General features: G+C 40.4%; 3 protein-coding genes and 1 pseudogene across 3 annotated transcripts; 3 read left to right on the top strand and 1 right to left on the bottom strand.

Annotated features, from left to right (window-relative positions):
* Nucleotides 1-64,746: 64,746 nt before the first annotated feature.
* Nucleotides 64,747-232,057, top strand: KIF6 (kinesin family member 6). The gene is made up of 24 exons (XM_086482232.1): nucleotides 64,747-64,812; nucleotides 65,666-65,775; nucleotides 68,999-69,073; nucleotides 82,972-83,119; nucleotides 87,933-88,042; nucleotides 98,098-98,227; nucleotides 106,892-107,098; nucleotides 111,917-112,060; nucleotides 115,401-115,487; nucleotides 119,458-119,561; nucleotides 134,225-134,330; nucleotides 135,215-135,356; nucleotides 137,453-137,665; nucleotides 170,613-170,715; nucleotides 176,811-176,866; nucleotides 197,006-197,056; nucleotides 210,618-210,702; nucleotides 211,706-211,841; nucleotides 213,447-213,535; nucleotides 221,067-221,156; nucleotides 223,128-223,234; nucleotides 230,981-231,098; nucleotides 231,612-231,723; nucleotides 231,929-232,057. Exons 1-24 carry the CDS (start codon nucleotides 64,747-64,749, stop codon nucleotides 232,055-232,057), a joined length of 2,718 nt encoding a protein of 905 aa, XP_086338358.1.
* LOC147415914 (adenylosuccinate lyase-like) lies at nucleotides 177,552-180,096 on the bottom strand (annotated as a pseudogene).
* An 840-nt stretch (nucleotides 232,058-232,897) lies between the features above and the next one.
* On the top strand, nucleotides 232,898-242,121 carry LOC104341676 (potassium channel, subfamily K, member 16). The gene is made up of 5 exons (XM_009951432.1): nucleotides 232,898-233,110; nucleotides 237,162-237,276; nucleotides 237,809-237,975; nucleotides 240,409-240,574; nucleotides 241,898-242,121. Exons 1-5 carry the CDS (start codon nucleotides 232,898-232,900, stop codon nucleotides 242,119-242,121), a joined length of 885 nt encoding a protein of 294 aa, XP_009949734.1.
* Nucleotides 242,122-246,902: 4,781 nt separating this feature from the next.
* Nucleotides 246,903-272,232, top strand: KCNK17 (potassium two pore domain channel subfamily K member 17). The gene is made up of 5 exons (XM_086460549.1): nucleotides 246,903-247,127; nucleotides 258,788-258,902; nucleotides 268,038-268,204; nucleotides 268,764-268,932; nucleotides 271,937-272,232. Exons 1-5 carry the CDS (start codon nucleotides 246,903-246,905, stop codon nucleotides 272,230-272,232), a joined length of 972 nt encoding a protein of 323 aa, XP_086316675.1.
* The last annotated feature ends 16,126 nt before the right edge of the window (nucleotides 272,233-288,358 follow it).

Here is a 288,358-nt window from a genome sequence, read left to right as displayed (position 1 = left end):
GCGCCACCAGAATTCCAGGCAGAGAATTAAAAGCTGGTTTTGCTTTGTAGTGACAAGAAATTATTCCAGCTAACAAATGTTCTGCAGCGGGAAGAGACGATGACTTTGTCATCTTTATCAACTCTGAACAGGCAAGAAACTCCCAGCAGAAATCAAGTGTTATGGAACCCTACCACTAACAAACATTGATAGGTCTTGAAGCCCTGGGCTGGCAGCCCTAACATTAGGCTGGCGTGCCCCGAGGAAGCTGGGGAGAATGGGTTGTTTGAAGCTTCAAGTCCTCATTGTCAAACCAGCTAAAGGGTGATAGTTATTCGTCAGTCAACACTGTTTCCAGCCACACATTTTTGGCGGGTTGTTTTTTTTTGGTGGGTTTTTGGGGCTTTGACTGAAAACAAAAAGAAACACGATGCCTGGCATCAAACACTGAGAAACAGAATGCACCAAATACCACCTATGCCAACCTTGCAGGTCTGCTATTGGAAACTCCTGCTTCATTATTAAGGTTAAAGTGCCACCAGAAAGTTCAGATAAAAGTGCAAATTGATGACAGATATTCTTTCCTGAATATATTTAGCCACATGTACAGAGAGGAAAAGAACACATTATCATGGGATTGAGAGCAACTCCAAATACAAGAACAGTTTTATCAGATTTTCCAACTTGCTGCATCGGTCTCAGACACACAAGCGGCACTTTCATTTGCCGTGTCCTCCAAGAAAAGCTCAGTTCAAGAGTACAACTCCCTTTTATTCTGAAGCCTGTGGAAGGCAAGTAATCCAGACAATTTTTCAAGCTCAGATGCCACAGGAGAAAGGGAATGATCCCCGGGTCATGCCATTTTTTAATGTCTGTCTCCCTCCCATGTCACCACTTCCATGCCACTTCCACAGGGGATGGCAACTTTGGAACAGCTTCAGTGGAGAAGATATGAAAGTCATGGTAAAAAAACCATAATTGGAGTATACTTATTGTGAAAAGTGTAAAGTTGCAGCCTTTTTTTTAAGACCTTTGCATTCAGAGGCACAATGTAAAGGTGATGATCAAAATTTTCACTGTTGCTCGCGAGCACTGCAAGAATCATGGACAAACAACAAAACAAAACATCCAAGAATTTAAAGTGCTGTATGAAGGCACCAGGTTTCAGGATCAAGGGAGTGTTTGCAGACCAGCCAGTTCCAAAAGTACTCTTTGCTGTTTAGGGAGATGTACACCACCGAAACTGTTCACTTTCACTCAGATCAGTTATATGCTGTTCATGTTCTTTGTGATCATGGAGGAGAGGGAAGGAGGAGGAAGAGAGAAAAGGGGGAAAAAAATGCAGATTCTTACCATTCAGGAGTTTGGTATGGGTTTAAGCAATTTTTTGTCTTTTGAAGGATTTCTTAGCACTGGGGGAAGAAAAGAAAAGAGGGGGGAAAAAAATAAAAGAGAAGAAAGAAATCTGCACAGGAGTAAAGATATTCAGGAGTAAAGGATATTTCTAGAGACCCACTTGTAATCCTTAAAGTTTACCAGAATCAGACATTAAATACAAACAAAAGAGCTGTTTTCTATAAGAAAGAAATTTTTTACAGCGAGAACAATCAATCAGTGGAACAACCTCCCCAGAGATGTGGCAGAGTCCCCATCACTGGAGGTTTTCAAGATGCAATTAGACAGGGTGCTAGATAACCTCACCTAGGCTCCCTTTCCAAGAAAAGGTTGGATCAGATGATTTTTCAAGGTCCCTTCCAACTTGGGCTGTTTCATGAGTCTATGACCACTCAACTGACGATTTGGTTAAACCAACTGAGGTTCAACATCCAGCTGAGCGCATCCTACATTCTGCTTCCTGAAGAACCACCTACACGCACCAAGATTGCCAAAGAGATATGCAGTTGATTTTTTACCATTGTTAGGATTTCAATGTGACATTTGTCCAGTAGTAACACCAAAGTTATTTCACAGTGACCATAGGACTGGTTGGCCATTTATGTCTGTGCTCATGTCTGTGCTCTTTCAGCTTTAGCACTATTGGTTTTGGATTGTCTACTTCCAGGACAATAATATCTGTATTACTATGATTTTTAATCGTACAGCTGGAGCCAAACAAGCAGACTGGTTATTTCACCTTCTGCTTTCCAATTGCCAGACTAAGTCTAGACCACTGAAGTTTAGGCAGAACACCCCTTTGTTCTGCCGACCTCTAGTGACTTACTTCTGACCCTCCTCCATGCTTTTCCTGCTACGTCAACAGAGAGGCTGAGGCAGCTGGAGTCATTAGATGAAGGGGCCAGTGTTGGTGAAGGCTAATTAGCCAAATACAAAGGAGTTATGCCACAGCTGACCATAGCCCTTCACGTCTCTGAAACTTCAAGGTACAAAGAGGTGCACAGACCTGGGTACACAGAGGACCGAGGTACTGGAAGAACAAGAGACACTTCATGCAGAGTAAAAGCAAGGAAATATGAAGACAGAAATATGAAATATGTCCCCCAGAAAGGGCAGTGAGGCATTTTTAAACCCCCTTGCTACATAAGAAATATATGGTTATTTCTAGCTTTAATGAAAGGTCTGATTGTGGCACATGAAGCCATGGCCTTCTAACTTTAATTTAGGTTTCTTGGGTAAAACAGCACTGAGGGATCACAGCAGAGCCTTTTGTAGAAGCTATCTAAGGTTACTTACACAGGTGGCTGACATGTCCTCAAATTCAAGACACTGCAGCTTTACTGCCACTGATTTCTAAACTCCCCAAACTAAAGTTACCTCGGGTCTGTCTCTGTGCATCATGCATTTCCTACACTGGTACGTCGCTGTCGCTTTCCATAACTTCATTCCACCATCAGCTAACACGCATACTAATAGAGGTGGAAGAAAAGGAGACTGTAAGGTATTCAGTCATGGCACAAAATCAACTTGTGTCGCCTCTGTACAGGGGCAGTAACATCATTTCACAGAGAACTGCCATGTCATCAAATTAATTGGTTGTTTGTAAAGCACTTCAGGATGAAAAGTTAATGGCCAAGAGTAAGATTACTGTTTATGTTATAGCGATGTTCACTAGAGCAAGTGCCTGCTTAAATCCTCCAGCTTTGTAAATTCATCCACTCAAGTGATGCTTTCAGAAGCTCTTCGTTATTCAAACTCATTCTCGGTGGGACGTCAAAGCAGTGACGTTTCTCAGCTATTGTACCACAAACTGCCTTAGACTGTCTTGAAAGGTGACATGTGAAGAGGTATTTTCTTGCCGTGGAAGAATGAACTTTTGGAAAATCTATACTATTCCTCTACATGGAAGGTTGAGATAGGAGACCTGAACGCACAAACAGAGAAGCATAAGCTGGGAAAAATGTCAAATGGGGAAGAAAAGGAAGAAAAATGATAACGGAAGACCAACCGGAGCCAAAAATTCTGGGAGGATAAGTATTTCAAGAGGGCCCAATCAGAAGGTTAAATGTGGAAAAGTAAAAATCAGTAGCTATTCAAAGTTCAGATGAAAGACAGCCCCTGGAAAAGAACAGACAGCTGAAAGTAGAGAATGAGACCAAAGACAAAAGACAAACCATAAGGTAATGACAGAGAGAGTCAGTCAGGACTGGATAAATATGGAACTCGAGAGATAACAGACCAGGGGGAAAAAAAAATGCACAAGATTAATATGAATGTTAAGGCTGTAAAGTGCAGCTATCTGAGAAGGCTGTGGTACTGCTCAGAGGCAGAGGTCTTGAAGACCCTTCTCCCACTACTTGGCAGGGAATCTGACGCCTGTGAAACTTCAGCAGAGGGCAGCTCAAGACAAAAATGCCACAGAGGCAAGACGATATCTGTGACATGACAAAGGAAAAAAAGTAGTTGAAGATTTTTGGAAGCAACAGAAAACGTGAGGACACTTTAAATGAAACTTGAAGTCCATGGAAGTGGGAAAATAATGAAGCCAATGGAGAAGTGAAAGGTCTGCCTGGGTCACTTCTACATACTCTGCCCACCAATTCCATCAACTTAACAGATGAAAAATAATAAAGTGAAGAAGGAAAAAGTAACACTGAGGTTTATGGAAGCTTTTCTGAATGTTTCTGTAAAAGATATCAAAACCCAAGGAGTATATTTTAAGTACCCTAAAAGTTTCATTTTGGACAACTCAGTCACTTAAGTTCTAGCCAAGGTGGGCAGGGAAAGGTAGGAGAAACACACTCCTGTACAGCATGATTTGAAGAGGTTAGGTAATTGTACACGAACCGTAAGGAGGGAGGGCTTGTGTTTCACTGGCTCTGTGTGTGTGTGCATGTGCACATGTCTATCAATCCAAGATAAAAGTGAGGATGAGTGAAAGTTTTCCATGGAACAATTTGAATCTCCTAACCTAAACACACAATCTTACCATCACATAAAAGAGAGAGAGATGGATTTAATCCCTTTTAATTGGGAAGGGAGCTTTCAAACTCATTTACCATTTCTATTGCTGTATCAGATCTCTTTCATCCTAGGGACTCTGCCTAATTCAATGGATTGAGTCCACCAGTTTAAGCCTACCCACTCTTGCAGGGAGAGAAAGAGGAGACAGAGAAAAAAAAACTGTTAACAGACTGTCAAATTTTGGAAGATACCATGTGCATCTGTGACATATAGGGCCAAGATGACCAATGGATAAAAATCTAGTCCCCCAAAAGATGATTACCTAGAAATCAGTCTCACTGACTGAGAAAGAATAGACTTTCAGAGAAGCCAAAATAAGGGTGCTGGCACCAACTCTGATGAGGTCTGGATCCTAACCAGAATAGTTAGGTGATTCACCAAAGTTAGGCAGCGTGTTAGTCCTCAGAATCACACACTGCTCTTCCATACCACACAGACAAGCACAGAGGATATACTTAATGAACCAGAAACCCAAGTCACCCGTCAGCCGCTCTAACTGGTAAACTAAATTCCCTCCTACCTTATCCCAAAGCCAAGAATACAGTCAGCAAGGCAGGATTCCCAAGTCCCTCTGCTATTCTTTTGAAGAATGACTAGAGAGTGCAGTAGTGCATAAGTTTCTTCTGCAAGTTGCATTGGAAAGGTGAGCCTGGAGTACCATCTGTTACTCATCATTATCTCTGTCTGCATAAGAGAACGTGTTCATAATTAAGTTTGAAGTTAAAACAAGAGGGAAGGAAGAAGAGCTGCTTTTGGGCTGTTCAAAGCAACTGGGATAAGGTTGGGCCCAGAGATGCCACTAAGAGATATTTACTCATTTGTAAGAAAGGGTAAAGTACCATCCATTTTTACTTCTCTAGTTACAGAACACACCCAGAACCGGACTATGTTCAGACAGGTTGGGCAGGGTATAGTTCATGTTGATAAAGAAAAGACCCAGTAAACATTGCCCAGAAAGTGGCACTGCAGCCTGCCTCGGGAAAGCTGAGCTCCATTTCAAACCACTTAAAAAGGAAACTCTACAAATTAAGACTTGGTAATGAGTAAAACAAGATCAGACGTAGAACTACATGCTGATTACAAGAGAACTTAATTAAGGAAATTGTACCCATCTGCACAATGTTGAAATGGCAACATGTTCATTTCCAGAATTACCAATATTCCTACTTCACAAGAAAAATCAGAATAGCGCCCAGGCTAAAGACAGTTCCATGAAGTAACAGTGCTGTCTATGGATAGTCCAGATCTTTGTCTTATGTACTAAGCACATACAGCAAGCTCAAGGTTCCTTGTAGAAATATTTTCAAGCAAAAGCAAGGTCTGAATGTCAGACTCGCATAACTGATCAGAAGATAAGCATCTTGAAACAGCTAAACTTCAATCTTGCATAACAAATAGTCAGAGCAAAGGCAGTGGCAAAGCTCTCACGTGTATCAGAACCAGATTTGGGCCAGCTTTGTTTGATAGCAAGCTCTTTTTTTTAGCCACCATGAACAGATCCAGTCCCTTTCCCATCGAACCATGGAATTCAATTGTGTTTCAGAGGAACCATCTTTATACAGCACACATTAAAAAAAAGTCCTGCACAAGATCCACCAAGAGATTTTCCCTACCTCCACACCTGATAACAGCTGTAGCCATTCGGACTCCAGACTTGGCAGTGACTGCTGTCAATAAATCAAGGGCAATCCTGCCTCTTGCACTGCAAACATTAAATACCTTTGGTGGTGTTACCCGGTAGCACGTCAGAAGTGACAAGCAGTCAGCTGTGCACAAAGCTCCCATGAATATATCTCAGACACACAATGGGCAAAGATAACACGGGCACGGACAAAAACACTTTTGCATAAAGTAGTTACTCAGAATGGAAAGATAGCTCATTGAACGGAAGGACAAGTCACCTGGAAACTAAATCTCAGGTTGCTAGGATCAGAGAGCCAAAAAAAAACCCAAAACAAACAACCCCAGACCAACCCAGTCTAAAAACACCATTGTAACTGAAAGACTCTAACAATGAAATGTTCATAATTCTCTCTTTTGACTACTTAAATAGCCTTTCATTTTAAAATACTAGGTCTTGATTTGGTGAATGGAGATACTGTTCTTTTAAAACAAACCATCAGGTTCTTGTTCAGGCTACGTCAAGGCTGTGAATCAAGATCTAGGTGGTAAAAACAAACAAACAAACACCAAAAAAAACCAACACACACCAAAAAACTTCCATTATATGGGGACCTCTTTAATTAAAAAGTGTTTGTTTTCTGCTCCGACCATATGCCTAGGAGCTTTCAGGTACGTCTTTTCTCCCTGGAAGTGTTGCCCCATTGGAAAAACGATATTTTTGGTCATTTGCCTTGGCCTTCCAAATGAAGGGCAACTGTGAGCTGTGGACAAACAACCGAGCTGCATTTGCAAGCAAGCCTAACCGTCCCATGCATACTGTGCTCAGTGTACCACAAATGTATATTTACTAAGAAATTAAAGAAAGCGCAGGAGGAATGCTCAGCATAAGGCCCTCAAAGTTTAAACCTGTTAAAGGTATTCAATATCACATTTACCGTGGGGGTGTGGCGGGCAGAAGGTAAGAGCAAAGAATTTTGTCGTTCCTGTAAGCTGAATCCAGCCATTTGTTTCCATCTATGGACATTATACTGCCTTTTTAAAGCACATTTATTTCTGGCTCTGCCTGTCCTGTATGAACCCTCTCCCCAGGATTCTGGAGGGAGAATGTGCAACTAATCCTGACCAAGGAACTCTAACAAGAATCATCAGCAGGGCTCAGAGAGCAACCTTTGCTTGTCATGACCCTCTTCTTCAGTTTCTGTGCAATCAGTAAGGAGCCAAAAAGAGAGAACAGCGAGGGACTGTTTACAGATGTTTGATTAGAGCCCTCGGGAAGCCACATTTGGGTGCACAGCAGAACTTCAGCCTCCCAAGTCCTTGTAAATACTGACCAAGCACCGACAGCACAGGGACTCTCCTCTCTTTTGGTCTCCTGAGAACCTCTTCAGCACCTTCACCACCTATTGCCTGCACACAGGGCTCAGAGTCCTCACTGTGCCTTCTGGACTGAACCATGGGAGCTGCATGAAACTTCTTCCATGGGAGAAGGAATGCCTGGGTAACACAGGGAGCCCGGTCAGGCATCCTCTACCGATTCTGTCCCACATTTCCAGTGAGAGAACAGAAGTATAGGTATAGTACAACTAATGCCACTTTTCCTCCATCTTGGGAGACCATCACACAATGCAATCAGACCACAAGGACATACTTCGAGTCAAAAAACGGAAAGCTTTTCAACAAGCATGTTTTCTTACTTAAGTAAGGCCAATCATAACCATTCGTATTTTACAAACAAAGAACCAATGAGTGACTACAATGGCTTGTTGCAAAACAAAAGAGTGTGCTGGGTTCTGAAAAATTCACTAGACGCAGGGCACACCCAGCTAGCTCTACTCAGTCTACGCTGGCACTGACTAGAGTCACACTTCACCCATAAGCTTAGGCTCTTCCTGCTGGAGATCATTAGGATGGAAGAGGAAAGAAAGCGACTGGTTCTGCTTCTTTCCATAGTCAAAAAAAGGCAATTTAAAATGTATTCACTTAGGGTCATCAGAGCATCAGCACCTCATGCAATGAATAAGGCTGTTTACATAGATCTGCTGGAGGAGAGAAACAACAATTACTTTGAGTTACTGATCAGCAAACATTCCCAAATATTCTTTTGCACCAGTCCTGGGCACCTCCATTCTAGGGGATTCCAGAGCTACCTTACTTGGTAAACTCCTGGCGGAGAGGGAATGCAGGCAGTGCACGACGCAGCAAGCTCCCCTATCTGTGTGTGCATACCTCTCAACCACAGGAGCAGTGGAGACAATAAAACAGGCTATAGAGGAAAAACTGCTTGGGCAGAGCTATCCTAGCTAAAGTCCTGCTGAATTTTAAAAACATATTGCAACACCTTTTTCCTGGAATGTAGCTGCTCTACTTAGAGCTGGGCGATATTTTTTTCCCTGCCTTCGCATCATGGGGAGAAACAACAAAAAAAAAAATTAAAAGCATTTTCATTTCTGTGTTAATAAAAAAATAACTCAACATACACAGAAAAATACGGCCACCAACTTCAGAAGAGCTCAGAACCACCTCAAGGCGATGGATCAGAACAGAAGTTCCACTATTCTCACACCATCCACTCTACCTACCTAATACCCACCATCTGCTGTAATCCAGGAGCCAGATTTTTTGTTTTGGCTCTCCCTACTCTCCACTCATTGTCCTCCTGCCCCAAAATTCCACACTAAACCACAGATAGTTTGACCAAGACTGGTACTTCCCTGCAAAAAGTCCTGGGTTTGATACACTCAAATAAAAAGCTGTATTATAAAGGACACCCAACCATAGTCACATCATTTTAAGATCAGGAGCATCCTGTAAGTACGGTGTAAAGTACAGCAGCATGCTGAATGGGCTATACATTTTTTCCTACTGAGTTTAAGGGTGACTAAGGAATCTTGCAAACGATGCCATTGAGCACTGCCCAGAGAGGGAAGCAGCATGGGAACATATCAAGGTCACAGAAAACCTTGCTCAGTTCTCTCTCCCCTCCATGCCCGCCCTCAACTGTGGCTTAGCGTGGGATCCTGACAGCAGGAGGTTCCCACTACAGGCCTTTGGCTTCATCTCTCCATCAGCCCCCGGACTCTCAGCTCCTCTCAGGGACTCTCCAAGCACTCCAAAGAAGAAAGATCCCAGGCATTTGTCTGGGGCTCTGGGAGTCGGTTGCCTCATTCCTTCCGAGGAAACAGCTGGAAAGTTGCCCTCAAAAACTCATTTGCGAGCTGCATTCCCTCCAAAAGTTTTATCAGCTGGCTCATTCCAAGCAGGTTTTTACAGAAGGACGGGAGAGCTGGACTGGATGAAAGAACTGGATCGACGCCTTTGCCCTACCCCAGGCACCAGATCCTCAGACCCAGATCATTCTTCACAAAGTCCCCAATGAAAGCTTTTTACAGATGCAAAAGCACGCAGGCCACTTGCTCCTTCTCCCCATCTCACCCTCCTGGCCCCAGAGCTACGAGAAAGTTACACATATTCTCTGCCAATCTAGGAAGATGCGAACAGCCACCTTTTCCTGCTTCCGTCTACCTGAGAACTGACTGGAAAGACTGAAAACCTCTCAAGACTAAAGAATTTACCAAACCAAGACATTGATAATGAGGAACATTGCGAAGAGAAGCACAATTTTAATTATCTTCCCTTCTTGGGGAAAAACAGAAGGAGAGAAAGTCAAGAATCCTAACAGATCACAGGAGGACTGTACAAAAGAGGAAGAACTACTGAAGTTAGAGACCAGTGTTGGCACAAAACCAAATGGGCATGAACTGGCTACGAACAAATTTAGTCTGGAAATTAGAAGCAGATTTCTAAACATCAGAGGAGCGAGATTCTTGAATGGCTTCCCAATAGGAAGCAACAGGAGCAAGCGCCATTTAATTTGGAGACGGAGATTGATAAATTTATGAAGGGAATCCTGCAACATAATTTCCTGCAATTACAGAAATGCCGTGCTCTGTGACTCAGGAGGTCTCTTTCAGTCTTGCACACCTCAGCCTCTGCTGAGCCAAGACAGGATAAATGAATAAGTAAAGTTTACATAGAACCAGAATGTTAGCAGGGCAGCTAGTATAAGAGCGAGCCTCCTTTCTTTATGAAGCAAATTTAGGCAAGGAGGTGTGGGGGGGTGTGAGCAGAATTTATCCACCTGTAAGGACTTCGGTATTTTCAGCTAAAAATTTGGATCACAAGGGAAGACCAAATCAGGAATAAAGTTCTACATATCTATGACCACCTGCAAAGAACACTATGGAGGTGAACCCTCCCACTTATCATGCAATCCTTAGACTAGACCGTGAGAGGTTATCTTCACAGACCTGCATCCAGGGCTAAAGCTGTCCAAGGAAGTGTAAAAAGGGGTAGATAAGTGAGAAAATTAAAACAGCAAATCATTCAGGAAGACTCCAAGTTAAACAAAAGTTTTATAGCTGCGAAATGTTTGGATGGGTATAGAAACAATCACCTGTCTTTTTCAGACTTGACTGAAATTTTACTGGAAAGAAGTGTCTGAAACCATTAAAAAGAGTCAGCAGGGAGAAATCTTTCCACATTCTATTCCTATATTGAAAAGCCCAGGATAATACCACCCTATTCTACATACAGAAGAAAAAGCCAAACACATGAAGCTGAAAAAGCATGAAAAATAGAGTACTGTAACATAAGAAGTCATCTGTGAACTCTCCCGTAGCACATCAAACATGAGGTATTCATTCATTCCCACAGATGGAGTCAGTGTTGATCTATAAACTGCAGCTCTGTATTACACATTTCAGTTTCATGCATTTAAGCCAGACAAACATTCCCAGGGGATTGAAAGAACCCGCTACAGTGAGTTGTGGTTCTATTTCGGATCATATCACAGCATAACAAATCACAGTTTCAGACACTGGGATAAGGGGCTCAATAAACCAAGTAGCATGATAACTTCATGTATATCCCTTCCACACATGCAGCCATGTGTAGAATCAAATCCACCTAAGGCCCTTCAAACTGTGCAACCGCAAAGCAACGATCACTCACATACCTACACCTATCCATGCACCGCTATTCATCCAAACATATATTCTTAAATACACACCGTTTACTACGTACTGTTGTATAGCAGTAGCTATCTAACCCTGTCCACGCACACCAAGGCTGTTTACCAGATCCGATCTCTCACATTTGAGGAAGCAGAAAAGAACACAAACTTTTAATGCAGAAAGTTCTTTTGGTGCTGCTGGTTTGTTCCGGTGTTTTTTCAGCTGGGCTCCACACAAAGTAGTGCTCAGGAGCAGAGTCACCAGACCTATTTGGTAACTCACCAGTTCCCTGTGACTGCTGTCCCACAAGAAATTCTGAGTGCTGAGAACGATGCACTGGTCCCCTGTTGGTCTAGCACATTTTTAGAGTCAAAATAGTTTGTAAAAGAAGTAAATTTTCAGAAGGCAAAAAAAAACCCCAACCCATACCTTAAAGGTTGTATTGGAAAACCAGCTGTATTGCAAGCAACCTGCACTGGAACTCCAGTCCTGCTGATCGATCTTTGCTCTGATTCCCAAAGAAATAACGTTAAAACATGCAAGGGCATTAAAAAACCAGTTTCTCTTAATAAAGCATCTTACAGCACCCTGTGCAGATTAGCCTTTCTGAAATATGGGAAAACCCCTGTCAACAGCCGAGTAAAGATGAGAAACAAGACTTTCAAGAGAGTTCAGATATCACCGCGGTACGAGATGCTATGTTTTCCTAAAGAATCTTGCATATTAGATGCCTGACTATTAATGTCATTCGGTTCTCAGGCTGAGAAACAGAAAACATAACTCTGAACTATTTCGACTGTCTGAGCCTTGGGAGGTGAAGGAAGTCAAAGCAGCAAGCACAAGCCTAAGTCTCACAGCCCTGACAGTCACACTTTCTTGTTCTCTCTCTATTGTGCTCAAAAGGCAAAGCTCTGCAGCAGTTACCTTCCTGCCAGCTAATTAAGGTGTCTTGAAAAGATAAATGAGAGAAAACGAGGGAAAAAAATAACTTGGCTGGAGTACATGTTCATTTTTCCATTTTAGTTTCACCTACAAGTCAGCCACCTTAAGCACGACGCTGGATGGCTGGCAAAAGCACAACGTTATTGACTAAAACTTAACATCACTAGAATTCATTATTTGTTCTTGGGTATTTTCTTAAGTGAGGAAAAAAAAAGGTTGTTCAATATAAATAAATCCCTGAAGGGCTTCCAACCCAAATGCTGTACAGTATTAGACGATGAAAGAACTGTTAGCGAAGTGAACAAGAAACATGAAGTTGGAACTACCTGGCCAAGTTTCACTCTATAACCAGAGTAATGTGTAATTAAAAAATGACCAGCACAAAGAGGGAAGAACAGCTTGCAGCACAAATATATATTTTTATGACTAAGTGCTCTACAAACAGAAGAAAAAAAGAGGGTTTTTTATTCTAGAGAGTATGATTAAAAGACAGTTATTGTTTAAATCTCAGGAAAAAGGGAAGAAGACATACATACAAACGCGAAAATACACAGTTTGCGTAACGTTTAAAAACAGCATGTCTTTTTTTTGAATACAATATCCTGCCAAAAAACTTAGTCTGTGCTAAAGTGATCACGCATCCTTGCAGGTACTACCACAGCCTCTGTGCCACTATCGTACATAGTCCCTCTGTCCCACCTTCCAGTCTGAAAGGAAGCGTCTGCAGTTCCCAGCCTTTGACTCCTAGGTGAGCTTAACGCAAAAGCCCACAGGCAGCTTTCCAAAGGGCCTCCCAATCGGGCAAAGAATGCCGAGCCTAAAAACACGGGACTTGTGTAATGCAAGTGAAGTACTGCAGAAACGCATCAGGCCGTTGAACGACTCACAGGGCTCGTAATGGAATACAGTATGTCCTTCCAGCAGGTCACTAAGCTGAATCCGTTCCGGATAACAAACAAAAAGCACTCCCATTTGATGGCTGCTCATGTGAGATGAATTGTCCAAGGCTGTCCTGGTAAGTGAGAGTTTGTTGCAGTATTATCTGTCACTCGAAACAAAAAGATCCCAAGGACTTCTGTTGGCAGAAAAGAAACAGTTTGCAGAAGAAGCAGCCCCCCCCCCAAATCTAACTGGTCAGCGCCTTGTTGGCAATCTGACCATGCTGGCCAAAAAAAAAAAAAAGGGTATGAATAGAAAGATGCTGCACTTCAGTTTTGATCCTCCGACTGGACCAAAACACACAGCTAGAGAGCAGCACTGGGGCAGCTGACTCAGCCACGGTCCAAGGCATCACTTTGTTCTGTGGCTGAACAAAGGGGCTGTGATCTTCCAGGGCTGTCAGTTTAACAGCTCTCACCCAAACTAAATTAATTTTGCCTTCTTAAAATGAAAAAAAAAAAAATTCAACTCACCAGTGAAGCTGTCCAGGACTTTTGAAAGATAATAATCTTTCAGCTTACTGGGATCTGCGCTTAATAGATGGATGTGGGTGCCAAGAGGTAGTTCAGCCCCAGCTGCCAGTGCACCTTTCTATTCAAGCAAACCCAGCTCCCTGCCTTTTAGCACACACAAATTTGGCATATTTAATCAAGTTACTGCTCATTCTACTAAAGCATCAAATTGCGAGAAAAATATTTTGTTTGCCTACCATTGAGCCTGTAGCATGTTTTCTTAACAAATAAAATAAAACAAAACAAAATTACCATTTTGATGCAAACACTGAAGCCTTTATTTTGGGCCTGTTTCAGCTGCAGTAAGATACACTTAAAAAAACCAAAAAAACCAAAAAAACCAAAAAAAACCCCAAACAAAACAACAAACCACCAATTCATCCACTGTATCCCTGCATCGAGTCTTGCACCTGAAAGTGTACAATAATGCCCAGCCTGCTGCCAAAAGCACAGGCTGTCAACACGAGAGTGAAGCACTAGTGTAGGCACGCACACACACGCGCATGCACACTCATAGTATTTATAAAACTGCCGCTGTAAGGGATTTGGGGTTTATTTTTTTAATTAACTGAAAATGATAACACAAGAGTTTTTCATCTGGTGTGAGGTTGGGTTTCATCAGCTGCTGGAAAAGATTCTCTTGGAGAAATGAAATGACAGCGTTTCTCCGTGTACTTTCTGTGGATTTCCAAATAAACACGGCTCTATGATCATGCCAGCGAACAGACAGATGTAGGTAACATTACAGGCCTTGGTACGTCCAGAAAGAGGCTGCCGAGCTAGACACACAACCCGGCTAACCCATCACACAGAAGGCCCAGTTAAAAAAAAATGTGAAGCACAAGTGAAAAGAATTGGGAAGGGCCAATGCAAAGGGTGCCCTTGGCCCACCCGCTGCACCCGGGGTATTGTGTTATACACCTCACGGCATAAAAGACAGTTCATGATTCGATCCTCCTGCTCATCCACATCTCTGACCGTGCCAGGTTTCTCAGCTAGAACAATGCACAAGGGCAGGAAACCAAAAAATGATGCAGATGAAGACTTCAGAACCCCTTTTGCTCCATGCTCCGCTTTAAAAGTCAGCAGTTGCACTGTGAATCAGCTACTCTCCCCCCCTCCCCAAAAGGACAATTTGACAAGATGGTAGGCAACAGCTCTGAGTATAAAACTTATCCCTTCCAACGAAGCACAGCCCACACAAAATAACAGCACTGCCCAGCTGCCACTTCGGCTTTTCTTCTCATATGGAACCTTTAACAATCCTTGGTCTCTTGAACTTACCCGATGATAAAAGAGGAAGGGGGAATCACAGCAGGGCCTTTTTTCATCCCTAGGAATCTACAGATTCCTACCTCTTTTCTCCATTTCATGCTCCAAAACCCCATCAACTTGATACATACTTTTGCTAAGTACTCAGAAGATTATCTCACAGGTTTCAGGGTGTAGCAAAGAGAACAAAAGGGATTTCACCATTGCTTTGATTTACCGGCTGGCAAGGTCAGTGCAGTATTTAAATGTGATTATCTAATGATACATTAGGTGACTACCATGTTTTTGTAAGTATAATTAAACTGGTAGAGTCCCTAAAAGTTTTTTAAAGACTTATTGTTCATTATTTTTTACATTTAAGAAAATACTCTCAATAATGGATTGAGATTAAAGACAAATTGAAGTTTTCCAAGGATTCTGATTAACCTGGCTAAGAAGAAAAGAACTTTGGAACTACAGATAAGAAAAAAAGAACAGCTCAGTCATCAACTGTCTTAGGAACAAGATGACAGCTGTACATATATATGAAGATGGAAATAAATTAATTCCTTGGAGGATGCTCATGCACATGAGCATTGGCAGATCTGAGATAGTCTGGACTAGATGCATATGGGTACCTGCTCCACTGAAATTATTCATTGGGGACCACATTCCTGCAATAATTCCTTTCCAACTCCACCTTCAGAGCTATTAAATCTTATTTACTTCCCTCCACCTTCTCCGCAAGTCAACGTTTTCTGATGGTGCACAGGACAACAACTTGAGAGGTCTCCACTTACACTGATAAACCTATCCCTTGTGTAATGGAAAATGTGACATTCCAAATGACTGCAAAAACGAAGACAGGAAAATAAATCGGACACAAAACCACATCTAGCGCTGTTCAGTGTAAAAAATTGTCTATGAAATCTGCTATCAAAGAACAAGGCAGGTTTCTACACTACCAGCACAGCGAGTCTTCGGTATGAAACGGAGGTTTTAAGTTTTTTAGGGATCCTGCTTCTGTTACATAAAGCAAAAAGAGGCTTTACCTACAACAGAGAACAAGGCCAGACTCACCTCAGCTACGTGAGCATCACAAGCCTTCGTAACCTGGGGTAACATCCTGCACTACATGAAGCCAGAAAAACATTCTCAAGAGAAAGGATTTTGCAACAGTCTTCATTAAGCAGACGATGATAAGATGTTCAAAGATGAATTAACAAGAACCTAAAGCTCTGCAAAACAACGACCAAAACTAACACTATTAGAAACCAAACTGTCAGTAATTTGTTGAGTAACCACAAGTCCTGCTCTGGCTAGACTCCCTCCGCCGAGCTACTGTCAGCGGAAGCAAGTAGTGGACAAGCACTCCAATAGCAGGCACAGAATTTATAGCACTGCCAACATCGTAAGCATCTACTGGCAGGTAAAAACCGCAGTCTCCAATGAAAAAAGCTAGTCAAGGAAGCTCCATTTCTTTAATTTGGCATAAATATAGGCGAGGGATTTCTTCACATTTTAAATATTACACACTTATGTCACATTAAGTTCACGTTTTGGAGATTCTGCAGGAGTTAATTGTATGACCTCAGCATCAGCCACAGACAGACTTACAGTGTGGACTCTCATGTACAAGTAACTCACAGAAAAACACTCAGGAGCAAAACAAAGCACATACTGAAGTGAATTTCCAAACAACACAGAAAAAATAGGATCAGGCACATCAAACTGTCTCTTCCTATGAAGATTTTAATTTGAAATATAGGCAAGTAGAAGAATGGAACTGAACTAACTTCAACTACCATATTAAACATGTTATGAAGACAAATGAAATAGAGGGGAGATGCAACTGATAAGAGCTCAGCTGAACGTCAGCGGTGGTGGCGGGGACACACTTTCAGTGAATAAATTAGCCTCCTACCAAGACAAGCATCTGCTAGGGTCAAATGTGTCCCAGAATGTCTGATAGCTCCATCATTCTCAATGAACTTGCTCCACTGCCCAGGAGTCCAGCATGTGCTGCACAACACGCAGGGGACAGCTGAGTAATCCCATCAAGAAGTCTGCTTGAAGGAAAGTGAAAGAGATTCCTCAATAAGTCAGTGAAGCAGCAGCCGGACATCTGACTTGTGCCTGCTGGTTCAGAGATGAACTAAAGAGGGAAATCTTTCCTCTGATCCACTGAATTATTTCAAAGGGCCATTCACACCTGGATGGCTACTGAACCATAAGGAGTATAAAGAAATGGTTATTTTTCCCCTAATATCGAATATCTACTACTAATATCCCAAGGATGCACCGCCTCCCAAGAACAGTTTAACTGTCTCTTGCAGCTAAGAAAGCTGACTTCTGCTTACATACTCCACTGATTCAGCAGAGGTAGTAGCAGTCTAAACTCTTCAATGAGGTATAATAAGTGGGAGTCTGAATGACTGTGTTCCATATGGTCATTCAGTTCTTTTAATCTGCTTTGCCCAGCAGGTCTCACCTTAGGGACTCAAAACCTGCAAATCTTTCCACTCAACTGCAAGTGATTTGTAAGTAACAGGAATAAAGCCAGACAGAAACCTCTTGTTGTTCGAGGCACGACCAAAGCCCCAGGTCACAACAGAAACATCAAGTTCTGGTAGAGGTTTGTATCAGATGGGAACTTGACAGCTCTCACCCTTCTCTACTCGAAACAGAACTGCGGTAGTTAAAGCAGTTAAACCTTCATTCCTTTTAAAGCCTTTGATTCAAGGCAACCCCAATTCCCACTCCACAAAGCAGCAGAATATTATTATACATGCCAGGGTGCACTAAGCAAGTATACACACACGGAGGTAAGGACAGTCTATGACTGTATTCTCTAAGTCTTTGTTATGTATGGGTGAAATATGGCACAATTAGCAGCCTCTTGTACCACCAGTAGTGGATTTCTGCGAAGAAAGCTGTTTGCCTGCCTAAACACCTCCCTCCCCTCTTTCCCCAATCTACTTGACAATATGTGTTCAGTCATTAGGGTTTACTGGTCTTATTATTCAGCTCACAGATCTCCAACCTCAGCTACACATCTGTGGTGGGTACAAAGGACCCGTTCCCATATCAGATGTCTACCTCCAGCCTGCAGCTTGATCAACACTGAGAGTTCTTCCCCGTCTCCCACACCATTACTGAAATAACATTTCTGTCAAGAGATTCCACACGTTCCCTCCCCTTCTTTATCCAGGCCGACCTCACAATACATTCCAGAAAAGATAACAGCCTCATAACCAGGCTCTAATTTCTAGATCTTACCAACAGAATTTATATTTTCTTTATAATTTATATTTTCTTTATAATTCAGATCATCAGTTAAAAACCAAACAAACAAACAACTACCTCCACAACTTAAGGGAACAAAAGTTAAAAACCTGACTGCTCTAACTGGGTGCTATATACTGTAGCTTTCTGCACGTGTGAACAACTTCTGTTTTAATTGTTTAAAACATCTTACCTCTACTGGGCTTTTTCACTTGAATTTTTACCAGCTCCCCCTTCGAGGGAGGATTATGCCAGACGCAGCAACACCGCCCTCTGTCCGACGCAGAGAAAATGGCATTTAATGCCTCTGCTCTTCCAGAGCTGCCAATGTATTTAGTTAAATTTAAACAAACATAGACAACGTTTGCTCGGCAACACTTTGGCACCCAGATTTCCACTAATAACACAGTTTCAAAAAGATTCTTATTCCCGCTGCACACATCCCAGTGCGTTTTAAAACTGTTTAAGACGAGATTTGTCTTTACTCTGCAAAAGTAAATGACAAGTCACTTCAAGCTTCTTGAAAGGTTTGGGGTTTGGTTGGATTTGTTTGTTTGTTGGTTTGGTTTTTTCAAATCTCCCTCTTTAATCATCTCCGCGAGAACAGCGAGTTGCAACTCCTACCAGCTTTTCCCCCCTCCCTACATACAAAAGCACTTGCTGGTTCCCCCTTCCCCGCTGCTGCAGCACAGCGTCAATGTGGAAAGAGGATTTCAAACGAGGAGCACAACCACTGACAAATCCTCGAGGTTTTTTTACACTTTTATTTTGCCTCCATGTTTTCCCAGCTGCTCTGGTTAGAAGACAATAAAAAACCCCAAAAAAAACCGGCCTGCAAAAACCCCTTAGAAATTAAGCGACTGGAAAACTGCAGCCCGAGGAGGAGGATGTGACTTTAGTTTGACTTACCAATTTCATCCAGCTGGATCTTTTCCTACTTGCTTTTCACAGCAGCTGAGCTCAGGGCTCAGGAACGTGTGTGTGTGTGTGTCCCCCCGTGTCCGGGAGCCAGGCGGAGCGCGGACCCCCGCGCTGGGTGATGCTGAGCGGGGGGCGCTGGGGGAGCCTGGGGGGGGCTGCTGGTGGCGGTGGCGGCTCCTGCTGCTGCTGTGCCCGCTCGGACCCAGCTCAGGAACTGCTTCCCATGCCCCAGCCCCGCTCCGGGAGGCAGGGCCGGCCCCTGCGCCGGGGCTGCGCTTCTTAAAGGGAAAGCTCCGGCCCGGCGGCGCCACGCGCGAACCGGGAGCTGCGGGAGCTGCCGCCCCGCAGCCGGGGCGGCGGAAGGGCTGGGCTGGGCTGGGCTGGTGCTCGGCTCGGCTCGGCTCGGCTCGGCTCGGCTCGGCGCCTCCCGCCCGGGGCGGCAGCCATCGCGATGCGGGATGGTCCCTGCGCGCCTTGGGGGCAACGCTCTTCTACGGCCGCGGCAGGATTCCCCCCCCCCCCCCCCCGGCGGCAGGACCCCCCGGCCGCGGGAGGACACCCCCCCCCCCCCCCCGGCGGCAGGACACCCCCCCCCGCGGCGGGAGGACCTCCCCTCCGGCCGCGGCAGGACACCCCCCCCTCCGGCCGCGACAGGACCCCCCGGCTGCTGGAGGATCCCCCCCCCCCCGGCGGCAGGACCCCCCTCCGGCGGCAGGACCCCCCGGCCGCGGCAGGACCCCCCCCCGGAGGCAGGACACCCCCCCCCCCCCGGCCGCGGCAGGACCCCCCGGCGGGGCGCAGGGCGGCCGCTCCCGGCCGGGCGCTGCGGCACCCGGTGCGCAGCCCGCGCTCTGCGGCGGCGTTAGGGTCAGGGATCTCCCCTGGCAACCTCCATCCTTCTGACTTTAAGAGATTTTTTAGTCGCTGTGATGGAGAGGACGGTGACTTCGCTAAATAAAAAGCCCTCATTTCCCAGTTTGGCCTCCTCGGTCACTCTCCAGATAGTTTTAATCCCGTGTAAACCACCGTTTCTAGCATGTTTCCTGACTCCCTTTCAACGATATCCGATATTAATAGCTAGATTAATATGGGGGAGTCATCTACTTTGCGTGTGTTGCTGTCTGCAGTGGAAGAAACCACACTCTCTGTTAAACAGTGATGCTGAAATTGAGAGACACTAACACATCTGCAAAACCTCTTTTTTTTTTTAATAGAAACTTATGGTTTGCTCTGTACGTGTAAAAGTCATTTGTTTACATTACAATATCTAAACTCTCATGATGACAACACCAATCAACACGTACCACAAGGCAAAGTCATATATATACAAATATGTATATATTTAATGGCACAACCAAAGAAAGCAAGTTACAGGGGAAAAATATCACCTTCAAACTGGCAGGCCGAACCAAACAAGGTGAGACCAAGTCACCACTGTCCTGTCCTCTCCACCTTCACATGCACCAGTGCATGGTGAGCCCCAAACGGGTACAGACTGCTAGTGAGCCACGCTGTCTTTGTTTCTTTGGTTCTAGGGGGAAAGGACATGGGTACAACCCAAAAGGTGAATCCAGCCCTTTTAATGCTGATGGCCCTTCACAAACAGGCTCCGTAGGTGTCCGCTACCTACTGGCATGTATACCTTCTGCCCTGTAAGCAAAGCAGTGATGTAGCCACACTACTAAATCAAGATCTTCAGCATTATTAGCCTCGTGTTAAACCACGGGGACCCATCAGCATTCCTCTAGCATGAACTGTACTACGCTCCTGCCTTTCTCAGCGTAAAGCCTGGGAAAGTTTTATATGATTTACACATGCAAACTACGTGTGAAGCGTGGTAGAAGAGATCGTGTAATTCCGTCGATCCTCGCCTCCATTCACAAATTTCCATTGTTCTATTAATCCTTCCTTTCCACTCCTATCTCTGCCCACTCCTTTTTTCATCCCATCCTCCGAGTCCCTGCCCCTTTACTCCGTTTCACCCTTCTGCATGCCAGCTACTTCTGCAGCTGTTCGATGCCTTTCGAGCTCCACCTGTCTTGGTCCTCCCCTCTTTTGTCTCACTTTCTCACTGGAAGAGGAAAGAAGAGCTGAAAGGAGAGGTGGGAATGATTAACTGACACCTTCTCTTGCTTCCCTCCTCTTCCTCCAGCTAAGGTTCTGGAGCCAGAGATCTGTGTCCAGCCCTAGACACTAACCTGCAGCAGCGTGCCGAGGGACAAGGGTGAGGCAGGCTTGCGTTACCGACGCTATCTCCCCTCTCGGCACGCTATGCCGCTTATTAGGACACAGTGTAATCAAGGTAAATGGCCCTTGTCTTGTTCATTAGTTAAAAGTTAACAAAACTCTCATCTTTGAGACAAAGCTGGTCACCCTTTTGATGCCGCAGCTAAGGTTATTCTGATATGCCTAAACCAGGCAAGAGCCTGTTCACCAGACAACAGGGTAAGGTGCTGCAGTGGATGGGAGTTGAATGGCAAAGACACCCACGACGGAGAGAACCCGGGGCTCGTGGGGAGCCGAAGCGAGATGCTCTGCTGCTTTGCCCACACAAAACAAGGACATGCAAAACACCTGAAAGTGCCCAGCAGGAAATAAGCTTGTGTCACTGGGTCAGAATGATCCAGCTGCCATAAATAAGATACAAAAAGAGAATATCTGCTGTTCCTTACATATGTTGCTTCTTACTCCTCCTCACAATCCCATGTGAAAGCTGCCCCTTCTCTCGCCACCGCATCTGGATGTTCCCTTGACAGAGCATTGTCTAATGGTTACAGCACAACTCCTGGTTTCTATTACTGGCTGTAGGAGAAATGTGTGGTATATTAAATAAAATAAAGGACATAGAATTCAAATTCTGCTGCACGCTTCAATATTTAGTCAGCAGTAAGCGAAACTAGATAAATGATTCTGATTCTTTCTGTGACTATGTTTCCCCAATAACAAAAAAGTACATTAAACTCCAGCGTTATGTAATTCAATACTTGTATTGCTAACAGCTTGGGATGAAAGATACTGGAGAAGCAGCTTTTTATGGTTAAATACTGAACTGCGGATACCTCAATGAAAGCTTTTGCAGTTTGCAAAAATGTCTCATCCTGCAGAGCAATCCCCTTGCACAAGAGGTGACATTTAATAGGAGCTATTTTGGTGTCTTATAGGGGACAGCGAAACCAAAAGTCATCCCAAAGTTACCAAGAAAGAAAAAAAGTGTGTTTCTCTTCCTGAACAGTGTATCACATCAGGTCTACATCCCAAGACAGCACAAACATACCTACAAAGGCATCTCCTTCTGAATTTGGGAATAAGACCATTAAAGAAATCACCTGCCTATTTCCAGAAGTATTTTTTGGCTTTGATGGCCAAGGTCAAAACCAAAAAGTTATAGTATTATCTGTGTATAAGAGCCCTTAATAGTAAGGAGTGAAAAGACAGACATACAAGAACAACTAGATTATTTGCTGCTCAAAAACAGATTCCTTATAGAACGCAGAAGCAAAAGCTTCTGTGAAATGTTGCTCCACCTCTGGAGATACAAACCGTTTGTTAGACCCCTTGTCAAAACAAAAGGGCACGGCTATACGAATCTAACGACAAAAGTGCCCATTGTGAGAGGAGACCCAGTGCCAGGCTGCCTGCCCCATCTGACAATGAGATGAAACACCACGGCTCTGTGAGCTCGGCTGCCTGCCTTGCCTGACACCACCACCCAGGGCAGCGACAGGGGCTGCAGCTCAGTCACCACAGGCTACAGAGCCAGCAGGACTTGCCCACCCTCCCTACGGAGATGGTTTCTGCGTGTCTCCCGTCTCCGAAATACCGCACGATGTTTTGAGCATCTCTTGAGCGCGACACGCAGAGCAGTATTACTGCTGTACGCTGGATGTAACATGGTGAGGGAACCGTCACTATTCCTCCGTAGCAAAGAGCCACAAGAAATGCTGTCCCCTGCTGCTGAGGGGCTGAAACGAGGCACACAGAGCCAATACAACACAGACATGCATACACGTTCTTTTAGCTAATATAATTGTTGTAAAAATACTTTTATCTTTGGGCTCAAACCACATCGTCGGATCTAAGGGCTGCAATCCACTCCCACTGACTTCCTGATGAATAAGGATGGAAGTGTGCTCCAATTCGGGATATATATAAGGTTCAGATTCAAGCTTTTCAATCCTAACCCACATCTTTAATGTGTTAATACAGCAGGTTGATACCTGGCTTTGAACTTTAAAAAAGTAGGGATCTGGACAACGCTTATCTGCAATAATGTTCATTGTTAATTAAAAATTAAAACGATTAATGCCGCAAGATTGCTTTCCATTTGATGAATCATAACGTGTGTATGTATCTGTGTGTGCATATATGCACTTAACATGCTGTTAAGGTTACCGTGCCTCTGGTGTACTGTTGGTGTACACCTTTTTCTGCAGCATTCCTGACATCATGGAAAAATATGTTTTCTTTAGCTGCCACTACAAACCTAGCACAAACATTCATTTTTAATGAGTTTATTAAACATCTTTGTCAGCGACATGGACAGCGGGATCGAGTGCACCCTCAGCCATTTTGCCGACGACACCAAGCCGAGTGGTGTGGCTGACGCGCTGGAAGGACAGGAGGCCATCCGGAGGGACAGGAGGCCATCCAGAGGGACCTGGACAGGCTGGAGAGGTGGGCCCGTGCAAACCTCATGGAGTTCAACAAGGCCATGTGCAAGGTCCTGCACCCGGGTCAAGGCAATCCCCAGCACAGGTACAGGCTGGGGGATGAGTGGATGGAGAGCAGCCCTGGGGAGAAGGACCTGGCGGTGCTGGGGATGAAAAGCTGGACATGACCCAGCAACGTGCGCTCACAGCCCAGAAAGCCAATGGCCTCCTGGGCTGCATCAGAAGCAGCGTGGGCAGCAGGTCGAGGGAGGGGATTCTGCCCCTCTGCTCTGCTCTGGTGAGACCCCCCCTGCAGGGCTGGGTTCAGCTCTGGGGGCACCAGCATAGCAAAGACATGGACCTGTTGGAGCAGGTCCAGAGGAGGGCATGAAGATGCTCAGGAGGCTGGAGCAGCTCCCCTGTGAGGACAGGCTGAGAGAGTTGGGGGTGTTCAGCCTAGAGAAGAGAAGGGTCCGGGGAGACCTTACAGCGGCCTTCAGTGCTGAAAGGGGCTGCAGGAGAGGTGGGGAGGGACTCTGGATCAGGGAGTGTGGTGATGGGATGAGGGGTAACGGTTTCAAACTGAAAGAGGGGAGATTTAGGTTAGATACTAGGAAGAAATTCTTCCCTGTGAGGGTGGTGAGACACTGGAAGGGGTTGCCCAGAGAAGCTGTGGCTGCCCCCTCCCTGGCAGTGCTCAAGGCCAGGCTGGATGGGGCTGGGAGCAACAACTTGGTGTAGTGCGAGGTGTCCCTGCCCATGGCAGCGAGGTTGGAACTAGGTGGTCTTTAAGGTCCCTTCCAACCCAAATTGTTCTATGATTCTATGAGTTTATTTTCTGTTAAAAAAAAAAAAAAAAATGGTTAAAAGTAAATAAATTGGTTCCTTATCAGATCTGTAAGAGTTGTGCAGTTAACAAAAGTTATGGCCTTCAACGTAAAGATGATGTTCCTTGACAATGCCTTTAAATCAACGTACTGGTTATCAAACTACTTCTACCAATTGTTCTTAAATAAAAAGATTTGGTTTACGTGTTATAAAATGGCCCGCACCATGGAACTTAGGTCAACTACAACTACATTCAAATCTGCATGCATCATAATAAGATGTAAGATGTGGGTTTGGACCTTCCTGGAGATGGCACATTTCAATTTCACCCTTTTCCCTGTTCACAGCTCCTTCTGTTTCATTGGCTTCTCAAGCCCATTATAACCCTCTCCTGTATTGGTTAAGATTTAGTGAGTGGTCTGCACAAATTATTTGCTGACACGGGAACATGCAAGCCCCAAAGAAAAACCATCAGTATTTGCTGGAACTCAAATAACAGATAACGAAAGTGGAAAAAGACATTTGCTCTTCAGAAAGGAGAAAACATTTATAAGCTCTTAGGAAGCGAAAGTCAGAGATTACTCCAACTGAAGGAAAAAGGGGAAAAAATGTGGGTATTTTACAGGAATTGTCTCATTTCTCCCTTTAGTTTTACTTGGTATTTCTCAAATATTTTGAAAGCCCAACTCTGTGTTCAGATAACAGCCCAACTCAAACCCAGATCCCTGAAGGCAAGAGAGACAGAATCAGCCAGAATTTGATTAAATTTCCTGCCGCCAAAACATTGATCATCTGCCAGCAATCAAAGGTAGTTAGCAGTCCCTGACTACCGTAAACATTTGTAGCCAGCAACTTCACCGTGGCTTCATTTGTCTGCCTTGAAGAAACTTGTGTTCACACCTAACATCTTACAACCATTTTGAACCTATTCGTGATATTTTCTCAGGGATATCAGACCAGAGTTTTAGAAAAAACAACAATTCAGCTGAACCCCATATCCTTTCAGTGTCTTTCTGGTTTTCAGATAGCAAAATAGAGGGCACATTTGTCAAACGGAGTCTTCCTCTGCTTTCCCCATTGTTTTTGAATGTTTCCTTCTATTCTGTATATACCTGCTAGAGAAATAATTTTTAAAAAATAAAATCTGTGTTCTAGCAAATGGTCACCTTACAGAAAGGTGCAGTATGCAGGCAGGTGATCTGTACCACAAACACCAGTAACCACACGTTGTTGGCTAGATCTACTAAATAGCTGAACGAAGGAGGGCTCAAGTGAGCTTGTCCCTAGGCAGCTGTTTCAATGGAAGTCTGTATAATGACATTTCTCAACATTTTCCATTTGAAGGATTTTTTTTTGCCTTTTTGGAAAAAAAAAAAATATCCAAAGACCACCTGGGGCTGCACGGCAACATGGGCTTTCACTAATACTAATTTTAAAATTAGTTTGGGCTCTGAATGGTGTGGGTTTTATTCCCCTGATATATGTGCATGGATTTGTTTAGCCTCATGGCAGGGAGGGATGCATGGCATTTTTTTAAGTTTTAGAAGTGTTTGGGGAATGCCTGATGTTGTATCGACCATCATTTAATTAGCAATGCTCTAGATCAACATGTCTCGTTCCAACCAAGAATAGGGCATTAATGCAGTCAGGAATAAAGTCAGTCTCTAGCTATGAACACACAGACCACGGTGACTTCCAGGAAAATCAAAGCAATGTCTATACAAAGGAACACAGATGGGCAAAGGCTGTTTCCACTTCTTATTCTAATACAGGGTCCAGGCCAGCTCTTTTACTCTAGTTGAAATTTGGTTAGCACAAAATGGGAGTGAAGAAGTGATGGCAAGTGCCCTTGCCACTCTGTGGTTGACAAAGCTGATCAAGGTATATCAGGACTGATGCCAACTCAGAAGAGCCTTGGGATTTTGTAAATGATACTTGGCTACTCATGGATCCCGAAGCAGCTGCATAGCAGGCAGGGAGCTCCAGCTAAATATCTTCTTTACGGTACTGGTGACAGAGCTATCCCACTGCTCCTATTCCACCTAGAAAACTGACTTCCTTCAAAAGTGGCTTTGAGGTTGCCAGTTCTGCGCGCTTCTGAGTGCTTTGTTGCATCCCAGTGGAAAAAAGTAGCTGGAGCAACAAGTCTTGGCTGCATCTGTGGTGCTGGGCAGGGGACAGCATTTGCTTACTGTGTATTCTTTGCAGAAGAGCTAAAATGATTAGTTACAGTTGGTGTGGCTTGCTAAACTCTGATTATTCATGTCCTCTGAAGTTTACATGCAAACTAATTAGCAGCACTTATCCCTTAGGAAGAAGCTGAAGTCAATTAGGAAGGCAGCTGACCTTATTACAGCAATTAATTGCAAATGACATTTAGTTTCAGTACTTGATGGCCAAGCTCTTTATTCTGGCTTTTGGAGCTTTGGTGTTTTGTTGTTGGGTTTGGGTTTTTTTCCCCTCCATTACACCACTGTTAAACCACCCTGATTTTTCTTAGACATAACTTCCATCACATAGAATCTGCCCTATTTTGTGACACGCACATATGAGAATACTCAGCTTTATTTACAGGAATTCCTGTATGCTTAGGAGTCCTGGAAATGGGACAAACTTCCTATAAAACGGTGGCTCCTTACTTCTAGGCAAAGGATGCTGAATTGCTTTCTTGGAAACGTGCTTGACTGTGAGGGTGAGGACAGGGGAGAAGAAAGATGTAAGCCACCTTTGTTGTACTTGGCAAGATGATTCAGTTCACTGGGAATGCAGAGCACCTATGCTCCAGTGGGGTGCCAAGTAGTATATATATGCGATTACCAGAAAGATTAAGTTGCTCTGGAGACAAAAAAAATACATTGCTCTCTCTGTGAAGCAGTTGACTGGGATACGAAGAGGGGCACACCCAGATTCTGCAAGGTTTAATTCCATCGTGGTAGCCTGAGCCAGAAGGAGACTTGGCATATGCCAAGAGAGCAGCACATATTTAACTAGGTAGTGGCCCTGATTCTGTGCAAGATGTTCATGCACAGAAACTGGTCTCCTAAAAAATCATTGTTTGCTCCTGAACCACTGCACGTGCCAGAGAAGAATCCGGTCACCTTGAGCAATGTAGCTCATCACAAATGAACTAGTCGGTTTTCCAGAAGGCTTCAAAGACGGAAAATAGTAATGTTTTAAAATTATGGGGACTAAATATGTTCCTCTTGGATACATATTCATGATCAGCTAGAGAACTGGAGCTGTGAACAAAGCATCATACTTTGTTTCACATAATCTGAAGTTTAGCATTTGTATCTTTTGTACTGGCTTCTGTACCGGAGTCTGTGAGGTTCTAACAGCTGTGGGAACTCTTTGGGATAGTGACAGAGGGGCAGGATCGTGCCTGTGGAGACAACTACAGGAAACTTAGTGCTCGGTGCAGCAGAAGCATGACTGAGACTGAGCTCTGCTTCACCACTGCCCCGCTGCTTGCTGCACTCGTTTGCCTGAGGCATGCACCACGTTAGCTCAGCCACCTTTGACGCTCACATTGCACTCACGTAAATTCTGCTGCAGAGTGTGCGGCAGTAGGGAACTGGGTCGCCTGACTTCATAGCCTTTCAGATCCCACAAAGTCGAAATACCATGGGAAGAAAACGTTTGGCATTATTTTATCTCTGGAAGTGATTGCCACAAATATGACGAGAGAAATAGAAAGGACGCTGAAAATGATGAGACGTTAGGTGTGATTAGGATTCACGCACAACTTGAATGCACAAGCTCTTCTTAATAGACTAAAACCCCGAAGGTCTCTAAATTGCACCAAGGAGGAAGATGCTGACACTGTTTTCTTCTAATTGGTGGCCACTCTGGGAGAATGAAGGACAGAATAAAGAAAGAAAAATGAAAAATAGAGCATAAAATTAAGAACGTTACTAAACTATCATTTCCAATAAGCGTATTTACTAACTTACAAGAAATGCCTCCAGTTTAGACTGTAATTATAACTAAAACCAAGTTAATATGCTTGGCCCTCAGACTGAGCAACAGCATGACTAACACTTGTAGCACAGCCTGGATACAAGTTCTGTTCTGTTGAAACGGCGATGGCGTAAAGAGAACAGATGGGGTAGGAGGTTACAATTTTCTTGCCATTAGGATTTATGTTGCTTCTGAACACACCTGGGTTCTCTGTAACTGGGGGTAGTGAGGCTCTGTTTGCTGTAAGCTTGCTCTAAAGTTGAAGACCAGCCGGCAATAGATGGAAGATTCCTCTCGCCTGGTGAATGTAGGTAACATTACACAAGTTTAAGGGAACAAAAGTGACAGCAAAAAATCCTGTTCCCTGGTATTCTGTTCCTCTCCCATTCCCCACAGGCAAATCAGAACTAACCTGGATGATCCGTGTAGTTTCTGATTTGCTCTTCTGTCTGTGTAGGCCTCCGTGTTCAGTTCAAGTCCTCGCCACGTAGGAAGAGCCCACCTTCAGATGAGTTTGTACAGCTATTTTGACTGTAGAGAGGGTCTTCTGGAGAAACAATTGCAAATAAACAGTTCCTTTTAGCTTTCTGTCAATAGAAAAGGCATCTCCAATGTTGTTTGGTTGATTTTTTTTTTCCACTTTCAAAAGAAATTTCAGAAGAAATATGTTCAGAGGTTCTTGTATGGTCTGTGTTAACTTCAGTACAGGGCTGGTCTTCCTATGTTCTAACGAAATTACTTTTCCTTAAACCAGAATGATTTGAAGCACATGCTTGACGCCTAGTCAGAGAAGATGCAGGTAGCAGGTACCATTTCGGGATGTAAAGCAAGAAACACTTAAAGGCTTCTTTGCTGAAGCATTCAACAGCGCTCTTAATACGCTCTAGAATCAAACCAAATATGATTATCTCACATGTACCATCGTATCTTCAACACTGGTTGCATCTTCATTGCAGACAAACCATTGATTGGTTACTGTACACATTAAATTTGAGTATAGGGATCATAAGTGATCACTGATAGAGACAAAGAAACAAATTTGGCTACAGAGTGTGATTAACACATACAAAGATGGTTTTCAGCTGATACAGAACTATTGGCTTTGGCTTCTTCTATCAGCTGCTCTAGACAGACGACTTCCAGGATTTAGGAGGAAATCTGTTATGTATTATTTACTTTTATCATTCAGCTAATTTTCTTGTTGTTGGGTTTTTTTCATTATTTTTATTAAAGCCAAATGATTGTGCTCCAGGACATTCCACAAATGCTGCTGTACTGTCATTTTAGGAAATACCATTAAAGTAACCTTTTCCTTGTTTGCTTCCCATGGCATTTAACTAAGCTGTCTTAAGAGAAACATCATTAAAATTGTAAATTCCTCCATGGGTGCCTCAAGATTATTCATAGAAACTGTAGTCTTTGGGGAATAACAGAAACACAGGGCCTTGTTTCACCTTCATTAACCCTATTTTCTACTGAAATAACAATATCAACTTTAGCATAGGTCTATCAACACTGGGTAATTTTATTTTTTTTCTTCATTGTAAGAATTTGATACTAGCGAAAGATACCACATTAGAAACAAGAGTGAAGTCCTTTACCCAGCCTCAAATTATATATAGCACAGGAAGCAATTCTACTGCTCCCCCCAAACCTTTCCCCACAATTCTTGACTTTTGTCCTGGCATAACTTATTTTAAGAGTATGTGGGACAGCACATAGTACTTGGCCCAAAATAGTATGTTCCAGCTGTGATCACAGTTTTTGAGCTGTTTTGACTCAGCCATGAAAAAAAAAAAAATATAGATTAAGGTATCACAGAGCACAGAACAGTTGAGGTTGGGAGAGACCTCTGGCATTCACCTGCTCCAAAGTCACTGCTCAAAAGGCAGACAGCTATAGAAGGTTGCCTGAGGCCCCATCCAGTCAGGTTTTAAGTATCTCTACACATGGAGCCTCCACAACCTCTCTGAGCAACCCGTTCCAGTATTTTATCATGCCAATATTAAAAAAGCTTTTTCTTGTGTTCCAATGAAAGTCCCTGTATTTCAGCTTGTGCCCATAAACTCTCGTCCTGACACTGGGCACCACTGAGAAGTAGTGCTCCAGATGCTCTTTCTTGCCCCTCTTGAAGATAAAAGTGACAGTTGCTTTCTTCCAGTCCTCAGCAACCTTCCCCAGTGGCCATCACCTTTCAAAGCTAATCAAGGGTGGCTTCACAATGACATTAGACAGCTCCCTCGGCATTTGTGGGTGCCCCATCACGTTCCAAGGACTTACTTGTTTATTTAAATATTCCCTAACCCAATCCTCATCCATCAAGGGTAACTATTCCTTGCTCCATACTTCGGAGGTCTCAGAGGCCTGGGATTTCTGAAGGTGAGTACTTCCAGTAAAGGCTGCAGTGAGGAGGACTTGAGAATCTCATCCTTTTCTGTGTCCTTTGTCACCAGGTCCCCTAGACCATTCAGACGGGGGTCTACTTTTTCCCCTCATCTTTATTTTGCAGCTGATCTCCTTTTTTGTTGCCCTTTACGTACCTTAACAAGTTCAACTCCAGGAAGGCCTTGCTTTTCCTTAATCCATCCCCACACATTCAGATAGTTTTATATTCTTCCCAGGTCACCTGACCCTACACCCACCTCTTGTAGACTTCCTTTTTATGCTTGAATTTAGTCAACACAGGCCTCCTGACACCATTTCCTGCTCATCAGGATGAGCTGTTCCTGAGATTGGAGGAGGTGAGCCCTGAAAATATATTGGGTCTCCTGGACCTCTCTTCTCTCCAGGGCTGTGTATTGTGGGATTCTTTCAAGCAGGTCCCTGAACAGGCCACAGTCTGCTCTCTTGAAGCCCAGGGTTGGGATCCTGTTTTTGTGTCTTGCTCCCTCCTCTCAGGATCCTAAACTCAACCATCCCATGGTCACTGCAGCCAAAGCTACCCTTGACTTTCACATCCCCAACCCATTCTTCCTTGTTTGTAAATACCAGGTCTAGTAGAATGCCTCCTCTCTTCAGCTCATCCATTACCTGTGTTAAGAAGTCGTCATCACTCCAGAAACCTCCTGGACTTCTTGTGCCCTGTTTGTCGCCCTTCCAGCAGATATTGAAGCAATCACGAGACTCTTCCAGTTGCCTCGTTCTTCTGATCAGGTGATCTATAACAGTCGTCTACCAAAGCATTGCTCTGGTTTTGTTGCCCACTAGTCTTGAACCATGAGTTCTCAACTGGCTCATCATCCATCCCCATGATGAGGTGGTGTCAAGCAGATGCTATCATACACTGGAGAACCACTTCACAGCAACATCAGGCTCCTCTTCTGCTGCAGTTTGTCCTTCCTATGCTTTCCAGGGAACACTCACAAATTCAAAGATATCCCACTTTGGAAGGCCTCATGCCCATTCAAAGCAACACCACAGTTCAGCCTTAACTGAAATCAATCCGTTTCCCTGCAAACTGCAGCTTCTTCCCAGTTTGCTGGTGTTGACATTTCTTTCCCAGGCTCCAGTCTTGCCACCTGGGACTTCACCGCACTGACACGTTAGGCCACCTTTTGAGGCTTGGACCTTTACTTTCCTAGAAAGAATTTTCAACTAAACTTTTCCATCTCATTAATGTAGAGAAACGCTCACATGGTCCTGGTTACTCTAGGGCTCTCTGCCAAAGGCTATCTCCATTCGTTCCCTATGTTACCACTTCATGATTCAGTCTGTCCTTATATTCCCTAAAAAGCTATCCTTAGTCATGCAATTCACATGGCATTACAGCTTCTCATCCCCGAGTCTAAACGTAAGGTAGCTTCCCTACAACACTTGCAATTGTAATAATTTTTCACTCTGATCAGCTGAAAGTGGATTTGAACAGGTGACCAAATCTTTGTTTAGACACGTGTAGTGACAATGAGCTTACTAATCAGGAAGGCCTGCTTATTTCTGTAGCACTGCTTTTGGTGCGGGGCACTGCCTCTTTGTTTCTGCATTCACGTCTGCGTCCGTCAGTGCCACAGCATCTCGCTACGCAACGACGTGATCCTTGTCCCCGTCTTCCTAACACAACATGTGACAGAACGAGGAGGTAACATCTGACATAGAAGCAACAGGCAGGCTTCCGTGTAGTCCTCGTTCATCTTAAAGTTCCTGCCTCAGCTGACACTAGGGCAGTGAACCCCTGGGGCTTTAAGAAGCATTGCCTTGCACATTATCCATATGCAGTCCTAAGTGGTTTTCTCAACAGAGCTGGCAGAGGTGGAGCCGGGAAAGAGAGGTTTAATGCCAAATTTCTTCACTTGATGCAAATATCAACCCCCTTGAGTAATAACTCGACGTTCCTCAGCAAAGACACACTCCGCTTTTGAAATATTTACCTTTCCTTTATTTTTTATAACCTCAAGAAAATTTGTGAGGAATGTGAACTGTTTTGGTTTTTGTCTTCCTATGACGGCAGAGACTTATTTATAGCCAGGAATTGGAGGACAGTTCTCACGTGGCTTCTGAAAATTAAAACAGCATGTAGGATTTTGTTTTGTTTTGCTTTTATGCCTTTGCTGCTACAATCTCTCCCTGCGTTCCCTAAACCCTTGTTATTGTAACCAGAGCCACATTTTGCATTGCTACAATTGCAGGGTTATGTAAATTCCAAAGGCTTTAAAGGAAAGGGCCTGCAGATTCTGCTCCGGGCCGTAGGGAAGTTGACAGAAAGAGTTACGCACAACATCTAGGGAGAGGCAAAGGCATTCATAAATTGTCAACAGACAGGAAACCTATGTCTCAACCTCATCATCAACCTGAAGTTTTCTAAAAGTTTTAGAGCTTACTGGTTTCATTTAAATTCATTGTCCTCTCATTTTCACTGTTATGCTTTGCTGCGGCCAGGAAAATTTCCTTCAGCCACTTCTGGAAATCTTCACATGTCCTTTCTCACTTTCCACTGGTGTGTACTGGTTTACCCAGGAGAGCTGACAACAGAAAGCTCTACAGGTACAAACTTTGTCAGACTCAAGGAACTGTACTTCTACAGCGATCATGAAACTGTACACGTTGCAAAGCATTACTTTACTGATAAAGACTTTTATATTAAAAAGAAAATTAGACCAACAGAGAACCACCATACCCTCATAAGACAGCAAGAGAACAAAGAGTATGTGCCTGATTCCCCTGCAAGAAGTCTTTACAGCAAGTAGGGTTGGGAAGAAGTGTGATACACGTTGCACATCTGTGTGCTTCTGAGTAACCAAGTTGTAATGCTGACACTAGCTGCGCATTTCTGTGTGGGCATGGGCAAGCCAATTCATGCCTCTGACTCTGTACTCTCTAAAAGAGGGATAATAATGCCTGACTCAGAGTCAATGTTAGAAGGCTCTGCATAAGCTCATCTTAGTCCCCAGCGTTTAGACAACTCAGCTAAATGAGAAAAATGCTTAGCCCACTTCTCCAGCCTTGCTTCTGTTTCAGCTTTAAATCACCATTAGTCAAATCATGCTTAGGCCTCAGACAAAAACCTCGATTACATTGCACAGCGTGGTGCACCCTGATCACTGGGGTGTGCTAATGAGAGCTCGGGGAAATCACTGTTTTTGTGAAGAGGTGTAGCCAGAACTCCCTAGCCAATTCCGCTGACACTAATAAGGAAGGATGAGGCCGTGGTGTCACTCCACCATGCTGCTTTCTATAGCTGTCTAGTTTTCCGGGCAACATTAAACCTACTGCAGTGGATATGCAAAAGCAGGGCTTGCTGCATTGTTCACACACCTCTTTGGTGCAAAGCCAATTGCGGTAAGTCCTCAGGAAAGGAAATCAAGAAGCACTGCCTTACACTCTGCAAACAGGTAAGTCAGTGCCAAGCCAACCTCGAAGGGACATTCCAAGCTATTCCCAAGCCATGATACTTTAAAAACAATCACTACAATGGGAGAGATTACTTCAGTAGCAGACACCAGTTCTTACTCAGCTGGTAGTCGCCGCACAGGTGGCAATAGCTGTTATTATTATGAAAGGGTAGCTGTTTAAATGTTATTTAGAAAGACAAGACCCATTTCTGGAGGTGTAGCTACACAGGATCCCTGCACAGCTCAGAAGTTTCTACCAGTTTGTCATGTGTGTTTATTTACTTGGGGCCAGGAACTGCTCTGTGGAGCTCTGATCTTGACCGTCACTGTGACCTTGGGCAAGTGACCGGACACCTTTGCACCCACGACTCCTTTTGAAGTCAACTGGTGATTTGGATGCAGTTGAGCCCTACAGGTTAAAGCCAAAGTCTGCTAGAGCTGAGGTGTTTTGGGTCACATCAGAGATTATATAAATTTTGAACACAAAACCTGAAGCATTCAAAACCAACAAATATTTTTGGAAATGTGGTCCTGTAATTGGACCAGTGTAACACAACTGTCGGACACACAGGGTCGAAGTCCAAGTGACCATCTATATTAATATTTTTTGGCAGAGGACAGTTTATTAAGGGTCTGCGTGGTGTCAGAAACAAGCAGCCAGAATACAAAGAGAAGCCAGAAATCCAAGACAGCTCTATTAGACTGTGCTCCATTCCTAAAGCACCTAATGATAAGTATCCGAGAAGTATACATTCTACCGAACCAGGTAAAGTACTGACCAAAATCATTCCTTTATTCTGTAACTTATGTTTCCTAATAGTCTAAACTCTTGAATCCTTTTCTCAAACACAACTAGTTTAGTGCTCAAAAGCACTGTGGAACACAGGCAAGAAATTTTGATATCCTGTCATATGACATTCTTCAGATTTCGCTCTTGAACCCAAATTAAAATTGATACATGCCTCTAAATGATCAACACTGCTTCATATAGACTTCGGTATCTTACCCAAGTATTAAGCAAGGTGGAGGTTGCTTAGCTTTTGGAACCTGTGGAGGCTGCAGCCTGTAATTATTGGCCAAACCAGCAGCATAGCTCCCATTTACAACTCATTTGTTTTCCTGAGTTAACAAAACCCTTCCTTACCTTCCGTACTTGCGTATCCAATAGATACTACTTGGCTCAGCACATTTAGCAAAGCAGGCAGGACAAGGGTCCACTTAGTCAGCTCTGACACGTTTTACAACAGAGGATCTCAAAGAGCTGACACATTTCAAGCAAGGCAAAAAAAAAATCATTAAATACTAACAAACATAACTGCACAGACCTTTTGAGACATCAGACAGGCTCAATGAAATACAAATATAATAAAATCCTCCTACTGATACTAAAGGGCGGTAAAATAAATGAAAGGCCTGTGTTGGCCCAGTGGTTCAATGTGGTGAGGTCTAGTTAGGCCCATATTAGATTCTCAGGACTATCATATTCCTCTGCTGAGTAAAGAAAGGAGGTTGAAAAGAAAGAACAACTGTAACCATATGGATAGAAGGTCCATAGTAAAAAAAAAAAGCAAGCCAAACCAAACAAAAAAAAACACCCATAAAGATGAATAGACTAGAATAGCATAGAGTAGTTCGGTTAGAAGGGACCTAGAATGATCATCCAATCCAACTGCCTGAAAGTTTTAGCTCTCTCTAATGATGCAACTCAGGTGAGCTGCAAAAGGCAAACTTCTGTCGTCCTCTCTCCCTGCTGCCACCAGCTACACCCAAAAATACCTGGAGGGAAAATGACACCTGACACAGCCATGTTAGAAATGACCCAAACTAAGAAGTGGCAATTCTGAGGGTGTGGGAAAGTCTGCAAACAAATCACTGGGTGTGTCAGATATACAGACGCTAATATAATGCCGTGATTACTATGTCTCTGCTCAGTGAATACATAAAAGTGAGCTCGGTGTTTTAAGAACCACGTACAATGACCGCAGAACAAACTCCAGTCTGGGTGCATTTTCCTAGGAGCAGTCCAAAATTCACTGTGACCCTAAAGCTTCGTGGGACACTCAGGACATAACTGAAGTCCTGAGATACCAAACAAATCCAGCACGGCATCTTATTCTACAGGAAGACTTTTTAGACCGCTTCTAAGTATCACAGAACTGGGAAAAATGCTTTTGTGACGCACATGAATGAATTTCTCAGGGAGCTTCACTGTGGCTACAGGGCTCATTACTCCCCACCCTATTAGCCTCACAAGATGCAGTGCATATGATCTACATCATTTGGCAAAATCCAGCCCTAGAAACAAGCCTCCAAAATGCTGGTGAGAACTTCAGCTTTAAAAGTCCAAACGCAACAAATATAGGAACCTGGAGAGCTCATGGATTTAGGGTCACAGAGTCTAAACAGGAAACCTAGAAAATAAAGCTTATACATCCATGCAGCCTGGGCTATTCCATTACAAGCAAACAAACGAACCAACAGGTAGGTGGGTAGGTAAGTAGGTAGGTTGGTAGATAGACAGACAGATAGCACACTGGAAAGCACGTACCCCAGGTCACCCAGTTAATGGCAGTTAATGGCAGCGGCCAGCCAGCAGAAGCAAGCCCAAGATTAACAATGGCAGAATTTCCAATGGAAGTCAGAGAGTATTTCCATATCTCTGCAGGCGTTGCCCCCCAGTCTGGCACCAAACTGCCCAGCTCCCTCTAGCTTCTTTGTGAATTAAATTGACTCCCGAAAGAGCTAAAGAATCTCAAGAGACCATGACTAATGAGTGCTCAAAGGACAAATGAAGGTTGCCTATCTCTCCCCATCACTGTGTAACCACCTAGTACTGAGTACCCAGAACCGAACACAGTGTTCCTAGTGTTGTTTCATCATAGCTCAGAGACATATTTCCTCAGCAGGCTATTTGGTTCAAAGACTTAAGGCAACATCCCCGAAAGAAAAGACAAGGCAAAACAAAGAGAGGACTTTTCCGCCATCTGCTTCCATTTTAGTTCGCTGCACTCCCACATGTCACCAGAGCCTGTCGGGTGGTCAATTGGATTCTGTGTCATGTGCATTCATGGGAGTATTGGACTACAAGGTCATCACGTCCTGTTTCCTACAATCACAGACAACTGCATAGTCCAGCAGACTACACAGCACATTTATTCCAATACTGTCACACATTAACATAAGGCTTTTCGAGTGACCAGTGGGAAGCAGAATTAGATTCGTTTTCCAGTCTGAAATAAGGCAGCCCTTCTCACTCTTAATTTAATGCAGCTGACAATGACAAATTAGGTATTTCTTTGTACAGAGGTACAATATCATCTCCCTGACCTCGGATATCTGATTCTAGAGATCGTAATTTAGTCCACTGTTATTTGAATATTCATGCTCTGTGGATAAAAATACATACCGCTACAGATAATATTTTTAATGTCAAAGTGAGAAAAAAGAAAATACTGGTATGTATGTAATCTGACTTGTATGTTGATGTATCTTGCAAAAAATGAGGCCAGCAATTGAAAAATTGACTCTCAAGACTGATGACGTGGCATTCTTAAACTGCTTTTTATTGAAAGTACCGTGATACTGTATGAAAATGTTACTGTATTACGTTAGGTCAACTCCAGCTTGTATTTATAGTATTTTCTTAGATAAAGCTCCCATTTCACAGTAGCTTAGCTGCACTAGCAGATGTGTAAATCAGAAAGAGTATGGGCCTCTGGAGATGTCCTGATAGATGTGAACGTAGTAAACATCACCACTGTAAGTAAGCAGAGGATGAGGCAGTGAGGAGTTGCTTGCTAAATTTTGCCTCTGTTTAAACATAAAATGTGTCATGAAGGGCACAGTAGGACATTCATAGCTTAACACATGTCCCCCAGCAGGTACATGAAGCTATTCTAGATAAGCCCAGACGCAGCTGGAAAACAATTCATGGGTCCCCCAAGGAAAATTTCACCTAGTCAGAAACTGCATCTGTTTTTCTCCCTATAACTTCGTAATGGTGAGTGCCAAAGACTTTGTAACATTCACACAGACTGCCTGAATCCTGCTGACAGTGAAAGGCTAAGGTCAAGCTTTGTACTTCTGTCATTGGCAACACATTTCAGGGCCTCTACAACAGAGCCAGCGAGATTCACTCGTTGGGATGCCTGACCCACAGGGCAGTAAAAGTATGAAACAAGCAACGAGGGCAAGTTCATCTCTCAGTAGGGCACAGTTGGAAGACAGTTCATGTTGGCAGGGCCCTAGCATGGTTATTACTCTATCCCTGCATAACAGTGCAGGAGGATGCTGACAGATCAGAGCGGAGGCAAGAACAAAACCAACTGTCTCTCTGTGCATTCAGCTGTTAGAAACTCGGTTTAATTGGTTCCCGCTGTATACACGGCTGCAAAAGTAGCAAAGGACTGAAGTCCCCTCGTGTTTGGTCAAGATCTCGCTTTCTTTCATCTGTTGTGCAGATGCTGAAGGGGTCACCTGCCTGGAGGGGGTCAGGATTCTGCCAAAGGGATTTAAGCAGGGTACTCACAGTCCAGGCATCCCGTCTTAATGGTCAGTGATTCAGTGAGAAAACCAAGACTGTCTGCACTAGTGGATGGCCCCATTCCTGACAACGTTTGTAAGGAAGAATGATATCCCGGCAAACCTTCTCTACAGATGTACGTAGTTTAATCTAACAAATAAAGCCATCGCACCTAGTTAGGGCAGATCTCTTACCACGAGTATCAGCAGTACCTAAGTTTCATACTCTCAGTGTAGGCAAAAACCTAAACGAAGGTTGGAGAGCAGGAAGAACCGGGGATTATAACTAGAGGCTCTGGGAAGCCAGAACACAGATATGGGGAAGGAAGAAAGGGGAGGAGTGCCCACTCCGCAGTAGGGTGATATGCTGGCGTTCCAGGAGAAGTATGATTTTGGTGAATACATGGCTTGTCTACCAGGCAGGAGGCTAAATGCATCACAATGATACGGATGTTATAATATTTTAGTTTAATTTCTATGGCTTTGTTAAACTAACACCTCAGAGGACAAAGACAGCTGAAAACATGGGTTTCGAACTTCCCTGCAGTGAGAGTATTTATAAATAATATAGGCTCCCATCAGGCTGCAGGCATCTGAGAAAGCTGTGTCTCAGTTTTCCAAAATGCTAAATTCATTAATATTTGTAAAGTGTTAGGAAATTTTCCAAAGGAAAGCGATGAATACAAAGAATAAACCACTAACTTTATCTAACTGTATATATGCAACTTACCCTCACATATTTATATCGTGTCTGATTGTAGACAAGAAAATATTCCCATCGTTTAACTCCTACTGGTTAAACAGGAACAGTACACTGAGATTGCACCAGCTCCATCAGAAACAGTCTGGCTGATGAGCACACAACACCCACAGCATTCAGGGTTTGATCTTAAACCAATGGAAAGCCCAGAACTTACTGTATTGTAGGCTGGTGATTTGTTGACTACACGTTTCCGGAGGGACTGGCCTGTCGTAACATTCTTGGGGGGTGGAAAAAAATAGCTTCATGTTAGAGGAAAATCATGTTACACCTCTACAAGAGTCCAGGGAACTTCTACACACAGATCAGCAGAGGCAAGGATGCTTATGCAGCTCCACGGTAGTCTCATTCCTCCTTGATAAGGTTGCTCCCTTCGACCTGACAAGGAAGGGAGCAGAATTGGCAGGCTGATGCAGAGCAACATGGAATTCCCACATATTTCTGTCACAGTTTTCTGGAGATTTGAAAGAAAACAGATGACAGTGCAGGACCAAGACCATGCAAAGAGATTAATGGTTTTTCAAGACCAGCCTGAAATACCTAAAAATAGCCTAATATTTTTTTTTAAAGCACTGAGCTTTACTGGAAAATGGAAACACCCAAAATATTTGTTATTTATTAAATTATCAGCAACAATCACACTATTGATGAGTAAGCCTGTCCAAAATGTTCAGATTTAACAAAATATTTAAACGCAAAAGAAAATGCAAAACATTTCTAAAAACAATTGGAGGGGATCAGCAAATTAAATCCTTTCTGGAAAAGATTGTCACCCTAATACACTTTTGAATTGGTGAAAAAGGAGAGATGCTGGTCATTTTTTTCGCTGATAAGAAGACACAGACAGTGCTGAAAATGAAGGTATATTTTCTTGATGTGCATTCTTGATGCTTAAAGGACTGTAGAATTTGAATAAGTTTCTGGAGGTTTGTGATGTACCTGGTCATGTTCCTCAGCCCACATCTTACAGATAACGACAGTTTCTCCCTTGTAGAACAGCTGAAACATCAAAGGATCTTCACAGTGTTTTCTCTCTTGAAGACCACAGGAATATAAAAATGACTACATAGAGTCAGATCAGAGGTCCATCTAAACCAGCACCCTATCTCCAAGTAACGGTCAGCTGCAGATGGTTAAGAAAAGCCTATAAAAAACCCCATATATAGTCTGAATTTACCCCTGCTCAGTCCTTTTAGTTGTTTAGACTTGGAGATGGGAGTACAGCCAGATTATCAAGTTTAATAGCTACCAGTGGACTCATCCTCCAAGATTTTTCATCTCTTCCCACAGCTTTGTCTTGGGAGAAGGGAATCTTGCCACATGATATTAAACCCTTGAAATGTATCCTTGCATCACTTCTTCGCAATGAAATCCAGTCTGGATTGTGCTCCTTGGCAGAAATGTTCCTTCTCCCTTTTGCGCGCGCGCGTCTGTGTGTGTGTGTGTATTTAATTTATGAAAATGTCCTGGGAAGATAACTTCAGACGAGATTTTAAAAAGTTAAATTGGACCTGATCACTTTCTTCAAGGATGCACAGGGCACTGTGTGAATTTCCATCTCTTAAGACTTCATGGCTCATTTATTCAATTATTTAAGTAGGCAACAACATTGCCCCTCCAAACCACAAACAAAATACAAAGCCCCCCAAATCAGCCTTCGCTGCCTTGAATAATAAGAGCCATAACAGTAAAAATGAGTCCTTGATTATGCCTCCATTAAAAAAAAAAAAGTAATATACCAGGAGACAGAATAGAGTTGTTGGGTCTCGTTGATCAGCTTTGTCCCCAGTCCAAAGAAGAGCTGGGCTGGCACGTGCATTGCCAGGTTTTAAGTCGTCTTGGGACAGAGAGGAGAAGAGAAAAATACTCTTTGACAAAAACAAAGGTGAACTTCAAAGCTCACGAGCAGAAATACCAACTTCAGTAACTACTACTTTGAAGCCAGCAAAACTGGGAAGTGAGCAAGCACTTGCCATTCAGGGAGGGAGCTTACTCTTTTCTTGCTGCCAAAGATTTTCTCAGTTCCTCAAGGTTACCTCTGTTTCCATTTTCACACAGTCTAAACACATCCTTCTGATCTCCAGCTCCCACTCATTGAGTTCCAGCATGCCTTCTGACCTCCTCCCTTTCTTATCTACTTCCTTCTCTCCACCTTAAGTCTCTCTAATTCCTTACTCCAGAGAAACCTTATCACTGATATAAGCCTGACATACTCTCAGAATAATTTTTCTACTAAATCCAAAACCCATGAGCTTCTCCTGGTCAGATTTGTTACTCCATGTTGTCCCAAGCCTAGAAAACTCCTACTGTAGAAGACATTATCCGACACAGTAGAGATCAACAGAGAAGCCAAAATCTCGAGTGCTGATATACCTTGTGGAAATCTGAAAGTATAAATCTAACATGTAACATGAACTTAGGGCAACATATAGAAACCAGACACAAGTCCTAAGGGAGGGAAAAGCCTGTTTGACCATCATCAGGTACAGATTTAACACACTCCACCAAGGGAGTTCAAGGCCGCGCTACCAATAGCACTGCTCAGGATGTGATGTGTTCATGGGCACGTGGCTACGTGGTTCTCAGCAAACCAAAGCTGGGTATGTCTTGGATATGTCAAGAGAAACAGAACATGAGTACAGGACTGACATAGCAAAGCTCATGGGAGCTTCCAGCAGCATGGGACACATTTGTCTGTGACTCCTACTGCTGTAAACCAGCAGTAGCTCTGCTGACCTTCAGGGAGTTACACTGCTGTAAAAAGTATATGAGAAGAACCAAATCCGCTGTGTAGATTTGCCCAAGTCAGTCAGCCAGCATTTCAAAAGCAGCTTATAATTTTGGCTGTCTCAGTTTTTGCGTGTCTTGGTGCCTTAACAAGACACTAAAAATAAAGAGCCAAAATTACAGGTTGCTTTCAACAACTTGGGCCTCAGTTTCTCTTGACGAAATTCTGATGCTACTTGGAATTAAAGCCTGGAATAAGTTTCTTGAAAAATACAGAGCTACAAAGAACTTTTGCCAATACAGATGAGAGCAGACTTGCACTGTCTGTGCCTCAGGTCACTTATTACCAGTCTGAAGATACCGGGCCAAATCACATTTGTCATAGCTACACTGAAGCCCTCATACCCATTCACACTGGCTGAGAATCCACCCCAATAAATCCCATTTAACTAATTACATAGCATTATGAAATTTAGTACCTACAGAGAGCTTGGAAGATAGCAAGTCCTCAGCCTGATAAGGACTCAGAGTAGTGCCAAACATCAGTAACTCCACTGTTAAGTGGAGCTGCAGAGAGATGAGAAATTAATCATCAGATTTACTGCATGTTAGTACATATGCTGAGTCCTACTACTACCAGTTTTCTGCAAATGCCTCAGTTCAAAGGAGCGTGATGTTAGGAAACGCAACTGGTAAAACAAAAGCCGTAAGAGACACCACTGTCAATCACCAACACAACAAAAAGCACAGGAAAATACAAGTCAACTCTTTCATCCAGTGAAAATCAGAGCAGTCAGCTTAGTTTAGGAACATGCTGTGCCTGCCTGGGTGCTGCAGGGGCAAGGAAGAGAGAGAGGGTCAGATCTCCATAAGATTGACCCAGGTTTGAAAATTGGCAGCAATTAAAGTGCTGAGAGCCAAACCTCCCACGCATCCTTCCCCTAAGTGTCAGGAAATGGTGTCCCCTGATTGCTCAATCGCTAGGTCAGATGGCTGGCCTGGAGGGACTAGATGGGTTTCTGGGATTCCACTGGACCTTGGGGGAATTTTATGTCAACTAAGGCAGATGGAGCCAAATCAAACTATCTGGGAGATGCCTTCAAGATGCTGTTCAACTCTTGCCACGCCTCCCTGCCAACAAAACGCAGTCAGCGCATGCCGATTCTGGACTTGGTAAGAGAAATTTTTGCAATTGATTTCAAAAAGAATAATCTCCATTACACATAAGGAGCACGACTAAAATAAACAGCAGCGATAGCAGCAGACAAGTGATACAGTGTGGTAAGGCCACTAGGATATCCAGAGAATTTGCTTACTCAGCTCTCTGAAACCATGAGACTGCACTTTGAAACATATAATATAGACTTTTAAAACCTCAGGGTTGCACAGTGACTGTCAAAAGCTCCAACAGGGAATTGCTTTCTGTTTCACAAACGAAAACTGAAAAGACGTCTGCCCTATCCATATTGTGTTTATTTCTCTTGCTTCCAGGGTCAGTGTCCACCAGTAGAAGCAATTTCCTGGCTGGTATAACACCATCCAAAGTCAAGGGTGCTGAGTGGTGACCCACGCATTCTCATGAGACACTAAACTTATCTCCTTCTCCGTTCCTCCTCCCACCCTCCCACTCTGTGTGCAACTTTCCCCCTGAACCACGACTAACAGGCCACAAGGAACTTCCAGATTTGCAGATCCCTGCAGGTAACATTTTTCACCAGTGGGGTGCTGAGCTGGATAACAAAGAGAGGAATCGAGAGACAGAAAGGAAGCAGTCAGCTTAATACGCCCCAAATCTGGAATTATCTCCTCCTTAGTTCCTCTTCTCACCCTCTCAGCTTCCAGCAGTTCTGTACATACTAGTTCTGTGTTGCCCAATGCACTTCAGACAGACTAACAGCCGAATCATGCAAAAGTGTCTTTGGCTCCCAGACACTTGTCTTGGCTGTGACAGCTCTCAAGCTTTTATTGGGACATATAGGTTTCTAACAAGTTACTACATTTCTTAAGGGCTCTTTTCTTTCACACTGCCAGCCAATGTGATTAGGCTGTTGCTAAGAAAATAAAGCAGCTTCTTGGAAAAGGAGCCGCTAGGCTTCTGGAAACAAAATCTAGTAAGAAATAAATGGGAGAGAGGAAAAGGATCCTGATATGTCATGATAAAACAGCCCAGATCCCAAACTAATTCCTTCCAAGTCTGGAGACTTCACTTCCAAAGTACATCCCTGCAGGATCTGGCTCTGGGAACACATGCTCCCTTACACGTGCAGCCAGCACAGTTGCTTTCTGTCCAGCTCAGCTTGCTTTACATGGCACGGCACGGCGTGCCTTGATGGGGATTAGACCTTGAACACCTACTCAGCAAAGGCTCCCCCCCTTACATTAGACAACCTGCAGTTGCTTTCAGCACAGCTAACTAGACTTGCTCAATTTTGTTTTGCAGGCGAGATCCCCTGAAGCCTCCCCCTCCCCGTCCTCACCTTTCCTCCTTTACTTCCTTCTCCCTGCCCCAGCAACCCACTCCGCCACCCTCAAGAGGAAAAGTGTTTACAGACTTACCAAAACAACTCAGCCCAGGGAGTGTTGACTCTCAACAGCCTTTCTTGTGAGTGCTTGTTGGCTGAAGCCAATTACTAACAGCACAGTGCATCAGATTGTGCAATTCACACAGCTCCTGCATCTCAGCCCAGCTTTGTGTTTATGTTCAGGAGCCTCATCTCTCCTTCCAGCAACGGCACAGAGCAACCACCCTCTCACTGGCAAAGGGCTTTTTAAAGTTGCAAGTGCTAGCTGAGTACATCAGCTTCACACAGGAGGCACCAAACTCTTCCACCTGCCTGGGGAAAAGGAGCTGTTTCTGTCATGGGTCTCATTAGAGAAGATGCCAATGAAGAGGACAGCTGCCTCCACAGCCATCCCCAGAACTGCTCCCATCTCTGCTCAGGGAATGAAGAAGGGACATCCAGGTGTGTGTGTGTGGGGGGGTAAGGTTAATTACATGAACGCAGCACCGAATTTTAATTGTAAATAATTACAGCTAAGCACCCACTGAAAACACTGCCTTCTTATGGAGTAGGCTTAGGAATCTCTGGACTGTTGAGGCTAAAAAAAAATAATAAAAAATTAAGTATTACTAGCTTTCCTTGGGACTTGCACCATGTGTCTGTAGCAGTGCCTCTGCAGGTTTTTCACGGGGAGATTCTCCTTGCAGCAGCTGCCTCCTTCGTGTATGACCCTGTTACAGCTAGATTTTGGATGTGAGAGATGCCTCTTTCCTCTGCAGAAGCAGCAAGTTCTTTGGGGAGCCCTTAGTATCAAGCTAGTGCAGGCTCAAGGTATTAAATGTCAGATTTAGCGAGCAACACCCCATGCTCGTGTTAGGATCTGTTATTGTCAGTAGCCTGGCAAACAGAGCAGGACAGGACTTCGTTGTCAGGGAGCCAGGAAATTGCCTGTCGTCCTCATAAGGAACGAGGAACTGCTTGCTGTACAGAGTGACAAGGGATTAAAGAGTTAAAAAAGAAATCCTGCAGCGTGGAGTTGCTTAAGGAAGTTGGGTTTTGCCTAGGGCTTATTTAGGATTTTGCTGTCCTGCCACCAGAAATTAAAGGAGCTGAATTTCAGTTCATTTTGTAGGCTTCCAAAGATACATCCTTCCTTCCCCCTCTCTCCTTCAACCTTGCTCATCCCCTGTCACCCCCATCCACATACAGAAGAGAGCAAAAGCCTGCACAGTCAGCCCCTCTACATACCTTTGGAAGAAGCAATCAAGCTAAACCTGAATCCCATGCGCTGCCAAGTTGGCTTCAGGATATTTCAGAGGAGAGGAAAAAAAAAAAAAAGAAAAGGAAAGAAAGACAAGCAGTGCTTGCAGAGATTTGTTCTTGAAAACAAGCAAAAATATGAGATTTGCTGCAGCAGCTGCACTTACACTGTAGTGCCCGTGTCTCTGCGCAGTCCCTCCCTGTTCTGCAGTCCTGTAATCCACACAGAGAAATGCCTGTGCTGCTCCTCTCCCCGGCTGTGCTGCTGTAGTGAGACTGGAACTGCTGCTGTTTTCACTTTCAGACCAGCCCCTCTCTCCAAATCCTCTGACGTCAGACAGCCTCTAAGAGATATTTATGGAATGAACAACCTAAAAGTTTCTCTAGGTAGAGCCCAGATTGCAGGGTTTTTGTGATTATACACTTTTGGATAGAAAACCCCTCCAAGGGGTGTCAGGGATGAAATGGTGGGGAACTACAGATGTGGTTGTGTAAGTCCCTGGCAAAAGACAATCCCTGTACTTTTCTGCCCATGGTGTATCATATCCACACCCAGGATGTAACTATCTGTCATGAAAGTCCCCATTTTGAAAGCAGCATTTTCCAGTCTTTCAGTTGTGCCCAAACAGTGTTCGAATCAAGCCTGGCAAAGAGGTCTCCTACACACACAACCCCCAGCCCTCTGCTGTGCCCAGGCTTTGACTGGATTTAACTAAAACCGGAGTGAAACAGCCCTTCCACACATTTTGTCCACATCCTCTTTCAGTTTTGGACTAAGCCCTTCCAGCTGGAATGTCTTCCCAGACATCCGGGCCAGCTTCCCTGCTAACTTCAAAATACCTTCTAGAAGTATCTCATCTCCTATGAATACCAGCTCAGAAAATTAATTTGATCTTTGATCTCTGTTATGCGCTGCCTATTGGCATCTCTGTTTCTCGGTACTGTACAATACGACACGTTTCACCTGCTATGAAAGCCACTTTGTGTGTTACGTAGGAGAGGAGAGATGCTAGAGCAAAAACTGAAGCAGAAGTATTAGCATTCATGTTAAGCAGCACTTGAAGAGTCAAATGCTCTCATGGTATAATCCTGCTGAGGCAAGTGACGATAAATTTGGGCTGATAAGACCTCTTGGTTTTGCATTTAGGAGCTGAGCTTGGCTATAAGCCTGTAAGCATCAGTAGTCCCATCTAAGAGACCAGGAAACTGAGGTCTGAAGGTGAAGTGATGTGTCTTGAAAGTCCTTGAGTGAGCCTTGCCTGATTACAGGCAGACCTTTTTAAGGAGTTCAAAACTTATTCAACGTTTTCTGGAGGAGTCTACAAATGTGCTGCTATTATAAGCAACTGTTATTTTTTTTTATACCCCATCATTTCCATTTGCAAACAGTTATAAGAAGTACGTGTCTTGGTACCACTTTTGGAGATGCAAGTGCTATTTCAAACTGTAAAGCCAAGGTTCTTTTCTGTGCAACTTACTGGCAGAGCAAATTTACCATCTGGGGCTGTGTGGATTAGTTTTTTCATATACATATGCTTTCTCTTTTCTGCTCACCATCACCACCTTTGGGCATGAGCCAGGGCTTTTTGAAATCAATAAAAATCATCTGATCAACTTCAAAAGGCTTAAAATCAAATTTAGTCTGATAATTTTCTAATGGCAGCTAGCCCCATACATTGCCATGTCATCACTATGACCAAAAGCCTTGAGATAAATTCCATAAGAAAATGGTGTCTCTGAAAAGATTTCCACCTTAATACTTTAAAGATGAGTCTAAGGATCTGGCAGATGCAGGAACAAGAAAATATTCCGAGCCCCAAAGCAGTATTCTGTTGAGCAAAGGAAGTAAAATGTTTTCATATATAACAAAAAATAATAAGAACAACCCAGTTTGACAATGCAATCCAAGTATTGAACAAGTGGCGTTCTTGTTCCCTCTGGCTATCAGATTTGCCACTTGTCTACTTAAGATCAACGAGGATAATTCAGGGCATGAGTCCCCACACTGCTGTGCCTTTAGCGAAGATCAACCCTGGAGTTACGTTGCTACCTGTTGGCAGCTTGTCCCACAGATATCCGCAGGGAACTCCAAAGGGCAGACGGATTCAGGGCTCCTCTGTAGGACACCAGAGCTGTTCGTTATGGGTAGTTCCAGCTCCCACCAGCTTTCACTGACTCAGCTCCTGTGGTTAATAAACTCCCTAAAGCACAGTATAAGCTCCTGGTGTTCGCTGAAGATGAGATGGCTATCCATGACTCCTGCTTTCTCTGTTTTAGGATTCTATTACATCTTCTCCCCAGAAAGTGGAAAAGGAGGAATGTGGAGATCTTGATTATCACACAGAAGTAAAGCATTAATAACTACAGCCTGCCTTACGGTGTGACCCAAGCACAGATGGGATTCCTTTATTTCAAAAGACTGCGGCAAGGTTGAAATGCCAAGAGACTGAAATGCTGTGTTTACCCGCGCATGATCCGCACAATGACAGTGAAAGCTGCTACTAACCTGTGTCCAGTAGCGTATTTCATTTCTGTCCTGAAGGGATATGCGCCTTAACATTCAGTTGTTATGGGAGAAACGTCCATCCCATCAGGAGTGCTACAATATTCCAGTTGTTGCGGATTATGACAGTATCCCTATGAGCGCTTTGCATTTCTTTATGGAAATAAAGGAAGGATAGCCAGTTATATCGTTGTATATTCATAACCTCTGCACTGAATCACATAAGACTAACTTCCACAAGATGCGAAAGGAGCCTTTTTCAGAACACATCACCGAGATACGAAGAGCAGAAAGATCCCATCTGTGGGCAATCTGTACTCCCATTTGCTACACAGGAGAAGCCTCTCCATTGGACTGGGAGTGTGCATGTAGGAGAACAACTCGCGCCATTTGAAACAAAATTTATCTAAACCTGTGCTTCTCCCAAAAGATACTGGAGACGGGCACTTTTGGAGAGTGAAAATCAACATGGTGCACTGGAACAACACAAGCGTAGGCATTACTTATCCCTAAGAAACAGAGAAGAGAGCGAGACCCCCAGCATCACTAGCACACGGCTGACAAAACCGGACATGATGTGCTCCTCAGATCCAGACCAGTCTCAGAACATGTCCACATGAGCAACTACAGCAGTCCCGTTGTCACTCCCTTAGCGCTACGTAACAAAATAATAAGCCAAAGGAAATGAAACCATATTAAAATACTATTCTTGGTGCTATAGTGGACCATTCAGCTCTCTAGCCTAGTACACTGCCTCAAGCAGTGGCTAGATACCTGATGATTCAGAGCATGAAGAATGGAAAACACACTACATCCAGCCTGTTGTGGACTGGAATATTACATAAGAACTGGGATGTAAAGAGGGAAGAGGAATTCTTTCTTGAGCCCCGCAGTTGATCAGGTTACTCCCTGAAGCATGAGGTTGTTTCAGATGCCGGGGTTTTTTGCCTTGCACTGGCACTGCTACGAATGTTATTTCTGCATATATTTCAGTTTTGGGAACCTGCCAGGTTTTTTTCCAATCCGCTGAAGTCAGGAAATGCAAAGTTATGGCATACGTTCAAAAGAATAGCGCACAGCAAAGCATGCAGAGAGCTCTATCTTTGTCCTCAGATGCACACAGCCTTGGCCATAGTTTTTAAATCCACCCGGTGATTTTCCTTTCATTTTGCAGGACAGAATTCTATTCTCTGTGTACTTTTGGCCTCCAGATTGAATTCTTCACTGTGCTGACCAAAATGAAACCACTTACAGATCTCGCAGATATCTTCCTCTCCAAGCCTGAAGCAGCACCACGGCTTAGCAGGTGCTAGCAAGCAGTTTAAGCGATGGGAAGGGAAGCTGGTGATGTGTTGCAGATACACCACGTGCCAGCAAGAAAGATCATTCTAAAACACTGACACAGCTGTTTTTGTCCTGTGCAAGGGATTGTACCCTGCTGTCCTAGGTTACAGTGTAAAATGTGCCAAAAGGGGAAAAAAAAGTATTCTATTACCATCTTCAGGAGCTGTTGAGACCAGGTGGGGCGGTGCTCCCTGCCTCCCCCCTCTGGACTATCTCCTGTTCATGGGCACAACAATGCCTTATCGCCTGACCCATCGATAACTCGCTCCTGGGCTATCTCCTGTTCATGGCCCATCAAGGAACTGCCTCAGGACTCCCCATCCCATGGTGAGATGCTCCGCCCGGGGGGAAGGAGCCAAGCAGTCCATGCTAAATAAAAACGGAGATCTCCAACACCCTAGCAGCCTTCTTCCACTGGATTCTCAGAGGAGCTTTTCCCCCCACTGGAGTTCCAGAGGACAAGAGCTACCTGCCTACCACTGGACCTTCGGAGGAAGACCAGACCCTTTTACCTGATCGCTGCTTCCACAGAACTACACCCATCGCTTCAGGAGGACTGCAGCCAGCATCTTATCGGACTGCTACTGCCACCCTAACAGGGGGTCAGGTTGTGTTCCTGACTCTGTCAGTGTAAACCAGGGAGTTGTTTGTTTTTCCATGCCTTGTGTTATATATATATATATTAGTAAAGAACTGTTATTCCTATTCCCCATATCTTTGCCTGAAGGCCCATTAATTTCAAAATTATAATAATTTGGAGGGAAGGGGGTTGCACTTTCCGTTTCAAGGGAGGCTCCTGCCTTCCTCCGCAGACACCTGCCTTTCAAACCAAGACACCTGCATATCAGGAAAAGGGGAAGGAAGCACTTTCTGGCACTGCATCACAGCGTACCCGAGATGTCCCTTTAGCTATACAGGATCGTGCAGAGGGTGGTAAGTGTCTGAGTATCATAATCAATGCACGGCACTGGATAAACCTGTATTTACAGCTAGGCAATGAAGTGACAGCATTTTAGACCCAGTTTCCTCCAGTATGAAAGTCAACAAAATTAAGAATCAGGGGAGAATGAGGCTCAGACAACTGAAGGACCACTTCCAAGTAAAAGTCATGGAGTGCTGGACTTACAAAGCCAGGATCTCTGCAGTACACTGCGACCGAACTCAGAGACTGAGGGCCAAACCGAACTCCTCAAACTAAATTTAGCAACAGTCTTAGCCTTGATGGACAGTACTTGTACAGGAGGGTAGGCAGAAGAGAGCACGGGCTGAAAACACCCTGCCTGCGCTGCTGGCAGAAAGGGAGGCAGGAAAGAGTGAGCTCTGTCCCCCACAGGGAGCTGTGGCTAGGCTTTGACTCCTTTGCAGCAGTCGACTAGAGCAATGAGAATTGAGTAGGTCAGACTATTTGGACAGTTGTAAACTAAAATTGTTCTGCAGATCTGTAATATCAGAATTAAACAACATTTTCATAATATATCACAGTCCATCTAGCTATTCCCAGAGTTAACTTAGATTCGTTTTGTTTTCCACCGAAAACTATATAGTGAATTCAGGTTAACCAGGGTCCTTTGAGAGCTTTGTGGGACAACAGTTTCTTGGCTTCCTTCACGCACGTACTGGATTGACGACTGTTAAAGCACAGACACTTCAAAGAAGCCAGAGATACAACTTCAGGGAAAAAAAACGTACGCACACAGTAGACAACAACGCAGTCAGAAACACCACCAATAATACACCCTATTAACAGCAATCATCGTGTGTTCCAAAACATCAGGGAAGCCTGGATCGGAGGAGAGTTAAATTGGGTGGACTGTATCAAATGTAACTGTCTTGACTGCTGCAATTTTTTTCTTTTCTTTCCTAGACATTCTCTCTTTTTGCAAAGGATTTATTTTTAAAAGACTCCAGGAAGCCGAGGGAGCCTATTAGACTAGCAATTATCCTGAGTCACTTCCTACAATGGTTTAGAACAACTTTTCAGAAAAGCTCTTCTGTAGGCATGGGTGCAAGTAGATGAGTGGCCCACAGAGCTGAACCAGTAAACCTGAAATGAGTAATGAGCTACAGCTAACGCCATTACATTGTTAATAACACTGAAAGAATAGCAAGGCTGGAAAATCAAATGTCGGAAAATGACAGCCATCAAACACATGATGATATGGATATGTTTATCCACTACCCATGTAAAACAGCGGTGTCAGAACTTGGGATGGGACCCAGCTGCCTGCATTTTAGTTCAAGACATTTAGCCCAAGACAACTCTCTCTCTCCTCGCAGCTCTGGCCACAGTTGATATGAGCCTGATGCATAGGATAAAGCAAGTGCCTGTAAAATGTGAGGACACAGAGCTAGGGCTGTAATTTTGGCACTTCCACACTTTTAGGTGATTTGGTTTATCAATGCTTATGCTCTTCACTGTTGTTATTTCTCTATTGTTTGCAAATTAAAAAAAGAATTACCTGTTCCAAAAGTTTTGCACGTGTAATGCTACTGAATTTATGACATATCTGCATAATCCCCGAAGTCTCCTGAACACAGGAGTTTTACCCTACTGCAGTCATGTCATCAAGCTGCTCTCCTCTTGTGAAGTTGCCGTTTCAAGATGTAATGCAGCTTGACCACGACATATAAAAGTGTCTTCTCAGGCAGGAAAACTTTAGGAAGTTCTTGAGTTCAGCTTCTGAGGCACGGCCACAGTATTATGGACATAGGCACAAAGACTTGGCACAATTATTCTTGGAAGATATATGAGAGTAGAGACTGATATGCTTGAGACCAGCCAAAAGGGACCTTGTGTATCTTTGGTTACCTCACCTGCAGAAGAAGGAATTCAGACAGCCTGCCTATAGGATAAGAGCACAGGATCTTGACTGATAATATCAAGAAGCATTTCATAATCTTTTTATAACATAAGAAATGAAACAAGCAAACAGAACAAAATGAAAATATAACATTTAGGTATTCTGTCCTTTGTACTTTTTAAATACCAAAAATAAAGAAATAATTCTCATGTGACATACATTTATTGTGAACACGTTTCTATCACCTGCCCAGTAGTCTATAGAAATGAGTCAACTCACAGGATTAAACAGAAAGTTTAATCACTGAACTCCTTTTTTTTTTTTTTTTTTTTCTTTCCAGATAGAGTAAAACTTGGTCTTATAAATGAATGAAAATTTGAAGATAGAACACTCATTTGAAGAATCCACTTTTGGACTGGACTCAGGGAGCGGTGACATATGACAGCAGTATAATCAGACTTCTGGTGAAGCACAGTTGGGAGGAAGAAAAAGGTATGGCTAGAACCAGTTCAAGTGGTGGGTAAAAAGAGCCCTGGCTGAGCAAGGAGGAAAACAATCCAGGAGGAAGGTTCCGGGACACAGTTATGAAGCAAAAAGGGACTGTCTGGGTTCCCTTAGGTATGGAACTGGCAGGGTACTCCACAGATCAAGTTCATGCAGGAGTCTTCAGCAAGCGTGGATTATAAAGCCTCCACTCCCCAGCAAATTGATTATGGCCAACTGTGGAACTGGTTATACCTTACTTAGGCATTAGCAGAGCTTAGTGGTAATCAAGTGGCAAACTGATATACGCTCTAGAAGACCTCTTTTTGGGGTGTATTTGCTCTGTATTTTTCTCATTTTTTTAATAAAACCACAAGTTGCTCATAAGAGAAATCTCAAAGCATCTGAAAACTCTATGGTCTACAGCTGACATGTAATCACGCAATATAATGTTAAATGTATTATAAGAATTACAAGAATTATAAAAGTATAATAATAATATTATGTGGTTAGAGGCAAAAGGCATTTTCTAAAGAAACATATGATAAGATAAGAATAATAGCAGCTTAAAGGATTTGAAAAAATACATTGCGTGCCGAAAGGTAGGGCAGGGCCAGTGAATCTTGTGTGGGGACTGCTGAACAGTGAATCACAACTAAAAAATTACCAACGAAGTACTGGCATGGATGCCTGGCTTGCTTGAAAAAAAAATGGATGAAGACACTTTTGCTTCCCCTCCACCTCTGAAACCTGATGAAAACTGCTCTGTATTACACCCAGCCACAGTAGCCCTCTGAAGTCATTCCAGAAGTGCAGGACCACTGGAGTGCAGTAATGTTTGGAAACAGTAGTGGGGATCACAAGCGAGTCGCTTCCTTCCTGTAGAATCAAGACCTCCGAGGATAATTAATTCATCTGAGAGACTAGTCACGAGCATCCTCAGAAACTAGGGAATGTAAAAGCAATCCAAACGCAGGGGAATAATTAGGAATTGCTGAATGAAGTATTTCGTGAAACTTTGTGCTGGCAGAAAAGCACAAAGCAGCTAACTGGGGCAAGGATATGTTTTTGGCAACAAATGGCTTCACCAGCTCCTTTTCTTCACACTGGTGTTACAGGTCTGATTTTGTTAATATCTGTAAATCTCTTTGAGATCTTCCAATGGAAATTACTATTCAAGTTTTAGAAAAATATTCTATAAAGGAAAAGTTACAGCGCCAGAACATATACAATGAATCTATGGGAAATCATCATTCTCCCATGTTTCAAAAATTGTTTGACAAGTTTTTAAATTATTTCTCTGGGAACTGGTCTGGCTTAAATGTGTTTATCCTTTGCCTTTTGTTAGCTCATGTTTGCATTCACTGTCCATTAATAATAGATGAACACAACAGCCTAAGGTACTTGATTCTTTTATGAACTGTAGATAATTCCACATTTCAGTCCTACATAACATCAACAGCATAGGGAAAAATGGAATGTGGCAAGAAGCCCGGGAAAAGGCAAGTTGAGTTGGATTGGGAATTAGCTGGAAGGATAATAATCCTGCAAGCCAATATTCATTAAGTAATTTTATGTGCAGTGGAAGAAAATGATGATACACACTTGGCACCTGGAGAATTTAAAATGTTAAGAAAAATATTTCAATAACTGTACAAATTGGTTAACAATTGTGATACAAAACAGTTATGTCTAAGGTGCCTCATGCCAACACAATTCAGTTTTACTCAGTGTTATTCTGAAACTCCAGTAAGTAAGCTAAATAATTGCTCGTTGTACAGTCTAGCTGTTTTCTGAGGTGTTGTACAACCCTTCCTACCATTTTAACTCCTGCAGCCATCATTTGGTCTACTTCCAAATCATGTTCACTTCAGCAATGTGGGATTAAGCTTCTGGAGGTGCTTTACCATACGCTAGGGCCTAGGTATGGCCTGTGAGGGCAGGCAAAAAACATCACAAGTGTAAAATAAGAATTTTAAATGTTCAATAACTAACAATAAAAGCAGTTAAAACCCAGTGTACTTAAACTGCCCTTCTGGATTGAATTTATGTCTGTTCCTAAGCTGTTTAAAATAAGCCAAAATAATGCCACCCACTTCCAAGACAAGACGTTTAATTCCTGTTGTGGCTCGTGATTTGCACCAAACTGTATGTTTTACTTATGCAACTTTTCTGATAAACCATTCAGTGGACACTGCAAATAATATGAGCTCCACTGAAAGGTAAATGTTACATTCCTAGTAACGATTCGGTTTGTTAAACTAGCAGTGCAACTCACCTGGAAAGACAGTTTCTTTAGCTTTAGATCACTCAAATCATTCTCTCATGTGAGACTGTTGGAGTACCCCATCTGACAATGATCGATCCTACTATATATATATGTGGATTTCTGTTCGTTAGTGAAAAAGGTATTATTTAGCTGAAAGTAGGCAGATAAAAGGGACTTGGTTTTGTTTCTTTTCTTTTTCAAGTAGCATTTCTGGTTCATGCATCTCAGTGACCAGACTTGACCTCTGAAATACAAAAACTTTTATAGGGAGCCTTTATATATCTTACTACATTTATACAACTAGAAAAATGGGGATTTTTCTTGGTTCACAAAACTATAGCTTCTTTAATGACAGTAACTGTTGACAATCTTACCTGTTGTGTTAAAAGCAAGTATCTATGTGCCAGTCATTTGCAAGAAAAATTACGTACTGAAGAAAATCTCACAAATGAACTTATGTACTGCTGAAACTCATTATTCATGGAGGCAACCTGATATACCTATGTTTTCAAACATCATCTCTAGCACTTGATGTTATTAGCTTTGGAAAAATCTGACTTGAGTGTGTACAAACCACTGCCCTCTCCTGGGGGTCACGGAACAGTGCAAACTTCAGCAAACTACAGAGCTCCTGATTCTGTGAACAGTATCTCCAGTAAAAGATATACTATTGGATTAATAATAACTCAACATGAACAAATGGTGCAGGGAAATGCCTGTTAAATTACCTCCAAGGTCTTTAGGAACCTCGGTTTCTGAAACAAGGATCCACAGTACACAGAGTGTTGTTGAACTTGTAACTCACCATCTTGGTTATAAACAACGTGTGAAAGATCAAATTCTTGACAGTGCTTACAATAAGACTTTGATTCGGCAAAGAAATAATGGAGATAAAGTGCAGCACAGTTGTTAACTTAGAAAAGAAGGTTTATTCTATTTTCCATTTTGGCCAATTTACCTCTGTGTTCTTCAGTCATACATGAAAAGGGGGTAAAAAGCCATATTGTCACTTGTTCTTGTAATCTTAAGAGCCCTAGATTCAGCTTCAATTTGAAGACAATTTTCCAAATTCCAAATTCCAAATGCAAGAAATTTAAACTCACTGACTCGTTACATGCTTGGGAATTCTCAAGCCAAAGATGCTAGGAAAGTCTAAACAACGACTAAATACATAATCCATGGCCCAGATAGAGACAGAAGATCATCACTGGGTAAATGAACATTTTGTATTTTAATACAGTGACTCAGTCAGCGGCCTCTTCACATTGGCAAATAACTGATGTTTGCAGTCCCCGGATACCAACTCTTACCCATTTATAAAATTTCTCAACTATAGATGCACAACATCAGCACATGACAAAACTATCCGGCCTTAAACGCATCTGGCATTTGACACTTCAATGAGCACTAGTAGCTGGTTTATTTTAAACCAAGAACTGGACATTGAAAAAAACCCCAACCAAACTAAACCTCTTTTTTTACCTTATTACTTGAAAATATGTGGTCTTATAAAAAGAAAAAAAAAAAAAAAAAAGACTGTAAATATTGTTGCAATGTGCTTAAATAATTTGATTTCAAACAGTTCAAGAGCACTTCTTAATTTTACATTGCTTTGATGTTAGTCTTCTACAAGTCTTTTTTTTTTTTTGTTGTTAGTTTGGAAACGCTGTTTCCCGTAGCTATCGGGATGCTGTGTGCTTCAGTAACAGCGTGCACATGTCCCACCTATTCACAGAATTGTTGGGGGGGAAACCAGTATTCAAAACCAAACTCTAGGAAAACCAGCTGCTTTGCAAACGACAGCGCACGAACCCAGCTGCACCGCTCTGGGCGTTGTGCTGTTTGTCCCTTGTCTACAAGAGTACACGAATCAACGGAGGGTTCCGTGGGAAGGTTGGTCTTCGTCTTTTAAGGTATTTAGTGGCTTGGTACCAAGGACACCATTTTCTCTGGCTTCACTGCAGGCTGTGCTTGCACAATGGGACGTGTTGCTCAATTTCTCCATGTCTTAATTTTCTCTTCTAAGAAAAAAGCATGTACCAGCTCTGCAGCCGAACGCGTTAATGTCTGGCATGCCTGGCTGGAGCGTATTATTATATCCACGTCGAAGGAGCAGTCAGCCCGTGTAAGTACTTACGTGTGCTCATTAGGGCAGCCTCTTGAGATCAGCGTGCCCAGGAAGCACAATGTCCCTTACTTTTAGCTATGCTACGCTACTTACATTATGATGCAAACTTTTGCTTCCTTATAGGTGGCCTTCTCTTCTTGCACAACTCCCTTAATCTCACTGCACATTCAAAAGTTTCTCATCCGCTTGCCTACTCAAGCACTAGTCACCCCATCCTAATCCATCTTCTAATGAGACCAACTATTATCCTTCTGTATTTTTCTTAATGACTCGCTCTCCTGTGTCTCTTCGCTTTCCCCACACTAACACCATACTTCAGTCTTTTCCATCCAAATAAATAGACAGAATGAAAAGCCCACAAGTGGTCTGCTACCTTTGTCTCCCTTTGCTTCCAATTTTCCTCTCTCCTTTTCAATTTTACATTACCTAAGACATTGCAGCTTATTTTTACTGGCTGGAGTTCTCCTTCATACTTATATTCTAGAGCTTCCTTCAGTCTACCTCCCTGCATCGTGCCCTCTATTTTCACTTAATGATACTTGTGAAATTGAGATCCAGGCTCTTACCCTTACCCTTTTGAACGACAAAACTTAATTTTACCCCATGGCTGTAATCACCTTCCATCACATTGTTGTATTTTCCTTCTACCTAGCCTCAATGAATGAAATCCTTTCACCCCCAACCCCACACAGACTCTCAGAATTCTGTTGCTAATATCACCCTTTCAGTTATCCCCCCAACTATGCTGCAGGTAACGGTGCCTCCTCCAGTAACTCGCCCTTCTCTATTACGTTACTTTGTCTTTACCGTCCTTGTCCATCCCGTAATCCCTTATTCGTGACCAAGTTGCAGGTAGGTTTCTGCCTGTGATCAACGGATAGCAGCAGCTTCATGTTACACTCCCAAACAAATCTTTCCCTGCTTTCTGCTACACTAGTTTTCGTTCCCAAAAAAAGCTCTTCACAAAGCCTGTAAATTCCAAAGCTGTTTGTCCTTAAATCCTCTTTACGGTAATGTCTGTACAACAGCTCGATAGGAGGATCCTAGCCTCTGACTACTGTGCTAATATTATCCACAGTACATCCTTTTCTCTTCCTCTCTTCCTGCATTGCCCCCTGTCCTAAACTCGAATAGCAAGAGCTCTTTGGTACAGGGATATTTCTCCTTTTGTTTGTTTACTCCAAACTTACACAGTGTCCAACAAAACTTCCACGGCTTCAATTTCTAAGATTTATTATAAATCAATGATGACTAATATTTGTGTTTCATAATGTCCTGTTGAAGGTGATGGGGTTGTAATCCTCCTCAAACAAGAGCATACACAAACTAGTTATATAATGACTATAAAAGGAGTTATTTGTTGAGCAGAACTGAACACAAAAATCTAAATTCCTTACCAGTTTTCAGATCAAAAAACCCCAAACCCCACAGCCTTTTCTACTCTCGGTCATCTAGCATTTTATCTGTCTCTTGGTCAGAGACAAATCAATAATGGGCTTTGGCTTCATGACCAAATAACGAATAAGAAAAACTATGATGCTAAAGATAAATGTGGGAGGGAGGGAGACAAAACTGTGGAGATAACATCAGCATTGCATTGGAAGTATGTTCATGTCGCCTGCTAACACTTCTCACATTGTCGTTTCCAACAAAGGATGCAGTTTACCATTTAGAACATGAAAAAACCACCCAAAAAGCCCCAAACACAAACAAAAAACAACTTGGAAAAATAGATTTTTTTGCCTGCAGTAGTCAGAATCCTAAGGATCCCTAAATTTCTCCATGGAATTTTGGTTTACTCTGAAACAGACAGACAAATTCATATGTGTACACACATGTGCATATTCCTAACCCCTCAGAACTATATTTTAAGATTTTCTGTCTTGGCTGAGTCTACCAAGACATACATTTTTAGGAAATATATAAATGGGTTTGGTAAGGATGTCAGAAGAGCAGTGAAATCTTAAGGTCTTTTCCAAACGTGACTCTAACAGACATGAAGATGTAGCAGTGTTTCCTAAGAAACCCACTGTAAGAGCAGCCTGAAATACAGAAACATCCCTGCTTTTCTCACAGGGCTGAACTATTAAAAGTTGAACAAGGCAGTTTGCATGACAGCACTAACCGTTTAATATTGAACACACAAACAGAAAAACCAAAGGTTATAGGGCTTTGGGATGATATCTGAAATATCAAAAAATATTGACGCAACTTTATCCCATTCCATTCAAATATTGAAACATAAGTTTCTATATCACCGCACCTTTTACAAAGAAAGGTTGTGCTTTCTCTGGCAGAGCTCGTGTAACGTACTCAACAGATACTACACACAAATTTAGGCCAAGTTTCAGATCTTAAGTTCTGGTCATTTAAGAAGAGTTTCTGGTCGCGTAGAAGATTCCCATTTGGCACTAATGGTTCCGGGAGCTGGATGACGAGACAACCTCAGACTTTGGCAAGAGTCTTGGCCCTTCATCCCGTCCAGTTGATCTGTGGAAAGATTTTAATGTTTGAACTTCTAATCATTACCTCAGCCAAATGGCATGAGAGTTGCCAAGAATAAGTAAGGTCTACGAAAAGTAAAACTTTGGGAAAAAAAAAAAAAGGAAAGAACTTGAAAGTTTGGGCTATTATAAAACTTCCAAGGCTGTTTATTTGGAAGCACATTAAGTTGCTAGGTGACATAATGGAGCACAAGTCCTTGAACTGCCAGCTCCAGTATATAATACGACCCGTATTATTTTTTTTTAATTGGAAGAAAACTACAGCAGTAAGGGCAGACGATTAGTTGTGATGTCGTAACTATTCGGAATTATTAATTCAGAATGCAGTGGCTGACCTTTCTAGAACATGTAATGGCCACATCCTGTAACTCCCACAGTCACCAAATTGTTTCAAGCCTATAGGTTGCTTGTGCTCTGTTCCCCAATACCGGAGCTGAAGAAAGTTTGACAGCTGTCTTCGAGGTTTAGCATAAATGCAAATGGTGAAAATTCTTCAAGTACAATGTGATTTCACAGGGAAGACAGAAAGACCTTAAACACAGTAAATTCAAAGCAAACCAAAAACTTTTCAGGCCTCCAGCATAAGATGCAACCTCTAGACCAGTACGTTATCCGGAACAGTCAGCTGTAACCTTCAGGCTCCATTTTCCAAGACTTTCTTCAATGCTCTAAGAAATACAAATGCTGAAAAGAGATCTTGTTGTTTGCTAATGACAGAAAGACATCCTACAATTCCTGCACCTTCGTAATCAGCTCTTTATCTCTAATAACAGGCCTCTTTTCCATATCTTAGGGAAATTTTACAAGCAAATTTAGTTCTTTAGCTAGGCCTTAAGAAAAGGTTTCTGTTAATCAGCATGTCTGTAACTGTGGATTAAAAAAAAGGCTTTTCGCTTAGAGGCTGGAAATCTGCTGTTCCTTTTTTCTTTTTCTTTTTCTTTTTCTTTTTCTTTTTCTTTTTCTTTTTCTTTTTCTTTTTCTTTTTCTTTTTCTTTTTCTTTTTCTTTTTCTTTTTCTTTTTCTTTCTCTTTTTCTTTTTTTTTTTCTTTTTCTTTCTCTTTTTCTTTTTTTTTCTTTTTCTTTTTCTTTTTCTTTCTCTTTTTTCTTTTTCTTTTTCTTTTTCTTTTCTTTTTTCTTTTTTTCTCTTTCTTTTTCTTTTTTTTACTTTTTTATTTTTCTTTCTTTTTTCTTTTTTTTTCGTTTTTCTTTTTCTTTCTCTTTTTCTTTCTGTTTCTGTGAAGATTCTAGCTTCTAGCAAGCACTGGACGTGGTGTGTAGACAACACAGTGGGGACTCTAATCAAATCCCTGTTCACAAGAAAATTAAATTATAACATGGAACAGTGAAGAGATTGAGACAGATGTTGTAATCTCTCTTGGCTAATGAAAGTCTTGTGTTATTTGAGGGCTTTTGTTATTATTTTGTCACTTGTGTTATTTTTACACCTTCAAACAAAATAATTAGTTTAATTAATCCTTTAATTAGCTTTTAAATGGACTAAATAGTTTCTGTCCTCATATACACCTGTACATACTACTTTGATAATTTCTATAACTTTTCTGGAAAAAGAACGCTAGTTTATTGAAAATTTCCCTGAGACTAACGTCTATGAAAATGTAGCATGCACATTAAGACCCACATTACTTCAGCAAGTAAGATACTAGGAGACAGTAAGTATTATTACAAGATAGTAGGAGATCAGGTCTCAATATGCTTCCATCCTTAAACGCCTGTCTCTCAACACGTGCGAAAACGGGAGCCTGCTACACTTTTACATTCCACAATGACACAAATTTTCCCTTGCTTGACACTTTTCAAATCCCATATGAAAATGCTCACGTATAAGCTAGCTATAACTCAAGGGTACGAAAAACCAAAGGTAATCTATTTTGAAATTGGAAGTGTCTTTAAAACTATGAAATCTGACCTTTTGTGTAACACACAACGTAAAACTGTGTCCATCAATCCCTAAAGCAGATTGAGAATTTCTTACCAAACTAGAATGTCTCTCAAGGACAAAATGAACTATTTTTGAAACTGCTTTGAACCTCATACAGTACTCGTCAGCATTTCTTGCTCCTAAGCACAAGAGAAGCCGCATTCAACCTACTGAAATAAGTGCAGACAACACCTGACCTTGTCCTTAACTTGCTGGAATGATTGATCCAAGTCGGGAAAATTTTGTCTTTTCTTTCTTGACCATACTTGAGTGGACGGGTTTGCCTCAAAAGGGTGACCTAAAATGTTCTACCAAGTCTTAATCTCCAAGCATCTCAGCCTCATGGTGAGCAGTAGTGCTACTGTTCTCTTTGAAGCAGCAAAAAACTTTCTTTGTTGCCACTGCTACTTTATTTTGAACTTTGGATTTAAATACCTCAGGAGCCTTACATGGAGATGAAAACCACAGTGATGAGATTTAAAAGAATCATATTCAGTTTCTTGCTATATTCTGTACTGGACAAGCTGAAGTAGAAAATGACCTTAGGGACTAGGAAAATGAGCGTCAGTAAAATGAGAAAGGTTGATTACTTACAGATGAAAACAAGACCTAAAGATCATAGAATCATAGCATAGTTTGGGTTGGAAGGGACCTTTAAAGGTCACCTAGTCCAACCTCCCTGCAGTGAGCAGGGACATCTTCAACTAGATCAGGTTGCTCAGAGCCCCATCCAACCTGACCTTGAATGTTTCCAGGGATGGGGCATCTACCACCCCTCTGAGCAGCCTGTGCCAGTGTTTCACCACCCTCATTGTAAAAAATGTCTTCCTTATATCTAGTCTGAATTTACCCTCTTTTAGTTTAAAACCATTACTCCTTGCCCTATCGCAAGAGGCCCTGCTAAAAAGATTACTCCCGTCTTTCCGGCAGCCCCTTTCAGCACTGGGAGGCCGCTGTAAGGTCTTCCCGGAGCTTTCTCTTCTGCAGGCTGAACAACCCCAACTCTCTCACCCTGTCCTCACAGGGGAGGTGCTCCAGCCCCCTGAGCATCTTCAGGGCCCTCCTCTGGACCTGCTCAGATGGGTCCATGTCTTTCTTGTGCCAAGGATTCCAGAGCTGAACCCAGCCCTGCAGGGGGGGTCTCACCAGAGCAGAGCAGAGGGGCAGAATCACCTCCCCCGACCTGCTGCCCACGCTGCTTCTGATGCAGCCCAGGATACAGTTGGCCTTCTGGGCTGCGAGCGCACGTTGCTGGGTCATGTCCAGCTTTGCATCCCCAAGTCCTTCTCCCCAGGGCTGTCCTCAATCCCTTCATCCCCCAGCCTCTATTGATACTGGGGATTGCCCTGACCCAGGTGCAGGACCTTGCCCTTGGCCTCGTTGAACCTCATGAGGTTCACGTGGCCCCACTTCTCAAGCTTGTCCAGGTCCCTCTGGACGGCATCCCGTCCCTCAGGCACGTCAGCTGCACCACTCAGCTTGGTGTCATCTGCAAACTTGCTGAGGGTGCACTTGATCCCACAATAAGATAATTAATTGAGCTGTGGAAGTTCTTTGACCTAGAGATTTTTATTTTACGTTTTCTGGGAAATGTGCAACTGCAGTCCAATCCAATTAGGAGCAGTGCATGCCTTGTAGCTCTTCAAATTATGAAGTTGACTGAAGGTTCCCTGTTAGTCACTTCTGCCTCTAAAGTCACCTTCAGCCTCCCCATCCCTACTGACAAGGGACAAAATTTTTTGTAGTTTTGGAGCAATGCTGAGAAGATACTCACTAATTATTCCATTATCCTGTTCCAATATCCTGTTTTTCCTTCACTCTCTATTTAATCGCCGAGTAATATTTTCCATTTGTTTTCATTTTTACCCTTTTGACTTTTGCACTTGACTTTAGTTGGTGATTAGTCCTTTTCCATTTCGTTCCCTGAAGGCTCACTCCTTATGCCTCATATGCTTTCCGAGACAGTTATTTGTTCAGTTGGGACAGAAAACCTTTCCCCTACTGTTTTTCTTATTTGGAATACAAGTTCAACATACTTTTACCATATCTGAGTTAAAGAAATTTAATCCTCCTCCGTAATCAAGTCCCTGATTTTCCACTCAATTTAAATTAGCGGACTTGTAATCGCTGTAATCTGATCTTTACCACGATGTCTCACCACAATAAGGCCAAAATATTGTTTGTGTGACTCTTCGGTAACCACTTCACAGAATAACGGGGTCCTTCCATTACTTTTGTTTAAGTTTAGCCCTTGTAACAAAACACCCTCTATTTCCCACTAGCAGTTTTTTCCAGAACCTTTATAAAATTAGAATTAAAAAAAAATAAAAAAATAAAAAAGAATGTCTTCATTGCATGTAATGTAGGTATTTTCCCCCAATTTCCCTTCCTGACGCTCCAACCGGTTAACCACAGGCACTTCTCCCGAAGCCAGCGGCCTGACACGGGTGGGTTCGGCCGGCGGGACACACGGGCAACGCACAACCCCACGGATCTGGCGGGGAATTCCCGGTGTGCCAGCGGGGGGGCCCAACACGCCACCCCAACACCGCGCCCGGCGGCTGGGTGGCGGTTACAGCTCCCTTTTCCCACAGCCGCGACACTTCGGCCTCGGGGAAAACGGCTGGCGGGGAACTGCCGTTAACGGCCAAGCAGGCAGCCGCCCCTCACAGCGGGAGCCCGCTGCTCCCTCCTCCTCCTCCTCCTCCTCCTCCCGAGGGCGTGAGGGCACGGGGCGGGAGCCACCCCCGCCCCACCAGCGCCCGCGGCAGCCGCCGCTTCCCGCCCGGCGCGGCGCACGCCGGGTAGCGTGCCCTGGTTACCGTCGCTAGCCGGCCGGCCCCGGCGCTCGGCGGGCAGCGATGGGGAAGGAAACCATCCGGGTGTACGCGCGGGTGAAGCCGCTGGGCAGGCGGCAGCCGGCGGGGGTAGGACGGGGGAGCCAGCAGCTGCTGCGCTGCCGGGGCGGGAGCGGGGCGGCCGGGGCGAGGCGAAGGGCGCCCCGCGGGGGCTCCTGAGGGCGGGGAGCGGGCGCCGAGCCTGCCCCCCCCCCCCCCCCCCCCCGCCGCCCGCAAGGGAGAGCTGAGGGGCTGGTTGCGTGGTGGGGCGCGGAGCGGGAAGGCGCAGCCCTGTGCTGTTCTCCAGCGCCTTAAAAAGTTTATAAACACGAAGCACGGGAGCTTAGACCGCAACTATTGAGGGAGGCGGCGGGGAACTTCTTTCCCGCCTGGTTGTCCCAGAAAGGCTCCCCAGGAAAATCCTTTGGTGCTGGTCACCGGGTGTCTGCAGTGCCACACGGTTCTGGGCGGCGGGGAGGGAACGTGTTTTTTAGCTGTCCTTGCAAGGGATAATAAAGATAATGAAAGCATTCCTCAGGAGTCGTGCAATTGGGGCTCTGCGTTGTCTTCTCGTTTTAAACCAGCTGTACTCGTTCTGCCATCGTCTTTCCCAATATATTCTTCTGGAGGGGGTTGCACTGGGGCTGTGCTTTGGTTTTTGTAGCATCTCGGATACTAAAGTGGTTTAATAAGCAAGTTGTGTCAAAGGGGCTAGGTTTCTGTTTCAGATCTTGCTGCAGCGTTTACATGGTAACGAACAGGATCATGTTAGCGTGTGCTGCTTGTGTTGTACAACAGCTGAAGGGGGGGCTCCTCTCCCTTTAAGTGAAATTTGTACGTCTTGAGGCAGTTAGAGGTGCTAAGCTTACCTAAGTGTTACACCTAAGGGCTGTGCTGTTCTGTTGGTAAAATTATTTCGTTGGTTCATATCTATGCTTGCTAGATTTACACAGTTGACAATGATGAGAAATCTCTGTCCAGTCTGGAGATTATGGTGCCACGCGATTTGGCAGATGGGTTCGTCAATAATAAACGAGAGCGCTACAGGTTCAAGTAAGTAGGAGCCTTATCTTTATATCTTCTGCCTTTAGTGATCGATATCACGATGTGTAGTGATAGAACCAGGAGAAGCCTACTCTTAATATTAAGTTTTGGTATCAATAGGTTTATTTTTATGCAACTCCTTTAACAAGAGGAATACTGCAACACAGGATGCTCTTCACCTGAACAAGTTTGATAACATTTGATAAAGTTCCATGTTTTTTTTCCTATCCACTGCAAGGCTTTATACATTTCTAAATCTCATCTCAAAGACTGACTCTTCATTCATCAGTTCTTCCATTTTTACAGCTTGTTTTGGAGTTGCGTATGAAAATTGAATGCAGGACTCTGTGTTGTCTGGTGATCTAATGAGCTGGCTTAGGCTGGCTAAAGATGTCTTGATGTAAAACGTTCTGTTTAGAAAATGTGTTTCAGACGTAACCAAAACACGGTAAAGAAAACCAGAGATTGCTGAAACAAACAAAAACATGGTCGTGGAATGTAAATATTTTTTAGAAACTAAAAATAAATACCAGCAATATCAATAAAATATTTTTATCTTTTCAACATAAAACTTGGAGGCCACACTTTAAAATTTTGAAGATGAAAAAAGGTAGAAGTATAACTAACTACCTCTAACGACAAGGTTGAGGTTGTCTTTTTCCAAGTTGTATATTCTTTATTTTTTATAATACCAAACCAAGTAAATTTCTTGCTCTATGGTATTAAAAAAGAGAGCCCCAGATAAACATCTGCAGCTCAGACTGATGTCATTTTACATCAGCTAAGGAAATCTGTTCTGCTTGGGAAGAGAGGAGCTACCCTCTCCAACCAGATTAATATGCAGAACTAGCTTAGTTTGCAGATGCCCAAACCAGCTATAATGAATGCTGATTTTTTTTTCTGACTTTATAATTTGTTAAAACATCTGTAGAGGTGGATTTTGAGAAACACTATGCCTTATTATCCTTAAGACAATGCAAAAATAATGCTATGGAGTAAGCTTTTCTTTTTCCTCCATAAACCTCACATTTTCATGCAATCTATCTATCCTGGTCACCTCAAACATCATTCCCCTTTGCTCTTACTCTCTTATACAGGAATCAAATACAATTGTTTGAATTACTTGACTGATTGTTAGCAGGGTAGAATATATGTGTCTATTCCCCTGCAGCCCATGTGCCTTTCTATACACCTGCTGACCATAGTGCCTTTCCTACACCTTGTGGAGCTCTATGTGAGCATACAGCTCCAGACAGGAGGGACAACACAGCAGGGCACAAGCAGTCCAGGAGGTTTCTGGAGTGTATGGATGAGTACTTCCTAACAAACGATTATGAACAGAAGATCTGCTGCCCCTCGTATTTGCAAACATGGAAAACTGATCAAGGATATTAAACCTGAGGCTAGCCTTGGCTGCAGTGGCCATGAGATATAGTGAAATTCAGGATATGAGAGAAGAGAGCAAGACAAAAAGTAGTGTCACAGCCCTGGACTTCAAGAGAGCAGACTTTGGCATGTTCAGGGACTTGCTTGAAAGAATCCCACAATACACAGCCCTACAGAGAAGTCCAGGAGAGCTGGCTGATTTTCGAGGATCGCCTCCCCAAGGTCAAGAGCAGTCCTTCCAGACAAACAGGCAATGACACACAGGCAGCAGGAGGCCTGCATGGATGAGGAAGCCGCTCCTGACTAAATGCAAACATAAAAGGAATTGTACAAGAGGTGGGAGCAGCGTCAAGGTGACCCAGGAAGGCTGTCTGAGGAATGGGATCAGGAAAGCCTCGACAAGTGCGTGGTGAGGGCTGCTGAAAATGAGCTGAGCTGCTGGGCTTAGAGGGTTGTCATCGGGGGTACAAAATCCAGCTGGAGGCCAGTCACTGGTGCAGTCAATGCTGGGATCCAGTACTGTTTATCATCCATGACCTGGGTGATAGGACTGAGTGAAGTTTCAGCAAGTTGACAAGATGAAACTAGGAGGGATGGTTGACGCACCAGATAGTTGTGCTGCCATTCAGAGGGCCCTCAAGAGGCTGGAGAAATGGGCCAATAGTCGTCTCGTGAAGTTCCACAAAGTGAAATGCCAAGGAAGTCCTGCTCCTGGTGAAGAATAACCAGGACGAGCTCAGGGCTGACTGAAAGCAGGCTTGCAGCAAAGGACGTGGAATCCTGGCGGACAAGAAGTTGAACACGAGTCGGCCGTACACCATTTGCAGCAAAGGCGGTCAACAGCCCCTGGGCTGCTTTCGGAAGAGCATTGCCAGCAGGTCAGAAGAGTTGATCCTTCCCCTCTAGTCACCACCAGTGAGATCACAGCTGGTTCTGGGCTCCGGCAAAGGGACACGAAGATGATTAAGGGACTGGAACATCTGACATGTGAGGAGAGGCTGAGAGGGACTGTTAATCCTGCAGAAGAGAGGGTGCAAGGAGATGTTATCAATGTGTATAAACACTTGATAGGGAGGTGAGGAATAAAGAAGATGGAGCCAGATGCTCCTCAGTGGTGCCCAGTGACAGGATGAGAATTAATGGGCACAGACTGAAATACAAGAAATATAAAAATACCTTTTTTTTTTTACTGTGGGGTGATCAGATACTACAACAGGTTGCCCAGAGAGGTTGTGGCACTTCCATGCGTGGAGATACTCAAATCCTGACTGGGCAGATCCCTGCTCTAGCTGACTCTCCTTTGAGCCTGGGGACTGGAGCAGATGGTCCCTTCCAACCTCAAATGTTCTATGATTCTGTAAGACAACTGCAAATATTTTGTATAGGAAGTGACAAAACTTAGATTGAATTAAATGTCTCCTTGTGACTCAGGGTAACTGTGCAGCAGAATGAAGGAAGTAGTTATGAAAAAAATGTGAGCCTGGCTGTACTGGTGGGATGCTGTATTTGGTTATAGTGTAATCTATTTATCCAGGTCTCAGTGCGGTGCCAGTTACAAACACTGATTCTCTTGACAGATTTAAAATACGGTTTATTTTTTTTCTAAGCCACATCATTTTATCAGAGGATTTTATTGTACAGATCTCGTCAAAGCAGCACTGTGTACAGCCTATTTATGTACAATAGCACAACAGCACGCTGTGGTTAAGACTACAGGGAAAACATTGTACCAAGTTATGTAAGCCTAATGATGTAAACATTGACTGCTACAAACACAAACAAAAATGTATGAATCAAGTAGTGTTTTAAGATTCTAAGCAATTATTATTTTGCTTAATATTTTCAGATTTCAGAAAATTTTTGACCAAGAGGCAAAACAAGATGTGGTTTTCGACAGCATTGCCAAACCGGTAGCAGACTGGTACGTTGTTGATCTTGCGAGTAATCAGGGTAACGCAGGGACAAAAATAGCTTTCGTTGGGTTACTTGGAGGAGAGCTGGCCAGGGTTTGTCTCCCTGTTGTAAAAGTGCTGTTCTAATTTTCTAAATACTGACATGTCTGAAGCTGGGAGATACGCAACAACCCGCTGTGAATTTCATGTGTGGTGAGGTTCCGTTCTTAACTCCTAAAATAGCGCTGCTACTGTGGCCTCTTTTGTTGCACTGGCATAGAAATCCACGTCTAATTAGGTTTTTGTCTATAATATAAGCTCACTTAGAAAAGCATCCCCATGAAGGGGTAAACCGAATGAAAATCTTATCCCCCCCTGTTTAGTTTTCATTAAGTTAGGGACACTCATGAATTAATACCTGTAGAGATATTTTCCGATTTTGCCCTCGTTATTTTTGTCTTAATGCGTAAAGCAGTGATTTTTGGCACTGTTTTTGTGTTTCTCCTCCGCATAATAACCAAACAACGCTCATATTGCAGAGTTTGCAAAGGCAAGTGTTTAAGACTGATGTAGAGCCCCTCTTGACTCATGGTGTGGACTGAATGCCACTCTGAACCAGGTGGATTTTCCAAGATGCCGCCCTTTTGCTCAGTTTATGCCCACATCGCTGGCGTTAGTACTGGTTTTAGGGTGGGAGGGGAATCCCACACTGGAGGAAGCAGAATTTCTGCATAATGTTTGTTTATCAGACTTACTGCTCAGAATCCAAACTTGTGGCAGGTTGGGAAGTTTTACTTTAGGTACCAACTTGTTTCTCATTCGTTGTCTGATCCCTCCGTTGCGTTAAGCTGCGGTTCTGCAAGTTATTCTTCAGCCCCTTGCACTGAAACGTGTTTTGTGCAGTAGGAAGACAGACATCCTCAGTTGGACACTTATTCTTTCTCAAATTGTTGCTTGGAACTAAAAATATGCTTTGGAACTAAAAAATACACACACACACATTTTCTTCTTACAAGTCCGACATAAAGCAGGAGGGTAATTGACAGTGAAAATGAAGAGCCAGTGGATTTGAAACTTCACTAAAATAGGTTAAATATGATTAAAAAAATTTTTGTTATAGTCTTCTGTTCACACAAAAGGGATTTCTTTGCTTATCTGACTTTATGACATATAGCTTCAGGTTAACTCATTTACTTAACTTTAAATATTTCTGGGTTTAAGGGTGACTGCAGAAAAAAGCCCTGTTATCATATCTGACTGTGCTTGGAAAAAGAAGGGTTAAAAGTCTCGTTGTTACGTGCTATGGATTGAATTATCCTCCAGAAAAGCTCAGAGTATCTAAGCTAACTAGCAACAGACTGACTGATTTTTGTATTTCTTTTCCCCCTTTGGAGTGTTTTGTTAGAATATGGAAAGGTTTTCCAGATGAATAATTCACCTATACAGTGCTCTAATAAACAGAAGCTGGTATTGTTTTCCTTTATTTCAGTGTTGGCTGATACAAGATTTTTGTACATTGATTTACTCCATTATGTAGACTTTACTTTTGATTTTTAGATATTTTTTAAGTACTTGAAAGTACTTAAATGCTATTAAAATCAATGGTGTTTAGACATACAATTATCTCCAAATAGCTGAGTCTTAATCTTTAATGCTAAAATCAATTTATAAAATCAATTTTAACTGAATCAAGACTATTTTGACTCTGAGTGTTATAACATGTTAAAGCTTGTATTCTAGTTGGTTTGTATTGTTACTGATAATACTGAAGGATAATTTTGCTTATGTTTTTATAGTAGATCAGTCAATACCTGAAGTAGGTCCCCGTTTCTCATGCTCTTCCTTAACTTTTACCTGTTCTTAGGCAAAAATACGCATTTCAAAATGTCTCTGTAGTCATGAGGTTCACTGGCTAATGGAGTCCTGAGCTGTGCCTGAAATTGATTTCACTCTGTAGTTAATGACTCAGTTTTCCTTTCCGTTGTGGGACAGCAAGAATTGCCCTGCAACTTGAAAGACCACAGTCTTTCATTGCATGAATGTTCTTCATTATTTGTTTCTTTCTAAGTCAACATTCTCTTGCAGGGAAAAACTGTTGAAAATGCGCTCATTTCTGTTGTTGGAGTCACTTCACTGAGGGAACAGTTGTTGTCTGCCTATTGCCAGGGAAAAGAAAGTAGCAGGAAAGTATCAATGAAATAGTTCAGTAACGTTTTGAGGCTCTTTGCCATGAGAGTCATGAGAAAATTTGGTTACAGGCTTGAATGCTCAGGAAAAAAATTGGGCATTGTTTAGACTAGAAGCAGCACTGCAATGTTCAGGATTCTAAAATCTTTCTAGTTTGTTCTTGGATGGTTGGAATTTGGATGCAACGTTTTGTGGGGGGGTTTTTTTTTGGTTGCTTGTGTTTTTTTTTTCTTTTTAAGCGTGCTTTCTTTGATGTTGGGCCACTGCTTTTCTCTCTTTAAGTCCAGTTACATTGTCATCTTGCCTGTGGTTTCAGAGGCACCAGACATTAGTTTGTCTAATTTGCTTCTTCAGTCAGAAGTGCCAGCCTCTGCAAACCATTATAAGCATGTGATTTGCTTTATTTTTTCTATTACTTTTTGCTAATGCTTGAGTCATCTCTTACTTGGTTTCTTTCTATTATTTGTTTTTGCTTTCCTTTTTTCCTTTTCATTTTAAATATGTACTTCATGGTTTTTTGTGCGAAGCCAACTTGATCTTTAAGAAGCAGCACTAATGCTGTTACTTTATCAAAAATAGGGAAAATAAATAACATCCTTCTTTTACAGTTTGCTAAAAACTAAGCATTGCTTTAGTCCAACAGCAGAACAAGGTTACTCTTACAATGCTTCAAACACTAGTGTTGTGATGATGAATGCAATCAGCAATTAAGTAGAAAATCTCAGTGCTTTGGATTAGTTTTGTTTCCAGTTCTAATGTGGCCAATGTTTTGTGTTGATTTCTTAAAGAATGATGTTGAAAATACTTTCTCTTGAGATGGATCACGCAAATAAGAAATGGCTCGGTTCTTTACAAGTCTAATGGCAATCACTTGTGGTTTTCTGAAAGCTCGGATATCCCCCAGGATAGTCTTCCCATTGCTACAGATTTTACTTTCTGCTTGTGTTCTCTCTTTATCCTAAGAACTGGCGTCTGTAATATAGAAACTACTTCACTTGACTCTCTTCTGGTTGGGTTTTTTTTTTTTTTAATGCTGCTTATTCTTACAAAAAAATGTGGTAAAAGTATTTGCATGAACAATTATCTGTTCTGACCTGGATATATTTGTGGCACAGTGTGGGAAGTAGTGGTTTGGCTCACCTGCAGGCAACCTCCATCACAGCTGTGTTATTGCTAATGTGGGTGATTTAGGCACAAAAGACCTGTAGAATCTCTGTATAGTAAAAGGACACTCGGTTTTTTGGATGTCAGCTTGAAACAAATGTAGCTTAAAATTTCCCCTAAATTGAGAAATTGTAGCAGTAATGCTAGCAGTTCTACCTGAAAGTGAGTACGATCATGAGGCAATAAACAGTGAAAAGCTTCATTAATGTTTCATCTCAAAAGACTATTAGGTGCTCCTGTTTATTTTGACTTAAATTGCATGGTATGGAATTGTCAAGAAGGTTGCTTGTTATAGGTTATGAGTTGAGAGCTTTGATTCAGAGTATCTTTGTGTCACTCTGCAGTGCTTATGGTGGAATTCTAAATATATTTAGAGGGTTTTGTTAAAAAAAAGAAATTGCACTGCACTTTTTTTTTATTTAGGAAAGCCCTTTTGAAATTCTAAGGAAACTTACTCGCACTAAGCGCTCAAAAACCCAGTTACATGCACATTTGGAAATTGGTGTTGATTTTGAAAGATGAGGCAGCACCAAATTAGATTTGTTCCGTGAATCTGGCGAAGGCATAAGGGAAAGATGTCATACTGACATACTTTGTTTATTTTAATTAAAACAAACTTTAATCTGAGCTCCAAGTGATAGAAGATACCTAAATACTGAGTCTCTGTAAAGACAAATCCTCCCTGAACGCTTGTTTTCCAGATCTACAAAAGAAGGTCTTCCTTCTTTTTGCCTTAAATAACATGTCTGGTGTCTGGTTTTGCCAGGACTGTGTTGAAATTCTGTATTATTTTTTTTTAATTAAAAAACTATGACTTGAGGTTTTCTGAGATAGAAAGAAGAAAAGTGAGGGACATTGGTAAAATATTTCAGGTCAATGAGAACCAAGATGAGGAGAGGGCTGACAGTATCCCAAGATCAAAGATATTGGTGTTTCCTGCTTTTTTCATTAGTCTAGTAGTTTAATAGTTATTGTATATTTGTTCCAACCACATACCTTTATGTTACCAGTCATTTAAAATTAAGATGTCAGAACTCATTAAAGTAATAATATGAAGCTGAAATAAACTAGCAAAAATCAAAGTAATTAATTTTTAAAGCTGAATTTTTTTTCTTTTTCCCAGGTGTTTTTTTCTTATCTACATATAAACACTCATGGAATTCAGTCCTTACTTAATAAGGCCCTTTTTTTTTTTTTTCATTTAAATATTTTGGCGTGTGTTGTTTATTCATATTACAAACCTAGTAAAAACCTTTCACTTTGCACTTTTTCATTTTAAAACGAAACAATAAAAATTACAGATGGCTTCAATGCATCTACTTAAACGGCTGTTTTAATCTTTTTGAAGACTGAGAAGTATGTCTTGCAATAGGAATTAAGTGTCAGAGGTAGCAAATCTTTTTGCTTTGACTTCCTGTTCATCACTGCTGTGATGACTTCTGGTGTTCTGGGTAGGCTTCATTTACCAACTGCTGAGACAAGATTTCCACATCATCTCTAATACCTGCCAATGTCAAAAACTTGAGAATAAAGTGGTTAGTATTTCTTTGTCTGTTTTCATAATAAAGTTTGGAATAACATGAAAGGAATCAGAATACTGACTTCCATGAGGAAGATTGTCATCTTGGTGGTTGTAAAATGGATGCATTGAGACTAGGCTGAAGTAGAGCACTTTGTAGGAGTTTGTAGCATGTTTTCAGGGACTGATAAGGACTGTTTACTTTTTCCTTCTGCTGCTGATTCTGTGCGAATTATCCCTAGTGCTGACAAATCAGAGTAATTAAGTCAGAGGGGATCTCCGTAGGTCATCTGGTCCAACCTCCTGAGCAAAGCAGGTCTAGCTTCAAGGTTAGATCAGGTTGCTCAGGCCCTTGTCCTTCAAAATGTCCAAAGGTGGGGATCCCACAACCCATCTGGGCACCTGTTCCGGGGCTTAACTGCCCTCACTGTGAAGAACATTTTCCTTGTACCTATTTTTAACTTCCCCTCTTGCAACTTGTGACCGCTGCCTCTTGTACTACCACTGCAGGCCTCTGAGAATCAGAATTTGAGTCTGTCTCTGCAGCAATCCGTTGCATAATGGAAGGTGGTCATTAGGTACGTGTATAGCTTGCTGTTCTCCAGGTTGATAGAAAACAGCTCCCTTGGCTTTCCCTTGTGTGTGATGTGCACCAGCCCGAACAAACTTGGTTCCGTCAGGCTCACTCCAGTTTCTTTACAGCATCCTCTTTCTACTGGGGAGTCCAAAACAGAACTCAAGGGGGAGAGTTTGTTTAATTTTCTTGCAAATTTTGATGGTAAATGATCTGTCTGATTCAGCAAAACTTGTGTAGCAGCAGAGGAAACAGAGTTCTTCATTATACTTAGGCACAAGCCTCCCTGAAGTCTTGTTAGCAGTGAGCACAGAAACAAATGAAAAGTTCTGTGTCCCTAAACTTTAAATAGAACAAATGATCTTCACTGGAAATTAAAACAAAATGTAGTCAGAAAACCCAACCACAATAAAACAACCTCAGTCTGCTTTCAACCTCTGTCTACTGTCGCTGGGCTTTATACCCCTAGTTAAATTGTCTCAGATATTCAAGGACAAAGTGCTGGATGATATTTTAAACTGTAGTAACTACCCATAAATTGTCTAGCTCTTGCTTGAGGAATTTCTCACTTGAGGAATGTTAAGCAGTTGTAAACATATCTATCAATTTAAGTGGAATTGCTTGCATGAGTTATTCTGTATCACACCCTATATTTAGGAATTAGACATCTTTCAGGCACGAGGAAAGTCAGTTGAGTGGCTGAAAATGCCAGTACCTAACTCTGTAATGAACATTTGTTTAAGCAGGGATCTAAAATGACTTTTTAAATGAAAAATTAATTTCTCACTGTGCATGTTTTTGAAGCGCCACTAATTATGAGTAAGTTAGAAAGTGCAAATAACTGATAACCAAGTAAGAAAATTTGGGGGAAAAACCCACATGGTGTTGCTGTCCTTTCTCTACATTCGTATAGGAGCCCGTATAGAAAGAATTGCCCTGTGCCTGGTAACTGATACAAAGCTGTTCTGGCGGCTTTTGCTTAGCAAGGTGGTCAGGGCAGAGGCAGGGTCTGTCTGATGTAACAACAACAACAAATCCATTGAAGTTCTGAGCCCAGGCTTTTTTTCCACCAATGACATTAGCAAATCTAAGAAGAGATGCTACCTCTCTCTAAACACCGGTTCTTTCTTATACTTTTAGACCCTCACAGTTGCAGCTACAGCATTACTGTTTTATTTATTCTTCAGTGTTACTGGCTAAGCCCTTACATGTGATGAGTATTTTTTAATAACAATTTTTTTTTTCCTGTGGACTCTGAGGATTTTTATTTTTTTTATGACTGTCTTACTGCTGATAAGGGAACGTTTAATGGTTTTTTTTTTTCATTAGTTTATCAGAGGCCAAAGAGCAGATGAAAAAGCGTGTTATAATTCATCTTTCATAAAGCCAAAACTTATTTTCTTAAGGAAGCTTCATTACATAAGCTTTTGTCTAACAGTACTTGAGTTATTGAGCAGTTTTAAGGTTGTTCGGAAAGTGGAATAATTAAGGAATGTTTAATTGAGCTGGCTGCTTTTTTTATTATATCTCTTCTGCAAAACAGGAGAAGTATTCAAATTAAGAGTGTTCCAAGTGAATTGGAAAAAACAATTTGTAGAATGTATGTTGGCAGTTCATGAAGTATTAGAAGTACTTTTGAGACATGCAAAGATGTTTATATACTGTACTGTGTTTATGCATTTGCCCCAGCAAAAAATCTGCGTCAAATTGTCCCACCCTTTGGATCCCACCTAAAACTCGGTGAGATTATTGGAAAGGTGGTCATTGACTCGGAGAAGCTTTGGATCTCACTTAGTGATACTTTGCAGGTGGAGAACTTCCTCAATGTGTTTTCTAAATCTATGCTGGTTATTTTAATATTCTGGTTAGAAAAATACAGAAAGTATTGCAATGTCTGTCTCAAAGATTGTCATTGTGGGAGAATCCTTGGTAGTCTGTCATTGCTTGGAGGTAAAACTTGAAAATTTTAGGTTTATCCTGTCACATCATGCTAGACCATGTTGCTGTCATAATACATGGAGATATATATAGATATATAGATACATCAGTGTGATCAAATTAATTTCCTTAGTCGGTTCTGTGTGCAAACTGTTTGCAAAGTGCAAAAACACTTGGAAAAGGTGTGCTTTCAATTCTATGCAATATAGAGGACTTATTCAGTCCTTGTGTTGAAAAAATGTTGCTGATTGATTAGCTTTACAAGGTCAAGCACAAGCTGTCGTGCTTCTTAAAATCAGCAATAATTTTTCAGTGATTAACCGGAAAAGAAACATTCCGTTCTTTGAATAAAATGTGAGAACAGATCTAACCTTTTTCTCTATTAAAATCATCTTGAAGTAAACGTATCATTAGATTAGAAATTATACTGCAGAATAAAAGGACAATAAAGATTTAGGGCTGTAACAAAACAGTACTTATTCATAGATTAGGAGTTGTTTGACTGCAATTAATGTTATTGTTTCAGTAAAACTGATATTAACTGTTGTTACCATTTTCTTGTTGGTTTATGAGTATTTCCTTCCCCCTTGCCCTGTGTTGTTCTGACTTGCACCAAGGGAAACCTTTGTTGTAAGAGTTCAGTTCTTTAGTGATGCTGACTTTAGTAAACAGAGCGGCTTATTACATAAATACTTGTTGATGAATTCAGAATACTTAGCAGGCAGTCATAGAATCATAGAACAGTTTTGTGATGTTTCCTTACCAATACTTTGCTTTAAATTGCCTTTTCTTACTGTGATTCAAAACAAGACTAAAATTTATCGTCCAACGCACCTTCACTTACAGCAAACATAAGTAAATATAGTCACACAGACACACATTTCAATTTCAAATTAATATACCCAGCAAACACTAGAATTTCTTTGTTATATATGCCTTTGTGACATGTGAGCCTTCATATGGTTTGACCAGATGTATTATCACTGAAACACAGAAATAATCAATTAAAAAATATATGTTTACCAAGTACTGACACAATTACTAATTATGCTGCAAAATATAGGAAATCCTAATGTTCTGTCATTTTTCTGTATCTAATTAGTTCAAAGTTAACCCTAAATATTTTTGTAGGTAAAATTGATATGTATTTTACTGTATAAAGATAGCGTTGTGTGGCTTGTGATGAATAGCACTTTCACTTCTTTTTATGAAAGCTAAGTATCGCAAAGTGTTATGAATATATGGGTGCGTGTTTTAGAATGTAAAGAAAATTTTCTAACACAGTGAAACAAATGTACAAATTTGGACAAGTTTTAGTCACGATATTTTAAAAACTTTCTCTGTAATAGGCTTTATAGTTCTGAGCTTGGTATTGTTAAAAAAAAAAAAAAGGCGGCCCTCCAGGAACCCTGACAATCATAATAGGAGTAGCTTCACTAAAATACACTGAAGACAGATTTCTCCAGCAATATTTTAGCTAATCTGCCTGGAAGTAGTCCATGAACTTCTGAACAGGGAGCTATACAACATTGCATAAGCTCATGAAAGATCTTTTCAGCAAAACCTCTCCTTGGATTATGTGTCTTTGATGTGTTTTGTTTGAAGTAGTAAAGAGACAATTTATTCAACAAAGTGTCTCCTTAACCATGCCAAAACTCAGCTTCCTGGGAGAAAAAAAAACCAACATGCAGAGCTCTGGATATTCTAGTAACACCGAGGGGGACATGACTGAAAATATCCTTTTAGTGTCTGATTTTTAGGGCTGCATATTTTAAAGTCTTCACAAGACTAGCCTCAATAACCGCGTCAACCTGTGTACTTTGCAAGAGTAAGTTTAACAAAGGTTTGGGATTTTTGCAAGATGCAGACTTTGCCTCAGTGAACTGACATCCTGCAAAGTAGGTTTTGCAGAATAGGCCCAAAAGAGCTGCTGATTCTCTGTTACCTTTCCCGGTAGAGAATCTGTTCCACAAGTGTAGGGGACAGCTTTAATTTGCCGATGAGAACCTTCAAAGATCTTTTTGGTGGACACTGTTTAGAAAATACACTCTCTTCTTGTCATCTCATAATTGGTGTGGCCAACATTTTTAGGTACCTGCTGCGATTACATTTCGTGATGAAAGGGAGAACGTGTGTATTTTCTGCTCACCGTACTATCAGCATCTGAGAGACCCTTCACTTTGTCAAGGGTGATTCTGCGGTGTAGTTTGCTGTTGTTTTTCAAACAACATTTTGTGGGTAGCTAAAGGGTTATGAAGATTTCTGTGGTTTTGTTTTCCTAAAAGGATTGTGCATCTTAGGTTGAAAACAGTAAATATGTATCTTAAACTTCCTGAGTGTTTAGTAAATAGATACTGGTTTAATTGGCTTATTGATTGATCAGGTATTGGTCCACCTACCATTTCAGTGTAAAACTCCTTGGGACAATGAACTAAAATTACATTGATAACATTTGGTATTTATTTGAACTTCTTAGAAATGGAAAAAGAGCAAAGTATATCTTTAGCAAGTACTTGCTAAGATAATAGTTTCTCCACAAGCCTCATTGCTAAAACATTCTGTGTTCCCATTGATTCATAGAGAAGTTCCTTAAAAGAAGTGTGAATAAGTACCATCAGGCACAGATTTTATATGATTTAATCCATGCAGACTTTATCACAATCAGGCTTTCACAAGTGACATTGGCCAATATTTAGAATATTATACCCAGATTGGTGGTTACACATCTTCAGTTTTGAAATTTGTTCTTTCATAAACATATAGCTGTACACATAAGCTTTAATTCTGTTTAGTTCCTAAGTTTAATTCTTTGTGAACAAGCTGGTACAGTAGAGACTTTTCAGTGTGTCTTCCCTCTCTTTTCAGGGAGGTGAGTTCATGGTCTTCAGCTTGCTTCTAAGCCAAAGGAGCTCCTTCAGTCCTGCTTGAATCCCTAGTCCCTTGTTTTATATAAAGGTGCTTTTCTTCTCAGACTTAGAAGGGGAGTTTATTCTGTCTGCACGGGGTGGCGCTTCACTCTTAAAAGGCTTTGCCAGCAGTTTCACTGGTATATTATTGGTAGTCCTCTTCCCTTACAGGCTTCCTTAGCACCTCAAACAGGCTCTTCTTAAATTGGCTTGGTTGCCAGTTTTAATACGCTCTGGATGAAAGCAATGAGTGCTGTAAATATGGACAGGATGCAATTATATATCTAATTATACACACGTGTATAAAAAAGAAGATTGACTTTCATCTTGAATTTTAAAGTGGAACTCAACTGTGGAACCGTAACCAGCACTTTCATAGTTCATCTGTGCAATGCAATATTAATTTTACCTATAATTACATTGGACTCTGAGAATACATTATTGACATTGATATGTTCACATTTTCTGAACTTTCAGTGTTTTCTGGAAAACTGCTCAGAGCCGTGCTGCTGCACGGCAGTAAATATAAGGAATATATTAATCAAATCAAATTAAACCAAAGAAAACTCACTGACTTTTGTAGCTGTCTTGGCAGTGTTACGGTATGTGACATTTTATCCTATGTTTACACGTGTGGCGATCCTGACCAACACCTTTTTGTGAAGGACAGAGCCTTCACGTTAACGGTTTGCAGCCACACCCTCAGCACTTTTTTGGACACTGCAAAACACACCTTCCTGCAGGAAACGTGACACAGGAATTGAAAATATATATCTTCAACAACTTTAAAGAGAAGGAGTAAGAAAACTGAACAACTCAAAATGCTAGAGGTAGAAAAGCCGAGGAGCGGAGATGGAAACACAGAAGAGCAACTGTATTGGGTCAGACCAAAGTTCCATCTCGCCCAGCATGTTGTCTCTCACAGGAACTAACAGTCAATGCTTGGAGGGGAAAAAAAAAACCTCCAGTGTAAGCACGTAGAGCTACTTGCCCCAAGTGTTCTGTCAGCCTCTAGTCATTTGCAGTTTAGGAACTTTCTGATTTCTTGGTGTTTAGTTGCCCTGAGAGAATTATTTTGTTTTTTTCATGAATTAGTCCAGTCTCTACTGAAGCTTCTGTGAACTTTTAGCATCCAAAGCATCCCGCTGCAAGGAGTTTCACATCTTAACTACAGTTTGTGTGAAGAATCCTTTCCCTTTGCTTGTTCTGAATCTGCCATTTCTGAGCTGCTTCTGATACCCCCTACCTTCTGACAAGTCCTTATGGTCTTCAGCATCCAGATACTGTGACAGCGAGCACTAGAAATTCCTAAGATAGACGAATGAGGTGTTTTATAACAATAATTGTTTTGATTTTTAACATCTGGTATCTAAAATCTATATATACTGTGTCTTTGGGCATTTTGGTCTTTGGGAGCAGATGTTCACTGTAATCCCTTTCAACATGTTTCTGGTTTTGTCTCTGACATCCTACTGTAATGGATTAAAATAAGCAATTTGGCAACTACTCAGGCCTTTAAATAAACTTGAATAAGTTGGAGAACAATTGCATCTCTTGTGGCGCCAGACCAGCAGCTATCTATACAGTGTTCTTTTCCCCTCTTATGCAAGGGTTGTTTGCCCCCTTTTTATTTTTTAAAATCTTAGCTTATTTATCACTTTTCAATAAACAAAATGCACAAGAATGGTTTTAGCTCTCCTTTTTCTTTAGCAAAATTATTAGGTCCTTAAGCGTAGTAAATCAAATCCAAAGTAGATTTTGTTTCTGATGAGTTTTGTCAAGAAAATAATTCTTTCTTGGTTACTTTATTTCTTTTCAAATATTTCCGTCGTATATTTTGTCAAGAGATGCTGGAACTGTGGTAGAACAGTTCTGAGACGGATGAATTCAGGAAACATTTTGTAATTGGCAGCTGCTGAAAGGAAAGAAAAGAGCTTGACGGTATAATCTGACTTCTTGATCATATGTCCTGTCGACTATAGGCTCTCATGCATTCTGGTCTGGTTTGCCATCTGAATATTACAGTCAGTAACTGATTTCATCACTATTTAATCTGTGATTCTAATACATTTTAATATTTTTATTCAGATTTTGTTTGCTTTTACAGACAAGTGAAAATTCAAAATAATTACGTTCTCCGTAATTGTTGCCATTGTTTATAGCCGGTCAGTGTGAAGCATAAAATCATAGAGCACTTGAAATATTTTTCAAGTTCAGGGCAGTTCACAATAATTAACAAGATATGGAATTAAATATGTGGAAATAGATTTTTAGTATTTTTGTCTTTTGAGACAGAGCTGTGCAAGGGAAATGCGTGATAGTCAGCGGTGAATACCAACAGACATTTTAAACACTGGATACCTGAAATTTTGCTTTTAATATCAAGGGAAAAATGAAATGTTGTGTTTGTGTTTCAGACATCAGGCCATCAAAGGGGTCTCACTTGAGAAAGAAATATGACTCTGTCGTCACAAATAGAGCAAGAAATTTTGACATATATTAATAAGAAAAAAAATGCTACAGTTGCATGTAAAATCAGTCCCTTCAAATTGTACTGACTTATCAGTAGTGGAATCTAGATCAACATAATTTAGGGGACTGCTTTTTGTTCATTGCATTAAAAGCTCTCTCCTTTAGAACAAAATCAGGACCAAAAAAATCTCAAAATACATGGAGTCACGACTTGAGCCATGGCTGGCTAAAGGGAATTTTCTTGAGCTGTGTGTTAGCTGCAGCCCAGTCCCACGTTTCCTCCACGGTGTGCAGCTGGGCCTCTGTCATTAACCTTATCTGCTGTTTGGTGGCAATCGGGTGGAAGATAATAGGGAGAGTGTGGTGAGGTAGAGAAAAATACTTGAACTAGATTTTGTTAGGTGCTTCTGCAAGTAGAAGTAAGAGGTGTGAAAAAAGATGGCTGAGCGTGAATGTCATGTCAAGCTCTGCCATTGCATAGCTGCTGTTGCTGTTCCACAGAAGCTTCTCGTACAGACACAGCTCTCACAGAAATGTTTGCTTCTACCAATGTGGTTTTGTGCGGTTTCGTAGTAAATGAAGATTTTACTACACTGCTTTAAACACAGGTTCTCCTGTGTACGCTTATCCAAGCTAGGACTAGACTGATAGTTTAGCGTAGTGGTATTCTCAGAATAAAAAAAGAGCCTTGATATAACCGTATCCTTGCATGAGTTTCTAACCATGATACAGTCTTCTCTGTTTGCAGGTAATGAAGTCCTAAGTGAAATATTTCTAGATTCTTTAGCTGTAATGTATCAATGGTCACAATTCCTGACATCTGCAGTCTTTTAAGAGACCAAATATCATCCTTGCAAAAAAATCATCAGCCAAAGAAAAAAAAAATATACAAATGTAATGTAAATAGTAATGAATATGATCAACTAATGATGATATTGAATAATGGGGTAAGTTAAGGCATCAACAAGTCCTTCTAGATAGATTGAATTCCATTGACTCTAGAATACGTGTCTTAAAGTGTGTTCTTGTTTTACTGGAGGCAACTGCTATATAATTAAGAATTAATGTTAATTATATTTTGGTTCTATACGAAGTTGATCATGGTAAATATGTTATGCCTTATACATTAAGTATGTCCTTTTTTTTTTATTTATTTTTATTCTACAGTGTTTTGGCAGGATATAACGGTACTATCTTTGCATATGGTCAGACAGGCAGTGGCAAAACTTTTACCATCACAGGAGGAGCAGAGCGTTACAGTGATAGAGGCATCATTCCCAGGACTCTATCCTATATTTTTGATCAATTGCGGAAGGTATGGGACATTGTCTTCTGTTTATTTTTACTGTCTGGTTTGCAAATACTTAACTAAATTTCAAAAGACTGTTTTTATAATAGTGTTGGAGAAAACCCTAAGATCAAAGCTGAAGAAAATGTCTGACTTGACATAATACCTTATGCAAGTACACATTGGTAATAGTTTTGGTTACCTGGTTTGTTGCAGTAGCCTGAAAATAATGGACACCAGTGGAGAGTTTTTTTGTAGTTTTAAAAAACGTGCTCTTTTTAGTTGGTGCAACGTACATTCAGAACACATCATTGGTTCTCCGTGTCTTAACACTTACTTTAATTCCACTCTGGTTTTGCATTGTATGCATTACATCACACACCTCTCGTACAAAAATTGCTCTGACTCCTATGTAAACCAACAATGTTGTATCAAAGATGGAGCATTACTTTCAGTTTTCATAAGTTACCTAATTTCTTTGCGTTTGACTGCTCAAAAAAAAACCCCAACCTATAAAACAGTAAAATGAATATTAAACATTTTTAAATATTCAGCTATTTTACTTAATGCATTTATTTTACCTAAATTTACATATTAGCTAGAATATCTTATAGAATGATAATGCTAAATACATCTAATTAAAAAATGTTTTTCATCATAAAGTCAGTAACGCAAATCCTTTAAGTATTTGAAATAAAATAAATATCCATAGTAATTTTCCTTTTCTACTGCTTTCCTTTTGTCTCCAATTATGCACTTGTATGGAATGTTTTTATGTGTTCGTGGTATTAGTAAGAAAACTCTGAATATAGTTGGATAGAAACATTGTTAGGCACATTTCTTAACATAATTACACGTGTGTAACACATGAACAGATAAAACTACATTTCAACGACTCTAGCTGTGCCCTGCAGAAATAGGGAGGGAAAAAATACGAAGTCATGAAATAGCTTTGTGATTATACAAATAAAAATACCTTGCAGGAATCGTAAGTGTAGTTGTTGCACTTACAAATTAATCAAGCTTATTTACAGATCATTGTACAAATTAATCAAGCTTATTTACAGATCATTGTACCCCTCTGAATTTGAAGTATTTTACTTTGAATCAAAAAAAACCCAACCCAATGGTGTTGCTTCCTGTGCAAAAAAAGCCCCAGCATGCCTGGGAGAAAGAAAATTGGCAGAACTTTGGAGAAGGAGAAAACTGGCTGTAATTTAATTGTATGGTTCTGGATTTACTGTGCCCCCCAAAAAAGACACCGAAACTTAATTTGTCAGCTCATTTATTTTATGTACAGAAAACGTGGCATCAATTCAATTTTACAGAAGGTAAGTGACATTTATAATACTGCAAGTACACTGTAATGTCTCAACATCTAAGAGCAATGATAGAAACAGAATAAATACAAATTATATAAAAAGCCCCAACTTTAAAAGTCTTACCACACTTTAAAAATTCCTTATTATCTCCTTACATTAATTTTTCTAATAAGTAAATAATAATTGTAAACTGAATCGCTTCAGAAACTGTAATGTCAGCAAAAAAATTTCTCGTTGAATAGAGAAGTTAATTTTAAGTTAGTCGTTCCGAACCATAAGTCTTCTAACTGCGGCCTATAGGTTGGAAAGAACGTTTAAGTAACATACACTGGTTTCTGCCACATATAAGGGGACTGTGAGAAACGACAATAACTAGCTGATGATACAGTGTTTGGCATTCCAGGTATAAGAACTTTTTTCTAAAGGAGGATGTGGGAGGCTGTGTGTATATGTGTTAGGTTATAACCAAAATATTGTAGAATTATTTCAATTTGGCATTTGTATGCAATGAAATGAGTAAATAAGTGAAAGGGTACGCCAGAGTAATCACACAGATGATATTATTCATTATACCTAGGAGAAATTTAATTTTCTTTTGGTATCTGTAATACTGATTCGAGTGAACACGGTCAATCATTCCTGTGCTTTTGTAACTACAGGAGGCAAAAGTGAAGAGGAGAGGAGAGAGGAGTCTGGTGTAACGTATGTTTTGTCTCTTCATTTATTCCACCAGGCCTGGGACTCATTTAAGATTAATCTTCACATTTTAACAGAGCTATTTAATTAAACAAAGTATTATCTGACGTTAACATCAGTGGTTAGGTTGTACTTTTATACTCTGTCATTCATCTGAAACAGGGCACCAATTCTTACTCATAAGGGTAAATGTCTCAGTCACATGAACATGCCTTGAGTAAGGGCTGACAATATTAAGGAACTACCTTGGCTCCTCCAAAGCGTGGCTTTGGCAGGAAAATGCACACAGCATACTGCAGGTGCATAAAAGCTTGCTCTTGTGGGAATGGAAGTGAAAAAACCCCCATCCACGTGATCATGTGGCCTTTAACTTTCTGCTGCACTCACATGACCCCAAGGAGGACTTTTGTTGAGGAAAGTGAACAGGTTGATGTCCTGGGTTACAGTGTAAAATGTGCCAAAAGAAAAAAAATATATTCTATTACCATCTTCAGGAGCTGTTGAGACCAGGTGGGGCGGTGCTCCCTGCCTCCCCCCCTCTGGACTATCTCCTGTTACTGGGCACAACAATGCCTTATCGCCTGACCCATCGATAACTCGCTCCTGGGCTATCTCCTGTTAATGGCCCATCAAGGAACTGCCTCACGACTCCCCATTCCATTGTGAGATGCTCCGCCCGGGGAGGGGGGGGGAAGGAGCCAAGCAGTCCATGCCAAAAAAAAACGGAGATTTTGAACACCCTAGCAGCCTTTCTTCCACTGGATTCCCAGAGGAGCTTTTCCCCCCACCTGAGTTCCAGAGGACGAGAGCTACCTGCCGACCACTGGACCTTCGGAGGAAGACCAGACCCTTTTACCTGATTGCTGCTTCCACAGAACTACACCCATCACTTCAGGAGGACTGCAGCCAGCATCTTATCGGACTGCTACTGCCCCCCTAACAGGGTGTCAGGTTGTATTCCTGACTCTGTCAGTGTAAACCAGTGGGTTGTTTGTTTTTTCCCTGCCTTGTGTTATATATATATATATATTAGTAAAGAACTGTTATTCCTATTCCCCATATCTTTGCCTGAAGGCCCGTTAATTTCAAAATTATAATAGTTTGGAGGGAAGGGGGTTGCACTCTCCATTTCAAGGGAGGCTCCTGCCTTCCTCCACAGACACCTGTCTTTTTCAAACCAAGACATTGATCTTCCAGTTGCCAGCAACAGATAGTGTCAACACACCGACGTTCTTTTCTAGCACTACCAATGTAATGAAACCAACATAGGATGAAAAATAAATACTTTACTTGCTGCCTTCTCAGCACATAGTTGCTACAAAAATAAAAATGCTCGTGTTTCCATTTTCAGACTGGGTTTTGGACCAAAAGCTCTACTTAGTTACGCCTATGGAGATATTTCTGTCTGTCTGCTTCCAAATGTTTGTGTGTGTTTCATGCATTTTCTTTCTTGGTGCATCTTAAAGCATCTCCTCTTCATGTTTTATCTTTCCACCTGCCTTTCTTTTCATACCTTTCCCTTGTTTAAATTCTTTTTATCTACAACTGTGCTTCAGAAAGTGCTGAGATGGCGGAGAAGAGTCATCTGCCTCCTAACCCTAAGTAGGATGGAACAGAAGAAAGTGAATTCAGGGACACACACAATACAAGACTTTTGAAGCTCTTACTTGCACTGAGACTGCAATTTGGAACCAAGGCAACAAAACTTTTTACCCCAAATGAGAAGCAAATCAAGCCTTTTGTTTTTAATAACATCTCCTCTTAATTTATCGGTCAGAAATTCTCCTATTTCCACAGCTTCCTGTTTGAACCATTCCTTACTACATTTTTTCCATCCGTCTGTAGTGTTTTTAAATGGCGTCCCTTGAAATAGTGAACTGTCGTTATCAATAAAAAAAAACATGGGAAATAACTGTTCAATGAAAATGGAAAGTTCGTATCTCAAAGTATTTTGCAAAAAAACTGTAGTGGATTGGATTGGATTATTAAACTGCTGCTGTGACAGTGATACGAGTGTTTCACAGTGAAAGCTTCATCTGCTGAAAAGAAGTGACTAATTTTCTTTTCTTTATTTTGGAAATCATAGCCCATTATTTTGAGGTTTATGTTGTTTAGATTTGGCTTTGGGGTAGGAGAAAACGCTGTCTGCAAAACCCACTTGTGTTAAGTTACATTTTGGCAGTGTTTTATTTTATACCAAAAAAAAAAAAGAAAGAGGATTACAGAGAACAGCCGACATCATATACAGTGCTTAAATATTATGATAAAGAGAGTGGAAAGCAGTATGTCACTGCTGTTTCTAAATGAAGTAAATCTTTGATTTATTTTTGTTGTTGTTGTTCCTTGGGGTTTTTTTTAAGCATAGTCTTTCTATCCATAATATGAGGGTTTACCTCTTTGTAATAACATTCTTTTTTTTGTTATGGAAGTGAAAAATGGCATGTTGCGTGGTTCTGTAAGCAGGCTGCTGTGTTCTAACTGTGTACAGACTTTTCTAGATATGAGGAACCAATAAAGCAGCTCAAACTAAACTGATGGGCATGAGGGGGGCTTGGCAGGATTTTTGTTTGGGTTTTTTTTGTGGGGGGGGTTTGGTTGGGGTTTTTCATTGTTTTTTCTTTTTTCTTCTTGGGCCTTTATACGTATCGTTACAAAACATAAAAGTATCATGAATTGAAAATGTAAACCATGCTCAGGAAAAGGAGGAGACAGATTGAGGAAGCAACATAAAAGCTGTAGTGATAATTTGTTCTCTGATCTAGCTCTGTCTTCTCTTAATAGCTCTTCCTTTTTTCTATTTTTTTTTTTCTTTCCTTATCCAGGATAGCAGTAAAGTGTATACAACTCACGTTTCCTACCTAGAAATCTACAATGAGCATGGTTATGACCTGCTGGACCCAAGACACGAGGCGTCCAGATTGGAAGATTTGCCGTAAGTAATAAAACTACAGACAATCATCGAAAACAACAACAGAAATAATTTTCGTATGCCCTGTTGCATTGTTCAGGCTTTTTTTGAAACTGTGCTACTCATCTCGGTGTTAATTAACTCAAAATACTTTTTCTCCATTTTATCAACACTGTCTAAATTTTGTCTTATTCTGTAAGTATAGAGGCTAGGGGAACTAGATGGGAGTAGCTGAAGGTGAAAATACTAAAAATGTATATTGAGATTATGGAGAAGAGATCTATTGCAGCCACTAAAAACCAAAGAGAAGGTATATTTGTTTTTCTCATGACAGCCTGTCTCTTTATATGATATGTATGTGTGTATGTGCAGCAGAGATATATGTAACAGGGAGTATTTCATAGAATCATTTTGTTTGGAAAAGAGCTTTAAAAATCATCAAGGCCAACCATTGTCCTAACACTGCCAAGCCCACCACTAAACCATGTCCCTCAGCACCACATCTATACGTCTTTTGGACACCTTCAGGGATGGTGACTCCACCACCTCCCTGGGCAGCCTGTTCCAATGCCTGACCTCTCTTTCAGTAAAGAAATTTTTCCTAATATCCAATCTAAATCTCCACTGATGCAGCTTGAGACCATTACCTCTTGTCCTGTCATTAGTTACTCAGGAGAAGAGACTCCTGCTTCTACTTGGACCTTTTCCTTCAAGTATAATTATTTTTCTAGAATAAGCAATTATGAAATAAGATAAGTAACAGATGGAAAAGGCTACAAGGAATTCCAAAGGACAATATATTTACTCCAGAACGGATGATTGTTACGATAGTTTTCATAGAATCATAGAATAGTTTGGGCTGGAAGAGACATTTAGGGGTCACCTAGTCCAACCCCCCTGCAGCGAGCAGGGACATCTTTAGCCAGATCAGGTTGCTCAGAGCTCCATCCAACCTGATCTTGAATGTTTCCAGGAATGGGGCATCTACCACCTCTCTGGGCAGCCTGTGCCAGTGTTCCACTCGCCATCCTGGTTGTAAAATTTTCTCCTGTATATCTAGTCTAAATCTGCCCTTTTTTAGTTTAAAACCATTATTCCTTGTCCTATTGCAACAGGCCCTGTTAAAAAGACTGCCCCCATCTTTCCTGTAGGCCCCCTTTAAGTACCAAAATGCGGCAATAAGGTCTCCTCGGAGCCTTCTCTTCAGGCTGAAGGACTCAACTCTTTCACTGATAAGACACTAGCAGCTACCCATGCTTGGAGAAGGGCAGTAAATAAAGGTTTGTAGGCCATGAACACGTAAGACTGGTGAAGTTAAAGATCTTATCGTTTATAGGAAATCGAAATCCTCATTTCTACGTTTCTTCTGGAAAAAATAGTTTCTAATCTGTGATATTGTTAAAATAACTCAGCAAACAGTAAATATATATAAATACGTGAGTTGTTGACTGCTTGGATTTGCAAAAGCCCTAAAATAGTGCCGGGAACCATAAACTTTCTCACTCAACATGATGGTGACTGAAATATGTCAATAGCAATTAAATCACTGCTGATACAAGAGCAGAAAATATAGTGAAAGCTGCCACTGAGGCAGTAACAGAAAATGAATAGAATTTCATATCAAAATAGTTAATTATGTTATTAACATATTAAACCCATTGTATTTATTTTTTAAAAGAAATCTTCCAAGTTGTGTTAACATATAGCTTTCGTTTTCTGCACGGTATATGGTATCTAAGACATTTATCTACAAAAAAGTTTCAAGATTGATCTTTAGAGAACAAGCTAGTCCAGAGATAAGGAAGGCGGCAGACAATCTCGGAGTATGAGACTGGGTTGTAAGTTGGTCTCTGCTTCACTCTCTTCATCTGTAAAATGCAACTAATTTTCATCACTTTATGACACATTGGTTCTACAAGGACTGTATGTATTTATTGAGTTCTTTCATGGCAAGGTTTAGGAATTTAATTTGGTTTATTATCTGCCTCCTGTGCTATGCAGAAAAAAAATTTAAATCAGAGACTAATTTGGATAATAATTTAATTTTTGTGCCCAGTTTTACAGGTGCAGATTTTTTTCGCTGTTATGTGTGAAAAAGTCTGTTACAATTTTATTCAGCTTATTACAGTTAATATCTTAAATTATTCACTTTTTTTATTAATGCAATGTATTAATTTATTTGCAATATTTTATTTGAACTCATTCCCTTTATTCATTTTATGAAACTGAATTTATTCAGTTGAACTAAATTGAATTTGATTAATTTAAATGCAACTTTATTTGAAACAGTTATTTAGGGCTCACATGCCCTGGAAAATATGTCATTTTTTTTAAACTGGGTTCTGGATGTTTACTAATAAACATGATTTTAGAATCTTGAAATTTGTTTGTGAATGGTGATTCCATTAAGCTAAATAATAACTCCTTGTTATGTATTAGTCTATTTTTAAAAAGTAAAAGTTGACAGATAGTTTGGTTGTGATAAAGCACACTGGGATAATCCTAACTACCTGTAAGCTTATATAGTGTGTGCTATTGCAGGATGGCTTTTAGTGAGAGAATACATTTTTCTCTGCAGAATAACAAGTCTTAATAAGGGCTTAATGGTTTTATTTGTCCGTGGTCATTATTGTTTCCAGTACCTTGTTTACCCCAAAAACCCGTGTACTGTACCCTCGCACTGGAGCAGCAGATTAGCCTCGTACAGCGGGCAGATTGTTTGGGAGCAGTGTTGTTCCCCATATTCCTGCCAGAACAGCAGGTGGTTTGAACCAAAGGGAGGTACTGCTGCCTGGAGAGCTACGTGTTAATGACTTTACATCATCGGTTCAATGGGAGGAATAAACACAGACTGATGGCCTTCGGGTAGCGGAAGCTACGAAAAGTGCCCAACGGACTCGTTGATGTGAAAACCTTGAAAAATAAGATGTTAAAATTGTATTTGATGTTTAAGGTAAAATAAAAAAAATTAACAATACCTGCCCATTGCATCTAAGCATTGCATGGTTAGGTTTGGAATCTCAGCTCCTGAAGTCAAGGTTGTGTGTGTAGCATCCTTTACAGAGTCTGTGGACTATTAAATTTGCATGTTAATAGCACTTAATCATTTCATCGGAGTCTGCCAGATGAGAATGGAAGAGGCTCTCACAAAATATTGCTACTTTTCTGGACATAAATTCCTGACAAATGTGTCAATGTAGTTCATACAGATATATGTCTATCTGTATGTGTATATAGATTCATATATAGAATTACATAATTATTTACCTATGTAGAGATATGTATATATACATATTTATGTATGTACATTGAAATATGCGTTGTGTTTCTAATAGGTACGGATATTTATACATCAACTAAGTTTGATTCTGAAATCCCACTGAACCTTCATTTTCACAGAAGAAAAACCCCGTTTTCACGATGTTTAGTTATAATGATATTACACGTAGCCCACAGAAGATATAATTTGATATACCTTACCGCTTCTTATACAATATGCCTTAGTTTACAACTGTAACTCGCTTTACGCAAAGCTGACTGTTTTAATTGACACTGTAGCTGAAATACAGCATATGCAGATGCAAATACATTTGAAGAATCTTGCTTGTTAGAATACGAAAATTGAATTTAATATTGACAATCCCATTCTGGTTGTTTATACAAGGAAATCATGATTGTTTTCAAACATGTACGTACTATAAAACTGTTGCTATAAAATATAGCTGGTAGACGACTTTGTATTCTTACTGCCATCTCATGTTTTCATAAAAGATTTGCAGGACTGTTCAAATTAGGAAAATTTTTCTGAAGCTATTCATTTGCTCTGAGGTTGTGCGAGGGGTTTTCTCAGGCTCGAATAGGTTCTCTGTTGTACAGTGTATTTGTAATTTATATAACTCCATGACACTGAATCAAACCAATTTCACTTTAATTACAACCTACCAGTACAAACTCTTCCTAACTAGTTTGCATTATTTATTAAGAAGTAAGAATTTTCTGGGCACCGGACAATAACACAAAAATAAAAACTGAGGCTATAGAACCGTACAGTCATAGGTTCGGTCAGGACAACCAGTAAGTTACCGCTTTACCTGTCCGAACTACGCAGGTAACATTCTTGCATGTAAAAGCAAATTAAATTTAATGCTGTTTTACCTTAAAATGTCAGTCTTAGAACTGCAGTAGTTGAAGGGCTGCTTCACAGGGAGCTCAGACAAGCGTTAATCAGGAGCGATGTGGCTGGGGGAAAACGCCATCTAAGCATCCAGCCAGCATAAATGATTCCCCATTTTTGTGTGAAGATTCTTTAAAGTCCTCTTTGATAGGGGAATGTATGAGATTAGCTATATGTTGTTGGCTAACTTAAAAAACAAAGCAAACAAAAGAGCTAATTTGTATTGAATCCTCTGAGAATTCATTCCCAGCTTATGCTCCAGAACGATGAAGTTCATTTGAACTACAGATTAAGTGAGCTCGACTCCATAAAAAGGAAGACACTTAAAACTAAGAGCCAATTAACTTCAGACATCAGCAATGATACCTATATCAATACATGTATTAGTAACATGCACAACTGTTATGTTCCATGGGGTCAGTGTAAAATATTTTCACTTTAAAACAATTCTGTAACTGAATATTGGTTAACTACCTCAAATGAGTTTATACTCTTCTGTTTCTCTACTGCCCTCCAAGGGCTTTAAGAGTCACCAAACTGCTGACATGCAAAGCTAAACTAACTAATATCATAATTCCAGTGCTGCTTAACAAAGAAGGAAAAAAAAAAATAAAGGCTAAAGGAATCATTTTCAACATATAGGAAATATATTTTATTCGGTCTGATTTTTTTTTTGATGCAAATAAATCTGTTGTTTAGGCTCGACAGTGTCAATGTCAACCCTTCCCCTGTTCAGTGGCTGTACCAACTATGTAATCTGGAAACTGGCCACCATCCATAGACCTTCAAGAACTGTATTTTCTGTGTTCTGAGAATTACAAGTGCTTTATAATTTCTTAGGTTAATAATAATATTAGCTCACTCTTTTCACATGAAATAAGTTCTTTCAAAATAAAGTGTGTTCAGTGTAAACATTCCTACTGAATACTAAAGATTAGAATACAAAGGTTTGTAAAGTTAAGCTTTTCTGATTGTTAATGAGGCGAGAGCTGAAAACTGGTATTGAATCATTTCTTCAAAGACTATGTTTTGTTCATTACAGTTCAAACAAATTACACTTTAAATGTATAAAATAACTTCAGCATACATTATGTATTGTTTATTACCATCCAGATTTTATGTTGATTTGTTTCCTGAAAGCCGGTAGGAAGAAGTCAGTGAAACTTTTCTAAGGTGACTTTTCTAAAAAGTCAGATGAGTAAATTAATTCAGTTCAGACTATTGCTGTGCTGTTCAAGGCAACTGTACTTTTGAATATCAAAGTATTATTTAACAAACATTTTTTTTGTGAGTGAGATTGTTGCAGTTGCCTACAAATTCTGTTCTGCGCGGTTGGGTGAGGGGAGAGAGCCAGTACAGGGCTCTTGCCGGATCTCAGTAAGAAAGGCCCGACAACAAATGGCTTAATAAGGTAATTGCTTTAATAAAACAGAATAAGAAGAGGCATATAGATAGGAAGTAAGTCTTGCACCCCATCAGACGCTTGGTGCCCCACGTTGGTGCAGCATTGGACGGAGCCTGAGTGGATGTCCCCACCGTGCACAGCACGGAGCAGCACAGATCCTGTCCGTGGAGAGAAGCTCTCCCGTTTGGTCATCCAAGCTGATATAATTTCCTTACGGGAAAACACCTCCATTTCTGACAGGCGCTCTCCTGAGAACTTCTTGTGGTGGTTTTTGATAAAGGCAAGGCCGAGCAGGTGGTGTGACGACCAGGTGGGAGCTGCTCTTCTGTTACAACGACCTGGTTGGATTTATCCTGCAGCCAAGGGGCTGTGCAGCGCGACCAGGCTCTGCCTGCAGCGCAGCGCGGTTAACTGCTGGCTGGGCCGCTGACTCCTGAGCCTGCAACAGCCTCTCGGTCAGTGTCACTACACTCTTACATCCATACAGAGTAGAACAAGCAAACTGTGGGGTTTTGTCTCTCATGTAGAATTCGTTGGAGACAGTGGGGAGGATTTGCTGTCACAGTGTGACGTATCAGGAGAACAGTCTGCACCAACACTTACTCATCTCGTAGTCCTGTCACGCCTCGCAAGATAAGGAGATTATGCTCTAGGTCTCTACCTGAATGGAAAATCAAATCTCTGTGCTGTTGAAGGCTGTGCTGGTGGCTGCATGACTTTGTAACCTTGCTTCTTGAATCGGTGTTGACTTTGTCCTCTGATGGGGTACTCAGGAAACAAATTTTTTTTTGGATGATGTATAAAATGATGATCTTGATCATTCTTTCTTAAAACTTAAAGCTCCTTGCAACTTTACACAAAGATTAGCTATAGTTATCCGTTAGTTTAATCTGTTCTTCTGGACAGTCTCCAAGAGTTAGGCTTGCTGCTTTTCTTTTTTACCCTTTTCCTAAATTTATTATTGGCCATATAGACTCCTCCTCATGCTAAAATATTATCACTATATTCTGTTAATGTATTGTCATGGAAGGTATGTATCCTTCTATATCATTTGATTACATCATTATGATTAATTTTTAAATATTTGTAAAGTTTTTGAGTTTTTAATTTCTTCAATTCTAAACCCTAGAGACAGATATAAATAGGAAACTTGATTGTTAAAATTGTCATTTGTTTTCCATAATCTTTTAAGTTTTTTTTAATTTATATCATACAAATTAATGAGCTGTATTTATTAATTAATCAAAGGAAGCTTTAACTTCATTTTTTGCCAGTAACAGGAATTTCATAAATGAAAGCATTCACTGTGTAAGGTTTTCTTGCATTAACGGCACCTCAGTTGATACAGGAAAGGGCCTGAGTTAATAGCAGTATAAAAAAGGCTGATCCCATCCTTCAGGTTTCCTGGTCAGCTACAAATTGCATCCATTAAGCCAAATGGGAAAGATTCTTTGTTTATAAAGAAAACAAAACCTTGTCTTTGCCTTCTTTCAATCATTACGGACAACCTAACAGCGCTTTTCCCCTCCAAGATCCAAGTTAGGGCTATGGAATTTAAAGATTTCACTAATATAGAGAATATGCTATAGAAATCTATTATCATATTATACAGTAACTTTAGAGCACTACAAAATAAATCATTTTGTTGTCATTTTGGAGCATGTCTTTCTGAGGAAGTTTTGGGAGATCCCCCTCAAGATGTGCAAATTTAGACTTCCGTCTGGAAATCCTCCTGATAGCTGCAAGGCCCCTGCATAGGACACTGTCACTTGTTTGTGGTGTCCCCACTCTCTCCTTTCTGATGTAATAATCCTCCGGAGCTTTTTGTCCAAACTTCATTGTCTGGAAATTATTTATAAGCATTGGTCAAAATGTAGTCCGAAAAGATGCTTAGCAGTTTAAATACCATGCCAAATGTGCATAGTAAACCAGCATTGTTTTCCTAAGTTATGGAAGATGTAGATGATGCTCACTGTGCTCTTTCAAAATATTGAAATTAGTCAAAGCATCACCCTGTAATCAGAACCGCTCTGGGCTTTAGCGTGTGATGCAGGCGCGGATGGAATTGCGGACAGAATACAACTTGACATTGTCAAAACATAGTTATGCGAGAGAGGAATTACGCTTTTGTGTTTATGCCCTGAATGGGGGAAGCAGAGTTTTGTGACTGCACTGGTGCTGTCTTACCCTGCTGCACAGAGATAAGGCTCTAAGTGGGAGGCAATCATACTTGGAAAAACAATTGTTATGACTACGAAAGAAGCATTGTGTGCACTTTTTCGTGTATTTTTTTTTTCTCTTGAAAATAGTGAGTGTATTGCACTGTCTTCACGTTATTTCTGTATGTGCATTCCAGTATTTTGACCATCAAAGGGTGAACTACTTCACTAATACTTAACGATAATACTATGGAATGCTGCTTAACTGCTCAGTTTGATTCTGTCAGTTTTGGGGAAAAAAAAAGACAAGCAAAGCAGAACAAAACCCAACCTGTGTGGTTTTGAAGCAGCTTGGAGTAATTAACCTGCAAGAACTATCTAGAGATAAAAATTCAAGCCCCATACTCCCTCTTGTGGTTAACCCTGAAGAATATAAAATATATATATACGCAAACACCTATATATACGTGTATATGTGTGTATACATGTATACAGTATATATATAAAATATTATCTTTACACACAGGTGAAAAAAAGGTGGGTTTTTAAAAAAAAAACAAGCTAACTTTTCAAAAAGTTCTCATTTGCCTGTGGTAAGTTGTCTCAGAACATGTAATTCACCCTGAAAGACACGTCATTCAGCCTCAGAATTAGTGTACTTCAATCTTAACAGAGTCCTCAGTCTGGGAGTTCTTCAACTCCAACGATGCAACTGCTTGGCTTCAGTGTTGGCTCCTATAGAATGTTCTAACTGAGGAGAAGGGTCTCCTCAGTAAAGCCAATAAAGTTTAACTCTCAGTAACCTGGCCAAAAGAAAAAAAAATCTTAATAAAAGGGCTCTTTAAAGAAGTGAAATGGAGTTTCAATAATATTTAGTAGTTCTCCTGGAGCTTTTGCCATATCCTTTCTACTTCCATCTAACTTCCTTTTTTTGAACCGTAAGGCTTAAAGAACTACAACTAAGAGCATTTCTAACCTCATTGTAAATAAATAAAATGGTTCTGTTTGCTTGTCTTTAATTTAAGAGAGGGATCATTTACATTTGTGGTGGTGACCATTTGAGAGGAATGAAAAAAGAAATACTCTCGGCGAATGCAAAGCGATTGGAAACATGTTTGCTACAGATGTTGTCTTGGTTTGAAAGGCAGGTGTCTGCGGAGGAAGGCAGGAGCCTCCCTTGAAATGGAAAATGCAACCCCCTTCCCTCTAAATTATTATAATTTTGAAATTAATGGGCCTTCAGGCAAAGATATGGAGAATAGGAATAACAGTTCTTTACTAATATATATATATATAACACAAGGCAGGGAAAAACAAACAACCCCCTGGTTTACACTGACAGAGTCAGGAATACAACCTGACCCCCTGTTAGGGTGGCAGTAGCAGTCCGATAAGATGCTGGCTGCAGTCCTCCTGAAGCGATGGGTGTAGTGCTGTGGGAGCAGCGATCAGGTAAAAGGGTCTGGTCTTCCTCCGAAGGTCCAGTGGTAGGCAGGTAGCTCTTGTCCTCTGGAACTCCAGTGGGGGGAAAAGCTCCTCTGGGAATCCAGTGGAAGAAGGCTGCTAGGGTGTTGGAGATCTCCGTTTTTATTTGGCATGGACTGCTTGGCTCCTTCCCCCCCTCCCCAGGCGGAGCATCTCACAATGGGATGGGGAGTCGTGAGGCAGTTCCTTGATGGGCCATGAACAGGAGATAGCCCAGGAGCGAGTTATCGATGGGTCAGGCGATAAGGCATTGTTGTGCCCATCGACAGGAGATAGTCCAGAGGGGGGAGGCAGGGAGCACCGCCCCACCTGGTCTCAACAGCTCCTGAAGATGGTCATAGAATACTTTTTTTTCCCCTTTTGGCACATTTTACACTGTAACCAGGGACAGATGTGTTGATTCTGATGCCTGTTTGTTCATCAAGGTTATGGTATGCTTTAGGTATCATTTGTGCTGAAATAGCTGTGCTTATGGCAAACAAACCCCTACTTATTATCTGTTTGTGATGATTCATCTAACCTCTTGCTCTTGAGATTTTAATGTATCACATTAAAAAACAAAAACAAACAAAAAAACCCCAACAAAACCCAAGCTTTCTCTAATAGTTATACCTTTTATATATTCCTTTTCTATGTAGAGATTTATAATAAAGGAATAAAAAGGAGGTGACAGTTAAAAAAAAAATTCAGCACTTCGTTTGATGTGCATCATTTACTCTTCATGTTTTTAGTTCTTTTATTATGATTGGGTTTGGGTTTTAGATGTCACCTTTTAGGCACAATCTAAATGAAAGTATGGAACAAAGATTGTCTTACAGTGATTCTAATTTTCATTTGGGTTTTTGTTTGCTTGTAGAAAGGTGACAATAATGGAAGACCCTGATCAGAACATTCATCTGAAAAACTTGTCTCTACAGCAAGCAACCAATGAAGAGGAAGCCTTAAACCTGCTTTTCTTGGGGGACACCAACAGAATGATTGCTGAGGTGAGAACTGCTGCTACCAATCCCACTTACCACCACCAGAGTTAAAATGGTCATAAACTTCTCCACATAAGATGAATGTTTTGGAAGTCCTTTGAGATAAATGAATAAATATCTTCTTTCTGAGTGTATTTCCACAGTGAAATGAAGTAAGCATTCATCTTTTGATAGCTTTCACTTTGCAAAGAGCTTTCTGTTTTTCTTAGTGATCTGATTGGTGGTTGTTGATGTCATAACCTACTACAATTAAAATAAGTAAGAAAAAAATATTTCTATATTTCTCATAAAACATAGTCTGTCTTTTGAATGTGGCATGCATCAACAAACATACACATTTAAAGACTGGAAAACGTGGCCTTACAAATCATTGTCAAACATTCCCACAGAAGTACGAAATTGCCTTTGAAGTAGTTACAGTAAGAGTTAGCGGTCCCCTCTTTTTTTTCTTCTTATTGCATAAGCATGTGGTGTTATGTGTAAAAAACCAAACCAAAACCAACAATAATAAACAAAAAAAAACCCACCAAAACCAAAGGTAGTGTGAAGCACATTCAAAATAAGTATTTACCAACATGCAAAGACAAGGGTGTATTACTGATTCTGGAAAATGCAAACGAAATGTTTACATATCCAAAATCCGTGGGTTTTTTTTTTCCCTTCATAGTTTGGAAATGGAATGTAAATATAATAAATGTATTGTGTAACGTGTGCACAGTCAATGTGACTTTACTATAACACAGGTAATTCTATTTTGGAAATTTGTGGGTTTTCTTCCTCTGAGCAGAAAGATGTATAATAAATTAATGATGAGAAAGACCTTTAAGGTGTATGGAATAGTCAAGTAGCTCTCTGTTCCTGCTAGCTGACTGTGTACACCTGGGCACAGGGGAAGAAGCATTTGATTACAAAAGGTAAACAGGCACAAAAGTAGTTTGTTCTCTCTTTCTCAAGGGAGACTATTTCAGCAGTGACATTTTGAGGCGCAGAAAAACATTAAGGCAATAAATAATCAAGCTGTACTTAGGGGCTGTTAGTAAATAGGATTATTGAGAGAAGGAACCGTTTGATGATATTGAAATGGAAAAATTGATACATTTTAGAGGAGAGGAACTTGGAAAACTGTAACAGAGGAGACAAAAAGATGACATTGAGTTCAGAAGCCTGAGTTTACATAGTTGGGAATGAAAACAGAAAAAGGTCTTCAGGAAATCTCTGATAGTTTAGAGGAGCTGTGTATGAAAATGAGACAGAGTGTTTCAAGAATGGTGCGCTGCTGGCCGACAGGGTCGTAAACCAGCAATTGTAAAGGGCAATGGTGTTGCCTATTTGGGAAAAGTGGCCTAAAGAAAAAGCACTGAAAGTCATGAACAAATAGCAGGACTAATGAAGATGATAAGTCATTAAAGTCAGGGTGAAGTTATGCTCAATAAAACTAAAAGAATATTCTTAACGGGTCCAACCAAGGATATGTCTGCTCCAATTTCTTGTTTTGAACAATGGCCAATAGCAAATATATAGAAAAGAGTAAATGATAAACCAAGTAAATTATGATTTTTTTAAAAAAAAATCTCCTAACCTTCATTAGTTTGTGTTTCAGACTATTTATAGCTAATTACTTCTCTTGTTTTTTTTCTTTCTGTGAATTTACCCAGATGCTCTTATAACCTTGGCAGATTTTTATCGCGAAGTCTTGTGTGACGCAAAGTTCCGTGACTTAACTGCATTCTGTGAAGAGACATCTCCTTTAGCTAATTTTTAAGTCTACAACTCAGTGGTTTTATGTGGGGCATGCTAGTACTCGCTAAAAACATGGGAATATCCCGGTGGGAATATATGTGTGACCCCAGTAATAGAGAATTCACTAATCTGAGTGGCTTGGGTTAGCAAACGCCATGCCATTGTCGCTTTTGCTGCTTTTGCCACAGCAAGAGTTTTTTGTTATATCAATGCTATAAAGTTGTTGTTTCATTGGTCTTTAATAATGAATACTTAAAAGAGAAAAACGCAGAGAATACTTGCATGGAATAACTACTACCCCTTGCAGCAATATTTACTTTCCTTAGTCTGAATGCTAACATGATTCCAAAAACTTCAACTGGGGTGCATTTCATTGTAGAATTTTTGTTTAAGTAGCTATCTCATACACTCTTCCTTTGCAACTGCAGCAGGTACGTTGCAGTACAGTTCGGTGAGCTTACTGAATGCTGCCTCCTCTTAGGCGTTCAGAATTTACCACCCGTTACCATTTAGCATCTTTGGCTTTAGGTGACTGTGGGACTTTATATGATGACTTATAAGAATGAGAAATTTTGTCTGCAGAAATGAGGGATTAACGTAGAAGTCTAGGGAAAAGAACTTGTGAAATCAACCACAACTTCTTCTCCAGAGATCCATATTTTCAAACTTTAAATGTATTATGATAACACTTCCTGACCTCAAAAAAGGTTATGACCCTATTTAACTAAACTCTAAAGAAAAACACAGAAGATGAATAAACCTAAATAAAAAAGAAAGTAAAACAAGTGCTTGATTCATCTTTTTTAATTATGAGGTGTTTGGCTATGGAAAAGCTAAGGTGACTGTCATGGATCACATAAGAAATCTGTGGCCTCTAAAATTGCAATCTAATGCTTTACCCCTGAGCGAACCCTTCTGTGAAGAGTTACAGGAGCATTTTGAGAACAAAAATGACAATTTAATTTCTGCAATGCCTCTTCTATTGCAGTCTAACTTGTGTTTTGGGTGCTGCGTTCTGCCCTCGCCACTGACTGCTAAAACAAAAGTGATCGTACTATTCTAAGTATTCTGTAGGCTACCTTCATTCATTCGTCACACGTCAGAACCTAAGGGAACATCTATAGCCAAATACTTCTTTCCCACACATGAGTATATAGCTCATGAGAAGGAAAAGAGAGGAAGCTCGTCTAATTTGTGCAGGATTAGTTTATAGGTCAGTATAGAACCAATCCTTTCCTCTATTTTGACATGTACTGCTAGCCGTGGAAATGGCAAGGTGGGAGACATCTATGCACAAACACTTCATAATGTGAAAATCCAAATGGGAAGTTTTTGTCTCTTGTATTTTGGCAGGGAGAAATAGGTAGAGAACAAACTCAAAAAGCTGATTCTTTTGTTGGCAGCTCGTCCAACTGTAAGGGCTATATTTTTCTTTCTTTGTTTGTTTTTCCCATAAAACACAGTTTCTTGTTACATTTGAATGCGTAAGGAACTCAGCAACAGGTTACAGAAACAGAAAAACACCATTTTTTTTTAATATATATTTCGATTTTTAAGTCGAATTTGTGATTTAGGTATCTCAAATACATGCAGATAAAGGAGTCCAAAAATCTAATTTGCACATATGGCACAGGTGGTAGTAGCAGCATCTAAAAATGCTCAGGTACAGAAATAAGTGTTTGGCCAGTTAGTTAAGTGCTCACAAACCATTTTATTTTGGTAGATATACTATTAATATGTCTTCAGCTGCAGTGGTCTTTTCTAAATTCTTGTGATGTAAATCTCTTGTGATCACTGTCCTTTGAAATAATATGCCTGAACTTCTGTGATTTAGAGAATTCCTAGTACTTTTTTTTAGTATTTCTGTTAAAATAGCAGAGTAAAATAGACCTGGTAGCCTTCCAAAAGCATGCATGAATTTCAAAACCGTAAAATCTTTGTGAGATCGATATGTCTGAACACTGCAGTTGCATGTACAGTTAGCATTTGTTTTTCCTCTAATGGAAAATTACTTAATTTTAACGAGGAAGGAAATGTTTTAGTGTATGTTTTTATGTCTATAATACTCCATAGTTTAAGTTTGGAAGACAGTGCACACTACACAGCATTTGTTCCATCATTTAAAATGTTTGAAGTACACATGGGGCAAGCAGTAAGCTTTTGGCAGTATTTATATATGTTTATTTCAAGAAAGAATGAAACTTTTAAACATTTAAAGATAGTTGAGGGGACTGACTTGTGACCTCTGAATTGGACACATTCCCTTTGTATTTATTTTTATTGTCCATTAGTATTCTCTTGAATATATTTAGAAAGCCGCTGCTAGTGTTTGAATGTGTTTTTTTCTTGGATGAACTATGAAAAATAGGATTTGAGTGTGTGAACATGCGCAATGAAATGACACTTTGGCCAAGAAGGTGTGTTATCCATGTTAGAGCTGCATTCCAGAATGAATTACAACTTTTGCGTTCCTAGGTTCCTCATTGGTGCCAATTGTTAATTTATTTCCACTCTGACAAACCTGTTCTGTAGCATCATTAGCACCAAATGGCATCATCATTTCAGCACAAGTGCTTTCATTTCTCTGTGTGGTAAAACAGTCTCTGGTCATACATTCTACTTTGAACAGTCCTTAAAGTGCTCGGGGATTTACGTGGATAGAAGGTGCTGTGTAACGTGAAGTTTAGTAATACCCTTACCAGGGAATATTAATTACTCTGAAAATTACCTCAGTTACCATGGTCTAAGTCTGAAACTGTGCTTGCAGTAAATGTGGAAAGGTAAAGTATTGCTTTTAGAAATCAGGGAAGCGTCAGGTTGCACGTATTCCGGTCCTTATATTTTCATAGCAATAAATTTGCAGTTTCAAATGTGTTAAATGTTCCTCAGTACACCTGAAGAGCCCCTTCACTTGCACCATATTAATCAGGAAATTAAAGAGATATTAAGGTCTCACTCATCTACCAGCTATAAAGGCAGGAACCTCCTATTCTTCAGCAGGGCCTGTTGCAATAGGACAAGGAGTAATGATTTTAAACTAAAAAAGGGCAGATTTAGACTAGGTATAAGGGAGAAATTTTTCTGCAATGAGGGTGGTGAAACACTGGTTTCCCAGGTTGCCCAGAGAGGTGGAAGGGGTCCCATCTGTGGAAACATTGAAGGAAAGGTTAGATGGGGCTCTGCTCGCTGCACACTGAGTTGGAGTAGATGACCTTGCAAGGTCCCTTCCAACCCAACTATTTCATGGTTCTTTGGTATTATGACTTAATTAGAAACCACCTTCTTACAACCATTGTATGAATAGATGTAATGGTTTAAGTCACAAAGCTTCTATACAGTTTATTTAATTTCAGAAAACACTCCTGGTCCTGAAGAAAAAGGCGACTGGGTTTTATGGCTTGAAATATCTCTTGTTAATATTTTCCAAGATCAAACAAAGCACTGATGCTTTTCCACATCACCATCTTGATAGAAATATTATTGAATTCCTCTTTTACCATGCCACAAATGGGCAGCAATAGATGACCTGGCATTAATTCCTTTGTAGTGTTCATGTGATATCACAAAGCATCTGAAGTCTGCTTATGTGGTTTATGATGTCACAAAATTCCTGGTAAAAATTATTTCTCTGTAAGTAGCTGCAGCTCATCAGTTGTTCTATACATAACTTCCACAATAGCAACCATCTGCTGAGAGCCAGGCCACTCCCCTCTTTCCTTTATTTTCCTTCATCACATCAAATTACTGTGAGGATGATTTCATATACATGTGGTTTGAATACCGCTTACAAAGCCAAAATGATCTCTGAAAGCCACTAAAGGAACCTTTTAGTACACTACGAGACACTGTCCAGCAAATTTTGTTTGTTTGTTTTCAGTTTTCAAACTTTCCGAACCGCTAAAGAGTGATACTAAGAAGTTGCGTATGTAAGATAGCAAACAAACAAACAAACAAACGGCTTATTTTTGGACTAAAGCTGCTGACAAGTTGTCATTTCTGTTGCTGTGTGCTTTGCATCTACTTGTGTGGTAAAAGTAGCAAAGTGTGTGGAATTATGACTGCAATTAACATTTCATGATCACATCCCGTTTAACAGTTTAAATTTTTATTGCTTTACGCTTCCTGCAAAAGTTCTGACAGCGCTTTCTACATACGGGAACTGCAAAGTGGAGACAGAATCACGTTGTAAAAAGCAGTATTGGTGTATTGATTAAGGCATGGCTCTGCGCTGAAGAAGCACTTTATAAAAAGAGCAGTTTGGGATTCTAGCCAATGACTTACAAATGGCTTCACTCATTTTACATGACAAAAGAAGTTGTGGAGAGTAAAGCAATGGAATTTCTAATGGCCAGTCCAGCAGAATCTGCCTGGAACATGCCAAAATGGGTTGTGGCTAGCGTATTGCTGTAGACAATAAAGACTTAATAGGCCAAATACTGCCCTGGGCTTTTGGAACCGAGAGTCCTGAAATGATTTTATTTTATGCTTTAAATTTTTTTTGCTTCTGTTGAAGATAAACAGGTGTGACTAAAAGCACATTTTGGAATACACGAGGTTTTGCTGCGTAGTGAAACGAGTTTGCTGAAGAATGCTTATTCTGAAGGATGATTTCTTCTGCTTCTTTCATAGCAACCTTTACTTTGTGCTTCCATAGCTGGAGCTGTATCGATATTCGATCTAGCTTAGACCTGTCTGCAGTGTAGTGTGACTGTAGTGCAAAACGACCTCAAAGATCAATTCTGTTGAGAATGCCCTTAAATAGTAATTCCGCTGTGGATTTTGAGCTGGAAAAATAAAATATCCAGCCCTGCTTCACAGAGGTGCAAGTAGTAAAATTATAGCTCTCCTAGTAAAATAGGTGAAGCTGGCTCTGCTTCTTCATGGAGTCAGAATGGCTGAATGAAGTACATTTTAACGACATGCAACTTTTTCTTAGTATAACTGCATTTTAAATATGTTTGGGAGTATTTTCTTGCTTGACACCTTTCCCTGAGCCTGTTTATTTTCATTCTCGTGCTCCAGCTGATTGCCTCTTCATTTGTTCAGCTCTGCAGAGACGGACGGCATGGCATGTGACTGTGCTCTGATGCTCGTTTCACAGGATTGTGAAATCATCCTTAGGAACCAGGCAGTTAAGCAGAGCCAGTGGCTTGCCTGTATGATTCCGAAACTCCTCATCTGCCTAAACTAATGATCCAAACTTTTCTCCCTCTCCATCTGAGCTTGGCTTTATTAGATAAAGCAGCCCAAAATAAAATAGCGCTAAGGCTGTAATTTTGTCACAGAATTTTCACCGACATTGACAAGGGTACTCTCTTTCTGCATGCCCCCTTCTTGTTCACACGCTCTTCGCTGCCGTTTTCCATTACTGTAGCAGAGCTGCTTTCTACACCTGCGCTGTCACTGAATCGGGAAACCGATCTAGGTTTAAATACCTTCCTATCGCAGACTTAGTGATTTATTTATTTATTTGAGCTGGATCTGTTCCCAAAAACAGTTCAGTTGTGCCAGCGCTGTTAAGGCTGGAAAAAAATACTGGGAAAAAGACGAGACATTTCAACCAAGAGGTGTATCTGTTCATGTTGTTCCTGGTAAAGGGACATTCAGCTTGCAGTCTTGCAGCCAAGAGCTATCCTTTCTGGATTAACAAGACACCACCTTCAACACCTGCAACGGCCAGGCTGTTTTGACATCTAGAGTGTTTCATACCAAAGCAGACTATGGAAAAAAAAAAGGGATTATGTTGGTATATCTAGTCTGAATCACAGAGTATGCCTAGATAAATCATTACTCTAGAATAACAGAGGAAGAAAGTATAGACAAGAGATTCATGTATGCAATTTAACCAGGATTTTTTTAATCATCCTTTTAAACAGCTATAAATAAGTATAGATTTAGTTGCTAACTTAATAATATCTATTTATTAATTTATTTCACTACCCTGCTTTTCTGCAAGTCAAATATTTATGCCCTGATAACAATGTAGTCATACTTGTTATAGTCTATAAATAAAAATACTATTTGTATGGTAAACCTATAATCTCCATATGAATTCTAAAGCTTTAGCTATTTATAAAATTAGGATAATAAGGAATTCTTTTGGTTTAAATTTCCCACAACAGCTTGATATAACTGAATGAAAGAGGCCTTAGATGCTTAAAGTGTTTTTGTGTGTTGTTTGAGAAAAGGAAGGTGCATGTGTGATGTCATGTGGCCATTTGAAACCTCAAGTTAAATATCTGAGGGCTGTTTAAAATTTTCTGTTCTGCACTTCACATATATTGGGTTTGCCACTAAAGTTATACTGAAGCTAAGTTTCTCTAAAAATTGACCAAGAATTTCCATGTGTCTAGTTAAGGAAGTATAGCAGTAGCTATTCCAAAGAAATATATTTAAAGCCAAACCTTTTGTGAAAACTCTGTCATGCCACGGAAAATTGTGTTTTGCCAATTTAAATTTTTTTGTAAAAGTAATGAAAACTCGTAAGTCTAAAGCCTTATAGAAATCCCTAGTCTTAGTTACACTGGTAGCTATCTAGCCAAAAAAAAAAAATTAAAAGTGAGCTTACCAAGGGGGAAATGGGTAACATCTGGGAGATCAGGAGCTAGTAACTTTCCCTCTGCTCAAGGTGCCTCTTCCTAGTATTCGTCAGCACAGTAAGGCTGGCTGCTTTGCTGATGTACTCCGAGTATCTTGGAACAAGGATGGCTGCGTGGTTGCTTGCAGTACAATTTGTCCACATAGAAGTTTTCCAAGTAACTGGCCAGAACGTGAGTGCCAGGTAAATCCTTTTTGGGTTCTTCTTGTCTATTTATTACAGGTGGAATAGCTAAAAAATGCGATAGGTGATTTCAGTTGCCAGATTATTGAGCTAGAAAAAGCTAAATTTATTTATTAAATGAACATTGAGGACTCTTCTTTTCATTGTAGACACCCATGAATCAAGCCTCGACCCGGTCTCACTGCATTTTCACTGTTCACATCTCCAGCAAGGAACCTGGATCTGCGACTGTCCGACGCTCCAAGTTACACTTAGTAGACCTTGCTGGATCAGAGCGTGTTGCAAAGACTGGAGTTGGAGGTCACTTATTGACAGAAGCCAAATACATCAACCTGTCATTACATTATTTGGAACAGGTAAAATTAGAAGATAGTGAAACATTTCTACCCTTACTACATTCCTGTTTAGCAATGTGCGATGTTCTGGAAATCTTGATTCCAATATTCAGTTCATTTTAGGATATTTATTGCAGTTTTTGAAAATGTTTGAGTTGATAACTCTCAGTTTGAAATACCGTATTTAAATTTAGGGAAATGTTAACAATGAAGTGGTGAGATTATATTAGGTATACAGTCTAGTATTTAAAAAAGAGTTTTCTTGTTTTGTTTGGAATATTAAAGATATTTACAAGTTTGCACCTATACTTCTGCTAAAAATGTCCTTTGTGATCTTCTCCCCCTTCTACAGCTAAGATCAGGATGTATCACTCAAGAGTCATTGAACTAAAGTGATTGACTTTTCTTGTAATAAAACTTGTAACATGTAAGCTTTGTAATATGGTAAAATATCAGGCTCGTCTCTCATGTGTTCTTTTATTCCTCTACCAAAGTGAAGCTTCGATCTCTTTGAGACAGGAGTTACCTTTGTTAATGTGTTTATGGAGTAACTACCGTAATTGGTTTGATACCAATAGGACTTTTTATATACAACAACAGCAGGTCTGTGAGGGTGTCATTTAGTGGCAGAAATAAGGGGGAGGGGAAGAAGAAAAAATGTTTAACTCTAAAATTCAGATTTGTCCCTTTTAATTTACACTCCAGTAAATCTGTTATTTATTTAGTAAGATTTACAGTTGAGGAAATCCATCAAAACAGAAAATTTTGTGGGTGTTTATATGTGAAAATTCTTTAAAATTACAATTAGGAAATACAACTTGTTGTTTCACTCACTGGGAAGAATATTTTTCATTTTTGTGTTGTGTGTTTTTCTGTTAATAAGAACAAATCTCTTAGATTTCATTTAATCTACAATTAGAAATATTTCATCTGTCAAAAGAAGACATTTAAGGCACAGCAGGTGGCAGTCAGTCATTTACTATCACACTGAATTTTTTTCATACCCCCCATTTGTTTAAATTTTACCTTGAAGAAAAATGTCTGTATTTCAGTTGTACTCCTGGGAAGCGATAAGAGCAAGTGATTCTAAAATGGACCTCTTCAGAATCATACAAATTGTACTCAGGATCGTTCTTGTTTACTGTATGATTTTTATGTATTTATAGTGCATAATTACATGAGCGTCTGTGAGGCTGAATTTAATAATCTGTGTAGTGTCTTTTGAGATACTCAGGTTTGAAGTCATGTAGAAGTGTAAAATACTAATGTTTTGTCAGGAGACTTTTAATTCCATTTTTAGAATAAATAGAGTTGGAGATAAGCACGTTGGGTTCTGTTTGGGATTGAATATCATTACCAAAAATGTTTTCTAATACTGAATGAAAGACCACTGAAGACAGTAAAAAGTATCTTTTTATTCAGTGGGAACTGGGCCATTCAATCCTGACCTTGCAGTGACTAATATTAAACACAAGGATTCCTCAAAATCAGATTATTTACATGCTCAACTATTTAGTTATCTACCGGTGTTTTAGTGCTGAGTTATGTCACTTCTAAACACCTTGTATAATAAAATAGTCATATAAAATGATTCGTGCCAAGATGACAATGAGAACACAGTGCTGTGTTATCACACCTTGTTTACTCGTTAAATATCCACAATGTGTTAAAAAGTCTTCAAACAAATCAACTGCCCTTTTTCTACAAGTGGCCTCTCTGTCTAGGGCAAAATGAAGGTGAGATAGTGTCGTACAGCTGATCTACAACGGCAGTAGGGACAATTCAATGTTAGTATCCACAGCAATTTGATGCATAAGTGCTCTTACATGTCCCTACTACCGTATCCGGGTAACTTTTGTTGTCTGCAAGATGCATTTTTTGTGTATGTGTGGATATTCCCTTCTGATACACAACATAGGACCAAATTTAGAGTTACAAATTAACAGTGACACAGCCACATGATTTCACACTATAGTGGAATTAGAACCGTATGCATTTCCCCAAAATAATAAAATACGATGTTCCCGGGTTGGTGAATATGCCTGTTAATTGTTATTTAACACGTGCTCCATTTAGGGAAACCAAAAGATTTTATCAGTTAGTGAGTGATTGCTATCCACACCTACCTAATAAAATAATAAAATTTGAAACCACTGCTGGCCATCAAATAGAAATCCTATAGAAAAGGTAATTTTCTGGTTTTGTTGTTTCATAATTAACATATACAGACGTTAGAGTAACAGAAAAAACAGGAACTTTGTAATAATTTAAAGTGAAATACACCCATTTGTTTCTGATTAGCAAATAATTATTTTGGGGGGTGAATTATTTACACTAAGACCTGTAATATGTACTGGAGAAAAGCGTGCGTTGTCCAAAAAGTAAGAATGCTTGTAATTAACTACAAGGCACAGCAGAAATTTTTGGATTTTTTGCTGTAAAGACCAGAGCTTAAGCTGATAAACTCTACTAGAAATGGGAGGTGGGCTGGGAAACTTGACAGATATCTGAAGAGTGGGGAGGTGTGGGCAGGAATCTGGAAGGCTTCTGGGTACGGATCAAAGGCAGTGTCGGAGATCTTGTGAGTGCAGACGGACAGGAGGGAAAAAAGAGACCTTTGGAGCAGGAACGTGGCTTCAGAGCATGTGATACACTGAACTGCGTGATACTGATGTAGCTGATAGCTCTGTACCCGCAGGTGGTGCACCCCAAAATCCTCATCTTCTGAGGATGCTCTGAGAACATGTCCTGGCTGCCTGTTGGCGTGAGGTGCTGGTGCGTGGAGTTGCTGCTTCCACAAAGGATGTGGACAGGAACAGGGAATCTTGAGCACACTCCAGATCATATCATAACCATTTGCGAGTCTCAGGCCTTCCTTTATGCATATTTCAAAGAATATTTCCAAATGTTTCAGCGAAGTCATTTGTGAGTGATTGTACCTGCTGTATGCTATTATGTTTCATATAGGAAGCAAATTTACAAAAAGTGACGTTGTTTCTGACACCTTCCATATTAAAAAAATTAATTAGGTCTTTAAGAGGTCTGTTTGACCCACTCAAAATGCAGCTTTCTGCCTTGAATTATGTTGTTTTAAATCAGTATATTATGGTCCTGGTTCAGTAATACTAAGGCCTTTTAAGATTAGACCTACCAGTATTTAAAAACAAACAAACACAACAACAACAACAACAACAAACCAAAACCAACAACAAACACCAAACCTTTTTTTATATCAAAAAAATAATATCTTCTTTTTCACCGCACAGAAAGGAGTCAATTTTCCCATTATCACATTTGGTTGGTTGTTACAAGATCCAGGTTCAGATCCTGTACAGGTGGTCTGTCACTTTGTGAAAGAACATAATTTCTCTCCTTCAGATTCCTCCTCTTTCTATTCCAGATTCCTTGATTGGACTGTAAAGATTGATGTAGTAGTGATTTAGGTGAGGTTTTACTAAAGGGACTTAAAAACATCATCTTCTATGTTATGTGACGTGGTCAGTACAGTGTCTTCTGCACCACAAGTGCTAGTCACAGCTTTCCAGGGCCAGTGTGGGAGGGTTCAGATTCTACCTGGGCTACAGACTTCCTGCGTGAACTTCAGAAAAAACTGAATTTCTCTCTAACACAGTTCCCATTTTTAGTGGAAATAGCGTAACTTCCTTCTGCTTCTTCTCTCATGTTGTCTATTCAGATTATAGTCTCTGTGGGGCAGGGACTGAGAATGTGCTTATTAATTAAGACTACTATGAGGTTTCTATGCAATTTTATAAACTAACAGAGATATAACATCTTTCCATCTAACAAGTTAAAATATAGGAGATTTGAAAACCTTGATCCAGGAATGGGTTTCCAGACTCCTTCACAAGATAGTAATTTTCATATTATGTCCCCCTCAGGGCTGCGAGTGTAAGATTCATAGTAACAAGAAATTTTAACTTTTTGAAGGCCACTAAGAGAAACTAGTGCCAACCAGAATGTTGCTACTGAATTTTCTAAAATAACAATTTTCGTAAGTGCAGAATAAACAAAATATATATGGTGTGTAACATTTATTAAAGGAAAAACAACTCCTAATCATTTAGGATAGCTTGCACAACTCACATAGATGTGGTTTTTAAGGACAGTGCCTGACCAAATAATAGTTGAACTCTTTTCTATCACAATAGATCATGGGGTAACTGAGCTTTTTATTTAACAATAATTCCCATAATGTAAACAGCTGAGAAGGGAAACTGAGAATAGTAGCCGTACCATTTCCTTTTTGGCCAAGGCATATACATTCTAAAATGTTTTCTTTCCAGCAGTACATTATAATCATGGACCCTTTTATTTGTGTTTTATTTTTCAAGATATTTTCTCAGAAATAAACTTATTGACCCATCTAAGAACCACATGCTTTAAGAGTGTATAATTTTAAAAGCCTGCTTTAGCTTCCATAAAGGAAGTTTTTGCTTGAATACTATCCATACTTTGTTATGATTGAAAAAATACGAGGAAGATTTTCAGTAAGTTCCTGTATCTTAGGAAAGTCTGTGGTTTTTAGTTTATCATGTTCTGTTTCCCTGTTGCCGAGAGGCTGTAAAACTAGGGTATGATAAAATTAAATTTATTTGGTCTTTCAGGTCCAGCTTATACAAAGACATACAAACATGCTGAAATGGAAGTTGAAATTATTTCAATAAAATCAATGGGTTTGCAGCTAACTGGGCGCATAAGCATGGTTTTGTTGTATCAGAGGTTTACATTCCTGAGCAGATTGTTTTAGTTCTTTTTACGTGCCAATCATTAATAGACATGTGAATTTAAAAATCTTTTCCATCTTTGCTGTTGTTTCAGGTAATAATTGCCCTTGCAGAGCAAAACCGGTCCCACATTCCTTACCGAAATTCTATGATGACCTCAGTGCTAAGAGACAGCCTGGGAGGAAACTGCATGACTACCATGATAGCAACGCTCTCTATAGACAAAAGAAACATAGATGTATGTTATTTCTGTCTATTTTCAACAAAAATATTTTCTCTTCTCTTAAGATCCTGCTCTTTTGACTTTTATTACAGTTTGCAATTCAAGCATGCACGATTTTGTCCTTATCCTTTTAGCTTGGTTTCCAGGAGATAATTTTATCAGTGGAAATTGCAGGAAGATGTAGACAAATCCTGTAGGAAATGTGCTTTTCTCTAAGTAATCTGGAGTCTAGGAGCAGTTGGGAAATGACTTGCCCCTAGTAATGAACTTATATTTTATTTTATTTTATTTTAATTTACTGTTTTTCTGATGAATAAATCTCAGAGTTAATCAAATACATTTCCAATGATTTTTCCACAGGACATATTGGTGAGATCTACAAGTAGATTATGGATCACACTGAAAGCCTTGGCAGAACTTCTGTAGACTTGTTTGGAGTTGAGATTTCATTGAATATGCCAGACAACTGGAGAGCTCACTGGAGGGGGGGGGCGGTGAGGGGGGAGGTAGTTGCGTGGGGTGATTTGGGATTTCTGGAAATCTTTTGAATACTTTTATGTCTCTTCACCAATATCCTCCACTGGAATTACATGTAGTGATGTTTTCTTCTCTTTGTTTACCAAAAGGGCTGTAGTGTTTGTCAGAGGGCTGTAGGGAACGGGGCTACATGTGGCTGCTGACCCGTCAGCCGCAGCATTCCCCAGGGCTCAGTTCTAGGGCCAGCTTTGTCCGATGTATTTATCAACAATCTGGATGCAGGAGTTGAATGCACCATCGGCCAGTTTGCTGACGATACCAAACTGGGAGGTGCTGCTGACTCTCTGAAGGGACAAGAGGCCTTGCAGAAGGACCTAGATAGATTGGAGCTTTGGGCTGTGACTACTGGGATGAAATTTAACAAGTCAAAGTGCCAGATTCTGTACCCAGGACAGAGTGACACCAGGCACAAGTATAAATTGGGAAAGCAGTGGCTGGAGAGCAGCCTTGCAGAAAGGGACCTGGGGGTGCTGGGCGACAGCAGGCTCAACCTGAGTCGGCCGCGTGCCCTGGCAGCCAAGAGGGCAAACCACACCCTGGGTGCAATCTAGTTTTCTATTTTGTGACTATTTAGCCCAAGCAGTTATTCAGAGTAGACTACTGATAATTTTCATGTTCTTGCTTTAACATATACCATCTACGCAACAGATCTTCTTCAGTCCTCCCAAAAATAAATACAAAAAATCCCTACGCTGCTCCCCAAAATCTGATGTGTGTGAGTAATATTAGGACAGATGTTAATTACTAAACATTAGAAAATATCAGAATTAGGATAGCTGCGTAATTTTAATTTGAAGTTCTGTGAGTTATTGCGCATAGTTATGTTTGGTTTGCTTGGGGTTTTTTTTGGTTTTCCATTGGATGTACATTTCATTCACAAAGGAAGCACAAGACAGAATTATCCCCCAGTATGAACTGAAGTTGTATAACAAAAGCAGCTTTCTTAAGGACTTACTTTCATCTCTTGCAATGAAAGCACTGAAGCACGGAATTCAAAGTAACAAAGAGCACTCTCATGAAGCAGACACATAGAATGTTATCCTAGAGGACAAGGTTATATTCCTGCTTCTACCAAAGAGCTTGTATACAATTTCCCACATCACTCACGTCAAATTTTTTGTGCTAGTTTTATGGAATGCTTAGAAAGAAGATAGTCCTTCTGAGTTGTAGATATAGTAACTATTATAGCTGTAATGAGGTGGAATGGAAGCTGGTTTGAAGAGAAGATCATGTAATGGTAATAATCACATGTCACACTTTTGGTACTTTTGACTGCAGTTTCCCTTCTGTAAGGGTAGTCATTCCATACACTTGCAGCAAAGCAATACCTAGAGGGTTAATTGATTCATTTTTGTGAAGTCCTCGGGCACTGTAATGATAAGCATGGCAGAGAAAATGATTAGGAAATTAGTAGCTGTCAGCTTTGATTACCATTTTGATGGCATAGCACAAATAGATCGTAAGCTTACATACTGAACATAAAAGACTGAATTAATTAGCTACTCATTAATTTAACATATGCTTGACACTGAACAGGGCAAAGAGGTCTGCTGGAAATGTATGTATGTGTACTGTAATTGTACTTAATATATGTATAGAACTTAATTAAAATCATGTTGGCTGATCGTCGTAGCACAGGAACTGTACAGCAGAGGCAATCCTGGAGTCCAGCTAAGGCTGTGTGTAGCTCTCTTAATTGTAAGGCCTTCCTTTCCTTTCCTTGAAAACTCTCCTTTGATTCTGTGTGCATATATCATATCTTTGGCAATAAACACTAGGGTCTTTCATCATGTAACCCTAATTCAGATACCACCCCTCCAAACACTGAAACAGACAGAAGTCTCGTGGAAAAAAGGGGTATATGATCATATATTTAAATTGGTGGTTTCATATGTTTCAGGACTGAAAACTGCAGAATTACTTTGATCCTGAAATACGAGTCTGTAACAGTAGTAAAGTTCTCTTAACGTGGGGTCTATGTGTAAATTCTTACGTTTTAAATGCAGACTGGTGCGTCTCAGAACATTTTATCTTACAGTTTATCAAGCATCATTGGAACTTCTAAGACTCCTGCACGATGTTTTATACTTTGAGCTAACTGAGAACAATTGCTGGCTTTTTATTCAGTGGGTAGGTAAGCTCTCCAGCAGGGTCTGGCATGTATCGGCTGATCTCAAAGCAGAGAACAACACTTAGTGATCCTCAATTTCATTCAGCGCCCTAGATGGGAGTGCGCACTCATTGTCACAGAGCTTCCTCCACAAATGCAGTCTTGTATTTTTTTTGATATTTTTTTTTCCCCCTGACTTCCTTTCCTCCTGCACCTCGTCTTAGTTCATTTGAGAGGTTTTTATCTGATATCATAGTTCTCCTGTAGGCCTCCTCATTCCAAGTCTCCCAGCTTGTTTCTCATTTGTGCTGGACTTTCACTCTTCCCTTCATCTCTTTTCCCAGCTTATTTAAATACGCTTCTCTAATCCCATTTTCACCAAAAAAATTGCTTCAGTTAATTTCTCCTTTTCTCATCATTCAAAAGCTCTTACTTTCTGAGGAGTGTGGCTTTCTTACCCACCGGTGCCAACTGGGGACTCACTGGAGACACAGGGATCAGAGGATTGACTGGGTCAATAAAATATCTACTGTGATTTGACAGTTTTGTATGCTAGCCTACATTCCCTTGAATATTGTTTTGGAATTTGAAATGATAGATTATTTATGTAAAATATACAAAAAATGGAAACTTAGTTCGATGACTTCATCAGCAGTCTGTTCTACTTACCTGGTGCAAAGCTAACTGAAATTTTTTTTTCTCTTCCAGGAATCTATATCAACCTGCAGATTTGCACAGCGAGTTGCTCTTATCAAGAATGAAGCGGTTCTTAATGAGGAAATCGACCCCAGATTGGTGAGAGTTGTCTGGGCTCAGCGGGAAGGAGATGGCTTGTTTTAAGTTTTAATAATCAGTAGCAGTCAAGTGGGTGTTGAGGATTTTATCATGAATTTGCTTTTAGATGCAAGTTCCATTTTTTTTTTCTATAAAATAAATACAATTTTTTTTTTTTTTCTTTTGGACAGAATTATAATTAAATAGACCTTTTAAAACCTCTAAAGGCTTTCTCAGCTCTTAAGGCATCTGAGGAGCAATGGTCACTTTCATTATCATCTTTGTGTTGTTTCTTTTAGGGTGTTAGTTTCTAAATCATAGCCACAGATAATTGGATGTCCCTAAAACGTTAAAATTAATCTACTAAGATTACTAGTCACTTGATGAAGGGACACTGCTGCACTGAAAGTGTATTAAAAAGCTAAGAAACATTCAGATACAGTCCTTCCTTGAGGCTGGTGCAAGGAACTTTTTACCTAGGAAGAAAGGACTCTGTAAAGTTGCCATTAGGAAAAAAGGAAGACAAGTAAATGAGATGTAGAAATAGAATTTCCACACTAAAGCATCAGGCTGATGTTCACATCCCAAAAAGCAGCAGAGGAGCTCTGCAGAACGGATTGGGGATGTAGGAAGTGCAGAGGAGGACAGCGGTAATAATCCACACTGATAATCACAAAACATTGCCAGAAAAGGAAAACAAGATTCTTCTTTTAATGTGCATAACAAATATGTACTTTATTTATTTTTCAGTATTTGGTTAGTCTTTCCATTGAAAGATTTTGTATGCCTTGAGCTTGTTGCATGCCAGATTTGTTTGAAGATGTGCTCTGTGATGATGAGTTCTACTGTATTAAGAGGCCTTTGTTAGTTTATTGAATGTAATTTTCTGCATTACCTGGAAAATTTATTTCCTTTGTAAATGTTAAGTACACCTATTAAGGACTGATTAATTCAACATAGTATTGCAGCTAGTGATAGCTACTGGCTCAGCTGGGTTGCGTGCTGTATATCAAAGATGTTTTCTGATACTGGAAATGTTTGACTGAGGTTACACAGGTCATGCCAAAGCTGCATATATGGGTATAATGAAGAAAAAACTACAGATGCATTTCAGCATACCCTCTGTCTCTGTGACAGAGACATCAGATGAAAAAAATAAGTTCAGGTTAAGCTATTATATTATTCTGTTTATATATAAACAGACAAAATTTAAAACATAGTTTTTAACAACGTAATTGTGAATTTGAATGAGCTTTTCACCTCTAAAGAATACAAAATCTGAACAGAATATTCTAATTTCAATGGTCCTGTGTGTTTTTATGATATAGTAATCACATCATCATTCTTTTAATTGGGCCAAATTATTACTGTATTTCTAAATTTCTCACGACTAAATTGTAATTACAAGTTTTCTGTATTTTGTTCTCATATGACGATCTGAAGTGGCTAGGAAATGCTTTCCCCTTGAGTGCTAGACTGCAGAATGCTAGTTTATACAACATAAGAAGCAGTTGTGTAAAAGTTGGGGGATTAGATGGTTGATTAGTTCATTCATTGTTGCTCGATGCTAATTAACATATTTCAGTTGCTGTTAATGATTGTGCTTTTATTTTCTCTTGTCCTTGAAGTTCAAAGGGAATAGGAGATTTTTGTCAGATTTTCTGCTGTTTTTCCTTTTTTATTCCTATTTTATTTCTTTTTCTTTCCAAACAATTTCTAACAGTGAGAGCAAAAAAAAAAAAAAAAAAAGAAAAAAAAAAAAAGAGTGGTCAAAAAATCAACCCAGTAGGCGCTGACAACTTCTTAATGTCTGTCTGTCTGTCCTTTTCTTTCTTTCCTAATTAGTCTTTGTAGTAGCAAATCGTGCAAAACATTTCTTCCATGGCCACAGAAGCCTTTGGGGTGGAGCACATGCAGACTCCTGAACATTTACTATATCCTGTGGAACTATACTCCACGAGTTTGGTATGCCTCGCTCTGCAGGATCATTTAGCATGTAAAGCAAAAGTGGACTCATGAGAGTTAGAAAACCATCCCCTCCTGTGGAAAAGGCAGGGGAACGCAGGTACCTAGACTTTATATGGCTCTGTGCTCATTGTGGAATTTGTTGCCCATCTTGGCTACCTAAATTATATTCCCAGGGTGCAACCTGATTATTCAGGGAAGAGCTAGACTTGCGATTTTTTTCCATAAAATCAAATACCATTTATTTGCAGTATTTGTCATCTGTAAGTTGAATGCACGCTTTATAAAGGGAGTGCCTAGCATGTCTTTATAGACCTGAGTTAAAGTCTGACTGCTGTTCAAACTTTATTCCTCATAATGGAGATTTCCTGACGGTGTATCTTAATGAGAGGATGCACTTGTACCCGTCGTACTTTCTAAGCAACTCAGCTTTGAACCTCTCTCGCTCATGACCAAAGGGTTTGGTTTAAACTGAAAACCAAACTGTTGAGCCTGAATCAAATCTGATCTCCTCTGGCACTAATTTAAAAATAGAAATGAAAATATGATGCCTCTGTAGATTTTTGTTTCTCTTAATAATATTTGAAAATCCATCTTTTATCCTGAAATTGGTATTTCTGTTGTGGTCAGATTGAAGTTAATGATGCTTGCAAATTTGAACAGCAAACAGGGATAGTTCTGTCAGTTCAGCTTTCTGCTATTTTATACTGCAGCCCCAAATTTTATTTTATTGGCTCAGTAATTGGCACAGACTACATCACTGTGGCATAAGAATGAGGCAACCTAAAATCAGGTTAAAATGTTTGGCCTAAAATATTCTTGAAGCACTCTTGCAACATCCGTAATTAACAATTCACTACCTTGACAGATTCTTAAATAAAATGTTGTAAGTTAGCGTTTCATTCTTTATAGTAACGGAAGTGTTACCAGTAAATTTAGAGTTAAAAGAAATAATCGTATGTATGTTTAGAATATTTTGATTTTTAAAGTAAAAATACTCATTCAAAATTTAGGAAGTCATAGTTAAATGTAAGCATTAAAAGAAATATGAATATTTGAAGGAATTTTAACATCCAGTAAAAATGTGTCCTCAATTTCAACAATCTTATTTCTAGAAAGTGTACGCAATCAAGAATGATTAATTTTTCCTTGAAAACATTCTTCTCTTGGAGACTTATTTTGCACATGAAATCAGTGTACTCATATGCATCTAAAAATATCACCTAAGTCCTGATACATTTAAGCCATCATAAGGTGATGCATCACTAAAAGGATCAGTCATAAAGTATTCAAGGACTTGCTTGTTCATGTTTTAGACTTAGGGATTTGCATATTGTCCCTCCTTTGTAGAATTTGGCCTTGGGAGGCTAGTGATTTTTAAAATAGAGTTTTCCAAAAGTACAGGCTCCAACAATGAGCTGTTAGAATTTTAAAATCTAATACAGTTTCCAAGTTTTCTCAATCACTGCTATTCATTAATGCAATTTAATTTAATTATGTTCATTTATACCACTTGTTTGTTGTTAGCAACTGCTGATACATTCTACAGTCATAGCATGCTATAGTTCTAATAAGAGTGATATCTTACATGAAAAGGAATAAAAATTAAGATTAAAATACCAAGATATTGTTTTGGAATTTCTGTTTCTAAGTAAGGTAAAAAAACCACTTTTGGTGTGTAGTTGTCCTTCCTCTAAGACATCACTTCTATTTTAATTGTGTTTCCATTACTAACAAGAAAAATTGATGACTCAGATCTTTTTGGTCCTATGGCAAATAACCTTTTGAACTTTCTGTACAGCTATGTCTTCTAACGCATAGAATTTACTGAGTTTGGAAGACTTTTCTTGGTATTATAAACGGAAAAGGAAAAAGATGTGCTTGGTGTATTTAAGGCATTTGGGCTGTTTTTCAAAAAAGAGAAAACCGAAGTATAATATTTCCCTAAACTCAGCCTTCTAATGCAAAATCCTAGACTAGCTATTGATTTGTAGGTGATGCTTGCTTTTTGCCTTGCTGTTTGTAGATGATTGTCCAGCTGCAAAAGGAGATCCAGGAGCTGAAGGATGAGCTGACGCTGGTGACTGGCAAACAAAGAACGTCAGAGCTTTCAGAAGAAGAGCAGCTTCAGTAATGGCTTACCTTGTTTTCTTTTTCATCTTTTGTGGTGATACTTTTCATCAGTTTCTTTGTTGGCATAAATATTTAAATTCATCTCAGAGTTTCAAACTTCTCTGAGTGAATAATAAAGTGAAGTGAGGTGCCAGGTTAGAATGGCAGTTTTCCATGAAAAGCTCTGTGAGGCTGCTGGCTGTGTTTTTGCAGCCTCAGCTTTAAGGAAGTGAAGTAAAGTAAACGCAAAGGATGGGAATGCCTGTCAGATGCCAGGCAAAAAGAAGTGTTGTATAACAGTGCAGAGTAAAAAAACAGTCTCTCTCAAAACTGGATATATGATCTGAGTAGAATTCAAGAAATAGTCTTTGTGCTGAGAAGTATCCTGCTGCAGTGTTAGTTTGACACAGGCCCAGAGAAATCTGGCATTCCTGATACACAATTAATCAATGTCTTAAAATCCAAATATTCACGTTTTTTACTGAGCGTGCTATTGAAAATGCGTGATTAATTCACATGTGTGTGGTAACATCTTACAGCCCTTTGTAACAGACGGGTACAGCATGTAAGAGCTTTCTATGTATAATGTAAAAGTATTTACCTAGGTTTAAATTTCACAATAACTAAATTCAATTTCTAGTTTTGAAAAATGAATTGATCCTGTCGGATGGTCCTATTCAGTCTCTGTGCCTCATCTGTATAAAGTAGTAACTGCCTAGAGATTCTGTTTGGTTAGTATATTAATGGTAACTAAGTTAAAGCTCTGAGAATTTTTAGTCTTATTTTAGTTTCTCTTGGAACTGGTCCAGAAGAAAAGTACCAGTGCTAACAGTTTCCCCTGACATCCAGGAGATTTTGGAGAGATGAGCACAGGCTGCTACCTTGAGCCTTCAGTTTCTCATGTAGATTGTTGTCATAATTAATTCTTGGTTGTGTTTGTTTTGTTTTAATTCAGAAACCAAATGACATCCTTATCAAAGATGACGGGCTAAACAGCATTATGTATATATTTCTTTTGCACCATTAATCTGAATCATTTTCAACAGAGGCAGTTACCAGCATAGTCTTCTAACCAGAGATGTCCCCTCAGTTCCTCATGCATTAATATTTATTTATCATTCTGCCCAAACATATGGGAGTCAAATGCACCAAGAACACTACAGGGTAGCACTGGATGTCAGAAAAATCAAACCATAGAAAGAAAATTAAAGAAACAATGAGAACAGAGAAGTATCTTCCTTTTTCTTTACATGCAAAATTAAATGCCCTTATTAGGTAGTTTCTTTTTACCCTCACAGAACTAGTCCTTCAGAAGGTGAATGACTTTCAGTAACTTTATTCAGATATTCTTAAATGACATATTCATTTAAAGATGTAATTTCCTAACGTTATTGTAAAAATCTGTCATGGGAATTTTCCACTGTGGCGGTGTTTGCAGGTTAGTTCGTATAGGGAAACTGGGGGTTTGGATGTCATTTGGGTTTTTTAGGCCACACTAGTGAATGTTACTTCCTCAGGTTTCCTACCTGACTTTTTGCCATGAAAATGGCAGTCTTGTGAATGGGAATGGGTTCGCAGTTGGTGAAAGTTTTTAATATGATTATGCAAAGGCCAACTAGGAATGTTCCATCTGCATACATTTGTGCTATAGCGTACATCTTGGAGGCCTTGTTTCAGAAATGTGTGACCAAAAAGTGTATCAGTTGTATCCTTTTTATCTATATAGCACAATATCTAGTGCATTACATTGTCAGAAGAGATTTCTTCTGAGATCATAGAAAGGGATTTTGCACTGCATTCCTCCAGAAAGTAGCAGGGATGTGACTTTACTGAGTTTCTACCTGTAATAAGACACAGAAGCAGAGATAACTTTCAAGGACCTCAGCTATATCAGGACACCACAACATTTTAAGTTTTTCAAATATGTCATTTATTTATTTTTACTCAGGTTCATGTAGCACAAGTGTTCATTGTTTCAGAAATAAGTTCTTTCTTGGAACAAATGCTGTGCAATTCAACTATAGGTCGAAACTGACTGAGATACCACAATTTTCCTCAGGATCAGTGATAAACAAGAAGAACCTCAAACAATTAATCTTGTCAGTCATTAATGCCATATAATGGCCTTGTTCAAAGATCGTTATTTTTAATATAGATTTAAAATGGAAAAAAGAATTGGCTATACAGAGTTTTTTATGGGTAGCATAGTTTCAGGCAGAGAGCAGAAGATACTACTAGAGAATAACAGTAATATACATGAGTCAGACTGGCTTATTAATACTGTATGCTGTAGTTGAATGGAATGTTGAAAGATAAGTCAATTTTTTTTTAAAAGGTTCAAGTGGGGGAAAATATGAAATGTCAGGTTTTATGAGTTTTGTATTTGCATGTGTTCTTGCGAGCAGAGTGTTCACAGGTTAAACAAGTGATGTGGGCTAAATACCCAAATAAAAATATAATGAAAGGGTAGTATAAACAGTCACTACTTCAGTGAAAATACCTTTCTGTGGTTTTGAACACGAACACATTTCAGGCTCGCTTTCGTACGGCCATAGTATTTGTGACCATGCTGGCTTACATCTGCCTGAGCCTCCTGCCCATAAATGTCCTGAGCACTTATGAAAATCAACAGATAGCATCTAAGTGTTCTGTCCCCAGGTAGAGTCTGTCAACGCGTAGCACAGCAAATCTTTAGGACAATTCTCTTTGTTGAGGCTGGCCATCTGGGTTGGGAGCTACTCGTTATCTGGAGAGTTTGTTCACATGAAAGAATAAATACACAAGTGAGTAGTCCAAACAGAAGTATTGACCCAGATCAGGGCTGATAAATTCATGATTTACTGTTACTAGAAAATGTCTATGCTGTGTTTTGCATCTATAATGAAACCTAAATAGTATTGCTTATCAGGAGACGTATGTATCGGATTGTTAGGACAGACAGAAGAGGAAAAGAGACATGGTGTAGGTGATAATGCAAGATAATGCGTTGCATTTTGTTTGGAGTCACCACCCAAGAATGGTTTTTAAGGGAGTGGTATTGTAGGAGATTAGAGACAGAATAATTTTTTTCTTGATTGATGCTTTTTTAATATACCAGAGAGGAAATTATAATTAAGGACATTACGGATTTCAAATAGTATTTAGACATTTCTGCTTAGTTAGGATATCTTTTGTTTAAACTTAAATAAACTGCCTCTCAACGTGTATATTTATGGTTATATATACACAAATAGATAAAAATAATCCAAGTTTACATAGTTCTTTTCAAAATTCTTAAACTTTTACAAAAGTCTTACTGTGATGCATTTTATTACAGATAAGGTAATTAACTAGTAAGGAGAATTGTTACGCAATATATTCTCATCAAAAATTGGTGTGTTTTAATTCTTCTTACTCTGATTCATCATATACATTTCAAGGGAAGTCAGAGGAAAATTAATCTCCTAAAAGAATTCTGTGCCAAGTTTTTATTTATTCTTTGATTCTGAACACAGATGATCAAAGGTATTTCAGATGGATGCCAAAATGAACCTGGGTGCAGTGGTACGTGTGTAAATCAAATGATATTTTTTTAGTCTTATAAAATGATTATGGAAATGCATAGGTTTTTTTCCTCCCTATATATGTTACAGGAAATAAGTCTTAGTGATTGCCCTGGAAATAAGTATTAATATTCTGCAAAATTATATTTTGCATGTTTCTTGACTTTCTAAGTCAAGAAATGCCAAACGTTTCTTACAACAATGAGCTTCATTCCACTTGTTTACTTTCAGGGCATTCCAAATGAAATCAGTGGCTACTCAATGCAGTTACAATTGCGAGATGTTTGAAGTCAGTGTGTGAATAAGCTGTAGTTCATTCTTCATTGGTTTTTTCTTACTTAAACCAAAGAAGTTTCAGGGATTTTTTTATTATTATTATTCACTTAATGGAAGGAAAAAAAAAAAAACCCTGTCAAATGGGCTTGCCTCATAACCACCACAGTGTCACATTGTCATTCACTAAGTTTAAAACAAAATGGAAAACAAATGCTCTCGACGTTTCTTCCGAACGATAAATTATAATACAACACAATTTACCAGTCCTGTGAATAAAGTCCTGTGTCTGTAATTCTTACTTCAGAATTCTGTGTTAAATGGCAAACATTTACATTACTATGTCATATTTTTGATTTTATTATTTTATTCTCACAAATGTTGTTTCTGCAGGTCTCATTTTGTTTATTTAAAAAGCACAGCATTAAAAATTCAGCTAGACTACATAACTGGTTCAGAATGTAGTTCATAAAATGCTTCCAAAATCTGAATTGCTTGCTTTGGATCTTACCATCTACTTCCTCGGTTGTAAAGGGCTGATCTCTAAATGTTTCTTTGAGCTGGAGAGTTAGTTTCTTGTTTAGAGGGGGAAAAAAAAGGAATACTTTGGACTATTTTATTAAAATGTAGAAAATAACATCATACATCCCAAATAGAAGGAAATTGTAGTCTCACAGGCTTCTGTATTATGCTTTAGAACAGAATTAAATGGCCTTCATATGATTTTGGGGGGTTTTGGGGTTTTTTTTTTGGAATTGAGAGAAGCATGCCAAAAGTAAAAGGGAGAGTATTTTTTGTTTGAATCATTCGGGATTATTTTTTCTTTTATAAATGAGCTCACTAGCAATTTACAATGTGTGCCCAGAAAGTCAGGATTTCAGATCAAGACCCTGTGTTCCAGAGCACCCACGCTTCCAGAGCCTTTGCCAGTTGGAATTCTCTAGGAACAGGACCGGAAGTACTGCCTTAGCACTTTCATTTATTAATAACTTTACCTTATTCCTTTCAGATACAGATGTTATTACAGATGCTTCTATTTTTTACTTCAACAGTTCTATATTGTTCATCTTGCTCAAGTCCTGGATTTCTCATTACTGCTTTCTGTCTTTCATTTGTCTGTTCCAGCATCAGGCCATCTGTAGGCTATCACGGCATTAACAGTATTGCGCTGTGGTACCGTATAGAGCTTTAACAGTTACTCATACTTAAGCTGTTGAACAAATGGTTTCATTTACAAAGCAGAGCAAATGTTCTTGTTTGCTGATGCCAGTGTTCAGTTTCAGTTGCAAGGTGGAAGAAACAGGAGCGGATTACCTTGCCTTATGTCAACACAGCTTTGCAAACAGTGGGTTGGTGCAGAAGTTAGCAATTAGCCTGACTGACACAAGTGTGTAGGCAATATTCAAGAGAAAAGTAGGTACCTTAACCATAAAGTCATCTTAACATGTCTCACATTAACGTCTAGCTTAGCTGCCTGATTTAGAATGCTATTAAATCAATGTATTTCTCTAGAGGTTGTTTTTTCTCTTAGATGTTATAAAGTCTTTAGTGACAGCACAGGAAGTTGATTCCTAATGCAGGTGCCTAAGCTGGGTGATTAAAGTGTAAATTCTTTTCTTTGATCTTGCTGTTTTGTTCCAAGGTCACTGAAAGTAGAAAAAAAAAATCTTATATTATTTAAACTTATCACCTTTTACACTGAAAATATTGAGAGAGAACTTAAAGTTCTCTTCAAAGATGAGCAAGTTTGTTTTACCATGGGGGGGTAAAAAAGGAGACTACTACGTACTATGTCCTGTTTTCTGATGTCGAGGAGCATACCAACCAGATAATGCCACATGCTTTCAAGAAAGGTAATGAACTAAGTATAACTCGTATTCGTGAGTTGTAGGGAGAAAAGAGAGCGTAGCTGAATTGGATTATTTCCATGTTTGAAAAAATCTTGGAGCCCATTTCCAAATATGCCTGTTCAAAAGGCTCTGATCATAGCAGCTTCTTGAATCTCACTGAAATTCGTTGAACGGTTAGAGTTGCTTCTGAAAGTATCACTAAATACCTGTTTGCATCTTTTGTCACTTTAAATACTTTTTGAAAATCTCTTTCTTCTGAGCTTTGATATCTAATAAATAACTTGTAAGTGACACTTTACACTTTCTTTTTTCAAAACTACCTCTCTTTTCTATGCTGTAGGAATGTCTCGGTGAGTCCTTTTGACTTCTTTGAGTAGTTTTTAGGCTTGCCCTATGTATCTTCCTTTTATTTCGAGTTCTTGCCACCTTCTCTTTAGAGATATTTATATTTTTCAAATTTTGATAAAATGAAGCTTAGTTTTCTCTTGCCACTGTTAGGTATACTCTAGTGATTAGAATGTGATTACTGTTACGGCCACAAATATTAGCTGTCAGTGAGCAGCATTTCTTTATGAATGTGCTTTTGGTTTGTTATTATATAGCGCTGTTAAAGAAGGAAATCGTCAACTCAGCAAGCTACTTGACATGTCTCTGCAAAAAATTTGCGTGTGTAATATTAGTGTAGGCATTTTTTTTTGCCTGTATAAGCCAGTCTTGGTCTTTTTACAGTCCAGGCCAATCTCCTCTTGACTTACTGCTACGAAGATTCAGCTCTGTGTTCATTTTGTCATTGGAACGAGTGATTTTCAACTGTGTAGAAACTTTTTACATCGGTTTGCCACACTGTACCCATCTAATTTGGAAGGGTCTCCTCACCTAAGGAGGCAGCAAAAATGGCTTTGCCCGTATGTCTAATAAAAAAAAAAGGTGGGATTATATCTGTAGTAAGAGGTGTTTGCTTCTCTGTTGTGCAGTGCGTGTGTTTAATGGGAATCGTTCATCTTTGTGTATGATACTTTTTGCTTTTCAGAATTAGAAGCTCTATTTTCAAAATTTTTACCCTGAAATAACGTCATTTGATACAACTGGGAAAAAAAAAATCTAAATGCTTTGTTTCAGATTGAATGTTGGTAATCTCTTTGGATGCCAGCCTATCAGTTATTTTATAAGCACTTGGCCCCTGCTGAAAATTATAGATAATTAAGAATATAAAGTTAGGAAAGACCATTTAGTCTAACAAACGTGTTCATATTAGATCAATAAACACCAGCCAATATACAATATTTATGAAAATCAGTTTATCTCCATACATGTAAATCATTGGCCACATTGCTATGTTGTCTGTTTTCATCCTTTCAGTTTACATTTCGAAATATGAGAACACAAAAATTTTACTGTGTCTGTGGCTCTTTCGTTTTCGTTTTGTGAGGTATCATGACTTCCTCCTCAGGAACATTACTGTATTGATAACATTATTCGAATCTTACTGACAAGCTTTATTTTCACCATTTCAGAGAATTACTTAAGAGAGACCTGAAAGTTTAAAGGTCACAATATTTGCTTGTGGAAGTATCGTAGGATTCACTCCATTATACCGACTCAAAGGCCAGAAGTGTTCCAAACTAAAAGATTATTTTGGAGCTTTCCATTATATATTAAAGAGCTTCAAATTACAGCAGTGGTAAAATTTTGAAAATCTGAACCCAATGGTATTTCTGAGGCTTTCCAACTCATCTGAGGCTTTTAAGGACTTTAAGTTAACATCTTGCAGGATCAGTCCCAATATATATAATGTCATTGGATTAAAAATTCTGGACTTGTGCATGATTTCTAGAGTCTCTACGTGGTTCACACAGTCTAATATTCTGTGAATCTCTTAGATAACTTGGTATAATTGCCTATTTCATGGGTGCACAGATTGAGGTACAAACAAAGTGAATTGTCCATGGATTTAAAAAAGAATCAGTATTAGGGTTTACATTTCCTTATTCTCATTCAATGTTCTAGTGCCTGGCTGTATGAAACAGTCTGATCATTTCTGGACTATTCTTTGTCTTTGAATAATCTACTATGAAAACAAGAAATGGAAAATACTAGAAAATTGCCCCCAAGTTTTTTGTTTGTTTTAAATACACAATTTGGGAGGAAGGCTGCAATAAAAGAAAGATTTGCATTTTTTTGTCAAAGTTCATGCAGACCTACTTCTGTTTCACCTTATCTCATCAAGAATATTGTGTTTGGGGTTTTTTTTTCTTTTTCTTTTTCTTTTTTTTTTCCTCACAGGTTTTTATGCAGTGGCTAGCTGGAGGAATGCCTGACAGAAGTGTCAGTTCGGTTTGCATCTGTCTTAGACTCTGCCGTTGTGACTGACTCCTGAGAAGCAAGCGGTGCCTCAGAACCTAGTCTTTAGTTTCAGAAGCTTTCCAAAACCAAAACAAACAAAACCCAAAACAAAACAAAAGGCAGAAGTTCTGCCACTCGCAGCAATCAATTTAGTTTCACCCTTAGTTTTGTTTCTTAAAACACAGTTGCTAATATAATTCAATACCATTGTTTACAGACTGGCTCAGATGCATTTTCAGTTTACAGGATGAAACTGAACCTCATAGCAAATTTGTGGTATGCAGCTTTATTATTGCTCAACTTCCTTGTACACACACGTTTAAACACCTCCATATGAAGTGTAACTGCGTTTAGACTTTCTCCTTTTGTTGCATCAGTAGCCAAAAGGGGATCTTTGTCTTTATTGTCCTGTAATAGACTTTTTTTTCAGTTGTTAGAGCCCTGTATAGATACTTAAAGTGAAAAAAAAAAAGTGAAAAAATCTTCCAAACTGCAGAAACAGAAGACACACAAGGACTTACTGCTCTTACTTCCCTGCTCTAAGACCGCACCAGATCAATGCAGCCTATTCCAGGGCTAAAACTATTCTTACAAATATCTACTGAGGGAATTGTGCAAAGGCTTAGGTAATTGGTTCCACTATTTACTTACCTTAATTATTATTATTTCATCCAGGAGTTAACCCACTTTGGTTAAATTAGAGCTAAAGCAGTCATTTCTGGGTACAGAATACAGCATTATCCTCTATATATGTCAATTATGTGTTAGACAGTTGCTGTCATGTCCATCACCCGTCAGTAATGTATTCCAGGTCTTGTCAGGGCAAGCTCAGATGTGTTCCGTGTACTTTCTCTTCTTTGTCGTGCTATTAGTAACAGTTCCTGGAAATACCTTCCATTTTTTTCCTATTCACCATAGCATTGTTGACGAAATTTGCTGTTTAGAACCTCCATGGTCTTCCCATACTGATGCACACTTGAAGCTCATTTATGTGGTTAGCTCTTATTAAATATAATGGTGATTTTGCTTCAACTGTCACGCATTTTTAGATAAATAGATTCGTCAAATGTGTGGAGATGTGGAGTTACTTTTTTAATAGCATAAGCAGAATTATTAAACTTAAAGATAACTTTCAAAATTAATATATAAAGGAAAAAAATGATATGGAGTATGTTACCGGTAGGAAAGCTATTGCAAAAGTCTATGCAAGCAAACTTCCTTAATTGAAGCAACCTTTCCGATTACCTCCAGTGTCTCAGTAGCTTCTTTGTTTGCAGCCTATTTTTCATAAACTTGGATTTCCATCTTGCCTGTCACAGAGTTCACAACTGACACACAAAATTAATTGTTCTTTAAGGGAATTTAATTTTGATACATAATACACAGTGTCAGTGATCAGGGGTTAAAAGGCAAGCTCCCCTAGAAAGGAATCGTGGCACACAAAGCAAGGTCAAAATGAGTCCTTCCAAATCTGTGTTTTGAGACCATGCATCCTGCATGCTGTTGAGAGCTCTAAACTTTAAAAACATACTCGCAGTTGGCTAGGAGTGCTTTTCTGATGCATTTCAGCTGTGTAAGTTGCATCCTGGTTCATGCAGACATATGACTGATTCAGAAGTGGATTTTTTTTTTAAAAAAAGATGGAAGTCTTATTTAATGAACGGATAAAACTGAAGTAGAATAGTGCTCATCTAATCATGCTGGAGCTGGACTTATCAGAAAAATTACAGGGAGTAAAGTAACGTGGAGAGAAAGCTTTTGTGATTTATGTATGGTCTAAATGGTGAGCAGGCTTCATTAAAATAGAATTCCTGAAGGGTGGAAAGTGACAGGGAGAAATAAAGTTGGTAATGTAAAAGCTGTCTGTGAGCTGCCGTACACTGTGTTTACATTATTCGCAAAAAATCTAGAGTGGGAAATGCTAGACTAAGAATTTGGAACTGATTCACAGTCGCTAACCAGACAGCACTGTTACTTTAACGTGTTTCCATCCCAACTGTTTATGACTCCTTTTGTGTGAGCTTTGTTCCCAGCAGCAGCGTAAGAACAGGCTTGTGCTTGACACAACTTGGGTTTTCAGTCTGATGTCATGACTCAAACTCATCTGGATCAGCACTGTAGTACCTTTCTTTTAGTACTATGTTAAAATGTATAAGACCACTATCAAAATGAGATTTAAATTAATCTCATAAATGATGTGATATCGTTCCCATGGCATTGACTTTTAGAAAATTATTTTGTGTGTTTGGAATTTTTTACTCGTGTTTTCTGTTTTGGGGTTGTTGTTTTTTCTGATGAGCACTGAGAAAGAAAGCCCCATTCTTTGTTTACTGCTGTTTTTTACAGAAAATGTGTCTTTGTTTGATGCTTTCATATTCTTCCTCCTTCAGGGAATTTCTGTTGGGAAAACTATTCTTCCTGATACAGCAGGGTTCTGGCAATAGGCTTCAGCATACCCTTGCTCTTATTAGTATAAGTTAGACCTGCTGTTCTTAGGGCAGAACCTTGCAGTCTTAAAAGCAAGAATCGAGATGGATGAAAAATCCCCTTTTTAGGCTTCATCTACTGTAATAACATTAAGTAATAAATGTTTAATGGTCTGTAACTTCCTTTACCTAACAACATACAAGAGAAAAGGAAGAAAAGGCAACCGTTTTGGATCTCCAGAAGTTAGAAGAGACATCTTCACCTGACATTGATTTTAAATATTTTTTCCTGTCTCGTGAAATTAGCTATGATTATCCTTGCTCCAGATTTGATTAGCACAAATTCTGCATGGGAACATTATTGAGAGCCTTAGTGAGCTAAAACTAATGAAGAATGCAGCAGCTGACTTGCTGATGTTATTAACTACAACAAATAAAAGACTGTTAGTTTAATATTTGTTTCTACACAGAAATAGAGATTTTAGCATTTTTAAGTATAATTTTAGGGGTTTTTAGTTTAGTGCTTTCAGGGCAAGTATCTTGTGGCTAGGTACTGCTATTTCATATTGATGTAGACGTTTCTGATGTAACTCACCACAAAAACGTCTCAAATTTAAACAACTTAAATTGGCCATCTTACATTAAAAGAGTATCAAATTCTGAAATAAAGATACATGCCGCATATTTCCACAGAAGCAATTAAGTGTGACTTATAAGTAATTCAGTAATTTTCAATTCTGTATTTGTAGCTAACCCCATAATTGTGTTTTCATTGAATTTCAGTTAATTAAACAGCTTCCATCATTGCTTTTTCCTATCAAGCTGAGTGCGCTTCAACTTTCTAAGCTAGGCAGTGAGAAGACTTGGGGCTAAGTGTTTTTAATAAAGGTCTCTCCAGTGTGAAATAGAGTTCCTGGTGCTGATCTTCGGACAGTACGACATAGACCATCTCTTTAATCAGGTTTCTGCTCCAGTGAGTGTGCGTGATCTGTCACTAGGCTCTTTGTTGTTATTTCATTACTAAGTCTTTGGGTTGATTATCTTACTTTTAATTTTAGTTGGGGGATTATTCTTTTTGCTACTGATGGATGTCTTACAAAGGGCTTGTAATAAGCTCATTTTGTAAGTTGATAATAAGAAGAGAAAAGAAATAGAAATATTTCTTCTGCAGTCTGCCTCTCATATAAGAACTATAAAGTCCAGCACTGCTGTAGTGCTACTCTTCATAAATAAAGTCAAGAAAGAAAACAAAAATCTCATACTGCAAGCAACAGTGTTCGTAAATACTGTGGAAGGGGGAGTTCGTACATGTCTTGGTTTATTTTTTTTCTGCTTGATTCTATCTGTTTTTCATCATAAGCTTTAACAAAAGCGTGTTGGGCTTTTTTCCTCCCCTGTAGTTTATGAGTTACCTTGGCACCTCCAGCCGTGCTGTAGAACCTATGTACATGAACATCTTCGATTTTGCTAAATTATTTTCCCATTGACTTTTGGCAATAGCTGTAGTGTGGAAATGAACATTCAGCCTAGGGTGTTTTGGGTGAAGAAAAGCTCAGTCACAAACATAGGAATTTTTCAAATGCGTTATATATTGTGTGCCAAGCATGCTCATTCCTTTTGCAAGTTCATTTTCAAAACTCCCTTCTTTGAGCAGCTTTATTTCCTAATTTCTGTTTTGTGAGGGCATGCAAATATTAATCATTATCCTTGGCATAACAGCAGAAACTTGTCATCAGTAAATTTTAGGGATTGATTGCTCAGGTCTTTTTGAAAGAAACTATAGTCAGCAACTTTTCCAGGAAACAATGTACTGACTATCAGAGAGGTCAAGGTCTACGGTCTCAGAGCTGAGCCACAACAACTGACCAAAAATACTTAGTTTCCTATGCTTTTTATTGATTCTACTCTGACTGAGGTGAAAAAAGACCTTGAGAAAAAGGACATTATTGGTTTACATCATGATTTCATATTATCTTTGCTCTGCCACGTATGGATGCCTCTGAGTAGGCAACTAAAGCAAGATTTGCTAGGGAGTTCTCTGGATTTCTTGTTCTCCATGGGTTTCTTGTTCCTCTTGAACATCAGTGCTGGGACATTTTATGTGTTTTTCTGGTTTGATTCTTGCTGATGTATGTTCTCGCAACAGTCTTTGGTAGGAGGAAAACTGTTTAATATGCATTCCTCTGGTAGAGAATGGAGGATCAGAGCTATCAGAATATTATATTATTATTATTATTATTATTATTATTATTATTATTATTATTATTATTATTAGAAAGGTGTTATCCGTCTCTTGAAGGTAACTAAAGGAAAATCAAAAGCCATTTTGGCTCTCCTTTACTTACAAAAATGGTTTTCTTACTCTACCTCTTTTAAGAGGAAGATGACTACAGCCTGCACGTGGTTTTGACTAGAAAGAATGTGTCAGAGTTGCAACTAGATGCCCTATACTAATTTCTTAAATCTTTTACAGCCCTATTCTATATAATTTTACACTCTATTTTTCATATGTTCCATATATTTAAATTTATTTTTATGGACATTTATAGAGATAAATATAATAAATTGTCTGAGTCAGTAATATGAGAAGGAAAATCGTATTCATCCTGTAGAATTATATTGTCCTTTGTTTCGAAGTCATCTAGCAAGCAGATCTATCTTGTCTAATACATGCTAGGAAAAAGAAAATGTACAGTCAATATTCCTTTTTTTCCTCTTATTCTTTGTCTTTTCCCCTGCTCCTTTTGCGATTCTTTATCGTCTCCTTGATTTATTGTGTGAATATCTCTGGAAATTAATTGGAAGTATCATTGGGTTTTTTTCATTTGTAAAACTGCAAATCATGCCATTGTATAAATTCATACGAGGATGTTTCAATTGTTTTCACAATCCATGAGCTGATAAATCACTTTGGAAAAAAAATGGTTCCGTTAACTAAGGTCTGTTCATGAAGAAGAGAAATTTCAAGTTGCATCTGTCATGTTGTCAGTTTATGTTTTACTTCTGTTTACTACTTCAGTATACTGGAGGAACTCCCAGAATATCCAGAGTGTTGTCAAACTGTGTGTTTGTTTCAGAAAGACTTCTCGTAATTTTTGCATGGAAACCTAAAAAAATGTGAGGGATGCAGACCAAAATAAACATTTAAAATCATAGAATTATGCTTTACAGGGCATATGGCTGTCACTGTTGACCACAATCTGCCTACTGAGTTAATGATAATAGCGTTTTTGGGGAACCAGGAAGCCTTCAATGTAAACCAGTGGATGGCGTTCGAACTTGCACTTGCTATTTTCCAGAAACGTCCCGTAGTAAGGTGCTAAGGGCTAGTTTTGGCTCAGAAATACTCTGCTCTTTTTCTTGACAATGATCTGCCATGCACCCTGGAATGAAAGACCTGGAGAGCTGGTGAGAACACGCAAGAGGAAATCTGACTCTATCCATATAGCTGTGACGTCCAGCCCAGAGGCATGGTATATTATGCCCGTGTAGGTTTCCAGTCTGAATATTTTAATCTGGTTTTGAAAAAGCAAGAGGATGCTTCTGTGTGCCAGATTTTCTTATGAAGACTGAATTACCGAAATAAGAATAGCTCCTCCTTAAGGAAGATGCTGTCAGACGCTTGTTAAATGAGAACAAATTGCAAGAGAATAAAATGCAAATGGCATCTCATTAATCAGAAGAGCAGCAGTAGGTCTTTGACAAGTCTATAAATACCTGCATCAAAGGATAGGTTGCTTTGCTTGGTGATTGGAGCAGGTAATTTTATGTATGAAAGCTGTGCTATCTGTTGAGTCTTGTAATGGAAAAGGAAGTAGATTTTTCTTGTGCACAAATGATCATATATATTAAAAAATCCTATGCCCAAAGCCTCTAAAAGTCTAGTCTTCTGAGAGGGCAGGCTTTAGAACTTTTCAGTTATGAGATAGTAGAAGAGCAGAAGGTTATAAATTAAATTAGAAAAATAAAAGATTACTTCTTAGTTGCTTTTAGTTCTAGAACTATTCCTTAGCATTGCAAATATGTTCTGATAGGAAGTTGTAGACTTTCCAGTATCAAATCCAGGTTTTAGTATCAGGAACAAAAGTACATCGCAATTGCATGGACCTTGAAGGAAAATAGCCTGCTAGCATCAGTCAGCTTGGTGAATGTTGCGTTGTATTTCACACATTACTTTACAGAGTTGTCTGCTTGTTTGTGTTGTGGTTGTTTGGTTTTTTTCCTTAAAAAAAGTTATGTATTTTCAGGTTGGATGAGTTAATTGAAATCTTTGTCGAAGATAACGATCCCGATAGCACTCTGGATGTTGGTGCTGACATGCGCAAGATCAAGTACTGCTTCGTTCATATGAAGGTATTTCTTTTAAACGTGGATGAAAGTGCAGCTGGCAGCGAAAATAACTTGGACATTTATGGCTGAAAGGTGTGAAAGAAATGCAGTACAGTTGAGAGGCATTGGAAAAGGGTAAAACAATTGAACTATGAAGTGCGTGGAGGACTGACAGAAATTTGAAATTTACTTGGAAAAATTCGGCAGCATTTTGTGGAAATCACAGCAGGGACTTCAGCACACAGTAAATTGTAAGAGAGAACTGGAAGTTATTGGAATCAACACAGACAAGTTATTTGTATAGGGGTAGATGTGTCTATCTGTATTCCCAGCACTATGGAGGCTTTCTTGCAGACAAACTACCTTGAAAGAGATAAAAATAAAGAGTGAAAACACCACATCCCTGAATCTGTTTGCACTAGCTCTCCTGATGGTGTGGTAAGCCCTTCTAAATCATTGAGCAAACAAGACACACTTAAACCAAGAAGAACAACCGAAATTATTAGGGAAAACAATAGAAGATAATATCTACTTTTCTGTATTTTGGGGCATAGTTTTCCAATATAATAACATATACATTCCTGATCTTAATTTATTGTCTTTAAATAATTAGGTTTTAGTTATATTTTTAATACTGAAAGCTCTGTGGTACTAGAGAAAACTGGAACTTAAGTGTAAATTCACTTGTGAACTTATGTGTAAGTACTTATGTGTACGCTTGGTAGTGAAGATCAACAAATACAACCTGTTCCATACTTGACACGACACATGTAAGTTGACATGATTTTGTTCTGCCAAGAGTCTAGAAAGACCACGTTTTCTACCATAGCTAGACAGTCTCAGAGTAGAATAAATACATTGCTGGAGGTAAAGTTAAAAGAGTGTGGTTTTTTTGTTTCTCCTAATAGCAACTAATGAATCATTCAAAGATTTCTGATAACAAACTGCTCTCGCAACACACGTCTGAAGAAAAAGACACTAACAAAGAAGCAGGAGAAGAAGAATTGAAAAAACTGAAAGCACTTCTGCAACAAAGAGACAATGAAATCGGTATCCTTTGTGAGGAAAACAATGATATTTGGGTTTGAGCTGATCTGCTGACACCGGATTTTGTGTGTGTGAGATACGCATTAGCTGTATGGAAGGAAATTCTCTCTACTGCGCCCACTGTGTTAAAGCAATTACTCGTTTCCCGACTTTTTTGTGACAGGACTCCTGCTTTGCACCTGCTTCTATCTCAGTTGTGACCCAAACCAAAATCCTGGCTCCAAGCAGCACTGAGCTTTAGAAAGATAAAGCCAAGATCCAAATACAGTGGATCAGGCTGCACCCAAAACACTCTCCTCGAACAAATGAAACCATTTTTTTTAGAATGGGAAACTCTGATGCTGTATAAAGACCAATTTATTACCTTACAAATAATAGAATTTCCTGTAGGTGCTGTTTTTAGCCAAATGAAGTGCTGCTTTGGGGACTATTGGGCTATTTGCCTTTAGAATAAATATAAAACTTGTACTTTTTACATGCAACTTTAAAATCTAAATGAAAGCTAAAGCTTTTTGCATGTAAAAATACTAAACTGCTCAGACATGCTTTGTCCATCTCACTGCCTCACAGGAAACACGAGTAGCTGCACGGTCGCATGGTGAATGGGAGTTGGTTTCAGCAGGCTGACAGAACAGCATCGCTGTGCCTCTAACTTTGTGGCTACTTGGTAGGTAAAATTCAAATATGGCAGAGACCTGAAAAAATGGGTTTGTTTTTCTTTTGAGTTTACAGCTAACAGAGTTTCCTTCACAGTTATTAGTAAAAAGGAAACTCAATTGCATTCTTTGTGCTCAACCATTCCGGATCAATTTTATGTGGATTTTACGTTGGGTTGTAGCGTGCTACCAGTCTGAACTGAGGTGGCAGGAAAACTTCTCTATTGCTGCTCTGGCACAGAAGATAAGATGTTCATTTTCCAAGATGCACTTCCAAATAAATTTAGCTGTAACACTGACTTCTCATTTCTTTTAAAATTTCTTCAATTTTCATGTCAATTTTAAGACCTAGTTTCCCAGAAACATTTCTTGCTGAAATAAATTATTTCATTAGTGTGAGATTGATAACAAAAAAAAAAGCAAAACACCTCTATCTAATGCACTTGTGCTTGATAGAGATCTACAACTTGCTTTGCAGAAGTACGAGGAAGAAACTTGTGTAAATCCCTGTTAGAGTTACACAGGAAGAATTAAGAATTAAGGCTTTGAACACAACACTAATTTGCAGAATCCGCAGCTGCTAAGTGACTGTTCGTTATCATTAGAAAATTAATAACATGTCTAACATGATGGAGTGGTGGGAAGTATGGAAGCTTTTTAATCCATAAACTATGAGGTCCTTCTTGCCTATGGTAGCTAAGAGCTATCATAACAACTGAATTGTACAGTGGTTTATTATGACTTCCTAGTCCAGTTAATATTCCCCAAAGACTACTTAGATTTTCTGCTGTTCATTTAGAAGATTAATTAGGATTCAAATGAATAGCATATTAAAAAACATATCACAGGGACTTCTGTGGTTTTGGCTGAATGCACATAGGATTTTCATTGTAAGCCCTCTATAAGCTGTTAGCCAAAATGTATTTATACCAAATATACTTCCAGTAAATACAGTTATTGGAAGGAATTTCCTAAAGACCTGTTCTGCATTTTAGTAAACCTTCTTATCGTGAAAAGCTTACAGATGGGATGCCCTTCCCAAGCTGCCTGTAAGTTAAGGGAGTTTTTTCTTTTGTTTGGAATTTTTTTTTATTACAGAACTTAAAAAATAAAAAAGGGAGTGTCACAGAATGGCAGTAAGACTAGAGTTTTCATTACTGTCTGTCTGTAAATGCTTTTATCAGGCATTGATTGAATGCGATCAATAATTGTGGTCAATGTGTGAATTTGTTGCTGTTCAGTAAAAATGAATCTGTTGTTTGCAAAAACTGAGGTGGATGAATGTCATTACAAATACGCCCAACTCTAAATTCATATTCACTTATAGGCTTCCGTGATATGAATTGTTCCACCTGGAAAAAAAATAAAATTAAAGATAAGCCAGGGTGATTGCTGCTTTATGAAAAAAGAGGTCCTTAATGATTTCCTTAATGTATCTTGCAGATATTCTGGTAAATATGCTAAAAAAAGAAAAAAAGAAAGCACAAAATGCTCTTTTCCAGCTTAATGCTGCCTCTGCTGGTTCTACGGTCTTGGAGCAGCCTGTTTCTATAAACCTGGAAGAAAGTCAGAGCCCCTCTAGCTGTTTTAGTCTGAAAGAGGTGAAACATTTCAACTCTTCAATTCACAAACTACCTTTTCTTTCCAGAAAAACAGGTTAGTGGAATTAATTAAGTGAGCAGTTATTGCATTATTACGATATGATTTACAGCATATCATTGAAAGTTGTACCAGTACAGGAAAGTTTTATTTTCAGTATGAGCTTTGTGCTAATTCTGTGTCCACAAATGCAGGGATTTACATTTATAGCCCTGTCAAGGTGCTGATGGCTTTTACAAGCTGATGTGAATACTCTGTTGAACAGTTCTACAAAACCAGAGTATAAACTCAGTTGCAGACCCTTAAATCTTTAAGTAAACTATCAGAAAAGGATTTTTTGACCATAATTCATTTAAAAAATACCTGGAAATAATATTTTCTCCCCTGGAAGATTTGAAAATACTGACTTTTAACAAAAAAAAAGAAATTTAAATCAGAACTCCAGATACTGAGATTTTAATCTTCCAGCCTAGGAGAGAAATGTTACATTCAGGAAATTTGAAATGTCATTGATTATGCTTCTAGCTCTGATATCAGATTGTAAACACAGAACTTTTTTGTGACTTTTTTTTTTTTTTAATACTATACACTTCAGAAATCTGGGCTATATTTACCATTTTTAATAAACCATGGCGATAATTTCTGTTGTTAAAAAAAAAGGAATGGATTAAATGAACTGAGACGTTAGTTCCAGAAATTGCAAATATCTTCATTTTTGTGCATGCAAGTAGTTTTAGCGAAAAGGTAAGTTCTGGAGCAAGACCTTAGTAAGTGTGAACACAGTAAAAATTTTTGTTCTGATTTATTTTTTAAAAAGAAAATTTAATTGTTTCTCAAGCGGTTTAATAATTCACATCATTTGCAAACGTGTTAGAGCTGAATTCATAAATAATGCATTCGTTTAGGATAGCTGACACACTCAACACCATTTTACCATGCACCATGCCTTTGTCAGCAGATGAGTGCTGTTTGTACTGATAAAACTGATAAAAGGTTTTTATCTCTTATAGTAAAGCCCGTGTGTCGTCATTCATACTTTATTGTAATTCTGTTTTGTAAAATTTAGTCGCTGAGCACATCAGCTACATGGGACAGATGGCTGGTACAGGGAATCTGCCACAGTGAAATATTGTCTTTTTAATCAATAAGTAAAACTAAATGTATTTGATTCCCGTCCTGTTCACATAATGAGTTTTAAATGGACCTCTGTCTGGGATTAAAAGGTAGTGTGTTCTGAGATAAGACTTTTTTTATATTATTGGCTTGCACTTTATATGGTTTTCTCATTCTGAAAGTAGCTGGAAACTTACTCCCTTCTTTCCAGTTCTTTTTTCAATCAGTTGCTAAGTGTGAACGTGAGTCCTCCCTGAGGTTCACTTATAGTTAATTTATTTTCAAACATTTCAGTCCTATTGCTTGTGGGCTGCAGATAAATAAAAAGTTATTTTTGGATGATTTTAGGTGGCCATACATCTCTGCATTCCTTTAGAGCGGCCTGACATTCTGCAACAAGTCTAGCCCAGTAATGTTGGCAGCATTTGGACTTAGAGTCTTCTGTAATGCATAGCTGTGGTAATGATAATGCTTTAAAGCATTATTTCTTAAAATGCTTGTGTTACTGTGTTCAGGGAATATGTAGAATGGCAGTTGTAAAAAAACCAAACCTCCCCCCCCAAAAAACCCCAAAAACGAAACAAAAACCAAAAGCTAGTAGAAGCACTGCTAATAATACAACACATACAGACTTGCAAGTATTTCTTAAACCCAGCCTCATGAGAGAAATGAGTCTCCAGGCTCTTTCATGCCTTTGTGTCTCTGAAAACGACAGTATTTTCTGCCTAATATATAACTTCATTTTTTTCTTTGTTTTGTTTTATTTCTTCAAGTTCTAAAAGTAACAAGCTTCAATATCTTCATATTGAAACTAACATTTGTATTAAAAAGTTCTTGTAGACTGGAGATTATATATTTTTTCAAATCAGCTTGTTGTAGGGTTTTCACAGTTTGATCCTCCGTGGTACCGAGAGACATGCTTGAGAAAAATTCACTATGTAACACTTGTAATCATATGCAAACAGTTCATCAGAAAATGTTGAAAAATGTCTCACTATGTACTTGTAGACAGTACAGAGAAAGCCATCATATCAGATGCTTTGCTACAGGAGAATAATTTTAATGAAAGTTAAATAAATTTTTTGGATGTATTATAGCTTTTTTGTAGTATTTAAAATTACATTTGAGATTATACAAATTTAAAATTGTATCTGAGATTTTCAAATAATATATACTATACCAGAACGGATAATGACCCCAAAATTACAAAAAACAAAACAAGTATTTAAGAATTTGCAGTAACAGTTAGAATAAGGCCAGAGGGCTCAAGAGAAAAAAAACAGAGAGAAAAGTTCTGAAAGTTAGTCAGTAAAAATAAACCCAGTACTAGGACATGCAGCCTATGCCATGATAAAAAAAAAAAAACAAACCCAAACCACAGAACTATAAATTACAGGTCAGTATCACCTGAAGCAAAAGACTGTATCCATAAGAAGCATCCCACTTTCTTTGTAGATAAGTTACTCTTTTAAGATCCTTACCTGCAAAATACCATAAAACCTCAAGTGTTTATGACTATTTTTCTATTTTATCATAAAGCTGTGACAGGGCAAAGATACATCGGTACGTTCCTTGGCAACCAAAACCTCTTAGTTCTGTCTGCAAACGGCTAGGGTATAGCTCTTTTTCCTGTTGGACTTAGACCTGGACACATTGTTATGCTTCGGACTTGATTAATCCCATTTATTCTAGCTAAGAATGAAGTAAAATGTCTTAAAAGAACACCATCTGGTGAAAGGCACAGTGGTCAACGTACATAGCAAAGTAAGTTATTAACAAATATGTAACATTAATACTCTGATATCCACCAAATACATACTCTGACTTAAGGTTTTCCTTTGAACGTTCAAATTTCTGTCTGGATTTGAGAAGATTTCTCATCATGCTAAGCTTTTGACAGCCTACTGCAGCAATGAAATTGTCAACTGGCTGGGGAGGCTTGTGGAAGAATGGGAAAAGTTTGATATGGACCATTGCAAAAGTATGAAATGCTCTTCTCAGGAGATGGGAATTACCGTAGACCTCATCAGGACTCATAACTGATTCTTCTAACATTGTCTTGCACTCTTCAATTAATATGGCTATTAAAGAAATTCCAGGAATTATGTTGTCAACCCAAAACTTATAAATACTGAATCGTGCACCTTAAAAGATGAGATTAAATGTTCAAATCATTAGATTCCAGAAGAGTGAGTTCTAAAAGGTACAGAGGTATAAGCAGTATTTACTGTTAATATTTTGGAAAACATATTCTGCTGCATCCTAAATTTTCAGAACTACCTGAAACCGTTCCTAGAACCCGATCTTACAAGATTTTAAGGATATGTGCTTAAATCTTTATAGAAACAGCAACTCCATAAAATGCAAATTAGACCACGAAAATCTCTTCTCGCTTCTACCCACGGGTCTGCTCTCCTTTTGCCCCGATTCCCTCCCCTGGCTGGTGGGGGGTTGTCAGGTGACAGAGCGACCGTTATAGTTTATCCCTGGGTACAGGCTGAACGTAGGTGACCATCCAGGATACTGGACTAGGTTGATCTCGCATCTGTTCCCTTATGGCAGTGCCTATGTGTGTTTGTTCTTAATTTATCTCCTAAAACAAAGGAGAGGTTGAGAATTTGATGATTTCTTTCTTATACCTCTTCCTGTTTCTGCATAGAGCACTCTTCCGTATTGCTTCTTTCCATTCCAAGTTACTGAGCTGAGGAAATCCCTTTTCTTCCTACTCTTCCTTTTTAGCATGTTCCTTCTCATTTTATAGGAAGAGTTTACTTGTTGGTGTCATAATAGTATTAACTAAGCATGATTATGTCCTCATAACATAAAGCTTTTGATAACCTCAGAAATATGTTAGCAAAAAGTAGCTATATTTTATTAAGAAAGGACTAGTATAATTACATCTTTTATGTAATGTTGCTTATTCTTTAGTCTTTAAATAAGAATCCCAGAAGCATTAGCAAATTCTCAGCTTTGATACTGTGCTCTCTCTTTTTGCAAACAATTGTGAGTGTATGTACACGTGAGTTTTCTTTGAACAGAAAGTAGGAACCAGCACGTCAGCTCAAACTGACTGGGTTGTTGAACATTATCTCCTGCGCTCTGCGTTGTCAAGGACTGATATTTCAGAAGTTTGGATGATGACCTGACTTTGATTCTGTCCGGACTTTTCAGCAGGTAGAAGAAAAGTGGAAGTGAGGCATCATCCTCACTCAAGCACAGAGCCTCACTTTTGCAAATCGGCAAATAATATTCATCATTATAAAGTTATCCATTCTTTTCAAAATCCATCGCGCTCTATACATAGATCTTCTTGTCTATAGGCATTAAGGATTTGCTGAAGATGAGTGGAAGGTCTCGGACCTGAGCCAAGGTCAAACTCCCAGGTAGAACCTTTAGTGTAATATTAAAGCTATTCTTCATCATGTAAACACTTTGCATACCTTATGTCATTTATGAAGATTTCGAGTTACAGCATGTAGTCTATAGCGTGTGCTAACGATTTTAACAGTATAGTTAGTTTGCAAGCTTTCTTGTTTTAATTCAGTTCTTTCAATTCCACAATCAGCCGGATTCAATGTGATAGAAAATGGTATATCTAGTGTCTCTGAAGTCTCTAATCATGTCTCTAATGTTTTCCATTCTCCTATCTCATTTTCTTATCCTGAAAACAATTAAAATAGGAAAGTGGCAGAAAGCATAGGGAAAAAATATTTAGTTTAGTGAAATAGTTGTGGGAAAGTCTAGTTAATAATTAGTTTCTTAAAAGACAGATGATTTAATTTAGAACCTTTCATTTATTTTGCAGTTGATGTGTTGCGTAGCTTTAACGTTTGTTTGCCCAGAAACAGATCTTTACCCCTCTGTGATAGAAACTAGAGTAGTTGCATTCTGTTACTGCCATGCTAGACTTGTGCTGCTTTTGCATCGTAAAATCTCAAGACTTACTCACCTGTTACCCAGTCCGTCTGAAAAAGTAATTTCTGCTGCTAAATTTGTGAAAAGTGGATGAATGATAAGAACACAGGCAGCCTCGTGCAGGCAGAGTTTGTTTCTCTGTATGGTTAAAAATTGAATTATCTCGTAGAACTGCTATCTCTGTGTAGTGAAACATTTCTCCCGTATGATCTAGGGCCATTGCTGCGTTGAAAGATACAGGTAACCTTGTTTCTAGCCTATCCTGTCCAGACACTGGTTTAAGCAGGAGAAATGCAGCCATGCTGTTTCACTGCTGAGCTGGAGGTAATAATCTGTGTTAAGAGGAAGATTTTTACCTTGAGCTCGTCACAGCAGTAAATCAACTCCTGGATCAAAGTGTGCACATCTGTATAGGTGTGATTGATTTTTTTTTAGGTCCATCCTGCATCAAAAATATATGCTCTTATGTATTATATATAATATAACACATCTGAAAAGGTTTGACATATCATAGTATTTATCTTCCTGTACATTCCGTCTTTTCCTCGCCTCCCATATGCCTGAATAGCCGCCTCTGATGGTAATGACTCTACAAACACAAAAACAAACAAAGCCTGACACCCCAGATTTGATTTCCAAGTAGGTCTTTGGGCAGCATTTTATCATATTTTCCAACTAGTAGTAAATAATAAGTCGTACAGAATTGATTTAATGTTAAATGGTATTTTTGTTCTGAACAGGTATGTTTTTAACTGCTTATTTAAATATCAGGGCTCATATTCAAAATAGTATTGTTAGTAAAATATTGTCAAACACAAGGTTTGATGCCAGTGAAAGACCTAATGAGAAGGACTGTAACTGGACATGCGGATTGTTGCTGCATTTTGTATTGTGGGTGTTTCAGTGTATGTTACAGCCTGTATGAGGATGTTCTCCCTGATGGTTAGAGCAGAGGAATACACCAGTGCAGCTCCCTAGTAATGCCCTGGGTTTCACTGATGAGTCTGGGTTACATAGCATGGAATTCTGCTTACACCAGTTTACAGGTTTGTTTTCCTTGGATCCCAAACGACTTTGTTGAGGAGGGAGTGGTAGGTAGGCTGCCTGGAAGCTGTGGAAGGCTGCCTGCTGCTGACATTGTGGCAAGCCAGCTGCCACCGCTGGCGAGGTTTCACAGCTTGCAGAAGGCAGTTAGCTTAGAGTGATCAGACCAGAAGATTTTATCTTAGTCCAAGCGTTACACCATGAAAGGGGAGAACTTACTTTTCAATATTCAACCACAGAACACTCTAAATTATAAATCCATAACTACATGAGTAAGAGTGAGCAAAACTCTCTAACATACTCGGTAGCTGCTGTTATTTATTGCATCGTAATATCTTTCATAAATCTGAAACAGACATCACTCTCTGGCTATTAATTTAATTTATGTTTCAGATGAGCATTCCAGCAAATGCAAAGAGAAGTTATTGGCATAATAACCTGAGCTTTACAAGTACTTCAACGACTTTATTTTTAATACAATAATTTAGTTCATCATGAAGTCTCTACTGCAGCTTTAATTTTATTCCTGATTCATCTCTAGTAGAGTAGAAGTCCAAATTCACATAGAGAACTGCATATAATCTTTCTCAGGAGATGGTGTCAATTATTACAAATTAGTGGTTTCAGGATAAACCAAAGTGTGAATGAACCTGGCAAAACAAGAAAGAAATCGGGCTTCATCATACATGTCACTGGAGTGATAAACGTTTTGTTGTGGTTTAGTTTTATTGTATTATATCACCACTTCTGTACAGATAAGTCTTATTTTGAAATAGGTCTCAGACAGCTGCTTGCTTCTGGTGTAATTCTGTCAGTGTAAGAGATGTATGATACCATTTTTCCTCCTGCTGGATTTGTTTTTTCTCGTGAAATATAAACAGTTTGGTTACCAGAAAACAGTGTGAATATTGTGACATTCAAAGAACACAATAAATCTTAGTAAGAGCTTCAAAAGGTTGTATATGCGGATGGGCCTGAGAGAGATTATTTTGTGCTCTCAAGAGGTTTTGTTAGAATCATGTTTTGACTGTTTTTAGACATTTCCTTTATCTTTCATTGAGAAGATGTGAGGTTTTTGTGAGAGTTTGGTGAAGAACTTACCTGCTTATTTTTTTCATTCAGGGTTTAAGATCACTTTTTGCTAGGCACTATGCACGCATGTATAAAAAAGACCGTTCCTGCTGAAGGGCTGACAAAATGAAAGGTGAGAGGTAGTTTGTATAAACAGATGGTGATTATGAATAGTGGGAAAGTAGTGATGATAACGCACCAACTGCTCAATTCTGAGAGCTAAATACTTTCATCTTGTATTAAGACTTCTCAAAATATTTATCTTGGCTATTTTATGTATTTATGTAATAATTTGGGGGAAAAGCTTCCTTCTATTGTTGGAAAACCCCCACAGAAAGCTGCCTAATGGAGAGGATTGACTGAGGTTTTCCAGCAGAGTCTCTTCTATGTCCGTCAGTTCAGAAAAAGGCTGGTCTCAGCCCTCCAGAAAAATTAAGTGCTTACCAAACCTCTGTGTTTTTTGAAGTCTTTTCTGTGTCCGGTAATGCTTTGGGATATCTGGGGACAGACTCTTGGCACTGTGCTTATGACAGATCTTGTGTCAACAAACAGATGTACACATTTTATTGCTATTTGGTCAGCAAAAGAGCTCACTGGTGCATTTAGGGCATTGTTCAGACTTAGTGTTGATCCTTCTCATTAGTCAGAAAAGAAAGTATGTGCTATATTTTCTATTCCAAGCCCAGGAAAAGTATATATTCCATTTGCTCTCCAGCTGAACTTCTACCAGCCCTTAGTAAGATGTAGAGAATATTTCATTGCTACTGTTAAATTTTTGTAACTAATATTTAAAACAAGATGTGTTGTTTTGTTAATTTTTTAAACATCAAATGTTTTCTATGATGTAGAGTGATTATTTGCTACGACAAATTTTTCATTATTGCCAAGTTTAAGGACCAAGCAGGAAGTATCAGACTTCACTGCTTAAGATTTAGGTATTTTAAAAAGCCTTCAGAATAAATTCAGCAAATGTTAATAGTGAGCATATGCTTTTGAACAATTTTATGGGGCTTTAATTCCCACAATTTTAAGAGTTATTTTCTGTCATTTCAAGCCACCAGGTAAAACATGTATTGCTAAGGCTTCAATTTATGTCATAAATATGAATGCATGTCTACCTTCAGGCACGTGTTTTGTAGCATGTAATTGTGGGAAGTTTTGAATTTGTCATGTGATTTTGTACATTTTGGTATCTCTGAATATCATAAAGATCACGGTATTATTTCCCTTTTTAATCTTGTGAAATGAACAAAAAGTAAAAATAAAAATTCAGAGTAGGGTCTAGAACAAAATTTCTCACTTTAAGGGTACATTGACTGCAATAAATACCAAGATTAACTCTGTGAATTTATAGAAGACTCAACTAACTTTTGGCATTTGCTTTTTTTTTATTTGTTTGTGGTTGTTTTTTTTCCAAAATCTGTTCTTCTACATGTACCATTTCCAAGAGCTTTTTTTGGTCAGAATTCACAGTGATTCCACTGTGAGTTTTGCTTCAGTGAGGACTTTGAACTGAACTTGCTGAGGTCAGTGAACAGTAAGAACCCAATGCGTTGTTGGAGGCTCTGTAGAAACATCTCTGTAAGCAACAACAGATGACTATTCTTTGTTATGAAAAAATATAAATACACGTTGTAAGATTTAAAGTTAAGTGATCTCTTGCAATTGTTATTCCATAATAAAGCCATGTGTGTTAGGATTTTTTTCACCTTAACTAAGTGTTTGTAAATATGAACATAGGGTTATTTTTAGGAGATGAAGCCCAGATTTTGTCTTTTGGACCTCGGTCTCAATTTGCAACATCAAAGGCAGATTTTGAAAGTTTTTAATGAGAGTGCGGAATGGGTCATTACAGTACTTTCATTAATTTTTCAGAGATTTTGAAATTTAATTATCTAATGTATTGAAAATGCTGTTATGTAAAACCACTTATTGCTTATATGACCATCAACAGCTTTTTCTTTCTCCACATTTATTTAGTTTTACAAAAGATTTCTGGTTTTTCTAAGATGCCCATCATGTCTGTCTTTCCACTTCTCAGCTGGGAATCTCTTCTGGTGTGGAATGTATGTTTGGAAGGTTGTTAAAGATGCTTTGGGCATTTTTTACTGCCTTCCTCGTGAGGCTGTTTAGATGGGGAAACTTTCCAGTATTTTTATGCTAGTTTACTGTTCTCTTATCCAGATTAGTCTGCTGAAATGTAACCCAGTGTTCCTTGGAAGTTCTCTGCTATTTCAAATCTTTCTGGCTTCCTGATTCGTTAGCCATATTTTGGCTGTCTACAAATGCTGTTGGATCCTTTAGACTAACTCCTTAAAGATGTTTTTGGGTTTTGTTACTGAAGCTGCTCGACTCTTCGTATTTTAGAGGTAAAATATACACTTCTGAAAGTTTCTGCTTACTTGAAGGGTGACTGAATTCCTTTATATGTTGACTGTCAGGTTTGGCAAACACATCTGTGAAACTTCCATGTTGTTACTGATATGAACATCAGACCCAAGTGACTACTGCTGCTCAAAGATCCTTGGGATGTAGGTAGTTATGGCCACTTTTCTGTAGCAAAAGTGGTGTGGCTAAAGAAAGTGTTTAACACTGGTAAGAATTCAGCAGGAATTCCAGTTTTCTTCAGACTGCTGAGCTCTGACTCCGACACAGTGAATGGTGGAAGCTAGCAATGCCAAAGTTCTAACTGGTCTAATTCTGTAGTGTGTTGCGATGCTTACAATTAATCTTTTCCACCTTAATAGTTTTCCCGGTTTTCTGTTTTTCAGTTTTTCCTGATAAGATGTTTTCTATAAGTGAGTCAGTTGGTGAGTGTTAAGCAAAACATTTGCTGAAAGATTTTGTTGGTTTTGTAATGATGCAATGCCAAGCACTTGTACTCCTAGTGTGAGCCCCCTACCTGATTTTCAGCATAGTTTTACTAGACCTGCACTTAAATAAAACTAAAGTTAATCTTTTACTGTCTTTTCTGCTTTCCTAATCTTCATTCTAGTTTCCAGTCATTATCCATAATCAGTATTCTCATTCTCTTACTTTACTGTGTCTTGAGTGTAGTAATCTCAGGCCTTTTCCATTTGGTCATCTCCTGGCCCGTGAACTGCTGCTGCCTCTCCGTGTTGCTGAACTTGCTTACTGCTATTACCTTAGTTTCTAATGTTTATTGTAATGCTGTAATTACTTCATATAATGATGATCTTGAACTATATTCTGAAGTTCAGATCTAGGCAAAACTGATACAGAAAAGTAACCTGAAAATCTGATGCTGTTCATACTGGATGCCATGTTTGAAACCTTATGCAATTTATTTTATTAGGCCTGTAACAATGTAACTGTTGCTTTCAGCTGCCGTTTTAGGCTTTCAATTTCCTAGAGATAAAAGCCTTTAAGAAAATCAGTTTATGATGCTGGAAATAAAAATAAACTTTCCCAAAAATGTGAATAGAGAGATTAACTTCTGTAAAATTTATAAGATGTATTTGCACACTATTTTAGGAAGACACTGCCTCTCTTTTGTTTATTCCTCAGCAGAAATCAGACCAGTTTCTCTACATTTGTGTCTCAATATAGAACATACATAGATAGAGAGTCTGGTCTATAACATCAGTAGTTCAAGATTATTAAATCTTTGGCTTTAAAAAATTTTATTGTAGAAGTAAGACTGATATCTTGGCATCCTTTAGAGTATGCATATATCTGATGTATGCTCTCCTTAAAGTAAAGGCAGACTCATGCAGAATTTTTTAACGAAGAGCTGCAGCATTTCAACTGTAACGCTATCTTCTCTGTGTGTTAGTTCATACTTTAAAACATTATATTTAGCCCACATTTTCAGACTCGTTTTTTCCTTTTGCATTTATGAGGATTCAGTGATCATTTCAAAAAGAAAATACTTGCAAGCTGTATCGTATGAAATGCATGTAGAACTAGATGCATCCAAAATGTCAATGAAAGGGATACATAAATAAAGTTTGAAGTGGTAACTTTCTCTTCTAAGTCGCTGTCTTTATAACAACGAAGTCAATGTACAACTAAACTTTTATAATACAGATGATATTATCCAGAATGTCTCGAAGTGATAAAGTGACAAAGTAGTAAAAATCTTTTCTTGAAAAGATTTTTCTTTTTATAAGTGTCTATGTATCTGTTTTCCCAAAGAATAAAAGTAAATGTATTCTCCAGTCCTTGTTTACAACGTATTTGCTTCCAGAAGACAGGCAGTAAGAGAACATACCCTAAGACATTATCTGCTGCTCTGTGTTAATACTGATTGCTGAGTTTTCTCATGTATTCTGCAAATTTGTCTGTCTGTTTTCAAGAGATCTCATTGGAGCCCTTTATATTTAACTTGCCTTAACAGCTTGTGTAACTTTTTTATACTTTCTTTTTCTTAAGAATTTCTGAACCTTATCTTGTAGTAAACAGCGTAGAGAAAGCTGTGCTGTGCTAGAGAATTGTTTTGGGGTTTTTTTTCATATGAAATCCTTGTCACTTCTGACTGCTAAACTGCCGAAATCACTCATTTTTCCTGTGAGGCTTATATTCCTGAAATAAAATTTAAAAAAAAAAAAAAAAATCATAGCAGTACATCGAAATAGTACCTAGACATGGATGTTGTAAGGACATGTTCCTGTGCCACGGTCTAAACAAAGAGCAGCACGCCCTCCATGGCATAAAGGTGCTGGAAATACCTGCATCAGTTCCAGGGTCAGGTACTTCACAAGAAGTCAAGGTATAAAACCCCAACCTAGGCTGGTGCTTGCTAACTGGTGCTTCAGTTTTTCTTGTGGATGTCTATTACTTAGTGTGTAGCTGAAGTACAAGATTTAATATTTCTTCAGGGTTTTGTTGCTATGATGATTCTATGTATGTATGTGGCTAATCCCGTTCTGGTTTCTGACGGGTAATGTGCGTGTTTCAAATTTGACATTTATACCTAAATCTTTTACACGCTTGTTTTCTGGACACAACAACTTCCACCCCATCAAGGCCTGATGATTAGAACATCCAGATGGCTTAAAGAGGGTAGCATAAGGTATCTTGTCTCCACTCCCGTCAGGGGGGGTCTAGCATTTGGGGGCACAGCCTATAAGCTAAGGAGGTTAATCAGAAAAAGGATAAGCGCTTAGGAAGTGAGTGGGTCCAAGGCAGTCACGAAATTCGTCGTATCATTGCATGACCAAGCAGGATTTATTGTCGGGGCTTCTGTAAACCGCTGGTGCTGCTTTAGTCTCTGAGGAAGTACATATAAATAAGCATGTTGTTATTTCCCTATGATGCCAGTTTTGCCTAATAACATATTGAACATTCATTTAGTGTTTTGATACCTTGTGCATTAGAACTTTCATTCATTTATCCTTACTGTTTTAAGAGGCAAGGTTAAGTCAAAAGAATCTCTTTTCCATGACTAACTCCCCTCATGAATCATTGCAGTTTGCTCTCATGTGGTGTTCTTAGGTATGTCTTCGGGTGAACTTAAGGTTAAATAAAGCTGGGTATAAGGTTAAATAAAGCTGGGTATAAAACTGAAGGTCTTTTTCAGAGTAAAAATTCCCTGATGTGGGTTTCTGAACTTTTTTAATGCCCGTAGAATGGATTTCAGTTAGGACCATATATTGGAATACAACCTGTTTGATTTTGATTAAAAATTACGACCTATACCTCTTTGAGATTGGGATTTAAATCAGGATTAAAATATCCACTTTAATCCAGATAATTATTATGCAGCATTATGGGAAAAATGGGAAGAACTGCTCAGATTTACAGTACTACTCTTGAAAAGGAAGTTTCCCCGTAGATTGTAATACCAGTTTGTAGGTTTTTCTAGACTACAATCTCATTTGAGCACATACTATAAATAAGCATGTTTTAATCGATGACTGACAAACACTGAATTAATAGACCTTTTTTTCAAAGAAAGGATTTTGCCATGCTCTTCCATGCGTTTGCCCTAGGTTTGATTCCTGCAGTGTACTCTGTACAGAGCTACGACTCTAAACAGCTTTGAAACTGAATCTGCCATAAAAAGTAGCTGCTTGGCTGTTAAATAGAAGTGGTCTCAGCATATATGTGATGACACAGGTCTACAGTATTCCTTCTTGTAGATATTTCTGAGATGAAGCCCATGGCCTAGAAACATCAGTCATTTGGGACCTGCCTCCTTCAGAAACACTGCTACAAGTTGCATCTATTACAAAAGCTCAGGCTGTTGTTTCAGAAGTGTCTTCTCTGTTGGCTTCCTCGTGAGGTGCCCCAGAGCTTTCTAGTACTAGATTTCCACTGTTCCGAGTCTACTTTTCTCCAGATTTTAGAAGGAAGGAATAGATTGAAGGGTGCCTACTATAGGAGGACATATATGTTTCTATATTCCTGTGAGCGAACTTGTTAGCTGTAGATTTTAATATTAAATCATTGAATTTATGTTTACGTGAAAAAGGCTTTGGTAAATTTGGTCTTGTCTTGGTCTTTTGAGTAAATTAACTTTAATGCTGTGTTTTGAATTTATGTGATAATGTCTAAAGCAGCAGAGGGGGACTTAAAGGAAAAACTGAAAGAGATGATAGACCTTTTATTTTCTCTCTCACACTCTGTTTCTGGGCTTTTTTCATTCAAATGTCAGGACTCTGTTTGATCTGTTTGGAATACTTTAAGAGACCATATGCTGGTTACAAATAGCAAATGTGTTTCTGGACACTAGTTTTTGTCTTTCTTGTGAAAATACTGTGGCTGCCAGGAGACTGTAGTAGGAATAAACAGTGGCATCAATTGAGATTACAATAGTTTTGATGCCTCACGCTTGACTGCCTAAACTGAGGGAGGAGAAAATTGATTTGGAAGGGCAGGGGTGGATTTGAGTTATTTTTTGATAAATAGGGAGGAAAAGGGCAAAGAGATTTGTGGCTTAGGATGTATTCCTAATGAAGCTGAGCATAAGATGAGGAATGAGAGACTGTAGGTTGGAGGGAAGCAAGATCTGAGTTACTAGGGAATGAAGAGTGAACCCAAGAGAATGGAAAATGGCTAGAGAGAAAAGAGAGTAATATTTGTTTTAAAATAACGTGTACAATAAAATAAAAACAGTAGTTGGGAAGTGACTGCTTGTCTCCTTTAGTTTAGCTGTTACCCCAAAGAAGAACTGAAGGCCCAAAGACAGGGGCTTAAACTGGGGCATGTTTTAGATTTAATGGAGCCTCACTAAACTAGGGGGTCTGTAGGAAGAAGAGTTACAATTTTCAACTGCTGCATATCTAATTGTGATCCCTTAGGGAAATGTCCTGGTTGGGCTGGGACAGGATCCCAGCCCAGCCATGCCGGGCAGGCCGTTAGCCGTTTCAGCCAGCCAGGGCAGCTGCCCTGAGCGAGCTACAGGTGTAGCCCATCCGTAATGTCTGGTTGTTATAAAGGGGGAAGGTTGGCTGAAGAGAGGGAGCTCCTGTGGGAGTTCCTCCTGGGGTTCCTCCTGGGGTTCCTCCTGGGGTTCCTCCTGGGGTTCCTCCTGGGGTTCCTCCTGCTCCTCCTCTGGCCTTTCCTGAGGACTGCTCTCTGGTTGGCAGCGGCAACTCCGTATTCCTTTAGCTAAGTATATCTCTGCTGTTATTACTGGTATTTTCATTACATTTGTTGCGCCTCTACCCACAAGTCTGCTCTCCTTTCTCCTCATTCCCCTCCTTGGCTGGGGAGGGTTCGTCGAGTGCCAGAGTGACTGTTGCAGTTTAGCCCGGGGTACAGGCTAAACACAGGCAGCAGATTTTTTTAGTGTTTAAGATAAAGAGGTCGGGCTGGAGTCAAAGCAACTGGATTAAGAGCAGGTTACTTTTTCTTTTTTTAAATACTTCTAATCACTTGGTTTAGAAAAATCCTGTTGTTAAAGACTTAACTTTGTCATAATGGAGATAGTGCAGAGCCAGGCCTAGTGAAATACCTAGTATAATTCAGTCATTGATGAGTACCATTTGTTTGATGCTTTTCTGTTACAGCAGCCCAGGTATTCATTATAGACGCTTTCTCATAAAATGTTGCTTTTCTCTCTGCTACTGCATGAGGCATAAATAGTGCCAATGCCAAATATAACAATGACCCTGTTATGCCATGTTGCAATCAATGGTCTCTTTGCAAACTTTTCATAAGTTACTCTTTACTGTGCATTCAAGCACTAGATAGTACAGAGAGAAGGCAGGAAAAATAGCAAGATACTAAAAATGGAATAATATCAGGTCATGGATGAGGTAGACAGTGTGTTTGTTGTTTGGAACCTGTTTGATGCTATTTTTCCTGACAGATGTAAAATTGAATTTGTTATTACTGGACTGTAATACTTTGAGCAGTCAAATATGTAACACTGGGATACGGTTCTGGGGCTAAATTGAGTTTTTGTGTGGCTGAATGGAATGCCCATTTGGTTGGATTGAAAAATGTCATAAGGCTTTTTTTTTTTTTTTTACCCAAGCATTTCTGCCAAACGCGTACAGGAAGTGGCTTTGGCAGTTGTATCCGAACAAGTAACTTCATTTCCTGGAATCGACGTTTTGCAAAATGTGGACTTTAGGAAAGAAAGTGTAAAGAGGGATGTTAAGGGGTAGAGGAAAGATCACCTCTAAAAGCATCTGGAAAGAAGTTTGCCAAATTATCAAACTCCATTTTTTTTCTAGGTATAATCACAACAGCATTATATAATTTATTTTTTCAAATTGATATTTTCTTTATACAACAAAATAGTATTAAAAATCTATTGAGCAGATTTTTTTTTTACTAGGGTCCATTTTATGTCTGGGAAAAAGGAGCCAGAGTTTAGTGTTTATTGGCAAGGCAGCCATAAAGTAGTTCAGATACAACACATTCTTTTGTATGACCACACAGGTTAGAGGTCTATTAGGAACCTGGGGTTTAGAAAAGCTTCTATTTACTGCCACGAAAAAAAGGAAAGAGAATTGATGCTGTCAGGTATAATGTTCAGTTAAAAAAGACCTAAGTTGATGTAACATTAAACATATTCTGCTAAAAACATGAAAACTTTATCTGGCTAGTCAGGTGCTATTTTTTTATGCTTTTGCAAATTCATCTTTTTGTCCAACGTGCTGGGTTTGAATTGCCCTTTATTTTTTTTCCTTCTTTTTTTTTTTTTTTTTTCCTACTCTGTTAAGGTTACCGTCCTGAATATTTCAATAATGGTGCCTGAAACCTTCCTCGAAGTGCTGGGTAGCTGCCTAGAATATAAGCACTGTCTTCATCTTCCTATGCTCTTAATCTTAGGGTCAAATCGTGGATCTTTTTCAGATACTTGAAAAGCAGTAGTTAAAAAGTTGGTTTGTATCAAATGGTTTTTTACAGGGTTATTGTAAATGAGGGGCTATTTCAGAATTGTTAATAGGGAAAACAGTACATTGAAAAATGTAGCAGTGATGAGTCAGACGGGAATCTTGAAAAAATTACCGTTTTCTTATAAATAATATTGCAGAATCCCAAAGTTTAGAGAGAAAAGTAAACACAACAGAAGAAATCTCAGTGTCAAAAACTGCTATAAAGGTCACAGGTAATGGAGAAGTCAGAATGTATCACTTAATAATAGATTTAGTTGGGTACTAATAGAAAGACAATATATGGAACAATTTAGTATAACTGTTCACTTATGTAGAATTTGTTTCAAGTCATTCAAGGTTCTTACAATGGATGAAGAGACAAGAAAAAATGCTTTGGAAGCACTTCAGTGCAATAATTAAAGCACGAGTAAAGATAAGCAAACATTTTGTATACCTTTCCCAAATGGCAAAGGCTGTGCTTGCTGACGTAGATGGCAGCTGCTGTAAATTTGTTTTGGTGTGGAAGCTTTGCCTTTCCCTTTTTATTTTTGAATAAGTCTTTTAATATTTTAATCTTCATGTAATCATCTATTTTTGGTTTAGTAGTGTTCACTCTTTCATTGCTTACGCAGAGAAACTTCAGACAGTTCTCTTGTCTGCAGCTGTACTTGCTGGCTACTTGTTCCAGTCTTGTTATTCCGAAAGAAATGAAACTCCTTCTTAGTAAGAAAATTTCTTGAATAATATATGAGCTTCTGCCAACATTTGCCTTGATTTTTCACTGAGTACTTATGATAAAGTATATTGTCTGACTGATGTTGTTAGCTGGCTTGGAATCTTATTTTTGTTGTTTGTAGTATTTTTCCTCCGCGTTCACAGTTGTTTGCATGCTTCTACTGCTGTGTGGATTTAAATTGTAAATAAAACAATTCAGCTTCCATTGCATTATAGAAGTGATACTTTGCACTGAATAAGATCCCAGGCTGAGATGCAGGGCATCTGTTTTTTATTTGTCTTTATTATTTACTAAGTTTGTGAACTTATACAAGGGACCTCACCTCTCTGAACCAGTTTTCTCAACTGTACAATAAATTAGAGTGGCTTATCTTTCTTGATCACTTTGAGGTTTCATGTTCAAAAGCCAACTGTAAGTGCAAAATCTTGTTTTTCTAACATTGAGGAGCAGATGAAATGATTTGTGAAAGACGGTGAATTAGAAGCAGAAACCAATATAAACCCTTGGAACTCTTCCTTTTCTGTCAGCATAACTGTTGCAACACAGTTCTTGAAATGAGTTCTCTTTATTGATAGCTAATTTGTTTGGGAAGCTTTGTTGAAAGTCTGGGTTATGCTGGCTACTTAAAATTTTATGCAAGCATGGGTGAACATTTCTATTCATGGTATGTTTGATATTTATTGTAAACTCTAAAAGTAAGCTGAATACAAATACATTTCATGCAAAGCCATCTTTACTTGCTCAGTAAAAGAAAGTGGAGTAAAGCACTCAGAGTGACCTGGGAAAGTTCAGGGTGTTAAAATGATTGTATTTTTTTATTATGAATCTTTTATTCTGCAATACCTCCTCACTTTGATCACCTCTCTTTATTTATGCCATTTACATCCAGCTCTGGGGAGAAATAATTCTAAATATTTCAGAAATTTCCTTTAATCTTTAATTGTACAGAAAGACAATGACATCAGTTTGAATAATGGCCAGTGTTTGGAAACAGAAGGAGAATGTCTTGGTTTTGTATCAGGAGCATTAAAACAACTTTACATAAGGGAATACTAGAAGAAAAAGCCAGAGTTCCAGGCAGACATCCTTTAGGTTTTCGGCATGTTTATTTAATTAACTAAAGCCTAATACAAGAGCTCATGGCTCTAAGATACAGCACATTTAATATTAAAGTAAGCTTGTATGATGAGGAATTTCCATAATATATTGTCCCATTTTGATCTTAAGGAAATCAAGCAGTTTAAAGCCATCAAATAAACATAGTGTACTTGGCATTCAGGAAGAATTATGCTATTTATCTAGTGTTAGTCACTTATTTCAACAGTTTTCCACGCTGCAAAGCCACTCTTAATTCTATGTCTTGACATAAGCAGATTTAGAGCTACAGAGGTTATTGGTGCAAAAACTGTCTTTTGATCTTTTGGTGCACATTAATTGTAAAGTTCAGTTCATTACAAACTTTGGTTAAAAAGGAATCGAAAGAAGTAGCTTCTCACACTGGGATTTGTGCCAATATGAAATGGAATTTCACTCAAATACTTTACATGACATGATTTTGAGGGTTTTTGAATCTAAGAAACAAAAGTCAATAATGAAGGTGCAGAAGAACCCAGATTTCTTGGGGCTTTTTTTTATTCTCAATTTTAATACAATAGTCATGTATTAGGCACCATAAGAATAATTACAGTTTTCTCTTATGTACTGTGGAGACTATAGTCAGAATAAAGCTGACAATAAATAAGTAGGAGCAAACTCTCTAGAGAACATTAAGTGATGTGAAATGTGTTGCATGTTGTTGTGCAGTTGTATATGTGTGTTTATAAAAAAATTTCTAACATTAGAAGGCAACCCTCATTACTTAAAATATGTATTAGTTTTCTTTTATTTTGCTTGTTCATTGTCAGGAGGGAGAAAACTTTTGCAGCTCCATGCTTACCCACCTGTGCATGTATATGTATTAGCTGTCTGATTTCTGTGAATGTACTTGGGGGAGGATATATCAGTGCAAGTTTATTTGCAGAATCAGGACTTTAGCTTCTAAATTAATTTACTTTCATCAGAGTTGAGGATGGCAAAAAAAAAATGCGTAATCGTGTAGTGTAGATACCCATCTAATAGTAGGTGATCTGTAACTGCTATAACCTTTCGTAGGCTCATGGAATTTAAAAGATAATAGATGTTTCTATAAATAGTCATCCTCCTGTAAGATAAAAAGAGAAATGGTCAAGAAATTGCTAAAGATGCACTGATAAGTTTCTGGAAGACAAACATTCTGTGAATTATTATAAGCAAATAGTGTTGCCAAATCCTAGGCTTTATTTTACCCCACTGCAGTATCAAGTTGCTCTCTGACTTTTATTTCATGGGTAATGGTTGCTGCACATGCAGACAAGGAATGGTTGTTTTGCTGAATGTGGATATTCATTGTTATGGCGGCAGGACTTGCTGTTAGTGGGATAGACTACAGCAACCTGTAACTACAGGGTAGAGGCGACTTCCTGCCTCTAGGGACAACTTAAGATGGAAACTTCGTCAAAAAGTGAATTATTTCTACCATGGTGAGGTTTCAGGGATTAAATTTGGACTTCGTATGTACACTTTTGTTTCAAGATATTTGTAAACCCTGATGTGATTATTTCTAACGTTTTCTCTGAGGACAGAAAATAATGGGAATAGCACAGATCTTTTGGTCAATTTAGCAGCAATTATGAGGTCTTAGCTGTATCTGCCTATTCACTCTCCCTTTGGTAAGAGATAAATTCATCCTCTGCAGTGGACCTGCCCTCAAAGAAGGTACCTTAATCATTTCAGTGACTCAATATCCATGGTGGGATTTCACCTGCAGAGTATGGGGGAGTGGGAATTAATTGCCCAGTAATTTTACAGTGCTGGTAGCTTTTTGACTCTAAGCTCAAAATATAAAAATTTAAGTAGTAGTTCTTTATGAAAATGCATTAAGATATATTTAACACAAACGTCTCCAACTTTTCACAGCAGCCGGAGCCTAAACACTGTTCATGGTCAGTGTCAGCCCTGTGCTGCTTCCATGTTGTGTGCCTGAGGTCCTCAGGGGGAGAATTAATTTTTAATGAATATGTTCTGCTTTTGTTCCCCTTTATGTTCCTTCTTGGTTCTAGGAGCAGTACTGTAGTTACACATAAAAGGTGTTCCTCACTCACCATCCTAGAGTGGATGTACCATCCCCCAATAATGGATGTGCAAAGAGGAAAACGTCCAGGTGAACCCCAGGATTGAAGGGAAGAGGCTTTGAGATCAGGCTGCAAAGAGCTAGACATGCGGTGTAGTAAAGAATAATCCATTTTTAGATGTTTGAAGATGACATGACTGGCAGTGGGGAGCTCTCACATTCAGTTTCATTAGTTTAAAACCTAGGCATATCTATGTATTTGAGTGGATACTTTCACAATAATATTGGAAATCAAAGATTGTATTTCAGGTGAGGTTTTTTGGTTTTGTGTAATGCAAATTCTTTTATCTTTGTGATGATGCGATTTAAAATGCATGGCGGTGAAGTCTGGGAAAATGGCAGACAGAAATTGCACCAATGCTCAATTAAGTTTCCAAGCTCATCAAGTCACAATACTAGTCAGGGAACTTAACATTCCTGTTTTAAATTACACATTTAATTTAAAATGTAGAGAGTTTGAAGTAGGCTTCTAAATGAGATGGGTTATTAGAATCCTATCAGTGTTTTTTCCAAATGTTTCTCTGTCTTCTGTGAGGAGTGCCTGTGCCAAGAGGAATAAACAAGGATATTTGCTTGAATTCCAGAAATATTTCTGTTATATTAATTAAATTTTTCAAGCATTTTTATTTCCTTCAAGCAATATAAACTAGAGACACCACAAAAACGTGTTTGCTACCACATATTAATTTCAGTTTTGAGATAAGCAATGAGGTTTTTTGCTTGTATCATTTTGAGTTTACACATTTGTCCTTATACATAGGAAGTCCCAAATTTATCACACACAAGTTCTTGGAGGCCTTTAGCTGATACATAGAATTAGGTGGTGCAATACCTACTTTCATTGACCCTGATAACCCATTAGCCCAACTTTCTTCCATCCTCCTTCACGCAAACATGTGCAGATGTTCGGGTGTTGAGGTTTTTTTTAATTAACACTGGTTTTGAACTGCACTGAAACAGGAAGTTACAGATTTTGAGTATTCAATTTATTATATATCAGCACAAAGAAAGGGATACATCCCCATAGTTAACTTTCTGCAGTTGTCCTGTGGCCTTACAATGACAAATTTTGGTCTCTGTTGTGAAATTGCCAGGGCAAGTGTACTGTCATACCTAAAGTAATTAAAGAGGGGTATCAGTGAATACAGTCAGATGGTAGGAACTCTGTTGTCACACTAGGAACTTAGAAGCATGTAAGTAGACATTTGGTAACAATAATTAATGTCTTACTAATTTATAAAAATCAAATAGCACTAACTGCAGTTATGAGTTTAGGATCTAATGAATGAGCTGTTGCTTATTAGCTCAATTAACACATCATGGGTAAGATGCCATTTTTAATGTCATGTTTACATCTAAGACCTTTGGCTTAAATAAAGATATCAGACTGAGTCAATAGCTGAAAAGAGCCTTTTTGAGGTAATTGAAGTGTTTTAGAACAGGAAGTTAAAACTTTACCTTTTTAAATGAAAGTTGCAGGGAAATGTGGTTATGACTTATGAAACTATTTGAAGTAAATGTCAAGCAGAGAAAAATTACATGTGGTAAATGATAGTATTGATTACGAAATATCAAATTGATGTGAACTGGTAATCAATACTGTGAGATAATAAATGAGAAGGCTTGTAACCATCACACATGGGAGATTCAGAAGTAGCTTTCTAAGCAGGGTAGTGGAAGTGAGAAATTATAATTGTAAAAAGGAATTGTAAGGTAGGAAAGAAATGATCTTGCAGTTAGAAATTAGCCTGTGGGTATGAAAACTTTAGGGCTCAACTCATGTTGTCTCTGAGAGGATGTTGAAGGCTTGATTACTATTTCTTCATCATGATTGTTACATTGATCTTATCCTGTTTGATTTGGTGGAATGCTTGGCAGAGTGCCACTTCCCCTTTGTGAAGACATGCTGACTACTTCTGATGATTTTCTTGTCCTTCATGTGCCTAGAAATGGTTTCCAGGGCTAGTAGCTCCATCACCTTCCCAGATATTGAGGTGACACAGGCTGACCTGTAGTTCCCTGGGTTCTCCTTGCCCTTCTTAAAGATAAGGGTGATGTTTACTTCAGTCTTCAGACACTTCTCCCATTCACCTTGATTGATCAAAAGTTATCGACAATGGCCTCACAATAACATCATCCAGGTCCCTCAACACTCATGGCTGCATCCCACCAGGGCCCATCGACTTATGTGTGTCCCACTTGCTTAAGTATTCCCTGTCCTGATCCTCTTTCATGAAGGGTACGTCTTCCTTAATCCAGACTTTCCCCTTGGTCTCTGGGACCTGGGAAAACTGAAGGTGACCTTGCTAGCAGAGCGAGGCAAAGGTGGCATTCAGTATGGTAGCCTTTTCCATGTCCTGTGTAACTGGGTCCCCCGCCTCATTCATCAGGGGACCCGCATTCCCATGGCCTTCCTTTTGTCACCTACGTACTTAACAGGAGCCCTTCTTGTTGTCTTTGACGTTAAGCCATTTTTTCCATGTTACACTTTATGGAACCCACTACAAGAGTGCAACAGTTAAACATTAGCCTAAGATCAGTACCTGTATGTTTAATATACAGCTCACATAAAATCAACATGAATTTCCAGTGCCACTGGAAACAACAAATCACTTCAGGCTTGGAAGGCAAAAGAATTTCAAGAAAAACAAAGGGAAGATACCTCATTCTTTGCTTCTTCCTACAAAATTAAAATACTGGTGATGGAAATGATCTATTACACTTTTTTTTAACAATTTTTAGCAGCATTATAAAGGTCTTGATATAGGTGCATTCTGGTATCCTAAAATTTTGACCCTCTGATATACTTTTTTTTTGTCACAAGACTGTTACTACTTAAAAGCTTTTCCATTTTGATTAATTTATCAGTATTTCCATAGAGCCAGGATTTCTGTTGCAAACAATGATTGCTAATGGCTATAACTCGAACCCATGTGAAATTAAGTAAACTTGCTGTGGTATATTAAGAATGTTCAAATTAAAATTTGTCCTTCTGCTGAAGCAATCTGTTTCTGAAGATTTTATTCTTAGAATATTGAAAGTAAATGGTATTGATGAGTTTTGTAGTTTTTTCCTTAAAATTCTAATGTGGATGTTATTTGTTGTCATTGTCAGCAAGAATGGATTTGAAACCTGAGCTATTTGTTCTAATTTATCCTCTTTTTAGCAAGTAGTAGGATTTTGGTAAAGTTAACTTAAATATAGCTGTATCTTGCATTTTTAATAAAACCCTTCATGAATGCCTCTACGCTTTATTTAAACCTCCGCAGTCTTCTAGACTATGTCAACGTTGATTCAGAAGACAAGTACGCTTACAATTTTGTTTGACAAAAATGGTTTAAAAAAAGAATGCATATAGCATTCAGAATCTTTTCTTTTTACAGTGTGCAAAGATACAGTGTTTGCTTTACTATGCAATCCTTCAAGATAGATTTAAACTTTTTAAATTTTTTTTTGCATTCTAAATAAAATAGATATGGTCACAAGTTTTACAAAGTAAAAAGCCTTTAACAGCTGGGGAAAGTCCAAAATAATGAGCTGGATTCTTAGCTAAGGGGAGCTAAAAGTTTTGTAAGAACAATTTGATAAAGTTTTGAAAAGCTGAACTGAAAATTCAGGGAAGAAGTTTTTGTGTATAAGTGCAGGTCCCACTGTTATCTCCTCCTTTCCTACTTTGGCTCCTATTTCAAAACAGTTGCAGATATAAATGGGGAAAAAAATTATATATGTTACAGGTACTAGTAATAACGACTTTCTACATGCACTACCAACTACTTAGGCTTACTAAAATGCACCCTTTCTGTAACACGAGATGAACAATGTGATTAATTGCATAGAGAATTCAACCACTTACGGTCAGTGTAGGTGTTTAAGAGCTTGAAGGCACCTGAGCAAAGTTACATGAGTGTTCTCTAAACTTCTGCAGTTGTACATGCACAGGACTCCCAGTTTGATGCTGAAGTTCTGGATCTTATCCCATGCCTAGAAGTTCTCAGTTCTGAGATTAGTTAAACCTCCTGAAGGCTCAGTTATGTGTGTATGTTTAGAGTACATTTAATATACACTGACTGCTTTGACCATTGTTATTTAAAACATCAGCAATGACATGAGAAAGCGGGGATGCTGTACTGTAGCAGTTGCAGGACTTGTTCAGGAAGGGAGAAAATGCTTCTTCAGTAGCTGAGTGCTTGAAATCTAGTGTGCTCATGGCTGAGGAATAGCATGCCTCGTTAATTTTTAAAATCTGGACAACAGTACGCAACAGGCTACCATGTTCATTCTCAGAGGTAAACTCCAATAAAGCTTCAATGAAGCAAGAATCAAAGTTCATTCTTTCACAAAGAAGTTTCTCTAATTTCTTAATTGCTGATTTCAGCTGCCAAAAGCTATAAGTGATGGGATTGGTAAAACTCATTCATCTTGAATGTAAATAAACAGTAAATTTTTGAATTAGTTAATCTAGGTTGTTGACTGGCAAGAAGAGACAGCTTACCATGGTAAGTTCTCTCATGGTTTCTTCTCTCAACTCTCTACCCTATTGTTTCAGTGCTGCTGTTCCTGCCTGGAAACAAAAGACTAGTTTCTCATGAATTGGCTTCTGCACTCCTGTAGTTTATAGCCTGAAATATTAAAATAGCCCTAAGCTGGTGCTAATTGACAGACTTTTTTTTTCTTGTCTAACTAAGACTTAGTCCATACAGACTTCTACTTCAGAAAACCTCAGAATCTTAATAAAGAAAAAAGCTAAAATATAATATGAAATGAAAAGTACAGTAAGTTTCCAAAACCAGATTGATGTTTATAACAAGATATTTTTCCTTTACTAAACTGCTCTGAAAATGAAATATGCCTCTCTTGTGGTTTATGGTGTTACGGACAAGATTGGTACTGGAGATGAATCTTCAGGCACCAAAAATACATGCAGATCTCTGCAGATGGCTCTAACAAAAACCTTCATTTGCATTTGGTTCAAGCTGCCATGACTTGATTGATGTAGGTTGTCATTTGGTAGAGCTCTTAGAATACTCTTATGCCACCATTCAGAGTCATTTTTCTAAACCTGAAAAAATACATGGAGAAGGAAAACTTAAATACCGTATCTGTCACTCAAAACAGCATAGAACATGTAAATGAGACAAACTTTGTTGCTAGTATTCTATCCTTCTTTTAAACATGTTGTTCTATTTGAAAAGCACAGACAAGTTTTTAAACATAAAAAGCTTCTTTTCAGGTCTAAAACAGAAGTGGTAAATGTTGCTACTGCAAATACAGGAAGGATGTCAAAATATATATTTAATTAGCTATTATTCAATCTTGACTGAAGTCTTCATCTTAAGCACAGCAGTCTAAAGTGGATAGGTGACTCGAGCTTAATGTATTGGCGCTTCTATTTAGTAAAAAGTTTACAACTGCATCAGCTGTTGAAGGGAACACGATTTAGACTACAAAGAGAGGGAAATGCACAGTCTATTTCTAATATCCAGTGTTCAAGGTAAATCGCACAGTGCAGTATATGTCCTTTTTAATGAGAAGTTATTTGAAATGTGTGATTCCAGCATAGGCAAGAGTGAATCTTTATTTATTTAGAAGTGGCAGCACCATTGGGTGGGTCTCCTAAAGTTCTTGTGGGTTTGACTTCATATTTTCCTTTGTATCCACCCCCGGGCTGCTGCCAAGCCTACCATGCTTCATTTCAGGCTCTCTCTTTGTACCTACTAATTAAGGACTTTCAATATGTGTATGTATTATACAATCAAATATGATCTCACAGGCAGATTTAAAGAAGTAAATGGTTGCAAATAGTAGCTGAAAATAATTTTTTTCTCTTTTGAGACATACAAGCTGTCATATGTGAAATGTAAAATACTGCAATAATATTGGTATCAGAACACGAGAAAAACTTGGTTGTATCAATAGATACACTGCTTTGTTCCTCACTGCTGATATCTACAAACATTTTGTTCATCTGTCTGTGCCCTCAGCTCCTCTGCTCCCGCTTTGACTTTAACTCTGCTGCCCATTGGCTCTTCAATGAAGTTATAGAAGCATAACTAGGTAACATAAAAGTAGGGACGCCGTAAGTCATTAATGCTAGTGCAGGTGTTTTTGAAGTCATGCTATGTAATCTCGGAAATTATTAGAATCCACAACTGACAAACAGGACCAGACCAAAATGATCCTGTTACCTGAGTCTAGCACATCCTAGGAAAACATGTGCTCTATCAGGTGAAGGTCATGACAGTATATTAAGTTGCTATTAACCGTTTTGTTTTATCCTGTAATTCTCACTAGCATTGTGCTTTGCAAAGTTTGACAGGTAGACAAACCAGTATACTAATTTTCCAGAAGAGGAAAATGAGGGAACTAGATTTCAATAGTCTCAATGTTTTCACACTGAGATCACACTAAGGTTCAATCTGGTATCAGGTGTGCCATATATCAGTCAGGAGCCTAAAATTGTTTTTATGTCGTTAGGCACTAAAGGTCAAGTGGCTTTTTGTTGTAAAAGTAGAGCTATTAAAAACATATATCTGGGTTAATATGAAAAATTTTTCTTATCTGTACTGTTACCTGAGATTTCTTTAAAATAATGAAACTGAACAAAGTCAACATGATTAAATTCAGCTATCATATCCCATTTGGAGTTTTGTTGTTGTTGTTCTGTGGTCTTCGACTATCTTAATAGTCAACTTCATCTTGTTTTAAATTAAGTTGCATTTAACTTGTGTTTTTGAAATACATGCCTTGAATATTTGCCTTGCTAATCCTGCAGAGGAATATTAATTAGTGTAAAAACCTGCCCCTAATGGGATTCTTGTAAGTGGTTGGTTGCTGGGTTGTTTTTGGCAGCACTTCAGTTGAACTTTATATAAATTGACTTTTGCAAAGTTGGTATTGCACGTAACATTTCTTTTGTGTTCTTTTATTTCCGTATTCTTGAAGCAATCCCATTTTTAGTGATCACATATCCTCTAACAGTATTCGTTGCAGTAGAAATGGTACTTGTCTTTGATTTGTGTCCAATGTACTCCTGTACAAGTTTGTCCTTTGCTGTTAAGCATTTACAGTGTTTATTTAGTGGTGATTTCTGTTTATAAATTATTTCAGCATATATGGAATAGTTTGTCTTGTCAATCAATTAATTTCCTGTGGATAAGGAGATGCCTAGGTAAATGGCCCGTGCACCAATTAACTCAAGGGTTTGCATAGTAGAATTTTTCACTTGTGGAGTGCAGTCCAACCTGCCTAGATCAATGTTCAGTACCACAATAAACGTGCTCACAGTCTCAAGTAACTCCTCATTTTCCCTTCTTTCTCCCCTGTAAACAAACACAGAAACTCCAGAGCCAGGGAAATTAAATTATGCCAGTGTTTTATTTAGTTCATTGAGTTTGAATATTCTGGTTTTCCTCTGAGACTTTTAACTTTCCCAAAGACTGTTTTGCAGTCCAACACCGCAGGGGTACCATGAGCAACCTTATTTTATGTCTTTCCCATTTTTGAATTGCAGTCTAATGAAGGTATCCATATGTAACACACGTGCTTTTCAGGAAGAATTTAGATGGGCTTTACAGTGGGGAAGTACTTCTGGTGTATTGGGTTTGGGTTTGTTTTCCTGTTCTTCAGTATTTATTCTTTGTTGATTCATTATTCCCAAGAATCTAGTCTTTTCCATTATGAACAGATGGCTATGATATCTTGAGGGATCCTGTTGAAGTTGTAACGTGTTGTGCTTACATGCAAACACTTCTAAAACCTTAGTCTTATTACGATGACTTAAGAAATAATTTGTCTGTACTTTCAATTGGAAGTGTCCTTTGTTCATTTTTGATAATCAGAGGAACTACATAATAGCATGAACAGGCTGACAGTCTTTGTAAGCATGAAAACTCACAATTCACACTAGCTGCCATCCTGAAATTCTTCAGACAGCGCTCACTCGAGTGAGAGCTTTCCCGAGCTAACGGGCCTTGTTGCTCCTTTTGATTTCAGTGGAAGAGTTGACAATTCTTGTCCGATAGGGCACTTTGTAGAAATGGAAAGACAAAGTCTTCTACTGTGAAAATATAGTTTCTGCAAAACAGCTATGTGGGCAGATATGTAGACAGATGCCTTTCTCATCAGAAAACGTGGTCTGAACAGCTATTCCCAAGAGTTTGCTTTTGTTAACAGCCTTAATGTTCCTCCCTCACAAGAGCTCAACTTGCAGCCTTAAGTCTTCTCTCCTGGAGAGTTGTTTTCAATTCTTTTTGCAGGTTAAACTGGCAGCCTCTGGCATGAGGGCTGCTGGAACCCTCTTGGAGCTCTCTTACTAGGACCAAAATATGGTTACAAGGTGGGGTTGTGAGGAGACACTGTGATTCTGCTTTCTGACAGAAAAGATACCCATTTCATGCTATTGTTTGACAGATTTTTCCAGACTTAACTAGAGCAATGTAAATGCTTTCAGTGGGTTTCATGCATTAAATGTTAAGAAGGTCTTCTCCCTCTGAGCAATAAACCCTTTTTCAAGAAACAGATTAAAAAAAAAAAAAGGTGGCCAGACTCAGCACCGTGGAAGTGCCATTTCCAGTTTGAGCACTCCTGAAACCTTTATGAAAAACACTAAAATGAAGTCCTTTAAGGTTGTCCGGTATTTATAAACTGGGACCAATAAAGCAATAGGATTTGTGGGTGTTGGATACATTTAAAAATCAGTGTGGTCATTTGAATATGTAGCACCATGTTGGATCACTTGTGGGAACAAAATAAGGTCTAAGTTTATACACTTGCATGCTCTTACCTACTCGGATATAGTCCTTGAATAATCCCAGTGGATACTAGTTAACTTAAAAATAGCATTCAGCCCTATAATTTCTCTGCTGGCAGTTGAGCATCCAGTGCCACACTATACCCTACATGTTCCTTTAACTTATTTTCCTTAAAGTTTGTGAGTCACTAAACAGTTGTTCCTTAGGATGGCTGTAAGTAGCATTTGTAGATGTAACAGCATAGAATAAATGGTCTCTAAGTTAGTTAGTGATAGAATAGGATGACTGATATCTGCCAGGGGCTTCTACCTGCTGTAGGCATACAACTGAGTCTTGAAATTGCTTTGATCCTTTCGTGACACCTCAAAAAGTAACCAGCCATATCCAAAAGCCTTATTACATTTTTGCATAGTGTATTTTGAATTATTACTGATTTAATTACCATTATCAATACTACAGCAAGCTTTGCATTTCTTGGTCATTTCAGCTCTCGTTGCTCTAGCTCAGAGCTTGAGTCATCATTGTCATTCTGACTTTTCTGACTCGTTCAGTGGGACAGCTGTAATGTGCACATTTTAAGAGAGGAGCCCATTGAACTGAAATTTTTTACTTAATGTGAAAGCTGGAGTGCACTGGATAGGAGTACAGACTGAAATCAAACTTTCAATGAGAACATTCTTAAACATTCAAGTTCAGGATGTGGATCAAACCTGAATTTTCCCAAAATTTCAGCTATTTGAATTTGGTATAAACAATGATGGGTTTGCTGTACATTTCCCGTTGTGAGTTGGGCACGTGTGCGAGTGCTTTACTAGTAAAGACTATTTACACAACCTAATGGGAAAGGTATAAATAAAATTAAGTGGATCACTTTTTAATGGAACCCTGTCAACCCTAGGGAACCCTGTGCTTTTTCCAATGATCTGAATAATTTTTATGGTAATGATTATTCCAATTCACACTGTAATGACTTGCTGACATGTATTTCCTGGTTCTCATCCTGTAGGATATGATGATTCTTCATTAGATAAGAATTTTCAAATATTTGTTTTGTAACACTATGCCGTGGTATTAAAGGAGAGGAGAAATTCTTTTCTACAAGTCTAACAGTTTTAGCTGAACTGTTGGACTACCTTGCCAAAAATGTGTTTTCATCAACAGTTTCTTCTCTCAAGTCTGCTTTTATTCATATCATTTATATTTTGCTATACATAGGTTTCAATTTACAGCTAGAGAAAAGCAGAAATTCAATAGCACCTTGTTTTAAAGGAACATCTAGCTTGTTTGTTTGAATTAGGCCCAGGAGTAACAGCATGCCAATAATGTTAGTGCACCTTAGCACTTGGAGGCCGTTTGAAAGAGGGTGAAAGTACTTTATGCAGTTATACATTATGTAAGGAAATGTGAAATGGCAACAGCATAGTTGAAGATACAACATCAACCATGGGCAAGGAAGACACAACCACTCCACCCCATTTCCAACATTTCTTGCAGGCTTTTACTGGTATTAACATTGCTGTATTACCTTATTATCATCCTAAACACTTCTGTCATTATCCACAAGCTGCAACATTCTTCTGTAGCTGCTTTATGCCCATATTATGCTGAGTCTTAATTGTCCTTTTTAAGCTACTTTCCTTAGATAACACTTTCAGAATTTTACTACTTCATATACTTCTGCATTTGCTTAAAACAGATTGTGTAAACCAGAAAATTTCCCCTTCCTAAGGATTCTGGGGAGCTATTTTTGTGTGCTTTGTTTGGCTGCACAAATCTTCTTCCTCTTAATGTAGTGGTGGAAAATGATTATCAAGTTACCTTTAATTTTGGTTGATGCATTTCTGCCAGTCAGAAGCAACAATCACTGTAATAGTTTTGTTTTCCAAACCTACTTCTACTGTTTTTTGCTTCTACTCTTAAAGGCAACACATTGCCAGAAGGGTTAAATGCCTTACATTGCAGTGTTACGTATGAGTAAGGGTGTTTCATTGTTTATTTTAGACTCCACCATGAATTTCATCCAGGCTTTCTGCGCTTAATATAAACTTTTTCTGCAACTAAAGCAATTCTAGAGGGTCAATTCAGGCTGCATATTAAAATTAGTGCTAGTGATGGGATGAATGTGCTATAAAATTCTGCTTGCAAAGCTGCCTGTTTTTCTTTGAGGCGAGCATGAAACATGAACATTATATTCTCAGGTCATCATCACAGCAAAATATATTTTCCTCAATTCTCTTGCTCCTTTGGATCACACAGCAGTGAAGACTGCACTGTATCTTTCTTTGATTTTTCTTATTCAAAAAGGGTGGAGCATTTCTGCATGCTTTGCCATTCAAACATTCCTGGTGTTTCTATTTTCAACTCAAAATTTTTAAATTAGTAACAGATGTGCTGATTCTTTTGGCTGAAACAGGGGGCAAATTTTTCTACTATATTTTTTAAATAAAGTTTTTTAAACTTTTACTGATTATTGAACCTGCAGCGCTAATTTTTGTTACTAACCTTCACTGTAAACAGTAGCTTATGCCACAGAAATCTCCCTGAAGTCAGTGGGGAGTAATCCTGACGATGTAAGTATGATGAGGGGCAGCAGAACATATTTGGACTGACTATATAGAGCTCATGGAGATAGACCCCAATAACGTGTAGCATCCCAGTACTATGTATCCCAACCTGTTTAGGAATATTTTGTTAATGTATCATCCCCACTTACACCGAAATTGAAAAGGAAGTATCCTGAAAAATAATTGGCAAACATGCATACATATGCTATTGGTAACGCTGGTCCATTGACACAAAACATACAGAGAACTCTTGCGCAGCAGAGCTGCCAGGAAACTTTATAGCTCTTGTGAGCAATGGGTTTGGGGGTCTTGATAGCTCTGAAGCAGGAAGGCAGGCTTGTGAGTAGGACAGAAGAAAGACTCTCCAGGAAAAAAGAACTAAGGAGCATCAAATTCCAATTTAAAGAATAACATTTTGAGGTTTAAGTTGCAACCATGATGTTGAATTACAGGGGGAGTTATTTTAAAGTTTTCACACAGTTGGAGTGTGAGGTTCCTCCCCCTTTCTGCTCCTGAACTCTCTTCCTTACTGTAATTTGTTTCAGTACAAATCTCATCCTTTCTCTTTGCTTGTTTGATGTTTATGTACTCATAACACAGATGCTGATGTGATCTTTCATTCTCCTTAAGCCTTTGAACTTTTTTGTTAATGATAATACAGATGTATGATTTGTTACCTGGATCTGTATAGATCATCTATCAATGAGAACTAATAAATGATAGAGACTGTAATACTTTTCCATAAAGATTTTTAAAAAGGTTTGAAGGCCGGATAGGTCTTGACCTTCTAGCGCACAAAAGGAGACAAACACCATGTTGAAAGTGTAAAAGGCAGGAACCAACCATTTTTGTAAGCAGAATACCTGCTTCACGTTCACTTAATGAAAAACATTCACTAATACGTAATTGAAAGAAGCCTAAATTTTTTTCTTTTGAGAATACTGAAAATTTTCAAGGTATGTTTAGAGGCCAATATGAAGCAGGGCCGAAAGAAATACAGAAGTAAATTGCAGTTTGCTCTGAAAATGCCTCTGGCTCACACTTAAGAATATTTCACATGTGTTAAGTAGTTCAAAATTTGGTTTTACTTGTGAACATTAAGTTGTCTTAAGAAATTATACAGCTCAAACATTCAGACTTTAAAGAAGTGAAACTAAAGTAATTTGTAAGATAAGAGAAATCTGGGTGCTTTGAGACCCATGGGATGACTTGCTATGTTTGTATAAATAGGAGTTAAATAAATGCAAAATATCTGTCTTTTGATGACTCTGAAGTAGTTCCTTTTTTTTTTCTTCCTCTGGGGGCAGGAGGACAGATGTCACTTGCGTGCCAGGAAGCTTTTGAAGTTTTCCAGCGGGACCACGCTAACAGTATAACCATTGAGGACAATAAACAGCTTCTAAAACAGAGGTGAGTGTCGCAGCGAGATAGAGCTGGAGGCAGACATCCGAGCGTTTATTATGTGTCTGGGTAGAAAGGCGTAATTTTACACCAGACATCCCAGGCTTCTATTGAGAACTTGGTACAGAAACTTCACCATTTCTTACTGGGGCCATTTCGTATTCAGAAAACACTGAGTCGTGACAGAACAAAAGCCTGGAGAGGTTATGCAAGTGGCGTGAGGAATCTTAGTGCATATTTCCTCTGGTTTTATTTGTCTTATCTTCATAGCCACGTTGAAGCAATGTGGTAATGGCATTCATGATCATGAATTATCTAGAGGAAGTAAGATCCATGTGACTGAATCAATTACTGCAATTTCCATTGTCAAAAATGCTTTACTGGCTTCGGCACCGAGTTGGACGGTAAGCTAGGAGATGGTTAACATATGCTTTTGTCTGTTGTTCCGAACGAGTTTGCCAAGTGATTTTTAGCTTCTCTCTGCCAGTTTTGCACTCAAAACCAGAAATAATACTTTCCTCCTCCACATTTATTGTTAATGCTGGCAAAAAACTTCAAAATCTTCCCGAGAAGATGGTGAAAATGGCAAAACTTTGAAAACATGAATTTCCATGTAGAAGTTTTAAACATCTTGGAAATTAAACCACCACCATTTGTCCATGTTGATTGGATAACAGTACTGTTTCAGTGTCAGTTTTTCAAGTGTTAGCCCTCCTTGTACTGTAAGAGAAATGCAAGATTTTGAGACTAGAGATGGCCAAAGCAGATCTCTCAATCTACCCTTGTAACTAACATTTCTGCTAACAGTTTGGGATTGGGAGTGTGGGTTTGGGGTGACTTGGTTGTTTGGTTGGGGTATTTTTTTTGTCCTGGGGTTTTCTCCTTCTCCAGATTTCTCCTGCTTTCTTGTGCTTTCTTAATAAAACAATTCTCCCACTCAACAGGCACAAAAGACATTGTTTTCAGGGTCACTGAAACATATTCATTTACCTCAGTGAAAGTGAGGCAAGAAATGATCGCCACATCTCTGACTTATTCAAGATCTTGCTATTTATCACTCTTCTGAACTGGTTAACTTTCTACCCAGGTCTGTAGCTTAGCCACAGGGACACAAATTGCCAAGGTATTAGATGTAGGTAAGAATTTGTACATTTAAATTGAATGTTTAGGAATGCCTTTTTTTCTGATCAATATGTTAGAGGATGCCACATCACTGCATCATCGCTACATCATTTATTACTCTGCAGTTATTTCTGGTGTTGCTGTCTATTGAGCAGAACACTTCATGGTCACAACATGATAATGGGAGCAATACAGTTCTGAACAACGCCCTGCATTTCCTCTAGTTAATCACAATTCTGCCGTATATTCTGTGTTTGTTATTACCACGAAGCAAACCAGTGTTTCCTTCTGGTTTCAGAACATGTAATAGAGATGGACAGAACCCACAAAGTCTGATGGCAGATTTGCTTTCCCTAAAGGACAAAGATTCAGACTAATGCCTTGGGTAGCCTCTGTAATGTGCATCAGCTGATTGCTGAAATCAGTGATAAAGTGAATGTTGATACTGTGGAGCCAGACAGGTTTCTCCTGCCATTTGCAGCCATTTTTAGCAAAGATGCCTATAGCTCCAAGTTCACCAAGTTCATTAGAATGGATTTATATCAAGTCCAGTCTGTAATTTGGAATGCAGCCTCTGAACTAGTTACACAAAAGCCCTGTTTCCCAGGCAGTGTTCAAATTGCACAGGAAGAAGTGTGTGGACACCACATGTTTTAAGGTTACCATAACTTTGCTTTATACGTAGGCCTCTCATGTTAATAATTTTGTTTATAGTTACATAACCACTTCTGTCATACCACAAACAGTATTTGGTTCCCAAATTACTTATTTTTAGCTGTCTTATTTTTTCCTCTGGGTATTTTGGGTAGACTTTCTTGACTTGCTAATTATCATAGAATCATAGCATAATTTGGGTTGGAAGGGACTTTTAAAGGCCATCTAGTGCAACCTCTCTGCAGTGAGCAGGGACATCTTCAACTAGATCTGGTTGCTCAGAGCCTCATCCAACCTTGAATGTTACAAGTGATGGGGATTCTACCACCTCTCTAGGCAACCTGGGAAAACAGTGTTTCACCACCCTCGTTACAAAAAATTTCGTGCTTGTATCTAATCTAAATCTGCCCTCTTTTACTTTAAAACCATTACTCCTTGTCCTATCGCAACAGGCCCTGCTAAAAAGACTGCCCCCATCTTTCTTATAGGCCGCCTTCTGCACAGCCTGTAGCTGCACTCCAGTCACAATATTCGTCCCACCAAATTTCAGTAACGGCAACTGGGTTGTAGCTTTCTAGCAGCGTGGTGGCTTCCAGCTCCTGCTGCTCGTTGCCCACGCTGCATGCGTTGGTGTAGAGGCACTTCAGTTGGGTTGTTGGCCATGTCACCTGCTTGGAGGAACACCTGGTGTTTCCCTGTTGGCTCCTATTACCTCAGGAGCCCCTGGCTCATCTCCATAAGACTTCAAGTGTGCGTTATAACTTTCTTTAATTGAACGGTGAACTGCCAGTGAGCCTGGTTGGAAGTTTGGCTGTGAAGGTTGCAACTGTTGCTTGGGCTCTGAAGTTATTCATGTAGATGTCAATATATAGTCATACATATACAATACACATTTTTTTCTGTAACTACCTGTGTCTAAACAATCAAATGTAATTGGTCAATTAAATCAAATCCTGAAAAGCATTTGTCTTGTTTAAGAAAAACATATATAAAAGAAAAACTGGTTTTGACGTGAAACTTTTCACCTGCTACTTCAGAGCTCTTTACAGGGGCAGTAGCTCAGTGTTGTACCTCAGTACCATCTCTGGATTTAAAAAGTGGGGAAGCTTATATAGTTGAGGATAATTTCTCTCTGAAGTTCGTTTACTGACTGTTCAAGTGAAAGACAATAGATTTGAGCTATCCTGTTAGGACAGTTGCCTATGGGAAGTGGCTTTGTAAGATAGAAAAGGTGGTCTTCTACAGCTTAGTTTGCAGTTAATACAAAGCAATTCTTTCATTTCTTCCTTCTGTACATTAATAACTGCTGCCCTGCTTCAAAAAAAAAATCTGTGTTTTTGCCCAGACAGAATGAGATTCCTACAATTTGGACTTCCTATACCTGACTTCCAGAGACCCTAATAATACCCTGTTTCTCAATGCAACCATGTTGTCTTGGCATTCTTTCTCTACGAAGGAGAAAAATGCATCTCATTTTCTGGTGAAATACACTACCAAGAAATCTTCCCACCTGAGCCACTCCAATGTAACACTGCATACTACATGAATCTTTTAAATCCCATTCTAGTCAACATTTCCAGTAGTAAAATTCTACTGAGCTTACAGATGTGATATAAATCTAATTTCCATTTTGTTCTGTATTAATTTTTTCCACTTTCTTCTTTCCTTCCTTTCTGTGTTTCAGCTGGTTAGCAGCTGACTTGTTTCTTCAGTACTTATGGATGACTTTCATGGAAATGATGAGTTTCACTTAAGTCACTTGTAATTTCTAATAATTAAAAATGACTTTATGTTCATTTTTTCACTGAATGTCTCCATTCTGTCACTAGACAGCCTCTGAGTTTGGTTTGGTTTGGTTTACATTAGGAGTTAGCGATTTGTTTTTCAAACTGTTTATTTTCTAATTACTGGCATTTGTATCCAAGGAGAGAAATCTTTGAAAAACACTTGTTCTGCTAAAATTAGTGGCTAAATTCACTTTGGGGTCTTATCATGAAATAATTATCTTGTAGGTAACAAAGTCATGATTTGGCAACTTGAGCCTTTCTATGGAGTGGTGTCCGTGTAGGATACTTTTATCAGCTAAGAGTATAATTGTTCACTCATCACTATTCATAGCAATATCACCTTTTTATTAGAAGACTATCAGAAATAGCCTTTTCCCTTTAAACATTAGCATTAAATCTTATGTGTTTATCTGCTTTATTTTGTTTGACTATGATTCATAGTCACAGACGGAATCTGTTGGACTGTCTTAAATTAATGCCAAATTTCAGTTTATGTTATTGTGCCAGTTTATAAACTGTGGTGTTTGAGAAACAGATGCATGGCCCCTTCAACTCTTGGCATTAACCTATGAACAAGGGCTGGATAGATAGCTCGCTTCAACTTGTCCAACTAAATCTTCTGTGAACGTGAATCGGAGACAATAGTCACTGGGAGGTTTGCCTCAGGGATTACTAAGTAATAGATGAACCTAGTATTTGGCTCATGGGAGCTGAGGGAAAGAGAGGTACGTGGCAGTGTTTCCCTTTGATCTTTACACAATCTTCAAGGCCTGCTTGAGTGCTCGAAGTCAACACCAGTGGAAAAAGTCTCGCAGATGCTTCAAAAGCTTCTGCCTTGTTTATGTAGGAAACAGTCAGTGCTGAGGAACCCTCCAGCGTCAGCCATTCAGCCACGTTTAATTCGGCCTTGAAAACAGATGTTCATGAGCAGATATGAATGCAGGCTCCTGAAACTCTAACTTCAGTTTTACAGGGAAATGGGCTGACTGAGAAGGGGCGATTTTTTTTTTTTCCCAAACCCCGCCTCTCCAGGGGGAAGTCGTATTTCTCTGCTCCATTTTGCTTTTGAGTACAACTTGGGGGTTTCCTCAGTTACTTTGGCTAGACCAAGACTCTTCCAAGCCAAAGACTTGCTCGATAATTAAGTATTAGTTCTGCCCCCCCGTTCAGCAAGGTTTAACTTGTACACATCCAAGTAACAATTCAGAATTTCGCGTCAAGCCTAATGTCCTACAAGTGTCACAATGCTGCAAATAATCCTCCTACACTTTAAGCTGTTACTAATTAGGCTATTACAATGGATATTTCCTTGAACAAGCCTCAGTTCTCTCGGAGACCCTTCAGACTTTGTCATTGTACATTGAATTGACTGTCATTATTTTTACAGCACAATATATTTGACATTTGAAAGCCTGATATGTGTGCCATTTGTCCTAAACAGTTTTCTATAGCACTGAGCTAAATAAGTGTAAGAGAATAATTGTGACAGCAACTGCTGTAAAAGATCAGAAAACTGACAGAAAAAAGCACAAAGGGGGAAGGCATCAACTTCTAGCAGACTGTAGGGAATGCAGAGAATATAAGTGAATTTGTAAGGCTCTGCAAGCAGCTGTTTTTTGAGGATATACATAGATATGACACATTTCCTAAGGAGCAAGACTTATAGTGAGCAGTTGCAAGCTAATAAAGAAACTTCTGGTCATTAGAATATTTTCCATACCATGTGAAGATTTGAGTATTTGAATATAATGAGGAAGTGGCCAGTGAATTAATTTAGAAATACACCTAGTGGGAATTTCATGTTTTAAAAAAGCTCATTTCCAGTTTTGATTTGAGGTTAAGCTGTTTGCATGCTACAACAAGGGGGTTTCCAAAGCCTGATTCCTTGATTTGTTTCCATCCTTCTCAGCCTGCTTCTTGCTTGCTATCTGCATATCTTCATGTGACTAGCTTGGGCTCATGTTGGTATTTGAGCTGAATGTAATTTGAAAGTATGCATTCACATAAGGACTCTCTGTAGAACAACAGAATAATTTAGGTTTGTCATATTTCTGTTCGAGAGGTTTCTTAGTGACTGGGGTGTATATTTTCACACAGCACAAAAAGCAATGTGCAAATTACAGGCTGAAATTTGAAAATTCATGGTGAGCAGAAGTCCTAATACTTTCAAACGTTTCATTTTGACTTTGCTTCGGTTTTTTTCTTTTACTTTTATAGCTGTACCCTTAAAATATTTCAAGCAATGTAGCACATTAAAATTAATATTGTAGTGTACTATAATATTTAAGAGAATCCAATTGTTAAAATTGAAATAACATAGTTTTTAAAACTTAAATAGATGACTAAATTTGTTTTAGCTGTCTAGTAAAACTATTTGTTGCATGGTTTCTTTCAGAAATGGTTTCTTTTGGACGGGACAAGTTTTTCTGATGGAAAATTGTTTCCAACTAGTTCTATATACAAATCAAAAAGTAGTCCTGAGTAATTCTGTATTTTATTGTTCTTTAGATTAATTCTGTATCATTATGCTTGCATTGACAGGTTTGATGAAGCTAAATGCCTTGGAGAAAAATTAAATGAAGCGAGAAATAAAATAAGTGAGTACATTATAACTTCATTTTACCTTTTAGCTGAGGAAATCACAGCATTAGATTGGATGAGGAAATCACAGGATATAGGAAGAGCTTCTCGTTTCTAAAAGAAAAGAGTCAATGCATTACTAAGATTTCAAATAAGGTAAATTGTTAGCTCATGATAGCAGTAATAATTTCATGTACCAGTTTTGAGTATTTCAAATATCATAATGTGAAAAACGGCTCCCTTCTTTACTTGGCAGGATGTCTGAAATTTATCAAAAGAAGTTAAGGTATTAACATTGTTTTTTCTGAACTTTATTTGGGGATAAAAGGATCCAAAACCATAATTTCAAATTATGATACCTATGGATTAAGGATTGTATTTATCTATAAATGTACGTAGCTTCTGATAAAGGTGATTTCACTGTTGAATTACCCATCTGCACTTCCTTTGTACTGGTTAATTAGAGCAATTCTGAGGAGTGCCTCAGCTTGGTGGGGGGTTTCGTTGTTTTTTGCTTTGGGGCCCCAACAGCGTAATTTTTGGCTTCCAATTTCAGATTGTTCAAAGCCAGAAATCACTTATAGATACATTCAACCCCAAGCAAGGACTTAGCTGATCCTCCTAACAGCCTTTGATATGTTCTAGGTATGGGTATCTGAGTTCTGTTGATTCCAAACATGTAACTTCTTTCCTAAAAACTGGCTATTCGGGCTCTCTGTCAGATGTGAAACACAGTTTTGTCCTCTGTCCCTGAAGTCTTTGGAGATCAGGTCTGTGTCCTCCTATAGGCACACAGTCAGCTGAACCAACTCTCTTCAAGCTTCCAAATACAAGCTGTGAGGGACTAGATTTAAATGTGATCTGGCATCCAGGTCCAGTGCTGTAGACCTTCCTTTTCTGTCTGCTTCCTTTTTGGGTGGCAATAGCACAGACACGGACAATGAAGTCATTATCATCACTTCTTGTCTTATAACAGTAGTTGACTTCTGAGAAAGGACAAAAATCTCATGGCGCTCCTGACAAGTGCTCTGTACTTTCACGATAGCCATGATTACATTCTCTGTGGTCACGAACAGTAGCTACTGCCAGATTCCCCTCCCAGTCACCTTCGGGTATACCACAAGTCCCTCAGAGATATTATGCAGTATATTTGAAGTTATGTCCGCTATGCGGAAAGCCTCAGCCATGATGGCGCTGTCTTTTCAAACCACAGCACGAGGAATGTTTGGGAGGGATCCAGAACCAGAGACGCAAGGTGCTGAGCCCTGCTGCAGGGCTCTTCTAGAAACCCTGCTCTGAGCACTGGGTTGTTTCTAGAAGACGTGATGCTTGAATCAACCTGCCTTCCTTCAGTAGGCCCATTTGTCTCCTTCAGACTGGTCAGAACATCAATATCTGCTCAGAACTTGTGAATGTATGTCCCCAAATTGGCCCACGCAAGTAGCATTTCCATATCCAGCTTGTACCTATGGGTGTCTCCAGTGTCCTTGTAAGCTTACTTAAGGCCTGTCAAGTAGGTTTTTCCCCCGGTAAACTTGGAAAAGCATGTTGAAACTGCTGTGGAGGACAATGCCAAGTAACAGGAAGCATCTTCAAGGTGAGTAATGCCTGCAGGGTGCACAGGTGTCAACATGAGCCATCACACCAAGGTACAACCTCTTTTTCTCTGCTGCCATCTTGAAGTCCACATTGTCCTGATTTACTTCTGCCTCCTAGATTTGCTTGTCTGTGATAAGCCCAAGAGATTTCTTGGCCTAAATGAGATGCAGCCAAAGTCAGCACTGAGTGTCAAACTTCTTTCTCTTGCTGAAGTTGAAATCCCATTTTGGAGCAGGCACGGCAAACCCCAGCGATAAGCAGCCACACAGAAGCATCATTCTCAGTGCCTGGGGCTGTGACTGTGCTGCAAGATGGGAGCCCAGCAACTGCCCCACATACACGCTATATCTGTTGCAAATGTCTTGGGGCAGGGGGAAACAAATGCTTGGAGGCTGTGGGAGACAGTACAAGAAGTGGTGGGACACGTCAGTCCTGAAGGTACCACTTGTAGTGTCACACTAGGACAAGGTGTGTGGTCTGTAAGTCCTGTGAGACTTGCAGGAGTCTGCTGTGGCACCTCTCAGAAATGCTGTAACAAAGCAATGCAGATGTAGCCTCTCAAGACTCTGTTTCCATGGATCCCAGCAAAATCTAAAATAAATTCTTCATTTGGATGGAATCAGTGTGAGTTTTTCCCCAGTAACTTAGGCAAAACTTCTGGTAGCTATAGTGCAGTAGAGTATGGATTTTCCTGCAATCGAAAGCATCTGTTTTAAAATTTGGTTTGGGTTAAGTTCTTCAGTGTTAGAAGTGAAACAGTGAGGTATATTTGGGGAACATGAATGATACAAAAATCTGAGTGCGTATTCATGTGTACATGTGACCTAAAAACCCAAACTTGCCCCTTGAACAAAACAAGCAGCTGTATAAAAAAAAAATCACTGAATTGGACAATGCTTATATGCCTCCTGTAGGAAACTGTCATAGCTTGTAGTCCACGTGAATATTGAAAAGCTCCTTAAGAATCAAATGAGAAATGTCTCCAAAGTTCCAAGAAAAATTGCACAAAATTATGTATGTTGGATTTGGTTTGGTATGTAAAGTGCAGTTACAAGTAAAGTGTTTTCAAATTGAAGATTAATTTCATTATGCCATTTTTAAATTTTGGTAGTAAAATGGAAAAAGAATATTTTTATTCAGTTCATAATGTAATCCTACTGTATAAGCAAGAGATTCCGTCCGTGTTGAATCCTATCATAGCTATCCATATGCTGATCTATGCAGATTATGCAGACGTACACTACTTTGTGGATGGCTTTTAAACACTGATGTCTGAGGCTTGAGAATTATTGGTTTCCTTCTGTGTAACTCTATGCAGCATGGGAAAATTACTATTCTGGTTAATAGAAATACTATATTTTTTTCATCTATCCTTTTCTCCTGTCCAGCCTTCTTTATAAAAATAAATCTACCTATTAGCACCTCTCTAACAATTATTAAATCTTTGCATCCAGTATGAGACTTTCTGGCTGATTGAGCTTAGTCGATGCAATTACACTAGTTTATATGGTTTAGCAGCCTGAAACAATTTTTCAGTTAAGTCTGTCTCGTCATAGCATACATACTCAGAAGACCATTAAAGATGCGAAGTAAGGTTACTAACCTGCCAAATTTTTACTGAAAACATGGTAGGAGAAATAAGAGTCATCTGCGGCCTGCAACTAGATCTTTAATTTACTTTTATTGTTGTTTCTGTTTCCTTAAGCATTCCTGGCTGCCTTGTTGTGCGCCATCAAGAACAGAACCCATCAATATCAGTTTCTGTTATTTCTAAGCTACACTTACTAGTATAAAACTATGCACCACAGAGGCCATAGAGCCCATTTCATGCAGGCTGATTGTGTTTTGAAATAGTGACAGCAGTTGGCTGTAAGTTTTGTGTCATAAATACCCCTGCCTTCTGACTTTGGAAATATTAGCGTTTTGCAGTGAAAAGTACACAAAATACTCCGACCCCTTCTCAATTACGCTAGCATTTCAAAAACATCAGGAAGTTAGGGCTGGAAAAAGAAATTTGCAGTAAGATTTTCATTGTAGGCTTTTGCTGATGTTATTGTTTACATAAAAAGATTAAGGGAAATAATGTCTAGATGTAAGCTGGAGTTTTAAGTGTAGAGTGACTATAATATCAGAAAGGAGACATTGTGGCTAGCATGCCTCTTTGCTATTATACCACATATTCTTGGATTCTATCTCCTCTTACGTTTAATAGCTCTGCAGAGAATGCAGAGGGGTTTTGATTATTTTATGGAAAATAATATCTGTATCTTAGATGTTTCATCACACTTACTTTTCACAATGACCTCTTAGAAATAAGAAGGTGAATTTTATTGTAGGATGAAAATTCTTTTTCTCATACCTAGAAAAGAAAAAGGGAAGTGTTTCTAATCCAGGTCATTTTAGTGATCCTGTTTACTGCATTATCACACAAATCTCTGTATAGGCACAAGTAAAGGAGCAGAGGGCACTGGTGCAAGCATCAAGGGGCACTTCTTTTGGAAAGTCGATACACTGCATAAATACACTATCAAAAGGCAGAGACGTGAAGCACGAATTTTGAACATCTAGACATGTCTGGATTGGTTAGAGTGGACTATTCAGAACTGTTTACATATGACTGGAGAATGTAGCCAAGGACTAGACTTTAAAAGAGAAATACAGAAAACCAACAGAAGTAAAACTGAAAAGTAGTAACTGAGAGGTCAGGGAACGAATGAGAACTGTCACCAGTGTAGGAGAAGTGGAAAGTGGGCCAGCACTGACACACAAGTAAATTTTTGTCTTTCTAGTTCAACACTAAGAACTTCAAAAACTTGTATTTTAAATGAAAAATTAAAAAAATAGTTTATTTTCTCATGAAAAAACCATGCTGTGCCACTGCAAGTGTTGTTTGCATTGTATCATTTCCAAAGAGTTAGGGTCTTTAACAAGAATTATAGATCTTTTGGTATTACTGAAGAAGACCTAGTGAAGAAAATTTGATGCTGAAGCCCAGGATTTAATTTCAGAGTAGTGAAAGTACAGAATATCTTCTTGAAATAAAACCTGAGTGATTGCCCCTAGCACATTGTGATGGGGTAGCCTCTGCTGGCTGCCAGGCACCTGTCCAGCCCCTCTCTCACTCCTCTTCATCAGCAGAACAGAGGGGAGAAAGTAAGAAAAAGCTCGTAGGTCAGGATAAACACGAGGAGATCACTTACCAATTACCGTCACAGGCAAAACAGACTCAAGTTGGAGAAAAATAATTTAATTTATTGCCACTTAAAATAGAGCTGGATGGTGAGAAACAAAGACAAAACCTCTAAAGCCAAAACTTCTCTCCTTATGAGGATTGGCCAGAGTTTTTTATTTCTATGATGCTGTTATCAACAAGGTGGTTTTTACACAATTCCAAGAACATTCTGTGTTGAAAGGATTCTGATAGCAAAGAGAAGTCTACACCTGAACAAACTGCAAAGCATTAAATAACAAAGAGGCCCAACTGTTACTACATTGATCACGCAGCAAGTTAGAATTGGGGGAATTAAAAATACTGTTTTCACTGTAAATTAAACCAATATATTAATTCAGAATGTAGTGACTAAAAAAGTTGCCTATATACAAGAATGTGCTATGTGTTAGATGCATTTAAGATTAGTAAAGATTTCCAGTTCATCCCTATAAATGCCTGTCTTATTTTGGGGTATTTATACCACTATTAGATTTAGTTTTTTCCTAAGGGAAGAAAGTGTACTAAATGTATTTAATGCCCAAAGGGAAGCAGCTGTTGTTTTTACTCTGTCCAGAAATCAGCTAACATTATGATTGAAGCTGGGAGAGGAAGGGCAAACTCATGTGGGAGTAATAACTGTGTGAGGAAACAGGCACTCTTGGAATGAAAAAGGGTAGGTGGGTGGATTATGTGCACATGATGATGATGATGCAACTACACCCACAGGAATGCTGAGATGTTACACTGCTCTGCTTCGTTTCAAGCTTTGACTTTCGTGCACAAGATCATATGATACCAAAGCCAATTATAATCTTTAGTTGGGGGCATGTCCTAGTATTGCAAAGCAAGGTTCTTGAAGAGTCTTCATTTAATTTGCTTGCAAATTATTCCCGTGATTTTCCTTATGTATCACAGTTGATGGAGTGCTACACTGAAGTGGTGAGGACTCAGGGAGAGTGACAAGACATCACGGTGCTAAAGGATAGTATTAATTCTGATTCATTGCCTTGTACTTTGTACTGTTATTTCTGTGGATGCAAAGTAGATACTAAACGTAATCAGAAGCTAAATAATGAAAACCTGAATTTATAATCACTTTTTTCTCTATGTGGAAGACTCCACGTATGTATACACAAAAAAATTACTTTGTTATGGTCATTCTACGGAGATAAGCCAAGTAGACCCACTTTTAAACTCCAAATTAAGAGTATTTCATGCAAGGTTTTTCTTTATATTTGCACAACCTTATGAAGGGAACCAATAGCAACATTTTTGCATAGATATAAAATAAGATGAAGTGATGTTTTTCAGTCAGAGGTGGTCCGAGGGCACTCTATTGGCTATGTTGTGCATCTACATTGTTTTAGCTTCACATGCAGGCAATAAATTACTTTGAAAAAGGAGAATCAGTTAATTAAGAACTAGAATCCCAAGGATGGTATTAGGAATGTTATGCATATTTTAGGCTGTGATGATATGGACTGGAAGGGTTGAGGGAAGTCATGCATGAGCAAAAAGCATTTTTAAAACTTTTGCTGAAGAAGTCTATGTAATTAGGAAGGCTGGAATTTTTCTGCTTTACATGGAACCTAAATGAAATGAAAATGCTCTGATGGTTTTCTATACGAAAAGAAAATTCATCAGTCAATGTGTTGTTTTCTTAAAGCTTGATGCTATTGGTAGTGTTCTGTATTGATTTTATATTAATATAAGTACTCGGAGTCGGAGACGTTGGCTTACTAGACATTGTTTCAGCCATGAATGAAGTGAGGCTATAATAAGGGAGAAATTATTGTGCTTTAAAATGCATTCCATTCTTCAGTGTAATGTTCTGAGATACTTATTCTTTTGTGGAAACAAACATTGAGACTTCATAGCTGCTGATTAGTTTAAATCACTGTTCTAGTTTAGTTCCAGAAAGTATCAAGTACTTACACAGACTTATATCTGATCTATGTGCTCAGTGAATTTTACTGGAAATGACTAGTGCTGAAGAAAAATGGCAAGATTTGGTTTAAAAAGGGGTTGAGAAACTCCGAGAAGTAAGGTTACATTCCACAGGCAAATCTGGTTCAAATGAGATGCAAACAACTCATAAATAAATGAGTTCAGTATGCAGATTTAATGAACAGATAACTCAATAATATCATTCCACAGCATTCCATTCTTCAGGTAGCTTAGTATGAATTGCTGTTTTCAGCAGAGACCTTTAGAGTCCATGGAACTTGAAATCTTGAGAGCCTCACTGAAGAAAAACTCTAGCTGTGGTCATTTTCAGTTCTACTTGTGTAAGGATTTAAAAGAAAATTCTGAAAATATTTCTATATTTGGCTTTACTGTTTTAGTTGATAAAGGGCAACAAGCGTTAGATATAGTAGTAATTGTTTTAAACAGACAAGTTATATCACCTATGCTAGGAAATATATTGCAATTTAGTCCACCTTTGAGGTCTCCAAAGCTGCCTCCTTGAATTGTATTCACAATTTCACCAAGCTTTATACCACTGAGGCTGCTCAGCCTTCCTCTGATGTTGATAGCAATCCATTGTCATGCGCTTAGCCAGTCACTTTAGGACTGACCTCTGTTTAAAAGGTGGTTACCTTTAAATGTTTTCTCATTCCTAGTCTTCAGGAATGATACAACAGGTGTGATGTGGTCTTTCAAGTGCTCTTATTTCACAAGCAAATGTTTCACCCTATGCTGTGAAATAAGTGTTGTATACTGCCCTTAAACGTCACACTGAGTACTCTGTCATGAAAGACATAACTTGCAAGAGCAGCAAGAGAATTTGCTCTTTGCTATTCATCTTATTCTTTGATCGGAGTTCATTCTTGATGTGGAAAGCTCCCTGAGAACCAAGCATTAACGTATCCATCAGTGTTTGGCATTGAAATACTAAGTGTCCCGGATTTCCTTTGCAGGCAGAAATCCGAGCAGTGCAGTAAATCTGACATGCTCAGGATCTGCTGAGTATGTGCAACTGGGCACTCGTGCAGCGCATGCTGTGCAACCCACCCAGCACATTCTGTAGGTGTCAAACGTGCTATGTGTGCCCAGGTGGCTTCTACAAAGCCTGCTCAGTGTCGCTCTGCACGCGTTCTGCATGTACAATGATTTATGGGTCTAAGATTTCTGGCAGCCTGGCAGCTGCTACCCCAGCTGGACTCCTCAGTACCTGAGAAATTCCAGATGAACAGCCACATTGGCGATCTAGAACAAGCTGAATCAGTGGTTTGCCATGAGAAGCAGGAGATTTGGCATGTACACGTCAGTGTAGACTGGAAGCTCTCTGAAAAAAAGAGGATGCCTGCCTACTGCTTCACCACTTCTGTTCCAGCACTGGGATATACATAAAAATAAAACCTCGATACACTTGGTCTCCACTGATTTGAAGAGAGCTGGGTCTCTTTAGCTTGGAGAAGAGGAGACTGAGTGGTGACCTCATCAAAGTTTATAAATACATAAAGGGCGAGTGTCAGGAGGATGGAGTCGGGCTCTTCTCGGTGATGGCCGATGACAGGACAAGGGGCAACGGGTGCAAGCTGGAGCAGAGGAGGTTCCACATGAACATAAAGAAAAACGTTTTCCCTGTGAGGGTGACAGAGCCCTGGAACAGGCTGCCCAGAGAGGTTGTGGGGTCTCCTTCTCTGGAGACATTCAACACCCGCCTGGACACGTTCCTGTGTGACCTACTCTAGGTGGTCCTGCTCTGGCAGGGGGGTTGGACTAGATGATCTTTTGAGGTCACTTCCAACACCTCACATTCTGTGATTTCTTCTCTCCTGGGAAGATGCCTGCATGTTGTAAATATCCTCTGCTGCTTAACAGAGAGTCAGTCTTGGTCTCGGGGCACAACAGTTGTGTCAAAAAAGAACACAAGTAGTATTTCCACCATATTTAACCTTGTGTGTGTAACTATGCTGATTTCTCCTGAAGGATGTCACTTATGACTAACACAAAGCACAGCAACTCTGCAAAACCTGCAACCATCTGTGAGAAAAACAGAACAGAAAACAGTCCGTGGGGACAAACAGTCCCCCAGATGTAATTTCCCAGCTGGGATGTTATTCAACGTGGCCCAGTGCCTAGAAGCCCCAGTCTGTTTCTGATCTCCAGGTCACTTTCAAAGCAGTTTTGTAATAAAGGAGGCATGTTTATGTGTCCACCAAAAATAGCAGTAGCTGTTAAAGTTGAAGCCATTCAGCATGGCTGACACAGTCTTCAGATTCTTTCTCCTTAATTTCTTGGCCCAATTGTTTTGCAACCTAATGCTGAAAAAACACAGTTCCTATGTGTGTTTGTTTTGGAAAAATATCTAATCATTGTGCCATTATGACTGCAGTTTTGGAATCTTTTTTTTTAAATGTTACATTTTGATTTTTGGAAGCTTGGAATTGAAAACACAGAAAACCAGCTGAGTTTCTGCAGATTTTAATTTTCTTAACCACCTTGTCACCATCTGCAGTTTGTTCTCTGTTAGAAATGGGATTTACTTTGCTTTGCAGGATGCTATATGTTGTTTTTCTGTTTGGTTACAACTCCTATTTTAACTTATTTCCTTCTTTCCATTATGAACTATAACTTACTTTCACTCTGATTCTGTTAAAGTTCTTTTTCTACCAAGGCCCAACTCACTTCAGGCATGCCTTGTATGGCTCAGTTTAGCCAGGGATCTGTAGAGCACAGTATAAAGATGCTGTGATCTCCCAGAGCATCTTTCATAAGATCTCTCTCAAGGTGCTGTAATGCAGAATAGAAGTCAGGCGTCTCACACAGGCCTGGCAAATAACTGTAAATAGGTAACTGGTTGCTACCATCTTGGGGCAGGCTCAGTGCTGTGACGAAAGTTTCCACAGCCTATTTTCTTGTTCCAGAAGCAGACAGCTGGCTCATAATATAAAGCAGAGAGTGGCAGGAGTATATTTTTCTTTCTTGCTAGCAGTTCAGTGAAAGGTTCGTATTAACGAATTGTTTTGTTTCTTCACAGTGTTCATAGTGAGTCAGAGTAACCAATTAACTGGCTTGTTTGTAATCAATAGATCATATTTCTGACTTACCTGAGACTTTTTGCTTAGAATCTCAAAAGTCACTTCAATGTGAGCAGGGCTCACGTTGTGTTGGGGTCGTGCAGTTACATTTGCTTAGTGCAATTCTTAACAACCTATGATTAAGCAATGAATGATAAAGTAACGCTTTTAGCTGAATGACAGCCCCCAGAAAACTGGTAGCAAGATGTGCGAACAAGGAGGAAAACCAGACAAGAATAGAGACTCTATTATAATCGCCTGTGAAGTGTTACTGTGCATTTCTGAAATCAGGAGAGACAATCCATCTTTGCTGTACTTACCGCAGGCAATGTAAACGTTATAGGTCTAACTCTGGTCTCGCTTCAGAGCTACACCTGGATTGATGGCAGCTGTAACAGAGCTGTCTGCTCTGCCACTGCTCCGGCGCAGGTCATGCTTGGGCAATTGTCAGAGAAGACAGCAGGGAAGATGTCACTGCTGTGTCTCTGTCAGTCCTTGGTTGGCGCAGGATTTGTCTTCCCCACTCTGTTAGAGCTGAGATGGACAAGACAGTGAGAGCGCCCTAGCAGCTTTCTGGCAGCCTTTCTCCTTTTTCTGCTTCTCCCTATAAGCAGAGGATACCATCTTTGGTCATATAGAAATGTCTTTGCAGCAGCCCTCAGGAAACTCATTTTGGAAGGTACAAGTCTCTTGGTTTCACGGGGCAATGCATATGTTTATGCTAATGCTAAATATTGTCCATTGTTTCAGAGTAAATTACATATGTTTGGTTTTACTTTCAAACAATAGGCAATGCCCCTGGGTGACTATGCATATGCTGAATGAGTCCTTAGAATGAGAAAACATGATTTACCAAATGACTTCTTCAGAAAATACCAAACTGGATGAATTCATTTGAACAGCTCTATTACGCTCCCCTGATGTGCTATTCTTTAAACAGAGGAACCTTATTAGCGTAACAGTTGCTCCAGGCCTAAGATGTTAATGTTTTCTTTGGATCTGTGTTGGAATCTACATATGTAGGAAACATTTTCATTTTCTAATTATTACAAATGATGTTCTGTTCTTTAGAAACAGAAGTATTTTCAGGGGAAAAAGTTACACTCAGGAAGAAACCAAGTAAACACTTTTTACTTAAGGTTTTCACTAGAATAACTAAAAGCAAATGGACCAAGCTCATTTGATTTTAATCAAGCTATGAACTGCCATGACTATAAACTTGGAAAAGTACCTCTCAGTAACAGATTTTCTGCTTGTAGGCTGTCTACAGACTGAAAACAGGTAGTCATTGCTGGATTGCTACACTGCATTTTGCTGTTTTCTTAGGCTTGGAAGTTCTTAAGTCAGTCTGTTAAATCTGCTCTTTTAAAGAGAAGATGCTAGATGATAGTTAATGCTGTATTACAAGGGTTTTTTGAAATCCTGGAGTCTTTTGTACAAAGTTTTCATTGATCACATCTGTCTTTAGTACTGGATGGCTTAAGATCTTATGAGTGAAGAAACCTTCAAACTCTAGAGAAGTAGACCTTAGTGTATTCAGAGTAGCACTGTCGAAGAATGATACCTCTTCATGAGAACAGAAATCTAAATTTGTCTTTCATGGGCTCCTGTGGTTCATTTACACATCTGGACAGCATTCACGCAGACTTGCAACGTGTGTGTACGTAGTTACATGTACTAAAATACAATAGCTGTTTTTTTCTAATCAAACTAGTTTCTTAATCATGTAGGACTAGTGATGTCACCACAGCTGGTTACGAATGTTGCAGCAGGAGTGCAATCAACATGGAACAGCTGTATTATGAAGAAGTTCTTGTGAAGTTAAATCTGAGGGAAGACGTTTGTTCAGAGCTGGTGACACCATTGTGCCAGTTATGCAGAATCAGGTTGTGTTTTAAATTGCTGAGCAATTCACGAAGCAGACTTAGGCTTATCCACACCAGTAAATATATACTGTATCTTTATAGGAAGCTGTTTCAGATTTTACTGGGATGCTAATATGTGTCTAACACTCAAAAAGCCATTTCTCAAAGCCTTGATATATACATTACAAGTAAATGAGCATTAAAAAGGGCATGCACCCATTCTCCCTCTGACCTTGTTTCTGTCTTCCAGAAACCTTGACAAGCCCTCAAAACATGGTAGCGTATCTAAGCAGCTGCAGCGCCGTATTTTTAATTTATATGACTTTTAGCTTTATGTCATATCTGTCAGATTCCTAATGTCAGTCTGAGTATGTCCCATCTGCTCAGAAGTCACACAGCAACATGACCTCAGTTCCAGGGCAATTTCTTGGGTAGCAAAATTTTAAAAGATTGTGAAGCTGAATTATACAGTGAGGCCTGGAACTCTACACTTAATTTTCTGCTGGGCAGCACTGGCCAGAAAAAACGTCACAGAAAGAAATGTAACATCAAATTGTTGCATAGAAATTACAAAGCCATGAAGGCAGTATTGTAACAGAAATAACCTTGTCCATCTTATACTTGGATATGTTCACTCTCTATTGAAAATATTAACTGAGACCAATGCATTATTACCAGAAAACTTGTTGAGGGTAAAATTCTTTGTCTTTAACTTTGCCTGTTTCTGCTTTAAGACCCTTTATTTATTTTTCAAGCATCTTAAATTTGGTCATTAAAAAAAAAGAGAGAGGAGCTGTATACAAAGCTGTTCCTCTGACTTAATTTTCCTTATTTTTCCCTTCATGTTAATTTCTCAGAAATAATCAAGAGACAAGCTGCATTTAGTCACATGAGCATCCAGAGCACTAGGTTCACAGATTACGATTCCTTATCCATATGGCATTACTTTTCAGCCATGCTTTTTGGGCCAGCTTAATATTTAATTCATGAACAAATAGATGTGATAAACAACAGAGCAACGGTTTCCAGATGTGCATCATTTCTGTCTCTTTTGTAGCATATGAAAAGAAGATACATAGAATATTTGTTAACTTTGGACAATACCTAAAATAACCCTCTGGCATCTAAGGTATAGCTTAAATGAAATTTAGGCACCTAAATTCAGAAGCACTATCTAGGAAAAAAGTAATTATTCACTTTAATTCCCGAAATAAAACAAACTGCCTTTGCTAGTGCATACGGAAGCACTACTTTATTGACTGAGCTGCCTATTATCTACCCATTGAGAATCCAGAAATGATGTGTCCTTCTGCTGAAGTCTCTTGGGAGTGTGCTTGCTGGTAAACATCCATAGATGGCTAAAACTGCCTGGGAAGTGTTGAGCTCAACTTGAAAAAAAACCCAGCTGGCTAGTGACAGGCAACCTTGGGAAGATGGAATAAGGTCTGGGCGTTTGTTTCTAAACTCAGAAAGCATCCAGGTTCTGAGTTCCAATTTCAAGGAGATGTTGAACTGCAGTCCAGAGCCCTTGGTGCTTTCTGTTGGTTGTCCTAGATATCCTAGCAATGTGTACGTGGACTGTTAGAATTTTCTGTGCACTAGCCACTTCCCATACTCTGCTCTCTATGGAGAGGAGTCCTCTGCCTTTGGGTGAATGGGAACTGTGGTACATGCTAGCATTTCCTTCGCATAGATGAATGGGACCTTGGGGAGCAGCTCAATTTAGCTGTTCAGTTAAGGGCTATGCAGCCAATGACAGTCTGTACTTAGAGGAAGAGAGAAGTCCAGAATGCTGTCATCAGAAAAATAAATTCTATTTCTCTACAGCTTTGCTGTATAGCCCTATCAAAGCTTTGTTTTCCGTAACAGCCAGAAGGCACGAAAGGCCATTAGGAAAAAAATATGGGATAAAGGGTGCTGTAGAAATGCAGGCCAAGCAATGAGCAGTTACAGGAATGCCCATCAATCAGAAAGTGTAAGTAATTTTGGGAGAGAAAAAAAAAGTATGATGTAATCTGGCCAGAACTAATGAGAACATGTAGGAAATGGGGAGGAGATTTAATATGGAGGTTAGAAATAAATGCTCATAAATGGGGACAGAGTTGAGAGGACTATATGTTGAGTAGCTCAAGGAATAATCAGCGAAGTCAAATACAGTGTCATCCTGTAGAAATTAGTGGCAAAGACTGCTGTCTCATAAGCTTTCTGTCTGTAACTTTGATCATGCTTGAAGGTATTAAATGCGCCAATAAAAACTGTTATTGTCTCAGCTGAGTATGGCAAAGAAGGGAACATGCCCTAGTCAGATATTTTAAATAGTAATCTCAAAATGTGCAGTATCCTACATCATAGTATAATGCATGCATTTGAGTCTGATATTTAAACTTCAAAGAATGAGAGTATGTTGGGAAAATGGTGCATTCCCAAGTGTGTGTGTTTGTGTGCCGAGTTTGGGCTGTGGTTTGCAACTACGGATTTGGTGTGGAAGTCAGGGTTGTGCTCCCAGTTCTGAACCTGTTGTCTTTGCTGGGGTCTCTGACTGATGAGTTCTAAATACCACCAGCTGCCTTGCTCCCAATGGTTTGCCCCATCTCTTTGCTGGCAGTTACTCTTTCCAGTCCTTTCTTCCCAACACAGCTCTCAAAAGAGAGTATTTACTAGTATTTCAGACATTCCAGTTGACTCGATGGTAGTGTCACAGCTTAAATTGCCAGTAGGCTTGAGTTGAGATGCCAAACCATGCTGGAGTAGCCAGAATGCAGGCAGACGTTTGCTTCTACCCACTTGCTTGTGTGGGCAGTAACCTTTGACAGCAAGCCTTGGGAAAGAGGGAAGGGAGAAGGAAAAGGAGAAATCAGAGCCAGTAAACCACTGCAGATGTTTCTTCAGTGAACAAAAAGCAGAAATCTGCTGCAGCAGGCTATACTTTACAATGTGTTACCTCAAGTATTGTCATTAATATTTTTTTTTTTATGCTGATGAGGACTGTATTTCATGTCTTGAAGAATGTGTATGCTGTAGTCAGGAGGCTGTGAGTGCTGCAATAGTGTTGTTTTCTTTCCTGATGCCTCCAAGGGCTTTCTGAAAGTTAGGACTTGTCAAATTACATGGGGATGTGACCAAACACATACCTCAAAATTTGCATCAGAACTAGTGTTGAGCCAGGTTACTAGTGCAGACTACTTTGCCTCTGCACACTGTCTTAATAGAGCCAATTGATATCTTTCTGCCATGGGAGAAGGACAAAGGCTGCAAAGAAGAGTCCAGACTTCCCCCAAATATTTCCCTGGTTCAGAGGAAGGCTGAATAGTTTGTCTGCTCTTAGTGCTGCAGGATTTTGATTTAGAGCAGAGTCTTTTTTTTATTTCACTTTTCTTGTCAGATACTTTTTGTCATAGGATGCGTTCTCATACAACTTCAACACCAAGTTTTCAAAAGTATCTAACACATCTGGTAAGATTTCCAGTAATCATCTCTGAATATTCTCCATTTGAGAAATTACTCTATTTGGATACCTCCGTTTGGGTTCAATGTCTCCTACCTTCAGAAATCCTTTGTAAGCTGCTACAACTCTGACCTCAAGCTCAGTTAAAATATATCTCTACAAGGCTCATGGAATTTCTGTGATCCCTCTCCTTTCTGTCTCTGAAGGCTTATCTCAGTGATTATTTGCTGAGTATACAGCTTTAATTTGCGCTCGTTCAGCAGGACTCTTTATCTGAGTCAAGTGGATGCATGGAACTTTGTGAATCAAATTTAGTAGGTAAAGCAGAAGCTGAGTGCACAAACAAAGCAAAATAGGGAATTCCTTCACTCTTTCTCATCGACTGCCGGGTGTTCAGCCGTCCCCAGGAAAGCAGGGCTCCATCACATCGGTGACTTGGGAAGACGAATGCTGTCACTTCAAACATCCCCCCTTCCTTCTTGTTCCCTCCAGCTTTTTTCTTCCTAAGCGTGACGTTATACAGTCTGGAATATCCCTTTGGTCAGTTGGGGTCAGCTGTCCCAGTGTCACGGGTTAGGACTTCTTAAGCTAAACACAGGCTTGGAAAATGTAAAATAATAGGAGAAGTATTAGAAAATATTAAGAGAATTTATTGATGAAGGCTCCAGCCTGTCAATTACTAAGTCAGAGGAGACCCTTCATCAAGCTAAAGGTCTGTCCACATCAATACCAACAAATATTCTCAAAGGGAGAGAGTTAAGGTTGTGTGTGTACTCTTAGCTTGTCCAGTATTTTTATCATTTAAATTAGCAGTCTTTGAAACCTTGTAACAGTATTGTATGGAAGGTCTGATAAAACATGAAAGAAACTTTAAAACTTGTAATGTGGACTCAAACAAAACCAAAACCAAAGACGCTTACTTTTTTAAAGCGATTTTTTTTTTTATTTTAACATACTCATTCTTTTATTGCTGTGAAGCATATGCAGTATTGCCAAAGCATTCATTGTCTGCAATAAATTGGAAGATAATTTCAGCTCCTTGAAACGGTCTGGAAGAACACAGAGCAGTTAAAGGACAGCCATACTATTCAAGTTACGGATTCTGTCGTATTTAGTCAGCATATAGGATACTTTCCTCTGTTTTACATCAGCCTTAGAGTTCTCTATTCCATTTTGTCTTCTCCATCTCCCTCCTTGCTTTTGCCTCCTGTCGCAAAGCTGAAGTTCTGCGTTACCAGTTCATCTCTTTTCCATACCTCAGGATGGTACATGTGTCCAGAAACACAGGCCAAAAGCAACAGATCTATCACAGCCTTAATGACAGCTGGCTGCATGCTGAGTGAATTCTTAAATTCCCCAAAACTACTTTTTTTGCCAAAACATGTGGAGTTGCAGCATTCAACATTTTATTGGGACTGTTATCTCCAAATGAAGAATGACTCCACTGGAAAAAATGATTTGGTATCAGCTGCAGACCTATTTTTAGCTTCTTGTTTGGTGAAACTTCAGAAAACATAATTAGCCATATGTTGAGAGATGTTCTCCAAGTCTTAAATTCAATTTTTGTAAACCACATTTAAGCACTACCTTGTCACAACTTTATGCTGTTGGAATCGGAAGAGATGTGGAGGGAGGGGGGGATGAGAATGTGATTCTTCATATTTCTTTGGGTAAATATTTGTGTTTATGAAGGTTGTGGAACTGGCAGTACCAAAGACTGAAATCTTCCTTTTGTTTATATGGGAATGTCTGTGCTGGCAGCAGAACTGGAATCATCCCCTACTTCTGTCACTTCCGAGCTTCGAGCCTTGCATTGGGGTGATGGTGTTCTCAGAGGCAGAAAAGTAGAGCAGGTCAGAAACATTAGTTCTCCCCCACAAGTATTTGTAGTGAAAACAGAACGAGATTACTTTAATCAAAAACATGCACAGAAAATGTTAAGGTTTTGTCAAAAATAAGTTTCTACATGAAAACCATTTTTTTTTCCAAAGGAAATCTAAATAAACTGTCAAATTTCAAATTGGATTAAAACAAGTTGAAAGATTAAATCATGTCTGGCTAAGTCTTGGTATGGAATTATAGTCAGGTGCCTCATGATACCATCATGTCCTCTGAACCAGAATTCCTGTTTGGGCTACTTTTCCCATAATACAATTACAGTTTCTCCTCAGGAAGTTCTCTGTGAAATGAAGTTCAGGTTTTCCTGCCCTGAAAAGGCAGTTTGAACTAAGTGAATTGGATAAATGTCACCTTTCTATTTCTATTCATAGAAGAAAAAAACCCAACTCTTTTTCTGTAAGAATGGTAAGACTGGAGTTTTGTTTTTCTAGCTGAAGGAGAAGTTTTCTTTGGTTCCTCTCTGATTACAGGTGGTCTGGTTCCAACTTCTCATTCTTTTGTGAAGCTGCCAAGTAGAATCACAGAATAGTTTGGTTTGGAAGCAACCTTAAAGATCACCTAGTTCCAACCCCCCTGCCGTGGTGGGGACACCTTCCACTAGACCAGAAGAAGGACGAGATTTCTTACAACATCACGGTCCATGTCATGGATGGAGCAGAAGTGTATGGAAGCTAGAAGGAAGGGAGGGAGAAGCGTCTGGGACAGTTCCACGCTGCTGGCTGGTCTAACAAATCTTGCAATAAAAGGAGGGCTTCTGCAGCCTCTGTGCGCTGCATCCCAGTTGTGCTGAGAGCAAATTCCCAGTTACTGAAAGTCAAGCCTCTTGGCTATAATTGTTTAAAAACCAGTGCTCATATTCTTGTGTTTCCTCATATTTGTATTGATTCCAAGCTGTAATCTATCTGTTCCATCTTAGTTTCATTGACTTGTTTGGCTTGCTTTTTTTTCGGTAGACCTCATTGCCATTTGAAATGCAAAACATTTAGATTGCTGATGATCTGTTTCTAGCAAGGTTAAAGAAAGAGCAATGATGCTACTAAAACCATGTATTAACAGGATTGAGAACTCATGTCACCTTTATTTTCAGTTGGCTCTGGATAAACAGCATATTCTCACTACAAGAACAATTTTTTCAAATGACAGTGGCGTTTTTTGCAGCTCGCAGTGCTCAAATAAGAGAGTTTCTGAGACCTTGCATGAAGATAAATGTATAGATGTTTTTCTGAAGCACCTTAAATTAATGGTGACCCATTTAGATGAATCTCAAGATTACTACAAATTGTTTTGTATCTGTCTCATGGTTCAATATTGAGTGTGTAACATCACCCAGCATGATACAGTACAATAGAGTACAAGGATCTAAATATCCAGAATGGTAAAAAGCAATTTGAGGAAAAAAACTGATACAATTAATCGCATTTCACTGAGTGTTGTCATCAACAGAGCTGTTTTATAAAGCTTTGAAAGCACAAATAGCATGAGTGTTGATCATTTAACTGCGCTTTTATTGGTAAAAATTATTAATCAAGGGGGTTTTGTCCATAGGTAAAAAAAATCAAGAGCTTACTTAACTGAATGGGTTCTTTGGTTGTTAGTACAGTTGAGATGGAGGGTTGGCTTGGTATATATTTGTTTGAGGCAGGTGAGGTTAGTTCTTTCACTTGGCCTGTTTTCCATAGCTGAAGGCTTTTCTTAATTTTACAGATAACTTTAAATACAAAAGAATTAGAAATAATCGAAAAGAATAAAACTTCCTGTGCAGGAAAATAGGAATCTGCAATATCTGTTTCATAGACAAGGAGTAGGTAGTGGGGTTTTTTTGTTTTGTTTTCTAAAAACATTCAGAACAACGTAGCTTGGCTGTTATACTTCACTGTATTGCATACAATACCTTTTCTACAATGCTACTAAATACTTAAGAACTATTCTCATAATTTCCAGAGAAGTTTAATTTTTTGTGCTTCTTCAGTGCTCATGGAACAGTCTAATTCTCATGACCTGTGAATTTAAATGGGTTTTCATTTAAATGAAATGGTAAATTCTCCAGTTAAGCATTTGGCAGTTTTTAATGACTTAATTTGTTCTGATGAGCTTATTCTATAAGTCTTCACTTGTAAGCAAAAGGATATTTTTAATTCAGAAGGCATCTAATATAATATACATAATAACAGGTCTGGGAAAAAAAGGGAATACAGCATAGATTGTTTTTTCCTTTCCCTGGTAGCCAGATGTACAGCTTAGTCAAGGTTATGAACAAGTCTTTGCTTAGAAACTGTTTTAATTTGAAAACTTGAAAGACATAATCCCATCCTCCCTCAGAACATGTATACTGCTGAAATTGCACATTTAGGGTTATGTTTTTCCTTTATTGGTTCCATTAATATCTATGAATAATGGCTTCCCATATGGTAATCTAATTATGGCTTGAAATAATTGGTGAACTGGAACAGTGTCATAGATCAAGGAGGAAATTAATAAAAGAAGGGTAAAGGTGAATTGTATCGGGCATGGGAGCCTAACTAGGAATAATGAGATAATGAAATTAAAGAAAAATTTCTGTTGAAAACCAATGGCATCTACACAGTGAGTTTTGTTGAGTAGTAGAACTTGCAGAAGCTCTAGTGCATGGGATATTTGAAACTGAGCTGGATGAACAGGAAGAAATGGGCTGCAGGGAACCCATTCTTCAGTGGCGAAGAGGTGGGCTGGATGACCTAATATCTCATTTCCACTGCTAGCGCCTATAAGTCTGTTTGAACGAATACTTGGAATTCTGTATGTCTTCTAGTCTCACTTGGACTTCTTTCGTATCTAGCAGCAGGAGATCATTATCCTGTGAAAGTGCTTGACAGTAAATAGCTTCGTTTTCAGTCTGTCTTACTGGACAAAGTTAAACCTTAGGATATGCAAAGCCAAATTGTGCCTACTTGTTTACTTGAAGTAGCGAGAAGGAGAGAGCTCAAAAAAAATGCTTGTCCTTTAGATCACCAAAAAAATCACTTTAAATTGGCTGGCAGCACAAGGGTTTTGAAATGGTGGGAAATAAGCAATGACTTTATTGATATTTGACATTTTGAATTCTAACCATTTGCATTTTGTGTCTTTCACAGACCATCTGAAAGGAGCGATAACCCAGCGGCAAGTTCAGAGGGCAGCTCTAGGTAAAACATTTCGGATACAATAGGATGCAACAGGGGCAGCAAGCTCTCTCCCAGAGCTGAACCTGCTTGTTGGGCAGGCTGTGTTCTCTATGACAGTTTTTGCCACGATATTTCTACGATAGTCCATGCCATAAAGAACATGGGCTCTGTGAACTTTGCCAGAGATTTGGCTCAAAAGGCATTTGATTTTATGTGTGGTGAGAAAAATTATGCAAAAATCTTATAGGTTTGGGAGTTTGGTATTGGTTTGCTTTCTTTTCAGGCTGACCAAAACAAGAACAGAGACATCTAAGCTCTCCTCATGTTTGTTTGGTTGGTTGGTTTCTGGCTCCTCTAATTTGAATTCCCATTAACAGACATTGAGTTGTCCTGAGACTGAGCTTCTAGCCGTGTTGCCACAATCTGTCTAACATCCTTTTTAATTTCCCTCATTCCAAGAGGGACTGAAGGCGTATACAGGTCACTTCTTTCACATCTAGTTATAGAAGTTGAGAAGTTGTTTCTTGCGGTTTGTGTTGACACAGCTGGGAAGCTAAAATTGTCTCTGTAAGTTGTTCACGTAAGTGTAAAGTCATCCAAATTTGGTTTAAGATGCTTTAAGCTGACTCCACTGACTTTGTACTGAACCAGCCTAGGAGTGTTCATATGAGAATTTCACTTTTGGGACGGTAAACCTCAGCTAAAATGTGACAGAAAACTGCTAGGGCAATAGCAGTTTAAGTCTCTCTCACTTAGATCCATAAAAGAATCCCAACATTTGCCTTCACACACCTTCTTCACATAAAAAATGGAGCTAACTCAAACTAGAATGCAGCTGATGATTTAACTTGTATGTGTACATAACACAGTGAACAACATTTGTCTCTTAATAAGAGAGAGAAAATTTGCAGGCTTTCTTTTCTCCTAGAAGTCAGGAAAATAAGTTACTGCAGAGCAGCAAAATAGTTTCCCCTTTCTTCTTCTAATTTAGCCGTGCATCTCAAGCTCTGTTGATGATGTTACTATTTTATACCTTTATCCTTTTTTATTTTTATTTAAAAATCAGCACTGAAAATTAATGCTGTCCATGTCATTAAAGCCCAGGAGTCGAACTCCGTTTATTTTGATCAGTATGAGAAGGGGAAGTGAAGGAGGTGCTGGTCTCTTCTCACTGGTATCCAGTGACAGGATGTATGGGAATGGTTCAAAGCTGCAGCAGGGGAGCTTCAGACTTTACCAAGAAGGTAGGCAAACACTGGAACAGCCGTCCTAGAGAGGGATCGATGTCCCACGCCTGGCAGTGTTGAAGAAGCATTTGATCAATGCCCTTAGTGACGTGCTTTGACATTTGGTCACTCCTGAAGTGACCAGGTAGTTGAACTAGATGGTCGTTGTAGGTCTGTTCCAGCTGTTCTGTGCTCTGAAGTTCAATCTAAAGGTGATATCTTCAGTATAATGTGGAATTCTTTCTTGAATTCACTCTAGGTTGTAATACTGTCTATTCAGTAATTATACGCCACTTTCAGAAGTCACATCCAGATGAATCAGAGCAATGCCGTTTATGAGAATTCCTTATTCAGTATTTCAAAAAATGGGGTGATGTATTCTGACTGTATGTTTCAATCTGCATCACAACATCTGGTCTCGTATACTGGTTTCTTACTATATAGAAAATTGTGTTGCAAATGATGTTTTCGATAGCTGTCTAAGCCACTTTTCGTAAAACAGGCGAGCCTAATCTTTTCATGTCCTTAGGAAATGACATAGTAGTGACTTTACCAGCTATACGTTCACGTTGTAAATATTCCATTAGTATTCCACAACGTAGCAGGCAACCCATTTGTTTTGCCTTTTGTTTTGAGCATTGCTCTCTGTTTATCATCAGTAAGTCTGGACCGCATGAAGTATTTTCCAGACTTCTTTTTCCCTTTCATTATTCTTTCAAATACTCTGGATATTTTGACTTAATATTTATTCTGTGAGTTGGGGAGTATTATTTGCCTGCCTACCTTTTTGGATGAATGTTCTTCCAAGGAGTAACAGGTGTCAAGTCTCCCAGGATCTTCTTGATGACCAGAATGTCATCAAGATATTTTTAAATGAAAGCTGCATGGTAAAAAGTCTAATTAAGAGTCTGTTGAAATCCCAACATGAAATAAAACACGCAGTTGTTTCAATTAGAAAATGAGCTAACATCTTCCAGCTGCCTTTTTTTTTTTTTTTCTTAAAGTATTTTATGGTTAAAACTCTTTAAGAAGCTATTCTAGTTGGATTTTAAACAGTGTAAATCTGTTTCCCTCATGGCTGTGGTTAAGATGTGGATTTCTTATGGAAGGAAAACGCCACTGCTTAACCCATTGTTCTTAGCTATCTCTTCTAAAATACCATATGCTGGGAGTTAACAAAGGACACAGATAGATGGGAGGTTTTATTGGAGGCAGGGAAGTGCTTCGTGTTTACACAACTAGAAACATTGAACACTGTGTAAAATTGTGACAATTCAGCCTTAGTGTGACTTTCATCTTTATTAATTGTGAGAATACATTATTATGCAAATAACTTCTTTTATTCAGTAAGAGCTTTCAGAGTAACACGATTAACTGAATTTTTGGGCAGGATTTAAAGTGTCCGCACTGTTGAAGCACTGACAGAGCAAAAACATTGGGTCATCAGCAAGCTTCTGGGTGAAAAAGATGGAAGAAAAGAGTGGAAAGAAAAGCTTTCCGTGGGGGTTGCAGTGTTGTAGTAGAAAAATACATGTTTTATATTATTCTAATGAAGTATTACCTTAAGATACTTTGAACTAGTATTTCTGTAAAATACAGGACTTGATTCTTCATTGTCTTATGTCATTTTTGTATTGATAGAACGTGATTACAAACAATTAGGCTAATGTAACATTATTCACCAGCACTGGGGGAAGACTGAGTCCTAAGTTGGACCTGCCTGATGGCATAGGAGACCCTATGACATGTTGCAATGGGAAGATGCTTCTATGGGGATGCAGCAAAGGCTTTTTTTTTTTTTTACAATAACTTTCCGTAACAGAAGCAACTGTACCGAGACTTGCACAGTTTTGCCTGTTCAACTACACTTTGAGTAGAGGCCTCTCTTGGGTCAGCTCTGGCAGTTAGGGAGGACCCTTGAACACACTCCTGACTGATCAGTCCATATCAGCAGAAACATTCAGCAAACCTACAAGTCCCCTGGGCTGTTCAGTCAGCTTGAAACAGATCCTGACAAAGCATCACACACAGAAACGTCGTTCGTTATGGGCAGTCTGAAACGTGTTTTCTAAATTAACATGAATGGCAGAGCCTGCAGCCAGTGGTGCAGCATCTTCAGCACAGCACACCCCTCGTTATCGATAATTGCATTAGTTTATCGGTTTCTTTGAAATGCAGTTCTGCAGCTTTCAATGTCAATATATTTATTTTTTTTTATATTCATCTTATTCTCCATGAGCCACCCTTCTCTTCTGTAAGTTTTGAAATCTGGGCTAGTAGCCAGCCTATCAGTTCGTTTGGGATTCTCCTGAAAACATCAAGAGATGGCAAAACCTTTCTGCTTCTGGGGAGGTTTGTTGGGACCCGATTAATCTCTCTCTTTCTGTCAAACTTTGTTGTCTCTGTAGAGCTATTTGAAAAGAAACAAACAGCAGGTACTATCTAATAGTACATGGGTAAAGATGGCAAGTATGGGTCTTGTAAGGAATCTGCATCCTTTGTCTGGATTTTGACATTAAGGCCCAGTTTTATCAACATTTTATTCCAAAAAAAACCCAAAAAAACCCACCAAAAAAAAAAAAAAACCACCAAAACCTTGTTTTCTCAGGTTTTGTAACTTGAGCTTTAAAAGTAAAATTTTATATTTCTGGTATTATTCAAAGAGCTATTCCCAAGTTGTTTTTTGAGCAAACTTTCTTTGAAAAAGCCCATTCCTCAAAAAATAAAATTACTAGGTGAGTCAGAAATAACAAATACATTGGAATCCCCACAAATGCATACCAGCATTTGATTTAGTGTGGCGAATGCCTGAGAGCAAGAATTTTGGCATGTGTTATTTTCATATTTGGATTTCTAACACGTATTTTTTTTAAGTAAAAATAGGAACCTTTCTTCTTATCTTTATTCCCTCTATAGCCTTGGCTACATCATCTTTTCCTGTATTTTCAAAGTTACATACCTGTTCTAAAGATATTAGTATCAGTTTATGCCCGTGTTCTTGCCCTGCTGTGTGTTTCTTTATAGCATGTTTCATCCTGCTTCCTCACCTTTCCTCGATTAGACGTGAAAGACCAGCGTGCTCAGAACCAGAATAAAGCAGGGACAGGCAGTGCTGTGTAACCATCAGGGTACCGCTGCAGGAATAATCCAGCCAGTGTTAGGAAAGAATTTCGGAGCAACTGTTCCTCCAAGGCACTAGGTTGTGGTGCTCCAAGCTGCCACTAGTGTATATCCAACACGGGACGGGATGCAACTCTGTTGTCCGACACATTTCTGCGTATCTGAAAAGGCAGAACTGGGAACTGCTGCTCCCGCTTGTCCAGAGGGTGGTGTCACAGAATGGTTTGGGTTGGAAGGGACCTTTAAAGGTCACCTAATCCAACCCTCCTACCATGGGCAGGGACACGTGTCGCTAGCTCAGGCTGCTCAAAACCCCATCCAACCTGACCTCGAACCCTTGCCGGATAGGCCATGCCACTAGAAAAGCTGGGCCACCGGGGTCTGCATCTGGTGTGGATGTAAGGTATGTTTAGGAAGTGCATGGTAGTTCTCTCTGCAACCATAGCAGCATCTTACAGACATAGATAACGTTAATTAGGCTAATAATTAATAACTCTCTTGAACTCTGCTGTGATCTGTATGAGTGGGAAGCACGCAGCACTTCCAAACTGCTGGTTTGCATCAGAGTTAATCTCTTATTTAAATAAATCCATATTTAAAGAAAATGAGCTCAGTTTCTTTCACTGTTTTGCATCTCGTAACTGAAATGACATTTAACTTTGTTCACATGAAGCAGGAGAGTCTCGATCATACTAATGCCACGAAATGAAGAGACACAAGTGTTTTCAACCACAAAATGACAGAAGCTGAGGGAAGTGGCAGTCTGTGTTTTCCCACACAAACCAAATGCAGTCTATGAAGAATAATAGATGGCCTGGTTTAAGGCTATCATTCCTGGTGCTGAAAAATGACATCTTATATGTGGGCTAAATAAAGCACTTTAGAGAAAGAATCTGTTTGAAATTCAGAATTTTAAGATTTTGGTTTTTTTACAAGAGGTAAAGCAACATGTCCCTAGTGCTGCTAGGCATCCAAAGATGCTTCCTCTAAAACCATGTAGGTGGGGGTTTGTGTATTTCCAGTCTGTAAAATACACTACTTTTAGACAAAAAAAAAAACAAGAAAACAAAAAAACCAACCAAAAACAAAAAAAGAGAGCAATGTGTCGGTTTGCAATGGCCTCAGAACAAGGCAAATATTTCTCTTAGAAATTCATAATTTCGATATGCATCATTTTTCTGCGTGTTATGTACTTCTATACATTTGTGCTTGAAATGTCAAGCCACAGGGGTGTTTTTCTAGAAGTTCGCTGCTCTTGTGCAGGGCGCTGATTTTATTCCAAGGCTGACCTCTAGTGGCATCAAGGCCACCCTTCTCAGTGATGGGTTGCACTTCAGTCTATCAAAGGAAAAAAATTCAAGTGCTTGAAATACTGATAGGCAATTAATTTTGAAAACATATATAAGTAGTTGTATAGGATGTTATAAGTAGATTAGAGGATCTTTATAGCTTCTTGTTACTGCAGTGTTTTTAAGTCATTGTAGTTACTCCAGATTTGTCTTGGAGGGAAAAATCATAGACTTTAGCCTATGGTAACTGTGAAGTTACACACCGTAACAAACTTGCTGTCTTGGTTTTACAGGCTGATCTGTGCTTCAAGTCAGCACAGCCTATGGCTAAAACTCTGAGCTCTTGAAGACCTTTAGTATTTTTGTAGGTACCAAGTCCTTCTGTAAACCATGATCAGAATCGGGAAAAAGAACCACGGATTTGAAGCAGCAGCTAGACAAGCAGAAATGATTCCCTTGAAGCAGTGCTTGAGGTTTCTTCTTAGGTAATGTTTTGGGATTTTCCCAGTATTATGTAGGAATTAAGTTTAAAACTGTTGGAGTATGTTCTAATAAGAAGACACTTCTTACACCTGTCCCTTCAGGCCTGAAGCCCACACAGACCTCTCTTTCCACAAGTTTCTCTTCAGTCTTTCTAGGCTGTTTTGTTTGCTGCTGTGGTTTTTCTGTTACTCTTTTTAGCAGGTTTTACTAGGTGCAATGCTAAATTCTAGATGCAGCCATGAGTTTTCCTTTTCATTGTGTCTTCAAGGAAGAGAATACTGCAACTTTACTGGAAATCTTTGAAAATATGTTCTCCTGAACTGTCAGAGTAAATTCTGAGATTACTCCCGCGTTCCTCTGAAGTTTCCCATGTGGCCCACTCAGCTTCAACTTATCAGATCTCAAAAAAAAAGAGCAAAGACATCTTTGGATCAAGTGATATTTTTATTAGGAGTCATGAACTTGTAGCGCAGCTATCCAGTTCTCGGTTTTATTGACATTCACTGCAGCATTTCACTGTCGTTGGAACAGCTTGCGGTCTCTGTAAGCTTTCTTGCAGTAAGTATTTTTACGAAATATTGCAAAGTTCAGTGTGAATTGCATTATTATTTAGAGACTCCTTCCAGTGACTAGCAAGTATGGGAGAGTGGAAACAAAGCTGCCGTAGTACTTTTTTCTTTATTGTAAGCATAATTGAGGTGGGGTCTTAGCACATATCTCTGCTCTTTGCACAGAAAAAAAATCAGATCTGTGATAGAGGTGCTTCAGGCCCAATGCCTTTTGTCTTATTTGGGGCAAGGGTTAAACTAAACACTATATGGTGCAACGCCGTGCTCATAATATAGAGATTTCGCTGACAATGGCGTATTTTTCCTTTCTGTTTTCCATCTCCTCTACTTTTCTCTTGCAGGTGAAAGGGCTTTTACTAATATCTTGTAGCAGAAAGATCAAAATTGCTCAGGCTGATACTAGCACATACATTTATTTGATTAGTATTCACCTCTTGTTTTGAATTCAGAATTTCTTTTTATTGTCTAACTTGAAGTGACAGGTCAGTTGCATCACCCATCTCTACCTACACACAGCTGAATCAGTCGGTTAAGTGTAAAACACATATACTTGTTTTTCATAAATATTCTTTCAAAGGACATTGCTATAAACTCAGTGTACAGTCCAAAAGAAATGCTTTTTTTTGCATTGTCACGAGTGTTTGTAGCGACAGCCACAGCCAGAGTTCCACACAGAATGCAGGTATTATTTTTAGAAAATGTTAGACCTATTGGGTTGATCCCAGGGTGGGTGTGTGCAGTGCATTCCTAGCTGTGCCCTGCCAGCACAGGGTTTCCTGCGCGTGCCTGGGTGTATTGCTCATGCATGGTAAGGCTGGCACTTCTCAGCGCTGAGAACTGCTTACCTGAGAATCCCCAGCAAGGAGAATGGATGCACTAAGCCTTCAGCTCCTCTTCTGTGCCTGTGACACTCAGAGTGACCGCACCTTTAGCACCCTTAGGGATTTCTTATTCTCAGTCAAGTTGTGCTATATTATTCCCAGTCGAGTTCATATCTTGACCAGGCATTGCTTTACAAAAGTAATGGTGCTGTCGTATTGCAACCGTGGTCTGCACGTTTGTGGCAGTGTATTCCTAACGTCTCGGCTTCATGATAAGGAAACAACTTCAGAAGTATTTTCCATCCTTTTCTTTCAAGAAGAACCTGACAAAACATAGCAAAGAGAATTTATGTTTCCATGAAAGCTCTTGGGTGTTGTAGAAATGAATGCTAACGAAGCCTCAAAACTTATGGATGACAAACTACACCCCTTCTTGGGAGGCAGAGAAAGATCACTCAAACATCAGGTATGGTTTTATCTAGTATTATGAACAAGATAAATGATGCAACAATAATTTCATGTAATCAAAAGGTAAAATGTATTTATTAAGTGCAGACAAGAATCTGAGTTTGTAGGGGTTTCCTGACTAAGACCCAGCTATGTCACTATTCCACTAGATCAACCAGCATGTTTGGAATATATTAAAGTTGAAGCTACTTTTTTGCTTTTTTTCCCCATATATTGTACTTGTATATTTGGAAACCAAAAGTGAACTTTTAGCCACAATGGTTTCAGTAACTTTCATGGCTTGAGTGCAGCTGATGTGAAGGCAACGCCTTCTGTTTCATAGGCCATATATTTTCAGGAGCAAATATATAGATGACTAGTTTAAAAGAAGAAACTTGAGGGCATTGAAGTGTGAGTCTGTATTTAACCAAAGCCACTCACAGAGACTGGAAAAAAATAGCTCCGCTTCCCAGGTGTGCATTGGAAGTCAGTTAGTTGGAGCTAACGCTAAGCCAGTAAAACAATAAACAACACTATATAAAGAAAAGCAGCATGCTGATGGACTCTTTTACTGAATTCAGTGATTAAAATAAAAATAAAACTCAACAAAATACACATGCCCTTAATCCCCCCCACATGCCCTAACTTGTAAAGTGCTGAAAATAGGACCGTTTGTTTCGGTGCATGCTCATGGCCGAATGCGTGGAATTTTAAAAAATCTATTGCATTAAGATTAGGGGTAAATTGCTTTAAAACCCACAATACAAACTTTTCCAGACATAAGGGTATTTTTGTCTTCTCCTGAGTTTCATTGTGCATACCCATCTTTGCTGTTGTATAAGGTACACACGTGGTGCCTGGTGACAAACAGAGGTTGACATGACCCAGGGGAGGAGTAAGAAAGGAGAAGGAGAGAATTACATGTAAGCTGATCCTGAATAATGATGGATGAGCAATTCTTTTTAAAAAACCCGAATGGCAGCATATGTTCCAGTTTGAAAGCCTGAATTTGCCAAATAAATAAATAAAGCAGTAAAAATATTAACTGGATGCTGAAGTGAATTCTATATTTGGTTTCTTCAAGTGACTATAAATTTAAGCAGATAAACACAACACTATCCAGTCAAAAATGAAAATCTTTGACTGCAAAAGTACAGCTGGAGGGCAGGGCACAATGTTATTTGAGGCGCAAGACAGTAAATCCCTAGGAGTTTGACTTCTAGGACACACTCAGGTCGAGAAATATATGAGTGCCCCAGAGAGTATAAAGTTCAAGGTCACAGAGAGTTTCTTGCAAAATCTTCTGACTGTAGACAAGAATCTGCCAGAGTATTTCAAGTTGTTGCCAGCTTGCAGTAACCAAGGGTGACGACACTTGGTATCTCGTGTGAGAAATAGTGGTTTTCATCCATACTTGCCATATCGCTTCGAGATAGTAATCCAGTTAACGTGTGCTATCATTTCTTTCTGGTACTGTGTGATTTGGTGATGTGGAATGTCTTGTAAAATTTACTACTTCCTGTGCTCCAAAATTGGCCCTTTCATTAGGATAAAATCACTATATAATGCCTCTTAGAATCTTATTTATGGAAAAAAAAAAAAAGGAAACCCACAAACCTTTATCATATGAACTGAGTGTCAACTCACACAGAGCTCACCTTCCTCTCTAAGCAGGCAGCCGGTATCAATTGTATCCCGTGCCTCACACCACCAAACGGGTTGTATCTGAAGATGAAACAAAACCGGTTAGCCTGAAGAGAAATATAAAAGTTGCTATTTCCTTACCCAATGTGGCGCTGCCAAAATATCTTCTTTACGTTGTGTGAGTCAGTACTTTGAACAAAAGACTCCACAACGTAGGATGCGTAAGTTTTGCCACTTAGCTGTGTGTGCAGTTACGCTGATGGAAAGGAACTAGTATTCCTTGCAAGTAGCTTGCTGACTTCTGCTGAAATAACTCTGTTGTACAGAGCTGGGTGGAGGTACGCCAGCAGAAACCCCTAGTATACAGAGGCAATGGTTTCCTAAACATGCCCATCCTGGCTCTCCCGCACCCCTGAAACCTGGGGCTGCATTATCCAGGGTCGAGTTGTACCAACTGCATTTGTTTCCCAGGAGGAATCACTGGAGCACTAAAAGTGCGGGTGATATTGCACATCAGCTGAATGGCTCGTCTCGGCTGATGCACTAGGAGCACAGAGCTAGGCTGTGCAATCATTTTTCGTACGACAAACTTTCAATCGATGAATTAAATGTCAGCCCTGAGTGAGCAAAGCAGATACCACTTTGTGTTCTTCCGTGCAGTTGCAGAAATTACATCTGATAGTTAATATTTCAGCCGTAGCACCTCTGCGCTTTTTAATGTGTTGCAGATTTTAAGGTATACGGGCAAAAGTTGGTCTCATGAATTTTCAGGTTTTTGTAATTTCCATGTATTTTGTATATACGTGGTTAATACATAGATAAAAGTATTTGATGTTTTAATAATCATTTTCTGTTTGTGCATGGGCAAGCAGATACATACAATAAAAACAAACTCTTTAGAGGACAGCAAGAAGAAAGTATTTCTTCTTAAATATCTATCTTAAATTTGTGAATAAATAGGCTTTCTCTATTTTACTGTCTAATTCCACTCACTTGTCCCTCTCAAGTTGTTTTAAAATGACAGCCTGCATCCTGAAGAATGCTAATATTAGACAGGAGATACAGTGAGCCATAACCTCTGCCTTCGCTTCGTAGCCTCAGCTGTAGCTGAAATTGCCTGGGCTGGTGGGAAGAGAGGGGTGTGAGGGAGCAGCAGGAGCCCAGGGGCAGAAAGAGGCCACTGCAGGGTTTCGGAACAGGCGCAGGGAGAAAAGAAGTAGCAGGGAATTAGGAGAAGGCAGAAGCAGCACAAACAAGAGGGCTGAAATACACTCCACCAGGCTACACATCTCTTTTGCTTGGCACATCAGGAAAGAGCCGTGCATTTATCTGTAGGCAGATTCAAAAACGTTGAGCCTTTAGAGTGGAATGCTATTCAGTTCACAAGCACGTTGTTTCAAGGAGCAGGCAGGACAAGAAAGCTGAGGTGGGGACTGCAACAGCATGGGAAAAGACACCGGAGAACTTACAAAGCAGTGCCCAGGTCGGCATGTCCTGGGCTTGACTTACCAGTGGACTTCACCTGATGCTGTGATCAGAGCTCTTCTGCTTTTGCGACTGAAACACCGTGATGGATGTCTGAGTCGTAGCCGTTTGCTCGATGAACTATCCGATGCTCTTTTTGCAGCTGGGGCCCCATCAGCTTGCAGCGTGCTCATCTCTCTCCGTTCTGTACATCTGCAAACCTTTGTGCTGCTCACCTCGCCCACAGCTATGTTTCTCGCTTTCGTCACCACCGTGTTGCTAGAGATAATGGGCGTAGGTGTATTCAGAGTTGAGAATGCTGGGACCTTTGTGTGACAGAGGTACTTGCCTCATATTAAAGGCTTTATTATTATTTCTGAAGGTAACTTGCAACCAAATAATCCCTTCTACAGCATGTGATCATCAGCAGAAAAACATTTTTCTCGGTGTTTTCAAATGCAAGTGACAAAACCCTGCCTAAGTTTGGCTTCCCTTTCAGAGCTAGTGAAAAAATATTTTTTGGGGTACTAGTTGTCCAAATAAATGAGGGAAGAAAAGCTGCAATATTACGTCCTTGCACCACTCTGTAACGACTAGCAGAATTTGCGTGATGTTTTCACAAAGGGAAGTCCTCACTTCAGAAACAGCATTAACATTTTAAGACGTTACTGTCTTCCACTCTGTATTATTTCCCTTCATCATAAGGGGCTAGAGCTGCTACCTCCTGAACTCAAACACCTCAACAGATTGTGAAAATAGGTCAAATGCACTTTGGTTTGCTCAGGAGAGTCCCCTTTAACCGCCGCTGAAGATGGCTCAGGCTACAGCTGGCTGGATTTCCACATATTAAGGGCGCTCCCCTGGTCAGTGAGCACGGCTCGCTCAGGAGGCATTAGCTCCCTGAATTGTTTCCGTTTGTTCCACAAGAGCCCGTTTCTCTCAAGGCTGGATGCTGTCTCTTCGTGAAGGTCAGAACAAGTGTGAAGCTCCAGGAGCTCTGCAGTGAGTGTCTCCCCGCAAGTTCCCTGGGTAGCTCTGACCTTTCCCACGTTATGACTTCTCCTGAGGATGAAAACCGACAAATCAGAAAGCCCTGATCACCTGTAATCATTGAAAAGTTTGCTGCTTTCCTTGTCTGGCATGATTATTACGGCCTTCTTATCCATTGTGTTTGGGTATAACTTTTTATATAATGCCATATCGTAGCATCTCCTCTGCCATGATGTTTGCACCTCCTGGCTTATGCCTTCGCTTCAACAGTCCAAGCAATTTAGTTTTTAATCTTTTGAGGGTACCCTCTCCACCACAAATGTCTTCACCCTATCCCTCTTTTATAGTTTGCACACCCAGCAAAGCTTTTCGATGTACAAAATGAGAATTGTGCATGGACTTTGTTCACCTTGGCTGTCTATATTAGCGTGCTCGACCTAAGTACTCTAAATGAAATAAAATGCTTTTCAGCTTCATCTGTATTGAGCTACAGGGTGCTACAACGCAAGATTAATGGTTTCAGCTGGCGTGCTGACAGGCAGAGAGGGTTCATTACTGCCCTCTTGTTCCAGACAGAATTTTTCTCCTTGAAGAGAGGGTGCACTCCTCAGGCCTCATGACAGGTTGATGCAGAATTTATTTTCTTGGCAGAAATAATAGTCGGGATGGAAACTTGCATATATTGTAGAGCAAATCTTTTGTTTCTTTCATTTTCCTTCAGTTAAAAAGGTTAAACGTGTTTTCTTGGGAACCTTAAACTATTCTCATTTATCCTAGAAATAGAAACTGTTGTAATATTAGTAGGTAACTTTACATTTCCTTTCACTGCTGAATATATAACCCATGACAGGAAAACTGTTTTGCCATCTCTCAGAATAAGCATAGTGTGTATTGCATGCTAACTAGCTCTGCTATAGGATAGGGAAATCCTAAGCTGCTTTCTTAGGTTGACTTAGGCTACTCTTAAGGTATTTCCTCAGTTCTTCTTCACCTTGAAAAATTTCTTGCATAGTTCCAGGACATTTCCTTTATATATACTAATTGTCTGAATTTATCGCTTACCGAAGTTAATTACTCCTTCAGGATTTGTCTTTTCTTTCTGTTACTCTCTTTCCAGGCACCAGCACAGCTACTGTTCTATCTTCTTTTTGCAAAAACTTTGCTGTTCTGGTCTTGTCTTTGTGGCCAAAGCTGTCAGGTGAATGCATTTGGTAGGGTTTTATGCCAAAGACTAACTGTTCAAATGGACTGGCAAACTTATTTTCACTCATATCTAAAATGAATATTCCAGTCTTTACTGAAAAAAAAAAAAGTATTAAACCCAACCTCATTCAAATCACCAGTTATCGAGTGTCTCTTATGATAAGTAAGGCCTAAATAAGTATTTGAAGAAACATTTCCAAAAGAGAGAAACAGTTAATGACCCCTATTTCATTACCTACCTCTTAAAAATTAGGTTTTGTTCCAATTAAATTTGCTTCTTTTGACATCATACAGTCATTGCTTACGTCAGACTATTTCCTCTACAGCTGTTTCCAGTCCTTCTGAAGAGCTAAACACACTCGATCCAGTAGAAGAGAAACTTCGAACGGAAATTAAAGAAGAAAAAAAAAGGTATTACTTCTGCCTCAAAACTTCTGCCATCCTTCAGAAGATAAATTATACTGATAGTATATTCCAATTACAGTTCTGCACACACAGCTACCCTCAGGGTTTTCTCTGACATTTGAAAAATGTCAGCTTTGTGGTTCACTAATAGTTTTTAAATTTGTGTATATTCCGTTGGTTTGTCTGTAAGATGCCACGGTACATGAGTGGAGAAAATTTATGCTTGGGGTAATGGTTAAAAAGAAATAAAAATAGCTTAATGTCCTCCCTGAGGATTAGTTTTAGCAACTTGTTGTTTGAATCCAAAAGTATTGTGAACCTTTTGGGTTGGTTCAGAAATGTACTGCCTTCCTTGACCTAAGGAAAACCTTTAGGCTATAGAGGATTGACTAAGTGTAAATAAGATGCAGAACATGCATTGGTCGACCAATCCTTGCCCTAATGCTGCTGTAGCCGGGAGGATAAAGGAAGAGACATGCAAGGATATCAGTTCTAAGGGATTTCCTAGCATTTATGGTATGTGCAGTCTGTGGGGAAACTTCTGGCTGTTTCGTACCACCAGTAAATCTCTAACTCTATGGTAGCCAAGAGGCCTCGTTAACGAAGTTTCCATCTGAAAGGCAACTCAGTCTCAGCTCCTATCTGAATCCAGGCTCTGGCAACCAGTTGATTATTGATGGTAACGTGCTGAGAAAGCAAAAAAAAATAATTGGCATATTTGATTGAACCTGTATTTTAATTGTTAATCAATATTGGTCCCACTTGAATGTCACTAATTTCTTTAGCGAAATAAAAGCTTTGTGGGACAAGTTTCTTGTACTTACTGTCCAGTGAAGCTCTTATAAAATATGAGATGTCTCTTCCTACCACCACTCTGTCCGTGTCCCCTGCATCTCTGATTATTATACATCCTTTTGTAGTTTAAATCTGTAACTGTTCTAGGTAGGATGAAGCTTTGTTCAGATGTCTGTTGGAAGATCCTTAATACACTTTCTTCTTCTCATATTAGTTATAAAACAATGCTTAATCGCTTGAAAGGGCTGAAGGTGGAGATTGAGCACCTGCAGCTTCTTACGGAAAAAGTCAAGATGAAGCAGCAAAAAGACTTCGAAGTCTGGTGGTCTGAAGAGGCAATAAATCTACAGGTATGAAATCACTTCATATTTCTTCCATTTTCATGTAAATGTAACATCTCCAGTCATTTCTTAGTTAATTGACTCGACAGAAAGGAGTATGAAGGATGGGATTTGGGGCCTGATTCACCTGTGTTTATGCCAAGGTGAATCAAAGTTAACATGAATTATCCTTGTGTGAAGCTACGTGAAGCGAATGAAGCAAACCCCTTGCTTTCTGCTCTGTTTTCTGTTTCAACATTCCCCCAAGAATGGTCCCAAAATGCTGAGAACTCTGAAGGAACATAAAACCAACAGAGGAGACTGGAAAAAATAATCTTTCCTACTGCTTAGCAAAACTATGTTTTCATCAGGTTTATGCCATGTGCATTAGAAGATGGCAGCCATAGCTGTAATATAGCCAAATCCCAGCAAACATCATCGGGTTTAGCTTCCTCTGTCTGCAAAGATTCCAGTAACCTTTCAGCTTTCCGAAGCTGGCAGAGGGTCAGCAGCTCTGAGCACAAGATGTGTGTCCCCTCACTCTCTAGCTGAGGCTTAGCCCCGCCGTCGGTGCTTGTTTAAGAACTCAGCAGAAGCAGAGTGCTCTAATTTAATGACTTGGGGGAAAACGAACTAAAGAGAGGTCATTTTAAACAGGGTATTAGAAGTCCCTAACACAGTCAGTCTGAAAGCTACACGGTGTCACCAACACAGGAGACAGTACAAGAAGGTCCGGAGGGGGAATCAACTGAAACAACAACGTAGCTGTCCCATGCTCCCCTTCTGACGTGGCTTTAACGTCCTCCAAGAAACGACGTGGCATCTCGCGGAAAGCCCTGCCATGAAACGCACATCAGCCTTATGGGAAAGAGTGCCGAGCGCAGTCCGTCTCATATCGTTTGTTATTAACTGGAAGAGAAGATTTACTCCTTGGGGAAAAGTTGTTATAAACAAAGAAGTGTTTAGCCAGTATTTTGTTTGTTTCTTGTGAGCATGAATTTAAACTGTCTTTTTAAGAAAACGGCCTGAAGTAAACACGGAACTTAACACGAGGAATTTATTTGTCCATAAGATGCCACCTAACTAGCTTAACTTTATCATTGCAAAATACTTTTCAGGTTATACTCTCTAACCGTATTTAGTGGCAAAGAGGATCATGTTTTAGTCACCCTCCTGTCTAAATATTTAGAGTTTTCAAAGCACTGTAAGTAATATTCTTGAATCCACTGGAGCACATTTTTGTCTATCCTTTAACAGGAGAGGTCCAGGATTCAGCCCCTCATGATTCATCAGTAGAAGATTAGAAAACTGGAAAAAATAATTGAGATTGATTTCTTGGATCTTGACCTATCTATACATCTGAGCTCCCTAAGAAACTCAAATCGGCGAACACATGCCGTTACATATTAAAATCCTGTAACTTGAGCTTAAAAATACTTGAATCAATCCTAAACACTTTTCTCTTTGTTCAGAACTGTTTGTCCAAGTGAAGGAAATACTGTGTGATTCAAACTCTGTTTTCTGAATGAGTCATTGCCTACCTTGTTATTGCTGAGATCTGTAGGCCAATATTAAGCACTCTAAAAAAAAAAAAAATCCTATCCTACATAATTTTGTTTTTCAATCTAAATCCAGCAGGAAAAGCCAGAGATGGTTAGCTCACCAATTACCACGACTATTTATCCCCAGTTTATCAAACCCTTGCAACATCTGTCAACTAACAGGTAAATTGGTCGTTTTTCTCTTCCTTCCTTACTTGTAAGAAAATGCATTTTTTTGTAGAAGTGCTGTTCACCAGACTGCTTTTGCAAATATCACACCCAAACACTGCATTTCCAGTTACGAGAGAAATTACTGTGTAGAAAATGAATTCTTATCATTCAGTTATTTTGCAATCATATTTAAGGTGGCTTATTGTAACTCAGTTCCTTTGACTTGTTGGTCTTGGGACCCTGGAAACCTGTCACTAGGGACCGCGTGACAGATAGCTAAGAAAAGCAAGCCTGTTACCAGTCAATTTTGCTATGTGAGGAGACTGTATCTCCTTTGGAATGTATTCAGGGGGCTGAAACAAAACAAACCAAAATATTAAAAAATTGTTTAATACATAGCCTAGATGGATTTGCTATTGAAAAATATCCTGGTGCTACATTTATGCAGCATATTATTCCACAATGATATTGTATGTGGTATTGTAAAACACTAGTGCATCCTCTGCAGCAGAAAAAATGTAATCATTTTGGCTGTTTCATCATCAGTCACTTCTGATTTCAAATCCTCTAATTTAAATTTGCAGTAATAGACCTTTCACAGCTTTCAAGCAGAGTGCAGGAAAACACACACCTGAACGTGCAGGTTTCCATATTCATTGACAATAAATGGAAGTGTTCTCTCTCCCCCTGCCTCTTCCTCTCTCCCTCCCCACCTCTCTCTTGCTTTCTTTTTCTCCTTCTCCCTCTCTCCCTCCTTTTCATTATCCAGTTAATCTTTCTCAGATAAGTGCCTTTACCTACAATTTTATAACAATAGCCTGCATAAATGAGGTTTCCTGCATTGCAGCAAACACAATACATCCTACATATCATTAAATAATGAATATGGGATTTTCTTAAAACTGTAAAATATATTCTATTTTTTATTGTATTTTTTTTGTGTATCTGTAGTAAATGCTCCATAATCAGTACAGAGAATGAAACACGTAACCCTCTAAAGTTGTCCAAGAAGTCATTTTCAGATGTCTCAAACTGACAGAAACTGACTCTAATCTCTACTCTGCTTCAATTCTTATTCTGTGTTCTCTCAAGGATTAGGCACTACTCACTTTGCAAATGGCTGCCAGGTTTTAGGCCTAATTTGAGCTGTTCGTTTCTGGTTTTAGGCTGAAGGTTACTTGTCCCAGAGAAAAGCTGGGAACGGAACACGAGAGCATTTTTGGTCTAGCTTAGCACAAAGCCAGCCAAATCAGCTCAAGCAATCCATGACTGTCACTCTCTTCAACTTTGTACTGAGTTGAACTAAGGACCTCTTGCACAACGCTCTGCCCCGTTGCTTTGGGAACAGTTTCCAGTTGGTGCCGATGCATTGCTCAGGAGAGTGACATCTTTTGCAGTCTAGGCTAGAATGAAAAAGAACATACGATCATGCCCAGGCGTTTTACAGTGCAGTGGGACACTGGCCTCCAGGAGTGGTGCTATCTCTTTCCCCCACCCTAGCTCAGAAGCAAAGTTGAATAACTGCTTTCTTTATAATTTTCTTCTAAACTTTTCTTTCAAATGCCATTTGGCACTGTTTGTGTTCATTACTGGAGGACGGGTCTCAGAAAAGTGTGTCTAACACTTTGAACAGAGCGGGGGAAGGTGCCTGCTTGCTTTCAGCGCCACGGTTACTTCAGAGTCCTGCACTGCCCCCCTTGGTCTCTTGTGAAAAATTACCTCTTCTTTCTAATGAACAGTTTCTCTTGTGTCCATGTAACTCATGTGTTGACTGAAGTTGACTGGATGATCCTTGCCTACGTATCACAGACCTAGAACTTTCATCTTCTTGAACTTAAATTGTAGAGGGGGTCAGGATGAATATAATTTTATTTTCCTATCTCTATCAATGTTCCTGCAAGGATCTTTTGAAGTTAACTACTCTTTCCTCCTTATAATTCCAGAAAGTTGATCTTATTTTATGTTAGGCTGTTTAAACATATTTTACACAGGTACATTTCCAGTGTGAGGTATATGGGAGTAGAAATGCTATTTCTGCTTTTTGTGAGGCGGGACCTGCAGGCTTAACATCCCACTGTGCATGAACATTTACTTTTCCCCTACTTGAGGCAATAACATTTCACAGTAAAAGTTTTCAATTTCACAGGCTTTAAAGTATAAAACAGTAGAATATGTATTTCCCAAGGATTTCCTTGACCCCACTTGACACAGGAACTTTACCTACCGGTTCCCAGGCTACAATTGGTCCTCTCGGTTACATAGTCCCAACCCACAAATGGCTCTTTGTTCCTAACTCACCTAGAAATAAGCAATCTCTTTCTCTGAAATGATATTGCTGTCTTCACCCAGCAGAATAACTGGTCATAAAAGCAGAAACTGACATAAATTATATTTGATATAATGTGGTGTAAATAAAACCTATTTCCAAGATGGAATTCAGCTCACAGGTGTGTTCAGTAGATATAAGGTCTAAAACTTAGTGGGCTGCATGTCAGAAATCGAAGTCTGCTGTGGACAGAGTAAGTATGCAGTAAAACCATTCAGACAAAGTCCTCAGTGTGAATGGATATAAATACAGCCTTCAGGATTTGAAGTAATAAAATATCTATCTCTCCGCACATAAAGGATACAGGTATATTCCATAATCTTTCTTGAGCTTTATATATGTGTCCGAACAAAATCTTTTGATCATCTTCTAGTGCACGATTCATGTGGATCGTTATTGTTTGGCACACCTTAGCCATGTTACCAGAGAGAATTAAGCCTTGGGAAGGGAATGTGATAGCCTCAAATTGTATTTTATATTAAATCAATTTATAACTAAAATAACAGAGAAGGGAAGCTGGTAATCCTTTTGAGGCTTAAGAAGGATACACACTTATAAAAGGCACTTGATTCATGGCCAAATATGTCTTTTTTCCTATTGAAAAAAAATGGCTGAATTAAGTGTCAAAATGAGTCTATGTTAATAAAAGAGCTGAACAGTGAGCATTTCTGCTCTAGTCAGTAAGGTTTGAAATCCATTGGCTTGATCCTATTCCCACTAGAGTAAGAAGCAAAACATTGATTTCAGTGACCACAGGACCGAAGTGGGGAAAAGGATGACGTAACCGTTATCAGTGGGTTTCTGCATAAGAAAGGTAATTTCTTGAACAGCTTAATTGCATTACCAAAGGTGTTGTACTTAAAATAGCTGAAACCGGTAGTTTGGATATTGCAGAGGCTTACAGACTCATGCTCATTAACCTGTTGAGTAGAATCAGAAGGTTTCCAAGACTGTATTTATCTTTGCATTTGTCTTTCATGTGAAGGTTGTGGAAATACTAAATCTCATCTGATCTGGACATATTACTTAAAATGAAGAACTGTGCAAAGTGAAGAAAGAATGACCCGTCTCTATATTTCAGACAGACAAGGGTCTAACCAGCAATCCCAGAGTCACAGTACAAAGAGAAAGGAAGAGGAACTTAAAATAATCATCAAGAAGTTATTCAAAAGGACTACCTAATAAAACCCCTCAAACCTGAAAGAGAATACCCTACTTGTCCAGGTTGTCTCTACCACAAAGCTGTGGTGCTAAGTGCAGCTCGTACTGTGTGTACATTTGTCTCTTAATGGGTTCCTGTCAAGTCTGCAAAAAGTCTTAAAATGCATGTTGGGCTCAGCACTCCGTGTCTGCTTCACTTCAGAATTCAGGCACAGTGTTTTGTTCATCCTCATAGATCTTCTCCCACATTTGCTTTCGTTTAAGAATTTTATCAGATCCTTGTCTGTTTGAGTTACTTCTCTCACTGAATATTTAATTTCACTGGGGTTGAACTGTTCTTGTATTCCCCTTGAATCAAGCAAATGTTGGATAGGTATTCCAATCTTCTAAAAAATTTTGGATTTTTTCCTTCTCTTGGAAGGAATTAATTCCTTTTTAATTCAGTCAGATCTTCCTTGACCTCACTTATTCCCTTTTGCTGAATCTCATTTCTCCTTTTCCAGCAAGCCCCGCAGTATGTTCAATCTCAGACTCCTTGGCTTTCCGGCTTCAAAATCTTGAAAATCTTCTGGTCCCTTTAGATTCCCTTGGAGATGTTTTCAGATAACTCTTCATGTTCTCCGATGACTTTGAGCATCAGATTTTTTAACATTTATTGTCCTGGATTGCAAAATTTACTCCCTATATTAGTACTGTGTGAAACAAGGGAAATGTTTGCATATTTTGCAGCATTTTCTATTGTAATCATTTTTCATTCCTGCCAGTTTTCCACAGTGTTACATGATGATAAAACGCAATCTGGGAATAACGTCGTTGATTAATGACATTTCAAAGGTTTTCACATTCTGGTGGTAACAATTTAACTTGAACAATTTATGAATTTGCAAGTTAGGCCAAATTTGATTTTGTAACCAAATACTAAAATGCTCAGATTTTAAGCAGCTTGCATCTTGCCTGCCTTTACATAGAACATCTGTTCCCCTCACGCCCAAGGCTCGGATGACTGGAGAACTGCAGCTGAGGGGTTTTTTAACATTGCGGATGTTGCACACCTTCAAAATTTCCCATTTAATCTACCTGATTTTCCACTTTTCTTCAGCTGGCGAACCAAGCATTCACACCATGACACCCATCACCTCTCCAGCCCCTCTACCCTGTGTGCTTGGTGGAACTGGTCAGCTCTTGGGACAGTTGTCTCTGGCCCTCGGGTTCCTGCAGCAAGGGAGACACTGCTGCAACGCTGTGTACATCTCTAGCTGCTGCCCCATGCCTGACTGAGACATATACCCCCAACAGATGACCTCCCCAAAAAAGTTACCCGCTGGGTGAAACTTCAGGTACTAGGTTAAAAAAAGAACCGAGACACATGAAGTTGACAGACTATCTTTTATCCCCAGAAAAAGCAGGATTTTTACTGAAGCTATGAGGAAACAGTGCTTTGAGACTTCTTAAATTCAACTCGAGGAAAAATCAGATAGATTCAGAATGAAAATGGGAATTATACATTGTCAAAAGAACCTGAATAGTGTTAGATCTTAGGAGCCAGACAAAGAGACAGGACTCCTGCCCCTTGTATGTTCATCCAAATCCAAAACTGTGAACTAGCAGTGCCTATTTACACATTACAGAAATGTTGGTAGGAAGGCACCTCTGGAGATCTCTAGACCAACCTCTTGCTTGAAGGAGGGCGATCATCACACTAAATCAAGTCAGCTATGGTTTTGTCTGGCTTTGTCGAGCACCCTGGAGTGTCCAGTCCTTCAAGCTTAACACACAGAGAGGAGGATCATTACCCCCACCCCGTGCTGTCATAATCATTTTCCACTAAATTTAAAGCAGTACTAGCAAAATGTCTCATCTTTTCTCATCACACTCAGAGGAAGGAGAAGAGTCCTGGCTCCTGAGAACAGGCTAGGAGCAAGTTCCATCTGAGCATATGAACCACTTCACAGCAAAATCTTTTGTCCCCTTATCATGCAACATGTTCCGCAATGCCATAGAAACGTTATCAGAGCTTCACTGTGAAGGATGCAAATTATCCCCGTACAGGCCATCCCTCTAGCTGAGGGATTAGAGAAATCTCTGGGATATATAGAACATGTAATTGAGTTCATCCAAGCTGAGGGACTCATTTGTTAGGTCAGTACTCTAATTGTTAACCTCTTGTATGGAAGCAGCACTTCATTACAAAGGAGTCATTACAAAAAGTAGTTATAAGCTTCCTCATACATTTCCTTGACTTGCAGGAGAAAAGTTTGCATCCCACAGACAAAAATGTCTGTCTGTAACCCCACAGGCAGAGGGTAGGGATTTAAGATCCAGCTCTGAGCACAGTAATGTTACTTTCCTGATTCTGGGCATCACCTCACTCAGTATAAAGTGGTTTTGTTTTAATATCACCTTCCTCAGGTGCCCAGTTCTCCCAGAACTCTCTAAGGCAAGTTTTGGCATATTGTCCTGGGTCCAGGAATCCACTTAAAAGTGAGATCCCCAGAGGTCAAACCCTGCCACAGCCATAGTGTCTATTTTTTTTTTTTTAATGGATCTGGATCTAAATGCTCTTTAAAATGGGGATTTAACAATTCTGGAGAATAATTTTCATTTAAATTCGATGCGAAAAGTTAGTTCTAACATATAAACTACTGCAGCTTAAAAATAAATTACTTTAGCTGACTCACAGTATTTATAAAATTATGCATTCTGTTCATGACAAATAAAAAGCAAAGGAGTTTGTTTCAATGAAAAGAAAGCAATGAAAAAGGATCACATTAAGTCACATTGCCTTGCATTGGTTGCAGGCTAAGAACAGTCATGAACTATGGCTCTGTTGATGTGTAGTGATTTATTAAACTATGGCTGTATGACTTGGGTGCCTAGGTATCTCAGCGCACGGACACAGAGTCCTTTTAGAAAATTGAACTGAAGACTTAGTTTTTAAGATCTTAGTTTTTAAGAGCTGCCAAATCAATGGAAAAATTGATCAGGAAATGCTAAAGCATCCGTGAAGTTCCCAGATATTGTTAAACCACATGGTAGGTCACAACATCCTTTCTAGCTCTTGTAATATGTAGGAGGAATAAAATAATAAAATTATTAGCATTAAATATGGTATTGCGTTAGTTGAATTTGGCTGAGTCTTGAGGTTATTTTAATCCATTTAGGCAGGCGTGAACGGTACGGGACTTGAGGAGTTAAAGAGAAACGTTCAGTAAACCCTGGAGCTGTTCATTTCAAAATGACTTACGCTCTTGGGCACAAAATCTCCTGCAAAACTGAACCTGGCACAGCGTAATACAGTAAAATTTTAGTAATAAATTTCTTTCCTTTTTCAAGTTCTCTGCCAGAAATATCAATTCATCAGCCAACAATGAACTACTGCGGAGTTAGACAAGCAAGAACTTGCCAATCCTGCCATCTACTGGAAAAATCCTAAAACTGAGTAATTCAGTGTTTCTGCTCTAAGATGGGCACCAGATTCGGCAGCATATGGAGCCCCCGGGGAAAGGAGAGAGTCCCTGGGCATCCCGTGGCAGAAATCTGCCTTCCTAGGGGAGAGGTTCCTTGATAACGATATCTCCAAGGACAGGAATGCACAGCAGCTGTTTGCACTGTGTTCGGTTATCGTCAACAAGCCACATCCCAAAGTCCTCACTGAGTTTTTATCCAGTCTCCCGCTGATTTTGGTAATAATTTTGCCTGACTAAAGAAAGGATGGAAAATGAGCTAAGGTCTCACTTGGCTAATGGTCAGTTTGGGAACTAAATATACCATTACACGCCGTACATCAGATACATCAACGTGCTTTACAAGCTCTGCTTAGAAGGCAGAGAGTAAAAGTATAACCTTTATGAGCTTATTTGTCATTCTTTCATAACCACATTCTCTGCATAAACCTAATCATCACACAGATTCAACTGAACATCCTCTTCTAGTAAACAACAAGTGCTTTAGCTAAAAAGTCTTGAAAAACAGCTTCTTTGAAGTTACTTAGCATGTATTAATAATATTCCCTCCACAAGGGCCGTATACTTTCCTTCAGTTCTGCTGCCATTCCAGTTTTTCAGAGACCACAAGAGTCAGCCCTAATGAAGATCCAGCTGGGAAAAGCATTTCAATCGCCTCTAGTAACCCTGCTTTAAAAACAAGGCGAGAAGCGTACCTGGGCTATTCAGAGGAAAGAGCAAACCAGTAAGTAATATAAAGCCTAGATAACCCTCTATCAGTCTCTTTTAACAACAGTATCTTCAAGCAATAAAAATAAAACTGAAATTTCAGCTTTTCCTCCAGCTTCCAACTCACCACCAAAGCTATTCCATAGCTTTTCACAAATAGCTGCGTTATCAGCGCTGAAGAGGTGGTTTCTTGTTTGGCCTGAGGCTTCTTTCCCCATGAGCTTATGAATCCTCATGACTGTGTCTTCTCAGCAAGAGAAAGAGACTCTGAAAGAGTAAATAAAAGCAGTTGAAAGGAAGAAAAATCAGAGTATGTAAGTATTGTAGAATGCAGGAACTACGCAGGGATTTTTTAATTCTCTTCATTTTGTCCTTAAAATATTTTTCAGCTCCCTCCACCAAATTATTCTAGTAAAATAAAATGACACCAGCAGCCTGGATATGCCAGGCTCGGCAAAGGTTACGTGTCATGTTTTGTCAAAAGAAGTCCTGCTTTGTGAAAATTAGCCTGGCAGGTTTATAGAAACTTTTTTTTTCACAGCTTCTCTATTTTTTTCTAACATGCTCATTTCTATGTTGTTTTCTCCCACCGAAACATCATGCCAGGTCACCATACTTAGAGCAGTTACGTTCTTAGTGTGCTCAACAGTTCTGGCTACTAAGGCCTTGAGGAAAATATGGTTAAGTTACTATTTTTCCTGCTGCATTAGTACAAACAAATCACAAGGGGTTTTTTCTTTCGTTGTCCAAAACAATCCGTTTCTAGAAGAGCAAAAAATCATGGAAAATTTCATCCCCCAAAACCTAATGTTTTAAATTGCATTTGTGTATAGGAAAAACAGAAGAAAAAAGAGAAGCTAAAATGAAATTTAGACAGTACTTTCTCTAATATATTGTGTATTTTTCCATTTTTATATTGTTGCAAATCAAATGAAAATCAGTAAAAGAATAGTCCTTTACTGGTGTTCTGAGATTGCCTTGCAAATTACATAAGAGAGATATTTTATTAAGTTCGTAGTCCTTTCTGGCTTTTTTTCCCATTTTGGTTCACCAGTTCAGCAACTGAGGACTTAATTAGTAGCACGAAGACAAGGATATCAGACTTCTGTTTATGTCAGGCACAATTACATTCTACTGCAATAGTCAGTCGGGAACCGTGGAAATAACTATAATTACAGAATATGTAAAAAAAAAAACGTTCCTCCCTTCAGTTCCACTTGTCCTTCCGTACTGTAATTTTTATCGCTGTATTTCTCATTTCACCATTAGCGCTTCATCTTTAAACAAGGCTGAGGATGCAGGGCCAAATTCTTAGCTGTCTTAGCTGATTAGAATAGCTTCATTGCACTACATCGTCTTAAACCGCCACAGTCTGTCAAAAGCAGAGGTAAGGCAATGATTTAACAGCATAGATACGAGATCTCAGCTGGGGCTGGAGTCTGAGCGGCACAGAGGGGTTGTGTCTGTCAGCAAATGTCATGAACGTCACGTGATCGTTTACTTCTAAGTGTGCGTGAAAACTTAATTCCCGTACAGGAGGCAAAAATACTGGTGATCTCTTCAAATAGATCACAGCATGTTTTCCTGAAGGAAACAAACACACAGCATAGTCACATCCATCGTTTCTTTGGGAAACTCACTATGTTAGGTTTTCCCTCTTGGCGGTAAGTCTTTGACTCAGCAGTAGGACATTTTTAACCCTTTGTGAGAGATTTTATAGCTGATAAGCATGTAGCCCTACCAAACTAAGAAGATATTGGCTAATCTTAAGAATCTACATAAGAGCATTAAGAAGCTCTGAGCTTGATTCTCCTCTGAACTGTGCCATCTCTGACAATGTATCTGAAGCACAAAGTACTCCATGCTGAAAAAAGGGAGAAGACAATGGAACAGAAGAATAACCCTCTTACTCAGTTGGGTCCACAAGTATGCTTTCTTGTTTCAGGACCCCACCAAATTCAAGTTCATCTATTTCTCTGACTGGAGACAGCCAGGTTGATGCTGACATCCAAGCTTTCATGAAAGCAAGACAGAGCATCCTGCAAAAGAAAGGTAAATCCTGCCAAAAAATAGGAAGCCGACCCAAAATCTCCATGACAGCGTTGTAAAGCCAAAATAGCTTTAGTTCACATTTGTTCTGACGCAAGTGAGAACTGATTCTGGCTGAAGTTATACTACATTGTGTTCTCAGCTGTTCTGAACCCTTGAGGAGCTTCACGTGTACGTATTTTAGTAGCTCGGTGCTGCAGTGTGACACTATAGAGGCTGTCTGTTTTTCTCAGCCACCGTCAGCGAACTTTCTGGGGCAGCCTGCACAGTGTATTTCTTTACACTTAACAAAAATGCATTTATATGAGGTTTCTTGATGACCAAAATACTTCCAAAATTTTCTGTGTACGTTTTCTTTAAACTATCTGGCCTGGTTTTCAGCTGGTACAAATGTAGCTGTAACAACCGACACCAAATAAAGATTATACAAATGATTGCGCTGTGCCCTGTCTCATGAGGCACTGACCCACTGTGTCTAGCAGAGTATGCCCTTAACAGCTATTTCATATATCAAGGTCCAGTGAAACTTTCTATGGGTATTTGTCACCAAGTCAGGTACTGAGAGCAATCATAGGTAGGCAATAAAGTTCACTCTACAACACAGAGAAGTGAAATGGGCAGGAAGCAGAAAGCAATAAATACGCAAGGGTGGCGCTGCAAGGTAGCCTAAAAGTAATTCATCACGAAAAAAGAAAAACGACCTGTGATTTTGGTTTTTTATTATTATTTTTGCCATAATAGTTTTTAGTGGCAGCAACCAATTAGAAGATGAAAGCGGTAGTGGTCACTGAAGCAATAACTTCCCATCAGCACTTGAGTGCTGATGACAGCATTATTCAACAAGCTGTCAGCACCTGGCAGATGGTGTTGGCACTGTCACAAAGTGGGGCTTCGGTATCACACTGCTTATCAGAAAACTGTCGGGTAAACACACAGTGGCTGGAAAAGCAGCGTCCCTACACTCCTGCAAAGCAAACACTCAACACACTTAGGCTTTGGGATCCTGTTTGTCTTTGTTTGGAAAAGCTGCTGTCAGGTTTCTTCTGCAAATGAAATTAAGTTGAATTTATAGGCAGCTCACCAGAGGAAGGTGAGAGATAAGTGTCTTACAACAAACATTTCAGGCCTTTAGAAGGTCCAAATCTGACTCATTCTGTGAAGTACGGTAATCTAGCAAGAGCACATCTTGTCCTGTGATCATGTCCTAAATCATACCATATCAGGAACGTCTCTCAAATGCCTTTTCCATCCTGATTGTTCTTTAGCCACAGGCTATTAGCTAGTGTCATCCATCAGTTTCAGGAGAGACTAGGCGTTATCAACACTGACAGCTGTCAGACCCCAAGTTATAAAAGGTGTTCTTGCAGAACAAAGGACAGTCACCACTTTGGAGATTGTTCTGAAGTTCAGTTAGACAAGCTGCGCTACATGCTGTCCTAAGGAGCTGGGAAGGAATGGAGTAGCATTTGGTCATCCCGGCAGTGCAGGGCTGGGTGACTCCACCAATCACTAGGCACAGGCAGAGGAACAAAAACGTAAAGAGGCTTCGTAAGTGTATTACAAAGGTGCAGGGACCTGCAGTGTCATAGGTAAGAGGCAGCTCAGCAGCAAGTTCTGAGAAGGATTTGGAGTCAATCTGGCAGATGAAAGGTGGCTTTTCTTCCTTGACTGCTTGTGAGGGAAGGGAAAACCTCCCAGATTTGAAAGATGCAGCCACTGATAGCAGGAACCATTGATCAAAAAAAAAAAAAAAAAGATTGTAAATTCTAACTTAGCAAGAGGAAGGAAGGTGAAATCTGTGGATTAGCACTACTAAGGAAGTACTTCGTGCTTCAGCACCATAGAGAATCCTGAGGACATTTAGGAGGTGCAGTGGCAGCCTTTCTAACTGGGAGAAGAAAATGGGCTGAGAGGCTCCACTATTCCCATATCTGTGACAGCATTTTGTGTTCCCTTTGCCTGTGAGCACATCACTTCGCTCTTGTTTCCAGACTAAAAGGAGACAAGAGGCACAGTAAATGCTTAGTGTTTGAGCATTGTTGGCTACGTGGAGTTTCCAGTATGTTGCATCCAAAGCAAAGGAGAACTGGAGAGCCTTCATTTTGGGGGTGGGGACGAGGATTTGGATTTTTTTATAAAGAAAAACTATCAGAGGTAAAGTAGGGTTAAACAGAGAGAAAGAGTAGAAGAAGGAGGAATGTGTTCTGACCGAATGCTTTGGGGGAAGGAGTTACTCGCTCCCTGCACGATTGTTACCCACAGAGTGCCGTGCAGGAACCAACACGAGGAAGAGTAGGTTCAGCCACACCAAAAGATGTCAGCATTCTTACTGCTCTTTCCTTGATTGCTCCTGACCCTTTCAAACTGGTATGTCAGTATCTTAGAAGCAAACTGAGGGCCCCACTTTGCATTAGCTGGGGAGGAGGAAAAAAAAAAAACATGTATAAATGTGTGCAGAAGCCAATGGAGTGGAAAATAAGTTTCATAAACAGAAAGCATGGGAATGCTTGACGTCCTTAGTGACAGTAATGCAGGGGAGGGAATGAGAGATCTCGGCGAAGATTAGGTCGGGGTTTGTGGATCGTTTCCAATTGCTCTCTGAACAGAGTGGAATTAAAACAGGTACATTCACAGGGTCTTGATGGGGTTGTTAAAGCATTGTAACGACTACACTGGAAAGCTTTTACAAAAGGCTGCTCTGCAAATGTGCTTTTGTTCAGTCTTAAGGTAGAGAAAAGAACATGCAGAAGAGTAGACGAATGGTTTGTCTTACAAGTTTTAAATTAAAAGGTTGTTGGTTTTTTTTCCTTTCTTTTGTTTTGTGTTTCTGATATTTGTTTTTGAACTTACAACACAACCTGAAATACAGTCTAATGTATTCTTTATCTCCTTTCAGGACTGGGGAACAAATGAAATGCTTGTTGCAGACCACTATTTCCTTTTAGAAACAGTTAAAGACCTTTATTTTTCCCCTTCCTCTTCTGTTTAGACACAGGTACGAATAAGTACTTTCAATATATAGGTTTAATTGGTAAAGGTATAGAAGTGATTTGTCTTTGAAATTTGCACTCAGGATTTTCAGCTTGCATTAAGATGAAATAAAACTAAAATACTCAGTCAGGAGTTTGCCAAGTATGTTTGTTTATTGAGAGTTTATCGTATGTTTTCTAAATGTTAGAATGATCTAATGTGCTAATGCTCTTCTACATCTTTAATCTGGGGGACATTTATTACTCCTGATGGTAGTTTTGTTTGCATCGATTTGCATAAGGCTTTATTAACTGTCTAGTTGGCATTCAGAGATGTCTGTGCAAAAACAGTAGTTATCTGTGTTACAAAATTCTATAAAATTTCATTTGAGACCTCTTGTTGGTTTTTATTTTTTTTCCCCAAGGAATAGTAGTTTTCATATCAGATTATTAGAATACTGAGGTTGCATTGTAATAGGAAAATAATTTTTTATTAGAAAATAATTCTTGAGTTCAAAATTTCCCTTTTCTTTCATTTGAACACATGAACTGTTGTGCAAAATATACCCCCTCCCAGAATATACACGTTTCAGAATAAACAATGAACAATAAACAATAAACAGGGCAAATACTTGTAAAACACAAATGAGATGTGAAAATTTAAATGCAGTTATACCTTATATACAATGTAAGTTCACCATTGACTTGGTACTACTTTATTGCGTAATATCTGGTTATGCAACAACTCATTTTACACATCAGGCTAAAACAAATCAAAAAATGCAATGCCAAATACAGCCTGTTTCTCTGAGATACGCGTACTTCCAGATTCAAGCCGTCATTTGTCGTGCTAGCGATAAGCTTACAGTCATGCGTCTGGAAGGGTTTAGGCTGTTGACATAAAAATGCAGCCATATATTGGCAGAAATCACATATCATTCTCAAGGATGTATCTTTCCTTAAGTTGTTGATACGTATTTCTGTGGCAAATCTATAGTTATTCAGAAGTACATGGTGAATTGGTGTGTTCGAACCTACAGAAGAAATACGTTGATCAAGTTAACAACAAAGATGCAATCTATTAAGAAATATTGAAGTTATACCGGTTTTTTGCATTTTAATTTTCTGTAAAAGTCAACACAGCCACCACGTAAGTTGGTAACGTTTATACAGAATTTAGGATGTACAAGGTGAGATAAAAGTCAGATCTACTGTTGCTTTGGGAAGAGAGACTCCAAGGATTTGGTCAGAGGTGGGAAAATCCACAGGTCTTCACCCTTTTGTATATCTGCTTTGTTGGAGACTATATTAAAATGTCCTTCTCCTGCCAGAATCTTTATCTGTCTGTCTTTTATTCTTCTTACTCTGTTTTGTATAAACAATGTATTAAATATACACTGAATTAAGGTTTATCCAGCTTCGTGGAGGAGAAAAGAGCCACTATCCTGCCTCCATCCAACCCAGCTAGCTGGAGAAGATCCAGAGGTTCCAAACCATTGCTAAGTGAAGCAGCTGTCTTTTTTGTTTTTCAGTAAAATCCCCATTATGGTGAATTTATTTGAAGGTGGCCAAAAGAGAATTACTGGTAGAACAATTACTTTCTTTTGACATTTAAGCGTTTCCAATAGCTTTCAGTAACTGGTTAAGAGAATGATCTCAGTGCTATCCTGGTGTGATCTATGTGACACTGCTACTGCTTGATGATTACATAGTCAGTGTTTTATTCTCAGGTTGCCACCCATCTAACTCACAGAGAGAAAATAATTGGAAAATAATTGCTCTCCTGTTTCAAAATTCGCTAGCGTTTCTTTACAGTTTGGTAAAACTGGGGTGAAATTTAATCACTGTCGGCAAAGTAACACCTGCTTGGCAGAATGGTCTGAGATGGATGTTAGAACAAACACGTAAGAAGAGCTTGGACAAAAGCGCATCCAATAATAGAAAACCACATAAGTATGTAAAATCACGTAAATAAATATAAAGCCTTTCTTTCTGCTTTGGGAAGATTTCATAATATCTTGCGGACAGAAATGATTGCTCGTTCAGTACATAATAGTCTTAAGAAGTCAAGCTCAGACTTTTTTTAAAAGCTGCCTCTACACTTCAAAGGTTGCCTCTTAGGTTCATTAGAAAATTCAGGTTGGAAAGGACTTCAGCAGGTCTTTAATCCCACCTCTTGCTCAAAACAGCATCAGCTCTGAGACCAAACCAAGCTGCTGAGGGCTTTGTTCAGTCTGGTCTTGAAAACTTCCAAGGATGGAGACTGCAACACCTTCCTAAGCAGTCCATTCTAGTGCTTGACTGTCCTCATCATGAAAAAGTTTTTCTTTATGTCCAGCCTGAACTTTTCTTTTTTGCCTATTGTCTCTCTGTCTCTCACAAACCACGCTGGCAGAAGCCTGGCTCCATCCTGCTGATGGCCTTCTCACAGGGGTTGGAAGGATACTGGGCTTCCTCTCCAAGTCGTCTGGTCTTCGTGAAAGGACTTTTTGCTTGAAGAAAGTTTGGTTGGCCACAGAGGAACAAAATCACTTGTTTTAATGATCTGTCCTCATATACTTTCTAGATTCATTTGAAATAACCCAAGCATTCAGCACGCTGAAGAAACAGAGGCCCATATTTATAATGGTCTTGACTCCTGCCTAAGCCACCTGTAAAAACAGTATTGCTAAGCATAGAGATTCCCGTCCATGTCTGACTCCTGTCTGTTCACCGTGACACCTAGCTGCCGGTTGGTTGGTTTATACAATAAATACAATTTGTTTATTTATTATCTCCAGTCAGAATAAATCCAAGTATATTTTTGTTGTGGAGATTTCTTGGGTGAGTAGCTCTACAGTGCCAGGTATCATACAGGTATTTCCAGGATTAGTTTATGCCAGACATTGTGGACCATCTCGTATGTCCAGGCATTTGTCATCCTTCTATATAGTTTCTTTCAGGAGAAGATAGGCATCTGCTGGTCTCCTACAGCAACATAGCTTCTGGGAGGGTCAGGATATGACCTAGGCTTATAATAAGGGCCAAAGTGTCTGTTCTTATTTATGCTGAACCTGCCAGGGATCTGTACACAGTCTGGACCGCACCGGTGAAACCCTTGAGCTCACCAGCTTTTGGCTTGGGCATTTGTCTCCATTTTCATCACTCTGGCCACTGCAGCTTTCCAGAGAGCACCAAGGAGAAAATGACACAACCTTACCTTGAGTTTCTCTTGCTTGGAAGATGGACATGCCTAATTCAATCTCCGTTTTTCACACCTGCATTGAGGCCTTGAAGTGGAATAATGAGGTTCACACATGTAACAGTGTAAAGTATTTATTGTAGTATCTTCCCAACGAAAGATTTTATTACCTGGTTTAATCAGTCATAGGATGCAAGTTTGGTTTATGTCGATAGTGTAAAGTGAGAGAACTTCATAGTAATAAAATGCTAAGAACTTGTAAATATTGCTGGTACCATATACCCAGCTGGTGAATATGGATACCAAGATGAAAATCTGGGAGTGCCTGGTTACATACAGCACGTTGGCAGCTCTGTATAGAATTTATTTGTCTTTTCAAAGCCAATTTTTAAGAACCACCATCACTGAACCTCTGGTTTTAGATGATTTCATATGAATCACTTTTATTGTTGTTTAAATCAATGTTAAATGATCTTTTTTTTTTTTTTTCTGTTTCACTTCCCACAATGTTTGCTTTAAAACCTCACCGATTAGGCAAGCAATGTAAACTAGATGTTTGTAATAGTTACTATCCGTACTTTGATTTGACACCACCACAATAAGATTGAAGACTTTTGACTAAAACTTTGTTTTCTCTTTCCCTTGAGGGAAATCTCAGGGGCCACACCCGAGATTTTCTAAAGATCATCTTCTGTTCATTTTTTCGGGCAGCTGAGGTGCTTCATCTGACACAAACAGGGAACTAAAATACCTGTATTTGTGGGCCAACAGTGGGTTTACCCAAATGCATTTATACAGGTAAAGAACAGAAACAAGGTCTACCTCCAATACAATAACTACAGAATTCAAGGAAATGTATTTCTGTAGCTTTCCCAGGGGAATAAATATGGCAGCATCAGCTACTCACAGACTGTTGTGCTTCACATTTTCAGAGCACACTGCTCGCCGCCATGGAATGGTAAATGTTTATGAAAATACTTTCTTAAATGAGTGCTTTATGATTTTTCCCTTACAGTTTATCTGTAAGATCATTCAGCTGTAAAGTAGTTCATCTTTAACTGCATATTTTCTCTGCAGTTTCTTGTACACATACAATTGATTTTTATCTTTTTTTTCGTCCTTCTGCAAAAACACTGCATTCTACATCAGCCCCAGGACACATCTTATCACATATTCCATGTGCCTCTTGAAGTTCTCTCTGGCTGTTTGTTATATTACCCATTGATTGATTTTTTTGACATTTTTTTAAATGCTTTTCAAATAATAGTCGTGGTAAAGATGATAACACCTCCTCTGAAAGTTGAATAAAAATCATTTCCCTTGGCCAGCCAAATAGGATACACCTATAATGTTGAAGTACTTTAAGTAGGAATATCTAAAGTATAGAAGTAAACACACCTTGACAGTTTTAGTGATTCAATTCACAAAACCCTCAGAAAATTAAGATCCTAAAAGTAAGCTTAAGGAGATGGTTTTTTAAGGCATAAATTAGACTGCCAAGTTAGGCAGCTGAAATGCTTTGTTGAACTGAACTGAACAGAACAGAAGGGGACATGAAGAGATTCAGTGCTGTATTTGTTCATTTATAATTTAATTAAGAGTTCCATACCCTTAATTGTGAAACCTACTTCGACTGTGGGGATTTGTCTCAGCCCGGCTATGCATGTGTGTTTGCAGCTATTCCAGAAAAGCACCAGGCCAGCACTCTCTTGGACTGGTAGACAAAGCTCCTATAAACTCACCATGACAAACATCTGGATCTCTCACCAGAGACAGCCCTGCCAGTGTAACAGGCAGTTGTGCAACATCCCAGGCTTGTCTACCCGTAACTGCTCACTAGGTATGGAAGACCAAGCTGTACCTTCTCATTAATGGCAATCAGAGGCAAGAAAGTTCTTTTCAGATGCTCCTGAAGTAATTGTCGTCCTTAGCACAGACCAAGAGAAGGCCTTCCGTCAGCCCTAAGTAAGTTGGACATCTCAGTTGCTTCGGATCAGTTTGCTTCATAATGTCGTTGCAGTGCTCGGTAATACCAGTGCCACTATAGCTTCTATCTCCAAATATTTCACTGCAGCTGACAAGCAATGCCAGAGCACCGAGGCTCCGAGTTCTTGCACGTTGCATTTCTCTACTGAAATCTTCCTGTCCCGCAGTCACAGCAGCAGAGTGGTCCCAGACAAAGTCCAAGATGTTATTCTGGGAGTTCTCCATAACACTTTTCCCTTTTCAGTGTGACAAGTGGCCTTCTGCTGGCAGTCAGTCATCCTCTTCTGGGTGGAGGTGCTGGCCCTAGGATAGGAGCACAGGTCAAACGGCAAGTACAGGTGTTTTCCCAGACACAGGTATGAATGAAACCATTTTTTCAGCCTTTTTTCTCTGAGCACTACCTCTTGTTTGAAGGTAGGTGAAAAACAATCTGAATACTAAGCAAAGGAGGAGATCTGTATCCAGAACATTTTAACGGGAAGGGAGTTTAATAACAAAATTGCAGCCCTAGCCACATGGCTTCCTTGCTTTCTGTGTGTGTGTGTGTGTGTTTTCTTTCAGAAGCAGTGTGGCATAGATGACACGACTCTTAAAGCTCTTCCTACAGAAAAATATGCAAGCCCAGCTCATTTCCAGTGCATGATAATCATTAAGGCTCCCATGAGTGAACCTCTGACACTTTTTAGCTAACGATTAACGTTAAGCCCTCCTTCCCCCTTATGTGTTTGGATTAAAAGGGCAATACGGCGACTGAAAGCATTAGGCATGGGTGGTTCATTCTCTACAGACTGAAAGGAAGAGTCATCTGACAGAGGATTCAGGAGCGGCAGGCCAGGCAGTGAGGGGACTGATCTTATTAGGGTTAGAAGAGAAAAAGAAAGTCTGTCTTGTGATCAGGCTGAATTCAGGATGTTTGTGAGCTTATTCGTGCTGCTTTCACTGGTGCCATCAATGTTCATGTGGTACAGACAGCAGCTATTGACTTTTCCATTTATTCAGCTCCATACCTTTCTTTGTTCTGGGGAGTCTGCTGTAATTAGAGAGTTTATAGTGTTTTCTTGTATGGACATCTAGTGTTTAGAGCAAGGCTTTACTTGTCAAGACTTTAGGAGTCTATCCCTGACTCTATATTCACATGGCTCTGGGTAAGTCCTTCAACCACAGTTCTACTTCAGCTTCCCAGCCTGGAAAACAGTACCCGTCTCAGAGGGCTTCTGTCAGGCTTCATTCATTTGGTTGAGATGTTTGGATAAAAGTTGTTTTAATAGGAGAAAACTACTATGATTCACATTCTTATTAAGCCATAAATGCTCTCCCTTTATTTTGGATAAAGGAACAATGTGGAGGGATAAAATTGGCCTGTTAGTCTAATTTTGTATAGGCCTGATACCCGTGTGTTCCGTTAAAAAATTCTCCAGGGCAGTAGCTGGGAGCATGGGTGTGTGATTCTTGGGCATCCTGGGTAGCACACCTCTTGGGACAGTAACCTATCAAGTACTGAGCAGGGACTGGCAGCAGCAGAGCAGCAGCATGCCTCTCCTCACCATACACAACCAGAAGATCAGCTGGACTCTGCTGCTGGTCCTGGGGTATCTCTTTTACCTCCTCCTGGGCGCTATGGTGTTCCAGCTGCTGGAGAAGCAGGCAGAGACCCACTTTCGGGACCAGTTCCAGCTCGAGAAGCTCAAGTTCCTGCAGAACTACACATGTTTGGACAGGCAAGCCCTGGAGCAGTTTGTACAGGTAAGAGGAACAGGCTCCCATCATTTTGGCTCAAGCGCTATTTTGGTTAGAAGAAATTATACATGGCCGAGCATGTCATGAATTGATTTGCTGTCCGTGACATTAAATGACTAACTGTGTAAGAGAAAGGCAGAGGTTTCTCAAGCCCATTCACATACCTCTTTATCTTGATCTATTGCACTTTTCCCAGTCATGAACTCCCAAAATATGCAAATCTGCTGATGCACCTTCATGCTACCTTGCAATGATCTCAACCTCATGGTTTTCAGCTCCCTCGTTAATTATGACATGGGAATTATGCATGAGGACAAAAACCAAGAATCAAACTGACAAGAAGTAGGTTGCCCTTCCAAGGTTCTCCAGGCCAAACTTGTGCAAATTCTCCCCTTCTTTTGTAGTAGAAATTGTCTGTTGCCTTTGAAGGTGATCCTGCCCTTCCAGGCCTCTGAAGAAAAGATGAAGTCAACCATCATGAACTGTGTTATCTGTCACTTATAATAAGAGCTAAAGGGCTCCTGTTCAATATGGGTTGTCAATTAATGACATCTTCAATTATATTCTAAACTATTCCTCACAACTGGCTGGAGATAAATTACTAGACCTTTCTTGGTATTATTATAGATGTATTCTCATTCTAGTATTGCAAGAACTGGACAGAAATCCTTGAACTACCACTTTCTTCATGCTCAAAATTTATCCAGTTGCCGAGCTGGGTGCTTAACCGGCTTGAACTCTTTCTACCTGTCATTAAACCTGACAGAAACTCTAAACATGCTGCAAGTTTGCACTGTCAGAGTCAGAGGACTTCCACAAAGTTATACGCTTTTGATCCACAACGAGCCCAGGTTCTGTAAATGGATGTAAGCAAAGGGTGAGGTTCAGACTGGAAAGGGAAGAGAAGGTGCCTGAACCTCTGTCTACAAGGACAATGTTTACTAATACTGCGATACATTTCTTGTGGAACATTTGGGATTGGGCAGAAAATGGCTAGAGTTTTCAAGAGCTTACATGCCTAAAAACAGGTCTGGTTTTTTCGCCTTCACCGGCTGCTGATATTACCTGCCTTTCCCTTATCCCTGTGATAATGACTGTAGAGGAGAAACCCCTGATTCTCATTTTAAACTAAATTGGGATACTTCATAGGATTGAAAGATTTAGTTAAATCTCCGGTACCCTTGAAACCTTAGGGAGCGTTCACACATTTCCAGATTCTCCTCTCCCTCGCTCCAGCGGAGCTTCCTTAGCACTGCCGTGCCACTCAGCATCTCATTTTGCTGCATCTCTCCTGAATTAAAGACCATTATTGCACTTGTGAGCTGTTCCAGACAAAACCGGCTGAGGGCACCAAATCATCACCTACAATGCCCCAAGCTTCAAAGCACTTAGACTTGATAGTCGTCAGGGTAGGTGTAAGTGCGGGTGCCCTCTGACTCACCTGTCATTTATCAGACACCTTAAGAAATTTGTCCAGCTCTTACTAACAGTGAGGAATAGAAGTCTTTCTGTATTAAACCTCTAATTCTAAAACTAATGCAGGGAAGCAATCACCTCTCTGTATGTTTTAACTAGACGGTTAAGGAGGCCTGTTTGTTGTGTCAGAAGATCCAGTCTGAAAAGTCACAGTATTCAGGCTGCGGTGAGACACAGCCACTGGATTCAGTCTGCTCAGCTGACAAGTATAACGTGTCTTGTATTATTACCAGTTCTTTAAACCTAAATCCTGGAATCTGAGAATCAGCCCACATTTCTTTTTGCATATCCATGATCACTAATCATAGAGGTACCACTTATAATTCATTAACTTTTTACTCGATTGTGCATGGAGCAAATTCTTGCGGTTCCATGTCCATAAACTGCGTTGGCTCTCCTTGGCTAAAACTGCCTAGTTTAGAGGTGGCCCTGAGCTACAGCTCCTAAGCTGAGCGGCCTGGAGCTTTGAGAAAGTGTAAATCCCAGCTCTGTGATCTAACGCGTCCCTGGTAAACGTACTTTGGTCAGGAAGTTCTGCCATTCTGACAGCACAACTGAGAAGTGAACCCACTGAGTAAGGGGGTACCTTTTTTAAGTCCCTGTTTTGATTACGTCCATACTTTTTCAGCCTCAAAGGAACTCATACAAATATAGACCAAGAGGACCAAATCCTCGTCTATGACCACAAGTGGCTGCAACGTGCATTGGCAGGGTGGCAGGGGCAGAAACGGCAGGCAGCTTCTATTCTTTCCACATCTCACTGTAGCTTTACGTAGGGTTCACATTCTTACTGCAAATTGTAGCACATTGCTTTTACTTACTGGCTACTTCTGCTCCCAAAGGCAACAGCTAATGTTCACCAACCATTCAACAGCTGCTCTTTTTCCCCTCCAGCCATAACCATTACCTGAGCTGTAGATGGAAAGGAGCGAGGAGCTGTTATAAATGTCCTACATGAACCTGTTTGTTTGGAAACGAGTCTCCTGAGCACCAGGATGCCATTTCTTTTGTGGCTTATAAAGCCATGGCTTAAAAGCAATAATCGTACCAAGGAATCTGGCCTTGTCAGACTATGTCTGAAAGTCCAGCATTCAGCATTACTCTTTTCCATGTTGGCTTTCATGACGTGAATGTAGCGGCTCTGAACTCCTGTGCATTGAAATGGACAGAACTGACAAGTGTTCCTTACAGGGATGAATTAAACGCGATTTTTTTAGACATTTCAGAAGACTCACACCTCAGCAGCTTCTATGTTTCCTTCTAACCAGCAAATAAAATAGTCCACTCTAGATAATTTGATGTGTCAAATTCTTCCCATTCTAAGAACAGGATTTTAGTGGATAATGTGAAGGTTTTTGTCATATTGAAAAGGAACTCTGCTGACACTTCAATCATGAGATCACATGTGACGATGCCGAGCAGCCCTATCTGATGGACTTGACCAATGTTGTAGGATTTTTTACTGAAGGAATAACATTAGCTATTAGACTTCGGGTACTCAATCCACCAGCACAGATCAGCTAACATTGCAGAACCTGTGCAAAATCAGATACCTTGTAGTGGGTATGTTCGTTAGATAAGCAATCCTTCTGGCAGTGGTCAACATTCAAATCAAGAAATAATATCTTGTTTGGTCTCATACTCCTGGAACCAACTAAAGCTGGGGTTGCTGTTGAATCCTGCCCATGTCTTGCATCTTGCAAGAGGCATCTTGCATCATACAAAAGTCTCTAGAAGAGATGAACAAGTAATTCCTTCAGGCGTTTGGCAAAATGATGAAGGCTGTGACCTGGACCTCAAAACTGGTACGTAACAAACAAGGGGATTCTTGAAACCCCAGGCACTGAGCAGAGAACAAGCAGTCTCCTTCAGAGAAATCCTGAGGGAGAGCAAAGGAACACAATCTTCACTAAGGCAGCTAACAAGATAGTTGATGCATAAATATGAGCAGCATTTCTGCTGCACATGGTAATTTTGGTCATCTGGTATGAGCTACCTGGAATAGCAGAGAATATTTCATTAGCTAATCTTTCAGACTAGGAGAAGCCTAATATTTATTGAAAATTATTGGGAAGTCATAGCCAAGAATAGTAATTCATCCTCACTAGTACTTAACACAGAGGAAATGAAATGAGCGTGCTCCCCATGCCCCTCCCCACAGACACAACCATACATTTACACATGCCCGAATTAAAAACTGAAATGAGATGACTAGACCAGGGAAGGAGAGAAGAGGAACTGCCTTTATTTTTTTGTGACATAACTTCACTTTCTTTTCCCAGTTACTTTGGAGGCTCCCACCACTCCCTTCCCCTTAGCCTTCAAGTAGCTATGGAACCTATCCCACTTCAAGGGACAGTTCTCCAGTGACAAGAGCTCCTGGCCAGCTGTATTTTCAAGTTTTGCCATGTCAGCACTAGGCCATTTTAGTCAAACTCTACCCCGTTATCTACACGGTTTATTGCTCTGCTTGCTGAAGACGGAAAGCGGCATTTACTCCTCTCTTTTTTTTTTCTGACATTCTTCCTGATTTGGTCTAATGGTTTGCTCATCTTTGCTCCTTTGACCTCTTCTGCCTCAGGTCCTCATGGAAGCATGGGAAAAAGGAGTCAACCCAGAAGGAAACTCTACGAATCCCAGTAACTGGGACTTCAGCAACTCCTTCTTTTTTGCAGGAACTGTTGTCACCACTATAGGTGAGGTACTCCCTTTATCGGTGTTTCCTTCAGCTATCCTGTAAGGCCCCCAGAAACGCCCAAGTGGTGGACAGAATACACCCACAAGACAACCTTGACTACTGTGGGTTATGGTTTTCTACTGGTTTCCAATTATACACAGTTATTCTTGTGTATCCAACATACTACAGCTGCAAAAAAAAGTTGAGTGCCTACTTGGTACATGCAATATCATTTTCTACATGCACAGCTCATCTTGAGATTGTTCTGAAGCACTCAGTTGCACCCACCACAAAATCAGAGACCTATAGAAATTTACAGTACTCTTTAAGAGTAATATTTTTCATGTTAAAATTTCTGTTAGTAGGAAAGAATGCACAGGGCTCCATCATAAGCTCTGGCAATTTGTAGGCAGATTTAATTGCAGAAAATCATAGGTCCATAGGTTCCTGAAGCTTAACATAGTTGAGCTTCCAAGCCCAGGAACCTCCCATGATGGCCTGCAGCCTGACTGTAAAGCTTTTTCACATACCTGTTTTCTTCTTTTTCCCAGGTTATGGCAACCTGTCCCCCAGCACAGTGGCAGGGCAGATCTTCTGTGTGTTTTATGCCTTATTCGGAGTGCCCCTCAACCTGGCCTTCCTTAATCAGCTGGGGAAAGGCCTCAATGCTCATCTGATTACCCTGGAAAGATGGGTGCAAAAGCCAGGCCGTGCCCAGGTACAGTATCAATCAATCATTTATTTCCACCATTTTAAAACTAATTAAAGATAGGTGCTGCTGCTAGATTGGGTTTCCTTGTGTATGCCTGCGTTTTTCTTAAGCACAGCGATTACACGGCCCTCTGAATCAGGAAATTGATATACTCTATTTACTTATACTGGCTTTAAAGTAATTTGCTTTTGCTTGAGGCACTCTAGATTTGCCTTTTTAAATCCTGAGTCGGCAAAACTGTTGAGCAAGCATAGCCTCAATTTTGAGCAGGGTCCTTAAGCACTGGTGACCTCAGCAGAATACATGCATGTACATACATTGCTGAATCAAGCTCTGATTATCCAGCCTATGCCAGCACCTATCCAGAATCTAGCTCTGCGCTGTGCAAAGACAACTTATTTTTATTGGCCTGCTAATCTGGCTTGAATTACCTTCCCTGATTGTGCCAGCAATTTAGCACTTCCTTCCTTTTCTTTTCTTGAAATGTAAATAAATACTGCTTCTCCTTAGTTATAGTTTATTGGTGAGTCATTGAACTAGTCCAGATGTACTGGAATAAGGGAAGCACTGATAATTAAAAATACACGAAGGTCATTTATAACAAAGTTAGTGCATGTTTCTGACTAAAAGTTCAATGAATTGATCCTTTTATTTAGAGAAAAGGGAGATTAGGTATGTTAGATATGTTGAAACATTTCAGAATTCTGGCATGAGATTTTTTTCTCTTTTTCAATTGTAAAATCTCCAAGTCACTGCATTCTTTACCTACACGAGGAAAGCTATAAAGGTACTGTCAAATGCAGCTGCTTTATATGAGCCAGAAGCTCTTCAGCTGCATAACCCATGCCTGTTCCCCAAATACATGGAGCTCTACCACCAGAAGGATATTCATGCGGGTACAGTTGCATCTTTCCTGAGATTTCTAATAGCACCTCAGGGATGTGATCTCTGTTTTTTTTCTTTTCACTCCTGAATTAACACCTTATTTCTGCCAGAACTCCTATGATCAGACAAAGCTTTGGAACTGCATCCATTTGTTCACTCTGAAAAACCTCTTCCAGGAGGTTGGTTCCCCTCTTTTTAAACACAATTTAGTCATGCTTTGGGAAATTAATTACCATCAGCTCTTCTTCATTCCTGACTTACTGTTCCCTGTATTATAGGTTTGAACCAGAAAGTTCTTAGAAGCTAGGGTAAAAAGTAATATTGCGCATTTCAGTACAAAATTTTATGCAAATTTTATTACCTAATTAAATGCTATTCCACTTCTGGAATGAACTAAATGAGAACAGATATCAGCTATAACCATGTAGATCAGTAAGTCTCCAAGTGCTTTGCAAATGAGGTAAGTATTATTATACAGCCAGAGAGACAGCTATGTACAGAACATAGACGTGATTTGTCAAAGGCCCCCAGTAGGCTCACGCCAAGTTTCTCAAGCTCAGTGGACTATTTTATACATGAGATAGTACAGAGAGAGAAGAAAAACGTGATGCCTGGACCTTCCACTTTACCAACAGCGGTTTGGCTTTTCATCCCGTCGCAATGGGCGCGTGCACAGAAAATCGCACTCGGGTTTGAATGCCCTCGAGGGCATTTTTAAACAATTGCAATGACTTTGCATCCGCCTGCACACCACTAGTCAAACGTTCAGCAGACTGTCTTCCCTGGAAATCCGTGAGTTCCTGGTCCTCAGTCCTAAACTCCCAAAATCCCCTGTCACGACCCACCCACTGACCATTCTGTCTACCTACCTATTGCAGCCACGTATGCTGTAACTTATCTCCCAGTTTGTACTGGGACAGAAAAACGTTTGCACTGAGAGGCACAGATCTGCCCCGTGCTGACAGAAAACAGTTCTGCTCTGAATGCTTCGACGTTAAAAATAAAAGCAGGCAAAGTGACTCCACTTAGATTTCACCCAAACATATTTTTGGCTGAGCTCTTACAAGCCACTTTATAAATCTTTGGCAGCAGTCATGATGAAGAGAACCCTAATTTGTTCTTGCCAACCCTTGTATCATGCATTATGCAATACTCGGCGATTTTCCTGAAAGACAGAAGCCAATCGATTACGAGAGCATCTCCACTCAAATTGAAATTATGAAGTCAGTATTTCCTTCCTATGGTTGCCATAATACGTTTGAAAATATGATGTGAGCGTACTTAAAAACTCATTGCAAAAAGCTTTTTAAAAATCCCCATTTTCTTCCTAATTTTGAGATTTTTTTTCGCATCCATTATTAGGTACAATACCTATGGGCAGGGTAAAGAGCAAGGTCAGCCTGCAGTGCATGGAAGCATTCGTTTATCCTTCCTTTTTTTGGACACTGCTCCCAGCTGGAGTGGGTTTGTGATTCAAGAGCAAAACAGACCCCGCAGTTTCCACTAGACAACCGCTCAGAGCTGTTTAGTTGCCAACTTCCTTTTCTCTTTCAGGTGGTCCAAACACTGGCAGTGGCCATCTTCCTGACCACTGGGACCTTGCTTTTCCTAGTGTTCCCGCCGTTGGTCTTCAGTTACGTAGAAGGCTGGAGCTACGGAGAAGGCTTTTACTTCACCTTCATCACCCTGAGCACCATTGGATTTGGGGACTACGTAGTAGGTAATGAAGAAGGTGAACTGAATCGAGCTTTGCTGAAATTAGTTGCTGTAGTATACAGCTCAATACAGAGAGCATACACATCCATTCCACTATAAATTTGGTGCAAGAGCAAGATAAGCCAGACTGGTAGTAATCAGATAATGTATTCTGTGACACGGGCATTTTTCTCTTGGCAGCTAAGCTGAGAGTCTCCAAACTCATTTCACGTATGCCAACGAACACCCATTCAACAGTGACTATGTCCAAGCTGGTACAAAAGTGATCCTCGAGTGACAGGTAGAATAGAAATTCAATCCCTTTGTCAGTATTGAGCCTTTGAACCGCCCTCTCCTAACAGTGATTTGTGTCAGCAGGTGCCTACAATTCCCAGTAAGAAATCAAAACCAATCATACTGAAATGATCAGTACTTACAACGGGCAGAATATTACTGACACCTCCGGGAGGCCTCTGAAAGAAAATGAACCCAGTGAGATCACGTAGTTTTTAGAGATCTAGGCTGAGACGTAGCAGTAGAGACGTGTGAGGGGCTATTTTTCCACCCACTTATTTGAACAAACGCTCTTAACAGATTATGCATGGTGTGTTTGTTAAAAACACTAGGGTCTGTTACTTCAAGAGTAGTAGCTCTCCTCTCCTCTCCTAGAGGTCATAACTATGTCCCAAAAGGAGATAAAACCCCATCCCGGGCTGAATGTGGGCACTGTGGAGTTTCGTGATGATCTGGATGACAGAGACTAAATGGATGGCTGCAATGGTGTCCTGTGCCTGTATCAGCTGCACCAATTGTCCGTGCTGTGGGAATATCAAACTGGGGATTAAGATTCCTATAAATTCAGCCTATAAAATGGCTGCATTTCCCACAAAATATTCTCCAGGTGATTTTGAATCCTCTTTGCTGAGGTATGTCGCCCTACACAAAGCAATCACTATATCACTGAGGTAGTAAACTGTACCTTTCAAAATCAGCTGAACTCCCCTGTGTATCTCTTGAGTAAAATATGGCTAATACAGATCCAGCATTGGGTTTCCAAGACTATTTTTTGCTTTGTCGGTGGCTAGAAACACTCCATTTTGTGCATCCCTGATTAACATTAGATATGGCTATTTTTATTACCTAGCCTTGGCTTCAGTGATTTGATGCCAACTGTGCCAAGCTTAACCTGAGATTTGGAACACAAAAAGAACAACAAAAAAAGAATGCTCATAGATCACACCAACTTGTTAAACACACACTTTTACATGGGGTGGAGAGGGTGAATGTATGTTGTCTGGCAGACCGAAGCTATCAAGTTTAATATGCAAAGTCTCCTCGATTTTTTTAGGCACAAACCCCAACAAGCACTATATCCCAGTGTACAGGAGCCTAACTGCAATTTGGATTGTTTTTGGCTTGGCCTGGCTGGCTCTGGTCTTCAACGTGGGAGCTGACTTGATGGAAAAATCCCTTCAGCTAAAGTGGCATAAGCCTGATTTAAACTTGGCAGAACGAGCCGCCACCAAACTGGAAGATGAACCTGAGCAGCCTAGGATCCACATCCCGAGCTGAGCAAGGTACAGAGAAAGCAGTCTGGAAAGGAAATCTTTCATCTTTATCTCACACTAAGCAAGCCCTGGGGATAAAGGACTAAACCACAGGTTGTGGACTGTTTCCTACGGAGGAAATGTTCCAGGTGCATTGAAATCTCCACACACTGTGTAGGCATCAGCCAATTAAAACCTCCAAAGCAGCAGCACACTTGGTAAAACAACTGTCCCAGGATAAACTTTACACTTCTCACTCAACAAAGGCAACTTCCCCTGAAGTAATCCATTATTATCTTTTCTCTTTCTCTAGTGGAATTCAGTTCTTAGGGTCACTCGTTTTCAAAAAACCCAGAGTGACTGCCTCCCAGCTCCGATGAGAAGTCATGTCACCAAGAATCTCAAGTGGAAGAAGCCAGGTACAGGTATCTTTCTTCCTTTCCAATCAGAAACCAAACAAAACCACAGAGGAATAGCTACAGTGATGACTGCCTCCTTAATGACATCCATCCAATTAAGGTTCATTCAATACTGTCTGAAATTATCAGCTTGCCTATAAAATGATAACATTTTTTTACTTCCTGGGCTAAAATGCTTCTCTCTTAAATTGTGCAGCAATTATGTGTCTACCCAGCACTGCCAGGACTGCTATAGTTCATTTCAGAGGGAACTGACAGCTCGAAGCAGGTCCTTATCCTTATCACAGTTCATTCCACAGCCACTTGGAAACAGCACTTTAACTAAATCTGGGTGCAAGCAGATTCCTTATTTCCAGTCAGATCACAAATATTATTAGAGTCTGGCATTTGCTTTGGGCCAGCTCAGTGAAGAACTATCGTGCGCCATACAGAGCTGATGCTGACCATTTACCTCTAAACAAGGCTGATGACAGGCTTCTGTGTTAAACCTCAGTCCTGCGCATAGTGCCGCCCGTGAGAAACAGAGAGTTTGATTTTATCACAGTTATCGTACATCAAAAGCAACAGCCATCTCCAAAGAAGCAGAAAAGCCAAAGAAGGATGTATAAGCACCTTATAACAGGCTAACCACTGCGATATAAAGCTGTAGTCATAATCTGTATTAAAGTCAATTATAGAAACTCGATAAAACAGTTGTCCCTTCATTGACTACCACACTAGATTGTTTACAACCATCACTAACACGTTCCATGGGTGTGCTTGTAATTATGTACCTACTGCTGTTTATTCAGTATGTTTATAGCTCATACTAACCATAATTAATCCTTTTAAACTCACTTATAAGTGGAAATTAAATGTAAAGAGTGAGTGAAATATGACTGGGCATGTAGACCAGCCTCGAGCTAGCCTATGGCTGACAGGCTACGGTACCATCAAAGGCCAGCCTTCTAGCAGCTGCTTGGGTATTTCGTTTTGGGGAAGTGGCCACCCAAGATGGACACCCGTGTGCAGGTCACAGACCTCTTACCGTGTGTTTTCGGTGCTAGATTTTGACTTCTGAGGAGGGTCACAACAGGCGCTTGCTCTGACATCTGACTCGGTGCTCGGTTGCTTTGCTCGTTGCTGCCTCCTGCATAGCGCAGCGTGGCTGCTCAGATCTGAAATGCTGGCACGTAAGAACGCCGGCTGGGCTTTATTCAACTCATTGCAAAACTGAGTTTTCAAATGCTTACCCCATCTAAGATTTCCCTCGTGTCTTCCCACCACCTACCTCACGGATTTTGTCTCCTCAGTTTTTGCACTGAGCTCCCTCTGAGCCCTCAGCCATTCCCCTACGTTTGTGCCCCAGCTTTCTTTGCAGTCTCTCACTGAGAGCAGCCAACTCTCGCCTGTCTGGCTTTCTGTATCTTTGCAAATCTCACAGGAAACTTTCTCTCTCAGCATTCTCTGTTCTTCGGACATAGTGTTTGCATACGCACTTGTTAACATCCTCGCCATCACTGTACTCTGTGCCCGCCTTGTGGCAACGCTAGAAGACATTTTAGGCCTGTTTGTGTAAAAGACAAAACTAAAGTTCTGCTGACTTTTATACCTAAACTGTTCCCTTCACCTTGCATTTTCCCGTGCCTTTCTTACTTTATCTAGCCACAGCCAGCCACAAAACATGCACTAGTCTAAAGGTGATCCTATACAGCCTTTTACACCACGCTGCATGCCATAAACAATGATAATGAAGTGTATCAGTGATAGAAAGCATGTGTTCACCACTTACTGGCAAAGGATTCGTTAAAATCACTCTTACCTGACACCAGACAGCAGGGAGTTTGGATTGCTTGTACTGCAGTCCGGAGAATTGCTCCTGTACCTGATACTGGTTTTGCAAAGTAACAGCATGGTGAGACTCTCTTCTGAATTTTTTGCTAATGCTGCTTTTAGTAAAGCTGAAAGTAGCTGCAGCAGTTCTCAAGCTGCCTGCTGGAAGACTCAAAAAGACACCTTAAATCAAGCATATGGCCGTGCTGGAACAGAAAATAGAAAGATACTGATGGCCTCTCCCGTGTTACACCAGTAACAGAAATTTCTCGCTCACTTTGTCAATTTTTCAAGATCCTGAAAAGATCCTAAAGGTCATGCACATCCAAGTTACTTTGAGTTACATACTGGGAGCACTGGCCCAGCTCTCAAGCATGGATGGATCAAGTGCTTTCTAGCACCCTTTCTCTAACAGAAAGGCAGTCGGCAAGCATCAGCTGACCAGCTGAGGAAAATAACGGGGAAGAAGCGTGCAATCCCAAGGGCTTACCAGGAGCCAGAGGAGCGCACAAAAGGGACTCTCCTGCTCTTTTAACGCGTTACCAGCGGTGCAATCCTGCACGGAATGGAGATCGCACAACCTGCCACAAGATGCTCAGCTCAGATGCATGGAAAACAGCCCTGACTGCAGCTCTGCAGCCTGTGGCAGGAGCGATGGCCCAGGCAGGGCTCATCTGCGATGTGGAAAAAAGCACGTTGTCCTGAGCCGCTACCACTTGCAGCCCAGTGCAGGACAAGAAGCAAACATCCTTTCAGGCTTCCACCTACTCAGCAAGCCCTTCCTCATCCTCAGGTGTATTGGCACCTTCCAGACAACATCAAAATGTCCTCAGCAAATGTTTGAGCCGTTTTCTCTGGAGATGTAAATAGAAGGCTGACCCGCAAGGGACACTTCTGAGAACCCTCAAAAAATTCAGCCATTAAAATATTACGTGATTCCATGGAGATTTGTTGTGAATCTTGATCTCTTCTCCCCCAAATTCCTTCTAGCAAACACGTTCTTCATGTCCTGGGTTTTCACAGTCTCGCTTGTGGTTACAAACCCTGAGTCTCACCTGTGATTTGTTTTATATACTAGATCTTCAGTATAAATGCTAAATGCTATGTGTTTAGTCTGTAACGTTTCAGCATGATTATACTTAGTGTGCTTTGTATAAACTACCTGATTTTAACGCAGTTAAAATGTCAAAATGTAGCTCAGACCTGTCTATTTCCTGATCTTAAATGAGAGAAGAAACTTGAGTATAAATACTTATTAGCAACCTTGCATCTTTTCTTTCTAATATGCATTTTTATAGAAGGCTTTTTTCTTTCCGTTTTAAATGTCATTCAGTAATGAATACATCGAAAAGGCAGAGTTAAGACCGAGCAATAAACAGCATAACTTTTTTTTTAAGGCTGTGTTCAGGGTGATATCTTTAAACTGGAATCTATCCTTGGCATATTAAGTTTTGCATCTTGCCAGTAAAACCAGGAGTTTATGCTTGTTCATTTCAAAGCACCTCTCAGAAAAACATACATTAGCACATCACCAGAACTGTTCCAGCAGTGCAATACCTGTTTGAAAGCTGCCTTGTTTGTAATAGTACAAAACCTCCCCTGGCAAAACAAACAAACAAACAAACAAACAAACCCAAAACAACAACAAAAACACACACCAAAACAAACAAACAAACAAACAAAAAACCCCCACAGGGCAGTGTGAGAAGATGTTACCATCTGACAGAGTATGAAGGCATCTCGTTTGGAATTTTACTGGGTTTATGGGTTTATTCCCCTTTATCTCATATTCTGCAACGAAATAGGTAAATTACAAACTTTTTATTCCCCCAAAGTGATCTGGTTGGGTTTTTTCTAGTGGTGAGAGAGCAGAGGAGAACATTTGCTAGAGCTGTACGAGAAAGCAATTAATCAAACAGGTCTCGGGAACTACCTCTATGAGGGAAGTGCTCCCGTCCCCCAGAGGAAAACCACAGATGATAAAAAGACTCTCACAAACTTGCTGCCTTTGCGATTGTTTCTGTCGAAGAGCCGTTATCGGAAACACCTGTTTAGCGCCTCTGAAATCACCTCGGCAGCTGAGCGGAGGAGGAAACCAGGCTCCCCCAAGGAGAGCGGCCTGTAACTGGCACCAGTTGGGCAGCAACTGGCTGGGAAAGGAGCGGGGCAGCAGCAGCATCCCTCCAAGGGGCGCCAAGGTGTCTCCGTGCCCGCCCTCGCACGGAGAAGGGAGCCCTCGGGCAGCCCTGCGCTCCGGAGAAGACAGGTGGGAAGCAAGGAGGAGGAGGAGGAGGAGGAGGAGGAAGGCGAAGGCTGCCTGAGGGGAAGCAGCACCCCCAGCGGCCCGGCCCGGCCCGGCCCCGGGCGCCCCTCCGCGGGGGTGGGAAGGGGCAGGCCGGGGGAGGCGCTGGGGGCCGGCCGGGCGGCGCGGCCTGCCCTGCCCGGCCCTGCCCTGCCCTGCCCGGCCCTCCCCTCCTCCCCGGGCGGCCCCGCTCCCGCCCGCGGCCCGGCAGCTTCTTCAGCCCCGCGGGTGGCGGTGGTGGTGGTGGTGGTGGTGGCGGCGGCGGCGGGGCCGATGGTGGCGGCGCGGCGGCGGCAGGAGGGGCGGCGGCGGCGGCGCTGGGGGGTGCCGGCGCTGCTGGCGCTGTACCTGGGCTATGTGGGGCTGGGCGCCGTCGTGCTGCAGGCGCTGGAGCGGCCGGCCGAGGTGCGGGCGGCCCAAGACCTCCTCCAGCAGCACTGGGAGCTGCTGGGCAACCACACCTGCCTGCAGGGACCGGCCCTGCAGCGGCTCATCGAGGTGAGCCCCGGGGATCCGCCCGGCCCGGCCCGGCCAGCGGCGGAGCGATGCAGCCGCCCGGTGGGAGCCGCCGGAGCCGGCGCTGCCTTCCTACCGCAGCGGGGGGCGGTGGTAACGGCACCGGGGAACTTAAAAAAAAAAAACCCAATTAGGGCGAAACCTTCCCGCTACCCGGCCCCTCCGGGCTAGCGGGGCTTCCCCGAGCTGCTCCCCGGGCGTTTTGGTTCTGCGGGTAAAGGGTTTCGGCTGCTCTCCGCGGGCTGGGGCGTCCGGGGGTTTTTAGGCGCCGAGTGGCGGCTTCCCACTGTGGGGGTCGTTACCTGGGGTTAGTGCAGGGGGATCTGCTCCTCTTGCCTTACCTATCAAGGGATCTGCTCCTCTTGCCTTACCTATCAAGGGATCTGCTCCTCTTGCCTTACCTATCAAGGGATCTGCTCCTCTTGCCTTACCTATCAAGGGATCTGCTCCTCTTGCCTTACCTATCAAGGGATCTGCTCCTCTTGCCTTACCTATCAAGGGATCTGCTCCTCTTGCCTAAGAACGGGTTATAGTCTGTGACGTCTTAGAAGGGGTCAATTCTAATGGAAGGGCTTTATCGTGGGAAGTTTTAATTGGTGTTTATGCTACTGTCAAACTTCTTCGGTTCTTACTGTTGGAAGGGAAATAGAAAATCCTGGTAACACAACTTAAGATAGCCTTAAAACTGTTTCTGAGGATATTTGGTGGATGGTTGCAAAATGCAAAAGCAGGACCAAATGCAATCTTATTAATGTATGAGTAGATGCATTGTACGGTACAGGTATGAGCGAAGTGGGATAAAATGTGTGGGCTTGCTCAGTTGTCATCTGAAAAAGAAAAACCGACGATATTGAAGTGACTCAAATATTTACCCAAACCATTCTAGTTCAGTAGGTGCTGGTGATTGAATACATACAGGTTGCTTTGGTCCGTCTGTCTCAAATAGATGTTGCCAAACAAAGAAACTTTATTTTGTAAAAGCATTTATTTTGTGTGGTGGTGTCTGAAACCAGCTGGCTAACGGAGTTCAAAGGACCTAAAAGCAACTTGGATACATGTTCCAGGTGTTTTTCCCAGCAGAGAGGAAAAAACACAGAAGCCATCAACTAGATAATCTTGTCAGGAGTTTCAGCAAGGCCCTGGCAGACAAAATCATGCAGATAACCTATGTCAGGCTCTCATCCCTTGACTTTCTGGGTGGTAAATTCTCTTATAAGCTACCATGGTATCTACTTTTATTACTTACAGCATGTGCTGCGTACTGCCTAGCTGTGGAATAAAAGTAAGTCAGAGACAAGAGAGAAACGCATCAGAGAAGACCAGTCTGGCACTTCCTAAAGGCAGGTCTGAGCTGAGCTTCATTCAGCACTGGCCCTTTGAACAGTGAGGGCTGGGCATGGCTCTTGCCCTGGCATTGGGAGGGTTTCACTTGATGGGTGACAGCAGTGGAGAGATGATGGTCACAGCTGAGTAGGTAGAAAGGTCTTTCTAATATCATTCTGATGGCTTGTTTTACTGTAGGGTGACCTCTACTAATTCTTGATACTGTCTGGTAGTCAAGGGAATAGGACAGTTGCCCAAATCCCTTAGACCAGGCTGTTACAATGAGCCACGCGAGTACTTAATTGTGACCTGAGCAAGCCCTGGATGAGGAGGTTAAAAGAAGTTTCATTTCATTTTACAGCGTGTCTGTACATGCCATCGTGCTTTGAGGAACCACAGTCTGAGTTTGAATGGCTTTGTGTTATTTCTAATAACTTTCACACTGAGAAATTAATCTTAAACAGATAATCCACAGGATTGCTTCTTTCCTACACTCTTTTCTAATTTCCTGTGTAGCAATTGCTTGGATACTGTAAGTGTGCTCAAAAAAATTAGATGTTTTTCTGTACAGTAAATTGTTATTCCAGTAAGTTGCACATAGTTTATTGGGCAGTGTCATCACTGGCCCTCTTCAGATAACAAACTGGTTTTCTAGATACACGACTGATTATTTGCTCATTAAGAAAGATATATAAAGGGTGTTTGTGAAAGCATAAAGCAGTGTGTGAATTTTAATTGCTTTGACATTACTGGCAATTCCTCATTGTTTTCTTACAGCTCTTCCATCCTAGATAATTCTAAACTCTGTTTATTTTTGGTGTATAGGGGCCAATATGGAATAAAATCCCAGTTTGCTAAGCAATGTACAAACATCATTTTACAACCTGTTTATCGCTTAGTTCCTAGTTACCAACCGGGAGTGGAAATCCACTGTTCCAGCGTTTGCACAAATGGAGAGCAATAGAGAGCTCCTGCTTTGAGGAGCTAGCAGAAGAGCATGGCAGGAGGATGGGCAGGAGGAAAGGCGAGAGGCAAACAGACCGTGCCGTGGTAGCTAGACCAGTGAATTCTCATTCGGTAATTCCTATAGCCCAGATCCTTTCCTGGGAAGAAGTAATTTTCCAGTTAAAAGGAAAGACAGGAGGAGATGGAAATAGCAAACTAAACCCAAAAACTGAATGGCAGAGGTGAAAGCGTTAGAAAATGTGTGACATCTGTAAGTGCTGGGTTCCTGCTTCCCACAGCTGTTTGTTTTTGCTGGAGGGACTGGTTGACTCTTCCCCTGCAGGATGCCGGACAGTTCAGCGTTTCCTAAATACTTGAGGATGTGCAGATGCTTTATGTATAAACAAACAAAAAATGCATGCTGGTGTGTTTATACATATCTGTGTGTATGTATGTGGGGAAGATTGATTGGCATGTTTCTTGGCTTTTGTTACTTAGGCTTAGAATAAGGGCAGCACAGAGGAAAACAGAGGGACTCTAATGTGCTTGCAGCAACATCTACTCAAGGAAGACCTAAGTTTGGGTTTGGTGACCCATCTAATCCTAAGCTATTTTTCTGACATTGTATGCAGCCTGTGACGTTAACACGTGCTCACCAGGGACACGGTTGAGAGCAAACAGTTCCTCAAGAACCGTTAGGCAACATACAAAGAGGGCAATATGTGGCTTTTTATCATCGATATGGTGGTGGTCTTCACGTGCCAGAATTACTGGCTGTGAGGTCACAGCAAAGGAAGCTCTCCATGGTAAGACTCACAGAAGATGGAAACAGAGGCAATGGTATGGCAGGTTTCAGGTGATACACCCTCAGTACAGAGAAGAACAGTAGCTGGCCTCAGCCGGGGAAGAAAGTGCGTTAAGACTCTGTCCAGGCAAAAATGATGTTGGTTCCAAATTGAGAAGTCCCAGAGAGGCTGCACACACAGAGGGCACTTTCTGTACTGGCATATTTCTTAGAGCTGAGACCCTGTCTGACCTTTTGAGGGCGGGGGGGCACCTTGGCATACGTGTGCTGCACCTCTAGTGCATAAGTCTCAGTTTAACTGCCATGGGTGACTGTTATAGCTCTGAGGTGTCCCCCAAACTTGCTCGTTTTCCTGTCCTGTTTTCAGTGGTCACAAGCACCATTGTAGCTATAGCTGCTGTACTTTTCAGTGTGTCTTTAGCCAGATGATCGGCTGTATGGCCAGGCTTGGAACACTGTTTTCTGTGTTAGGCTGTCACCATGACATCCTTTTCGTGTTAGCCCGCCTTTTTTGCTGTTTCCTCTATTTATGTTCTTCTATCCACTTTCTGTTATCGTAGATGCATAATGCTATTTAAACCCAGTTACTTACTGTCCTGGTTTCAGCTGGGATAGAGTTCATTTTCTTCCTAGTGGCTGGTACAGTGTGGTGTGGAAGGAGAAGACAAAAGCTGAGCTAAATGAAGTATGTTTGTTTTTTTTTTTTGTCTAGCAAGATTTAAGGTGTAGTGAAAAGGACCTAATTCTAAAGGGCAGGCCATAAACTAAAAGCCTGCAGGTGGATCTAGATACTGTTATCTCCAGAGTCAACAGCTAGAGCTACAGAGTTTTAGCTCATGTTTACAAGAGCAATGAGATGCCATGTGACTGAAAGATTTTCATCAATACCTTGTCTTGCAGTGGCATTGAACCAGCAGAGATTTATGCCAGCTGTCAGGAAATACAACCCTGCAAACACAGTTGACTAAAATCCTCTTGCCCACAGATGATGCAGCAGTGAGTGACTATGAAGGGGTGAGCATCAGAGATCAACTGTTGGTGACGGGGGAATTTAAGGAACAGCGTTGGCTCTTGTGGAGCAGTGACGTCTATGTAGAATACGCTTCAGTCAAGCGTGCATTGGCTTGTCACAGATGAAACAGGGTTGATCCCATGTAATTGTTCTTTCCAGTTTCCTTCTTATCAAAAAATACCACTACTTCAGTTAAGTTATAGCCAGTTTGTTCTTCTCCAGACCTATTAATTAAAAAGAAATGTGGGTAACTTACCAAAAGTGCTTATAATACCCTATTATACCTTTGACAGGAGCTGCTAAAGAGAAAACTCTTTATTCTATACGGCAATAGGCAGTAGGCTAGCGCTATATTGTTGGACTTCTTGGAAGGCAAGGAGAAGAATGGCTGGTGAACTGTTGTTTCTGGTAATTGACTCACTCCTAGGTCTTCTGGTCCGTGATGTAGCATCTAGTACCTGTGTTTGGAAAGAGAAGGGGCAAGGGAGACAGGAACCTGTTATATTTATATTCCTTTGCCTAAAGGGAAACGTTCTTTGATATTATCAGATTCTCAAAGCTGGTCAGGCTTGGTGGGCACTAACAAGTAAGGAAGTGTAGGAAGCTGGAATTAACCAATAACTGTCTTAATAACCTGTCCAACCAGGAAGGTTTGACACTACTAGGAGTGGATATCTAAAGACCGGGGGGGTGTGTTCCTGTCAGTTGTTTGAAGATGTGGGTTACTCTTACAGGGACTTGTTCATCATACTCGACCCTTTTTAAATGCAACTAAAAGAAAACTAATAGAGAAAGAATGTCTCTGTTTTCCAAGGATGATGCAATACAACCTGCTGTGCCCTGCTCTGTAGATGATATAGGTAGTTCGTCTCTACAGACAGAGTTACTTCTGTTGCAGCCCAGCTCTCAAGTTACTTGGACATTTAGGAAGTGATTAGAATCCAGCAATGTTTTGTCCCATGAATCATGCCACAGATTCTTCCTTGATAGAAAAGCTTAATTTTCATAGAAAGTACTAGTGGCTTAGGGTAGCGTTGGTTGCAGCATTGCTGTACTTCACTACATCTCTTGCTCCGTTTCAGTTGAAGAGTAAGTCTAGGTGAATTCTAGAAAAAAACATAGTGCAGATCCAGCTGCAAAGTAAAAGTGTTTTTGCTGGTAGGGTTTGTTTGGTTTAGGGGAACTGGTACCAGTTATATTTGCAAATAGGGCTGGGGGGGGGGGGTGGTGGTGGGACACAGTTATTTGATGAGGTCTCAGGTTAAGTGACATGAAGTTAAAAAAACCAGCTGGATTCCATTGAAGTCATAAGGTGCCTTATGCTTGCTCTTCTTTTGGTCAGAAATCAGGTAAGTTTCCACTCCAAGCAAGGACAGGGATCAGACCTTGTGGCTGGGAAAGGTGTGATTCATAATCTATTAATTATTTTGAAGTTAAATGACCTTCGTCCTTACAATCTGAGACCAAGGTTAATGTTAACTGCTTTTTTTCTGATTTACAGCTGATATTCCAAGACATAAATAAATGTTTATATACCAACGTTTCACAGAATTTCCAGGGCACAAAATTTGTCTGAGTTTATATTTTCTCATTAGTCTAAATGGTAGTTTGGTGCCTTGGGAACACCTCCTTGCCCTCCTTGATAGATTGTGAAGGTGAGGAAGTGTCTGAAATGAAGCAACCAATATTCAGGAGGGCAAGTACTCTGGGGAAAGGTTGATTTACTTTTTTTTTTATCTATATATATAAAAATAAGTAAACTTCAGCTAAATGCAGGAATGAAGTTTCTACCCCAGTCCATTCACGTGCTTTTTTTGCCTTCCTTGAGAACTGCTTTTAAATACAGTTGGGAAATACTGTGTTTGCCTGCAAAGGTATCTCAAGATTACTGTGAACTCTGGCCAAAATGCCATAGTTCAGAAGTACAGGGCAGCAACGGTGACTGGAGCTGTGGGTCACTTGTATGACTCCTTCCATAGTACTTTCTTCCAGAAAGAAGTGGTTTGTCTCTTTCCTTCCCTTTTTTTTTTTTTTTAATCCCAGAAATTAGAAATTTTGAGCTAGAGAGTCAGGAATTCTTATGGAGATCCTTGGTAGGGTCATCATCTTTCAGGGCTTCACTTTTCCCCCCTTTTCACTTTATATCTCGCTGTTGTTGAGGGGTGGGGGGCAGGTAGATTAGAATCAGCCGGATTAGTCATTTATATCATTTTCTTGTGGCTGTGAAGGTTATGGAAGGAAAGAGAAGAAAGTTCTGCAGAAAGCAGAGACTACAAGGAAAGTGGTGTCTCAGTTCACATATGTGCATGCATTCATTCCTTATTGCTGATCTTAAACACCTTTTCTGCAAGCTGTACCCCGGTCGTATGCGGTTGTGACTTGGTGCGGAGGTGAAAGACGCGATTTTAATTGGTGTTAAGCAGGTCAGAGTAAATATTTCTCCCTTTTGCAGCTGTGCTGCAGCCACAGGCTGGCGGTGGAGGGTCCTGTGTGTGATAAGAGGGGTTTAGAAGGGAGGAAGTGTGCAAGCTGGGAGAGTTCTGGGCAATCCCCAGCTGATAACACAGCGCACACGGTAAATGAAAGGCCTACGGGTCTGGCTGAAGGATAGAGGGACTCCACAGCAAATGGAAAACAAAAAACCCTGCATTTTGCAGGGAAGAAAAAGATGTAACTCTCAAAGGTTAGGAAGGAACTGAACTCTGCAGGCTGGATCTGCATTAAGCTTCTGGATACTCAAGTGGGTGTCCTTTTTATTGTTGTTGTGTGTGGGTTTTTTTTTTTTTAAATCTAGACAATAGGAAAAACAGATCCTTTAAGAGTGTAATTCTATCATGTAGTTTAATTTTTGCTAGTTTGACTGTAACTACATTGGGTTTGTTGGTGCAAAACTGTGTAGAATGGTAAGACTTTCCCAGGATAGATGAGGCATTCCTTATCAATCACTTGTGGAAGTGGAGCCCCGGAGCTGTGAAGGGCTAAAAGGCAGGCAGGCTGAAACAGGGATTTTTTTTTTTTTAAATATTTTAACCCCAATAAGAAATGGGGACAATGTTGTGTGTGGATGCCCCTACAGGAAGAACTAGCAATGGTTATTCTAACTGATAGCAGAAGAGAAGGAGAGAGAGGGAATTGCTGTCCTAAAATAAGTTTGACAAGTCAGAGATATGTTAGATAAGGCAGTCAGCAGAAATCCACAGCTTCTTCATGGAGTTACCAGTGAGCTTGAATTAAAGGAGGGAATTCCCTGCAGAAGGATGCACAAAACTAGCTTTTGGGTTGTACTGAGATATAATGAGCGTGACGGGTGCATTTGCAAGAATTAGCTTATGTTCCTAACTGAAACTTCAGTTTGTGGCTGGGCAGAACAGAGCTGGAGGCCAAATTCATGTATTCTGAGGCACATTTCATCATGAAGGTAACAGGACAGACATCTACATTTAAATAGACGACTTTGGGAGTCATGCTGGCTTTTTAATCACCCGCTATGACATTAGTTGACCATGCATGTAGGCTTTGCATGGTGCTATCAAGAAACAGAACAGCCTCCTTGCTGAGAAAACATGGCAGCAAATAAAGTTTCATTGATTCATGAAGGCCTAAGAATCTAAAATATCCTAATTTAGAAATCCTACAGCAGTTACAATAGTTTCCACGGAAAATTTTATCCGCAGTTTAAAAATGATATTAAGTGTTGTCAGCTAAAGATATAGTAGTTGCTGTGAACTCTAAATTATTATCATTTTAGAGGGAGGAACATAAGTGGAGAGAAGTGAAATTACTATGTTGTGTAGCTTGTCTGTCAGTAGAAACCAAAGTGGAACTGAGTTCTGTTTCTTTCTGATTATTTTCACCACCCACCTGTTTTCTTCCTGTTCTTGAGTTGCACACGTGACCTTTCAAGTTCCCAAAATATCAAGCCCAAGCTCTGCAATATCAATGTTTGTTGTATTTGAGCAGCTGGTGGTATTGACTGGGGTCCTAGATCAGGCAGATATCTGCTTTTGAACGCTGGATTTGAGATGCTGCTTCTACTAGGTGCCCTTTAATGCATCGGGTTTTGGAGCAGGCACTGTATAAATGACTGGCCTAATTAAAAGAAAAAGGAAACCCCCTAGGATTTCACCTAAAAATTGGTGTAAAGCAAAACAAAAAAGTTTCTGGTTGTCAAAACGGCAGGCTAAGGGAACCAAGCACGTGTCACCCAGTGTCTGTGGTTCAGTTCCACTTTAGTAAATCTTGAACCCACGGGACAAAATGTATTTCAAGTTGTTTTGTTTTTTTTTTTAAATCAACAGCAAAGACATATCCGTGCCTCTTCAATGGGAAAAGCAGGGAGAACTCAGCTGTTCCATTAGTGTGTTTATTAGCTGGGATTTTCCTATGTTCCGTCAGAAGTGGTAAACCCTTTCTAACTTTCCTATGAAAAAGAGCACTAGCCAAAAGCAGAAGTCTAGAGGAACATATTAAATTAGGGCAAGAATACACTGATATCTTCCTGAATGCTCTCTCAGCCTTCAGGAGTTTGCAACCCAGTGACTCCTTGTGCCAGAAGTAATGTCTGTGTATTTATAGCTATCTATGGATTTCTCTTTCATTAATCCGCCTCTGTGGGCACATCTGTAGGAAGGCAAGCTCCATTAGTTCTACTGTTCCCCGAAGAATCAATCTGTAATTTTCCATCATCATTGTTGCTGTGTCAAAGGTTGATTCTAGGTATTATAATAAAATGTTTTTAAGTAAAACTAAACCAAAAGCCAGTATCCTTATCTCCACCCTCTACAAATTGTCCGCTTTAAGGATGGCATCCGTGGCTCGCTCTTCCTAACAGTAATGAACTTGACATTTCTCCTGGAAGTGTCTGTTTATCCAAGTGGCTTTGATTTGCAGGAGTAGTCAGTGGTCCCTCTACCAGGCTGTGACGGGCACAGTGGTCCTAATGGTGTTATCTGGCTGCTTGACAACCAGATTTAACAAGGAAATGCTTAGCCAGAGGCTTACTGCTGAAGGCTCTTGAAGATCTACCCCAAACACGTCAAGTGCCTCAATCCCAGAAACAGCGAACAGCTCAGTGCTCTGCTCTTTGCCAATGAGTTAGTTGCACGGCGCCTTCCTTCCCGTGGAGGCGAGCGCAGGGTCGTCGAGCTGTCTTAGCGCGAAGACTTTTGCCTGTCCGCAGGCTCTGAAGACAAAGGCTGCGTCCTGGCGGTAGCGTCAACTCGGGGGAAGTGAAGCCAGTGACTCGGAGATGCGGCACTGGGATAAATCCCTGCAGAGCTTGCAGGGGTGCTCACAACCGCTCAGCGCCTTGGTCCTAAACCGTGCAGAATGGAGCTGGTGCAATGATGTGAAATTAAACGTTTGACGGTGACTGCTGCTTCTCACGTGAAGTCTTGTGCAGCCTGTGCATTTCCCTTTTCTGCATGGAGGTATTTCCACTTCTTTGGTCCGATTTGGCCACAGTTCCTCACAATCCCTTCTGTTTATTATGCATTTCTGGCTTTAAAAACTTGATGTGTGTCATGTTGTCAGCTTCAGCAGGTCATCAGGCAGGATAATGGACAACAAACATGCTCTCTGTGTGGTTTTTTTGAGTATCTGATCAAGCTAATAAGTTTACCTGAGATCTGGACTGTTGCTGTTCCAGCAGATATGTGTATGTTCAAGACCAGCTGCTTAGAACTGCAGAGATCACAGGCTACAGAAGGAAAGCTTGAGAGAATAAGCAGCTTTTTGTTTTCAGATTTAACCACTAGTTTCTGGAGGGGAAAACATGCAGGTCATCTGCATAAATTGCCAGTGTCTCCCTTGCCATATGGTTTAGTTCGTGGAAATTATTTCATGTTCGTGGCGACGGTGATTCCTGACTAGGCCATTGTCTGCAGAACTTCACACACTTAAACCTGAGGTCAAGTATTGTCAGCGATCAAGAGCAGAGAAAGGCCAGAGCCCGCATCCCATGCGACGTGACCAACGTCAATGCGGATACCAGCCCTGGAAGAAGGAGGGGGGGACACGAGGGATGCGGAGTGGTGGTGGAATTGCACACAACTGTTCAAAACAAATCCTGCTGGAGGCTTCCTGATACAACCTTTTCTCTCTCTCTCTTTTTTTTTGGGGGGGGAGGCACTCGATTCTTTCCTGTCACTTATGCTGCATACTGATTCTTTCAGTGGGTTGCCCCACTCAAGTCACAGCAGGAAGGGTGACATAATATAGCATCTGGTCCTTAGCCCTCTTCAGAGCAAGGGTGCTCTGCTCTGTCTTGTGCAGGGAATCTCTTGTCAGTCTTTAACAGATTATAACATGACCCTGAACAGTTTAAATTGCCTTGAGTTATGAGTAAACGAAGATATTTCTGAGAATGCGACTATCAAACAGCGTTTCTTTCTCGCAACAGTATGTGTTGATTTCTGAGTCGCTCCTTGCTCTTAGTATGAGAACTAGGAGCTCTGGAGAAAAGAGATACTGGTCCTTGTAGTTAAGCTGCTGCTTGGGTCTCTGGGAACAGTTTTTAATTTGCAGCCCTGCATAATATTATATAAATCCCTTGTGGTGTGTTACATCAGTAAAATGGGAAAAAGCTTCCTTGCTGTGCAGGCTTGAAGTGTCGGTTTGCTATAACTCTGTAAAACCACAACTGATGCAAATCTAACCTGAGTGATTCTGTTTATCATCAACAGTGAAAGTGTTATCAGCAGCCTTATTGTTAGGGTAGGGCTAGTATTACGTGGGCTCGGCATGTCTTTCTCGGAGGTGATGAATTTTATGTCGTCTTGGCTACGCTTGGCATTCAAGGATAATCAACTCAAGGATTCTTGGTCAGTGGGTGTGAAATGTTTAGTCTGTGGTGTGATTAATGCTTTGGACACAACTCTGTTCAATGTCGCTAATGTTATTGCCGTGAGAAGGTAGTCAGATATGGGCACTGGTAAGACATCTGGTATCTTATTTTTGGCACAACTCTGCGTGCTTCAGCATAGCGACTTCTGAGTCTTTCCCAGGTGGATTAAACAGAATCGGGCATCATGCTCATCTAACCCATTTATTCATATTTATAGTCCTGATGTGGGGACATACTGCCCAGTACTAGTGCACTGGATATCCCCTGTAGTCTGTTTCCTACATGACACCATATACAGATCCCTTGGCTATACTGGGGGGGAACGTGTCACTTACATGTGCGTGTGTATTTGCTGCTCTGGGACTTCTGCCATCAGAATATCCCACCTGGAAACGTTTTCTTTTCTTAATGAATGTGTCATAAGGCAGTTTAATATCTGGCTAGGCTTTCTCTAGGTAGTTCTTGCCCTCTCTTCCACACTTACCTGTATGATCTACCATGTGCATGTGCAGCTTCCTTTTATCCTGCAGATGCTCTTTCCTTAGAACCAATATGCTGGCTCTTGGCTCTTCTGACTTCTCGGCTCTTTGGTCTCTAAGGTGCAGAGTCAGAAGTAGTTGTAGTTTGTGACTTTACCAGCCAGTACTGGAAACGCCAGTCACGTGAACTTGCATAAAGGGTTTGTGGGATCTCACGTTGTTGTCTCTTTGCAGGGTATCATCCAAGCCTACAAGAGTGGCATAACCCTCCAGGGAAACACCACTAGCCTGGGCAGGTGGGACTTCAGTGGGTCTTTCTTCTTCTCCATCTCTGCAATAACAACCATTGGTAAGAGTTCTCTGCTCGCAGGGCTGCCTTATAGGTGGGAAAGGAGCAGGAATGAGGACCTGTAATGTCAGGTGATGCTCCAGCCCTGTGGGGCTTCATGTAGCTTGTCTCTATCATGTAATAGGTAAGCACCCATGAACCCAGCCCTAGAAATGCTTTGTCAGTGCCAGCACAGCCATGATCTAACTAATTCGAGGGAGAATTAGCTCAGTACCTATCCCTGCTAAGTTACGCAGCTTTTTGGGACCTGAACTTTGTGGTACTGTGCTGCCTGTGCTTTCCCAAGCCTAGTGCTCTCTGAGAGGTCTGAGGTGAATTGTGCATTAAAATGAGCTTTTCCCATCACAAGGAGAGGGAATGATTTGGAAAAAACTCTTAATATTGGCTGTTGAATCTTCAGAGACTATATTTATGAATTAGTCCTTCTTATTACTAGCTGTATTGGATGAGGACCTGCTTGTTTAGGTGAAAGCCAAATAGCTGGATAAATGGAACAATATGGTTGAGTCAGGTTTTGGCAGAAGAGCAATGCAAAGCTATGAAGGAATGATGGAAGTAAGGGGTGGGGTGTGTCGGGGAGAATGGAAAAAAATAAATTGTATTTAGGTACAGTGTCACCTAAGGGAGGTGCTATTAATTATTGGCAGTGCAAGCCCCCAGTCCCCAAAACCATTGACAACTTGTCTCTTCCTTACCGTGTGACCCAGCATTATAAAAACCATGGTGGGAGACTATATGGAGAGATGGTGGTTGAGTATCAGAAATCTCTCGGGGGTTTCCTGATTTGTGTTGAATCTGTCAGCTCTCTTCAATTTCAAGTACACTTTTGATTGAGAATTTTCTGTGTGCACCCAGGTGGAGCATTCTTTTGATTTCTCTTGATGGCTATTGAAGGTGCATTGACTTCAGAACATCAAGCCCCCAAACAAAGAGCTTAGAGAGAGAGAGAGGTTTGTTTTGTGGTGGTGTTTGGGGGTGTGGGGGTGTCACCTTCCTGTGATTCAGTACATCTTTCTGCCCTGCTCTTCTACACATGTATTGATCTGGTTGGGAACTACGTTTGGTGGGTTGTACTACGGGTTGTACCAGACGGTGGCAGTGGAGGCTCATGAGACAGGGCTACACAGGCTGTGGTTTTCAAGTGTAGTTCCTTCCAGCCTTTGGTACAAAGCAGCATCTGCTCAGAGCTGCTTTGCTTGCCTTAGTAGTTAATCCTGACCAGTTTCTAAGCTGCCAGAGTGACTCTGTTTTACCACAACAAATTTAAGTTAATGACATTCATCAGGAAGAATCAAATTTGTCATGTGAAAATAGAAGGGGGTTTTGTGATGTTGGCAGACATCGAGACTAAACATTTCTGGCTGTTACTTCATGGAAGCCTAAGCTACTCTTTTTTTTTCTCTTTTCTTTAAGTAAACTCCTTTCCCTGACAGGTGGGGGTAGGGGGGACATATCTTGATAGCGGAGGGGGAAATGAAAAGAATGAAATGTTACAGCGCTCTATCTCATCGTTTTAAAGCTGATGCTGTAAGTCTAGGGACTTGTTCATGGTTTTTCAGTTGTGGACTTGAGAATGCTGTACAAGTCACCTCTACGCAGAGAACTTCAGACAACTGGGCCCTTGATTTTGCTTTTTCAAGTTAAATTGTTAATTGCATCTGAGTTAGTGTCTTAACACTGTCAATAACCGTATGTTGTAGAGATGGCCTCCCAGAGCCTCACCTTGAATCTGTTGCTCATCTTCTTTCTCTGCAAATTCTTGAGACAGTGGCTGGTGCAGCCTCATTGACCCAGGTGTCGCTGTGTGGCAGAGAAGGATAATTGATAATGTCAAGTAAGAAGCCAAAGTCCTTTCTAAAGAGCTCAGTGGAGTTCAGAGGAGTGAATCACAGTAGGAAGCTTCAAGTGCGAAGCATGGCTATGGGGTAAATGATGCAGCTGAGAAAGTTTGAGAAGGGTTTGTGGGGGGTTTTGTGCCTTATGTGGCAAGGAAGAGGTTATCCCAAGCTGTGAGGATGGAACCATTGAAAGCAGGTCCAGCGTCACAAAATTAATGTATAGGAGTTAAAAACCAAGGCGTTCTGGCAAACAAGTTCAGAAAGAATAGAGTTAAAATGGTAACGGAGAAGAGAGATTCTCAGGAATTTAGGGGTACTATATAAAGATTTTGCTGAAGAACTGGGTGGACTCTACTCCGTGTGGTCAGGCTGCTGCAAGTCCTTCTTTGTCCTGTTTCTCCTCCATATTCTTTCTCTGCAACTAATGCTGTTTGTGCCTTGCTGGGCAATGTAATGTCTTTGTGGCTTTTCCATCAGCTGTTTCTTCCTTAGTCTTTTCAAACAGCACTGCCAAAGCTGTTACCGCTTTTACCTTCATCACTGTCCTTTGAGATGCTCTTTCCACTCTGTCAGCTTCTGTTTTCTGCTTTAGGTGCTTTAACCCCCTTAAGTCTTGATGTGTTTCTCAAGTCCTCACCAGAACGCTCTCCCACCGCGATATAGGAAGGGATGTTGGCTTCTTTCGTGATTAACACCAACTGAGGGACATTAGCTTCTTTCCTCACTGACACAGTCTGGATCCACATGTCTCCAGTTGCAATGTCTTCTGAGCTGTACCCTTCTTCCATTTAAATGGGCCTCACGTATTTACGCTAGTGATTAAAAGCAGTATGCAAATTTATAACCTGCAGGGTGGACATACTTGGTACCCTCAGCCCAAAGTTTTAGAGAACAGATGTGTATGAACCAAAATCTCTTGTGTAAAGAAGAGTGTGTATAGGTTTTGGCCAAACTCATAATTTGAATGGACCTGCATTCATAACTTTTGATCATGTGGGGTGGGCAGCCCTGGCCTTCTGCTGATTTCTTTTCCCCACTGTTACGCTTCTGTGCCTTCTTAATTGCTGTCTTTTACATGTCATGTCATTCCAGATTTTGTATGTGATCTGATTTTCTGCAGATGTTTCCATAGGAACCCTCTCTCTTCAATGCCTTGAAGAATCATCTTCAGAGTTCCTTTAGAGCTGTAGCACTAAACATGATTAAAGAGAAGCTAATTTGCTGCTGGTTTTATCCCTCGGACATCTGTATCCCTCGCTGACACAAAGTCTCTCCTTTCTGTGTTTATTCTCTTCCTAGTTAGTTTGGACTAACAGGGCAGAGATCAAAGCAAGTTCAGAGTGGGGCACGAGATGAAAGTCCCTGAAGTCAAACCACCACAGGGCGGTGTAATTTCACAGAAGGTGCTAGGGAAAGGATTTGTGATGAGACCGAGGTTGTCTGTGCTAGCTTAAGAGTAGAAGGGATAGTATTGCCCTCTCTAGCCTGAACATCCCCCTTTATCTTGGGTGAGTAGATGCCATTACCTAGTGCTGCCTTCCCATTTCCTGGTGGCAAAGTTAAGTACTCATTTGTATGAATTTCAAGGGCCCTTTTTAAGCATAAAACAGAGCAGTAAAAGCAAGTAAACTATCTCACAGTGAAGAAAGGAAGGGGAAGTCCTTCCCTTCTCTGTTTAACACAGTATAATAGCTCCTAACAGAAATCCCCCAAAGGATTTTGGGGGTAGCAGCAAGCAGGCTATTGAACAAGAGGTAGTATTTAGTACATAGTCACAGGCAATTTAGTATGTTGCCAGAGATGATGTGGTGGGGAAAAACAGTGGGCTGTGAAGTCCTGGCAGTGTAGGGCGCTGGGCTAGCAATGGTTTCTTTAAGACTTTGACCCTCTCTAGTGCTGCCCAGCATGTGGTGGAGCTCTGGAGAAATGGTCAGGCTTCTGCCCCTTGCTGGCTGATGATCCGATGGGAAATCCAGTTAAAGCAACTTGATGTCTTGAAGTAGTTAAAACGTGGAATAGCAGCCTAGGGCCACTTTCACACTTGAAATCCTCTGTGAACCTCAGGGGTTTTTGTAGTGTAGGGGAGTTCTCTGCTGAAGAGCCTCACACCTTTGTGTTGATCTTTCCCCTGCCCTGTGGCAGCTGGCAGAGCTGCTCTACAGGCTTGGCCAAGTGGGACGTGGCACAGTGGTCCATGGGAGGTCACTGGTGGGTGTGGGGATAGCACTCTCAGCAACATCCTCTGAGCTGGCTCCTGACCCCTGGCAAATTTGATCTGCGTTCCTGACTGCATGCCATCATCTTGGCCTGTTGAGAGTAAGCCCACTATACAGCTTCCAGTGTATACACAGTACAAATACAACAAATAGAAGGCTGCAGTACTCATCCCAAGCATTTTTCTGGCCTTTCACTCACTGAAGGAGCGTGCAACCTAATTTTGCTGTTGCTTGGAACTTCGTAGGGCTAAAACTGTTAAATAGCTCTGTCTTTCAGGCTACCAGCCTTAGTTATTGGTGTCTACTTCATCTCAGCACTGGCTAAAATGAATCCTGACAGCCATCTCCCACACATGCCCTTATTCAACCTGCCAGGGTCCCAATGAGCTTCCCCATATAAGATATCGTTCCTGAGTTTCTGCCACCACTAGCTTTTAAAATCAAATTGGTTTTTTTGTTCTTTCTAATCATGAAACTGAGATACCAATGCAAGTACTGGGGCTGCTTGGAGCTTCTGAGTCTCGTTTCCATCTCTACCACAATTGAGAGGCCTTAGCAAAGCCATCTTCCATGAATGGATGAGTTGGAAATAACTGTGACTTCCGTATCAGGTATTCTTAGCTCAGTGGCCGTGTCCCGCTGACAAGTCTTCCTGCGCTTGGAACAGACTTGATGGGCATAATGTGAGATCTCACAAGAGCCTTGAGAAGCCAAGCACGTTTGTTTGTGTAGCTAGTGCTCATGGAGACATTCGAAAGTATGAGGGTGAATAGGACTTGCTATTTTGCCAGGCTTGCTGATGTTCAGCTGAGTGTAGGTGGTACCAAATGACCTTTGAAAATCCTAACGCTTGTAAGGATCGTTGGATAACTCAGGTTTTGTGGTACCTCAGAAGGTCTCAAGTGCAGCCTTCTGCTTAAAGCGGCCAGCTATGAGGTCAGACCAGGTTACTGAGGGCTGTATCAGGGAGACACCTTCCAGCTAAGCTGGGCCCGTGCTCAGGAACTGGACAAACATATCGGTGCTGTGTGAGTAATCGATAGATTTGTTTGGGTTTTTTCAACTTTGTTGAATTATAAGACATCTTTTCAGTGTAAACAGAACTTGCATATTTTTATTTTTTCTCAATGCAACATTTGAATACATCATGAACAAAAACTCTTGTTTAGCCCAGATTAAAGCATTTGGGTTACTTGTAAGGAGCACAAGGCAAAGAAAAGTGTTTAGATCTTCTGGAAAGTGTTAGGTGGGAGCACTCCCTGAGGTGTAGGAGACCAATGTGCAGTTCCCTGCAGGGCCTGGGAGAACAGGATTGTGGCTCTCTGGAGATCACCCCAGCTGCCAAGTGGAGCATCTTTCTCTGAGTGTTTAAATGTGTCATGTAAAATAAGGTAATTTTAGCACTGGCACCTGTCACGTTGCCCAGTGTCTTGTGGATCAGACGCTCGTGTGTTAGGAGAGACATCTGGCTCCTAGGCTTTGAGTGTCTGGTTGTTCAAAGCAAAATACTGTCAACAAGAACATTCTGTAAATTTGGGTTTAGGTCATTCCTGTGTGAAGTGGTGGCTTGTATCCACTCAGGTAGGACAGAATTAAACCAAATCTCCCAAAAAATGTGTTTGAATGCTCGAACCACTGAAAGTTACTCATTACAGAAGTGACTCTCGTCCGGCTTTTTTTTTTTATATCAAATTGTGCTTTCCCACAGCTGAAATTATTTGGTGAATTTGTAGATGGTTTTCAGCCTATGAAAGACACTTTTTTTGTGTGTGTGTGCTCTAAGCACTTTTTGCTTAAAATACTCTTTTACGTCCGGGCAGTGAGAACAGGAGCCAAACCAACCTCCCATTGTGGGTCGCAGGAAGTTGCAGTTGCCTCAGCAGAACTGAGGTCACTGCAAGTAGGATACTGTCTTGTGAATGTAGAAACCTGTCACTAATGATCTCTTAATCACACATCGGTCTCCTCTTAGCCTGTGAATCCCTTATGTATGGGAATGTTACGAGCAAGCAGGAAAACCAAACTGAAATTACTTAATATGTGTAACAAGCACATGAGTTAAAGCATGTGGGTATGACCATTCAGAAATAAAACCACTCTTATTTTGCTGCTTCGAAGGAAGATTAAGTTATGTTGCACTTTATTTCAGAATCAGAGAAGCTATAAAGGCAATTAATCCAGCTGCTTCAGTGGAAATGCTTATACTCAGACCTCTGTAGGTTTTGGTGAGCATCCCTTGCTGTCTCTGGTGCGGGCATGTACCACATGTTATCCCAGTAGCAGGCTCAGGAGGGTTATGAGACAGCTGTCAGCGTAGTTTGTTTTAGTCTTTGAACTTGGTTCAGATCTTCTGATGTATAGCCCACGATGGTATAAGATGCCAATTAACCCTCATTCCATTTACTGAAAAGGGTAAGTCCCATTTACCCATTCCTGCTTGAGTTTTATAACAGTTGAGGTTTATATGCAACTAGGTTGGCATCAATTTGTCTAGTCCAAAGGCAAGGGCGTGTCGTCAGCCAGACATAAATTGCCATTCTGCATAATCTAAAGTCTCCCGTGCTGTTTGATCAAACATATCCTGTATAAAAAGCTAATGGGACGTGGCTTTTTGGCATATTTACAGCGACTGCTCACCAAATCTTCAGGAAATTGTCTTGAGCTGCTGAGCCCAAGGGGAAAAGGTAGCCAGATAAATCATATGCAAAGCAGATCTGGTGTTCAGTGTACTGGGCTTATTGGACCTGCTTACATAATTGAATTTGCTGCTGTAAATTAAATGTAATGTACAGCTTAACCTTAGATGCTCTCTAGTCAGCGCTGTGCGGGGTTCCAAAATCCTGAAGGCTGCTGTGCTTCACACAGTGACCTGAGATCATGGACCTTTCTTCCTCTTTCATCTGATGTTTTTCTCCAGAGACTGGATAACCTGGAAAGCTGTGGTAGAAATAATTGCCCAAGCCATTACACAGTCTTTTTAAACTTGATATAGAAGGGAAAGAAGGAGATTAAAAAAAAACCAAAGCTTTGGGAATGGCTGGCCATAAAAGTGACTCGTGTTTAGACTCCAGCCTTACAGTAAATGCCCTTTCTCCCAGGTCCAGACCAGCCTGCAAAACACCCTAATTCCATAAAAGAGAAAAACTGGAGCAAATCCACCAAAAAGTGGCACAGCCAGTGCGAAACGGATCACGCCAGGCACATATCCCTTAAATTTACTTCGATGGGATCATCTACCAGATGTGCTTGCCTGCCTGTGTCTCATTTGTCACATCTGTTGGTCGAGAAATGGTGAAAGCTGGCGGAAGTCAGCAATTACTCGTTGGGGGGAAAAAGAGCGTAATCATCGCAGGGCTGCTCATAAGCGAGGAGCACAGCGCTGGAATTAAGGCTGCTGTACAGTCTTAATTTAGCCCCTTTGTTTGCCTGTATTTCAAAACAATCTCTAGTTACATAACAGCATCCCGTTCTTCCCGGGGGATGCTCTGCCCCCTCCCAGGGACAGGCTGCTGGGGCCATTGCTTTGGAGGTATATTGTGTTACTACATTAAACCCAGGGTCTCACAAAGCATCCAAGCCTAAAATTATGGGAGCAAAAGTCCTCCGGATAGTAACATTTCGAATTCGTGGGGGTAGGAGTGAGATGACAACAGCCTGTATACGCACTGTGAGATAGTTTGCTGCCAGACCTTTTCCTGGGGGTCGTTCGCTAGTTAGTGCATGGGCACAATTAACAGTTTGCAAAGTCGTCCGTGGTGGGGAGAGGTTTTCAGCAGCGCAAAACTTGGCATGAAATGTGCAGATATCCCAAGCTCGCAGTCACGCACCTTTCTGCGTTGTTGGTCAGTGGCTTACGGCAGGGGGGTGTGGGGCAGAGGTTGGTGAAGGAATGGGACTCCATCTAGTCAACGGTGGACGTTTGGGCTCTCGCTTATCTCTCCCTCAGAGCCCAGCCCTTGGACCTGCCCCTTTCTCCTGGGAGCTGCTCATGTGCCCTGGAGCTATGGCACCTACAAGCATGGTAGCAAGGGGTCGGTGGCAGGAGCATCTCTGTGCTTGCGCTGTGCCAACAGTTGGGTGTTGCTGGGAGGAGATAGTATTATTTGTGGTGGAAAGATAAGCTTTGCCAGGTTATGTCAATCTTGTACATGGACTGATGTGTGAGTCTTTAATGAGTGGAAGTGATTCTGAAATGTAGTCAAGGCCATAGGTCTCTGCCTAAGTGGAAATGCTTGTCATGTGCTAGTTCTTCCCCTGTCTTAAAAAGCATCTTGTGAAATAAACCAAAGTTAAATCTGACTTTCCTGTGGTATAAAATGCTTGAAACTACAGAAGCGCGAGTCTGCAAATTTCCAGGATATTTTTGAAAGAGAATTTGGGGAGTAAGGACAAATATTGCAGCAGTGATGTCGAAGCCGTGACGGTCTAAGGATACAAGCAAGGCTGTGCTTGCAGGGCAGTGCCTTTTATTAGACCAGTTCATATGATTAGCAGAAAAAGGCAACGTTTCAATTTTTTTTTTTAATTTGGGTTAAATATAATTTCTCCAGGTTTATTGACTCTAGGCAAACATTTTGATAGTTCAAGCGTAAGGTGCATTTGGTACTTGTGGCACGAAAGAGGGGTATAAGCAAGGAGGCAGGGTTAAGTTCACTAGTCCTGTGGGACAAAGGTAGAAAATGGTTGTTATAATTGAAACGCTCTTCTGGTGATTCAGAGACCATCTGACAGCTATGCAGGATCACTTACCAGCAAAGCCAATGCCAACAATGCTTACAAAAACTGAACTAAACGGAAGTTTTGCATTTACGTCAGATCCCAGCCAGGGCAGTGGGTAGGGGAGAGGAAATTCACTGGTAAATAGAAAAGGAACTAAACAAAATTGGCAGGGAAAGAAATGTTATTTTCCAGCCTACGATAGGATATGACAAACAATGGATGTAACTTATTTATAAAAAAGGTCGTTTCGGAGCAGTGACCTTCTCCTCTAATGTTTGTAAAAGATGGAGGCTCACCCCTCCAGAGGAGGAGAGCAAGCAGAGAATATTTTAGATTTAACACTTCATTCCTTCCCTGCCTAGGCTATGGGAACCTGAGCCCCAGCACTGTGGCTGGTCGAATCTTCTGCATCTTGTTTGCACTCTTTGGGATCCCCTTGAACCTTGTACTCCTGAACGAAATTGGGCAGCTGATGCTGCTGGGGGTTCAGCATTGCGCCCATCACCTAGAGGAGGTGTTTCACTGGCAGGTAAGCAATGTGGACAGGTATGCTTCACCCTCAAGCTCAGGAAAGAAAAGACATAAAGGGCATTATCTGGTGTTTGGGATCCTCTGACTAACAAGGACAGCCTACCTACTTGGCCAAAATACTCAGGAATAACTGGAAGCAAATAAATTTAGTGTATGACATCCCTATGAGGTGTCAGATAAGGTTGTTTATTAATTGAGGGAACTTCTGTGATGAATGGCTTCCCCTACAGCAGTAGAAGTGCCAGAGCCTTAGAGCCATGCACAGTCTTGGAATACCTGGTCTGCTTATCATCAGTCATAGGATTGCTTGTGTAAGTTACATGGGAACATTTGTGGAATAGGCTTTAAACTGGCATGAATTTAGGACTCGTGAAGGTGATGCCCAGTTTGTGCTGGCTGGGAGAGCCACCCTGTTTATTCTAGTGGAATGACACGAATGTTTGTGGGCTTTTATGGAGTCCAGGATCATCTTCAGCCAGAAACTGAGCTGGACTTTCCCTGACATCCTTCTTGTGACAGTCTCTTTTTTTTTTTTTTTTTTTTCCCTCTTTTACTAGAAAAAAGCTTCCCTCCTGATTAAGACCTGTGCGCTGGTAACTGGCTTGTTATTGTTCCTCCTGCTGCCTCCCTTGTTGTTCTCTGACAAAGAAGGCTGGTCTTATGAAGAAGGCTTCTACTACTCCTTCATTACCCTCAGCACTATAGGGTTCGGAGATTACGTGATTGGTGAGTAGTTCTCATTTTCATTGCTTTCACCTGCTAAACACCAAAGCCAAACGTGTGGCGTACGAAGCTCCCAACTCGGCAGCTTTACACCACTGGCAATCCACAGACTTTGATGATAACTACGTTGTGGCAGGCATTTGACGGGTTGGAGAAGGCGTGATTTCTGATATAGTGATGCCACCTGTAGAAGAGCAAAGAAATCATTTTTCCAGTCAATGAGTAATCTTCCAGCATGCAGGTGGTCTGTCCCTTGAATGACTATGCCACCAGACTGGAGTGCTATGTTTTTAATCACAGCAGTTGCTGACGGTGCACTTGATGAGCTCCAGTGAATCGGCAGTGATTAGTTTTAAGCAGATGCTACTCTGCATTACCATTAACAGACAGTGACCACTTCCTCTGTCAAAACCCCAGACAACAGCTTTCTAAAAGGCAGCTTAAGTCACTTAGGTGTAGACTGTCAGGCACCAGGCATAGCCTAGTTTTGGTTGCCAAAACCCTTTGCCAGAGGAAATGGGTTTGGACCCATGCCCGATGCATTTGCTGAAACACAGGACACACCTTTTTGATAAAGACTTTCTCATTAAAAACAAATTGATTATAGAAACACATGCACCCTTGAATCCCTGGGAGACAGAAAGACTAAACCATCTTATTGTGGGTTCTTTATTTTCTTTTCTTTTTAGTGCTTTCTTGATGCTTAGGAAACTTAGCGGTGATCACCCTAGGCCTTGTCTAGAAGGCATTGAAGTTGTGACTAGAGGTTGTGTAGGCACGCTTAAATGAGCTGGAATCAAGTTAGCTTGGGTAGGGGTAGCCCAATGGAGTTTAACAAAAGCTAGACAGTTCAGCATTTTCCTGTGCTGATTTTATAGATGATGCTGCACCCTGTGGTGTGAAGAGCACTAATTTTGGTGCTCTTCACTAGTATACCTCCCACTCCCAGGCGTACCTTCACCTATGTGGTATCTTGTAACTGGGATACTGCCATAGATAGGCTAGGTTCAGTATGGGAACAACCGAATACATCAGTGACCTGTGGTATGTGGAGGCCAAACCATTCTGGCCTTACAATCCTGTGTTTGTGGTTTATGTCTCAACTTAAAAATAAGCAGGGCCAGGGCATGGGTTCAAGTGACTGTCATGCTGTTTCCTCGCTAGTGTTGTCTCTGGTGCTGTTCTGAACCAGGTAAATTCTAGGGGATGTCATATGCCAGGAGTGATGCCCGATGTTCCCTTTGGACACAGCTGCTCTGCTTTGGGGGAATATAATCCAGGCTATGGCACTTGGATTTGAAGTCATAGAGCGGCCCCGAGCCTGTTTTAATGTATATAATAACTTAGTAATATTGATGTGGCTTCTCATACTGGCCCTGAGAGATGTTAATTTACATGTTCAATTAGCCCGTCTATTGGACTCGAGGTGCCACGTAGGTCCTAAACTTCTTCTGATCTTCTCATCCGCAAGACTTCACCTATGGGATGATCTCTTTGGATAAAGCATTCTCCTTGGAAGGCTCAAATAGCCCTTCCCTCTTGTTTTCATTTATTGTTTAAAGCAAACAGTTTTTAAACCTTTGAATTTAGCATTGGTGAAAGGTGCTTGTTTGAAGGGTGAATTTAATACTCTTCCTGGTTGAAGCTCACCTTGATGTAGAAAGCCAGCCCAAAAAGTAATTGTCGTTACACCAATCACGGAAGTGGTTGGTAGCTTCCAAACGTTTACCAGTGGCTTAGTGACAACCTCAAAATGCCTTGTGGTCCCATTATATTAAAAACACGTACAATGTGTATTATATAATATATAATAATACCAAGTAAATGGATGTAAAGGTTTGCTGTTTAATACGGCTCCACTGACCAGTTACTACTAATCCCAATCTTGCAGACAGTAACAGTTCATAGACCACTATTTGGTAACTGCTAGTCTGTGCAGGTACTCACAGGACAGTATTCTTGTACAACCAGGCACAGATCATAAATACCTAAAGACTTGCCCTTATGGATGTCTCATTTCAACCTGGTGCTACATGTACTTGCCACTGGAACATGGTGTGGAGAGTGGCCTCCGGATTCATGGAGGTACCACCTCATACATGTTAACTCCTCACACTCTGTCCTGAAATCATCAGTTGTTCTGTAAGATCTGCTGCGCTTCAGGTATTCTGTTATAAAGTGACAAACCTTCCTAAGGTAAGGAAACTAACTCATGAGAGCTCAGAAGCAGTAGAGAGAAAGCCCATGCAAAGATTTTGCTGCCGCTGATTTGTACCCTGTACCTTACCTGTGTCTGTAAGGGTACCCCAGCCTGCTTTACAGACACAGCACAGTCCCTTCCTAGGGCTGAGCTCGTTCCTTCGCTTTGGTTGTGTTATTAATATTGCTGCTGACACTTAACTTGGGGCGTAGAAACCTCTTTGCACTAAACACGGTGGAAATACAACTGAAAATACAGCTTTGCTCCAAAGGGATCGTGAAGTACCTAGCTGAGCAACCAGGCAGAGGCAGCATAATTTCAAGCTGCCTTCCAAGGTTGGGTTGGTCTTAGAAGTTTTAGGGCTGCTCAGGGCCCTTCCCTCCTGCTCCGAGAGACTCGCTCTCTTGCTTATATCTGGCTTAAGAAGATACGTACACCAGTACGTAAAGCCCGCTTACCTCTGCCTGCAGGGGACCCCGTTACATACTAATGCAACACTGTGGGGCTGAGTGGTAAGTATAGAAGCGAAACTGCGCTTAAACGTGAATAATTTCACTTTGACATAAATGTAATTCGGAATTTATTTTTCTTTCTTATGGGCAATCTTTACAATTCCCAGGGAATTCTAGGCTGCTGCTGCTGACCTGTCATGAAACATATCTATGCACGTGCCGAGTAGATGGCATACTCGTGCTTTATATAGAAATCACTAATATTAGGTCATATTTCCACTGTCTTTGCTTTGTAATGTCTTGTTTGAGGCACTCTTGATCCATTCTAGAAAAGTTTTGGGTGATTCTCTCGTAGGGATGAACCCAGACCGCACCTACCCAGGCTGGTACAAGAACGTAATCTCTCTGTGGATCCTCTTTGGGATGGCTTGGCTCGCCCTGGTTATCAAATTTTACATCAACTTTCTAGAGAGCTCCAGTGACTTCTGTCAGTGCAACAAGAAGAGCACAGAGATGGCAGAAGATTTAATGGATGGCAACAAAAATAGTATGACGGGACTTCACAATGTGGAGATCTGCAATGACAAAGACACAAAAGCAAAAGGACCAGATGAATCTCACACCTACACAGCTCCTGCAGAAGCGCTCTAGGGAAGAAACAGGTCCTTGGTGTCTCGTAGGTTTTAGTGCACCAGGGATGTGCCACTTGGGAATGAAGCTGCCCTGACATACGTTCACGTGGGGTGAAAGCTTGCTGATTGAGCTTGAAATGCTTCTATTCTGAATTGAGCAATGACAACAAAAACGTTTCATTTGCGGCACCAACGGGAATTACCAGTGGGACTCTTAGCCAAAAGTAGATTTGCAGAGATATTACCTACCCTCCCACCTCAACATACAAGGTAAAGCTTGACATCCACATTCAACACTAGCTGTTGTCCTCCTCTTTGCGTGCAAGATTCTTGCAGCTTCTGATTGTACGTAGAGTATTTTGCAAATACCACAACCAGAAAAGCAAGTGCCACTTAGTGCAGGAAACAAATTGGATGTTGCCAAGAGGGTTAATGACACCTGGCAGTCGCTGCAAATGTGCTCCGTCACCTGTATGCTTGTGCTTGCCAAAGGTGGTAACATGCTTTTGCTCTCTGATCATCAGTGCACGGATGGCGATGAGGCAGAGCTTGTAGAGGCGCCTAATAGAAACGGGTCGTTCCATTTTTGAAAAGAAATTTCTACATCACAGGTCCACTAATACTAAAGAGAGACAAGGTAGGTAGGCTGTTCCTTACTCCAGAACTTATGTAGGCTCATCCTTTGTCAAGTATTATGTAGACTAAATGTCATCAGCTAAATGTGACAGGTCACTTAGAGAATTTTGATTTTGCCATGTCTTGGAAGGCAGAAAAGGAGGACTGGAGGCAGTTTTAAGTGCCAGTGGTTCCAACATTATCCTGTGGCCAATGTTAATAAGGGTTGCTTTAATCTAGAAAGGGACTTGAGTATCTTCAGCCGTGATCAAGAGATGCTATTCTGATGAACTTCTCCTGTCACAAATTACTAGTGTACCTGTTCTAACTAATCTTTTGTATAAGCACAACTATCTTTTGATCTGTGGAATTCCAGACTTGCTTATTTGGCCTTTTTGTCAATCCTGAAACAAAACTGTTTTGGGTTTTTTCTGATTCTATTAATTTCTCAGAAATCTTGTGATAAACTATGCCACTTATAAAGGCCCAGCAGTGTCTAACTCCTGCTACCATTTATACACCCATATCTAATCTTGTCACTTTCTTATTCCTGTTATGCTACTTGCATCCTACGGCATTAACTTTAAAAACTTGACCACAGCAGTAAACCAGGACAACAAAGCATTTGGGTGAGCCTTCAGCTTCTGCATTGGACCGAGATTCCACATGGATGGTGGAGCAAAGACTGGAAACAGTCTGATGGAGTAGGGCACTCGGGAATTAGAAATATCTGTAGCTGGATTCACAGAAATGCAGTGAGTGAAGTGTCTACACTCTTCAGGAGCACAAGTTCTGGAACATGTTATTGTGAAAAAAGCATTTCCAGAGTAGGCCAATCTGAGTGTTGATATGTGGTTGAACTGGAGAAAATGCAGGAAAGGAATCTGCTGGATGAAATTTAGCCCGTCAACCTTTTCTCAGCCTTTTTGTCATCGGCCTTTTGCCAGCTCCATGGTAATAAATGTTCTCCCAAATACTGTTTCAATGGGCAGCAGAGACAAGAAAGGGAGGTAGGGGAAATCTCAGGTCATAGTTGTGAAACTGATGCAAAATAAATAATTTCAATGTCTTGAACATTCGTTAATTTCTTTAACGGCCTTTAGCATAAACTTTTCTGTTTCTTCTATGGTTTGTCTTGTTTGTTTTCACTGATGCATACACAATGTAGGTTCTACTAATGTTCATAATGGGCTGGCCTACAATAACACCAAAGTGTATTTCTTTAAACCTAAGTGAATCACAATTCCATAGCATAAAATGTGATATCACTTTATGCATATCCCTTCTACCTTCTTTCAGGTGCAAAACCTAGTAGATATAGCTGTATCACACTCTGGTTGCCTGGAAGGCAGCAGGAGTTTCTGCTGTCAAAGCATGGGAATCACTATGCTAAATCTATTTCAACTTTACCTTGAAATGTCATAGGCTTTGGGGATCTCTACCAGCTCTGCTCTTCGATGAGAAGGCTTAGCTTGAGAAGAGTTTCTTCTTTACAATTTGAATGTCTATTATATTAATCACATCTCGTTCATACTTCCATGTATTTGCAGTTTATGGATGTTTTCAAAAGTGCCTTAGGGGTTTGGGCACCCTGGTCCCACTGAAGTGCAAACAGTCACATGCCTTAAGACAGCTAATACATGCTTCTGAGAGCTAAAAGGAAGAGGAACTGTAGGTGTAGTCCCGAGAAGAGGAAAAAACAGTCATTCTTCGTAGATCTCAGTGCTTCCACTGTATGTCAGGGTTCAGCTGCCCCCCTAAGCATGTGCCTGGGTCTCAAGGTGACTCAGTATCTGCTCCAGCAGTCCTTGCTGATTCACTTCCTTCCCTAGCTGTGCTGTCGCGTTACCCAGCAGCTCACCACCAGCATAGTCCTGCCACTAACCCTCTGATACAGCACACTTGATGGGAGGCCACATCTGAGCTGCTTGCAAGCCACCCAACTCCAGAGCTGCAAGTTGCCTGCTTGACTCCTGGATCACCTTAAAAATATGAAGTAAGCGAGTCAAATGTCATCTCTGCCGGGGTTCTCTGATGCCAAATTAGCACATTGTCACTTATGAATAGCCTTTTATTGACAATTCCTCAGCTAGCTTTTGATATGGACGATAGATACTGTTGTATCTGGGTCCTCACGAACTGCTCTCGTGCCTCTGGTCTTTCTGTTCTTTATAAAGCTCTGTTGTGGTTAAATGACATGGATGAATTTGTTCCCAGAGGGATGAGAAGAAAGTGGAATTTTGCAACATCACAAAAACATCATCGCTGATGTGTCTACTCTACCAAAACATGAAAGGTTATCTGCTCAAGGGTAAAATAAAGAAAACAAAAGCATGGTGCTGTTATCATTCTTGTCGCAGCTGACTTGCAGTCTTCTGTAGTCTGCATTGGAAAATTACAGATGTTCCTTCATTTTGTTTTTTTTTTATAATGTCTCTTCCTGTTCAGTTAAGTATGCCATTTCCATCAGTGATTTCAGGTTAGACTTTCACTGCTATTCTTCATAAGTCAATTCTTCCTTATTATCCTGTTTTCTTCCTTGGGAGGAGCAGGGGCTGGAAACAGGTTTGGTTAGTAATGGTGGTTGTAAATATTTATGCAACATCAGTGTCCAGAGGCTTTTCACAATCACATAGAGCAAAATGTGCTTCTGACCTTTATACAGTTTCCCAGGAAATCAATCCCTTAAAGCAAGAGAGTAGGCCTCTCTCTAGCTCCTCTACTCTAAGGACAAGTCCTGGCTTCAGCCTCAGTGTTTGTCATGCTGGCTCTTTCAGCCAGTCCAAAAGAGATGTTTAGCCCTTGGGGAGAGATATGTCCAGAAATATGTAATAAGATGTTACAGCAACATAGTACAGACTTCTCAGAACTGCAGTTTTTTAACAGTCTAGTTGACTACAGTATTTTAAGGTCCCTAGACTAGAACAAAAAAGCCCTTTTTCCATGATGGTCTCTGAGTCAAAAAAATTCAGGATGTAGTGTTTCTCACAGTGGCTGGCTGATGAGATCTTATCTTACAACTGATATCTTATTGTACAACTGATACCCCAGCTCAGTTTAGAGCTGGGACTGTTCAGCCTAGAGGAGAGAAGGCTCAGGGGGGTCTCATTAATATATATATATATATAAATACCTGCAGGGAAGGTGTCAAGAGGATAGAGCCAGGCTTTTTTCAGTGGTGCCCCGTGACAGGACAAGAGGCAATGGGCACAAATGGAAATGCAAGACGTTCCTCCTAAACACCAGGGGACACTTTTTCACTTTGAGGACCACTAAGCACTGGCACAGGTTGCCCAGGGAGGTGGTGGGGTCTCTATCCTTCATGGTATTCAAAAGTTGTCTGGATACAGTCCTGGGCAACTGTCTCTAGGTGGCCCTGCTTGAGCAGGGGATTTTAACCAGATGATCTCCAGAGGTCCCTTCCAGCCTCAACCTTTATGTGATTCTGCATTTTGAGGTCAAGACATACTCCTCCTCATAGTCCACGGCCTGCCACTCTCTAAAGTATCTCCATTAACATTCAGGTTGCACTTTCAGTGGGCATGGTAGACCTGATTCTCCCCAGAGAAGAAATGGATCTTTCCAGTCTAAGCGAGCTCAATGGGGTGGTCTATTTTTGTATGTTTTTCATAAAAGCTTACAAAATTTTCCATTATCTGTGGAGATATCAAGTAAGATTTAGGTTCCGTTGCACTGTGCAATTCATAGACACTAATTACTTTTAAGTCACAATCAGAGAACAGATGAGGGGTGGTATAGTGCAGACGCAATTAGTTGGAGGGGTGTCTCCTTCAGATGTTGGGAGAGCGTTGTACCGTTCCAAAAATGCACAATAAAGTTAAGCTTTTCAGCTTGGTGTAGCCTCCCGTCGTTGCTCTGCGTCTGCCTACCAGTTCCAGCGAAAGGATTCAATGCTTCATCTCTGACACTCTTCAGGTAAGGCAAACCTCGCTTTGGTTCACCCGTTGTATATCGGAGGCTTACATCGGTACGGGTGGCTGCTGACCAACTGCATCAGGGCAAAAATTTAATGTAATTAAGTCTTCTAATATGTGCCTGCTATCTCTGTAAATAAATGTCCTGGCTGATGGAAGAGGGCAATGCAGTAAAAAACCTGATCTTTTTGAGGACTGTTATGCTATGGCTTAGGGAACAGCGTGCTTGATAGTGTTTCTCCTTCCAGTAGTGCTGGCTGTGTGTGAGGAAGCATCAGGACAGATAATTTTTGTAATTGCTTTTGAGCACCTTTTTGGTTTTGGAAGGTTTCTCTTTTTTTTTTTTTTTTTTTTCTCCTTTTTTCCCTTTTTTTTTTATGTCTCATGTAAGTATGTGGAAATTTACAGTTGAAATGGAGTTGAGTCTGAACATCTAGGCAACGATCTGTCACACTGCATAGTTCTGGGCAGAGTTTCAAAGGTTTCTCAGAAAGACGAGTGATTACAATGGAACAATATTTATGCCCTTAAAAATTCTCATCTCTTAGGACTGCGATTGAAACAGCTGGTTTGGGGTTTGTTGTTTGTTTGGGTTTTTTTCTGATATACGTGTTTTAAGCGAACACTAAGCAGGCAGAGAGGATCTCTGGTACCTCTGAGGTCAATGCACGTTGCAGTAAGAGCCACTGAAAAGCTGTCACTGTGGTTGGAGGAGCCAGCAGCAACGTGGCATTCAGAAACTATGCATACTGGAAGATGACAAAATGAACTGCAAGAAAACACATGAAAACTATTTTAAGATCTTCAATGCTTAACAAGGTTTCAAAGGATTATTGTATTCTAAAGCTGTTGATGTCAATGTATGTGCAGATATGATCTCCAAAACTTTTTATTCCTTTTCAAGTTTTAAGCTAAGCTACTTTTATTTTTAAGGGAAGTTGAACAAGAAGACATTCCCAGTAAAAAAATGATAGACCCACAGCACTTAAGTCTAGGTGCTGGAGCTACCTCTTGGGGCAGAAGCAATGCAGTGTAAGTTACAGAGGCTTTAAAACTGGTTTAAGTTTTATGGTAATACGGAACCTGCTACTGACTCACTGGAACATAAGATTTAGTTGTGGGGTTACACAGGTTTCCAAAATCTCTAAATTAAAACAATATCATGCTTACCAAAGCAAGAATATAATAGCTGGAAACAGAAAGGGAGGGGAAATAGTAGGAAAGATAACATGGAGAAGGAGAGAAGCCTGTGGAGTCTGTTGCTCATTGCTAAAGAACCTGCTTATCAAACTCAATTAGGTTCATACATTTATTTTCGGTAATACCTTTAAAAACCATCTCTTAAATGAATCTGTCTGTATTTAGTCAGAGGTTAGAGAAAGGCTTCAAACAGCCAGGTATCTATCTGAGTGAAGAGAAAGGCCCAATGCGCAAAGTCAGGGTTGTACAAATCTGCCACCAGAGGCCAAACTGCAGACGACACAGATTTGGAAACTGGACAAGGAGGCATGGGGTCAAAAAGAAAGGATGAGTTGAGGCAAGCTGAAATCCAGTGAGGCAGCATTTGCCCAGCTGGCTATGGTAAAGGAAGAAAGGGTAACCGAGGGAACTCTCAACATAATTAATTTAATTTGGATAACTACTGATCAAAGAGTCACAATTGTACCATAATTGCTATTACTTTACACATAATTCTGTTACAGGTTGGAGTTGCAAGACAGTGTTTTTAAAGTATTTCAGTTCTCCTCCAGATTAACGTTGCTGTTATTCCCTTTGCCTAGTACTTTTTTGGATCCACGCAGTTAGAACATTTTCCTGGTACTAAAGACCTGCTGAACCTCAGATAGATAAACAGGGTGCCTTCCAAATACAAGTTTAAATCAATAAGCTTTGGGTTAAAATGTAAAAATGCTAATTTTATGAGGTATAGCGCAGAAAAATATAATCCCAGGAGGCAAGTGGGGTGGATGACCACTTGATGTACTGGAATGGTCGTAGTCAGTGTCTGGCAGCTTGGTTTTACATGGTTTTGTTGTCAACAAATCCCAGTGAGGAGTTTAATTAGTTTTGACCTTCAAAATAAGGGAGAATTGCTGCTTAATAAGCAAGGAATGTAAGTCAAGACTTAAATGGAACATAACCAGTTTGGGTGCACCAAAATACTGCCCCATCTCAGATCTTGCTTAATAAAGAGACCCCAGTGTTGTCACCGTTTGGATGAGAGGACTTTTGAAGTCCTACAGCGCTTTCAAGCCCAGAGATTCAAAAATCTTGAGTCATATTTTTCAATGTCTGCCCTTTCAATTTTGAACTGTTATCACAGTGCACAGCATTGTGGCTGCGTGTTTGTGTGAAAGAGAGAAAGAAATGGTGCTGCCAGTGTTCCCAAGTATATTAAGGTCATGTTAATTCCTACAGCACATTCCCCATGTGGCTCCAACCGCTTTCCCAGCAAATAAAACAATCTTTTATGTTTTCTTCTTCATAAAGCATTTCTTCATTTCTTCTTTCTCATCCTTTCTTTTGGTCTTGCTTCTGCCTAATCAGTCTTGCTCCTGCATGAGTTCCCTCACCATGCCCAGGCTAAAACGAGCTCGACTCCTCTTGTGTTTCCTCTGTGCGCTCAAATCCTTCTCCTGTGCCGGGAAGAAGCACGTACAGCAGAGTCCTTCTCTGCTCTGCTGGGGCCAGCGTTGTATAAAAAGCAAAGAGAAGGGGGAGAAGCAGAGGATTTGCAGGGGCTACTTTTCTTCTCCCACTCTCTTAATTATGTTAACTTTGGGATCGCAGCTCTGGAGAGGGTTGAGATATCCGTGATATCTGCACCAGTTCTGATCTGCTGGTCTTCTCCATGGGGGGAGCAAGGGGGTCCAGACAGGTGGCTTGCTTTCAGGTTGGTTTTTAATTCACTGGAAACCTGAAGCTTTTGTCGTCAGCTGCAGCAGTGCTCCAAACTCATTTGGCTTGTGGAGAATTTGAAGGAACTGGCAACACTTCAGATCTTCAGGAAAAGCCTGAAGGAAGGTGGTGATGTCTTCACACAGGTTTGTCTTCCTTTTCAGGCAGTGTTAGCTGCAGCGATCCAGGAAGTACTGTGCAGCGATGAGTGACCCAGGGAACTGAGCAGGGAACAGCCTTCCCTGGGGATCTCTCTTGAGATCGAGCAACCCTGGGTGTTATTGCTATTTGTTCCATGACACTGTCGCCTTTCGAGCTCAGAACAGAATGTTTCAGCTGAGCAATGAGTTGAAGGCATAAGGATATGAAAGTATCTTTTGATGTGACATAAAATATAACGACGATAACCAGTAGCCACAGAAGTGTACTGTGTAGTGTTCTTGTTATGACACTGGACTAAGACTTCGGAAGGTTTAGGACTTGTCACAGAATTTCTGTATGATTTCACGAATAAGAATATTTACCACTCTATCTGCATTACCCCTATATAACCTCTAATTCTTAGGGTAACAGTACAATATTCCCTGATGTGCATGGAGTAGCTAACAGCGGGATTCACTGAATCCAGACATTAATGAAAGCAGCTAACCAAGCCAGTAAAAAAAAACAATACGAAACAAAAAAACCCTAACAGGTAGACAGGACCCTATTCTTAGTGAAGCACAGTGAAGTGCCATTGTCTGGGCTATGTCCAGATGATAGGTGTAAAGCCAATGCTTTATCTTGAAAAAATACGTAAGGGGCGAGTGTCAGGAGGATGGAGCCGGGCTCTTCTCGGTGATGGCCGATGACAGGACCAGGGGCAATGGGTGGAAGCTGGAGCATAGGAGGTTCCACATGAACATACGGAAAAACTTTTTCCCTGTGAGGGTGACAGAGCCGTGGAACAGGCTGCCCAGAGAGGTTGTGGGGTCTCCTCCTCTGGAGACATTCAAAACCCGCCTGGACGCGTTCCTGTCTGACCCACTCTAGATGGTCCTGCTCTGGCAGGGGGATTGGACTAGATGGTCTTTCGAGGTCCCTTCCAACCCTTAACGTTCTGTGATTCTGTGAAGTGCTTGGGGCTCATGTTTGGGAAGGAGAAACCCATTTTCAGGTCACCACTCTGACTCAGGTAGGGCAAGCCAGCAGTATGACTTGAATGCCGTCTACCTCATGTTCATAGGCAGGCCATCTCAGCCACGCTTGACGCTGTTGCACTGCTCATAAATTATTAACTTGCCTGTGAGGTAAGGAACTATTACCTACCCTCCCTCTTGCCTAATGAATCACTACATGTGTAAATCTTTACGTGGATTTAGCCCTTAGGGAATTACTACAATAGGAAGAGAAATAATAGTCTAGTGTTTGGGTAGCAGTGGCCAGTGGTGTGAAGAATTGCTGTCACAGATGTCATCGAGACAGCTCTCATGGGTCTAGATGCTTGTTTGTTCTTGGGCACTATAACATCTTGGTGTTAGATGGACTTATCCTGTCGTAGAGCCCTCAGTCCTAAGAAAGGTAAGCACGTTCCCCATATAACGTATGGGAATGCTTAGATACATAACGAGGAGACCTCCCGTGTTCTTTAGCAAGGAATTGTCCACGTGAGCTTGCAAAAACAAACAGAAATAAAAAGAGCAAAGGATAGATGCAGCAATGTCTGACTGACTCAGACAGGCACCTGTTTCCACACAGCACTTGGCCACGATTCCTTCAGCAGCCAGAGACATCTACACGTGACTCTTCTGTTTGTGGAAACCCAACAGAGACATCCCAAAACAGCCAGCAGCCGAATGGTTAGGGTTGTCATTTAGGGCAAAGCAACGCAGGTTCGTATTTCTGTGTGATTAAAATTGTGTGATTTAAATCTGTATCACAGCAAAGGCTAAACAGAAGTTAGTCTTTCTCAGCCTCCTGAGCTAAATATTTGTTGCAGGAATAGAAAGGAGGGAGCCAGTGGTTGACTCTGTAGCTCACTTGTGAAGGTGTGGGGCATGTTTAGGATCCACTCCTGTGAATGTTAAATATTGCACCGAGTGGGACAAGTGTACCTGCAGAGATTGATAAAGACTCAACTCAAGGTACCTAGCAGCTCTACTTCAGGAGGGGCAGAGGCTTCAAATCACCTGCTGAGTAGCCAGCAGCAATTTTGAGAAGGTCACTAGCCCCTGAAGAGGGGAGCTGAGGCACCTGCAGAGCAATTGCCGCTGGAGGGCCCGGAGGACGCCAGCTACAACGCAGGACTTGCAGAGCACGGTGAAGTTCTGCTGAGCTCAGTTAAGTTACATCAGACCTGAATGATCTGTTTTAAAGGATGTAGCTGTACATACAGCTGGAACAACTGTGCAATGCCATTTCACAAATAAATGACGTGCAGAAGGAAAGTCAAACAGTGGGTGGGTGAGCGAGTTTCTCACCTATAAGCTTCCACACCGTTTGCTCTGCAAGGAAAGGGAGCTGTCAGAGACTGCCAATAGGAGCTGCGTCTCCCAGCCTTGCCCTCCCTTATCGCATTTCTGAGCAAAGCCAGTTGATTAAGCCGGGTCTGGTGTGACTGACCTTGCGTCTGGTTTGAGACCTGCAGAGCAATCTGTTGACTCACTCACACACGGGTACTAACTTTCGCGTTTGCAGCCCCAGATGCCTTCCCTCAGAGGGGCACGGGAAGGTTATTAGGTCTTGGTTTAGATGGCCGTTAACTCACTGGACAGTTCAGCAAGTTGCTGTGGGCCAGGGCAGTTGTGACGTGAGAAATGGAGGATGCTGAAACCCTGCATGCACGCAGGCACGCACAGCAGCGCACCATAGGGTAGGAACAGGGTTGTGAATGCAATAGGTTATGTGTGTACGAAATGGTGAGGTAGAGTGGGGGGGAACATAGGATCCTGTTGTAGGAGCATGTGTTTCTGGAGTAATTCAAATCTTATCTGCACAAGGAAGTATTTGCCAGTTAACTTCAATTGGTATTGCTATACCAGGAAACCCTCCTAAGAAGTATAAAGCTCCTATTCGTTTCCCCAAGGAAATGACAGCTTATCTTGTTGGAGAAACTGTTGTTTTCTGGACCACCACAGTTAGGCTGGCAAATCTTGGAAGGAGGAGTAAGACCTCTCTTTAGCCTTTCACTTCTCTGTAATTTGATTTTTTTCCATCACAAAATGGAATTTACGTTCCATATTCTGTAGCTCCCAGAAATACCGAGAGAAGCCACTACTTAAGATTCGTACAATACTTTTAGAAATAAGATCTCTAATACCCTCTGCTAATGCGGCGGAGTACTGTCAGCATGCTGTGAGCCCTCCCACAACCCCTTGGGTGAGCTCTTGTCTCTAGCTGGTGACAGCATCCATGCAGCTGTGGAGGAAAATGAGACGGAGTCTGCGTGGCTGCCAGTTTCTCAGAGGTAGTCTTGTTCCCATCTACTGCGTTTCTGTGGGGAAAAAAAAGAATTCTGGGCACACCTGAAGCTTCATCCAGCACGTCATGCTAAGCTCGAGCTAGGGCATGTGGCTGTGGGCATGCAGTCCTGAATGACAAGCAAAGGTGGCTTTGGTAGAATCTTTTGGTGTACAAGAAACGCGGGGAATCACCGCCACTGCGCAGTTCCAGCCTTCCCTTATCTCATCCATCTCTAAAGTTTTGTTCTTGTTTCTGCTTCTGCTGGTCTTTAAAATGCTTGGCTCGACTGGAAAGGGCACGGCAGTATTTCAGGTTGATTTGTTAAAGATTAGGTAAAGAATCTTACCCAATATTAGGCATCTATATACAAATTATTCAAAGGACTTCACAGGTGGGATTTGTCTGACCCGCTCATAGAACAAGGTGAATTTCACCTGAACAGCGTGTGTGTCTTTCAGTCACTTGTATAGGAGGCCTTGGCATTGTGCACATTAAGATGTCAGATGAATCACGTCCTAGAGGTCTTTACTCGCCCTGTGTCTAGGCCTCTGATCAGTCTTCTGTGTTGATGGAAATAAAGCAATCACTTTTGCTTTTATTTTAGGTCAGTTTCACATTTTGGTTTTCAGGCACTTGGCAGCTGTGTAATGTTTGGTTTGCAAACAGTCCCGGGGAAGGGCTCAATCCAAGCCAATTATTTTCTTTACAAAGAGATAAAAACTCAAACATTTTTTCTTTACTCTCGCATTTCGTAAAACATTTTTGGTTTTTCCTACACCAAAACGTAAGCTCCAGGCTCAAACTACTTAGTCCTACACCCTTCATATGTTTAAAGAACTCCTGTTTCTACGCTTCACCCAGGATTTTTGTGCTTGGTTTTGATGGAGGTAGAAGTTTTTTTTAAAGCTCTTCTTTAGCAGCCCAGTCAGTTTGGGAGGTGGAAGAGGCCTGGACATACCTACCCCGTGCAGCCCAGGCACGCAGACTAACACGGACCTATTCCTGCCTAAGCTGGTCCGTCGGAATGACGCAGGGCAGCTGTCTTGGGAGAAACCAGCTTTGGTTGAAAAGCAGCAGGCTTCCTTGGGAAGACCCTCCCTCCCCGGTGCCGTGCTACACTGCGGCCCTCACGCTTGTGCTGCGAGCTGCGGTGCTGCTGGACTAGGTGTCTCTGTGCCCGTGCTTTGCTGGGGGATGCAGACGTGCCAGCAGCCATCACTTGACGCGGCTGTCACCCCCACTTCATTACCATGCAATGGAGAGTGCGGTTCTTAGGAGCCTTATTATGTTCTCGGGAGCCTCCAAAGAGGAATTATAGGGAGTGTTTAAAGCTAGCACTGACTGTGAGTTGTTCATAAAAGCCAAGTCTCACTTTAACCATTTTCCCATTGAGAAGTTCTCAGTTAAACGGCAGATCCAATCTGCGTGCTTCTTCCTCGTCATAGAAGTCTAGAGATCAAGGTAATGGAATACTAAGTACACAACAGATACTTGATGGGATTAATGAGCATATTATGATTAAAGGCAGTGGATCATATCTTCAAACAACGTAGATTTGTACAAACTTCTCAGCCAGGAATGTCGGCCCACAGTCACATTTGCAGCTGGAATTGGAAGTTAACTCCTAAATGTAAGAGATTTAGCTAGCAGGTCAGTTCAGGGTTGTCCAGTCTTTCTCATACTGGAGGCCAGGGAGGAGCTCTGGGCTCCTTCCAATTAAGCCCCAAGTAAAGAATAGTGGCGTCTTATCTGTTCCTGGTACAGGAGGGACACCTCTGATTTCCACTCCCACTTTTCCTTCTCCTTTGTGGACAAAGCAGCTGCTACATCCCCTGAAGCAAAAGGTGCTCCCTGGCAGGCGCTGGATCTGGACAAGACCACGTACCTGTTTGAAATAGTTTTGGTAGGTTTATGTTTTGGTTGTTTGAGGAATGTTTCACGTGAGATGTGCCCGTTCTCATTTGCACAGCATAACCTAAATACAGGGGCCCTCACAGGCAGCCCAAGAGCCACGTCCAACCCATTGATGAGTCCATCTGTATCCCCTGAGCAGTTTCTCTTTTTTTAATCAAATGGATTTAAATTACATATTTGTCTGGCCATAATAATTCAGTACCCAGCTGTTAAGAAGCTGGACAAACCTGACTTGTAATGTTGGTTTCTCCGGTCTCTCTGAAGGCAGACCTAAGTTACAGGAATACATCTGTTCTGATTCTTTCTCAGATTTCTGTGTTCCATATAGAGACTGTTGAAAAGTCTTACTACACCATATCTTTTCAGCATGGACTTCTGCATAGGATGATCAAGACTGAGGAGAATAAGGCCTGCTGGATGTCTCGGTATGGTTAAGAAATACATAGCAATTCTGGCACCACCAGAGATGAAGAAATCAGATGCCAAAGAATCAGCTCAAAGACAACAACATCAAATACCAAAAGCAAATAACATCATCTGCAGCATCTGATTTTTTTTTAATATACATTCGTTGAATGGTTTAGCCTCTTCTATTTTTTCACTTAAAGTGTTTTCAGTCTTTTTCTTTAAAGATAATTTTCTTCGCAGTGTTAGAGAATCCAGAAATCAACATATTGGGCTTGTTTGATTGCCGCTGCGCTAAACAGCAGACCTCTGGCACTAATGGAAAGCGCCAATTTAATTGGAAAGACCTCATTTTCCGTTTCCTGAATCTGTGAAATTTGATTTTAAATATAAATGAGAGCCAGACCCAAGGAGATGATCCAGACTGATTCATTTAAATTAACATCAGTGTCTGAGTGGATGCTCTTGTGTCAGTCTCTAAGTGATTTTTGAGGTGAATAGATTGGGAAGCAGACAGAGAGATGAATGAGCAGGTCAGCAGGTGAGATGTGAGCATAGTGCAGAAGTCATGGTTACCTGAATGGAAAAGAGCACAAATGGAGGGAGCTGCTGGATGCAGGGTTGCCAATTAAACCACGATGGGCAGTGGTGGTTTTAGATCCATCCCTCTTCTCTTGATCAGCCCACCAAATATATGAGATGTCCCTGGGGCCTGAGATTGGTCCCTGTCCCTCTGCTGAGATTGCAGCTGTGGGAAGCGCCGAGAGCTCCCTCGCTTGACCCGTGCTCTGCTTTTCAGGGGAAGGCCCTTTCCCTTGGGCAGCCCAGACGTGGCAGAGCCACACAGCAGCTGGCATCCCGAAGGCCCTGCAGAGGATGCCACGTGCAACGGGGGTCTGGGAACACAGAGCAGCTACTCAGAGACAGGCAAAGGGCACTGGAGTTGCTGAGGCAGTAACGAAATCTAATTCACTCCGTCTTCTTGCAAAGTTTACGAGCGTAATGAAGTGAGGACGCGCGGCAGCATTGTCCAGCTTTAAATGATGTAGGTTATCCAGGCTGTAAAATGCTTCATTTTCCTTTGAATGGCTTCCATGCAACCGCCATAAACATGCCTTTCTTTCCCTGCTGCTCCATTTATTTCTGCCAGACTCAGCTCTGCTGTTATCCCACTGCTTATTGTTACTTGTCTCAGTGGCTCTGAGACAAGAACAAAACACCCTGTTCGTTGGAGCAGGCATCTGGGAAGGCATTTTCCATTACCTTCAATATCACTGTCTGTCCCCTCTCTTTATATATAAACTTTTGCATCCTTGCAGCATAAAGGTTGCCTGATCCAGGCTTTCCCCCATCTCTGGTGGGAATTTCTTGACACTCTGGGGTGAGGGCGGTGCTTATGAGAGTCAGGAGCTGTACAAGCTGTTCTGCTGTTGTTGGGGAAGTCATGTGTGCTAGGTATTTGGGTTTATTACCTTCAGGTGATTTGCGAATGCTGGGCTCTGCCTACCCTTTCATTATTACAGAGCTGCCCAGGAACTGGCCTGTATGACATTTTGTGTTGTACTGTTGTTTGTGAACACCAAATTACGCATGGGTTAGTTCATTATTCCTGGGTCACTCCTGCACGCTCGCACAGACAAGCCAGGTATCAATTTGGATCGTTTCTGTCACAAAAGCATGCACGCCTGTATGTAAACCTACACCAAAAAGATCCGCATTCATACACTGAAATCTCAGCTTTTTCTTTGCCGGCGTTACTTGAGGCAGAACACGTCTCGTGTTAACCTCAGAGGTGGGTTGTAGAAAGATGAGTGCAAACCCGTGAATTGGGTGGTTAGCTGGTAGTTTAGAGGTCTGGATTTTGTTCTCTGTTTTCATTTTGACCTGCTGCTTGACCCTGGGACATTTCTTGGTGTGTCTTGTCTGTTCAGATTGATGGGTTTCACTCACAGTCTGTACTGGATGTAAGTGCTCAAATCAAGGGAATCAGGGTATGTCTGCATTGCAGTCTTAAGCTGTGCCCCTGCCTGTGCATTTGCCTAACCCCACTGCTGTGTCTGCACACAAATCTTGCTTGTGTGGCTCGGATTAAGGGATAAAGCTCAAGCTATTCCCAGCTGCTAATCAGTGGATTCCTGAGAATGCCTTTTGTTATGTATTCTTGGCTTGGCAACAGCTGTTGACTAAAATTACTTGTATCTCAGAGGCATGCGCCCCCTATCCCCCTCCACTAGGGGTCCCAGTAGGTGCTGGTTGCATCCAAGCAGGAGCCAGGTAAGCACAGACGACACCAAAATTATTTGTAGGACATGTAGCAACCTCCCATTTCTCTGCAAGCCGTACAACCTTCCGCATCCAGTTATTGGCCAGTGTGCCTCACTCCTGTACCAAAGTGAAGAGTCCTGGTAGGACTGGCTCTGGGAATTTCCAAGCTGTCTCTCTTTCTCCTGCCATCTCTCACTCACAGGATCCGTGGAGGTGCTGCACCAGGGCAGGAAGCCTACAGAGTCCTTCCAAAACCCTCCCATCAGACTGGGACCCAGCCCACAGTGAGTCTTTTCCTAATTTGTGGTCCATGTGTGTTATACAATGTGAAATGCTTCAACCATTAGCAAAGAAATCTACTGGTTCGATATAAAGGCCTTTTATCTCTCAAACTTTGCCATAGCTGAGTGTTGCAAAAGCTGTGTCTCTCACACCCTGTCTAATCCATGACTAGTGCTGGTTTGAGTCTCTTTTCTTGGCCAGGCAGGACAGGAGCTGCTGTTCTTCCATGCTTTTCTTAGCACTCCAATAGTGTTTGAAGAGAATAAGATTCATCACTCTCACTGCTATGCAGGTTTTGTCAATAATTATTGCTGGCAAATATCAAATATTTCATGTCTGAAAATTAATATTTTTGCTGCCCCTAATTTCTCAGCGAATGTATGAGGTTAC

The sequence above is a fragment of the Leptosomus discolor genome, chromosome 2, assembly GCF_034619465.1.
Source record: "Leptosomus discolor isolate bLepDis1 chromosome 2, bLepDis1.hap2, whole genome shotgun sequence".
NCBI classification, from domain to species: domain Eukaryota; kingdom Metazoa; phylum Chordata; class Aves; order Leptosomiformes; family Leptosomidae; genus Leptosomus; species Leptosomus discolor.
This window is presented reverse-complemented; position numbering and strand designations above follow the sequence as displayed.

Excerpts from the sequence above, each read along its gene's own strand:
- KIF6 (XM_086482232.1), top strand. The coding sequence starts at position 64,747 with ATGGGGAAGGAAACCATCCGGGTGTACGCGCGGGTGAAGCCGCTGGGC. Across the intron at positions 98,228-106,891 it reads CCAACAGAATGATTGCTGAG|ACACCCATGAATCAAGCCTC; the intron begins GTGAGAACTGCT and ends TTTTCATTGTAG. Across the intron at positions 115,488-119,457 it reads AGGAAATCGACCCCAGATTG|ATGATTGTCCAGCTGCAAAA; the intron begins GTGAGAGTTGTC and ends TGCTGTTTGTAG.
- LOC104341676 (XM_009951432.1), top strand. The coding sequence starts at position 232,898 with ATGCCTCTCCTCACCATACACAACCAGAAGATCAGCTGGACTCTGCTG. Across the intron at positions 237,277-237,808 it reads AACTGTTGTCACCACTATAG|GTTATGGCAACCTGTCCCCC; the intron begins GTGAGGTACTCC and ends TCTTTTTCCCAG. Across the intron at positions 237,976-240,408 it reads AAAAGCCAGGCCGTGCCCAG|GTGGTCCAAACACTGGCAGT; the intron begins GTACAGTATCAA and ends TTTCTCTTTCAG.
- KCNK17 (XM_086460549.1), top strand. The coding sequence starts at position 246,903 with ATGGTGGCGGCGCGGCGGCGGCAGGAGGGGCGGCGGCGGCGGCGCTGG. Across the intron at positions 247,128-258,787 it reads CCCTGCAGCGGCTCATCGAG|GGTATCATCCAAGCCTACAA; the intron begins GTGAGCCCCGGG and ends GTCTCTTTGCAG. Across the intron at positions 268,205-268,763 it reads AGGAGGTGTTTCACTGGCAG|AAAAAAGCTTCCCTCCTGAT; the intron begins GTAAGCAATGTG and ends CTCTTTTACTAG.